At 31.0% G+C, this 243793-nt stretch overlaps 3 protein-coding genes across 4 annotated transcripts; all 3 read right to left on the bottom strand.

Moving 5' to 3' along the window:
- Positions 1-1603: 1603 nt before the first annotated feature.
- Positions 1604-116943, bottom strand: LOC121125449 (calmodulin-alpha). 2 transcript variants are annotated; one of them, XM_040720650.2, is made up of 4 exons: positions 116828-116943; positions 51832-51962; positions 14741-14852; positions 1604-2449 (listed from the first exon to the last, which is right to left on the bottom strand). In XM_040720650.2, the coding sequence occupies exons 3-4, from the start codon at positions 14834-14836 to the stop codon at positions 2084-2086; spliced, it is 462 nt and encodes a 153-aa protein (XP_040576584.1). In that variant the 5' UTR covers positions 14837-14852; positions 51832-51962; positions 116828-116943; the 3' UTR covers positions 1604-2083. The 2 variants fall into 2 exon arrangements, with proteins under 2 accessions (XP_040576584.1, XP_071747488.1); XM_071891387.1 differs by lacking the exon at positions 14741-14852 and having other exon boundaries at positions 116828-116921.
- Positions 116944-138406: 21463 nt separating this feature from the next.
- LOC121125222 (uncharacterized) lies at positions 138407-151847 on the bottom strand. The gene is made up of 5 exons (XM_040720364.2): positions 151301-151847; positions 150058-150429; positions 149613-149729; positions 148971-149544; positions 138407-139088 (listed from the first exon to the last, which is right to left on the bottom strand). Exons 1-5 carry the CDS (start codon positions 151471-151473, stop codon positions 138924-138926), a joined length of 1401 nt encoding a protein of 466 aa, XP_040576298.1. The 5' UTR covers positions 151474-151847; the 3' UTR covers positions 138407-138923.
- Positions 151848-198089: 46242 nt separating this feature from the next.
- LOC121125537 (uncharacterized) lies at positions 198090-205024 on the bottom strand. The gene is made up of 4 exons (XM_040720735.2): positions 204856-205024; positions 203238-203870; positions 202045-202662; positions 198090-199893 (listed from the first exon to the last, which is right to left on the bottom strand). Exons 1-4 carry the CDS (start codon positions 204928-204930, stop codon positions 198727-198729), a joined length of 2493 nt encoding a protein of 830 aa, XP_040576669.2. The 5' UTR covers positions 204931-205024; the 3' UTR covers positions 198090-198726.
- Between the last annotated feature and the right edge of the window lie 38769 nt (positions 205025-243793).

The following is a 243793-nucleotide window of genomic DNA, read 5'->3' as shown; positions in this document are numbered from 1 at the left end:
TTTTGTAAAATTAGCTCTTATTAAGTTATGAACAATTACTTTTTATTAAATGTCGAATATGTATATATGCCATCAGTGGGGGAATAATTGGCTATATATTAGCCAAATTTATACATGTATTTCTCTTTTTTAGAATTAAAGGTTAAGAGAAGCAAAAATATAAAAAAAATATCTTATAAAGCGAATAAAACGAAATTATTTTTCCCCAACCTATTATGAGAAATGCAATCCAATCACATGTCATGAATCTAATATTTACCATCATACGTATTACTTCTTTTTAATTATATGATAATGGCTTAAAGAGAAATGATCTTTTTTTTATTCATATAAATTGATATTTTTTAATTTTAGATGTCGTAGTATTATGAGGATGTCAATTGGTATCGAACTCAAGATAGCCCTAGAAAAAGTAGGATCACGATCTGAGGCAACTAAATCTACCCAATCACAGTTCTTTTTAAGGCGCTCGAGGATTAAAGAAGATCTTTTGTTCACTACAAGGACATTCTGCCCCTTTTTGTAATTTTTTAAAGGTACAGATTTTGTTGGATATTTTACCTTTCTTGCTTAACAAAATCATGATTATATTGAATGTGCCTTAAAAAAAAAGAATGATGTTCCTTTAATTGGTTAATGAAATTTCACTGATTAAGTTAGAGTAAATATTTTAGTGTTTCAATTACTCCATCTAACCAAGGAATTATACATCACGTTTGATGTTCTCTATGAACGACCGGGAATTAAGACTACACAAATTGAGTTCGAGTAAATAATATATCCCGAGTGCGTTGTCCATAGAGCTACATCGCTCCATAATTTGCATTTTTTAAATTTATTGAATACAATTTCTTCTACCTCTATATTTACCCGTACCCTCATAAGAAACAAAATATCCCTATATATATAGCTGTAAGCCTATGCTTTTTAACAGTATATTAAACATATCTCTACTCTTTATATAAGTATCTAGTAGTGTTGAATTTATATCTGGAAATTTTAAACCGGTCGCAAAACCTTAAAATCTTAACCGATTCGTTCTAACTTTGGTCTTCAATTATCTTTTAGTAAAATTCAAACTACCAAAAAAAAGCTTTCTTGATCCGGTCCACGTTATTTTATTGATTTGAATTTCAGTCTGGACATACATTTCGGTATTTCTTGTTAAAAACTTTGGTATTACATCATCGAAAAGACAACTATTTGTGACGTAATGGGAACAACAGACTTCATTATCATTTTAGTATGATTCCACTTTATTCGCATCAGTACAAAGATGCCAATGTTGTATCAATATATCAAACAGCAAAAGTGAAAAGGAAGTACTAATTGATTTGTATCTCCAATAACTTAGATAATCACCTTCTTATATATATTTAGAACGTTTTCATCTGCAACATAAATAGTCTGCCGATTAATCAATATGTGCCCCAATTGTTTTGGCCTTCTATCCATAATATTAACCGGATTTCTATTATTCACTATCATAAATTTCGCCCTAATTTTGCTACCAGACAATCTAAATATGATCAACACTTATTGCAAAAATAAATGAATCTTTGAGTAGGTTTTAATGTCAGTTAATAATAAAAAAACTCCTTGGTTCTCAATGATAGCGTAACAAATACATATATTTAAAAAGTTTCAATTTGTCGTATATATCAATATAATTTTGAAAGCATATTTGTGTCTAAGAACAGCATAAAAACAAATGAATGAATGAATATCTTATGTTGATAATTAAATAATTACAGAAACACTAGTGAACACTAAAGTTGGATACAGTCCTGATGTAACTCCAAGTCGTCTAAATACAATTTACGAATGTTAGGCAATTATAAAAAAATAACAATATTTCACTAACTACATAAGAAAAAACAAACAAATATATAAACACGAAAAATATGTTTTTGGTCTTGACGTAGTGTTAAATGAATACTAATTAATTTTAATTCAATATTATTTGAGCAGTTCAGAATGAATAAGGTCATGTATTTGGATCTGAAAGAACGTTTGCGTTGTCAAAGTACATATTCTTTTTCCCATTGGTTGTCAGCTGGGCTTATATTATGCTAGTAGCTCTTCAAGCACCTCCTTTATGACTCATCATCGTTGCAAACTCTTCATAGCAGACCTTTCCATCCCCATCCAGATCTGCTTCTCGAATCATTTCATCAATTTCCTCACTTGAAAGATTCTCTCCAAGGGTGGACATGACTTGATGCAACTCTTCAGCGGAGATGTAGCCATCACCATCTCTATCAAATACTCTGAAAGCCTCTTTGATATCACTCGAGCTTTCATTATCCTTTACTTTCTTGGCCATCATGGCAAGGAACTCCTCAAACTCAATGGAACCATTTCCATCTGCATCCACTTCATTTATCATTTCTTGAAGCTCAGCTTCTGTGGGGTTTTGGCCCAGAGATCGCATCACTGTGGCAAGCTCCTAAAAAACAATACAAAAAAGAATTATCCTTTACTTATATAATAATGTATTTAAAATATTTATAAACCTCCGTTACTTCGGAGGATTATTAGTCTCTGGGGTCTTTATACACCCCAGAGACTAATAATCCTTCTAATGTTTTGTGTGTATTATATATTTTCCTCTACCATTTTTTGGAGTAATACTTTATCAGTTTCTGAGTTATTTACAGAGTATGAAGTTAATAATTAATGTTTTTAAAGGATATTGTGTTCTTATTATGTATCTACCCACACGTTGACTAAGGAAAAGAGAAATAGAAGAGGAGTGGGATATGTTTTGTATGATAATAATGTTTTAGTTTAGAAATAATATATCCTCTAGCATCTACAAGATATAATTTATAATAGTGTTAGGAAAAACATACATTAAATGTTAAAGAGTATATATGAAAGTAATCAATTTGTTCATTGGTGCTTATAGTACCATATGTAAGGATGGGATTTGTGTTAAGAAAAAAAGCTCTTGGATAAAGCAGGTGCGAGACATATACTATTATTAAACCCTGACCCTTGATAGGGTTCGCTGCCTGTTATATGATTTTGAGTTAAGAAAGTGAGTCACTGCAATAAAATAAATAACCTTTTACACTCAAAATATCATTTGTACAGAGAAAATATTGATATTATATCTTTATGTACGAATTTTTGTTTAATTCTATGTTTGCACAAAATATGTGAAGAAATCATGTGTTATTATTACTTATTCTTGTTATAACAATAATAATAATTATTGTTATAATTCTGCTTCGATCTCAACATGTGCTATGAGTACTACGGTATAAGCACGGTTTCTTTTAGTGCTTATACTCGGAGTCAAAACGGTTGTACAAACGTTTGGGTGTGACTTTCTAAATTACTAAAGGTGCAGTGTTCAGAGTAATTAGGTATTTCTTGGACTTAGAGAATTAAGCCTCAAAGTCGGTGTAATTATTGTATATGCCCTTGTTTATTTCCTTCTCCTCCAGCTCCCTCGTCACATCTACTTGTAGCTGATCTGATAAAACGGCAGGCTACTCTCATCCAAAACATTCTTCAAATTGTTAGTTTTATCATTTTGATTTTTAATGTTTCTTTTTTTTCTATAATATGCCCAGAGTATAACCGAATAGCATCACTAGTAATCCATAATATATGTCCTACCGGTTTAAAAAATAATAGAAACAGAAAATTAAGGTGGTCACCCTAAACATAAGAAGTATATTTGGGGAGAGCAGCCTAGCTGCATTGGCGTTTCATTAGATCCGCTACAAGCAACCTAAAGAGAAAATACATAAACACAAATCCCACTCCTTATATAGTAAGGACATTACTTCCATGGCAATCCTCATTTCTACTCTGATTACAACAAGAACGGCCCTTTTTACCTCCTGAACATAGTTACATTGTTACTCTTCGTTTTCATGAGCACACGCGCTAGTTATTATTTTATGCAGGCATGTTCTGTCTTCAATAATTAAGTGATAATAATAACAGCTTGGGAAAAAAAAGGGAGGTTCACATAACCAACGAGAAAAAGTAATTCCCGGTTTCTGATACATTTTTTATACACTTCTAAGCATCACTGTGTAATTAATATAAGGATAAATAAGATTTATGACTGCTAAAATATCTATTTTAATGTTTGGGTGACCTAACAACCCAGAAAAGTACTCGTATAAAGTGAATGAATGAAGGAATAAAAACATGGAAATACAATTCATTTGTGATATTTTCTTTTATTGGACGTACTTTAATTAATATGATTGCTGAAGAAATATATTTAATCTAATATAATTTGTAATATAGTTGCATGAAAGTTGGTATTATGGAGACAAGAAAATTAATTAAAAAAATATATGGATATTTGCAAAACAAAAAAAAATATATATATGTTATTTTATCCCTCCTCTTCAACTTTTTGCCAACAGGATTAAGCAGATAAAATTACTTGGTTACAAAAGTATGGTTTTTTTTAATTAAGGGACATTCAACATGATTTTCTTTAAATCTTGCTTCTTTTGCAAATAGAATACATAATAGTTTGCAGATTTTAAAGGTCAAAATTTGTTCAATTTGGGAAAACAAGTCCTCGAATAATTCTTTCCAGAATGACTTATTATTAGTTTAACTAGTGGTAGGTCACGACATTGCTCTGAGTTATTAGGAGTCGATAAGCAGACACATTTTGCGTTAGTAATATAGAAAATAGTTCCCCGAAAAATCCTTGGCGTTACTCTGTTTTTCATTAGCACAGTCACACGTACATAGCTCCTCGCTCAATAGTTAGACGTTCTCACCAGACGAATAAAAAGATAGTAATAATAGCTTTAGAAAAAATGTTATTATTCAAAATTCACATACATTTTTTTAAATTTTATATAACATACCCCATTTTATTTCTTTATACTGTATTGGTATATGAGTCAAGGATGACTATATACAGTGCACCAGATGAAAATTCACACAATATATTTTAATCGCTAGATGGCTCTTAAGTAGAATAAATGTTACTTTTTAAAGACTTTTTCAAGAAAATGAGTAAGATTTTTACTAAACTATTATTATTACTATTTTATTAAATTCAGTCAAACTGTATTATGTTATTGAATCTTAAAATGCATTCACATGGTCATACAATGAAATATACCAAGGTTTTTTTAATTGAACATCCTGTTATATTGAAGGAAGCCAAAGTTGATACTCAAAGGATACAACTTTGCCATAGTACTGGTACTGGCTTGGTACTTTTAATTAACATTCCCTGATTACATGAAGTAGCCCAAGGAAGAAATAACAACCTCCAGCAAGACAGTGCACCAACACAAAAGGCCATAAAGTGTAGAAAGTATTTGCCACAAAATGTCCTGAAGCCCAGATTTTTGGCATCCAAACAACCTGCCATTTCAATCTCAAGAGAGGGTTGATCATGAGGCATGTACCATGTTTTCGTGAGGCTGAGGTTATCAAGAGAGGCTGATCTCATTATGAATAATTGAATTTCATTAAAAGTAAGTTTCAAATAATAAAAAAATAAATTCTACCTTATCTAGTTCGTTTGTTATAAACCTTTAAAATTTTTCCCCATTCATCTACACCACCCTGTACAATCTTTGAAATAAGACGTAAGCCATCAGCACCGAAATGGATTTGCAAGTGTATACGCAGGCTATATATATTTTTTTTTTTTTTTGGGGGGGCAAAGGACATTACTTGTTGGGCTTTTTTGACAAAAGGTTTCCGAACTTTTTTAAAAAGAAACAAAAAAGTTATATTTAATTTTTTTGGAATTGTATATATGCATGGTCCGGTCGAGTTCAGCCCTGCATATCAGTCCTCAAAAATTATCAAGTTCGGTAATTGATAACGTCATTCAACTTTATTTCTTCTTTGTTTAATTAGTTCTGGTATTGGCATTCTTAATGACTGGTCTTATGGCTGAACTGAACTGGACCAAATAAAAAAATATCGACTTTACATGTTTTTAGTAATCATTTGTGAAATTTGTTTTTCAATGTTTTGTGCTTCAAAGGAATGCAAATGGGGATGGTGGCAATAACTGAGGTGGATCATTTTTAAACTTTTAAATTTATGATATACATCTACTTCCGAACTTACTCTTACTTTCTGTATTATTTCATTATGTTAAATATGCTTGATCTATTTTTTTTGTGAAGAATAAATAATCCATGAACAATATAAAGATATAAATCTTTTTTTAGAAAAATGATAATTTTAAAAAAAAGTCCTGGAATTATGACATTTAAATTATTTTAGAGTAAACACAATTTATTTTTTTAGATCACTTCCAAATTTAAAAAAAGGTGATGAATTCAATTGCTCTTTGCTCCTTATGGTTCCAGCCCCACTAACGTAATTACAGATATAAGTTTAGGGCCATCATCAGTCAATCTCAATTATCAAAGATTCAATATTTAAAATGATAATAAAGACTTCAATTCGGCCTGAATTAATTATCATGGAAAACTATTCTCTTATATGAAACACCCTTAAAGTTTGACTAGAACATTTTAATAAGGAAAATGAAGACAACGCATTAAAATTTGGTTTTATTTTCTAAGACTGACTGCAGGGAAGGTACGTCAGATGGGGCCAGTTTTAAGTCCCATATAATGAATTGATACAACTCTAAGGATCACTGTTAGATAAACTAATTTTGTGACTTTGAGTATGGTTGAACCTTTAGTAGTTTGGGTATCAAGAGCTTCGCCCCAAAAATATCAAACACGTTATATATGTAGATACTTGCATAAATTGTTTATTTTATAAATATACTTGGAGAGGATGCCCGCATTTCTGGGCTGAATAATGGAGAATATTAACAAAGAATAAGGGTAGAAAAAAAGAAACCGAGGGAGGGATACAGAGGGAAAAGAGAATAGGGGAGAGACAGAGAGAAGGAGAGAGATACAGAAAGACAGAAGGAAAAATGATGTTTTATTTCGGTCAAAAATAGGGTCATAATGACCTCAGAGGAACAAAAAACTTATTTTCTTTTCTTAATGAGCTATACGGTGACATACATGAATCATATTTTTTTAATCTGCCCGATGGCTCTTAAGTTAGAACAATGCTAACAATTCCCAATTTCATGAGAATACGATTGATTACATCATAGCACTGATAAAAACAAATTGCACAATTCAAAAAATCATACCAAACTAATTTCAAAAATTGTTAGGCGGCTTTTCCTCGCACTCTACAAAAATATCTTGTTTGTATCCAATAACAAAGTCATTGATCTTATCTCACAGTTCCACTGTATGCGTTTTACATCTCCAATACCCCTTATATTTCCTGTCAAAAGTTATCATTTGACAATTCCCTCCGTCTCCTCCTCATAAATAATGACGTAACAGCCTCTTGTTTGAGTTTAAAACTATATGTTACATATTATTTTATACATTCAGTGGTCAAACAGAATTATGGTCTCGATTTTGAAAATAAAGGATGGGGAAAAATTCACTACCCATTTTCAAATTTCATCAGACTGCACTTATTTCAACCCTCCTATTCAGGATTGTGGTAAAATGTTTAATTCGACAATTCACGATTTTGCCAGTTGTCCGAATTTCAAAATTAAAGGAGCATTTATCACACTGAATGCCCCAAAGATTACACATACATTTATTAACCCTTTATTGTTATTTGGACTCCCTTCGAAAAACCATAATGGTAAGAATCGAATATTTCACCATGTTATTTCAAGCCACAAAACCTTTATTGCAGAAAAATTAACTATTGTGAAGCCCATCAGAATAGAAAATCTTTTAACAATAATAATTGCGGATGCAGCAAGATATTCATTCTTGTATATCTAGATTTCTAATATTGTTTTAACTTCATGGGACTATGCTGGAGATCTATTAAGATATTATGCCTCTTGTTCAGATAAAAGTTTAAAGTGTCGATTGGTTTGCAATTTTAGAAAGTTTCAAAATGAATCAATTTCACATATTTGTTGATTTTTTTTCTAATAGTTTTTAGTTGCTTAATTAATTTCACAATTTAGTTCCTATTCAATATAAAAGCCGTGCTTTTAAATTTATCTTTTTAAAGGATTTCAAAAATATGTACATACATTTTAATCGAGTAATTTTATTAGTCATTATATGTCTCAAATATCAGAACTGTTTTCATTAGTATAACTTTTTTTCTAGAGACCTAATTATAAACTGAAATGTTTATTTAAATATGAATAAAAAAAAATTGCAATTACTTGGATCTTATTTATTTAGTGATGTGTAATAATGGGTAATGGGTAGTGAAGTGGAACTTTTATCACATTTAGTTTCTTTTTTGCCTTAAACCATTAGTACCGAAGTTGAGATTTTTCTACATGCATTTAAACTGATTATGAACGTTATTTAGATCATTTTTAGAAGTCTTAAGTATTTATTTTTTATAAAGGATTTATGCAAATTAGACATAATCTATTTCTACATTTCGGCGTCATAGTCTATTTTATTCTTATATATTTTATAGCATTATATTCTGAAGTATCACTATGAAGTTTGAATATTGATGAAATCATTGACATATTGGATATATAGCTATATCAAATAATGATATTATCATGGCATTTCTAAATGTCAATAATATATCTAATGGCGACAGTGACAAGTCTGATGAAGAAGCCGTATAATATTTGGATCGTTTGGGTGGACTTCTTTTACAATCCCCAGCTCATATTAAACAAGACAAAGATGAAGACATTGGCTGAAAGATTATATCATATTTCTCAACCAGTTTTTACATCTAATGTACCATTGTCATTCAGTAAATGACATGAATTTTTTGAATTATTTTTTTTTTAGTGAAGAACTCCTTTCACAAATTGTTTTCAAACAATCTTTATGCAATTCAAAATAATAAAATCTCGATACATTTATTAGTCAATTGAAAGTCTTTCTAGGAGGATTAATTCTCTCTGCAACATGCCCTTTAATCAATAAAAGAAAACACAAGTCATCACAAAACTATGTTCCAAAGCTCCTTTCAGATAATATGAGACGACATTGATTTATGGACATCTTATACTAGTTTCACAGTCATGACAACACCCTAGAGACAAAGGACTGAGCAAGTAAATAGAAGACACTTATAATTCACATTAAGAAAAAATTATTGAGCAAATCATGGACATAAGATATTTTTTAACAATTATTTTACGAGCAAAGATCCGAGGGTATCTTGCATCAGTAACTTGTTGAGACAATTGAACGGAAAAGTGAGGCACAAGAAGCCGTGGATCATAGAATGAATATTTTGCTTATAAAATTGAAAGATATAATGAAGTGAGTATTGGTAAACAATTAACTCCACAGAAAATCAACGAGTTTATTCAAAGAATATTATTTCATTATTATATTTCTTTTGGATAATCAAACTTACAGGGGTAAAATACGTTTTCTAAGAGTTCCTGTGTCCAGGCAAAGCTATGTAGGAAATGTAAGGTGCAAAAAATGTGACTTGAATCTCCATACAAAATGCTTTGAATATTACCACACAACTTTATAGACTATATTTTATATAGTTTATTAAAAAAATGTTAACAACAGTTTTCACCATTGTAATTACTAAAAGTATATTGGAAACAATTATAGTAATTTTTGGTTTCTTTTTTCCCTATAAAGTTGAATTGTAGTTTTTTCCCATATGGCAATATTTCAGCAAATTATGATTGCAAATGGTCTGAATTTTTTTGAGTATACATTTAACTAAAAAAAATCTAGTCTAAGTTTCTTAAGCCTTTTTGTTTTAGCAAGTGTTGTGAACTGATCATACAAATACAGGTGTGCGCGTCTAAAACTGAACACTCCTTTAAATTTTACGTCTTGAGGGCTTGACGAGGGGTTCTCTTGTAGACCTTAAGGCCAAGATCTTTCTTAACTAGCCGGTCCATGGTCCTTCTGCTGACGTTGAACTCCCTGGAGAGGCTGCTGACGGTGACCTTGCCTCTCTTGTCCTTGACAGACTTTTTCACGACAGCAACCATTTCGTCCGACCTTCGAGGCTTCGACTTAGATCTTGTGGTCGCCTCAGAAGTCCTTTGGCTACCATGCCGTAAACGGTGGTGCAGTTGCAGTTCATAACCTCAGCAATTTCAGTGGGTGTTTTTCCCCGCGTGGAAAGTTCCAAAATTACGACTCGACGTCTCTCCATATTATCGGCTGTTGTTTCTCTGTTGCTATTTAGATTTAGCTGGAGTGTTGTTTATAACTAGTCAAGACCCTTGCCTCGAAGTATGAACCGGTTTCAACTCAATAAAATCACGAATATGTGCATGGCGTAAAATTTAAAGGAGTGTTCAGTTTTAGACGCGCACACCTGTAGTATTAATATTTTATATATGTAATAATATAAAGATTTATCTATTGTGACATATTGCGTTATATACTAAAAAACGTTGGCAAGGTCGGTTTCAGGATCAAAGATAAAAGTACAAGCTCTTCTTTTTTAATTTATATAATACGTTTAGTAAAAACAACAACAAAGTATTTACTAAATAGATGGCTTTTTAATGTGTATCTCGTGTTGCATAACTGTCATCAGTATACTCTAGATGGTGTTTGAAAGATTAGATTTTCTACGTTAACTTTTTTGACAGTTTTGTGTTGGTTTGACCCTGTATTGCTTGAGCATTCATCAAAGTTGGACACCGGCACAGAAATAATATCCCATATTGTACAGTTTTTCTTCCAACAGGGTGGAAAATGCAAATCAGGAGGCTGAAAAAATGAATAGTGTTTATGCTCTTGATATTCTAATAGCTGATCACGTATAATTTTGGCTTAGTGGATTACGTTCTGCTAATTTTGATGTTAAAAATGCATGACGCTCTGCAAGGCCAATTGTCGAAAATATGGATAAAATGATTGAAATCGTCGAATCCTACCCTCATGTAATAACTTTTTTTGATTGTCAAGGAGATATAGATTAATTTTTAATGGATAATCCTTTGAAAATGAAAAGGTTCTAAGATATTTTTTTACTACACCTTATACATATAAGGAAGGTTCTATTTGTTTTTTAATGATTTCTATAGCCTTTTTAATCCTACATGTCCATATTTGATTTGTGGAGGTTCTTTTAAAAAATACAATTTTCTCTATTTTTCAAATGATCATTGAGAAAAAAAGACAAGTCAATCTTTTTATATTTTCATAAAAAATTATTCTTTATATAGATGTAGTTCATTAATCTATGTTGTTAAGATATTTTCAGATTTTTTTAGGATTTATTGTAGTTTTTGTTCAATTTTATTTTATTCTACTTGTGTTAAAGAAGATTTATTCTTGATCTCCTATAATTAATATCAAAATAAATAAATGTGTCAATAAAATATTTATTAATGACTATTAAAAAAATATACCCGATTCACTACAAAGATTTTACCCAAGAGCCATAAACCACGTGTCTATTAAATTGCGAACTTTTACATCTTTGCGGCCATCATAATATTCCATAACAGCCGAAGCCCAATTAGAATTGGCAAAAATTAAATAAGAAAAAATAAAATTTAGCCATGTTTCAAGTAATATTTCGAATAAATCTTTTCCTAGAAGTGTTCAACAAACAAAATCAGTGAACAAGCTCTATTTTTTCATTAAAAGTTTGGAATCAACTCGTTTTGCCAAGAAATGTTTCAAAATTTTAAATAAAGTTAACAAAATTTTAAAAAAATGTAGCGTCGGATCGTTCCTTCGCAATAGTGTAAAATATATATAAAAAAGGGAATTTCAGAAAATCCAAACCCATATGAAGCTAGTAAATTAACACTTGCACCTGAATCAAACATACATTTTGGAGGCATTATAGTTGAAATACCTAGGGTTGTCCAATTTACATCCAAATCTTTTTTTGGAGTGCGACTTTTTTTTTTGCTGTTGATAGGCTAAGAAATGCTTTTATTTTCTGAAGCTGCTATCAAGAAATATAGTTTATTTATACTGAGGATTGGTTAAGAAGTTATTTGTGGACTTAGAGTAGAATTAAGGATCGACATTTGAATATTTCTAACCTAGGGAGTTGCTAATTAGGAAATTGAATTTATGTTTATTTCTGTACTCGCATTGTTGTTAACAGGTAATCTAATGAAACATCATGACAGCTAAGCTGCTCAACTTCGATCATTTTCAAAATTACCATGTTTCTTTTTTTACACACCCAACATGATTACGATGAAATATATTTATTTAAAAACAATTAAGCGTCGGTGGTAAGTGCTCAGGTTGCATTATCGTGACGAAAAGATAAGAAATAAATCTATTTACTTATCATGATTTTTTTCTATTTAAAAAGTCATTCCATGTAATTTCTTTAATATTTTTTTGCAAAGGAATTTATCTATTTCAATTAATATATTTATAACTGGATATGGATTTTCAGATAATATATTTTCTGTATCGAAGGAAGTTTTTAAAGTTATAAAGACATTGGGTAATTGTTGGTATAGAATGGAAGTTTCTTGGGAAATTTCTGTTGATGGTACTCTCATTGCCTTTGATCCTGATGAACTACTCAACTAAAAGCCCCCCCCCCCCCCCCAGTGCCTTAGAACTGTAAGAGTATTATAAAAAATATGGCATAACATCAAAATGTGAGCTGAAAATATTTACAGGAAATATTGCAGATTGGATTTTTCATACAGGGGTCACTTCCTTGACACGTGCTTCTTATTTCATACAAGGCCCACAAATTCCTTCTTTTATAGGAATTCGTTGAGTGGAAAGAAAAAAGAAACCAAAAAATCGTGACCGAAAAAAAAAAAAAAAAAATCAACACCAAGCGTTGGAAAAACCTTAATATGAAAAAAAAGCAATCAACTAGAAAATAATTCAATAAAATCTCTTAATTATATGTTCATAGAAGTGGTTTCGATACAGGTTGATAGCATTCTTGATACATGCCAGCAAGTCGAATAAAACGGACCGTCAATGTTTTTGATGCAAAGAAAGCTGTGGAATCTTTGTTTCATTTATTTTATTTTGGGAATCGAGTGAGACCTCTAATATCTATGGTGGACAGTATTATAACCCGGTTTCAAACACCGCCAATTTTGCATAATGCAGCATTTGGATTTATTCTGACTCCTTGCATAGGTCTATTCCCCTCATATCCCAGTTTTTTATATTATGATAATAATTTATAAAAAAACTAGGTTAACAACATTCTTTATAGTTGTTGATGTGTTCGTTCAATACTTTGCCTATATATTCATATAATAGAAGTGTATAATTTTGCATTGGGGGAGTATCCTGTAAGTACTTAATTTGATACTTAGAGCTATAGGTTTGGGTCATTACTTATTATAAAAACTTTATTATACAAAATATTGGTTAAGTTCTGATTATTTAACATTATTTAAATGAATGGATTAAAAATCAAGTAAATATAAAGTTAAGATTAAATTTTAGAAGTATCATGCCTTCTATACATTATTTATGATGAATAGCATGTTTTATCATCTTGACCATACAAAAAACAAAGGAAAAATTGTAAAAGGTGGATTTAAAAAAATAATTTCTCCCATTTCACAGGTCTTAGTACTAAAAAAAGTCATCGTACAATCTGGATTTTTCTTGTTCCCAAAAACTGAAATAAGTGGAGACATATATATCAACTTTAAACTTCCAAAATGACATTTCTTCAATTTATGATACAATATGTCATTTCACTGAAAAAACCCTATTATAAACTAACCTTTACTCTCATAGTCAAAATCATGTTTTACCTCAAATATGAAAAAATTAAGATCTATTCAGGATTCTTGAAATTCGTCAATTTGATTAAAGTTTGCAAATCTCTAAAAATGTATGTAGATTCAAGGTACTTAAAAGTAAAATTTCTTATGTGACCCGTAAAGAAAATAACGTGCTAGAAAGGATTTTTCTCAAAATGAAGTGTATTACATTTGTATTCTTTGAAGAGTGATCAGCGTCCCTTCCTATCAGCAAATTATTATATTTAATCCTTTGGAAGCGTTACAAATCGCAATTAAAGAAGCCAAAATAGGTCTTAACAAAAAAAGGATGAGAAATTTATATATTTTATTTGAAACGGACCATATTGAGTTCTATTTATGCCTCTTACAATCAAATAAAATTTTCAAACTATAGTAACATTTTGGGGTATTGAAATTCATCCTACAATTATTTCAATAATAAGCCTATAATTGACTCAAACATGTATATGAAACATGGGGTTGTTTGTAACACTTGTGCTGAAAAACAAAGAAAACTCTTTTTTTTTTCATTCAAAATAGGTTTTTTAAACTATTATTATTTGCTTTAAGGAGCAGAGTCCCCATAATACTCTTGAAGCCATTGCCTAGTTTGTAAAGTATTTTTTGCCATCAAGAAGTAGTGTAAAATAAAAGCACAATTTTTTTATAAAATTCATTGTTTTGGAAATAACAGAATTATCGTCACACATAACACAATTAGACACAAACTAAACGACAAATTGTCACAAAATTTTGACAACAGTCTTTTGAAAGTTGGTACTAACTGAAAATGAGGTGAATTTAAAAAATAATTGCCATTTATGAGTTGATGGTGAGACTTTACCGTCCATGTTTTATACATGAATGAATAAAATAAATTTTCTCTTTCCTTTATTTTTGCCTTTTTACCACATATTCTAATAATTGAGAATTTTCGATTTTTCTCCATTCCTTTATTCAGAAAGGATTATACATAATTGTATTAGAAAATTATATAAAATATCAAATAACATGTCAAAAACTTACTTTGGTCGTAATCGTTCCATCACCATCCTTGTCAAAAAGGAGAAACGCTTCTTTGAACTCAGCAATTTGCTCTTCAGTTAATTCCTCAGTTGCCATTTTTTAAATTTTCTTCCTAAAATATGTAGAAAAGAATCGTATTAAACATGAAATAAGTTTCAAAACTTAAAGCAAATACAAAATTAAGTAATCTGCTCCATTTATATTATAAATGAATGCAAAAAGATTAAAACAGCTTTATAAAAGAGATATCAGAGAGGTATTGGACGGTGGGAGAAATTGGACATGGTTATTACTCGATAATTAAACAATGTGCACTTAAAATTAATGACGCCCAAAGTACACAACTGAATAAAAATACAAGTTTTTGCGTCATATTTGCTAAATTAATACATAAATTTTCCATTTTTATCAAGTCTCCATCTAATTTTCATCCATCTTATTTAGAAATCCACAATTCTTAATAGATCAAATTTATTGATTAGTTTCAATCATTTATGATCTCAAGAGACTGGTATAAAATATTTGACCAACATGTAAGAATGAATATGATGATGCGCTTGCCAAGAATGGTGGAACTATGATTGAAGAATCTGAAGTGAAAACTCCCATAAGTACGTATTATTTGAGATTGATTAGTACATATGGATGACATGAATACAGGAATGGATAGAAGAAACAACGTGTCGACAAGAATTATTTTTTTTTGGAGGGGCCTAGTTCAGGGTCCTAGTTCAGAATAGAATTTTTTTTTTAAAAAGGCGATCATCTATAAGAATTATAATTGGCTTCATTAGAGGCTATATTCCCTTAAGGAAGCATTTAATGATCTTGGGACTGGTAGAAGATGCATCATCCAGACTGTTTGGAGCTATAGATTCATTTATGGGCAGAGTGTGATGGCTTGGAGAGTAAAGGGAGGGGAATATGGAAAATTCTGCTGAATAAATAATAAAAGTTATCTCCATTGAAGCTATAAAGAATAATTTCCTTTTTAATGACATTTTTTTAAATCGGTGCTGTTATTCTTATAGAATGTTTTAGGATCTTGCTTTAGTTTTATAAATTAATGTTGTAAAAAATGTGATTTTGTTAGATCAAAATATATCCAAGTCTTAGGAGTAGACTGGTTTCTGCATTTAATTAGGGATTTCCATGGCTTCAAGGGGAAGTGGCTATCCCATTGATGTACTTGTAAGGAGTGTATTAAGAAAATAACTTTTATTTTCGAATTCGGAAGACTTTTAACAGTGATTGGAGTGCTTGAGTACCCTGCTCCATATTTTTCTCCATATTTACCCTTTTGACTAGTTAACTGTCTCTCAGGGTATTACTGTTAATTCCATTTTCATAGCTAATATTTATTACAGTAGACTAAAGACTAAACACCCTTACTATGCCAAACTCATAATCGAAATTGATTACAAATGTGTCTAATATATTTTTCGATCAAAATACTTTTTTTCAATTTTTTATGCCAAGCATATAAATAAAGTTTGGATTTTTATTTCTAATTCCATCAACTTTCTACTCCTCAGTTTTTTTAAAATCTACCTTCAAATATACGTATACAATTTAACAAAATCAAATACTTAAAAAATTGAAGCTAAAAAACTAAGGGCATCTTTAAAGCCGCAGAACTTGGAGTTAGATTAACTTACAGAGCTAAAACTTCATTTCTATGTTGGTCTACTGTCAATAATGCTACATACCAAACTTAAGTTAAATATGTTGCATCATAAATATTTATCATGGATATTAATATAAAGGCTATATTTTAATAATTAATCACTTTTTTTTTTTTGACAAAAAAAAAAAAGAGCCATTTTTTTAATAAGTAGAATTATTATTAAAAGAAAGAAAGAATGTAATTAAAACAATCTTTATATTAATGGATTAGGAAATGGAAAAAATTATATTTTTACCTCTTCTAACTTATAATAAATAGATCCGCAATATTAATTAATTCCTTAAGAGATTTATTAATAAATTGTTGCAACTCAATCCCTTTTTTTATTTTATAAATATTTAGCTCCTAAGTATAAGAGAGAATCGATTTACAGCAATCCTGTAATTAATATCTTAAAAAATTAAAATATGTTTTTGGGTTATTGAATTGATGTAATCAGAATTATAATTTATAAAACAATATTTTTTTTATAATGCTCCTTTTATTGATAAGATCGAGCTTCACTGATTAAGTATAAATAAAGATTATAGTATTAGCCTTACTCCATCTGACAGGGCCATTGAAGTCCTTACAATTAATGCATATCTTTTGGCCTATGGAGTGCTCGTGAATCGAACATTCATAAATTGAGTTGATGAAAATAATTAAAGTATACGCAAAAACCCTAGCGGACTAAAAAGTCGTTACGTAGCCGACTATATTTTGAGAAATATTGATCATTTTGTCTTTGTTTTGCGTAATAGTTCATAGCTTTGTGTTATCCTAATATGAAACCATTCTAGGTTTATGTCATCCTGATTCCATTGAGACGAGTCGAGTTGTTAAGCATCAAACCGAATCGATTAATTAGAAAATGAAAAAATTGAGAAAAATGAGGTAGCTAATACACATATTATTGCCTACTGCCAATTTGTAAATTCATATTCAATACTTGAGCTTGGATCGGATGGTCCATTAAAATATCAACACATTGAATTTTAAACTTAAAAAAGATATAATTTATTAATTAACAATAGAATTTCAACAAAATTAATACTATAAGTAGATGTTTGTCTAAACTCTCTGAATCATTTATGTAGCTGACCTTAGCTACAATGATGGCTTACAGGAGGCGGTAGAAGACCTGGTACCCGATGCGGATATACTCCTTTGTCATGGTGTTCCAGTGCTGGCAAAAGAGGCTTTGATGGTTTCGGTGTTTGGATGACGGACACTCTGCAGGCCTTCCCCTCGACATGAACTCAAAAGTCGAGGGTGTTGGGATCAGGGCTGTAGGGGTGGGGGGTGACAAAAAAAGAGTCTTGTAACAGAGGAGATGCGTTTATTTTATTTCTGGTGTCAAGGGGCGTATCTCCATCCTTGCAAGGCTCTTTCCCATCATTTTTTTATAGCTCTATGGAGAGTCTAATATAAAATCTTTTGTGATCTCTTGTATAGGCCCTCGTGAACTAAAGGGGATTGGCTTGGGCCGTTTTCTTTACCTCCTCCAGGTCCAGTGTAGCACTTTTGACAGAGCTCTTCTTCGTCTCCAACGTTTCAGACTTGCTGACGGTCTAGACGGTGGTCCTGCAGATGCCCAACTGCATAGAGTGTGGGAATAGAAATTCGTCAATCACGTTCAAGTGTCATTTTCTCAACTTGTGCGTTTATTTTATTTTGTTACTAATTGTTTCTTCTTTAACATATGGGAATGGGGATTTATTTACAACACTCAACCTACATTACTTAATGAATTAGTAAGTGATCTGATTTCAATGGACCATCTGGTAAATCGTAGTCAGTTTTTGTTTGTAAAATAGATAATAACCGAAAGTTAGCATGGACATTCAACAATTTGAAATTTTTTTGGGAGGAAAGCAGCTAAGATGTTATGATTTTAAATTAAATTAGCTGCGAGCAGCTGTGAGATAAAATAAATTAACACAATTCCTAGAGGATATCATTATGCAAAGATATGTATGCGGATTTATTCAACTCTGAGTCCAACAGGGAACTAAACTTTTTAACAAATCGTCAGCATTACTCTTCGTCTTGCAATGACACTCACACTCGTGTCGAACCTTTATTATCAAATATTCTCGCCTCAATAAGGATAATTGCTTTAGTGAATAAATAAAAAAACTTTTCAAGTTGGATTTACAACAAAAAATAACATGCTCAACAGAGCTTCAGATTTACAATCCTAAAGATATCCTTATTTAGACATAAAATGTTAAGCATATGTCAGTCAAACTTGTACGTTGTTAGCTTCTACTCAAAAAATAAAAATATGTACATACATGTCCATTTTAATATCATTTGCTTTAAGGGAAATAGGTAGTTTGGTTTCTAGGCATATATTGAACACACATAGCATAACGATTTTATTGATATAGCAAAAAAAAAAAAAAAAAAAAACAACTTTATAACCGAGACATAAATAGTTTTTCTTAACACATAATATCTCCATGTAAAATATATATTTTTTGAGATAAAAGTTATTTAATTCCTATAGTACATCTTCTACATATTGATGAGATGAGTTATTTAGAACCATAGCCCTAGGTACAAGTCTATACATACATGAACGATTAGATGATTTTGGACAGTTTGATATCTTATCAAAAACTTAATTTATTGCAAGTAGCAATATATATACTTTTTGAAGTGTTGGAGGAGGTGCTTGCAAACATATTTGTTCCCCCATACCAAATAAACAATCCTTATGCAAAGGGTAAAGTGTTTCCATTGAGGAATTAGCTCTCGCAATATTATTGATTGCATTTTCCTCGTGATCGATGTGATGGGACTTTCAAGGTCTCTTTTGGGGAGCGTAACCTATTTCGTCCATACTAGAGGTCAATGGTGGGATTGATGTCATGATCTTCACTTTCTCTTGGAGATGTTTGATTGTACCATATCCTAGGTATCTTTTATGTTCTGGTTGATGAGTTACCCGTACTCTTATGTGAACAAGCTTCAGCATATCTCTCAGTCCTTGAGTCAAAGAGTTTCATTTCAGAAACAAAAGATTAATTTTGATTTGTTGTTATCTTGATTGATATCCTTCGAAGTCTTCTTCACATTCTATGAAACAGATGTTATATTATATATTGTACCAACGTCTTTATGGGTCTCTGTATTTTCTACAGAGGGGATGTTGTCTAGAAGCACTGTCTGTTTGTCTTCTGATAATTTTTCAGAGGTTGGGTATTTGAGGGCAGTTTTCTCATTATAGGAAGCGTTTTTAATAACCTTATACTGATTTTTTTCATTTTGATGGCCTCCAATCCTTAGTTCAGCGGAAATTTATTGAAAATATCGAACATCGTCAGGAGTCCTCTTTATTGGGAGGCAATTTAATTATGCTCGATCACATAGTGGAGATTACCATCAATGAATTTTCTCACATAGTCCGTGTGTAAGACTGTTAAAGGAATAATAAAGAAAATTCAGATTGGTCTGACGGGGAATATTGGAATTAACCTGATCCACATGAACCTCTACCAATATGGCTTCGAAGTAACCATCGAAAAACTTAGTTTGGCATCGATGGTTATGTCTAAGCTCTTAACACTTATCTCTGGGGCGTGCTATAAGAATGTTAACAATTAACAAAGAATAGCAGAAGTAGAGTTTAGATTAGTTCAAATAAAAACAGTCTCTTAATTCTTTTCAATTCTTACATTTTTGGTGGCATTTTTTATTTTTTGATTCTAATTTTTTATACGGATAGTTGGTTATTGTTATCGTATTTCTTCATGATTATTTGGGTAATATGTATTATAATTTCTTAATTAATGGATATATAATATACGTATTCGAATAGGGCAAGGGGTAGAAAAATAATAATATGCAAACTCAACTTCTCATCTGTTTTGTGTATTATATGTTATGTCAGTATTTAGCAAAACACACACACACCTTCAAAACAAAGTTTTCAGTGATTATCATTACTCTCACTGTCCTAAGAAGGAGTGAGTGGGGTGAAATAACCTAGTTTTTTTGGTACTGTATTAGCTACGGTCCTTAAAGGTTGGTGAATATATCAAATCCTGATTTATGGCACACTTTCTTCATTTATACCCCCATAAAAAATTTAATGCTTATTTGTCCGATATATTTTTTCAGTTTAGATTCTTTAACCTAGTGTTGTCTCAGTTCTTATTTTTTTCTCTTGATTCCAGTTTTCGTACCTGTCTTTTTAGTGGTTACGACTAGTCATTTGGACTGCTAGTACTAAAATTGATTTAAAAAAAGATGAAATATAGTTCAGTGACGTCATGAAAGACAACATTTTACTAAGTTTTTGGACTGATATGGATTAATTTAAAAGGCCCTTGTTTATCTGTCCTTAGGATGTCCGAAATATGATAAAAAATATAGACGTTGATTTGTACTGGAGACAGATTTGTTGACATAGACAAGATCTTTAGAGTTTAATTGAACACTGATAACAACATTATACATATATTTGAAGTTACTTGAACTTTAGAAACAGGCAGTGTAAAACTCTGAAAAGTCCTTACCAAACCCAAGATCAAGGAAATAAACTCTATTATTTAATCTAATCCTTCAACAATAATAATGAGGCATGCAAGATACATAACTGAGAAGACTATGAACAACTTGTTCAAGATATATTTGAGCTTAAAAGGCATTTGGAAGTTCGATATCCACATGTTGACTACCTTACAAGAACAGAAAGAAATTGAAATTCGAAAAAAGTTTTGGCCACCATCACCCCAAACTGGAATCCATTTGACTTCAGTATATGACAGCAAGTGGAAGCTAGAGCCTGTTGCATTTATCATAAAAATGCCAATAGTGTACACCCTCCATTGCAAAGGAATGGAACAACATGTCTGAGGAGTACCATATATACTAAAACTATGCAAGTCCTTTAGGCCTTGATTGGAAGGTTGTATTGCTTTGTATTTTGAATAATAATTGTAGATATTAAACAGATAAATAAACAAAACGTTAAAAAGGATTCCCCTGATTCGTCACTTCTTTTTGCTAGACCCATATAGGGGCCGGCAAAAGTATCCAGACTATTTCTAATAGATATTTTTTTAAATGCAGAGCGTTTTTCTTGCTAATCTCTAACTTCAACCGAAAGTACTGTCCATAGACAACAACTTTACAACTTTTGTTTTTATACTTAATCTGTTCAGTTTCACCATAAAGCAGCAAGATGTCATCTGTAAAGTCAGTACTTAATTGTTTGTGGCCAGCAAACAAAGGTTACAAAATTATGCTAGAATTATTTTGTATGACGTCCGAAAGCGACTGGAAGAAGGCAAAGGTATTTTTCTTATGTGGTTCACAGAAAAACAAAACGCGGACAAGTCTCTTTCTGGCTGTGTTCAAGAGGACCATCCATGCAAATTCTTGAATTTCAATTACTGCTTATGCTTGGAGGATATCTATCTAGTAGGATACGGTGGCCAGGGCCATCTAGGACGACCTTGGCTTGAAGTCCTAGTAGATAGGAAGGCGTCACTTTCTTAGAACGAAGATGACATACATCAGGTTGTAAAGAGGCAAATAACTTTGCCAAGTTTGTAAATAAAATCCAGGCATCATAAAGCTATTCAGTAATGAGTCAAACTTCACCTTCGACGCTGCTGACAATCCAAAGAAAGACAGTTGGACGGCCCAAGAGGAAATGTTCCTCTTGTGATGAAGACCAAGTTCCCGTCAGAAATAATCGATCACCATTGACAGTAATGATTGGTGATCAATGTCGAGAGTGATTATATTCTACAGATAATTGTTCAATTTAGATTTCATATTTAATACACTTTTTGCCTTAAAATGCCACACACAAATATTTAAACTTACTTGAAAATGTTATCTAGATACTTATGCCCACCCCTGTACATCTGTAAATGGTTAAAGCTATTCACATTTGATGAAATAAACGTTATTTATGTACATAGTAAAGTATATGGTATGTAAAATATAATATTTCTTACTTTTTTGATGTGAAATATACGTATGTAGTATAAATTAAATATGGCAAAAAATAATTTATTTTCTATAGTATTTAAAATATTTATTTTTAGAATTTGCATTTCTAATATTACACATTATACATATATCTATTCATTTTTTCTTATAAGGAAAAAAATGATCTCATTTTATCAAAATTCCTACGTACAAACTTTGCATATGAATACGGGGTGCGTAGTTGAAATCTGGAAACTTATAAAAGAGAGGAATAAGGTTCCATTGACACCCATCACAAAAAAAATAAAACAATCAATCGATAAATGGGGTCTCAAAGAGACAAAAGAATCCAAATTGTGTCTCAACTTCGCGTTGAATACACACTAACAGTGATCCAAAGCTTGACTAAGGCAAGCAACAGACTCATTGCAACGTAAAGAAGACCATTAATGACAGGATTTGTGTCGAAAGGAGGTCTGGAAGTGGTGCCCAACACAAAATAAATCTGGTTACATCATGGAGACTGCACGAAAAAGTAAAAAAAAAAAAAATACTTGCAAGCTCATACCAAATAATTCATCATTACAAAGGTGAGGGAAGAGTTTGACGATGTTCGAGGGTCCGTTATTGACAAAAAATGTTATATAGAACTTCCTCGTTTGTTGTCAATCGCTTTAATAATCTACAGTACGTACAGCAGGCTAGATGCATCATCAACTTCAGCGATTAAAAGACGTGAGCAAACACAAAGACATCAGTTACCTTATCTATGGTCCAGTAAATGAGGAGGACTGCACCCTGAATAATACAGCAGCATCGGTCATGAGATTGATATTTTTTGCATCCGTGTAACTGGCGATGCCACTCATCTATTTTAAAAAAGGGTACAAGCTTAATACTACTGACTATGGCAGGGAAAGTTTTTCAGGAATGAGGTATATTAACAAGGCTACAACGTGTTTTTAGAAGACCTGCATTCAAATTATGGCTGACAACAATATGGTCACGATACTTGCCATATGCAAAACTAATATAATTTTAATTTTGTCTCCTTGTTGATGAACAAATTGTATTTGTATGCCACTTGTCAAATGTTGCAGCTACCCCCGTAACCAAGAAAGGTTGGATAAGTTAAAAAATATTTAATTTGGAATAATTAGAAAATATCATACTTAAGACTCCTTTAGCGTAGAGTCTTATTAATTTCATTTGTTAACACTACATTAGGATTTTGAATTTTATACAACCCGAGACTTTAAGCAATCCTTCTTATTTCCTTCAATCTACTGTTTAGGGTATGCTCCTGAACATTCCATCAGAATATATTCAATTTTATATTTAACCTCATATTACTTTGTTTCTTATTTGTTCGTAACTAAATTAAGCCATTTTTATCGAGGTTAAGTGAATTTAATCAACCTTTTTGATTAAACGTTGTTCCTGCATTTTTCAATTTGATTTCTTGGATTCTCTTTTCCGTCAATATAAGGAATTGTGGCGTATAACGGCAGCTACAAAATTATAATATTGTGGCTATTATTTTACATCATACATGCAGCCTCATAAAAGTCTGAGTATAAATTTGTTCCTCAAAACTCGCATAAAGTAATAAATATTCCATAAATTTTTTCTATAAAAAATATAGATTTAATATTTTTACCTTAAAGTTACCAAATTATATGTTGTTGAATCTGAAACTCATGCTATTACCAAGATTAATATACATACAAAGTTATACCATTACGCTTTTCCGACTGATGTTTGACTTCCTCCACACTTTTTAATCGTGGCATCATAGAGTATAACTGTTATCAAGAGTACCTATATATCGCCTTCCTTGACTGTCACTATTTGAATACAGTTGTTATAGTCAATGACGTCAAAATCTGTCTGTTTTGCCTAGTAGTCGGGATGGTACATCAAATCAAAAATTCCAGTAAGCCCGATTACATGATGGTCGAACCTTGTATTTCTATTAACCTTGGCTGTTACGATGATTTTAAAATAGATACTTATTTCTCTGAATGTCTTATATACATACAAGAATTCTTAGCAATTTAATTGATATTTACGAGTGAAAAAAGTACTAAAACACTTTGAGTGTTAAAATGGGTAAATGATAATGGTTGGCCCGGTATAATAGTTGTACTATAAATCTAATTAAATACATTTTATTTTTTTTACTTTTTACCAAGTTCACTAATCGCGTAATAAAAAGAAGGCTGATTAACGGGAAGTTAAATAAAAGCTTATACAATGAATATTATTTTAGTCTATCATATTATTTCTTTATTTTAAGTAAGTGTTAGATGTCTTTGCTTTTACCTCCTTCAGCTTGACGTTACCGCTGCAATCAACTTATTATTTGAATAGTGAAAGAAACTATCAAATAATGTTTTGTTATATCAAAGTAATGTGCTCGTAAACTTATATTTTAATGTATAAAATCTGAGGGTTTTTATATAAAGAAAATATGTTACCTTTTACAAAAGAAATTAAAGATTATGAATTAATATATTTTAAAGCTTTTTATACTCTTTTTAGTAGGGGAGACTGAAGACAATTTCAAGACTTTTTGGTTAAATTACTCCGAGTTGTATTGCTGGTTCACTGAAGTGCGAACACAATCATCTAGCACGCATAGTTTATCCCTTTTTTTATTTAATATTATTATCTCGCAGTCCATCTTTACAGGAATAACCCTTTCTATTTTTGAGGAACTTTTGACTAAACCTCTCATTTGCCAATAATTAAAAGTATTTTCTTATTATTTCTTCTCCTTCAAGAAAAAAAATGGAAATTAGAGAAAAGAGAAGGTGCGTATGATATTAAAACGGTTTCAACTGTTTAATGTTCAAATCAGTTTTAGTTACTCAGTTCAAGTTCAAAACATATCAATTTAAGTCAATTAAATAGGAATGACACACTAAGAATGCAAAGAGCTCACAATTGTATTTTATTGCCCTATAATATACGGTTCGAACTTGTGGGTAAATCAAACTGATTCGAACATTTAAACACAATTATTGAAGAGAAAGAAATTATAAGAAAATAGTTGAAATTATTAAAAAAGGAGTGCTTTTGTCAAAGAGTTCTTCAAGAATAAAAGAAGCTATTGCTGTATGAAGGAATTGAAGGTTAATAATACTAAAAAGGGAATATTATGCGGGCTTACTGAGTTTGTAAGCATTTCAATTAACACACTTTTAGACTCATCAAATTTTAACTCGACATATTCATTTAACTGAAATAATAATGAATTATGCGAAGGTAAAGAAAGTTGCATATGAAGTGACATCTTGCATTGGAAAAACATTAATAAGACAATTAATCTACACAAGTTAGCGGGCGAGTCTTTGCCACTCTGTGTTTATTTGTATTTATTTAATAATTAACCCTCCTTAGTGAAAATTCTATTTTTTTCAAACAATGTGCCCTAAAGGTTTCCCTAAAAATTAAGAAATAATTTGTTATTATCATTTTAAAAATATAAATGACATTTAAATGGAATTACAGAAAGTTTTTTTAAAACCTTGAGTATCGAAAATCCTTGTTCACTAACGAAGGGTTAATTATATTTCTGAGCTATACCATAAGATTTTGTGAAAGATTCTTTATATTGCCTCCCTTCAGATATCCACTCTTTCTTCTAATACAATTTCAAAGAAACTCTAAGCTGGGTTGACTTAGACCCACCAAATTTTAACACAACAAACCAATATAAATGTCTGCTCTTACTTTATTTTTTTTCTTCTAATGTTCCTCTAATTGGGTTGATGGAGTTACATTGATTAACTATAAATAAACATTATAGTATTACAATTACTCCATCTGCCCAAGAAACATTTTTTGATGTCCATAAATATAATATATATTTCCTTCTCTAGGAACGTCCGAGGCGCAAACCTACGAACAGGGAATAATTTTGACGAGTGCCTTGTCCATTGAGCTACGTCGTTCCATAACTACTATAGCTAAGCTACTATTTAATCTGTTTCAAGGTTATTTTAGTAAAAAATAATAAAGTTTGCTGCGTATATTGTTGCAACAGTTAAACATTTTTTTTTGGTTCATTTAACGGAAGCTGTTTTGACTCAGACATAGTGAAGTGGGAAAACTTTCACATGCGACACCATGCGTAAATTTTTCTACTTTTATCTTACATATTTATAAAAGTTGTTGCAGCTGCTTATTAATTAAAATCATTTTTTGATGGGTCTTTTGAACTCCTTACTTTTTAAAATATATACTCCATATTAATTAATTATTTGAATGAAACTTACTTCATAAGAATCTTGTACAAACAAAAACTGAAGTTTATATTTTATTTTTAAAAGGGAAATTCATCAGTTTAATAATTAATTCAATAGTTTTTCGAACAATTATTTAAGTAAAAACTTTAATATATATCAACTCATTTTCAGTTTTATTTGCTCATTTAGTCAGTTGATCATTTTTAACAAAATATATTTTTTTTTTTAGAGATTGAAGAGTTGATTAAAATACCTCTCGACATTGATTTAAAACTACAGCTCCGACAAATGTTAAAGCTTTATAACAGTACAACGCACAAATTAGTTTACCAAGAGGAATTCCTTAACAATAATGATCTTTTTCACTACAACAAGTTGTCTGATTGGAGATGTTACAGAAAGTATTAGAACTCATTCTAAAGACATTTGAAGAATATGTGGCAAAACTATGAAATAATAACGTGAGTACGTGGCATTGCTCGGAGTTATTATGTGTCGACAACAAACGGATGCAAACAATTTTTGTTTGACAAATATAGATATGAATGTTTAGAGATGCTGATTGAAGGCATTTTGGGTATGAAAACGAAAATTTTGTATGGTAACCCGGATAATTTGAAAAACACTTTTTGAAAAGAACAACTTCGCTATAATTTTTTTCCATTAGATCAGCTACAAACAGCTTTGACAAGGGAGGAGGCGGATAAGAAAATAAATACTTATATAGGAACAAATTACTCTGATGTGATCCTCGATTTTACTCTGATTCTAGCAAGAATCAGCCAATTATAACTCATCAAAAAACCTCCAATGTATTCGTATTTTGTAAGCACACATAAATGTTTATTCTGGGTTTGTATCAAAATCTATTTAATAGAAAAGGAATTTCACCCCTCAGAAATTAATTAATAATGACAACAATTTAAAAAAATGTAATTTACTCTTCAGTTGGCTGACTGCAAAAAAGCTGCATTCGTTCCTTGCTAAATAGATCATGTAGTACAAAGATTTTAAGAACATATTCAAAAATGAGTCATCGGCAAACAAAAAGATGGACCAACAAATCTCGCTTTATTACAATAGCTTTGATTTTTTTGTTTAAATAAGATGTCCTGAACTTTAGCTATACTCACTTTTCCCAACATTCGTAATTCTTAGATGTTAAGTGCACACTCAGAAATGACTACGTAGAAGCCAAACATTAATATATTCTTAATTATGTTCCAACATTTTACCTTGTCCTCTAAATAAAGGGTGTAAAACATACGACCCAAGGGCTAATCCGGCCCACTTGGAGTTTTTTGTACGGCTCAGGAGATAAATTTGCATAAATCATCGTAATTTTCTGTACAATCTGTGATTCCTATATTATCCACTGGGCACACAGTATTTTAGTACTCGTAGACAAAATGAAAGCAACACTGGGCGGAACTAACAGCAGTAGGTTGTAGCATTTGAGTCTGTTTGGGATCTGTTGACTGCCATTGCATTATTAACTTTTCCTCTAGCCTTGCACCTTATTAGTGAAATGTGTTTGTCAAACAGGAAAAAAAGTGATAAATCGATAGTTCATATATATTCATAGAGGTGAGTGGAAAAATAAAAGGAAAATTCATTTAATAAATATGTTAATAAATAATTTATTATTCTTTGAACTAATTAACTATTAGTATTAGTGACTAATACAAAGAAAATAAAAGTAAAGTTATATTTAGTTTTATGTGGATTTGCAATGTTATTTACTTGCCCGACTGTTTAAGATCAAATTAATCTGTGTTCGGCCATTAACTCAAAATTAACGCTAGGTAATTATGTCTTGAACTATTTTCCCTCAGGACATTTTGACTCAAGGAATTTCTCCTTAATATATAAATAAATTGAGATTAATACGTTGATTCTGTTATTCTTGGTTAAATTTGATGTTCCCTTAGGAAATTTTAATCAAAATATGTAATGTGTATTACTCTAAAACTCATTTGTTTGTAGTTTTCTGAGGGGAAAATGATGGAATGCGCAGACCAACAAATCTCACTTTGTAATGAATCCGGAAGAGAAATAAAGTAAGTAATAAAATTAGTATAATAAGAAAAAGAAATACAAACAGCAACGATTCGAATAGAATAATTACTTATTACTTCTCTATTAGTAATTATTATAAGACATGATGGATGATTCACACTAGAAACGACGGATGGATCATTATTCCAACAGAAAAAAAAACCCACAACATTTAATTCATTTCATAGCAATGAATATTGCAAAAAATATTTAAAAAATTCAAAGGGAATATAAAGTTCAACCAAAAATAAATAATAACAACATATTGATTTCATTTATATATATATATTCAGATGAAATATTAGGCAAAATTACCGGGCATCGAGTCTAACAACCCTGCTCTAAATATTTCATTGTCTTATATCATATGTCTAGAAAAATAAAAAGATGTTTAAAGGGATTCCGAATGAGATCAAGTAGATTCAATTCAAGCATTCAGGATTTAATGTTATTGATAAAGTAATAGCCCAATAAATTAAAGTAGAAGAAAAATCAAATCGATATATTCTTTTTTATTAAATGCTTACCTATCCATTCATCCAGGAGCATTTACTACAGTTCTAAGAAAGTGATTTAAACTCAATGAGGCAGATTTATCTTTATAAATATAACTCTACTCATACGTGCATTGAATTCTCATTTAAAGCTTATAGCATTCATAACGTTTTGTATATAATAGTTTAATGCTTTATTTTCCTTACTTAATCGAGAAACAAACGCAAAATATATCCATTTATTGCAATATTTGATAATAGGGACGGTGCATGTAATTCCTATTTTGATAAGTATATGAAGGGATACATTGTAGCTACGTCATTTAAACTACAAGTTTCTGCCTTATAATGAACAACCCGGAATTGCCCTGAGTAATTAGGGATCGAGAACAGACACACTTTGCTCTAATAATATACAGCTGTTGTTGAACAACGAAATTTGAGCTCATGTACAGGTAAGACGTTGTTTTTTGTTTAGATGACATTTAAAAAAAGGGCATTGATAAATAAAGTATTTAATCTGAATTCGGTGAAAAGGTAGATTGTCCTTGTTGTCATCCAGCCCAGATTAGATAATGTTGAGAGTACAAATTTCTTAATCCAGTCAAGTCCTTAGTCTGGCGAATCAGAAAGGAATTCGACGAGTGGGGAGGTGGTTATGGATCTATAGCAAAGAGTGCTGATCACAAGATGAGGTCAGACTGTCAGAAGGATCTAAATTGCATTGCAAATTTGTTCTATAAGCTCACCGGACCCCATCCCCATGTGAGCTGCAGTTGAGCAATTCACCAACAGATCTTCTTGCATTATAAAATCTGAGCAGATGTCAAGGATCCGGGATGAATTCAATAATCTACTAATGGAGACTGTCATCAAGATCAGCTCCCGTTTTTAAGGTCATGTCGAGGACGTTATTGACACCAAAGATAGTTATATTAAATAATAATAATTTTTTATTATTCCGTTTTCATTTGGGATTAGTTTATATTAAAATCTGATGATTGGTGAAGAAGAAAATCCACTTAAAAAAATTGTGTTAGTTGTTAAATAGAGATTACATCCTGGAAAAGATGACCTGCATCTAATCTTCAATGTTACTCTGCGCTGTTCAAGAGCCAAATCAGACGTAGTTCCTCATTACATAGATGTAATCTTCTCAGGAATGAAAGAATAGTAGTAAAAGCTTGAGAAAATAAAAGACATGGTTCCCGTTGCCACCAAGAACAACACAACTCGAATGGTAAGAAATGCTTAGGATAAATTACCCTCAATATTTATGTAATCCCCTTTTCTTTTCTGTTTTAAGATGACATCCTTAGCTTACACATGCTCGTTATAACCCCGTTTTAAAATCACATCATTTACTTCTTTTTGTATTTGCACTCCCATTTACTTTTTAATATGACACGCTCAGCCTAAATTACATATAAATCTTACCAGACAAACTTTACTCATTAGTATAAATACTGAATTATAATAATTAATTTGAATATGTTTTCTGGACTTAGACGTAGAAGACTTATCATTGTTACATTTGTGAATATTTCCTCAAATGGAAAACCAATATAAACTTCATTTTAGGTACACCATAATTAAAAGTTGAAAATGCTCAATACTTGAAAGTTCTCTCCTCAAGAATTAAATAATAATAATAACAGATTAGGACAAGAAAATCATTCTTGAGGTTGTCAAGAACAGCATCAACAGAAAAACACACATTAATATTGCGGTTTTTTTTTGTTGATGCTGTTGTTGGCTTGAAAATCTTAAGCATTTTTTATAATTTATAAAAAATGTGTAGTATTTACAAACCGAAATATATGTACTCTCCTTTACTTTTCTCTTTTAATCATACGCCTTAGGCTTTAGCTAAGCACGTTTCTTGCTATATATTGTTATTTGTTAAATCAAATAGTCACGTAGTAGATATTCAGCGCACATTCAAATGACTTTACAGCCTATATCTCGACAAGCTTTGCTTATTAATATAGATATTGTGTAGAAGTGACAACTTGTTTTGCAAACTGTCCAAGTTACAACTTGTTTTGCAAAATGTTCAAGTTAAAACTTGTTTTGCAAACTGTCCAAGTTACAATTGTACGTCATATAAAACGGTCATTTTGATTAACATGTATTTATTAATACTTTCATTCTTTTTTAATCTATTAAACTAAATTATACATATGTATAGTGGAATTGTCTACATGTATATAATCTAATTTGTAAATAATAATTAATTATGTGTCATCATTTAGTTATTTTTTATTAAAATCTCAAAAATCATGGCATTATTCTTAAAAAAATTCCCAGCTCTGTTTAATTATATTGAATAAGTTTTCATTGTTTTCACAATAAAAACCTGTTTCTTAATGTGTAGAATAATTCAAGTTTTATAGAGGTCGAGGAAGAAGTTCATGTTTATAAATTCAATATAAATTTATTAATTAATAAATTGTAATTTAATTAATTAATTTTATGTGTTGTTCGAAATAGCCACCCTTTGCCCAGATTATATAAGGAGACAAAGAGGCAGCATGTACAAAAAAATTCACCGTTGAGTCCATCTACAAGGCACAAAATGATGTTTTTTAGGCAAGGCCATTGAAAACATTTCTTAGGAGCGCTGCATCGTTACCAAGTGGCAGAAGCCTCCTAGTGTCATGGTCATGACCAGTCTTATGACGGAAAGAAGATGCCCTTCATTTTCATCGAGGAGGATGTGAAGATCTGCCAACATATCTATAAGGTCATGTTGGTCGTCAAAATCATTCCGTGCTTCTGGACACATATATTGAAGTCCCTTACATCTTCAGCCAAGAAGGGGCACCCTCTTGCACTTCAAAAGGTGGGCAGGACTGGTATAAAACAAATTCCAAGGGCTTTAGAGTAAATAATATGTGAGCTCCTAGTAGCCCTGACCGGAATCCTATGTGATTCATTCTTCCGGCCAGGGCTTGTACTAAGAGCCACCCCCATTAATGACACTCTGAAGCAAGCTCTTATACAGGAATGGACCAATTTCTCTGAAAAAAGTCTTTGTGCTACTCTTCCCAGTGCCTCTTCCGGACAAAGGGTGGCTATTTCAAACAACTGTATTAAAATTAATTAATTAATATTTAAATTGGATTATTTTCACAAAATTTTAAGCAAATATATATTTTTATATTACATTTATAAACTAAAACATATCTCCACAAACTTATGCATGAGCCTGTCAATTTAAATATATTTTGACTTTGTTTTTTTTCAGATATTTACATACAGCAAGGGATACTTTTTTATCCCTACTTTTTTTTGAACAATTAAGGGTTATTTTCTTAGAGTATGTAAATAGCTATAAAACGAAAGAAGGAGTTGAACTAAATTAATTGTCTCTTTCATTTCATAACTCCTCTAGTAGTAGAGAAAGAGAAGAAAAGGAACATTAAGTTGGTACAAAGGTAAGAGAAAAAAATAGTGGGTTTTTATGTATATATATATATTTATTCTTTTGTATAAATAAATAAAATGAAAAAATGAATGAATGGAAAGCTTTGTTGCACTTTTAGTAGTTGATGAAGACTATTTAATCTTTGGGGATAATCTAGCAACTTTCATTTGTTTATATACTTACAAATATTTATATTGTATAATTTTTTTAGACAAAATATATCCTAAATGTTATTGAGTGATGTGGATGGAAAACTTTTCGTGTGCAGAAAATAGAAATAAATAAATAAAAGTAAATGAATATATATCCTAATTGACGTGAAGCTTAAAACATGCATCATATATTTATAGACAGCCTATTTACGTTACATTCGAAGGGTAAATGTATAAAATAGAGACAGTATCATTATTGAAAACATGATTTTAGTTTTTTATAATTGAGAATAATTGAAAAAGACCACATGGCGTTTTAGAACTCTGGTTTTGATCTGGTATATTCGGATCCAGGCCCGCAAATAAGTAAGAACTACACTTAAAAAAATTCGTATTGAGTTTGTATCCAATTTTTAAATTTCCATGGCGAGAGGCAAATTGTAAAACCTTTTGTCAAGTTATAGTCTATTTGAAAAGGGAATATAATGTTTTTTTAAAATAACATTGTCAAAATGTATAGAATTGTACAGCTGTTTAAAATTACAAAAAATAAAGAAACCCTCCGTCTTTACTCCACTGAGAACCAAAACTTGTATTAAACATCAACTCAGATAAGCAAATTTTATTTCTTGATATAGAGTTTACATAGATTAAAATTACACTAATTAATCGTAACAACATTAGATTTTAGCATTAACAAGATATAGGTTTTGATTATTATAGTTGAAAGATTATAATTTTATTTTGTATAAAAACCTCTATGAAATACTAATTACTTTTAAGAAACTTTTGGTAATAAAATCATCGATGATTGGTCAAAAAGAGTTTTTAATCAAACTCGAGTGGGTCGCCTCAAAATTAAGAGTTTCCACCTTACTTTTTGTATAACTATCCGAAAATTGAAACTATTTATATTTAAGAAAAATCCGAATTTAGTCCACTTATTATCGAAAAAATATATGCTTCCTTTTTCTGGTTTTATTATAATCTTAACATATACGTACTGTACACAAAGTGGACCGGATAAATTGGGAATATGTTGAGAGGCTTAAATTTAATGACATTCAAATATTTATAACGAAATCTGCCTCTCACGATAACGTTGGATACATGACCTTAGAAGCTTTGGCAAGCCCGGATGAAGTCGTGCGGATCCAGCTTTGTCATTATAAGGATAGTGGACTTTTTCAGGGCATCCACAGACGAATTATACATAGACAGGCATAATGCTCGATCCTTCCCCAGAGATAGAAAAAGCATAAGTTTATGTCCTGAATGTTTTCAGGCCGAAAATACGGGCTCCAAATGTGATGTCATTTGGTGGCCAAGGCCTTCTTCACTTTTTTGGGCTTGTGGGGAGATCCACTGCTTTGTTGGAAGGTGTAATTGCGCTACTTCATCCATCCAGGTTACGTAAATTAAAAGTGCAAAACCAGAACCGGTACAGTGGCAAAGTTGGATCTGCAAGAGGTTGCTCAGCCCTGCCAAGGCTTCTGGCGCCGTGTAGCTAAGGTTATCGAGAGAGGTTAATCTAATTATAAACAATTGAATGTCATTCATTGTAGCTTTAAAATAGTAAAAAAATGGTTCTACCCCATCTAGTTCATTCGTTATAAAGGATTAATGATTTTCCCAATTTATCAGGAGCACTCTGTACATAGAGAAAATTATAAATAACAAACAGAAACAGTGCAGAATGTTTGATATAACATGCACCCGCTATTATATTAATACGAACACATTATTATTTCTTAGATCAAAAAGATGCATATGATATACATCAGAGGTCACTAGTTACATCCAATGCTCCATGCAGACACCTGCAATATTTCATTATACGACTATATTGCTATTTATTAGATCGACAATATATATATATGAAATACATCAGGGATCACTATATACAGTGCACTCTGTATACACGTTCGATGCTATGTGTAGTCGCCTGTATTAATTTATTAATACGACACAATTGTTATTTCTTAGATCAAAATATATTTATGATATACATATATTTTGGACATAGCGTGAGTGTTATTCTTACAGGCAGACAAACTTTGCTCTATTAATAGAGTAAATTAGAACAAGAATATATGTTAATTTATAAATATGATTAGTCAATCCATATTTATAACTAGTTATTAAGATTAAATAACGCTCACACATGGGGTTGGTTATATTCATGTTATGTAAACTAATACTACAGATTGGAATATTTTATACTTTTGTAAATGCTACTTGATACTTCAAGTTGACATATTGGAATACATAGGTTCTACTAGCAATTGGGAAGTCCATTATTATTATTATGACGAAGGTGGTCTAAAAAGTTTCCGACCTCAACGTGAAGATGGCAGAGCTCCTAAATAAAAGATTTTGTATCTAACTAGCATCTGTTGACAGTTACCAAAGTTTCAGACATTTTGGACTCGCAGTTGCTTTGTAACTGTCGTTTGAGTGGAGGTGATGTGTCTTTTTTTATATAAAAAAAAAATGTGAATTATTTTTTTTTCAACAAAGTCTATATGTAACTCAAATAGACTTTTCCCCGCGATGCTCTCATCTGTGTAACCCATCCCCTTTGTAACTATGTTTGGAAATGGGTGAAGAGTTACAAGGAGACTATGTTGAAATTTAAAATCAAAACTTCGAATTTTTATTTCACAAAAACATTCACATCAACTCATACAAACAACTGTTATATAACAACTACACGTCCAAAAGGGCTGAAGCTTGGTTGAGTAACTTTTAACAGATGCTACATAGATGTGACTTGCTTTTATTCAAATTATAATTGAATCACAAAATAATCCCATGTCAATAAATCCTGTAAGACTTACTCTGTTAAGCTTCACTCATACACTACAGAAGCTTATTAATAATATTGATTTTTACTTTTTAATCTCCCCTCCCTAATATCTTTTATATAACAAAGGTTATGTTATATAAAATGAATCTGTTCCAATAAATGAAAGTTATAAGAAAATAAGTATGTAAGTCCCAAGAGGAGAGGGCGTATTAGGCAATAGGGAAATATGTATATATGAGTGGGTTGAAAAAGCCCAGGATTGCGTGTAGGGGGAAATTTGTAATACCATAAGTGACTATTCCATACCAAATTTAAGGAAAATTGCCTTTATATTGGAGGTTCACCAATTCAGTAAAACTTTATTTATTTTCAATATTGTCAATTATGGCTATCAATTGCAGTATTGACCATAAGCTTAACATTAAAGGTGTAGAAATAGAAATGTTTATCTCCTAGCATTCAAAACAGTGCTCGACGATTATCATTATTTATCCATATTTTTGAAAATTGGCCTTCTAGTGCCTGGTGTATCTTTGACATCAAAATTACTGGAACACAATCCAAGAAAACCAAAATGGCACGCGATTGGCTGTTATAGAATTAGGACCATAAACTCAATGCTCATTTGTAGCCTCCTAGCTTGCATTTTCGTCTTAAGTATAATCTGGCGGATTTTTTTTAATGATGTGCATTTTTGACGCGCACTCAAACAATACTGAGATACAGTCACAAAAATATCAAAAAATAAAAATTAATACAAAATCTTATCTTACTAACGCATCTAATCTAAACCGATCACTTAACACAAGGTACACATTATGAGCAATCTATTGGAAAAATGATGAAATTCTTTTTACTACACCCAATATTTTTTTTGTTTACTCACAATGATGTTCAAATAGTTTTGAAAAAATAAAAACAATTTCCATATATTCTCCTCAATTTTATATTAGTTTCATCTTTATGCTTCAGGAGTGAACATAGTGATGAATTACTAATCATTATCAATACTTAATCAATAGTCCAGTAGAGAGATCTAGTCTTTACGATTGAGTGAATTGAATTAGTCTTCTGCACAAAAGATATCAATTCTATGAAGAAGAAAAAAAACACAACAAATAAACAAAACACTTTTGGAACCCACTCCCTCGTCCTCATATTTTAAACAAATTAAAAAAAAAAAAAAAAAAATGGGTGCAAACTAAATTTACCCATTCTTACAACCTCAACTAAATATTACGAGGAATTTGATTTTTTTTTGAGCTGGAGGGTAATAAAACTATAATTATTTGGTACAAAATCATACACCTAACAATGACGAGAGTGAAAAGAAGAGTATAGTTAGAGTTTTTGTTATAGTTTTTTTGGGCATTGTAAAGTTGCAATTTCTTAATCTTCAAAATGCATATTTTAATTACACCATTACTAAATCGATCGTACCTCAAAGATTTAATTATTGCATTATCTCCAAGTAAAGATAGAACTGGCTTAGGAGTCGGATCCAAAGTACCGGGCTATAGTTAAAAAAATGGTAGTATCTGAAAATATCTACGGGTACTCAAACTTTGACTACATATAAAATAAATCCGAGGGATTTTCCAAATCTCAAAAATCTTATAGTAATGCTTAGTACTTAAATTCTAGTTATGCAATTCTTAATCAAACGTAGCATCTCTATCTACTATCTTAATAAGTGCTCGGAGCCACATATACACAAACCAGGGGCGTCCGCCGAATTATATATACATATATATATATTTATTTGTGGGGTGGGGTATGGGATTTTGTATCCTAACCAAAATAAAAAATCAAGTAAAAAACAAAAATTCCTTAATTTGTGTGTGTAGGGGGGCTACATACAGTTACATCGCGTGGTTACTCCACAGTCCACACGGCGTTACCTCACTAACAACAAAATGTACAATGTATTTAGTTCTTTCTTGCTCTTTTCATCCAATAAGTGTTCCCAACATTGAGTTAGTTTTTATTAAGCTGTGAAAAATTATCAATAATTAATTAATAATAGTTTTATAGTTGATAACACCTGATTTTGGGATTTCCTTATGTTTTTCTATGGGTGAGAGGTTTCAAGATATAATAATGGTATAGAAGTGTCCAATATGATTATAACCCTAATTCTAATAATAACTAATATTTATGCTCTAATATTAATACCATTGGGGTATTCATTGTTTCGGCATCAGTACTCCGTAAAAATGTAACTTTAATCCTATTTTATTTACATCTTACCTTTGGATCAAATGCTCATAAAATTCGAGGCATGGATACGTCTAGTTTTGATTTTGGATCTGGATCCGAAAGTTTGGGTACCCGAAATTTACTCAATTATTTACGTCTAAAGATTTGAATCAAACTATAACCGAGAAAATGTCGATCTGTTCTATCATTAATCCAAAGTACTGTGAGTCATTTAGTTAAAATTATTCATCCTGTTTGTTGGTTGTAGCTTGTAGAATTCGCTTATACAAGTTGAAACTTGTACAGAATCACAACTTGTATACAATTAGTTTATATACAAGCTCATCCATCTAAAATACCGCCTTTCGCCTTAATGACCAGTTCCAGCCTGGCGTAGAACTTTGTAAAAGCTCAAGCTCAAAAGTAGTGATGATGACAATCTAATAATTGGTCCTTCGTTGTGTAGTGGACTTCCTAAAGCTTGGGCCCAAAAATACCAAAGTGCAGGGGGACAAGTCAAGGCTGTAGGGTTGTCAAATGTCCTGCTTTTCTAGCGGATGATTTTGCACCGAGTCATCCAAAGGCTTCAAGCCCTGGCGAGGTTGCAGGCATTGAGGATTAAGCTTCACCAAGCTGTGCATGATAGGGAAAGGCTTCTTTTGCCTTAAACGGTGTCTTTAACTGCCTTAACTTATTGATGTTCCTCTTGCAGTCACCCAGTAGAGTGGTTACAACACAACAATTTACACCTCTCTAATAGTAATTTTCCACACATTTATGTATACCTACATAATTACTTCTCTGCATTTTTCCATGTCATTAGTTATGACACTCTTATTTCTTGTTTGAATTTTTTGTTCACAGTTTCTTTAGACAATTGTTTACAATGAGTTATATGAATTAAACAACACAATATGACAAATGCGCAGAATTTAAAGAGTGTTCCATTATAGACGAAGGGGCTTGTGTGTAATGTTTTTCCATAAAAGCTTACATTTGAATAGTCAGGAGAGTTTTTTTTTTAAATATTACAACACGACCCTTAAATTGATGAAAAAGAGTTACTATCGTTGAGGATATACCTACAACAAATGTAACAAGATATTAATTGTATCTTCGCAAATAAAAAGTGTTGCGGCTCTCTAGAGAGATGTTATTATATTATTTTCCAAATAAGGGGGAAATGTGTGGTAGCTGTGTTAAAACTATATATAAAAAGGATATGAAGTAGAATCCTCCATCAATAGAAAGAAAGTTCTAGATAAACATGAAAAATGCTCCCCTGAGGGACTGTTGTAATGTTCTAGTGTAAAATATAAGATAAAAAAAAAAAAGTTCCACATTAATATGAATGCCACGAGCTCTTATTCATGTACGAGAAACATTTATTTATTAAGACTTATTTTTTATTTATATATTAGATTGGGGGAAAAGTAACTCCGTATTTCCCATCTACTATGAAACACTCGACCGTTTGAAGCGGCGATCGAACTGAAGCAGTCAGCATTAGAGAATAAGAGACAAAAAGACTTCATCACTGTAATACCATACCACACACATCATTGATAATGCACCAGAATTTCCAAGAGCTCCGATGGAAAATTCCGTACGAACCTGTCACCATGTGACTACCGCCTCTTCCTGTCTATGATCAACACACTTCCCCTCAATAGAGGCATTTGAAAATTGGTTGTACGAGTTTTTTGGCAATAGGGAGAAGGGATTTACTAGAAGGACATTATGAAGTTGGATTCTCGTTGACAACAAGTTATGGAAAGGGAACAGAGCCTACTTGACTTATAGAATGATTGTAACACTTCTTCTAAAATATTGAAATACGAAATTATACTTTTCAAACCTATTATATATATGGGTGATCCTTATTTTTTTATTATTGTTTCTTTGTGAGACACGTCATTTTGATCGATATTTGAACAAACATTGTTACAATAATTTTTTTTCCGTCAAGTATTTTTTAGAAACACGATTGAAGGTTGGTACTAACTGAAAATGAGATTAATTTTTAAAAAAAACTCATGTGTTATATATTTTCATCGATAGCATGTGAACTTTTTAAATCTAACGAATCAAATGATGACTTAAAGCTACAAACTACCAGTTATATTAATAAATCCCGTTAATCTTTGAGTAGCATTCGTCTGGATTAAGTATTAAAATATTAAAGTCACGCAACCACTGCTATGAACTAATGTTAACTTGAAATTTCATTATACTCCTTGTTTTAATATTCTTAAACCCAAGCTAAGAGTGAAAAAAATAAATATATAGCATTACTTTAGGACTGAAAGACCGACGTATCGTTCCTCATGATCATTAAATGGCTTGTAATATCACACTGATAAAAAAAAAAAGACAGAAAGGGGAGGGGAGATTAGAAAATCAGTGCTAGGTCCCATCCAACACTAATTGTGTAGTAAAGTCTCGAGTCAAAATTTCGCGCTCTACCCAATGAAATTTTTCATACAAAAATAACAACATTCACATGTCGTCCATTAAATAAATATTAAGATATTTTCAAATCGAAATTACACATACACTGAATCCTTCATTTATAATTTTTTTTGTCATTTTTTGGTTGCAACTTGTGCACGATATATACAAACAAAAGTTAAACTTAAAAACATAACTTTTTCTTTAAAATGCTTGGCAATCAGACTCTAAAAATAGTTGCAGGATGAGCATGGTATTTTTTAATAATTTAAAACTTGTAAAATTCTTTGAACTCAAATAATTCTACGGATAATGATGATAGAGAAATAAATTTAATGTCATTAGATTTGATGTTTTTCAAAATTATAAATTTATACTATTCCTTAAATTAAAACCAGATTGGTAAACCGAAAATACCAACATTTTTATGAAATTTGAAAAAAATCCTTTAATTAATTATTTTATCAACAACTCATCCTCAATTATAAGATAAAATATTTATTTGTGTCAAATTTAGCATATTTTTGTATAAATCTCTTTAAAACCTCTTCATGGAAGTTATTTAAAGATAAACAAAAAATTTAAAAAAATTACTTAGTATTAAAATACCAAAATTTGCGTATGGGAAATGTGGAACGTTAGCTTTGTAATATGATATTTAAAACTGTGTAAGGCAAAACTGTATATTTGTACAAACAATATGAATTCCAAATATAGTTTTTAAATTTATCAAACTTGTTGTATACCCTTTTGGAATTTTTTTTTTGTCTCACCCTGTATATATGAAATACTAATAAAACTTTCTTAGTTTGTCCCTTTAATAAAGGGTTAACAATATAGTCAAATATTTGTCTATTCCAAACTACTACCTTGAATATAAATTATTTTTCTTTATTATTATTATATAAAACCCGTATTTCTAAAACCATCAAAGAAAGTAAATGGGTGAAAGATAGAAGACATCATTTACATATCACATGGAATATATATGATATATATAGGAATTTATTTACTTTAAAAAAGTATATAAGACCTAACTATTAGGAACATAAATATTTCTATATTTAACATAATTTATTAAAATCAAACAATGTTTCAACAATCTTCATTCAAATTAGCCCATATCTTAATTAAATGTTATATATAAAACAATGTTTGTCTTCGGAGTACTCATTTTGGAACTGCGTGACTACTTGAACTAAGAAAATATGAATGTTTAAGAGAACGTGTCTGGCTAAACCTTACGGTGGCATCTTAAAAGTTTATATTTATATTTTGGATGGAAGACACTTTGCTGAAAAAAAAAAATCCAATAATGATTCATGATGCAATATTATTTAAATTTAAATATCATTCATTTGTCTCCAATTTTAAGAGATACATCGACAAACTATTTGTCACGAATTGCAATATTTGAGTGTTATAAATCACGTCGTTACCTCGCTAACACAAAAATACGTATTTTGTCGTCAGCTGTAGATCTTTGGATTTATTGGATGAACATTTTATTATTATTTTTCGCAAGGACTTGTATATCTTGTGTAGTGCAAGTCTTTCGTCTAATGGCAAACACATCTTGATAGTGATGTAAATCGTGTGTATTTATAAGCTAGTCCGTTTTTTTGGAACTGGAAATCTGAAAGTTAATTTTCTTTTTCTGAACTGATGACAATATTATTTTACTCCTCTGTAGTGAACTTCCTTTCCTACTAAATTCAATGATATTCAAAATTTTATTGAACAACCGTGTGTACTCATAAAAGACAGAGGAAATATAATTGTAAATCCTTGTAGGACTCTGTGTAGAACTGAGGATCGACATCGGAGTAATTCTTGCCAATTTCCTTCTGCCCTCCTCCCTTCTTAAAAGTGCTGATTATAGCTGATCTAATGAAATTTCATAATAGCTAAGCTGCTCATCTCCATACCATTATTAAAATTGTCAAGGTTACCATTTCTTTAACATGCCCAAAATACACACAATTTTTATCGCTAGTTATAGAGTCAGGAATATTAATCAATTCATAAACATTCAATAGTTACTATTCATGGCAAAATAATTAAACATTTCATTTTATAAAATTGGAATTATATTTACTTGAATTTAACAAACATGCGAATGAGTAGATATGTGAAAAAAAAGGCCCTTCTTAGGGAGCTAGAATCACTTTAAAATCATATTTAGGTGGGTTAATATTGTGGTCAGGCAATTTATTCTTAGAACTTTACATATTATAATCTTCCTATTTCAACAATTACCCCTTTCAAAATAATGAATTTTATTGATTTGAAATTTGTTTTGTTTGGGGAAAACAAAAAAAAATCGTACTTTTAAAACTGAATTGATCATGACTTTCATACGATCAAAACCCATTTTAAACACCTTATAGAACCTCTGATTTAGAAAGGTGAAATTGTTGAAGATTTGAAGATTATAATATGCATAGTTCTTAAGATTAAATTGTCTATTGGTCCATTCCAAAATTATACTCGTATACACGTGACTCAGATCGTGGAGATGGTAGACTTCAGGTTATCTAAATATTGGTACGATGATGCATTTATGCATATCCTTGGTAAATAATTCAGCTAAGATTTGGACGCAGAACTCTATTTCCAAAAGCTCTGGACGTCCTTTTGCCAATATTATTGGCATGCTGAAACATGCAGTCATATTGAGCCCAACGACGGCTACAATTTTTTTGGGACTATATGTGCGTCAAACCATTTTGACTGCAGTTCACTGATTTGGTGGTCGATTCTAAACAAAACCTACTTCAAACAGACTTTATTTTAGGCTCAATTGAATCAACAAAAAAATCCCACAAAATCTCTCTGAAAAATATGCATTAAAATGCAATTAAATCCATGAAAAAATTTGATTCCGATCACTGAACATCATTGTTTCATTCGTTCATTTAGTCTCAAACATTTGCACGAGCTGGTACGTCATTCATTATAGCTTTTTCAAATTTCGAGACTTTAATATATCTTTGAATTATTTATTGATGGAAGAAGTAACGATTTATTTACTTAGAGGTATAAGAACATTTAATTGGAAATAGGTTACATGTGTTGTACTCAACTAAGTCAGGGTATCCAATGCCTAACTTGACAATAATAATTCATTAATATACTGTATAACATCTATATATAATTTATACATAGATAATATGTTTGTCAAGGAATGTTCATTTCCTATCTACATTGTATATACATATGAATAAATAAAAATTATGTTGACAGACACAAAGAGAAAACAATATAATTCTTAACATTCCACGATTTAAAAATCAATAGTATCTGACAAAAATATATTACCTACCAATAAACCTGGGTATGTACTTGGCTTTTTCTTTTTACTGAGATATTATCGTTGATAATTTAGGATGAAAGAATACAATATAACCCTTAGTTAGGGGACTGGGGTTTTCTGTACATCCATACAAATAAATACACCTTTGCTGTTGTAAATTTTGCAATTTTTAATCAAGGTTTGCTGATATTGATTAATTTGTTCATTGCACGAGCGTGTTAGCTATAGCTCAAGATGGCGTGGTGTTACTTCAATAACATAAAATTTTGCACTCCATGTAATTGTCAGCTATCGATTTTTCTGATTATGTGTTACTTTATTCAAGTTCTATTACGTTGTTAACGTTATTTTATCCAGAAACAGAAAATAAACTATGAAATTATCTTTTAATATTACTAAAAATTTTATAGCTGAAAAGAAGCGGATTTTAATTCAACCAATCCACGTTCAGCCGAACGTGGATTTGAGAAACTGATTAGACGGAAAGATGTAGAACCATCTACAGCTGAGAACAAAATATAAAATTTACTTTTGTGTGGTGCTACATAATAATGTATGAGCAGTAGAAAAACACATAATAATTTTGATGACGTCACTGGGTATGGAGTTGGGAATATATTTTAAATGAAATTGTGCTGAATATCGATAAGGAATATTCTAAATAAAACATTCTTTTGAGGAGATGAATATGTACGTTCTAATCAAATTTTACCTCAATAAACCTATGTATCAAAAACTTGTGACGTCATAACATAGTAATATTATTAGAATCTATAAGAGTTCCATAGTTTCTATATATTTATTTTTGGAGGAAGGGTTGCGAGGTAATAAAAGTAGCAACGTGACAAGAAAAAAAATCACTTTTTTACCTTCAATCCTAAAACTATTTTTAGAAGATGAAAAGGTGTAAAAATAGCTTCTATTATTAGTTCCTTTCTTTAGAATATTTGTAATATATATACAAAGATATAAATAAGCGGAAAAAAATTTAATATATAATAAAAAGATTTTTCTTTCATCTCTACGATTTTTTTTGGCTTGGCTACATGTATATTTATTTTTGGACTGCAGTAGCACATCTTCTGCGGCTGTATATTGGTGAATAAAAGAATTCCCACTATTAATTAGATATATTTTAGAAAAAGTTCTGGAACTTTTCGACAGAGGCAGCCTTAACTACTGAAAGAACGTACGCAAAATGGATTGTGCAAGGCCTCAATCCCAATGTGGATAGAGATAATTAAAAATCTGAGTTGTTTTTTTTCTCTTTTAAATGAGGATCCTCCTTTTTTTTGAAAAACTAATGATATTTTTTAACTGTCTTTTTTAACGTTGTTAGTTAAATGCCTAAAATGCCTCATCCACAAAAAATAATAATATTTTATTGATCAGCAGTTGAACAATTATAATAAAAGGTGAAGTAATAAGTTCTGAACGTTTTCTTATATTTTGACAATAAAATTATCATTTTTAGAATTATCCATTTCAGATGATACTAAACGGTTTTTTAACCTTGATTGTAGTGATACTGGAGAATGCATAAAATTTTCTTTTTTTTTTACTTCCATTTTGGAACTCTGGAACACACAGATGGTTTCATCAAACACAAAACTGTCAATGAACTTTTTTAAAGGGTACGTTTAATTTTTAAGCATACTTTTAGCTTTTTTTATGCAATGTATAAATTGTGAGATATAACTTACTAAATAAATCCAATTCAAAACGCACAAATCTTCATATATTACTTAATAATTACATCATTAAAATTTTATATCAGTTTTATAACTATTTCATCCATTTTGCTTGCGTAAATATCAATTAACATTTTAAGAAGTATTATATAAATAGAAAACAAAGAAATAAATTCTAATTTATAAATAATCATAACAAATTGAGTTTAATATACTTTATTATTCTTATAGACAGTAAAAATATTGAGTTATATGTTTGATAAAAATTTCTTTCAAACATTCATTACCTTATCTAAATTTTGGGAATAAAATTAGTACACAATAGTTTTCATAAGATTGCATGTACTAGGTAAAATATTAGTAACAATACAATAGTTTTTTAAGAACTGTTGTATGCCTTAGTCATCCCATTAAAAAAACAAAAAACAATTAACAATTAATTAAATTCACTAAATATCGTGTAACAAATGCAAAATATATTCAAAATAAATAATAAACAAGGTTGTTGAATGTGCTTTAATAAATCATTACGTCGTTGATATAGTTTTTTTTTGTAAATATATTTTCTACGAAACATTAATTTTTAAACTATATGAATGAAGTTATGATTTTCTAAAATCCGTCTATTACTTCATTACTTTTATTTTCATAGTTTTTCCATTATAAAATTGTTGCTTTTTTTAAATTGTATAAGTTCTATCTATATATGTTGAAAGTCTTACAAAAATGAAAGAACTCAAACTTTGAAAAATTTAAAATTTTTGTTTTATCAAATATTCATCAAAATGCTAATTCATTTATCCTAAAGGCCTCAGAACTCATAGTTGGATTAAGTTACAGATTCAAAATTTATTTTGGCTCACTATCAATAATAACATATATTTAATTTTATTCAAATTCGTTTCCCTCTTATAACCATATTTTATATTATAGAGGAAGTTTTATTTACAAAGAAGAATAAAATAGTTAGATAAACGTCTCTCATGTACTTAATATAACTAGAATTTCCATCTCGCGAGGTATTTTATCAATACTTACAGTATAAATACTGAAAATAGTAGTAATATCATACAAGATATCTTCTTATCTTTGGTATGACGAAGGAATCTAAAAATGTTGTGGCATAAAAATATTTATTTATAATTCAATTAATGTCATGTCTAATTGATTCCAGATGACATTTATTATTATACTTATTATACAAATTTTTAAGAAAGAAAGAAAAGCCACGATATGTTATTTTTTTTTTTGTATTAAAATTTAGACATTGGGCAGATGGGGGCTGATGATTGAAAATCAAAAACCTATATTGTGTCAAATATATCTTGTAAGAATTGAAAAAAATTCTTAAAAAATTCGATATTTAGAAAATAACTTGTGGTTCATTTTTTTTGTAGCCAGGAATGTTTTAGACAAAGAGTACTCAATGTTCATACTTTAATTAAGGAATGATTGCATCTGTTATGACTTATACACTTCTTAAACGCCTCTCTGGGCATAACATTAAGTAATACATTCTAGATATATTATAAAGGAATAGTAAGTTTATCTTCTATTATAATCGCTTATACTCTTAAACGGTTTTCTGGCTTACACTACTAAACAAGATGAATGAGCAACATGTTTTTAAATTAATAGAATCCCAAAATGATCCGTCAGATTTCAGAGCCGAATAAAATCTACTAATGAATATTTAGTATATTGTACCCTTAAGATCAGTTAGCAAACGAAGCAAACCCTTTTTTGACAGAACATTCAGAAAACAGCAGATTGGAAAATGAGTCCATGTCTAATTTATGGGTAATCCATAAATTAGATGTAGTAAAAAGTAATCCTGTATTTTTAATGGATTTTTTTTTATATAAATGTTGCATCTCCTTGCCAATCAAAACAATTCATACATGAAGGTTGGACTCCATGATTACCATTATTTTGTTTGCATTTTAGACGATTGTTATTATATCCTTGCCATCAAAATTAAAGGAACTGAATGGACTCTATTAAAATACAGCATGAATAGCTGTAATCCATAAACACTATTTCTTCGCCATTATTGAAGAATAAAAGTAAAATATGGCATATTTTCTCTTTGCTGGCGTACATCTTTGAAACCCATACTGAGTCAAGCAATCACAAAACTATATAAAAAGTTTTTTTGTTTAATATTATCTTTCTAACGCCATCTAGCATTCACCTATCACACAACTCTATATTCGTTAGTAAGCCATCTATTGGATAAATATTGGAGTTATTTTTATTATAGCTATTACGATGTATAGAGCGGATTTATTCTTTGATATTGGCAAAATCTGAAATGGTATGTGCTGCCAATTGATTATCTAATTTTTCCTCATATGTTTGAAACATAAATCTAAAGAAAACATTTTTTGGTTCCGTTCAAGACTGATTTTTTTAATGAATACCGAATTATCCTAGAAGATTTGTTCAGACCAAACTTTGACCGAGTTAGTTTTATCCTACACAAATTACTACGGTCTGAGACCGATCTAAGAATTTCAAATCGAAATCCAACACTGTAAGCGTCTATATTCATCCATTATCAGGATTTAAAAAAAATTATAAATAACATTTTTTAAAGGCATTCAGATAAAATTTATAAGAAGTTTTTCCTTTGAAAAAATAAACTACATAACTCCTTGAAAAATATTTTTAAATTAGAGCGTTATATAAGTCAAATATTTGCGTGTTATATTTATTTAAAGATGTTGAATGATTATGTTCATGCAAATTTAAAGGAGCCTATTCAGCAAAAATAAATGAAAAAGTAAATAATATATACTTCTGGAATCTTATGTCGGACTCGTGGGAAAGAACCCTACTTCCCCCTGGGTAGGGACGAGCTTCCCAAAACAGTATTCGGGAACAATTTTATTTCCAATGAACAAAAATAGGTTCCCATATGAAATGACTACATCCTCATACTACACTAATAAATCAGCATTGGGGAATAAATACTGCACTTTCTGTGCAGTGGTTATTGAAAATCTACAACACATTTTCGTCATATGTACATCCTAGCAGCCATTTATTAATAGAGTGGAGAAGATAGTACAGAAAAAATGGAACTGCAGAATTACGAAGGGTGATTGGCTATTGTCAAAGGCATCAATCAATCCGGAAAAGTTCAAAATAGCAGCCTTGATATCAAAAATACAGTCAGTAATGTACGCAAACGCACTAATAAAAATGATGGAGAAGATGGTTTTAATATCAATATAAATGATGGACAGTTTTCATGAAAACGGGATACTGGTTAAATATAGTCGTAAGAGTGTCAAAATTTGATATATATATATATTTATTTTTTCCGTATTGATCCTATCAACATTTTTATTTGTTGAAGTATTGTCGGATGATTTAGGAATTGCTTTTATTTATAATGTGTAGTTTGGGTGAATAAATTTAGGTTTAGAAAAAAAAAAAATTATTAATTTTTTTATGACTAACTAATTGAACACTAAAAATAATATAATATTTACTATAAGTACATATGTCTATGTCAAGCACCTGTGTCTATATTTTGTAATACTAATAAGCAAAGTTTAATGAATGTACGTTAACATAACAATGCAGTTAATGTAAATGTGACAGTCTTTTAGCATGTAACATCCAGTGTGTATATATAGGATGTACAGTATATAGGGGTCCCTGATATAAATATGTTTAGTAATGAAAATCTGGTGTATTTTGGGCATGTTAAAAAAACACCAAAAATCAGCATAATAATACTGACAAGGAGGAGAGCAGCTTATACGTCACGACGTTTCATTGGATCAGCTGTGAGAAGGGACGAACAGGAAAATAAATATACATGACCATTGGCAAGAATTACTCCAAGTTCGATCTTCAATTCAACTCTGAGTCCAATAAAGACTAATAACTATAATTCCACAACAAATTCTCAAGGTTACTCTCCCGCCTTTACTTTCACAGACGAATATTCAATCAGGTTTTGAATATAGTTCAATATATTAGAAAATGAAGTTTACTACTCAGAAGTTAAATAATAATGACGACAGTAAAGGCAAAGAAAATTTATTTTTAGATTACCAATTCAAAAAATAAAAAAATACTGATGATTTATGTCACTATATATATATATATATCAATTCAATATAAAGAAGAAAAAGTGAGTTAACATACAGAGAGACTCTAAAAAATATTGCCAATATTTAGTTCAACTCAAATTAAAAAATAAATACAAAATAGGAAGTACTCTTCATAAAATTTAAAAAATGTTTTTTTTGGATTCGCAAAGAATAATCCTCATGAACTATCTGGAAAAGGGTAAAACTATTACAGGGGCATATTATTCATCGTTAATGGACTGCTTGAAAACCGAGCTGCAAGAAAAACGCCCACAATAGGCTTACGAAAAAATAAATTTTCCTTCATGACAATGCACCAATGGAAATAGGGCTTCAAATCGAGATTCCCACGGCACAACCAATCTCACACACCTTCACTCTTCTGCCATCCATCACCATATCATGGATTTTATCGATTATTTCTGTTGTAGTAACCACAAAAGGGTATCCCGAACATCAATTGTGCCCATATGGCTATTCCAAAAATTTTGAAACCACTTATAAACTGTTTTAATCGAAGGTGAAGAGTTCTCATACTGTTGTATATCAGAATTCTTCCAAGATATGCTACTAAATAAACACAGTAAAGTGTGTCTGCTCTTCGACGACTAATACCCCTAATTTATACTAAAGTCGATTACATACATATTTATGTATTAACGGATTCCTTTTGAAAGAACAAATGAATTGCCTTTGTTTTGTGTCCTGTTATTTACTAATAGTTACTTATTGAAGAGGTAACACTCTAAAAAGGGTTTAAGGCTAATTGGCATAAAAGTTTGAAATTGTTAGCCTCTATTCTGTTTAAATATGACTTTAATTAATTTAGGGATTTAAACTTGTGTTTGTAAAATATAATATTATTCTTAGGTAGGGCTACTTGGTGTATCGGTACTGCAATGGAACCAGAGTACTGACACGGTTAAAGCGGTATCATACTATACTAATATTGGATCTAGTATTTACTCATAGACTATGGTTATAAACTTTCACCGACCGAAAGTAAACCCTCCAAATTCGGAAGTTTCCCTCACTCAAAATAAAGTCCTTATAAAAAAGTCCCTCATTCAACTACAACCCAAACAAAAAACCTGTTGACGTCGTTGTCAATGGATGTAGATTACTCTTACCGGAATTTTCGTTTAATATTTTGAACCAAAAAAAATATTTATAACTATTTAGGTCACGGAACCCTTTACTAAAATATTTATACTGTGACAACACTAAAACGAAGAAATAAAAAACCTATATGCCATATAATATCAAGAGGTACAAACAGGGATTTTTTATTTCATTTAGAGATTGCCTATGAGCGGGATCCTGGGAAACCAATTTTTAAATTATGGTATCCCAGGAAATATTGTGAGATTATAGGATTTATTTTTTATATTTTGAGAAGAAATTATCCATTTTAAGGTAGTCTTATTATGTTCTTTTTTTTTTATCATTATCACTGTTAGTGCATGGGTCGTCGTTTTGTATTCTGTAAATTAATTGAAACCTATAAAAAAGTACTTTAGCTAAATTTAAAGGCTAAAAGTCTACTACGCTATCACCATATCTGAATATGTATTTAACGTTTAATTTTATAAATTGTTTACAAAATAAATGAAGTAGATATTATGAAATAAATAAATGCTGGATTTTCCAGGATATTACGAGAAAACGAGATGTCACTTTCTATCATACAACAGACGCCACCCTGTCATTTCCCCCATGACTATTGCAACTTTTTCATACCTATCACAGAATTTCCTTTGTTAATTATGCTAAAGGGTGACTTAATGGATGAACGATCTAATTTTCGTTAGAAGTTGTCGTTGACTGATTTTTAAACACATAGCTCGTGCATAACCAAAATAATTAAATGAAATACTTTTTGTAGTTATAAAATTGCAATACATCCCACAAAAGGGATCTTGAAAGAAATATCCTAATACAAACACCGTCACAAAAACATGACTGGCTAGGGTCAATAAGGGTGTATTCACAAACTACATGGCTATTTATGGAGGAGGACCGTAAGGCATAATAACATTTGGATCTGATTAATATGGCAAGGAGGCATAAATAACGTGATTGTTAATAGGAGACTAAAATTAGAAAAAAAATAGAAAAATAATCGACTTGCTGAAAAAAAGAATGGCCGTTTTTGGGAAATATATATGATGAAATTATCTCAATAAGTCCACCAAAAGGGCTTTCTAGGGGATTGTATTATTTAAAAAAAACCAAATTGATCCATGGGACAAAGTAAAACACATGGTTACGTTGTATGATAAAGAAAATAAATTCTAGCAAAAATTTATATTTTTGTGTTTTTTTTCTAAAGTAAGTTCACATTTGGCAGGGGTGAGGGTACAGATTATATGAAAAAAAACCAAAAAACCATGTAGTCTATGAATGCCCCCTAAGGATAAGTATATCCAACTTAAAAAGTGTGTCCAAATACCCAGTTGGTATTTTGATGGCTTTAGTAATTTGTCTAAAAATTTTAGGTGTACCTACCTTGACGAAATCCTTATTCTTTTTTTTTTTTTTGTAAAATGGTAGTAATAAGTATGATAAGATTCCTTTTACTTTCTTAATCTCTCTCTCTTGCTTCTCTGCTTTCGTTCTCTCTGGCACACAGAAGCGAACTAAAATAGAAAATGTAATATAAAGCAAATGTTTAAAAAAGTAAATTTCTACACCATTCCTTCTCCAACTTTTTTTTACTCCCCCCCAGCTCTTTTTGTGAACGTCCCTCAGAATATATTTTTCTCGTTCAAAATGTTACTCGCTTCATTATACATACATACTTAAAGATAGTTGATATATATATTTGTATTCAGTATGTGAAGAATACTTCTTATTCTTCAATACAATGCCTTTGTTTTATTAGTTAGTAGTTTGCTCGCACTCAATGGTAGTGATGCTAATCGTGTGTATTTTGGGTATGTTACTAAAAAACAAAATGAAAATCAATATTGTCACTCTGACACTTGAAGATGTTTTGGAGGAGATCATCTTAGGATGAGCTGAAATGGCGTTTCCTCATCTTCTTCACAGAGGCGACAGATTGGGCTCAGGTTTTTACCCATTTCAAAAAGATGATTTTAGGTGTATGTGGACACTAACCATAGCCATTAGACTTGACATTTGATGCCTCTAGTATTTGTAAACGTTTGTTCTAATGTACGGCTCGACTATTAACTGCTTAGATTGGGGGGCAACTATCCAACTATTGCATGATAGTTCGCCACTCATTCAAAGACACAGACACTGGTGTACCCCCTTTTGTACCCTCAGGAGCCAAATCATTAGCAAACTCGTTCCCTATGCCATTCTTATGACTCTTAATCCATTCAACTGTGATTTTGCTCTTGGAATTCTTGAGGGCATTTTTACAACAAGAAATTTATTTTCTTAACATATCAGCTAATATTAAAATCCCCTTGTCATTCCTTTTGTCAAATGACAGATTACTTCCTATATTTCTAATAGCTTCAACTTTTGGGTTTGTATCATTAAGTCTTAATGAGCATTCCCCAATGAATGTGTCATGTTGTGCCCATCCAGCACCTGCCTAACCATTTATTCTTGATCCGTCGGTATATCCAACTAGATATATACATTGGCTCGGGGTTGGTTAGAATAACTCTAAGGTCGATCCCCAATTCTACACTGAATCCAACCAGGATTTACAACAATAACTCCGCAATACATCCTCAAGGTTACTCTACCTCTTTTGTGAAGCACAGCTGAATGTTCAACTGGTTTTGAATACAATTGAATGTAGTAGAAAAGGATAAATAATAATGACAGCAGCATGAGTATTCACTCTTCAGACTATCAAATTCAAAAGAACGGGAGAGATCAAAAATAAACTTTAGCGAAAATCTGTTGTAGATGGATCCGTCTTAAACAAAGGGCATAAATATATACTGTAATGCTTATCAGTAGTATTTTGAGCATGTTGAAATAAATGAAACCGAAAATCAACATGGTAACCTTGACAATTTTAAAAATGATTTCGAAAAGAGTACCTTATCTGGAATGGTATTTTATTAGATGAGCTACAAGCAACGGTGACGAGGGAGGAAGGGGAGAAGGAAACAAAACAAAACAATGACAAGAATTACTCCGACATCGATCCTCCATTCTACTCTGTCTACATCCGATATTTAGAATAACAACTCCCCCATGAAGTCCTCAGGATTACTCTCCATCTTTTATGAGCACATACAAAATTTTCAATTAGGTTTTGAATGTAGCAGAAAATCAAGTTCACAACTCTAGGGTTGACTAATAATGACAGGAGCTTAGACGATCAATTTAAAAAAAAAGGTAGAGCTAAAAAATATAACCGATTTTCATCACTAAATATGCTACTGTCTTGGAACAAGTATAACATGTCTTTATTAATTTAGTATGTAGCAAGCAAACTGATGCATTCCATTTTTAATCTGCTTTATATGATGACTTTTATAGGGAAAAAATAGCAAGGGATAAAAAATATTTATCCAGTATAGCAAAAATCTGTTGTAGATGGATACGCCTTACACAAAGACCAGAACTACATAGAGTGATGGTAATTGATAGTATTTTGAGAATGATCAAAAAAAAAAAAAAAAAAAAAAAAATACTCAACTTGACAATTTGAAAAATAATTTGGAGGAGAGAAGTTTGGCTGTCATTAAGTTTAATTAGATTAGCTACAAGCTCCTATGGGAGAAAAGAAATAAACACCTATACTACTCTTTCAATAGCAATGATGAATAGTGTTATATACCTATGTAGGAGTACTCCGATGCTGATCCTCAATTCTAGTCTAAGTTCAAGAAGTTGTCCTGTACAAATCATCAGTGTTACTCAGCGTTTTTATGAGCTCAAACACTAGTTATTACTTTATTCCAGGGTGTCTCAAACTTTTTCCGGCTGTACCGCCCCTTGGCTTTAATATAAACTTCTAGCACCCCCAAAACACATTAGTTTTTCTACCCAAATGAACATATTGGTGTAGGAACAGAAACAATATAATCTTATAAGGTTTAAACTTACAAAAAAGAAGATGTATGTAGATCCTCATCATTCTAAGTTTTTTCATTGAATTGAAAAAAAGGGTTCGAAAGAACTCTCCCCTAAAAAGTGATCACCTTTAAAGAACTAATAACCAAAGTCAATGAAAATTATTATTATTGCAGGTTTTAATTAATTAGGTAAGAATCATTTTTGTTTATTAGACGTGCCACTTGTCCGTTGGTGGGAACGAACATATTATGTACGCATGGGAAGATCTCCTACAAAAATATTTATAAATATACATTCAAAAGAGGGTATGATAATAAATTGGGTGATGACTATTTTTCGTATTATTTTTCTCCAAGTCAACTTTATTAAAATAAATATAATAAAAAAGTATTTTCGGATATGAATTATTTACAAGTGTTGAATATAGTATTTTTCAAAACAATTAGCACACAAACCTACGTCACATTTTTTGCATCTATGTATGCATCTTGACAAACAAGATGCACAAAGATTTCGTTTATTTGTTTTGACAATTAAGATGCCCTACATTGTCGTAAAGTACAACCAAATATTTGTTTTATGCTTTCAGTTTAGCAAAATATTGCCATGGATATTTTCACCACGATTAGTTACCTAGGATTTTGTACATACTCGTGTGAAATCAATTTTAAAATATTGTGTTTCTCCTTTGAATTTAAAATCACACTACTATTTCTAAAAAGAAGCCATGCATGAACCATTTGCACATTTCAAACCAATACTATTTTTTTCTTCGTAAACTTATTGCATAGTTAGAAAACATATAATCTTATATGTATATCCATAGTGCTGTTGTAAATTTTGCAGAAATGAAGTTGATTTACTTCAAGATTTTTTTCTTGGGATCCCTGGACTATTGATTGCACTTTCCAATTGGATCTTTTTGAATAAAATTGTTTGCAATATAAATTGGTCCCCGCATCATTTCAAACAATGATTACTTTATCATTATCGTTAAAAGTGCACTTCATTTCTTCTGTTTTCATTTTCATGGATTCTTTTTTCTCGAAAGTTGTCCATGAGGTCGAAAATAATAAAAAGGTTACAACCTTTGGATATTTGTTCTTTTTCAATAATTCGATAAACAACATTCCTCTTTTGTCCCAATTCATAACCATTTTATTGTGTCTTGGCTCGTTCATAAGGAATGCAATGAAGAAGCTCGCCGGAAGATGAAGTTAAAACCTAAATTTTAGACCCAAATAGTGGTGGCTTTGATTTGGCGTATTTTTTAATACGGTGGAAATGGTATGGAATGGTCAAAATGTACTTGGCCATCGATCATCCACACAAATATATTCACCTTGTTACTAAAAGTTGGATTGTTTGAGCGGCAGGCATATCCTTTCGTCTCCAATTATATTTTTTTCTACACAGCAATAATTTTAAGAAGTCGTAAGTAGTTGTAGTATAATCGGTATCAAATTGAATTTTTATTTTTATTAAATTTTGAATTTTTATATGGTGGAATTTTACTTTGGACGGGGACTGTCTTCACATAACTTTTTTAATTCGTTTTAGCTTTCGACTATCAGTTGAAAGATGGAGTTTTCGTTCTATTTGTCTATTTTTACTAATATGGGTTGAGTTTCATCGAAATTGGATCTCCTTTTTCGTGTAAATCATCTTGATGATGAATACATAGCTCGGTTCCGAAGTTCAACAAACCTTTTTGAAGAAAATTGTTATCTTTTTTACTAGCTTCTTCGTTATTCCTATTTTCATATGTTTGCTCATAAGGATCTTCGAATGGAATTACATTAACACTTGTGGACACATCTAGAGGATCATTCTCCAAAACCAAAATAATCTATTGAAGATTCAAATTTTTAATTTTATAATTATTAAGTATAATTAATTTCAACATCGATGTTAATTAAATTGATGTTTAGGTTGCTTTAGATAAACTTCAAAAGTTAAAACGTTTGAAGAACTATGTAGAGAAAATAAGGTATTTCTGGGGTGCATTTCCAAACGTATTTATATATGTATATATACGTACGAAATTTAGACATGATTAAATAATCATAATTAGAAAATAAAACTGTAACAAAAAAATTAATGTATTAAGTACATATCAATATCTAATTTTTATCATTAAAAAAAAACAATAAGATTATTCCTATTCTTTTTGAAGCTCTATTTCTCTATTTTAAAAATTCAAATAAATTAGCAAACAAGGAGCACAAAGTTTTAGTAATGATTAATTTTAGCAGATATGTCGTCTATCAAAGTTCCCAACATATAATTTTACTATTTAATTTATATTCACAAGGATTTAGACAACTTCCACATCCTTACTCATCAACTCTTAATTCATGTAACGTGTGCACATAAGTAAAAATTGCTTGTGATGATATTTAATGCTTAAAACCAGCGCATTGGAAAAGATGAAAAAGCTCTTGACCTTCCAATGTGCAGTCGAGTTGTAAGTCTTCAAAATATGGACTGATGTCCTAGTTTAGTCGCACAGCTTGGAGTCCAATTCCCCACCTCGTTTTTGTGAGTCAACATCTGTATTGAAGACACAGCAAAAAATATTTATAACAACATCACATTGAGTTATAAACTACTTGTTTACACCTTCTCACTCATCAACAAATCGCCTATACCAATTTTTTAATAGAATATTATCAAAAACTAAGTTTGGTTCTAATAAACTAATTAGAGATTATTGATCTGCGTGTCAAACACTAATAAAAATATATTACTTGATGTATTATTTGTATGCATGCTGTTGACTCGTATATTTAATTCAAAATATGATATGATTTGATATCATGATTAGAAATGTTTAATTATCCAAAAAATTTGAGAGTCGAAAGTTTTCAAGGTTTGGTGAAAGAATAATGTGTATATTGTTTAAATTTGCCTACACATCATACTCTCTCTTTCTATCACTAAATTGGAGACAGTGACAGATGAAAGTCGAACTTCAATTATAGAAACATTTAAATAATAAGGAAATAACTTCGCTTGAAGAATATATTATAGGATTAGGAGGAGAGATATTTTGACTTTATTGAAATATTCGGATAATTAGCACTTTGGAGGTATACTGTGTACCCCGAATAATTGTCAAATAATCTGTCTACGTTAAATAATTTTAGAAAGCAGATAAACTAAAAGTAACTAAGTCTTCTGCCTCTAGTTCAAACTAATAACAAAATGAGATTTTGGTAGAATATATGCATTGAAATTTTGTGGAATAATTCCATCATTTTTCTAGCAGAAAACAACGATTCGATGCTTTTGATAGAAATAATATTTACATATTTTGATTAAAAAATTCAAAGGAAACATCATTTTTAACAAAAAATATACACTAACGACGTATGATCTTTATTTATTTATGTATGTATTTAGGTGACATATACTTAAATCAAAATGGCTTTATAAGGCAAAAAGTCCTAAGGCTAAATAGTTTAAGCAAAAGTACTTAGTGCTAGTGCATTAATGTAGCCGCCCTTCACTATAATTATAGCTTCCAGGTAGCCGCAGAAGGACAGGAACCCACTGCGAATGTAGTCCTCTGTTATGGCACACCAGTGCTGGCTGACAATGGCTTTGATGAGCTCTGTGTTTGGATGACGGACACTGCATGCCTTCCCCTTTCCCCGTACCCAAAAGGTGTAGTCAAAAGTATTGGCATCAGGGCTGAAGGGGGGTGTCAAAAAAGAGTTCAAAGAACTCATTTTAAAGAGTTTTGCAATTATGAAAATGCTGATGTAAAAATTAGCTTCTATTCTCACTTTAGGGTCTTTCCACTCACTTTTTTTATAGCTCTCTGTACAGCTGGATGTGACACTTCAAGATCTCTTGCATTGGCCCTCAATGACTTGAGGGGATTGCCCTGGGCTGTTTTCTTATACTCATCCAGATCGAGCTTGTGCTTTTTTGACAGATTCCTTCTTCCTCTCCAACTTTTCAGACTTGCTTAGGGCTAGACGGTGGTCCTGGATACGTCCAACTGCTTGGAGTGTGCGAATGGAAATTCGTCGATTATATTCAAGTGTTATTTTCTAGACTTGTTTGTTTTATTTCGCAAACAAATTCTGATGTTTTAATTTATCGCAATATGAACTAATTTCAATCCCTCAATCTGCAATAATTATTGAATTAGTAAGTGTTCATATTTCAATGGACCACCCGGTAATGCATATAACAGATTAACTTGCAGAATATTCGATAATTAAAAGTATCGTAATACAAAATTAAAACTTATGATGACGTTATACAACTTTCTGAGGGGTATTGGTACAAGAATCACAATATTACTACTTTTCTTTGATGAAATCTTTTAATGGAAATAATTTGAAATATTGAATACCTTATTGTCAGACCTAATGCAGTTATAGTTTAGATATACTAGTATTCAATTTATTTATTCTTTTAATCTTTTCAAGTGATATTTTGTCTATAAAACTCAACAATAAATATTTATAATTACCTCCCATAAAATTATAAATTGTTTTCCCACGTTTTCCTTCATCATTAGGAGCGCTGGAACCAATGGAAATAAAAAAATATTTGGAAAACCATATTTGATACAGAAAAAAAAAACAAAAAAAAAAAAAAACTAATTAAGAGTCTTTATCAGCGCCTCAAGTAATACTGGAATTAGATAATTGTTGCTTAATCATCTGTAAGTAAACAAACATGTTTTTCATAACACAGTTAGTGAAAAAAGTACTCCAAAAATAAAAACTATTTATTAACATGATAAACAGTTGAACGACTTTAATAATTACATCATTTAAATTTTGTGTAACTATTCAATCCATTTTGCTCTTGTAAATATGAATTAAAATCCTAAAAATACTTGAATTAAATAATACATCCAAAAAAAAAAAAAAATCCTCATTTTAAAATAATTTTAACAACTTTTTTTTATATAAAAAAAAATCAAATGGATTATGAATTAATGAATATTTTATCTTCCATGTAGGAAGGCTTCGCAATAATTTTTTGACCTTCTGGTTCTGCCATCGTTTGTAGTATTACAAATATTTTTACACCATAACTTAGAGAAAAGGCAGCGGATTTCAGATTAGCCAAAGGCTGAAGTTTAAGTGTCAAAGATTATGGACATTGTGAAGTGCTCCAGGAGCCTGGTTTTCATGGTAGATAAGAATACCTCTCCAGGAAAGCAGGAATTAGAGGGCACAATATAATGGGGGATCCAGAGTTATTTTAGGGTTTAGAGAAGAAAATCAAGGAAAGCCACAACAAATCGATGAATCGTCTCGCCAACTACTTCTCCGCGGCTACTAGGACCATCAGGAGGCTCATGAAGCACGACATGGGATTTTACACGTTTTGGTGCCCAATTCTGTATGTTAATCAAATTAGTACTCATTAGTTTCAGAGAGGTTGCGTGTACTACTTATAAAAATAGCTTGTACTACTCTGTTCATACTTGAAAAAAAAAAAAAGAAGATAATTCCAAGAAATTAAAAAAAGGAACGACATTTAATCAAAAAACTTAATTTAATTCACTAAAACTAAATTAAAAATTGCTTAATATACGAATAAATTGTTAGGAAAAAAATTAAACGCGTTTCTAAATTTTTGTCTAAATAAGAATTAAATTGATATCATCTTTATAATCAAATGATTTTTTTTTTTTTTTTAAAATAAAAAAGTTGTTCTCATATTTCTTGACAAATGACACTTCTTATGCAGAATGTAGTCAAATAATATAACAAAGTATTTAATGAGTATATTTAATATTGAAACTGTTTTAAAAATTGGGATATTTAAACAACTTCATCGACTCTCAAGGGCAGAGGTGTAAAAAAAAGTCCTTAAAAGTGTTAGTGACTTCTTTAGTTACCAATCTTAAAGGGCTTTCTTATGTTCTAAAGATGCTATCATTATATTTTTATTCTTGAAGACAGAATATCTCATTATAAGTAATTACTAGCGAGATTGCTCAAGAAAGACGAAGAGTAACCATCAGGTTTAACAGGGAGATAAAAGTTTAAATCCTTGTTGTTGGGTTCAAAGTGTAATTATGGATTGATATTGGTGATATTCCTGTGTATATGTTATTATTGCCTTCCTCTCAAGACTGATTGCAGCTGATCTAAATAGATGCCATGACAGCTTAGCTGCTCTCCTTCCAAACATTTTTGAAATTGTCATGGTAACCACGTTAATTTTTGGTTTATTTTTATTGAACATTGAATCTCGGTCTTTTATGATTATACTAAATAGGCCTCTACCTTTCTCAAATAGGTCCTTAAAAATTATACCGAGAAGACCTATTTTTGCATCATTACTAATGGGCTAATTTATTCAAAATATGACATTATCAAGATTCCCCTTTGTTTTACACAAAATCCCGACTATTCTATCTTTCCTTCACATAAATTTAACAAAAAAAAAAAAAATTCTTCCAAGTCGCAGAAGAAACGATAATTATATAACTTCTTTTTTTTTCTTTCAAATATGACATAATGTAATAATACTATATTTTGTTCAAAGGGAGTTATTATTGAATGATGGATTTTATAAATGAAGGCTTACAGGAATATCCTAATTTAATTTTTAATTATTTTTAGTTGCTAAGAGTTGAGCTCAATTATTGATTATGTTTGTTCCCCCTCAATCCGATACGTTTATTTCTTTGTTTGTTAGTTTGAGGGTCATTTTTCTCTATGGAGTATGTGTATTCATAGATCATTAAAGCTTTCTTGGATCTTGATAATAATAGGAAATGAGTATACTCAGCATGAAGTGGAAAAAAGAAGAAAAAGTGCAAATGGATGTGATTAACTTATGTGGTGCATCAACATAGAAACAGTATCTAACAAAAAACAAGAAATAAAAATAATCCCAATATATTTTTTTATTTTATATTTACGAGGGTGGTTATAAAAGTTTCTGACCTCAACGTGAAGATGGCAGCACTCATAACTAAAAGTTAGCCACACCTATCTAACATCGGTAGACAGTTGCTCCCCAAAGTTTCAGCCATTTTTGACGTGCAGTTGTTAATTAACAATTGTTTGAGTGATTTGATTTGAGTGTGTTTTTGAAAATTGACAACATTGAGTATCGATTTATCAATGAATACTATAGTTTAAAACCTTAATTTGATTTAAGAGATTTATATTATCCGATATGGCTTTTCAAATAATATCAATTAGTTTCTTATTATTTTATTGTGGCAATCCATTTGGCTAAATAAATGCAATTTGCAGCCTTGCTCCATAGATTTAATTAGAAGTATTTGTTGATAGAAATCGAGGATAATTCGTCAAAAAATACAAATGTAAGAAACACTGTAAATGTTGATTTATTTTTATTTTTCGACCTATTTACACTATGGCAGGGTTCGACGGTCGTTAAAATAATCCACTAGCCAACATGGTTAGTCTATTTTTTTTTTTAAGAACCATGTGGAAAATTGACTACCCCATAATACTACAAATATTGGATCGTATTTAGGCTAGTATATTGGTAATTTTGTTTTTAAAATAAGCTAACTTTTGGGAGTACAAAAAAAGGTAATATATTTTCTGTGAAACACAATTTAGACTTAGTTTAAAGTACAAGTAAACATTGAACTTCTAATACAACAGTTATTAATGGACTTGAGGTAGCTCATGGACAACGCTCTTGGGAGAAATTATTATCTTGAACTCAATGTGCGTATGTTTGCGCCTAGGTCAATCCTTGAGAAAGAAATATACTTTATAGGTATCTATGGACTTCACACAAGATTCCTACAAATAAATAAAGTAAATGTAATTCTGTAACATTTACTTATACTTAATCCGTGCAACTCCATTTAACCAATCAAAGGATAAAAAATTTCAATAGAAGGCAAGCTATAAGTTCTTCATTTAGAGGTATGTAAGCTGCATTGTTTGCCTCATATTCATCAAAATAGTAATTTGAATTATCTAAAGGTCTCTTCAGGTCGCACTATTGGTTCTTCAACTGGGTATTGCTGGTCCTTTTCTAACTCAACTTCTTGTGTAACATTATGCTGAATATTAGAAATATACTCTATTTCAATATGAAATAATGGAAAAAATAAAAATATTTTTTACGCATTCAGTTTTTATTTAAATCCCATCTACCAATAATAAAGCTTCAAATGTCGAGCTTGATAGTATTACGATAATATCTAAATTATCATGAGGCGTGTTAGCAAAAAAATATATATTGAAATATTTAATACTTAAACTAGTTTGAATATTGAGGTGTTTAAACAGCTTATCGGCACTAATGGTTTAAGGTGCAGACGAAGGTACTATATACAATCAACCTAGCATTAGCCTGGATGATTTTTACAAGCCACTGGCTAGCGTGGCTTGTCGATACCAACATAAGGGTAATGAATTTTATAAAACATCGTTTTATTTATCTATGGGATTTATGTTGATTTTGATTAACTTTTGACTTTTCACGTAATTAAAGCCAAAAATGTAATACATAAAAGGAATTCAAATTTATGTGATTTGTATATATTTATATTATTTTCGTTATACAAATGAAATTATACTAATTTTAATAAAAAATAGGAATCACACATATAAAAAATAAAATAAAAATCCTTAGATCCTTCAAGTATCCAAATTAATGGTGATATTTGTACTAATCTTTGAAATATTCAGAATAAGTTGGAAGGAAATATAAGATATTATTTTAACATTTTGGATTAATTATCTACGACCAACCTAAAATATTTTTAACCCACCCTATAGAGTAAAATTGATCTAACACATAGAAATAATATTTTATATCCATGAAACCTTTGAATACAGGGTTGTTGATATTTTTTAAAGGTTTCATTTTCGGTGTGAAATTATTTAGCTCTGAATCTGTCGATCTGCCATGTGATTAGTTCAAATTCAAGACTCGATCCTAACAAAATATATAAAATAAAGGTTGAACAATTTTTTTTTACATTCATTCATCATGTATCTATGATGGTTATATGATGGTTTAATGTATATATTAAGTCAGATGGTTGAAGGAAAGATGCCGTCGTAAATTTGTCGAAGCCTAGGTGTCTTGAATATGCGAGTTACGTAATACTATTAAATGTGATGACAATCCAAGAAGTTGCTGTACAAGGTCAGCAAGGACCTGGATGAAAATCGAAAAGGACAGGAACGACGTAGATCAATGGACAACACGCTCGGGAGAAATTATTCTCTTGAACTCAATGTCTGTAAGTTCGCGTACCGCTCGTTCCTAGAGCAGAAAAAATATTTTAGGCATATGGACCTCAAAGAAGATTCCTAGGTCAGATGGAGTAAATGTAATACAATGATGTTTACTTATACTTAATCAGTGCAAAAAAAAAGGTTTAATTAAAAATTCATCGGTACTGTAAAAGATCCTTGTCAAAATGGGCATCATAAATCTGGAATGACTTTAAGACGAAACCTTTTATGCTACTTTATTGTCAGTAACACACAGAGGTTATACAAACCAAAAGAAAGAAAGGTCCAAAAAAATGGTTTATTAAATTTGTAGGCTGAGGTCTGCATTGTTCAAAGTGATGAGAAAAAAATGGTATATGGATCAAAAATTTAACGTCTAGTCCTTTCTTTGTTTAAATAAGATTCCTCAGCACCACGGATACGTGAATGTTAAAAGTGGTTCTGAATCAGACCTCGTAAAAGAAATAGACACTATTGGACCCATCTCTGTTGCTAATGATGTTTCTCATCAAAGTCTACAATTCTATTTAAATGGGATTCATAACGAACTGAATGTAGGTCAACGGAACTCGATCACGGCGTTCTAGCTGTTGCCTACGGAAAAGACGTCAATCGGAAAAAGTATTATATTGTCAAGAACTCTTGGAATTAGAAATGGATAAAAAAGGCTACTTTTTACTTGCTAGAGCCTGATAAAAATAGATGTGGGATTGCTTTTCAAGCATCTTATCAACTAGTGTAATAAGTTAATTGAATAGAATAAGTGAACCGTCGCATATTGTATGACTAATGTATTCCTTATATATATTTATTCTTTATGCGTTAAAAATATAAATTTTAAACTCAGAAATAAAAACTAAGAATACAACACTGAAAAATAATAAATAATGCATTTAAAAAAAAATCCCTCAGCAAGATGGAATTCCCATTCATACAGGTAGACAATCTCAGGAATGACTTAAGAAAGTGTTCTATTTTTGGTTGAAATCGATATGGTCTCCTTCGAGTCAAGATCTCTTATATAGAGTCAAGGAATAAGGGTAGTTCCAATCAAAATTTGTTATATTTCTGCAATGACATCGTAGAAGCTTAGGTGAAAATTCCGAAAAAATACATCACGTTTTCCCTGTCATTTATTGGATGTAATCGGACAGCTAATAACAATATTTATATTGAAAAATAAAGTCAAAAATATATTTTAGAACAGGGATATACAACACGTGGCCCGAGGGCCACATTATGAATCACCTAATTTTTAGATAATATTGTCCATGATCTTCATGTAGTATTCTGTAGTAAAAATTGCACAATGCCATCAAAACGTGTTGAACGTGCATAATACCTACAAACAATGAAAAATATTTGAGTTGATCTCGTATTTTCTTAGACTCTAACAGGGGTACCAGATATTGCTTTTTTCGCAGCAGTTTAGTTTAGAAAAAATTTATTTTGATTTTTTTTATATTTTGCCTAAAGTTTTAATAATTTTGCTTAAAGACGTTTTTTTATGAACTTTTAATTTAAAAGGTTCTCGGCACCCATTAAAATATTTCTATAAGCAACCCTCATAATAACTTTTACTTTTTCTTAAATATCATTTTGTGTTATTAACTATAGTGTAAAAGATTACCTTTAAAGCTTATAAATAACTTTGTTCATGCATTACATATTAATTTTTTAACCCTGTTTTACCATTACATATTTTTACTTAAAAAAGAGTAACTTTTTCTTGATTAAGACAGTCCTCTTCCCCCACCCCGACTGAAGATATTTTAATAATAGTTAATGCATAATCTTTTAACAAAATTCAATCAGATAAACTTAATTTGTATCATTTTATGTAATAACTATCCATCGACTAAAATGGAAATCAATTATGAGTAATAAGCAAAAATAGTAATGATTCTAATGTACACACAATAATTGGTTTTTTGCAAAATATTTATTGATACACAAGTAATAAATAATATATTTTTTAAATCGTATAAATAATATTAATTTTTTTTATTATTAAATTTTTTGAAAAAAAAAAAATGTTTTTTCAATATTTAAATCATTTTGCCAATAGACCAATACAATTATTTTCTCATGGATAAACTCATTTATGAGTAGAATTAGAAGAAGAAAAAAAAATTGTTTATATTAGATGTGGGCTGTACGAGACAAACTTTAATTTAAGGCTGGATTTTTTTGCTTCCAAATACCTTATCTAAACATATTATGACAAAAAAATTGAATTGGTCTCATAACCAAGGTGAGCAAGCATATTTTAAACGACCGTGTCACTTTTTTTACTCGTGATAGTACAATCTACATCTCAGCTTCTATAATGAGTAACTGTGTAATCTAAAAACTTTATCAGGTGGATTTTTAGACGTATAATGTTTTAAGAAACAATTAGGAATGTTTAAATTCGATTTTAGTTAATAAATATGGCAAGAACTATCATTTTATAGCTTCCACATCCTTTTTTTTTTTGCCAAGTTTTAGGAAAATTACCAAAGTATATTCAATATACATAATTGGAAAGCAGTATCATTGTCTGATGACTTTGATCAATTTGAAAGAGCTCTTAGAGAAGACACACACTTAAGCAATCTTCTTCTTAGTGCATGTAGAATATAACAGAGGTGAATCAGAAGGGGTGAGTCAATAATGTAGGGGGGGGGGAGGATACTTGGTAGACGTAGAGGAAAATGAGAGGAAAATGATACGCATAAATTGGCAGTTAAGCAACAGGAACATCTGCTAACTAATAATATGAACTCTGAAACATACGTAGCTCTTTTTTTTTCTTTTTTTTTTTTTTTTTTTGCCAGCACAATCTTCTCAAAAATCGATTAGATTTTTTAAGCAAAGAGGATCAAAGATGACCTCATGCTTACCTCTTATACCTCAAAAGTAATTGAACAGAGTGTCATGACAATAATAAAGGCATTTGATCATAGAAAGACTGAATGGACAAAGGGATATCAAAAAGAAGAAAAGTCCTTACGATTTCGCTGAAATCTTGTTGAATATGTGAAAATGGTGGTCTATTAACTTCAGGACTAGAAGTAAAACCTTTGGAGGTAATTAGTGCTTTTGAGACCATTTTTAAGATCTTGCACCAACGAGTGACCTATTCGAGAGATTTGCTGGCTAGACCCAGACTGTATTAAGTGAACAAAGTGACTGAATACACAGTGATATATAACCTCATCACCATGTTGGATGAAATATGTGAAGCAACAGAACTTTTGACTTAGGATGAGATAATAGATAAGCTGAAAAATTATGGTTCTATAGCTGCAAAAGAATCAAAAGTCAATAAAGAACAGCAAGACTCCAATACCTAATCCTAAAATGACATTATGGCAATAACATGGGACATTTCTGGTCAACTTTGTTGGTATTTAGGACTTTATTTGGATGGAAACATGGATGGGATAAACTGTATAGATTATTTGGTTAAGGTTAAGATGATGCATTATAAGAAGTGGGCTAGGCCTAATATTTATGATGTACACGATGTCCATGATGACCAAATTATGATATTGGGGTTATAAAAGCATAAAGAACCTATATACTTGTCAAATAAAAACGATATTCTTGATATTTTTAACACCGTTTTGTGTTCTTTACATGTCAAAATAAATAATCTGTTTTTTATCATTTTATCTATAAATAAAATTTCAAATAATTTAGTTTGATAGTTTGTCCTTGCAAATCATGAAAGTATTATCCCATGCTCAACTTTGTCATGATTCTCAAAAAGTACAATAAATAAGACAATGAGACTTTATTTTTATATTTTATTTTATTGAAACAATTAAATCTTCATGACGTCTATTTTAGGCCTGATGGCCTTGCAGGACTTATTCAACATATTATTCCGATTTATCAACACACTCTTGGCTGATGAAGAAATTTGGTTCACAAGATTTTTTTTTCAAATATTGCTCTATCAGTTGATATAGCGGGAAAAAATTATTAAGTAAGTCAATTAAAACCATTTTAAAGTTTCATTCACAATTCGCTGGGACTTGCTATATATAGCAAGAGCAGTAAATAAAAACTTTATCCCTCTCCTTGTAAAATGATAATTATATTATCAGTTGGCAGCCTGCTTATTCTAAATGAGTGTAATTATTTTTTTTTCTTATGTTCAAAAACGAAAATATCTCTATAAACAAAACAGGGAAAGGTCCAAAGTAATGCCTGTTAGTATTTAAAAATATACATTGCCGGTATGTATAATTAAAAAAAAAATACAAAATCTATATTTCCGACGTTTTTTCGCTTATTTACTGTTATACCAATTGTCAACGCTATCTAGAGTGATGGAATAATGCAGATTGTTCAATGTTTATTATTATTTTATATTTTTTACACGCACTGGAAGAAAGTCTTTACTAATGTCTTTATATCACATTCTTACCTTTATTGTATTACGCAACATCTCTTCAAAGTTTATATATTTGTCAAATTTGCATATTTGATGTCACTACAGTTTTTGGCTCATATCTGTGTCTTAAATGGTTATTAATTTTCACCTGTTGGAATTGTTCATTAGACATTAGTGAATGATTTGAAAAAATAAATTCGAGCATATTTTTTTCCTTTACTTTTTGATCACTTTTTAGCTGAATGGCATAGGGTTGGGCAATTTGAGACACTTTGTAAGGGGCAAGTTGATACTCTTTGTAAGGGACAAGTTGATACTCTTTGTATTGATACTCTTTGTATTGTACATCAACAATTAATATGCTCCTCTTCTGCATGCACGAACAGTAGGGGAAGGTGAGGTAACATAACATTTGAATATATGCAAGTTGGTCGATCGGAAATTTTTGGAAAAGCATTCCCACATTCAAATACCTATACCAAATGAAGTACTGAGAGTACAACAAAGTTTATTAATTACAATGTCAACAGATAAGTTACTTTCAGAGTCCATATATTTGTGCGTTTGTAGCTAATAGTGGATGCTTTGGAAATAGTAAGTGGTAAAGTAATTCTTGAAACACTTAATAATCTCTAATTTATATAAAGATTTCATCAAGATGGTGAGGAATTACCAAAGAAAAACTAACCATGGAAAAGACGCAAAAGTGTTGAAGCTTGCTGTTACGGCCATCCAGAATGGATCCTCACTTAGAAGCACGGAAAAATCATTTAAAGTTGACAAAATGACATTGAGTAGATATATGGCATCTCAATCCAAGAATTACAAAAGTTATCAAGGTACTAGAATGGCTGAGAATATTCAACAACCAGCAAGAGGATGGATGAACAGTCCAAACATATAAAAGATTTGTATAATAGATTTCATGGACTCTCTTCTTTAAAGGATCGGAAGTTAGCATTTGATTTTACTAAAGCAGACAACATTAAAGATCCTTGGAAAAATAAAGAAATTGCTGGGAAGGAATGGATCAAGAATTTTATGAAGGAAAACCAGAGGATACATCCCATGCTTGCCAAATGGCCTTCAACAAGCCAGTAGTTCAGAGGTATTATGGATTACTCAGTGAAATAATAATTGAAAATAAGTTCAGCCCTGATCGAATGTACAACATTGATGAAACTGCTTTTTTTGTCCAGGTGCCAGATAAGGTGTTGAGTATACTTGGTAAAAAGCAAGTTGGTACAACTAAAAGTGCTGAAAGAGGAGAACTAGTAACAGTTTGTTGTTGAGTCAATGCCCAAGGATAACAAATACCACCATTCTACATATTCCCTCGAGTCCATATGAAAAATGTCTTCATGAGTGGTACCGTACCGTATATTCCCCTTAAACTATGATATTTTCGAAGATTACGTAGCTTCTGAAATCACTGAATGTGAAATGCCAAACAAGAGTAAATCATCTTTGCCGTTCCTCTCTTCAGAAAATTCTTGTAGTTCAATACAAAATGGCAAATTGTCAACAATAAATGAAGTATCTCCTAAAGTATTATGCCAACTACCTATAGCCCAACAAAGACCATCCAAAAATAGAAGTTGCAAAGTATCGTGCTCTATTCTCACAAAAACACAACCAAAATGTGAATAAAAAGGATCCTCTATTATTTAAACTATGATTCTTATCTATGAGCTAAGTGAAATATTTGTGTACTTGGAAAGTAATATTAATAAAATTATTATCGCCTTTATAAAACCATGACAGTTATTTATTGACAAGGGTGTGATGTATACCTAATTATGGAATAAATTTGAATAGACATGATAATTTTCATATCATCAATATGTCGATTTTTCTTAATTGTTTCTTATCTTAATCAGTCATTCAATTACATGTATCAACTTGCACCATGACATGTATCAACTTACCCCTACCCTGAGGTAAGATGATACATTTGCCAACTTTTATATTATTGAAAAAATAAGAAAGAATATTATATATATATACATAATTACATTTTGTTAGGTAACCCTTTTGGCTAACTTGCAAAGTATTAGCCAAAATAGATAGTTGTGAACTTTTTGTGGACGTAAAAGCCAAAACGTGTATCAACTTCCTTCGCCTTTCCCTAAGTATCGAATAACTTAATACTTCGTTATTTATCAAAAAGAATAAGTTATGAATTAGCTGTCACGTATCGGGCGAGACGTGAGAATCGACAGCTGACAACAAAATACATAGGGTATTTTTGTGTTAGCTGTGAGATTTACGTATCAAATGGAAAGGTTATTTCGAATCTTTCCCTTTTTCTACGAGCACTACTTATGTAAAAGAGTGATGAATGAGCAAACGAAGTAATTCGTATTTTTCGTTTTACGTTATCATCCGTCTTGAAAACTACGCCAGAAATTCTTACGATTATATGACATATAATTATAAATTGTTAACTTCCTGTTTTCTCATTCATCACCAAAGTAGTCTTCGTAACCAATTCAAGCAGGGGGAAGGGGGGTTCCGTTTGTTATATGATGTCATAATATTAATAGCAATATAATTTGGCAACTTTTCATTGTGGTTGTCTTTCAAAAGTGAGGGGCTAATGCATACTTTTATTTATTCCATGGTGTGTTTATCCCCCCCTCCCCCCCCGAGACGGAAATATCATTGTAAAAACATTTATGTATCATATTTTAACTCCACCTTCTATATAAATTCTTAATATAACGTGGTAAAAATCGGGTGTTTTTTTTAGATGACACGTTGTTTTGTTGTAGGCAAATTGAAGGGTCAATTTTCTTTTTCTACGCTGTTGTCATTATAATTTAATTAATTTAACTTAAAACTTCATTAAACTTGAGAAGTTTATTATTTTCATTATCCGCAACGAGGGACTATAATTCCTTAGATTACTACGTAAATATTCTTATTTAGTGCATACATATTTAGAAAGTTTGCACTTTGATGGGTATCATTTTAAATCTATCTATTTTCCATATAAAATATTTTTATTATTAATGCAACATTAAACTATGTATGATTACATAATTGAATAAACTATGTAAAATAGTTAAAAATAATAATAATAATAATTCATGGGAAGTAAACTTCCTTGTTTACTACTAAATACAACATATCATTGATACCTACGAAAAGTGATTGAATATTTGTGTGGACTTTTACAAGACGGAGAGTAACTCTGAAGATGTGTGGCAGAGTTGTAGGTGTAAGACCTTTTTGTTGTACTCAGGGTAGAATTGAAGATCGACATTAGAGTCATTCTTGTCTGTGATCTTGTATTAGACATCTCCCCCTCCCTTATCACAGCAGTTAATAGCTGATTTATTGAAACATGATGACAGCTAAGCTGCTCTCCTCCAAAACATTTTTTTTATTTTCCAGGGTTACCTTGTTGATTTTCAGTTTTTTTTATGTTTAACATGCCTAAAATGCTCCCGATTAGTATCACTTTTAATATATTGTTTGTGTAAGCAACCCGTACTGTTTTTAATAGTAAGATTTGAATCAACCATCAAGATTCACTCAAGAAATCTTCAGTGGCAATTTAGTTGTGTCCTCCACTTCTTGTCTTCCTAAAGAGGCTCTCAAAGCTGTTAATGAGCCGTTAGAACTTTATGATTTATTTAATTTTTTTAGTGGGATATTGCCTCTGGCTTATTATCAAATTTTGAAATTCATTATCGTGGTTTCAAAGAATGTGTTTAGCAATCAGTATGAAAAGGGGAGTGGGAGGTAACTTATTCTGTCTAAAAAATGTAATATCTTTTCTCCATCTAGAACTTTAGATTATCAATTCACATGTATAAAATATAATTATAAAAAGGTATTCAATTTTGGTTCGCTCATACTTATCTTATTAATAAATCAAAGTTTATCTGTATATCTGAATGTATGAAAAACTGTCATACAGTGTTCCACCGTTATTTAACAAAGAACTTTGAGCACCTATGACAGCTACATATGCGTAGGTAAGACGTGGTTTGTTATTTTGGCGGTTAGTCATAAATGTTTGTCGAGCAATCATATATGCGACTACTATGAAAAGAAAATAAATTTTTATTTTGAAAACATGCCAATCTATCGAGAGAAGTACTCGTGTTAAACATTGAAACAATGTAACATAGAATTTTAAAATATTAATTCCCAACTTGATTTAATAAAAGTAAGATTTTGAGAGAGGGAAAATTTTAAACACTCATTTATATATTTTGATTAATTACTTTAAAAATCATTAATAACTTCAAAAAAACTATTATAACTTTTAATAGAGAAATAATTCATTTAAATTATTCCAAATTTACATTTAAGAAAATTTATATTTAGAAAATATAATACACTTTATTTTTCGTGAAGAAGTATATATCTTCGGAAAATAGATTAACCATAGGTTCTTTGAATCTCTGCTAATGGAATGGGTGTATTTGGTTTAGGGATATTTTTTCCCCGATTTAAGTTGAAGGTGACTTAAAAGGAGACGTAGATCCCCACGTTAAGTGATTCTAAGTTTGTTCCTTTGCTTGGAAAGAAGCAAAACAACAACACCGAAGACCCTAAATAAGCAATGCCATCCTTGATATTTTTATCTAATCACAGAGCCCAGTATTAGAGTCTTGGACAAAATCAACAACTGTATCTATCAAAGAATTCAATACTCGTCCAACTTTTATGTGCAGCAATAAACGTTTAAACTCTTCATCATTATGTCAAAACAGTCAGGAACTGAATGAATGCTGTGATAACAGTATTTTTTCCAGGAAACAGATGAAGCCAAGATGACGACCTATCATGATATCAAATAGAAAAGCAAATAACTGATCTTGAACCAACTTTTCATCCTCGATAAAATAACCATTAGAACTTCTTTGAACTAAGTAATTAATTAATGGTATAAACTTCATAATTTGGTCCAGTGACTTCGGTACAATTGTGTGCAGAACCTCTCTTACAGCATGCAGCTAAACTACTTCCCACTCGTGTGAGGCTAACTAGATCTAAGAAACAGCAAAGATATGTTGTATGAAGCAGGCAAATTGTCGATGAATTGCTATAAAGTTCTCAAAAATATATTTCCAATTTTCTTGTGTACTTTAATTTTTTTTTGAAGCGACTGAAAGTATAGTATATTTTGGTATGTTTTATCAGAGTTTAAGGTTTTCAAATGACTTCATAGCTTCGTTTGTAAACACTTAAAGAACCCAAAATATGCAAACTATTCACCAAATTAAGATTAAAAAGCAGTTTGCAGTTAAAGATAATTAAAACTTCTCAACGAACGCAAGAAAGTTTGAATCTTAGCAAACGTAGATATTTAAAAAAAAATATATTTTTAATAATATTAATTCATATAGTGTGAGATGTGAAAAATGTCAAAATCTTGGCAAGCCTAAAATTTATCAAGAAAGTATATATTGGTAACCTTCAAAAAATTTGTGTTCTTATAAATTATTCTTCTCTATTTTGAAAATTCAAGCGTATTGATAAAGTTGCTAGGTAATTTGGTGTACAAATATTTTGCCTTAAACTATTTTGCCTTACAGCTATGATTTTCAAGTATATTTTGCTTAACATTTAAATTAATTAGATTTTTATTAAAATTAAAGTTCCCTAGGAATTTTAAATCAAAATATGTAATGTGTACTACAATAAAAGGAATTAAATGGTTGTTTTCTGTTGGACAAATAATGAATCATGCCCAAAATTTCAAAGCGTATACCAACAAAATTTCACTGTGTAATGAATTTCCACTAGAAATAAAGAAGATAATAAAATTACTATAATGTAAAAAGAAAAATAAATAAATATGGCAACTATTCGATAAGAAAATTGCTAATCTATTCTTTCTTATTTATCATCATTTGATATAAATGATTATTCACTATGGAATAGACTCATAGATTAATGAATAAGAATAATATGAGGCAAGAGCATCATTCCATCATTATTCCAATAGAAAACAAACATTTAATGCAATTTATAATCATGAATACTAACTATTTTTTAATTAAAGAATTCAAATGAAATATCAATTTCAACCAACAATAAACAATAGTGACATACAATTCTGATCAGTTTATATGTATATTAATGCAAAATAGTTTAAGGGAAAATTACCACGCACAATTAATCAGCGACGAGCTTTTTATTTACACTTGCAAAAAAAGCATAAAATTCATATTTGTATCAATGACCATAAAGTATACACACAAAGTTGTAGAAAATATGGCGTGCAGGTATGCTAAAAAAAAGAATCGAAATGACAATGTAGTTTTGACCATTTGAATTATGCTTTGAAAAGAAAAGCTTCTAAGCTGCTATTAAATTTCATAAGATGAACTGTGAGCAGCCATGAGATGAAGTAAATGAATACAAATCCCACCCCGTATCTAGTCTATATCTAGCAGGGCTGCTGAGTCGGAGTAAGTACCATTTTTGGTGGACTCTGGCTACAAAAATTATTATAATTTATGTAAACAAAACTCATTTATAATCAATGGCTTATATTTATTTAGTATTCGTAAAGTTATTTTCGTATTGGTTAAAAATTATAGGTATTAAGTACTAAGAATTTTTTGAACTTATTATGTTAACTAATTTATAAGTTTACTTCACAATTTTCAAACGTGCTCTATAGTCCAGACGATCACAATTCCCAAACACTTCTAAAGCCTAAATTATTATTTTGGGTCGAGCATAGCCACTAGCCGTGCTAGTTCATTAACTAGGCATGTAAATAGTCCATTTCATCAGAGAATAGAGTAACATTGCACGGAAATTCTGTGTGTATTGTCGTTCCTCGGTTACGAATACATAAATTATTTTCCAAAACTTACGAATGTATTAGCAATCGATAGATTTCATTTCTTGTTCATTTAATTAAGTATCTTATACTCCAAATATTTTCTTTACACATAGCACAATTATTTTCTACATATAACCAACTACCTATAGCTATAAATTAAATCTATATTTAAGGACTCAAGTGACTTGATAGTAAAATAAATATTGCTATAAAACATATTATTTAAAAATAATTATGTGTGTTGGAGTAGGAGTCGGTGACATCCAAAATACTGACGCCGAAGTTGGGCATTTTATCTGCTGACTCCACAATCCTGATACATAGACCAAGGGAGAAGGAAATAAACAAGGACATTACCAAGATGTCGATCCAGAAGGAGTACTCAGAGTCTATAACTCCTTCACTAATCCTCACCAGTATCATCCGTCTTTCATGACCAAACGCCATATTGATTACTTTATACTTAAATGTCCTCTCTTCAAGAATTAAAGAATAATAATAGTAGGTTCAGAAAACTGTGGTACATAAATTCCCTCTATGTGGAACGTGGAAGCTTGACTAGGAGGAAGGGGAAGAAATAGAGCCCGAATGATATAATGTGTCCAAAAAAAAAAAAAAAAACCTTGATCGTATTGATTCTGAAGAATGTATCGAATTTTTTTTTTTTTTTTTACTTCCATTTTGGAACACTGTAACACACAACGGGCTTCACGAAACATAAAACTGTTGAACTTTTTGTAAGTGTACGTCTAATCTATGGGCATACTATAAGCTTTTTTTGATGCAATGTATTAATCGTGAGATATAGCTCACTACAGACATCTAGTAAAAAACTCTCAGAACTTCTTGCTTAACCTAATATATTTATACGAAAGAGTTTTGGCTATTATATAAGTAAAAAAAATTTGAAGCTGCGCTTTCAATAACATATGACTTAATAATACAGTATCAAATAAAATACTGTGTAGTATTTCAATATTATGAAATATATTTTATGTATTTGCTATTCATTTTTATAAATTCTGGACTAACAATATGAGAATGATAGTCTGGGAATGTGTAAAAGATATATAATATTCGGTATGATTGACTTTTTCTGATTCTTTTTGGATGAAAATTTGTGTGACTTAATAGAGGTAACGACATGAGAGATTTTGACATTTTCAGAGATGAGAACCACTGCTATATAGTGTATATCCTATAAGTGTATTAGATAATATTTCGAAGTATATGGATAGTTAAATTTTTTTTTATAAGTTAGCTTTCTAATCAAAATAAAACTATATATTCTCCTTTCTTGTCCTCCTCCCATCTCCCTTTAGAGAACATTTGTCTAGATTTATGGATTCAATAAAATCAAAACCTTTATTCTTATATCTGTATATATATATAAGAGAGATTGTGTGTGTAGATGTTCCTTATACGTTCCCCCTCCATTTAACCTAGGAGGCTGAAATTTTGCATGGGTCCCTCTTTTGAGCTGGGACAGGCTAAGAAGAAGGTGTCGACTTTTGGGGAGGTCATTTAAGGGGGGGGGGCTTATGCTATACCCAAAAACCGTTTTTTTCCAGCTCAAGGAGACTAGATAAGGGGTTGTGTTATTTATCAATAAATGATTGGCGTTTCAAAAGACAACTCTCGCCGATTTTTACCTAATTGCTTGTACCTTAATATATGGAAATATGAATTCATTTTAATAACTCAATCATAATTAATTATTGAATTAGTAAGTGTTCATATTTCAAAGGACCACCCTATATAAGGAGAGCTGCTTCGATATCCAAAACACAAAAATTGTTGTTTTTTAGCTCAAGGAGACTAAAAGTGACTGGCGCCTCAAAAGACAGCTATAAGAATAAGGTAAGTTTTCAGAAATTTGAATAGAGGTTCGTTTGAAGATAAATTTGACACATGGAAATTAATATTTAAGATATATTTCATTTTCTGAATAATTTTTCATTTTTTCCCTTTTTCTTTTTTTTTTTTAATCAAACGTAAATAATCAAAATGTATGTAAAACTGTCACAAAACGATGCATTTTGACAACAATATTGTAGTTTTTATCAATCCATTATAGTAATTTTCCAGAACATTTTATTATATAATTTTACAATATTGACAAAAATGAATCAGTTATATGTAGAGGGTTATTTTTCCAAATGCAAATAAGAAAAAAATATTGGTGGGTTTGTGTTTCTCTTTAAAATGTTAATAAATGCTATAAACTACTTTTTTACAAAATTACTTCAAAAAATATTTTTTTTGAAGTTTTCTTTACATATTAAGATTTGACAACTTTTCGACAAAAATAAATAAGATCTATCTTCAAGAAAATATGTTGATATGTTATTTGAAGTTTTCATATAATATACAGAACTATATTATAAGTCATTTTAGAATTTTAATTCAACATGAAATTGTCGTTTCTTCTTTGTTTTGTTTTTTAACCAGAACATGACTATTATTCTTTCGTTGTTTTAAATATGTATAATTTAGAATGAATACATATATATATATTGGTATTTTCCTTTTAAATCTATTTTATCTAATAGGTAATGGTAAAAAAGATACTTTGATACCAAAATCATGCATTTAGCTTCAATATTAAAGAAGTTATGACCAATTTATTTTTGAATATCATCGCTTTTTTTCGCCTACTGTTTATGTTATAACCTACACCAAAATCTCTAATCCAATATGATATTTCAATATAATAACATAACTTTCTTAAACATTAAAAGAATTGAATGAAATTTTGACGAATTTCAAAGTACGATATTGAGAAAAAGTTGTTTAAATATCTACAATTAAAAAAATAATAATAATAAGACAAAGTACTTTCGTATTGCGCAGTAATAAAGATTAAGGGAACCAATGTCACGTTAAAATTTATTTAATTAGCATCGACAGATTAATTGTAAACTATACAAGACACTATATAAATAAATTTACTAACGTCCATTATAACTTTTTTTCAATCCATTACACCCCATCCGTAATTTTGAAGGATATTTTGATGTGACACATTTTCCAGTAGATGGTGCGATTTAACAAAGCAAAATAGTAAAAAAAAAAAAAAAGAAATCAAATTGATTTCCCATTAAAATAATGAAACTACAGCATTTCTATGGATATCCTAAAAACACTTGTAGGCTTCTGTACACGCCTTTAGCAAGTTCTTGTCGCACCATAAATAGGCATTTTGTAACATGAAGTGCTTTAAATCTTATTTAAGCTCTTTTTGATTAATTAAAAGTGCAATCAATACTTTCCTGAGGTATAAGTTAATACTGGAAATTGTTTTATTGGTGTTATTTTAAAATATATGCATATGTTTATTTATCTTGAATAGAGTATCCAAGAGATATTCTTTCAGAATAAATTGCTCAAAATATTTGAAAATAATAATATTTACGTATCATTTGCCAAAGGATAAGCATGAGAGAACAAATTGAATACTTTTTTATTATTATATTTTATGCCTGTGAATTCATAATCTAAAATATTAGTTGGGGAAAATAATATTATATTTTGTAGATTGTAGTTGAGGATATGTTATCTTAAAATTATGGATATGGGCGAGATTTTTGTAGAGAAACATTACATTTTAGAGATTATAAAAGGAAAAATACTTGATGCGTGTGCTCTTTTTTATTTTTGAAGTTTGATTTGGAGCTCATCTATCTTTTAATGAATAATTCCAGCCTATCTGTGAAATATTTGAAAAAATAATAATATTTATGCATTTAAATACAAATATAATATTTTACTTGCACTAATGCTATTTTAAATATCGAAGGGTCTTTTCTTTATGGCAGCAGTAGAAAAAAAAACAAAAAAAACATTCATTAAAAACACTATATATTACAGAATTTGTTAAGAACTCAGAAACTATGGATATACCAAAAAAAAAAAATGATTATATGAAGCATGAAGTTGGATTTGTGTTTATTCTCTTCTTCTCATGCATGCCTCCACTTGATCTAATAAAATGGGATCACAGCTAAGCTGCTCTCCTTTCAAACATTCTTCAAATTGTGAGGATTATCACATGCAATTTTTTTGTATTTTTACATATGTTGTGTTGGTCCTTAAGTCCATCCAAGCCCTGCATAACAGTCCTTACACTGATAATGTTCGGTCCTTGACGACGTCAATCCACTTTATTTATTTTTATTTTTGAACAGTTCCAGTAAGGACAGTCCGAAGGAACTATGATCTTAAGCACCACTCCTTAGACTGTACCGAATGAATAAGGACTGGTACATCCCCGGGCTATACTTTTTACAGAACTGAACATACTGTTAAAGGGAATAATATATTTGTCGATAATGACTGCAGAGGTACCGGTTGGTCGATACAAATCTGAACACTTACTAATTTAATAAATAATGAAGGTTGAGTGATTAGAATTAATTCATATTTCGGCATAATAAAGTAAAAACAATTCGTTACAAAACAAAACAAATCTAAGCTTTGAAGCTTACTCACAAGTCGAAAAAAATGACACTTAACGTGATCGACGAATTTCCATTCGTGCACTCGAGGCAATTGAGGGTCTTCAAGAGCATCGTCTACGCCCTTAGCAAGTTCGAAATTTATTCTGAGGTAAACTTTAAATACTTTCTTGAATGAATATAAACAAGATATTAAAGTCTGTAGATAAAAAACTCCATGAAGTAAACTTGTTGAAAAATGATGAAAAAACTAATATTGTTATATGTATATACAATAGATTAGAGTCAGTATTTTTTGCTGATTATAACAACAAAACATCCTTTCTACAAAACACAATTATCAAGTTTTATAAATTGGAAAAGTATTATTTTTGTTTTATAATTTATTTTAATGAAGTCTGTCGGTATACAGAGAATAACTGTATATATGAAAACAAGTCAATGGGTACACTGTGTATAAAGCTCCATGATGTATAAAATAAACATATTTTGATTTAAGAAATAACAATTTAGTCGTATTAATCAAGGTATATATAATCAGGTATGTTCTTCTGAAATGTTTTTGATTTGTTGTTGAAAAGAGGACGTGACACCCTGACGTCATTGGATTTAAAATAATTGATAACAGACGAACAATTACAAAATATAATTAATATTTATATTATCATCATTTCAAAATGAACACTCCGAAGAAAAATCTTTTACCTTGTGCTGTGTCAATCTGCTACTCCCCTCATGTGAATCCGGGAAGGTTATTCTTGGACAATACCCATTCAATCCCTAAACTACCAGAGTTTGTTCTAGACATTTTGAGGAAGACTGCTTACAGATAAATCTAAAGGCCGAACTCATGTCTAACTACGGAAGGACTTCTAGTAGCAAGGTTCGGAAAACTTTGAAATTAATTTTTTTCCTACTTTATATTTGGTTCCTGAAAGCTCTATTCCAGCTGAGGAGACATAAATCAAATATTAAAAGGACAAAAAGGTAATTGATAGAATAAATGACTATATACATAAGAAATTAAGCAGATCTATTTGATACACATTCATGATCATCCTTATATTTATCCTAGGCTCTCCTCCAGGAATACAAAAAAAAATGTCAATGAACTTTTCACTACTCCCGAACAAGGAAGTTTGAAAGTTGATAAGCCACCTGAAGAATGCTCTGATGCTATGGAAGTATCATTTGAATATTTCAAGCCTTGTTTGGATGTCTCCTTGGGGGCTATTGAAGAGCATTTAATACCACAACAAAACATAAATGTGTCAGTAAAGTCAGATATGTGTAATGAACAGCTTCTTCATTGAGGGAAGGAAAAGAAAAAAAAATTATCATGGAATTTTTTTTCCAAAATTCAATACAAACTTTTTGACATTTTAAATAAACAAATGGATGGTAAATATAGGAATTTCTTATTGTTATGGTTAATTATAATTAATAATTTTGGATTGTTTTCCTTTTTAGAGCTCTCTCAAATGGATGTCCATTTAAGCCGTCTTAAGAGTGTTGTCTTTCAATGAAATGGAGTTGAAACAAAGTTATGACTATTCTTTATCTTTTTATTAAGTGTTTGGCTCAAACAAAAAGATTTAGGTGGTAATGATTCGTGGTTTTTGTGATTCTTCGAAGATGCCTGTTTATTTTGATTTTGACAAAGCAATGACTATTGAAAATCTATTCGGTATTATTAAAAAAAAATAGAAGAAAGCGGAATATCTGTAGTGGCCATGGTATCTGATACAGGTCCCTCAAATGTGGGATTGCAAAAGACATTGGGAATATCCAAAGAATCTCCTTACTTTTGGAATCCATTTAACACATCCAAAAAGATTTACGTCTTGTATGATACACCTCACCTCATCAAACTATCTTGCTGGACGGATCTACAATCACAAAAAATGATTTACAAGCATTGATGGCAAAAGATTCAAACGAACTAAAAATGGCTTATAAGATTAAATATATTCATTTAGAATGCCAAAATAGTCAAAGACAACGTGTTTATCTAGCAACACAACTACTGAGCCATACAACTGCCTCTGCGCTGAAATATCTATTTCCTGAAAAGAAGCCTCAAGCGGATTTATCAAAACCGTAGATTCATGGTTCGACGTCTACAATAGTAGGAAGCCTTTTGACTCCAAAATAAACTTGTGTGGATTTGGTAATCATATGAACGAAGAGGCTCTTAAAGATATGAAAGATACAACTAAATGTATCCGGGAAATTTGTAAAGGAATAAAATTATTCCTTTCCAGCGTGAAATTTTGATTTCCATTGTCTCTTTGGAAAACTTATTGAATTACCTGAAGAAAGCTTCTAGAATCAAGTACATACTTACTTCTAGGTTAAATCAAGATTGTCTAGGAAACCTTTTTGCGGTGCTTGAGGACCTTGGGTGTATCCAACTAGTGTTGATTGTATCAATGGACTAAGGCTAGTTGTTCTTGGCCAAGACGACCGACTTCATATTGGGTCAACATCAGTTCGAATAGAAGAGGTAGAAACCTCATCAATGGATAACTTTCTTGGTTGTTAAATTAAGGAAATATAACCGGAAAATAAAGAAACGGAAATAGATTAGGAAAATATGAAGATGCTTCACTTTTAGCTACCGAGTTGGCTATAAATCCGGATCTGGAATTCAAAGCACTGTAAAATTCCTCCATGATCAGCCTATGACTGTAGACTTCAGGGATTAGGTTATATCACTGGATACTTGGCCAATAAATTTTTTCGAAATATCCTGAAATCGGTTTCAAGACTAGAGATTACCCTTTTTGGGATTCAGATATGACACCGTGGAAATCAGCATTATCCAAAGGAGGACTGACAAAACCTACAAATTCCTTCTTCCCTCATATAACAAAAATTTGATGCAATCTTTGAAGCATATCATGGACAGGAAATATCAAGCCAACATAATGTTATTAGACTTTAATATCAATTATTCAAAGTTCAGCTCCAGATGTCCACCAAGATATTATTAGAAAACACGCTCGTCTAAGAACATTTATAAGAATTAAGGGCCTGAATATTAGTATAAATTATCTAAAAAATTATGAAATTTGTAGAAAATTAAAGAAATTATCCCATAATATTTAATTTTTTTTGTTATAATAAAAGCCATTTAACTCGTAAAACTCTATATGACTCTTTTTTTTATTTGTTATTTATAAAACTACTTTAATTTAACTTTTTTTTTTTTTTTTTTCAAAAATTATAATAATTAATATTCACGAACAACTAAGTATAAATTTATTAAGGAGATAAAAACTCATAAATTGGCCAATTACCTCTCCTCTTCAGACGCCAACCCCTTCTACCACTCTATCTAGGAGCAAAAAAGTGGGCCAAACTTGAGTCTGACTACATACTCAAGGTCTGCAAGTGTTTTATGCCTCTAATTAACGTATTTATTAGAGTAGAGATCTAAACTATTGAATAAAAGTTGTTTAAATCACTTTTTTAGATAGTGTTGTAAAATAAAAGTCCTCAGAAAACCTCTCGTTTAAATTTAAATTTTGAAAAATTGCAAATAATAAAATGTGAATCATTACTTAAGATCAACCTTGTCTTAATAAATTAAGTATCATTTTTGGGTCTAATGTCTCAAATGGTCCTATGGGGAAATGAACGTTCGACAAACAGTCCTTCGGTGAAATGTACTTTCGGCAAGTTGTCTTTCGGGAAAATGTCAATCGACAAATTGTATATCGGCTAAAAGTTTGCTCAGTCTTCACATATACTGTGGCACCCACTTTCAATACTGTCATCAATGAGAGAATGGACCGAGATATAATAAAAACAATTTGATTTCTGCATTTTTTTCCTTTCTCATTTATTCGTATCTCTTTTATTGAACATATAATATCGGTGATGATTTATCTTTATTTTATTATGGTAATAAAAATTAATGAAGAGGGGGACGCCCCCCTCTTTGTATATATACATATGTATATCTTTCTCAAATTCTTTTTTCTTTATTAATGTTGACTATCTTCTTATTATTCGTTTACATATTAACAATGAACATTGAATCCCTGTTTACTTAGGCACTACCTACAAAATAAATCAATTCTTTATTGGCCTTAAATCAAAATAATTATTTATACGTCTAGTAGTCTTGAAATTTGGTCCTAACCCAAACTTTTTTACCATTTGGTAGGAACGAGTTTCAAGTATTTTTTTTTTTTTTTAAAATAATAGGGATGTGTAATTGAACTTTAGTCTCGGGTAGAATCGGATATATATCCAGGTATTTTAATACATATAGGGGCGTAGACTGCTAAATAATGTTAATTTTCCCATTAATACTGGAAGATTTGGTCACGGTGACTCATAGATAATGAAATATAGGTTATGGATGTGTAATATGTAGACTTCGGATTTCTGAGTGGTCGCTCAAAAAATTGCTCACTTTTACCTTTTTTTTGAAAACTGGTACGAAATAAATAGAGAAAAATTGGATTCTAGTTATGTTACACAATATTTTTTTATGATTCTTTGATGATTTTTTTCGAGGGAAAATCTATATGCAAAAACCTTACTTCATATGATGCAAACGGGGCTACGATTACATGATTGGATATGTGAGGGAGCCATATTCTGATAACAGCCAATTAGAGGAATGAGAAGTTTGGCATTAAATTTACTTTTTAATTATCCCCCTTGAATCTTCCAACAAATGAGAAATTCTTTTGCCCCAAATTGCAAAATACTCAACTTCCGTGTATGCAAAAGTTTGGACGTAAAACCCATGTTTGTGATACTGGGATACCTTCCAACAATACGACTCCTGAAGATCTTATCAACTTTAAATTTATTCCTATAACAAATGTTGTCGTTTTTACTTATGGTATCCTTAAAACTAGCAAAACTGATAAAAGGCAAAATTTAAAGAAGAAAATCTTTCAAAAATCATGATTTGTCGATATAATGACACAAAATTTATGAATAAATTATGATAAAAATAAAACAGCTCTTATTACTTTAAATCATCACAAACAAGTAAGCAGTTCAAGAATATCTAAGCTATCCTAACAGCAAAATTTCAGGAAGTTGATTGAAGCTCAATCCACCTTTTTAATATACTTTCCCCTAACGTATAATCATATTTTTGGGTAATTCAACTATGACACGCTAGTTGTTATAATGATATTAAATAGTCACGAAGATTTTAATATCTTAAACACACACTCAAAATTGATGTTTTTCCAACATCTAGATAAAGAGACAAACTTTGTTTTATTAATATACTTTAAAAATGTTTGTAGCTATCAGAGCTTTGAGCATTAAAATATTTCAAATTATACCAAGGACGTAAAAAAAAAAGCACAGACCCCAAAATTTTGACTTCGAGTATTTTGCTTGGTTAAAAAGGCTCATGCCTTGTATTTTTAATGAAAATTAATCAAACGAAAGCTTTGAATAAAGAAAATATGAAAAATAATGTGTATTTGTGAGTTTAAATTAATAAGCTCGTAAATAAAGGGTAAAAATTGCTGATGAATAAAAGGAAAAAAAAATTACCTTTTCGAGTTCATCCTTTTATTCGGTTTGATTTTTTTTTTTTTGATATACATCAAAAACTCTGCATTCTCTATAAATATATTCCATAGTTAAGAAATGGATTAAAAGCATCTCTACAATTATGCACTTATCTGAGCTTGTAAGCACCTTAATTAAAACTTAGGATATACCCGTATAACGTAAAGAAGATCAATAGGATCAAGAAAAAATACATAACACCACCCCTCAAGCACCAAACCTATCCAGGTGCTTCACTACGTTACGCTCCACGAAGAGAATCCTGTAGATGAACTCCATCCACACATAGGCACAGACGAACCATTTAAAACTATTAATTAAAGGACACCATGTAGTCTGACTCACAGCGGCAAGACCATTACATCGGAAGACACCTACGAGCGATACTTGCGACTGTTTACCTTATCTCCGCTGACCTGCCGTACTCCCAGCACACACGACAGAGATAAGAGAAATCCACACCTTGCCGAAGTTTTAACCTTCTCTAACAGACTACCATAATCCATTAGCGGACGATTACGACCCATCTGCCCATCCAGACTAGAGAAAATAACTTTTTTCACCTGTACACATTCACCAATCACATGAGTGAAAGGGAGAGTAGAGACACGTGTGAATGAGAAATCTTGTGGATTAAAACCCCACTCATAGATGTGATCTCTCACAGGGATACTCAGCTCGTTTCTTGTTAATGAAAAAAGTCCATTATTATCCTCCACGAGGCATAAACAGTACTGCTCCCCTTTCGGACATTGAGTAAGATTCTCCCTGTCGACAAAAATGGGTTAACCACGTCCACTAAGGCTAGCTTTGCCGACTATCCCACAGCAAGGAGATCACATTGTTTGGATCCCATCCTTGTCCCCAATGTTATATCTGACAAGAGTACTTGATTTAAACTATCCAAAGAAGAACCAGAGTTGCAGAAGAATGAAAGAGAAGCTGTGGAGGAAGAAGATATGGGCATTACGTACATCTTCTATAGACAAGGAATACTACACTACTCTGACGTCTACAATCTTGTACTTTATGACTCATATACATAAAACAAATATTTAACAATCACAATATGGAAAGGAAGAAGATACAAAGAATCAAGAGTAAATACATGTTTTTTAGCTGTCCCATTAATTTGTAATTGGTAATATAGAGAAGGAATTTTATTTTTCTTAGTAGTTGTAATTAATATCTAATTCCTGAGTAGTGAAGATTGTTTCTATCCTCCTTCATCTCTTGTTACAGCTGATTGAATCTGATATAATAAACATTATGAGCATTATTCTTTCTCTACTCCAAAACATTCTTCAAATTGTTAGGGTTACCCTGTTGATTTTCGGTTTCTTTTTTTCTAACATGCCAATTCAACAATGTTTTAAATATTACTTGTCGGTAATTAATTACCCACCGGGTACGGGTTTTACTGGTGCACATCCCTAAGCATAAATGATTTCCTGTTGGCTATTTGACAAGACATGCCCAAAGGAAATTGCACCAAACTTCTGAATCAAAAATTATTTAACAATCTTACGACTGTTCTAGGTTTACTAAACCGAACCCCAACGAAAATATAAAAGTTATTTTTATCTCAAAATAGTTCTATGAATCCCAAAATGTTTTGAAATATTGTTTAAGACAGAGCCAGAAGTTTTTTTATTTTTTTCTACTTATTTTACACCTCTTTGCCTTCATTGTATCTTGCAAACATCTTCCTTAAAATAAATAGAAAAAATGGCCAAAATCAGATAATTAGAACATTCTTCCATTCTAGCTATATAAATATTATTCCATAGATAACACAATTCAACAAATTTTAACTTTTTGAAATTCTTTTGAATTCCTCCATATTTAAATATATTAGCACTTAACATGTTGGCTACGAATCTTTAATTAGTTTTATAGTATCAAATCTAGTTTTAAAGAATTTTCGATTTGAATTTTTGGAATATTTTACCCTCTTTATCGGTTCGAGACGTTTTGTGAGAAAGAAAAAAATCAATACCCAGTAAGCTGGTTAACTCTTTGCAAAATTAGGTATAACGTCTTGGGTTATCAATTGTTTTTACGCCAATAGAATATATTTGAAGCATAAATAATAACGGTTTCATTGAAAAGAAGAGTATTTATTTCTTAGAATTCTAGTTCAGCTCAAATTAAGATTTGAATTCATTATTTTTGAAGCATAAATGTATCGAGGTTAGGAGTGGATATTTTTAAAATCCCGTAATATTGAATAAAAAGTAAATAAAAAATATTTAAATTGGTAGCCCATAGAGGTTTTTTTCATATTATTTTATGAATATCATATTAATTTTTATTCCTTATTTAAGTTGAAAAAAAAAAATCAATGTGGCAGGTGAAATAAATGTTCTATAACTTTTTTTCTTTATCAAAAGTTGTCTCAAACCTATGAAGGGAGTACAAATACTCCAACATCTATACTAAAAAATCTTGAAACCCAGATTTTATTCGGAAAAACTCATTAGAGTTTCGTAATGAAGGAGTCAATAACTATTAGTATTGAATTTTATTTCAGGACTTGTGTAATTATTGAGAAAATTACATCAAAAATATGATCACAGCATAAAATGAGCTAGTTCAATCAATCTACGCTCACAATACTGAGAGAGGGGACCGAAAAGTAGGAAAATTGACAGTTGGCAAGAATTACATAATCATTTTGTTATTTTTGTGAGGTAACGCCGTACTTATATGTTATATAAATGGTAATAAAAATCATCAAAAGTATCATGAATATTATAGTTTTGTGGTACATATATTACATAAAAGTTATATTAACTAATTATCATTTATTTTTAATTTAGTGGAATCTTAAATTGAACTGGTGAAATGTGCATTGCAACCCATTTGTTTGATTGATTGATATTAATTAGTATCAAGTATTTTTTGGTTAAATTTCTTGGTAAATGTTTTTATAAATTAATTCTACTTGGTACAAATGTTTATTTATAAAAACATTTTTTTTCCACAAGATTTTTTTTAGTTGAATTTTATAAAAAAATCCAAATATTAAAATTTTTCGAAAAAAAATTTCCAAACTAAATAAAAACTATTCTCAAAATATCTCAAAAGATAAATTTCAAATATTAATTTTTCGGGAAAAAAACATTTTCAAAAATTTGTAGTTATTAAAAAAGAAGAAAAAATCAAATATTATATTTTTTGGGAAAAAAATCAAAAAACCAATTGCCTTCAGAGAAAATGAAATTTTTTCAAGTTAATTTTAAATATTAAAAAATTCAAATATGAAATGTTTTTGAACAAAATTTCAAAAATCCGCAGCAAAAAAATAAATTTTATGAAAAAAAAAAATCGAATGTTAAATTTGGTGCTTTGCTGCATAATTTGCACGAATGAAGAAAATAATTTATAGCAAAAAGTAAACATTCCTTATACTCATTACCATTATGTTTTTTTCTCAATAAAATAAATAACAAGGAGAAAATATAAGATATTGCAAATTATAGTTAATTATTATCAAAATATCCAGATAATAATCAGTACTGCTGTACATAATGGGAGGTGCCTTTATTATTAATGCGAGGAATAACAACAAGTCTTGTAAGGTCTAATATGGGTGTACCTAGCACCATTTATCTAGCAAAAAAAAATGATTTCAAGTCGTATAGAGATATTTTATATGGCTATTCGCTTAACATCAATCATAAATTTAGATTAAGAGTGAAATATAAACTTAGCTCGCCGAGCTCAATTAATTAACATTATTAGTGTGAGCTTTTGATTGAATATTTAAACTTAGGAGAGTTAACAAATGTGTATGAATTCTGCTCTTAATGGAGAATTAGAAGGTTCAAAATGTGAATTCTCCCTCCGCCTGGTTATATCTTACAGATGGTACTGATAAGTACTGTACATTTTATGCTATATTGCTTCAGCTTTTAAAATAAAACTTTACTGATTTGCTTAAGTCACATTATAATTGAAACATGTATTATCTAGTCAGAACATAAATTTATATGACACTTTCAGAATATTTTGAATAAACGGTTTAATACTTTATAGTAAAATTAATAATTTAATATATTTTGAATTACTTGTAGTGAAGTTATACTATAATCAGAATACTCCATGCTTAAATAAGCATAAACAAAGAGTTTGTGAACTCTTAGATATTTTTTTTAAATTAACATACTTATTGATATAATTATTTTATAAAACAATATGTACTTTAATATGTCATTGAACATGTACAAATATTGTTCTAATATTGGACGACCGCGATTTTTACCTCTTCTTTTCTTTTCTTTTCATTTTTTTTTGTTTCTCCCACGTTGTTACCTTTATAGTATCATGGAACCTTTCACCAAAAATAAACCGAAAAGGGCAAGAAATCACCTGGCAGTTAGCTAATTAAGTCAATCATAGTCACTACTATTTATTTCTTATGTAATCCCAGACTATCATTGTCATATTGTCGACACGAAAATTCTTCTTATTTATATAATTAAACATAACAAAGAAGAGCTGTCTCGAATCTCTCTTGACTATAAGACTCTCCCTGTTCAGCTTGTATGATCTATCCCAACTCAGCGAGAGCCATCGTTTTTAAGAGCGTCGAAAATGAAATTCTTTATGAGTTTATCCAGACCCATGGGTATGTTGAAATTGTAAAGTGTTTTTCATGACTGGGATAGGATATTATCAACGACTTATATATAGAGATTGGAGACCCATATGCTTCTTGTCGCAACTTGGAGGCTAAAGCTACAATCTGGGAGACTCTGGGTCAATCATGAAATAAATGCCTCGAGTTTTCGATTGCTGAGCAAGAATAGAAGCACATCCTTTTCTTTTCATCTTCCACAGATTTATTAGTGAAATGGATGAGGTAGACATGGGGGGTAGTGGAGACATTTTTCTTTAGAAGACTTGAAGATATACGTAACCTAGAGTGCATCAAAACCTCCTTCAAGCGAAGAAAGCGGTTTCGGACAAGACGGAGAGTTGAGTCAGATAAAGTTTAGTAGATATTACGGATTCTTTCCTGATTGCGTGAAGTCTATGTACCTTCTAGGCAAAGTAAAATAGGAGAGGTGTACCAAAATATCTTGAATATCTAAGTAAAAGGAAATTCTGGGGTGAAATCTTAGGAGTGCATTTTTCAACTGATCCATAAATCTGATCTGTTAGTTAGTTCCCAAATTGGAAGGGCATTCTTGATTACAGAGCTTCACGATCTTTCCATCAGCTTCCTGTAACCGGCCTGTCCCATCATTTTTCTATATATAAAAAAACTCTTGTAGGCCCAAGCAAAACTATCTTTTACGTGTCAACTCCAGGAGAAAAAGAATGCATGATTGTTGGGCATCCTTTAAAGAAGACAGAAGTAGTTGTGTAAAAAAGTCTTCTAGACATTAAAACTTTATTGATTATAATAGAATTTTCTAATTACGCCGAAGCTGCCGTTTGGCAAAAACTGCGAATGATTTTCAGCAAGAAATTGGATAGAAACTTCATCAAATGCATCAAAAATAGCTATGTATGCTACGAAAGCCATAACAACTGGGAACAATTAAAGGTTCAAAATTTCTACTAATGAAATTAAGCCAAGAATATAATTTATCTTTGAGATTCAAATCCTTCACTGATCTCAGTTTTTATCGGGGGTCATCCATCAGGTTTCAGAAATATTCGAAACCTGAATTCGACATATTTCCATTTTCAGGCTCAAAAATGATAAAAAGCGACACTCTTCTTTTGACCCTATAACTTATTGTTAATTCATAGAGATAAGGAATATCTAAATTTATATTAAACAAAAAAATCTATGCTTTATTTAAAAAAAGGCCAATTTAAAAAATATGCATATTCATGGATTTTTGTTCAATTTTGTATTTTTTGAGTGATCCTTTTCTTTATGTGAGTGTACTAGCAAATATAAAAGTTAATAATATTATAAAACTTTTTAACTATAAAGTTTACTATTTCAATGTAACGGTAATTACGTCATACCATGTAATAAATATTAATATTTAATATCACAATATAATGCCACGCTTCGTACAAACTCAAAGAAAGTTATTACAAATTATATTTGAAATTCCTGATCCATCTTGAATGGATCTCTTCAATGTTGCAATCCTGGAATCTTTTTCTCAAAAAAGGAGTCGACTCTACTCTCTTACGGAGTTCCGAATAAGAGCAACCCTTGATATTCTAAGCAATATGGTTTTCTTTTCGGTTTTTTGAACTTCTATTTAAAAGTGGTAAAATTTAATGTTACATGAATAGTCGTCTTTTTTTTCTTTTTCTTTTTTTTGTGTGTGTACGGATAATGAGGTCAATTCTTGAGAATGATCATTACAAATATGACAAACATCACTGTGCAGTCCAATACTACCAACAGCCTTCCAATGAATTTCAATCTTCCCTATTTAGGGTACCAAAATGTTCAAACACATTCATTACTCAATGGAGAAATTAAAAAAAAATATAATCCGATAAGAAACACATTCATTATCATACAAACATTAATACAAATCGGTACCAAAAAATATTGGTAGGCTTGTGTTCCTTTTTACAAAACCAATCAATTTTATTTTCTTTTTCTTGCAAAATTAGTGCAAAACAGTTTTTTGCATTTTTCTTTGCAAATCCCGATTTGGCATTTCTTTTCTTTTTTTTGTCAAACAAAGATGACTTTCTCACTTTGACAAAGTTTTTCATAAATGTATGTGGATAGTTTTTGGAAGATTAGAACAACATTTTTTTTTTTTTTTTTTTTTTTTTTTTTTGTAAATTTGTAATATATTATAATGCTCGCCCGCGCCGAAAGGGCCTAAACAAAGAGGTAGGGAATAAGAGATGGACCCAATTATTCTAAAAACTAAATCTTTTGTGTCTCTTTTTAACTTAGAACTTAAAATGGTTTGGAATCTTAAATAACACAAATGGAAATCTAAAAAATATATATATATACCTGGAATGATATGCAGAGGTATTTTTTGATTCAGAAAAATCAAAATTATTTGTTGATAAATATGTATCGGATTTTTTTAATAATTGAATTATTTTTTGATACTTACTCTTAAATCAATATACCAATTGGTTTTACATATTGTGACCGTTGGATCATTTGACCACCATTGCAAACGGTCTGACTGCTAACAGTTCACAACTACATCAATTGATGTGAAAACTATTGACTGGTATAATTTGCTAATAGATTCAACCATTACAAGTAACACTTTTTAATGTTGTGCTCCATTTTAGCGTGTGAGTCATTCCAAGCCACATCAATCACTCAATAACAGCAATATCTTTGAGTTGTTGTTTTTTTCAAATTTAGACATATTTTTAATATTAGTTAATAACACAATAAACCAAAATTTCTGCCATTTTTGTCCGCCAATTCGACGCTGCCCACCTTATTTTTAAATTGATGTATTTTGAATGTTTTTGAAGATATCGATCAACTTTAAGACACATTTTATAGATAATTGTTTTTATCTTTACAGATGAAAATATGTACGTAGTAGAGCAAATTTCTGAATATATATAATAAATATTATATTCAAGTTTTATATACTTGGTTTTTAGCATGTAGTAATTCGGTGTAATCGAATGCATCTTTAAAAACTTATTGTACATGTTTATGATATATTACAAATTAACGTATAAAAAGTTGAGTGAAATTGAAATTCGACATGCTTTATTTTTTTAGATCAAAATATTCTCCTCGTGACCTAATGAGCCAAAACTCACAACAAAAGAAGTAAACAATTAATTATCTATTCAATAGTTTTTAAAGTAGATCAGTACAAATTTAAAACATTCAAAATACATCAATTTAAAGACAGAGTAGGTGGCTTTGAGGCAAAAACTTTAGAAGCCTCTAAATCCTTAGCTGAAAGACAAAAATGGCTGATTTTTTTTTTTTTTGAGCTTTTAGCTATTATTAAAATATGTATCAAATTTGAAAAAAAATCGAAGAATTTTCATGATTTACCAAATGAAAAACGTCATTTTTTTATATATCATTTCAATTGGGATGATCCGTGTTTGACTCATATTAGCTCAGATTAATTCAGCCAAATATGTTACATATGTCCAAGGTCTTCCCTACTAAAAGATTTAATCATTCTTTTATTGTATGTATAGAACATATATATATATATTAAATAAATGTAATGTGTTTGTATATCCGACATTGATAAATCACCGTGTTTTTATTGAAATATTAGAATAGCATCATCTATTGTCTGAATAAACTCTTTCCATTTACCTTTCTTCTTAAGACGTCAAATACATTGAAGAAGTGAATAGAATAAAGTATTTTATAAAATCTTTAAAAAAAAAAGAGAAAAAAAAAGGGTCATTCAAAAGGGTTTAAAACACCTTTCTAAACAGCTAAACACATTCTAAATAGATAATACAGCAACAATACATTTAAAAAATTATATCATAGAAGTACATACCAGGGCTTGCAAAATTACAAATCTGATATCCCGGTACTTTATTACTCGAAGTTTTAATGCCCTAAGCTCGACGGCCTATCCGAAAACATGACCAATATCTTGGCGGACAGAGACAGTAATTCATTTCTGGATGTTAAGCACAAAGGGAACTGTATATAAGATGTAGAAAAAAGACGCATTTTTATCCAATGAAGCCATTCATTGTGTATCTCGCGTTGTATTTGTACAATTGATTTACTTTAATGGTTTTAGGAAGATAAGAGTTCGTATTAAAAATTGTTAGAACAGTTATATGATTTTTTGACTCAGTATTGTTTGAGAGGTCGTCAAAGAGACAATACGCAATATTTTACAGTTTATCCTACAATAAGGGAAAAACGCAAGTCAGGCTATTGAATTTTTTTTTTTATGGTCCTGATATTGTAGCAGCCAATCTCGCGGTATTTTTGTATCGTCGATTCCGTTCTGGTAATTATGATATCAAATTGAAAGACCAATCGTTTAAAATTTGGGTAAAATTATTGAGGCCGACCTTCATATAAGCATTGTTTTGATTACCAAGGAGATTTTTTTTTTTTTATCCATAAAAAATAATTGTTTTTTTAAACACCTATTATATTATGTTGTACAACAAACATAAATAAGAGTGAGCAGAGAAGAGAAGATTGTTATACAAAAAAAAAAAAAAAAAAAAATGTTTGAAAAGGTATGTGACTGTTTTACCAACAAAATTTACCATTTGAACAAGAATGTCCCCGAATAATCCCTTTTTTTATTTATAAATGAGATTATTATTTTATTAGTACAACTGACATATGAAATAAATCAAGGAGAAAGCATCAGGTAAAAAATAAACATGTTATTTTATCATTAGTTATCCTTCTCTTAACCCATTACAGGTGATTTAAGACAGTTGTAGAAAATTCAAGAATAAATTTAATTATCTATGACTCAAATAGGAGAATAATAATTATCAAAATCTCAAAAGATACCTGGGTCACAGTAAAAGCAGGTTAATCAATAAACCTATCGCCAGTATCAGTAGTATCTAGATATAAGAAGAGATTAAGATAAGATTTGAAATTTTAAGCTAACCTACTTTTTTCAACTATATTCTACCCTTTTTCCTTAGAAAATTGAATATCTTTGAAAATGTCCCTAAAATTTTGTAACAGAGAGATATTTCCTAAGAAAACAATATATTCTAATAAATAATTATGCTTAATTAGTACTGACAAGTTGTTAAATTTTTAACTATCTAATTTCAATAAGAAATAAAATAAAGTTATTTGAAAATTGATCCCGAGCAACATTAAAAATCACAATAACATTTATATTTTTAATTTAATATATAAATATGTAGCGCAGTATAGAGAATATGACTCCTATCTGCACATGAATACGTTTATCATCTATTATTGTTCTCTTTTTGTTTATTGTACCTATTCAATATTCATCATAAATGAAAAATATAAACTTATAGAATATAAAAATATCCTTAAATAATAACAAATCAACACTAGAAATTAAGAAATAATAAATGAAAGGTCATATTTTTAAGAGTTTAATTGATGGTTTTCGCAGTCCAAAATTAAAAATTGGTAAAATAGGGTGTCTTATTTAGCATAAATAAACAACGAAAGTATATTTGATAATAATATATCAGACACTTTATATCAAAAAATGAGATTTTAGCAACAAAAATTAAGAGAAATGTCAAAGCAAATTCGCAATATATGCGGTACCAAAAGAGATTTTATATTCATTCCTGGAATTAAAATACTCCTATTCTTGGAATTAAAATAAAAAATAAAGTAGAGCAAAATTTCTTTTTATTTCTTCAAAATTTTACAGATATTCAAGAAAACGCATCGATGAAGGACCTTTTTTTTTTTACGATAGATAGTTATTTTCTTGTTTAGAGGAATAAAATAAAAAATATCAGGCGATACCAAATTCCAAACTTTTGTCATTTCTCGGTACAGTTTAATATATATATATATATATATATGTTACGGGCAATGTGGAAAATCAGGCATTTTGCACATTGCCCGGTCAATTTATTTTCATTTACATTGTCAGGTAAAATAATTTTTGGAATATTAAACAATTCATTGAAAGCAATTTGATCATTAAGGATTTGATAAGGATACAATTTCATTGCAAGCAATTTGATGGTCGTGTGCATTTTCATTGAAACTTATACTGTATTTGGACAATCAAACTCATTTATATCAAAAGGTGGGGTATTACCCACCGCCACTGCTTCCCTGAGCATCAAAGACCCTTTAAAAACCACATTTTCTAAAATGTATATAACAATAAACTAAAAAAAATATATATATGACGCAAAATGATTGAAAACAAAGATATTTAATTCTTTGTTTAATCATACACATATTCCAAAGCGTCCTCACATTTTCTAAAATATTTATAACAATTAACAAAAAAAAAAAAAAAATTGCACCAAAAACTCCACCGCCGTCTCTTCCCAAGTACCCTTGTTATTCTAAATTACTCCATGGCTTAATTATTTTGCTATTATACTTAGAGGGCTTTATTAAAATATGTGAAACTTTTGTTGTGGTTAATGATCCTCTTACAGTTTCCCCACAACCGAAGGGTTCACTTATTTTTAAATAATATAAGATATTCCAAACAGGCATAGAATGAATGATAAAATGTGAGCATATCAGGATTACTACAGCAACTACTATTTTCTTCAAAACTCCAAAAACAAAAAACTTATTTCAAAAAAATCTTAAACATCCAATATAATAATTTCTAAAATCATCTTTCTGAAGATATGTAGATTTTTTTATTTAGATATTTCATTTCAATGGTAAACATTAAACAATAACGGAATAAACTATTCCTTGCAACATGAATTGCTATTATGGCATTTGCTACTACAGAGGCTGCTTTTTTTTCTTTTTTTTTGCAAATACACATATTTGTTTTGCAACGGCTGGAGTTTGTGCAATTGTACTGCTTAAATTCTTGTCCATTTCCATCCTACATCCTTGATGCGGTCTGTCGCCAAGTGACTTTATTCTCTTTCTGAACTTCATTAATACTTAGGAATGACTCCTTACATGGCTCAAATTGGTTTCTTATATAGAGTTGTTTTAAGACGCCATATTTTGTGCCTAATTTATAATATCATGTCTCTGTTACATTCATTACAACTCCCAAGACGATGCAGGATCTGTTTTTCCACTGTCCTTGCTTGAAACTGGGACTTTGACACACTGTCCTACCTCAGCTTCCTTTAACCAACGGGAGGAGAGTTGCATCATTTGGTTTGCTTGCTCTTTATGTTAGTTATTAGCTTCATTTTTTTTTTAGCTCTTCAGCAGATTGGCAATGCGAGCACTTTATATTTGTCAAATCATCGTCATTTCCACCCAGGGCAACGCTGTATGGTACTGAAGAGTGGCATTTATAGTCTCAGATGAAACACTTTTGTTGTCCAGTAACAAGCTGCTGACAGAATACAAATTTATTGTCAATATCTGGTATTCTCTCTATGCCCTCCACTTTGGGCCTTTGCTTGTCTTCATTTCCACATATCTCTAACAGTTGTTCTTCTGTGGTCATATTGTACTCCTTTGATAAATGAAATCCCTCAAGTGCGACTTGTATTGGATGGGCATACATTGGTTTGTATGGAGTTCGCCCAATACCGGATGAAAGTGGCGATTCTTTGCATATTACATAAGCCAGAATCCATCAGGTCATTTATTGGTCATATTGTCACGCTGTCCCATCATAAGAATGTCCTGGATGTCTTGATTGGCTATCTCAACGGATCCCTGAGATGTGAGTGACGGGGCTTTCCATGCACAAGTTTGCAGTCTGGCCACATCGTAACCAGTTCTATAATTATTATATTAGTAAACTCCCTACCATTGTCACTTTGTAATATCTATGGTGCTCCCTTGTCACTAAAGATATGAAGTAAATGGTGAGAAACCTCCTTAGCGGTTTTTGTTTTCAAGGGACGCAGGCAGACAAATTTAGTGAGGTGAATTGTATAAAAATCCAACTTTTTAAAAGTATGTTACCTCACAATGTACATAAAAGTAAATTGACCACTCTATTGGAAATTTTATAGACTGCATTTTGTACATTTCCCGCTCTAATGGGCATTTTGCACATTGCCCGTAACATAATTAATTGCCTGCAATTTGATCATTAAAGATTTGATTAAAATACAATTTGAATACAAGCAATTTGATAATCTAGTGCAGGGATGTCTAACCTATGGATCGGAGTCAACATTGCGGCCCATAGGACTATTTATGTGAGGACCACTACTTATTCTCACTTAAAGTAGTATTTTTAAGCCAAATTGTCCCAATATCATCAAAACGCGTACAACCCTCATAATACGTACATTCATTCAAAAAAAATTGACAGTATATTGTATTTTCTGAGACTCTAACAGGGTTGCCAGATTACTTTTTTAAAGAAATGTTGCCTTGATAAATTAAACTTGGCCTTTATTTATATTTGGTCTAAAATTGAAATAAATTTGGATTGAATAGATTTGTTTTATATAGAAATATATATTTATATAGAAATTTAACTTAATAGATTATCTGGCCCATTAAAATATTTCAAGTGTCAATGTGGTCATTTTATTACTAGGCTAAAAATCCCTGATCTAGTACATCCTACACGTCTGGCTAGTCATACTTATCATATTATAGTTTGAATACAATAAAAAATTTAAATAAAAATGCACTAGATCGATTTTAAACACAACGTCGACCGGAAAAAATTACATTTCAAAATATGAAAAACAGTTTCTATGACATTTCACTCCAGACATTTCCCACCCAAGATATTTACCCCACTACCCCTACATAAACTAACAGTAAGGTACCTCACAAAACCTCGTTTATAAATCGAAATTTGGGGCCATTTCGGGTAACACCGGGCCCAAAAATGAGATGAAACTCACCGCTGTTAATATTAAATTACTTTTAAGCCCCTCTCACTACCCCCAATTAATTCCACAAACATTTGTTGTTATTAGGTTAATAAATATTTAATATTCTTATTTTTTCAATTATTTTCTGATAGATATAAAATAGACATTCCTAACTCACCCCCCCCAACATAACCAAGACTTATAGCCCCTTATGTGCCGCGTATAATCATTATTAATTATTAGTCTTTTATCATATAACTTTCTATAGTTTACCATTTTGTGATGATATGTTTCTTCATCCTTTTTATTATTTATTTACACATGTACTGCTAATAATAAAGGAGATGTGTTTTTATACTGAACGAGTGAAGAGGCAATTATTATTATATATATTTAATTATGTTTAAATGTGAATTATTAGTTGAGCGTCTTGAAAACACCACATTTATACCCCAAAAATTAGATATTTTTTCATGTATTGCTGGGTTCCAAAAAGGGATGAAACCCACCACCATCAGATTCGCCACCTTCATAGGCCACTCCCAACGCCTCAATTTATATCCAGAAAGTTGGGGCTGCTTTCGGGTACCACCGACTCCAGAAACAAGATGAAATCCGAAACAACCTCAAATTTCCGGGGCCTTTTTGTGTAAAATAGGTGGTAAATGTAGGTTGTGGGAGTAGGTTTCATCCCATTTTTGCTCCATCACTTAGGTGGAAACAAGGGGTTGAAATGGGATCTAAGGGGATGACTAAATAGTGGTAGTAGGTTACATCCCATTTTGGGCCAGGTCATACCCGAAAATTTTCTTATGGGGGGATAGCTGAAATCAAATGTTTAAGTCGCAGTATTCCGGGAAATATTGGGATCACGAAGTAAATAAATAATAAATACTGTGAAATTCAACTTTTTCATTTATACCTTAACTAGGGAACAACCTTTTTTACCGTAGTTAGTGTACTAGGTTGAAAAGTTAGTCTAAGTTTTAAAGAATTTTATAGAAAGATAGACAATCGACAACGATTCAAAATTGTGTTATTTTAATTTCTATGATTTTGCACTCGTAATTATCAATTAAAATTTAACTCAAAATACTTACTTGAGTTTAATAGAAAGGCAAAAATTCATTATTAGTTGTTAATTAATCTTAACAATGTTAGTTTGGAGTATGAACAAGATATACAGGGTCGATATTATCTAGTGTTACACATATTATTATTTTCAATCCAGAATGACATTGGTATAAATCAGCGAGGAAGACAACAAGACATACTATCTCTGAACAGAGGAAGCTGAGACGGTTAGAAAGAGGAAAAAAGATTCTAAATATTCAAAAGAACAACAAAAATTCGGACAAAGTTTTGCTCTTTTTTGATGAAAAAATTTCAGACTTGATGCCATTATGAGTAAGCAAAACAACCGCTACATCAGAACTGAATATCCAAACACTGTCTCAGCTTCAGTGAGACATGTCTTCAAAACAAAAAATCTAGTGGCCAGCACAGGAGAAGTCTGCCTTCACATTTTGGGGAGAGGAAAGAACGGCTCAATGCAGATGCTTATATCGAACTTCTGGATAAGAAAGTGCTACCTTATGCCAAAGAAAAGTTCGTGGACAACTTTGTTTTATCTTAAAACAGAGTTTCGTTTCATTACACCGCTAAGGCCCAGGTCTTCTGGAGAGACAACTGTTTTTTTTATTCTTTAAATCTTGAAAAATTGAAAACAATAAAATATATAAAATCAACTATATAATTTTTTTATAAATTATAGATAAAATAATTGTACTCATTAATATTGATAAAGTTGAGTGTGATATATAAAATAACAGCTGATATTACATTAGTAACAATGCAGATACCTTCAATTGAAAAAAAAGGGAAATAATAAAAGCAAAAGAACACGACTTAAAATTGAACAAATTAGGTGAAATAGAATGTTCGTGTTTTCCAAACAAAAATGTTATTTGTTTAAAGTTAGTCTCTTGAAAAAAAACTTTAAGACGAATGATTCTTTAATAAGTAAGTATTTAATATTTAGTTTAATAAAATTACCTACAACGTTTAACAACAAAATCCGGCACTTTTAGAATATTTACTTTAAATTAACAATATTGACAATTAATATTTTTTGGGAATTTTGAAGAGTTTATCAAGAACGAATTTGAATTTAACCAGTCAACCTTAATAGAACTAGCAACATGTGGAAAAGAAGCAGAAAATTTGACAGCTGACAATGTTGTTGTTGATTTTTTTTTTTTAAAGAAATGTGTGAGATATCTCCATGTAAATGCATGAAATAAATTATTGACAAATATAAATTGTCGTCTAAAAAGGAGTGGGGGATGCTATTAATAGAATGTATTTATCCACTGGAAAGAGTACAGGATTGGACATTTCTGCTGATGCTGCATTGCTCCGTCGTCCCTGGGGGAAAAGTGTAAAGCACCCAATTATTTCCTTGAGAATGAGGATTTCAATGGTGGATGACTTTTAGGAATTATTTTTTAATGTCTGCAGAGAAATGGTTCATATATAGAAAACTGTTTGATTTAAATAACGTGTAGAGGGTTAAATTTTTTGCTGGAGAATACCTTTGGGTGTAGACTTAATAGGGATGATTTTCTAACCTTTTTTAATTGCAGAGGTCAATGTCTTTTTAGTAAAAATCAAGTATGTGCTGTATACTATGAGAATGCAAGGGAAAATTTACACTAATGGAGTGGCGTCTATTGCAAAAAATTGTATTTATGTTTTGTATCGTGTTTTCTTTGAAATTATTTTATGGTGTATTTTTGTAATGAATTTTTAATGCCCTAATTTTGGAGTTTATGTTTTGTTTTGTTTTTTGCCTGTCTATCGATGTCATTTTTGAGGTATTGTGTTTTAATGCATTTAATGTTCAGTTTAATGTAATTAAATGAATGGCACAAATAAAAGCCCTGAGAACAAAAATATATAAATTGTAATATAAATGTGAATTTTTATATAATATTTACATCAACTTCGCCAGGTTTTTGTCAGTGATAAGATTGAATTAATAATATGTGTAGCATAAAGATGTCCATTATTTTTCCAATACTTAGCTTTAGTAATGTGCATCTCGCGTTGCATGAATATGATTGGTTTACGCAGGATGGTGTTAGAAAGATAAGATTACGTACTTAAAAAAACTTATTAAACAGTTATGTAATTGTTTTACTCAGTATTGTTTGAGCTGTTGTCATGAGGAACACCAGTAATGAGAAAATACGCCATATTGTACAGTTTTCCTTCGATAAAGGCAAAAAACAAGCCAGACAGCTACAAATCCGAATAGTGTTTATGGTAATGATACTTTAGCAGTAATTCAGGTGCAATTTTGGTTTATATTCTGATAATTTTGATGTCAAAGACGCACCACCATCTGGAAGAGGAATTCTCCAAAATGTAGAAAAATAATAGAAGTAGTTTATTAAAAAAATCCATGATAAGTAAGAAATACTTATTAATAGATATATTATTTTAGTTTAATTAAATAGATCCCCAAAAATCAAATATATATATTTTTTAAATAAAAGCTAAATTACTTATGCTATAAATAAACCTATTTTACTTTTGAAAGAAAGAGAAAAACCAAGGTTATATTTTTACCAAACCAAACGCTTTATAAAAAAAAGGAGTTTTTTGTTATCTGCTTTTTCCCCAGGATTGATTATAATCCTATTTGAAATATAAACCTATATTTGGAGCCAGTATTAAATTTTTCAAGAAAATGATTTATTTTCAGTTAGATTCATAATTTTTTTCTTAATCATATTTAGCTCCAACCTTATAAAAAAATTGCTCCAAGAAAATTAAATTAAAAATACTCATTGACCAAATTGTTAATTTGAAAACTAATTACTGATTTGCAATTAGTGTGCGTCAAATATATAGACTATACGGATTCGTAACTACAGAGGGATGTGGTGGACTTCACTTTTGAATAAAATATTGTTGCCAAATTTTTAATATTTCGTGTAAACGACAGTTGTTGTTGTCAAAAAAAAAAAAAGAAAAAAAAATGATTATATGTATATGGTTGAAATATTTAACAAAAGGTAGTCTTTTTTGTTAAAATTCAAATTACCACTTGATGCTCAATCCATTTTAAAAAGAGAAATTTAAAATGACCATTGTAACCCTGACAATTTGAAAAATGTTTTGACGAAGATCAGCTTAGCTGCCATGATATTCCATTAGAACTACTATAAGCATGTGTGACGAAAGGAGATGAAAATAATTATATATATAGGCAAGAATGACTCTGATATCGATCTTCAATTCCACTCAGAGTAACAAGGACACTATACTATTAAAACAATGAAACAAATCGTAAATCGTAAGGGCTAACATTATAAGCATATATAAACGTATAATCTGGTTTGGTATGTATAAATGATCTGTTGTATGTTATAGAAAAGAAAGTACACTACTCAGGAGTTGAATTATAATGACAACAGCTTAGGAAAAGAAAATTAATTCTTCATTTTACTAACTCCAAAACAACGGGGGCCTAAAAATGCACCCGTTTTCCATTACTATATCTATGCATAACTTATATTTCCTCATTTAGGAGCACCAAAAAAATCCAACTTACTTTAGTAAGTCGTGTATGAAGTATTATGCCCTTTAAACCTTCAATTGCAAATGTATCAAATTTGAAGCATGAGCAGCGGACTAATGGCCAAAAACATTTTCCAATATGAATAATCAATCACGTTTATATATTTCATTAAATAAATTGTGATCTTTAATGTACTGGACGCTTTTAAACAGCAAATATTTTTTACGTTATGTTAATTATAATATTAAACTTGTAAAAATAAGACAAAATATAATATTTATAAGCAAATAATCCAGCAAAAAAAAGTTGGAATTTGTGTTAGATATTCAAAAACTTAGACTCAAGTTTATTTTGATAAGGAACTAGCAATTTTACGAGGCATTGCTTGGAGTTATTTGTAAAAACTAAAATCAATTTTAATTACACTGTCCAACAGCAAAAATGGTACAAAACAGTATATGCTCTATTAAATAGAGTTTGATCCCCTGATTCCAAATATGGGCATAATAAAAGGACATATATGGAATCAAGGGACCAAACTTTACTAAGTTAAGCATACGCTGTTCTTGTGCATAAAAAAGTGTGATTTTGTTGGATATTGTAATTCATTCATTCTTGAGGAAAAAACATCAAATTATGAAGTTTAATCAAGAATGTAATTACTCTTGAATGACACAAATACGCTGATGAGTTACAAGTATTTGATGAAAATAGTGTTCCTTTTGGGTGTGTTAAAAAACCTGAAAATTAATGTGGTAGCCCTAAAGAATATTTTAAAAGAGAACAGTTGAGATGTCATGACGTTTCTTAAGATCAGCTACTATCAGCTGTGACGAGAGATGAGGGAGAAGTCGAAAAACAAGATCATAGGCAAGAATTACTCCGATGTCGATCCTCAATGTTACTCTGAGTCCAAAAAGGACTTACAATTAAAAAATTGCAATAAATCATCAAGGTCTGTCTTTTATGAGCACACACTAATGTTCAAATAAGTTACGAATATAATTGAATGACGTTGAAAAAATTAATTTACTACACAGGAGTTTACCCCATTTATGCCCATTTTCTAAGTAAAAAAAATATTTACAAGTGGTACATACTTTTCAAAAATGGCCGGTAAGATGCCAATGACAAGCATCTTTTTTTTAAGTTTGGATCACTATTTTTTTTCGACTACCAAACGCTTTAAAACAAAGTCCGAAACGAGTTTGTTATCATGGAAATATCTTTTTTTACACTAAATATATGGAAATATCCAATCATCCCATTTTTCAAAAATCTATAAATTACGTATTATTTATATGCATTTTGTTAGATCATTTCTATAACAAAGAAAGTGTTATTTGTTTTGATGCCTTAAAGTACTTCATTTCTAGAGATAATCCGGTTTATTATTCCCTTTGTTCTTGAAAAATGAACTTTTATAGTGAAATTGTGGCTTCTCGAAAAAAAAAAAAATTAAATACATATTGTTAATATTTTCTGTACACACCTACTACAGTACTATTTATTCATTAGTATATTTTTTTTTTTATTCAAAAGAAATAAGAAAATATGAATTTTTGACTTTAAAAGTTTGTACATTTGATATGTAGCGCAACATTGGTCTCACCAATCCACATCCAAAATTGAGTATCTAGTATATTTCAACCTTTATCAATTGCAAGTCAAACAATTCATCCAACTGGGCTCATACAAACTTAAAAATTCCAACTACTAAATTAAACGAAAGTTTTGGCCCTACAAATTGCGATACTCTTCATAAGCCTCACGAAATTTTTGAATTGTTTTTTTGGAAATTTAGAAATTCAATTATTTAAAAAAATATACAGTAATCTATGGAAGTCAAAAGATGAATCATAGATTTGACCTTCCAGATGACGAAATGAGGGTATTCATTGGAATACTACTACTATCAGGCTACTACAATACTGTTTCAAGGAGAAGGATGTATTGGGAAAATGAACCGGACTGCTCTAATTTACTTGTCAAAAATTCAATGAGAAGAAATAAATTCGAAAAAATTAGGAGATATTTGCACGCTTCAGACAATCACAAATTAGATAAAAAAGACAAATTTTCAAAGATCCGTCCTCTGCAAAATTTTATTGAACTCAAATAGGAAGAAATGAATCAACAGGGGACATGGAGGTACCGGCACCAATCTCAAAAATAGAAATGGTAATTGTCCATTCACATCTGTAAAACACTTTTTTAAAGTCTTAAAGTGGGAATATGAAATGCTTCTTTGGTAGTTATAATAATATTTTAGTACTAGATAGAATTACAATAGTCTCGTTCATGTTGGATCTAATCAACATGGAAATAGACCCATCAAAAAGGCTGTAAGATTTTCTGCTAAGGATAAGAAGAGAATTAATATAAGTATACCATCTCTAATTAAAGAATATAATAATCATATGAGTGTATGACAGAATGGATGAAAACATCTCACACTATAGAGTAGCAATACGTGGGAAGAAATGGTACTTTCCTATTATATGTTGTAATTTACAGAATGTAAGTGGTCGATCATTCATGGTTATTTACTCGTCAAGGTGGATATGAAGGAGATTTATCTGAATTCACACGTTGTATTGTAAATCACTATCTATCAACTTATGTCCAACCCCCAAAAAAAATTCAAGGCAAGAATATTTATAGGGCTTTAAATACACCAAAAAATCGATTTGATAAAAAAAAAAATTTCAGTATTGAAGATGAAAATAAAATAAGGCTCAGGTGTAAAGTATGTAATATTCAAACAATAATATACTTATCTTCACAATGTAGTGTACTTTTAAAAGTAAAATGTATGAATTTATATCATCATGGTCTTTTATAGATTTTTTGATTTCATTATATGAGATATGTATGTATAGAATTGACAAAAATTAAACAAATAAAGAAAGTATAAGTAACAGTAATAATTTATGATGCGGTGTTGCCAATATTGCGTACGTGCATCATTAATTTTTTTGCTATAATTGGCAAAAAAAGGAGTTTAATTTTTAAAAAAAGTTCATAAACTTATTTAAGACCTTACACTCTATGTTATATTAAAAAATCAACATAATCATTTACCAAAAAAATTTCTTTCCATAACTGATTTCATAATAATGACAACAGCTGTAAAAAAAATGATTTCTTCAGATTACGAGCTCCAAAAAAGTAGGCGACCAAAATAATACACCAGATATGTATAACTACTTATAAGTGTAAGTCCTTGTTATTCCAAGTAGAATTAAGGATTGAAAACGGAGTCATTCCTGTCCATGTCTTTGTTTGATACAGAGTGGGACTTTTGTTTATTTATTTCTTCTTGCAGCTGCTCGCAGCTAATTTAATGAAACGTCATGACAGCTGAGGAGCTTTTCTTACAAATATTAATCAATTTACTATGTTAATTTTCGTGTTTTGTTTTTTTTACATACCGAAAATACTGACGTATAGCAACCCTAACTATTGTGGTAGTGGGGTAATGACGCATTTAAAACCGTCCGAACCAAAGAAATGTCCTGCAAATACCTCTGTATGTGCATGTGAATTGCCCTAACGATATTTTTGTTATAGATTTTTAGTCAAAAAGTAACGAAAAGTACAAAAGTATTGGTCCGGTGACAAATTTCATGAATATCTACCGAGTGGTCCATTGAAATCTGAACACTTATAACTAATTTAATAACACTATCCAACAAAATCACACTTTTTTTTATGCACAAGAACAGCATATGCTCAACCTAGTACAGTTTGATCCCCTGATTCCAAATATGGCCTTCTTTTTTATCTCATAGCCTCATGGCCTTCAGAAAGAGGCCATGATTTTTTTGCTATTTTTGGCTCTTTTTAAGGTTCAAAGCTATTGTAAGCCCACGGTGTTGAAGATAGGGATAAATTAAAGACAATTAAAAACAATTCCCTTGCAATATTGTCGTGGCCTTATCTCAAATAGACAACGATATAGAGCGTTTTTTGGGAGGCTCTTTTTATTAAGTTTTTAGCTATTGAATGTAATATTTTTAAACTTTTTGAATCTATTCGTCTTGAAGCTATGAGCCTCTGAATAAAAAGTACATATTTACCATTTTAAACAAGGATAACTCGAGTTAAAAGTATTATGCAGACATTTTAAAAATGGTTTTAGAATTTTTTAACATTCGGCTTGAAAATATATTACCATAATGTATCCATATCTTCAACACCGAGGGCGTAAAACAGCTTTGAATCATAAAAATACCAAAAATAACAAAAAAAATTATGGCCTTTTTTTAAGCCTATGAGAGAAAAAGTAAGGCCATATTTGGAATTAGGGATCAAACGGTACTAAGTTGGTCATATACTGTTTTTGTACCATTTTTCCCGTTGGACAGTGTAATTAATAATAGTTGAGAGATTGTAATTTATTCATATTTCGATATATTAAAACATAAAGATTTTATTAAAAAAACAAAAAGACAAGACAAACCAGAGCTCTTTGGCTTACATACAAGTCGAGAAAATGACACATGAATGTGATTGGCGTAAACACACTTCAAGCAGTTGGGTGTCTCCAGGACAACCGTCTACGCCTTCAGCAAGTCTGAAATGTTGGAAAGGAAGAAATGCTCCGTTAAAAAAGGCAAAACTGGACCCAAAGGATTTAAAGAAAATAGCCCAAGCCAATCCTCACAAGTCCATGAGGTCCCAAGCCAGATATCTCGAGGATTCACACCAGACTGTCCAGAAATCTATCAAAAAAGGGGATGGAAAGAGCCTTGTGAGAGTAGGGGTGTCAAAATTGGCATCTCCAATGAAAGAAACCCATCTCCTCCGCTTCAAGACTCTTTTGAGTCATTTTGTTATATTTTTTGATACTTTTGGCCCCCTACAGAGCTGATGCCGTCCCCCTCGACTACAGCTATCATCCAAAAACCAAGGCCATCAAAACACAGCCAGCCAGCAATGGGACGACGTGACAGAGGACTACGGGGTACCAGTCCTTCAGAAGCTGCCTGAAAGCCATCATTGCCGCACATGAAGCTAAATTAATGATTAAGAGAGCTAAGACCCACATCTATTTATAGTATAAATTTGGTGAGATTCTACTGTTAGTTAATAGATTATATCTTGTTGAATGTTAGAATACAAAGTGTTCATATTTTAATGGACTACTTGGTACTTCTTATACAATCCTATATCATTTTATTTAAGGCACAACAAAGTAATAAAAACAAAGTACAGTCAGCATTAATTTATAAATAAAAAAATATTTGCAATGTCCAGGGTTTTTAAATGTACACAATATGGTCTACTTATAAATAAAAAAATATTTCCTTGCTGAAATATATTGATAGATTACTTACATACACCACACATAAATACTGCATTAAACATGATACAAGACAAATATTTGAATAGCTCGTTTGAAAATAATATGCCACCTGAAAATTTTAAAGTAGAACTAAAACATAAAAATAACTTTTAAAAATATGAATAAATCTACTTTGATGAAATAATAACAACGCATTTCTAACCGAAATATTGAAAGTACCGATCCCCAAAATTTCATTTAACAATTGAATTACTCTTTCATAGCTAAAAAAATTCACAACGCTCCAAAATTATAGTTCTGAAGCTTATGCAAAGAAAATCAAAGGTAAATTCGGGTTTTTATGTGTGTAATTTCAAAAAAAATAATCTTATATATATTTTTTTAAACTGTTGTTTTCCATCTGCTACATAAAGACTCCAAAACATCTTATTTGAGATTATTTTTTACATATCAGTCCATGTGGACACTGCATTCAACATTGGTCAATTTTTTCGCCCTCAAACACCATTGAAGCATCATTAATTATTTAGTTTTTCCAACTTTTGTAAAAATTTATTATACAATATAATCTTGTTTATATATACTAAAGGCCCTTGATTGAAATTAGAGTAGCTTAGATAGAAAATGAGATCACTAGGCCTTTACTATTACTTTTGCAGGTTTTAAGGCCAAATATTTAAAGATCGAAGGTTCAATTAGAAAACAAAAATTGTCCGGTTCTAGGTATCAAATATTACTTTTTTTTCGTCTCAAATGCCTACTAACTCATGAAAAATACAAAGGAAATCCTCCTAACTTTAACAATCCTCCTGTGAATAATTAAAACATCTCATTAGTAAAATACGCTCCAAATTATTAGGAATGAACCAATCCCCTAAATAAGGAAAACCTTCATTACTCTTAATTCGGATATTTATTTATTTTTAATCATATGATCACAACAAATATATACACTATACACCGAAAAATAAAAAAATACAACCTATTTCTAGTTAACCCTTAAACCCCTTATTAATATTAATTAACTAATAGTTTTGACCTTTTTTTTATTATCTCTCTGGACTAAAAACGTTTGTAGGGATGATAAGATTCATTCCATCGAATACTATTTTTATCCTCAATATTCTTAGAAATATTCGTGATTGGTGACTCAGTATCAGGTAAAGCTTTAAATTGAAATTGTTTGTTGTGACTATGATTCACAATTACATTGCCTTTTGGAGTATCTTCGTCGTATGCATTCATCACATTCCTATTAAAAGTTGAAATAATCTTCTGCTCCCTTCTAGGTATACGAAACAATTTCATAATATGCCCCTTTTTGTTGTAAAAATTTATGCTTATGTAAGGGCCCCCCCCCCCACACCACCTGATTTCAACCCTCTGGTCTATGCATTCTGGCTGCAAATTGAGAAGAAAGCCTGTTGACCTTGTCACCGAAATATTGATTCCCTAAAAATCACAATCAATAGGCTACAATAACTCTGACCTAAATCAAGGCTGTGTTTAAGGACTTTTTAATTTGATTAGAGCTATTGTTGCTGCCAATGTGGTCTATAATAAGTGCAAATTATTCGTTTCCCCGGTCAATTTTTAAAAAATATATATAAAAAGTATCTACCCTACCTGGCCGACCTCCCGTGAGAAAGATAAAAATGCTTATAAACCTTAAGTAGTTACGATATGTTTTAAAAAACTGAAAATTAACGTGGTACCTTGACAATTTGAAGAAATTTTTGAAGAAAAACAGCTGTTATGACTTCCATTAAATTATATGCAAATAGCTATGGGAGTAAAGAAATCAATACCAGCCTCATTCCGTACCAAGCAATAACATAGGCTGGGACTATCCGTTTTCAATACTTAATTCTAGTCCGAGTACAATAAGTCTTACAGCTCCTCAGCGTTACTTTCCGTCATCCACTCGTTGTTACACTTTATACCTATATGTTCCGTAGTTAATAATGATAACAGCTTAGAAAATAAATAAAACACTCTTCAAATTGGCAAAAACAAAATAACTCGCACCCTAAAAACACCTTAGGATTTTCAACTCTAGCTTTAAGTCTAACAATAGTTTTCTACTTATCATAACAATATAATTCATTTCAAATAAATTACTTTATAGATAATTATTATCTTTTAATTTTAAAAAGTAAATAAAATTGACATTGAATCACAAAGATATATTTTTTTTTCCAAATCTCCGCAAAAATGGTTCTAAAAGATTAGGATGAATTCTAATAGTAAGAATAATTTCGGGTAGGTGATAATCTTAGCTGTGATGACGTTTTATTAGATTCGCTTCAAGTAGCTATGAGATTAATGATAGAAAAAAACTTTGTATCTAACTAGGACGTAGGAAGAAATTACACCGTTTTCGACCATCTGTTTTGTAATGATCCCAACTGGGCTTTTCACTTTTAACTCCCAAAAAGAATCATCACACTTACTTTCCTTCATTCATGAGCACACACACTCTTTATAAAACTTTATTCTCAAGAATAACAAAAAAATAATGATAACAGCTTTGGAAAATAAAATAAAAACTACAAACATTATAAAAACTCGCACGACAAAAAATGCTTAAGATTAACAATCATAAAGATAAATTTAAGTTATCTTTAGCTCAACATATGTTACTAGCACTTTGAATGAGAGGCGAACTATCTGGAAAGTGTTGGATAGCTGTCGCAAATCTTAACAGTTTATCGTCGAGCCGTACATCGGATCGTAAGTTTACAAATACAAGAGATAACAAATCTCAAGTATAGTGGCTATCCTGAGTAGCCACATACAACTTAATAGAATTTTTGTTTTTAAATGAGTAAAACCCTGAACCCAATCTGTCGACTCTGTGAAGAAGATGAGGAAATACCATTTCATCTTATCAATGACTGTGGCCGTACAATGCAGAAAATAACTAAACTTGCTATGGAGTCTATGGAAAAGAAAAGATCAATGGAGGAGCAACTTTTGAGGATTTTTAATATATTGTGTAAATATGACATACAACTTTGTATCTAAGCTATTGATAAAATGACGGATTTATTAGATAAATAGCAATTTTTGTTTGTCAAACTTATATGCAAACGAGTTTTCAGACAAATTTCACACACATTATTTTATCTACTAATCCAATATTCCTGGAAAAAAAAAAAAACCGAAACTACAATTGCCCAGCGGTGTGGGCACCCATAAAAGATACACAAATAAACTATATTTTATAAATAAAGATAATCTTTTTCCTTTTTTTTCCTTCATGAAACCTTATCTTTAGTTATCTTGGAGAAAGTGAGAGTGTAAAAATCTACAAAAATACATGGTTTGATTCTGAATAAAATGCCAAAGTGTCAAAGAAAATAGAAAATTCGTTAAAAAAGGAATGAGAAAAAAATTCTTTTCTATAAAAGTTTAAAAGAAAAATCGTGTTTTTATTAATACATATTACATATAACATATTCATTTGAATTTTGAGACACTGGACTTATGTGTATACATAATAAGATTAAAAATTAGTAAAAAGGGAATTAAAGTTGATAAAGTCTTTCATTTAAAAAAGACCCTAAAATTGATTTTTTTAATGAAAAAATAAGGCTTAAACTTTTGTTACTTTCCTGAGATAATTAGTAATCCCCGTTTTTAAAAAAATAAGAAAATTGAAAATGTTTATTGTTTGGAAGAGAGAAAATGCCATGTTAGTCTTTTTCATACCTTCAAAATGTATTTAGTCATTTCTAAAAATAAAACATTTTAAACCACAGAACTTCGTTATTTTGAAAGGGAGATTTGTTGAGGTTTGAAGACTAATATTTGCAAAGTTCTAGTGTTGATTCCCAGGAATTATAATCGATTCAATTATTCCTAGGAATTTTAAGCAACTCTTTTAATCGATTTCCGATAATTTTTTAGCAATTCTCGGGAAATTTATAGACTCTTGTCTTCATCCCTAGTATTATAACAGGGGCGTCCCCAAGATTAGATTTTTTTTGGGTGGGGGGATGGGGGCGGGCTTAGTTTTAGGATTTAAAAAAAACAAAAAATAACACATAGATACTCACAGAAACTTTAATTTTTTGAAAAGAATATTCAAAAATTAAAGTTTTTACAAAAAAAAAATATTCAAATATAACATTTTTTCATAAAAATTTCAAATATAACATTTTTTCAAAAAAGAATTCAAATATATATATTTTTTTTTAATTTGAAAAATCTACAGCTATTAAGAAAAAATTATTTTCTTCGGAATAAAGTTTCAAATAATAAATTTTTGTTCTGCTGCATAATTTTCCCGGATTACTTATTTTTAAGAAAATAAATCTTTCAAAAAAAAAAATTACTCATTTTTCAGCGAAAATTTTTTCATTCTGTTTTCATCTAGTTAAATAAAAAAATTCCTTCATTTGTAGGAGACGGGACGAAGGTACTTTCTCTACTCAGCTTTGTAATCGAACAGGAGATGATACTGTTCATGTTTTGCTATTATTACGAACAAATGTCAATTTAAAGGATTAAAAATGGAAATATAAAACTTATTTGTTTCTATAATTCCTGATAATTCTTAAAACATTATGGATTTCCAGACATCCCAAAAAGATCGATAATAAGTCATCACTGGTATATACATGTGTACGCATGATAGATGTGGTACCCAACCTTTAGGGTTGCAACTTTTGCTTGAGAAAAGAAAGTAACATAACAGTTGGAATAAATTCCTGCAATGATCATATTCGGAACAATCAGTAACACAACAGTAACAACCATAGATGAAAATAATATTATAATCAGGGGCGTTCACGGGAGGTGGGCTGGAGCAGTTGTAGCTCCGACCCATTTTTTTTTTTTTTTTTTTTTTTCGAAAAAATGTCATATTTTTAATTGAGTTTTTGAATATTTTTTCCCAAATAATGAATTTTATGTGAATAGATGTAGATTTTAGATTTTTTTCTTTGAATTTTTTTTTTTTTGTGAATAACAGTGGCTTTTGATATTTTTCCCAAAAGAATTTCAAATTTTTTTTTTTTTAAATTAAATTTTTGATTTTATTTCAAAAAATATCCATAACAAATCCCCCCGAAAAAAAAATATATATTTAATTTTTCGGACGCCCCTGATAGCAACATGGTCCAGGTTTTGAAGTTGCTACCTGTTTTTTGTTTTTTTTGTTTTGTTTTCTAAAGGTGTTGTCATTATAATTTAAATTCTTTAGGAGAGGACATATTATACGTATAAGCAATAAAATGCAACCACGAATATGTTTGCTCATGAATAATGGCGAGTAATGTTGATGAGTTAGTTATAAGTTTAAGTCATCTTTGGATATTTTCTCTTAAAGGGTTTATCCTCCATAATATCGGGGGCCAGATGGATAAGGTGTTGGAGGATGATTACCTTGACGTTATTCGGGCTTGTAATTCAGTTGGTAAGTTTACTTTGGGAGATATGTTAATCAAAAATATACACAGCCTTTTTCAAGCTGTAAAAACAAAGCGTATATCTGAAGCCTAAAGGGTTTACCTAGAAATAATTGTTATACTAGCAAATTACACAAAGGAAAAATAACATCCTGGAAACCCCTCTTCAATAACAACCAGAAAAGAAGCTGAAATAATGAACAGTGGAATTATGGTCTACAATGAAACCCCTAGGAAAGAATGCAGAAGAACATGCAGACAAAGAGCTTAGATTTACGCGATAAACTGAATAAAAACAGGCAAGTAAGACTAATAGCAGAGAAAAACTGTGATGGGCAAATTAGGAGGTAACAAATCTTACGCAGAAATAGCAAAAAACAAAAGCACATTAAGAGCAACATCATTCAATTCAACAAATCGAAATATGGGGGGACATGAATATTAACCAAAATCATAATAACTACAGAAATTCTATGAAAGGTCGGCACACAGACACGTTTGAACGTTTGAGTAAGAGCAATAAAGTAATTAGTTCGAGGACCCCATATGAAGTAAGATTAGATCATGCAAGTGATGGTGATAAAAGAAATGGGAAACAAGGCATGAATAGTGTGTTAACGAAGTGGGCAAATGAAATGAAAATTAATAATAGGAAGTTAAAATATAAAATGACGCAAGAGGACCTCAAAATGATTTTGCTCGTACAGCTAAAACAATTCTGGGTGGTACGTACTCATCACTTGGTGAGAATAGTAATAACAGAGGTTCTATTCTCAGAGAATGGAAAGATACGTTCGAGACAGGGTCTGTAAGTACAGATGAGTTTGGTTATAAGGATATTGGATATTCGCAATCTGGACCCGAACTGATTAAAAAACATTTAAATTCTGCACTGTTCAATGGACAACTTCGTCCATTGCTGCTTACAGCCCAGACTACTTTGATTCCTAAAGTTGAGAGGCCAGTTTCTTCGTCTGATTATCTCCTTATTTCTGTTTTGTCACATATAACTAGAATCTCCCATCGAATAAAAAATCCGAGAAAAGATCAGATTGAGATCCTTAATTAAAATTATTAACTTGATTTGAGTATATATGAAATCAAATCGACTATGTCTAAAAGTAGATCAATATGATATGCAAACTGAGAACATTATGGGGAAATCTCCCTGCTATATAACTTTCTCAAGAGGATCTTCAACACCAGCAAGGAATATAATTTATATTGTCGAATATATATCACAGTCATTATCCAAAAACTTGCTATGTCTGCATATCACTAAAAATATATAAATTTGATATGACCTTAAATCAGGAAAATAAAAATAGTTAATACTCAGCTACCGTTAGTTATCATAATACCTTCAAATAGAAATGAACTTCTTAGAAACTTATGTAGAAGTGAGATACATTCAAGTCTTTTAGCAATGATCCGAGATTCCTATTATGTCTACAGTTTTGTTAACACTATGTGTAGTCATATTCTAGAATCACTTCACTTTTAGTTGAGGGTATTATTGTAGTTTTTAATAGGTAATAGTAATTGAGTATTTACCCTGTATTTTATACAATATCCTTTGAAAAACCATCAACAAATTGCAAATCTAATCACTGTTTGTCTACCTATATTCCTAAAATATCAATAAACGTTTCAACGTTGTGGGGAAGAATTCTGCGTTACTTAAGGAAGATAAAATATTTGCCATCATCAATACAATAACAAAAAACATTATACTTCTATTATTACATACGAAATTAATACTATTTTTATACTAATGTAAAAGAAAATATGCTAAATGAATGTCGAAAGTAATATAAATTAAGTTTTAATTTGTCTGAGTATAAAATGAAATTATTAAGTTAAAGGATAAATATAATTTAGGATAGGTTAAGAAATTGATTAATTTAAGATTGTGACAAATAGTCGGATAAATTTATCAATGTTTATGTATCATACGAGTCATTTCTCCTTTTTGTATTTACACGAAAAGAGAGCCTTCTCCAGTAGTTCTAGTGTTCCTTGGCTGAAGGTGTCATAACGGATTAATAATAAACAAACAACCTAATGAAGTATATAAATATCTAGGCATCCGACACTCGGCCTTAAGAATCCAAACACCGTCAGTACCAGAAGACGTTTAACTAAAAGTAAAAAGGCTAACCCAAGCATGCCTAACTGATACACAATTTTTTTAAATTCTTAATCAAATATTATTAGCAGGGTACCTGTATGCTCAGACAAAGGGGAATGTAATAAATGCAGACCTAAACAAGTCTCAAGCCATACTAAGACGTTTTGTAAGGAAGATAACTTGAAAGTAGAGTAAAGAGGGGTGGACTAGATCTAATGAATCTATTAAAAATATGTTGCTTTTCGATCAATACAAGAATTGATACGTTAAGCAGTTTGGATAATAAATATATAATGGTACTTAAAAAGTTAAACCCAGGACTATTTAATAAAGTTAGACTCAAATATTTTGATAAAAATGTTCTACATAAAGATGATTATGAGAAGGAGAAACATAAAAATCTTATTGGATCAGTTGACTCCAAATTTCATAAATACTCTCCACAATGGGCCTTAGGAAATGGCTCACGGATAAACCATTCTGTGTCGAATTATGAATTTCGACGCACTTGTAAAGTAATGGCTGTCCAAGTCTAAAGTTAGTAGGTTTAGAGATGACGTGGGAGGTAACAAGTGTAAATCGTACAGTAGTAGGGTTAAAATTTTTGACCATATTCAACAGTCATGTGTCAGGACGCATTGCATTTATCAGATAAATTAGTTTCTTATCTAAAGCATTACCTTACCAAAAATGGGGGCAGGGTAATTTCTGAGCTAATTTTTGAGGTCGATGGAGTACTAATGAAGCCAGACACGATAGTATCTAAAGGAGGGAAGACCTCCTTTGGCCTTGAGCAAACCATAACGGGAGAAAGTACTGAATTGCTAGACGCATATAAAGCAAAAAAATATAAAAATATAGAAATGAAAAGCTCAGTAAACTAACTACGGATGAGTATGAAGCTAACACTGATTCCAAAGTTCTTAAACATAGAATTGTCTATGATTGGGCATGTTCACTATTTGAAAAATCAAAAGGGAGTTGAGCTTAAAGTGCTCAATGATTGATACAAGATATGGTCAGGGGAAAGATCAAGACCAGACAGCTTAGGTAGAGTTTACAAATACACATTATTATCTTATTGTAAACTCACTCTGAAGTATTAACTTCGATGGGAGGGATCCCGCCACATAGAGAGATTATAGAAGTATAAACATTTAGTGGTTTACATCCTTCAAAATAAGTCAACTAAATTAAAATCAAAGCCCTACCTTCCAAATCCATGGACGCTGGTTGTAACAAAGCACCTGAGCACAGAACTATTAAGCACGTTATAAACATTACTACTACTCATGAATCCTCGTCATTTTAGCTAAGAAGCGTCTATGGAGTCTTATTGGTCGTGTGACGTAAGGATATTCAAGAAAAGAAAAGGAGGATATCGCATTGTCACAGTCGTGCGTAAAGTAATAAATATTCTTCTCAGTCAAAATGGCGGCGATAGTGTGGACTTAAGGGGGAAGTGAAAGAAAAATGGAGACTGTTTGTCCCACAACTCGTGTTCAGGCTATTCACCAATTAATATCGTGCAATATTGCTGAACGTTGTTCATTCTTCTTCTCACCCACAATAGCTGGAAGGGGGGGGGGCAGGGAGCAAGAGAAAAGGGTTTGTGATTTATGATAATTGATAAATATGGTGTTGGTCAAATGTATGAATAAAACTGTGTTGGAATTGGCTTAATTAAGTAAATACTATTAAACCATTTATTAAGATTTAATGTTGAAATAATTGGTGCTAATAATTAAGTACTATTAAGTGCCCCTCCCAAAAATTATACATATATTATATTGATTTTATTTTACTAAGCTTGTTCATAATTACCAAATATTAATTTCTATTTATTATTGTATGAGGTTTAGTATTTTATGAATAAATAATTGGGGGTAGGAGTTTTGAGATGAGTATTCTCTGAAGTTTCAGCCCTAAAAGAAGTCGTTTTTCAATGACTTAAGTTTAACCCCTTGGCATAGGATCCAACTTTGTACCAAATGGTGGTACTGAGAATGTTCATCTCGGATCCTGCTCGGATACCCAAACAATATAATTAAAAATCAACATCGGAGTAATTCCTCCCTATATTGTTGTTGCATACACAGTGGCGTTTGTGTTTATTTCCTCCATCTCACGGCTGCTTATAACTGATCTAATAAAACCTCATGATAACTAAACTGCTCTCTTCCAAAACATCAAATTGTCATTTTTTTAACATACGAGGGGATATTATTATTTTCAACAATGGTCGTAACGTTATATTATTTTTTTAAAGGCTTTTTTATTATTTCATTTCTGAGTAGATAACATCTGTGTATTGAGTAACTACGTATGAGTGTGCTCATAAAAAATGGTGAGTAACACTGAGGATTTCCTAAGTAGTTATATCTTATATTTTTTTAGCAAAATTGGTTTGTTCGACAACATCTAATGACTACAAGCAATGCGTGATTCTTCAGCTAGTAAGTTATATAAGAAAAAAAAACAAATTTCAAAAACCCATTAAGAATTTGTTAATTAAAAATCAATAATGAGTTTTCTTCTTTCGCTTTTCACTTCTTCTTTTTTCCCAAAAACCTCAATCAGAAGTACCCAAAATAATGAATAATAATTGAAAATAACTCATAGAATATTCGAGAAGAATATCTGAAAAACTAGATATATAATGGAAAAGATGAAAGCTAAGTATAGAATATGAGCAGACTTTAAAAAAAATATCATTGCCAAATGATGTTTCTGTCTATAGGTTGGGACTGTAACATTTTTTATAGCAGAGTGTATGTGATTTACGTACACTTCTTTATTTTATATTTAATAATAGGAATGATAATTCAGGGAGTTGTATTATTTTTCTACTAGACGGCGCCATTTTCTCCCACTTTGTTTATAAACTAATATAAGTAAACAGCACTTATACCCAATGAAACAATACAAAATTACAATACAGAGTGGGTCAAATTGAGAGTATTACTAGTAATTATTTCGTTACTCAACTCAGAAATATAACAGTATGCAGGCATAGCTTACACTGAGGAACACTCATTTTGTACAAATGAATTCAAGCCAAAGAAGGAATTTATCTTTGAGCGCAGAATTCAAACTTGAGCTCAGATGAAAAGGGTTTTTATTGATTCTGTATCTTGTTTTGAACTCGATATATTTCCATTTTTAGGCGGAAAAATGATGAAAAAATACACTCTTCTTAAGGCCCTTATAACTTATTCATAATACATCGTGATGATGAATGCTATAGCTAAGGTTGATAATTTTGGTAAGTATACTAAATCTGGCAAGGAGAAGGGAAGAAATACTTATGGTATCATTGATTAAAATAATAAACATCTTCCTCTGTCAAGAACGTTATCAATTCGTGCTTTTATTATTCAATATTAGATACTGATAGTCGATAGAAAACTGAATAAAATGCATAAAATAACGTCGCCTTCGGTCTGTATTTCTGGAAATGGAGGTCCAGGAATTTGGAAAATACTTACCGGACGAGAAACAGATGGCTTGATTCTTTTTTAGCTAAAAATATCAATTAATATGATACCTAACTCATTAAATGACAAAAACAACTGCTTAAATGGTCACAACAACGGGGTTAGTAGTTTTGAATGGTTTGCAACTAGTTTTTCTGACACTAGTTTCTTCACTTAAAGACTTGGGTATGATCATTAGGTTTTCCAATATTACATAGTCAATAAATATTACTTTTTTATCACTTAAGGATTAGCTATGGTTCATGAGCTCCAAGAAATGGTGTTCAGAAAACTCATAAAAGGCAAAAACAACTGCTCAAATGGTCACAACAACGGGGGTAGTTGCATTGGGTATAGCATTATAATTAGCAATTGTGTGTATCATTCATGATAATAGTATGTTGTTATAAAAGTATAAAATATTTTTTGATGCTTTTAGTAAGGAGTAATATCGCCGGACATTATTACATAATTATCTTTTGCTATAAATCTTTACGATGTCATATTAGAAAACTACATTAAGTCAAGCATTGTGTAATCAGTTATAAAGTAGTCTTATTTTTATATCTAAGATAAGTAATTAAGGGATAAAATTTGACTGCATGGATTAACTTTTTTTTAGATAAACATGAAATAAATGAAAGTAGGATTCTAAAAACTGTTTGTACTAAGATTGGAAGAAGAGATGGATTTAATTCTAACATTTTTTTATTAGTATATTTATGGTGTAATTTTATGATTTTGACATTTACTTTATTATTAATCATGATTTAGATCTCATTGGTAGAGACATACATATATATCCGGTGCACAATTGTATATAGCAACTTCCACATGAGGAAAAAGGGGTGATGATCTTTTTGATGAAACTCCACTCTAGTTTGTGTTTTGCAGCCTAAAGTGATGCCATATTTAACTGAATTCCGATGTCAGAACAAGAAAATATTATTTGAATCCATCTATTATGAAAAGGTTGACTATTTGTTAGTAAACTTCAATAAACCATGGAATCACTTAAAAAATACAAAAGTGAACAAAAATCCTTAGAGATACAATTTTTTTAAATAGATCCTTTTTTTAAATTATACATTGAATATTTTCTATAATGTCAGCATTGATATTCTTCAGCTCTATGTAATATGAATAAGTAGTATGGGTCTAAAGAAAAGTTCGTTTTTCATCATTTTTTAGCCTAAAAATGGAAATAAATGGAGTTTAGAACAAGATACATAATTAATAAAATACCATATAGGTATTCATAAAAAACACTTTTAAAAAAGTTTTAATAATCCTACAATTAATTTTGCGATTGTTTTATGGATAAAAAATGACTTTTAACAAAAATAGTTCCGAATTACTATTGCCCCAGATATTTCAGAATTCAGATGACTGAGAGAAAAACTGAGTTCAGTTTTGAATTTTGTGCTCATAGATTAATAAAATTATTGTCTTCAATTCCTTTTCCAAATTCCCCAACCCTAATTGTTCCCTTGTGTAATTAAGTTCAATAATGGCGCAATGATAACTCTGAGCCCATTTAGGACACAAGTTCTTGGCCTCCCTTTTCATCTGATCTTAATTACAGCCACTTTACAATTATAGTTTTAGTCGAGAAAGAGGCCAATGTATTTTCCAGGCTCAACAAGGACTCCGTGATGGCAGCTTCTGAAGATGTTGTGCATAATATCTTCAAGTCGTGCAGGAGGTATCCTTACCAATTTGTTCAAAACATGTGTAGGAACATTAATTGATATATTAGTCAAATGTTCCGTAAAACAGTACTGTAGTGTTACCAGAGTACTGGCACATTTAAAATGTATTATACTTAATTGGTATTAGAAACAGTATTTGCAGCGACGTTGTCCTGTAAAACAATTTTACCAGCAAGTCCGTTACCCACGAATATTACCCTTCTCTCCTCTCCAAAAAATATCCTTTCTAAAAAATAAGATAATGATAAAAATAGTTTTAAAAATTCTGGAATAACCCTTCCCACTAACCCAAAAAAACTAATTCAATAAACAACTTTGAGCAGGCTCTTTCTAATTATACATGATTAGTCAAAAATAGCCCTTACAAAAATGTTGGTGCCGTGACACACTAATCAAAATTAAACCTGTAAATAAATATTGATACTTATTCATTCTAATACGAACAATAATCTGTAATAAATAATTTTGATCAGCCTTTAATTCGGACCATTCTATCTATTACAAAACAACGAATGTCATAAGTTCCTTTCTTTCTTGCCTAGCTTTCTAAATCAAAATTCTATACATGTTTAGATGTACATTATACACACAAATGCTTAATCATATATTTGCTTATATATTGAGTGTTCTTAATGATGAAACCCTTTGTATAATCAGTTCACATTGTGTATCGTTGTTCCTCTTAATTATATTTGGTGGGTTTATACATTAGTAAAGCAATCAGGGAGAAGTACTGCAGGCAATCACTAATAGCAAGAACATAGATTAGAGAAGTAATCTATATGTATAATGTGATTTCTGATGTATTGATATCTAAGAATGTGTAATTACTTGAGTACAGATAAGAACTTATATAAATTGACAATTTTGGAATTACTGATATTAAGTTCCTTTATTCTATCCAGATTTTCAAAATTAACCATCATTGGCATCAAAATTACCGGAAGAAAATGTACGAAACTAAAATACTGCGTAATTCTCAATTACAGTATCATGACCATAAACACTATTAACATTTTTAGCTGCCTGGCTTGCGCTTTCGCCTTAATCAAAGACAACCTGTAAAGTATGGGGTATTTTCTCTTTGTTGTTATCCATACTTGACGCACACACAAGCAATAAGGAGACACACTATCACAAAACTATTAAATATCATATCTTTCTAACAGCACGTACAATTAACGAATAACACTTATACAATGCGAGTTCCACATTAATAGGGGCATCTAATGGGGGAAAAGTATACACATATTTTCTGTACCTATTGAAACAGATGGGGACATTACATTTCAATTTCTTCTTTAAAATTTATAAGATAGACATCATCAATTTTGGTAATCTTTGGTAAGGGTGACATAACTTTACAAATGATTGAAAAAAGTTAATTGACACAAATTAGTTGTGACCCAGTAATTTATTATTATTTACTTTTAACCCAATATATTTTCACTCTAAATCCTAACATGAACACCTTTGTGAAGTATTTTGGCATCCCAATCGAAAATCTATTATGGCTATACAGTGTTTTCCACTAGAGAAAATGTCACGTACATTTTCATATGGGAGGAAGGTGAAATCTTATTTCTAAAGTTTTGAGTCTGTCAGAAAATTTATATAAAGAAATTAAGGATGATGAAATGGTCATTTTTTGGTTAAATTTATATGCCTAAATGATTGTATAATCCTACTTTTCTCTAAATATATTCCGTGGCACACTGGGGTGCCCCCTGATCGGGTTTTAACATTAGTGTTGATCTTATCTAGTGGTATACATTTTAATATTTTCATTGCAGAGAGATATTGGTGAAAAATAACGTAGGAGGAAATCAAGACATCTTATCTCTAAACGGGGCAAGCTGAAACCTCTGGAAAGAGCAAAGAAGGTTCTAAACTTTCTCAAGACCAACAAAGTCTCGGACAAAGTTTAGCTCTTTTCCGATGAAAAAGTTTTAATCGTGGATACCACTATCAATAATCAGAACAGCCGCTACATCACAACAGCCGCTATATCACAACTAAACATCCAGATGATGTCTCAGCTTCAGTGAAACATGTCTTTAGAACAAACAATCTAGCCGGGCACATGGTCTTGGGCGTTGTGAAGTATTCCCTCCCATTTTTATGGAGATAAAGGAGCAGCTGAATGCATATTCTTACATTGAACTTCTGGGAAAGAAAGTGCTTCCTTGGGCGAGGGAAGAGTTTGGGGACAACTTTGATTTCACTCTGTATCAACGTGTCGTTAAGATCCAGTGTATCCTGAGAAGGATTGTCCACTCTCTAGAAGCTTCCATCAAAAAGGAGGGGACAAAGCTCGAGTCTGACTACATATACTCTACATAGACATCTGTAAGGTATCTAGGACTCATACTGAAGCAATTTTTTGAGCTCACAGAAGAAGAAAAGTTATGCCAAGTACTATTTTCTGATGATTTTGTTAACTAAATCGACCTACTAAACCTCCTGTTTAATTTTTTATATTAGAAATTAAAAATGATAAAATATATACACTAGATGAGATCAACTCTGTAGTTAAAACACGGTCAGGGGCACCCCAGTGTGCCATTGAATATATTTGAAGAAATGCTGGATTATTCAATCTTTCCAGCCTTTATATTTGAATACATAGATACATTCTTTTTACGTATAAAAGAATTTAATTTTAAATACTTTTTCAATGTATATATAATGAACCCTAAAAATCGCTCCAGTACTCATTGTCAATAACATGTCATATCAAGGGGCCACGGTGGTCAGCGTGACAGAAGGACACAGTATACTGTTAGTCATTTAACCGCAAAATATAATTGATTTCATAATGAACAAGGAACAAGCAATAGCATCATGGATCGTTTTCTTAAGCCTTTGTCAACCACTAAAGATCTCAATGGTAGTTAATAGTAAAGCTAAAAAAAGGAAAAATAGAATTATCTTAAATTTGGCTTTATCACTAATGGGAATGCAGCATACGCATACCTTTGCACCTAATATACGGCATGGAAATTATAAGGATTATTTTGTGTTATGTGCCTACGGTATGGATGAAAACAAGCACTTTGACTCCAACTATTCTCATTCTTATTATATCTATTTAGTTTTAATTTTATTCCTGACATGTTCAGGAACAACCCTTTTATTTTATTTGAACCAGATCCTGCAGTTCATTGAAGTTCTCCAGATCTTGTTCTGGGGCTCTTAAGTTGTTATATTTCTATGGCGGTTAAGCTAGCTAGGGAAAAATGCTGTAAACCGGTATTTTTAAAGGTTAAAATTATTATTAAATTGAATATTTTCAATTAATATGATACTCTATTCATTATTGTATCGTCTAAATAAACAAGACATTTGCATATAGGCATATAGAGTGACGTTTTCATCATATTTTAAACTAGGTTACTTATGGAGTTTATTATATACTTTTGAAAGGTGCCCTCACTGAAAAAAGTTTAAGAAACGCTGGTCAAAATATATAATGAGGTCTATATAATCTCAATCCAGATAATATACCAGGCATTAAGCGACATCAAAGTTAACTGGTAATTTGAAATTTTAAACATACCTCAGACTTTTGTAGTCACTTAATTATTTTTTGGTTCATCCTAAAGTATAGAAAAAGGCATAATGTATTTTTGAATAAAAATATTAAGCAAAAAAAATCTATATATTTTAAACTGTTAAAATGTATCACAGATCCTCTTTAAAGAATATATGTAAAAAATGATGCTAATTTATATTTTCAAATTAGGTGAATAAACGTATTGATTTAAATGTATCACTGGGATAGACAATGGGACAATCTAATTGCATTGGAGGGTCCATGAATGGGAGTCTCGACCAACGTATCACCTTAAAGCAATCAATTAAGAGCGGAAAGAAAAATAATAAGCCTTAACATTTATATTTATAAATAGATTTATGCACAATTACATAGGTAAATGCTCTTTACACAGGATTGATCTGATCTAGTAGTACATATTTAATTATGTTACATTGGTACAATATCACATTAAGACATCTTATTTATATACAGAGCAAGCTAAAAAAGTTGGAAAGACCAAAGAAGATTCGAAATTTTCTCAAAGCCATCAAAAATTCGGGGAAAGTTTTTCTCTTTTTTGTTGATAAAATTTTCGCTGTTGGTGTCATTGCGTAAATGCACAAGAACCGCTACATCACAAACAAACATCCAAGCAATGTCTGAGTTTCAGTGAGACATATCTTTTGAACAAAAAATCCAGTGGCCAGCAAAGGCAAAGTCTGTCCTCCCATTTTTGTGGAGAAGAAGGAGTGGCTCAATGCAGATGCTAACACCGAACTTCTGAATAAGAAAGTGCTACTTTAGGCAAGATAATAGTTTAAGGCAACTTTGATTTTACTCAAGACGGAGCTCCGTGTCATCGCGCTGCTATGAAGGACAACATACCGAACTTTTGGATTCTCAACATGCGGCTGTTTTCTCTCCAGATGCGGACCCTTTGGACTTCTTTATCTATGCACGTCTGGAGGAGAGGATGTGTACAACTCCTCAAAGGAGTGTCCAGTTTCTAGACCCTTCCATCAAGAAGAAGTGGAGCAAGCTCGAGTCTGACTAAATTGATGAGTTCGTCAAGGGATTTAGCCCTCATGATGAGGCAATTATTAGAGCTGAGGGCTCACATATGCAATAAAAGCTGTGCCAAACACTATTTTCAGATGATTTTGTAAAATAAATGTCTTCAAAAAACCTCTTTTTAAATTTTACTCTAGAAAAACTGAAAATAATAAAATGTGTACTTTTAGATAAGATCAACCCTTTATTATTATTACATTATATCATTGTTGAATGAAATTATTGAATGTATGCATTCAACTTTCTCATTTTTGAAATATTTTGTTCCTTGGTTACTTAGTGAAGACGATCCAATCTACTAATGAGCCTTTCATTTGTTAAAGTATCTATTTTTAGAAAATAAAGGATAAACAAAAAATTGTTTTTTTTTAATACAAATATACACGTCATGCCATTATTAGTGTCTATTCTTCAAAAATATGTTTTCCAACAATACATATTATATATATCATATTGGTGAGTTTGAGTGGATTTTAAGTTGTTATGTACATATATAAGGGAGACTTGTAACATTTGAAACGCAGGACGGACACATTTTCTCCAAGAATTTGGATAAAAACTTTTTTTATTGAATAAAATTATTTTTTTGGAGTATCATATTTTGTTTTTCTAAATAATGCAGTCAGTTTTTCATCGTTTTTCCTATGACAGTTATCAATCGATATATTTTTTGTTATTTCCTTCTCTAGAAGCAACGGAGTATCATTTGAAATGATGAATATCTAATGTAGAATGGGTATGTTAAAAAAAGTATCAAAAAATCAACATGGTAACCCTATAAATTCAAAAAATGTTTTAGAGGGCAGAAAAAATAATGCTCATGACGTTCTATTAGATCAGCTACAATCAGCTGTGAAAAGAGAGGAAGGAAAAAAGTATATAAACAAGGACATTTACCGTTGCAAAATTTAACTGTTTTTTTTTTCAAATACATTTAGTGGAAAAACTTTAGACTGGTAACGTATGTAAAACCATAGGTTCGAAACCTGTGGGTCCTAAGCCCCCAACTAAAGTCATATGACAATTTCCTTGGGTTGCCTAAGGCCTTCCAAAAAGTAGTTGTAATATACCGAATATCTCGTATGAATACAATATTATTATTGTATTCTCGTCTTATTGTTAATGTTCTCTATTTTTAAAAGTCAACTATAATTAAAATTTATTTTGTAATGTTTCATTTGGCCATGATATATCACGAGACATATAAAGGGTGATTCAAAACGAGCAGTTTTTGGATTGTAGAAATAAAACACATAAAATATTATATTATGGTCGAAACTTTATTATGACCCGAAAAAACAATCATTTACAATTATTTCTAGAAAATAATCCCCTTCATATATTGGGCGCAACTGCCCTTTAAATGGTACATTCTTTCGTGCCAATTTTCGATGATGCATTCGAGCATTGTGACCGGAATCTCACGAATAACTTGCTCAATATTTGCTTCCAATGCTTCAATCGTCGCTGGTTTATCCGCATAGAATATTGCTTTTACGTAGCCTCAAAGAAAAAAGTCCAAAGGTGTGATATCACACGATCTTGGTGGCCAATTCACCGGGCCAAAACGTGAAATTAATTGCTCACTAAAATGATGTCCCAATAAATCAATTGTTATGCGCGCTATGTGGCAAGTGGCACCGTTGTTGGAACCAAATATCGTGGATACCATGTACCTCAATTTGAGGTACCAAAAATTATGTTACCATGGCGCGATAACGTTCGATCGATTATTCACGATCTTTGGCTACACTCTCGGCTACACCCACAATATTTTCTACGCTGCGAGCTGTACGTGACCTACCTGACGACGGGACATCCCAGAAAGTTGTTTCCCCTTCAAATTTTTCGATTATTTGGCGAATTGAGGATTCTGAAGGTCGATTATGTGGACCATAAGTTGGGCGTAATTTACGAAAAACTTCTTTCACAGAACACTGATTTTCATAGTACAATTGAACAATTTGTACACGTTGTTGTGGCGTATATCTTTCCATGATTAATTGTGATTAATCATAAGCTTATTCAAATGATTGTTCTATTTTGTATACATAAAAAACATAAAAAACACTTTCAGTCCCCGAAACTGATATTAGATGACAAAAAATTTATCAACAAACCTCAAATACTTTTTATAAATCAACATAAATCTTCTTTTAATTAAAAAAAAACTTGCTTATCTTCTGTTACATACAATTAAATCTACTACCTCAGAGTTTTTTCGTAAAAAAATTAATGTCGTTTCAATAAGATAATAGGAAAATGCTGGGAAAAAGTTTTTTATTTCTACTCAAAAATTGCTGAATTTGAATTTAAACCAAAACTCGACTCTGAAAATTACGCCTATAAAAGATAAAAAACCTTCTTCCTAAACCACGTTTTTCTACAGCTGTCATCAAGAAAATTACCAAGGAAAGGCATATTAGTACAGAAACTCTGGAGATTTTAACATTTTTTCAGTTGTACCACCTGTTGGTGATGAAATGCCTAATTTTCATCGACCAAAACTAAATAACCACTCAATTTCCCCTTGTAAAGTTGTAACTTCTTTTATCAAAAGGAACTTGGAAGATGGGAAAGCATTGGGGCCTGATTGCATTCCTGAAATTTTTTTCACTCGGTGCATTGATGGTGTTGTTCCTAACCTGAGTGAGATAGGAAAGTGTATGGAAATCTATAGACATCTTCCAAAGTCATTGACGAAATTTCAATACAGTTTTGTCTACGTATATAAATAACCAGAGACCAATTATTGTCCTTGATGAAAGCTATAAAATCCTTTCTGGTATTTTTGCAGCCAAAAAGGGGCCAATTTTAAATTATTAGCTTGGTCTGGAACGAAAAATTACTACAGGGGAGGATGATTTCCAACATATTAAGAAATATTCAACCTGCAATTGAGAGTGTATAAAGTAAGGGAAGCCTGGGTGCAATTATTGCAATTGACTTTGGCAAAAAATTTCAACCAATTTTGCATGGATATATTTTGAGAGCAATAAATAAACTCCATAGTTTAAGGAATACAGTGGAGATGACGACGAGGGCCATGACGGAAGAGGGAAACTTGTACTACATAACGGGAACATCCTTGCAGATCATGTCACAGAAAAAATGAACCAAACCAAATGAGTTGTGTTTCAAATCCTTCAAGAGTGAGGTGGATTTTGTCTTCCTGACAACCTGGAGTTTTACAGGGGAGTCGGAGTGAAAACATTCATAAAAGTGGAAGTACCATGCTGTCTGTGTTATTTTACTTTTTGCTAATTTTGCACGTTTTTGGTAATATTTTCTACAACTCTACAGATATATTTGTACTTTACCAAGTGTAAGATTTTTCTAGTTGGCATCCTAAGTGTGTTTTTTGTATTCCAAAGCTATAATCCTGAAGAGAGAACATATCAGTATAAAGTAATCATTAGTGTGTATACTCATGGATGACTAAGAGTCAAACAGAGGACTTGTAGGACTCAGATCAGAAATTAAGGATCACCATCACATTGTTACCTCTATTGTATCGCGTAACCTTTCATCCGAAACAAAACATGCCCAAATCATTTGTTAGTTAGCAAATTCTTTCAACGATAGAAAAATTATTTAATCATTGTTGACAATTGTTCACAGCTCATAAAGATCTAATTTTAATTCTATCCCTCATCTTTCAGAGCACTGCTTATGAGAAAAGAATCAGACACATCGATAGCTGACAACGCAACTAACTGTATACTTTTTTCTCGAAGTAGTAAGGCCTAGGTATGTCCCCACTAAATTCGGGGTGGTATTTATATTAATTCCTTCCCCTCATGGGTGCTTACAGCTATTTTAATTAAACGTTATAACTTTAAAAAAAATTTAAATTGTCAGTATTATCATTGGTAACGTAAATCGTTTGTATTTTCGGCATAAAAAAACGAAAATCAATCAAAATAATTTTTTGAAACAGATCAGCTTAACTGCAATGACGTTTCATTAAATCAGCTACAAGCAGCTATGATAAAAGAGAAGAGGGAGAAGGAATAACTCCAATGTGAATACTCAATTCTACTTGGAGTCCAACAAGGAATTACAATTACAACTCTGCAACCAATCCTCAAGGGTACCCTCTGTATTTTATGAGTACACAAGAATGTTCAATCAGGTTTTGATTGTTATTAACTATAGTAGAAAAATAACTTCACCACTCAGGAATTAAATAATGATGACAACAGCTGAGGTGGAAAAATCATTGTTCAGATTACCAATTCCAAAAAAATGGTCAAGATAAAAAGACACCCGATTTTAATTACTATATATCATGTTAATTTTTGGTTCTCTTCTTTTTTAGCATGCCCACAAGTCATGTTTTCTAGAAGACCAGAGTTTACATAGGGTTATAAACTTTGAGCTACCAATTTAATAAATGAAAATATATATATATATATATTTATGTATATGTTCAAAGATAGTAAGAACAAAATCATTATTTTTTATCTGTGCAAAGCAATTAAATTGTATACAATGCATGCTACCTATTCAATATACAAATAGGTTTATGCTTATGTGTATGTTTGTATATAATATTTTAAATCTTATATTATCTAATTATTTTTACTACATGAATGATTAAATTCCTCTATTAACACTCAAAGTATCAAAGTGAATGCCTTTCCTTTTTTTTTCTTTACAGATGTTTTATTCCATTTTTAGAATTATCTTTTTTTTTCTTTAGAAATGGTCTTGCCTTTTTATGGTATTAATGATAGATCTGATGGGAAGCAACGGATGGTGTAGACAATTATTCTCGTTTTTCTCAGCAGTTTTTCCTAATAGTTAGTTTTTCATTTCGTAATTCTCTTTTCCTCCTCATTCAACGGTTCTAAAGAGCGATTAGTCAGTTACTAAGGTCATAGCTTACTAGTATTTCATTCAATATAAAATAAAAAGAAGAAAGACAAAATACAACAATATCATACAGGGTTGGGGAACAAAACGTGGATATCTAATTACTGTTAATTTTCTCATTGATATGGGAAAGCTTAGTGATTTTTTTAATTATTATTTGTTCAGATATCCTTTTTCGATTAACAAACTATCACAAACATTTCGTAAACCTGAATGACCAAGTAGCCAAACGGTGGAACATTTCAAATCTTTTATATGTTGAAATTGAAGTGGCAAGGGTAATAAACATTGTGAAGTGCTCCAGGAGCCGGGGGTTCGAGTTGGCTGATATGATATAAGTATCAACGTGTAAATAGGAAGTATGTGTAAATATGTATTAATACATGAAATAAAGAGTGAGTTTGTTCTAAGTGTTTGATGTGTATTTATTGCTATTAATTAAAACGTAACATGGCGCAGTTGCACGGTAATTAAGTAATTCATAAATTTCGAAAAAACTTACGTGAGAAAATTAAAAATTAAAAAAGATGGCGACGAAGAGCAAATTAGAAATTGAAAATCAATCACTTATGGAGCGGATTGAAAAGCTGGAAAAGAATGTTGAATTAACAAAACAAGAATCTACAGTGATAATAATGAAAACGATGATGGAAGAACAAAAACGAGCTCGAGATGAAAACTGACAATTCTTGGAGAAAATGTTCGAAAATTTCATTGATCATAAGGGAAATAGAGATGATGAGAAAGTCACAGAAGGAAGGTTATCAGCAAGTGTCAGAGAAGTGGAAATTCCCATAAACACACCACCTCAGATCGAAGAAGATCTGGAATTTAAATAATTTATAAATTGGAGAGCACTCTGGAACAATTATGTAATGGCGACGGGAATGAATGACAAAACATAAGTTAAGAAAAAATCAACTTCTAAATCATTCAGTAGTCCGGAGATGTTGAATAAAATCAATCACGCCATGGAAATCAACATTGAAAATGAAAATTCTATAAAAGAAATTGTGGAAATTATACAAAATTACCTAAGAAAACAAACAAATATGGAATTAGAACGAATAAAATTAGTGGAACGAAAACAAAATGAGGATGAAAAATTTGATTCTTTCTACACACCATCATTATGTGTTCAAGCTAAAAACGCTGGGTTAAGTGAGATGACGTATGATGCTTGGATGTCAAATTTAATTATACTGGAGATAAGAAATGAAAATACAAAGAAATTGTTATTATCTAAATCCTCCGAGTTATCCCCTGCAGAAGTAATTTTTATCTGCAGCAGTGAAGAGAAGGGAAAAGTCCAGGAAGAGGCATTGGCTAGAAAATCGTTAGAATTAATATTTAGCATAAAGCAACAAAATGTTAAAGAGATAATAAGTCACAAATATATGAGATGCTCTTATTGTGGAGGTAACAATCATGGAAAGGGAGGAAAATGTTCGGCATATGGAAAGAAGTGTAATAGATGCAGAAGAATAGGATATTATCAAAGAGTTTGCAAGTCCAAAATAGATGATAAACGATTCGCTGCAATAAGAATAAAGATAATAATACTCAAATGGTATTACTGGATGTAATTTGTGAAAGAAAGATTATTGGTAAAATTAAAGCAGTTCCCGATACAGGAGCAGAAGTTACTGTAGCAGGAGTAGAGTTTGTTAAGAAGATGGGATTAAAACAGAAAATGGTGAAAAGTACGAAGAAGAGAAGATTTCAGGTGTTGATGGATCGCAATTATAAATTATTGGAAAGTTAGAATTACTTTTGTGTTAAATTCAGTAAAAAGTGAAGAAATTGTAATTATATGTCGAAATATTCCTGAAATTTTCTTGTTTAGAGGAGTCTGTAGAGAAATGCGAATCATATCAAAGGATTTTCCAAAACAAATAGCTGTAGCTGCAGTGCAATCTGTGAAGAAAGAAGAGATAGTGATTAAAAAAAAAAAAAAAGAATTGATGTAAGAATTTAGAGATGTATTTTGTGATGAGGAAGAATAAGATATAAGAATAAGAAGATTATCAACCATACGCAATTCATACTGCAAGAAACATACCATTTACCTATAGAGAAGAAGTGAAGAAATAAATTAACAAAATGAAAAGAATGAAAATAATAAGTAAAGTCGGTGATAAAGGAGTAGATTGGTGCCATCTATTAGTAGTTGTACCCAAACCTAGTGGAAAAGTGAGAATATGTGTGGATCTTAAGAAATTGAATGATCAAGTTAGAGGCCAATCCATCCTATGAGAACACCTTGGGACATAATATCAAGTATTCCAACAAACATTGAGTTTTTTACAACATTGGAGGCAAAACTGGGATATTGGTAGATGGAACTGGAAGAAAAATCAAGAGAAATGACGTGTTGTATGACTCATTGGAGTAGATATTTTTTAAATAAAGCTCCGATGGGATTTATAGCAACGGCGGACGCATATTGTCTTCGTGGAGATGAGGCATTGGAAGGTTTATCAAACACTTACAAAGTTGTAGATGACATTCTTACTGTATCACACAATTTCGAATACCATATTAAGAATACAAAGTAACATTAACACTTGTTCCTATTCTTAATAATTACAACATAGATAAGCAAGATAATGCTAGACTAGAAAATATTCTTCAAATTGTCACGGTTACCTCGTTGATTTTCAGTTTTTTTTTTAAACATGCCCATTCTATACTGGATTTTCATTTTTGCTTATATCAATTCGTATTACGTTTTTCCTCCTCAAGAATGAAAGAATAATTATAAGACTTTGAGAAAAAAAAAATAATAATATATTGTGAGTACTTTTGTTTAAAGTAGAACTCACTAATAAAAACAAACAAAGTTCATTTTAACACAACAGTATTTATATTTTATTCCAATCTTAACATATACGCACACATGAATTATGAATATATACATAAGAGACCAATAAAAAAAATAATCAGAAGGAATGCTCTTCGTATACATGCACACACGCCTGCAATAGTTCATTAATACGACTACATTATTATTTTTCGATAAAAATATTTATATGAGCTACATCATGGAGCAATATAAACTGTCCACCCTTTATACGTGTTCCATTCTCTATAGACACGCCTGCAATATTGAGTTGTTTTCCTATATTTAGACATACACATTCAGAAAAACACACTTACATAAATTATATTTTACTCGCTAGATGGCTCTTAAGTCGAATCAATGTTACTTTTTGAATACTTTTTCACGACAATTAGCAATATTTTTTGTAAAAGAACAATTTTTAACTAAATTCAGTCAAATTGTATCAATTTGAAATTGGAACAGAGTGAAAGGCTCTAATTTACTTAATGGACATCATTTTAGATTGAAGGAAGCAAGAGTTGATGTTATTATAAAAACCCAGGAATGCAACCTTGGTTTATCCATAAATGTAAAACTGTATGAAAAATATATTAGAAGAAGCATTTTTATTAATGATTTTTTAACTGGTTAGATGGAATTGCACTGATTAAGTATAACTAAACATTATAGTAATTACCACATTTAATCTCTCTAACCTAGAAATCTTTTAGGGAAATCCAAATACACACAGTATATTAATTTCTCTAATAATCACGTGGGCGTGAACGTACACACATTGAATCAAGAGAATAGCTTCTCCCGAGCATCCATGAGCTACGGTGATTCCATGTATTGTGTAATTTTTTCAGACAAAACATTATAGTTGTGTCTAATTACATAACTTGAGGATATTGTCTAATAAAATTTATGTTCAGAACATGTACAGAAAGTTATGTACTTCTAAGATGAAAACATATTAAGTATTTTTTTCTCGAAAATCTCCTATTATTATGCAAAGTCGAAGTATAACAATTTTTTTCTGCACCAATAACATGTTTTATCAAAAAGGGGAACTATCCTTGAATGCTACAGTGTGCAAGAAGGAAAATTGGTAGACTTTACCAAAGAAATTTGGAAAAACACATCATTTCAGAAAAGTAAGTCTGACACCTTTAATATTTTTTTAGTTTATTAACAAAACCATTAACTAAATTTTCTTTCAACTGTTGTTACGTTATATAATGAAGCATATTATTTTAAAAAAGGGGAGTCAAATTGTAATGAAATGCTATTACAAGTTTTGGGCAATATGTAATATACATACAAATGCATTTATTTTATACATATTAAAAAAGTTTGTTCAACTCTAATAAGTTTTATTTTTAATAAAAATTTGATCTTAATATTTGTGTTTCTTCACATTTTTTTTTATGGATATATTTGAGTGCCAAAAAAAATAAGAAATGGTTTTTATTAAATCTATAATATAAGACATTCAAAATTTATTAAGCTGACAACTCAATTCCCTTATTTCATTTTTTTTCCTCAAAGGATCAGCATTCTTTTATATTTTTATTATTAAGAAAACAATCATCATCATTCTAGAAAACATTCAGAAGAAAGACATTCAAATCTCTTTCTACATCTAAGCCATAAATATCATGCAGTAGTACAAACATAAACGAGCATCTTTATCCTAAATGTTTTTTTTTGTTTTTTTTAAAAAGATAATAACTATAGACAAAAATGGAGTCATTTATTTTCGTATATTTCTGAAGAAGAAAAAAGTAAAGTCAAATTAGGGTCATTAACTGGTTAAATATGTACATTATACTGTCTCGGTTTCGAGTTAGTATTTTTTCACCCGGCACAAAGACCGTTTCTGCTGAGGGCAATCAAAAAACGGACTTTGTCAAAGTTTAAAAACTTTCAGGACTTGGAAAAATAATGAATATATAGAATTTTAGAGGTAAATTAAAATCTGAACACTATAAATTTTAAGCCTTAACAAGATAAAATTTATTAATTAACAATATAATTTCAAAAAAAAGTAATACTATAAATAGATGTGCGTCTGAGCTCTCTATATTATTAATGTATCCTGTTCTTAGCGGCAATGATGGCGTCCAGGTTGTGGTGAAAGTCCTGACACCCACTGCAGATGTAGTCCTCTCTCATGGTGTCCCATTTCTGTCTGATTTTCCTTTGAGGGCCTCGTTGTTTGGATGAGGGGCACTGCATGCCATCCTCCCGACATACACCTAGAAAATGTAGTCGAGTAGGTTGATATCAGGGCTGTAAGGGGGCCAAAATATCAAAAAAGAGTTCCGAAGACTCATTTAAAATAGTCTTGCAACGGAGGAGATAAGTTTCTTTCATTGCTGGGGTCAAAAGTGCCCTGACTAGCCTCACAAGGCTTTTCCACCCACTTTAATGATAGATCTATGGACTGTCTGGTGGGAACCTCCGATATCTATTATATGGACTCTCATTGACTCCAGGGTATGGACCTGGGCTGTGTTTTTTTGACTCGTCTGGGTCGCGTATTTCCATTATATTTATAAAAAATACAATATACCCATGGTTGAATTTGTCAAAAAAAAATGGCATGTAAGCAAGTTAAAATTACACTTAAAAAATCATTTTAAAATAGGCCAACCAATTTACGAGATATGGACCCTTTTAAATCTTAACCAGTAGGTGGTGCTCCATATTGAAAATATTTATTTACTAATTGTAGTGGTCACACTTATGCTAAAAGTATGATTTTGGTATCAAATTATTTTTTTTTCGAGGTGAGAAGTTTGAACTTGATGGGTCAATCATTGTAAAACCTAGGGGAATGATATGATGTTTGTATGTTCAATTAACATTAAATTTGCATGGTTTAAGGAAGTAACAAACATAGATACATTATTTTAGTGGAATATGAGATTCTTGAAGAAATCTTAAAAAAAAAAAAAAAAATCCTAAAATTGGGCCCCAAAGATATGCCTCTCAAAACATTAACACATTGTAAATCATTGCTTTCCCTTAGTTTTAAACTGATTATACCATCAAATTCAAACTCATCCCCCCGAAAAACATATAATTTGATACCAAAATCAACCTTCTATCAAAAGTATGACCTCTAAAATCAGTGATTAAAGTTTTTCAATATGTGAGCCACCTAGTGGTTAAGATTTTAAAAGTATGTATAATGGAACTACCCGCTTCAGTATGGCCTTTTGACATAGCTCTTCTTCCTTTCCAATATTTTGTACTTAGTGACGACGTAGACGATGGTCTTGGAGACACCCAACTGATGGGAGTATACAAATTGAAAATTGTCAAGTATCAGTTTTTTTCGACTTGTACGTAAGGTATACAGCTCAGGGTTTTTTTCTTTTTTCAAACTAATTGTTTAATCTTTGATAAATCGAAATATGAATTAATTTCAATGTCTCAACCTTAATTAATTATTGAATTAGTAAGTGCTCCAATTTAAATGGACCACCCGATAGTACTTTATTCAATACTGCATTATAATATTCCTAAGTAATAGGGTGGCTATATATTATTTGTATTTGTATATGATAACCAAAATTTCTGAATAGAAATAATAAAATAGCTAATATACAAATATACAACGAGGGATCAACAAGAAATTGCATTCCTGTCCTTTTGGAAACGGAGCCTATATATATCATACCTAATGTATTACATCGTTTATTTATCAAAAATATAAATTATGAAATGGTCATGACATATTAATTGAGACGAGGAACTCAACAGCTGACAACATAACACATTGCGTATTTTTGTGTAAGCGAGGTAACGCTTTTATCAAACTAATTGGGAAAGTAGATAGCCTTTGGACGTATGGCTATTGATTTTGCTAGCCCGGACTTTGTCTTTTATCATCATAAGTGGCCCAAGATGTACTCAAAGATTTTCAGATTCCCTCTTTTGTCAAGATAATGTTTCTTCTTTTTGTTTGAAGGGTTAAATTTTGCTATTGTACTCCTCTTTATCTTTGATCAAGCGGACAAACTACAAATCATTGAGCACATCCTACTGATCTTAAATAACTAAAAACAATTTGCACAGTATTTTTTTACTGATTAAGCAAATACTAAAAAATTTCAAAAACGCAATTTTTGACACATGGTGGAACGAGAGCCCTTAAATATCCTTTTTTTTTTTAAATTAAATGACATGTACCACGCAAAAAATCTCTTGAAAGGCTTAAAACTTTGCCCAAAGTCTTTTTTATATTGTCTTACGCAAAAAAAAAAAAAAAAAAAAAACAGAACAGTTGAATACTCAGGTACGTAATTACCTATTCATTTAAGAAGCAAAATAAACAACATTATTTATTTATGGTTAATGAAAATGACATAATGATATCGTTTATAAATCACTTTAATTAATTGATATCAAGAGTCTTATTTAAAGCATTTATTTCTATACATCATATAAAACATACAATCAGCATGTACAAATAACTTTAACGTGTGCTGCTCTCCCAATAGATTCCCATTTAGGTCTCCTACTAACGTCCGTCCTGCACGTGTGCTAGGAATGGTCCATTATTCAGCCAGTGCCGACATCAGAATTCATTTAGAAAATGGAGAAGTTGGAGACAGAATGTCTTTGAAAAGGTTGAAAATTGACATTAAGCTGTGCCGCTCAATTATAAATTTAGGATATTTATAAAGCAGATGAAGTAGTTCTTTATCTCTTAAACCACACCCACGATATATAATTTGCTAACTTAATGGTACATCAGGTGATAATGTCAGCGTAGGAGACAATGTCAAGGCGTAAACTGAACTAAGGATTTCAGCTTTCCTTTCGAAAAATCCAAGTTCACCTCTTGGGAGCATCGCACGGCTTTGACAGCAAAAGTCGAGGTTTGACCAAAGTGTCTACAATTTATACACGTAATGGGAAGAGACATTCTCCCTAAGAGATAACTAAGGGATACAAAAAATTCGGGTAAGACGTCGATCCTATCAAGAGTATTTTTAGTACATTCAGATTATCTTTACTCCAGGAGTAATGGCTTGATAGTCCTCAAGCTTAGCGAAAAACAGTTTATTATTGTTCCTAGCAGAAATATACTTTGTTCAGGGAAAACGAATATATTAACTTGAACATTGAACAAGGTATTATGCAAACTTTTTAATACTTTATTTTTTTGAGCATGCATGCAATTTTTGAATAGGTTTATTTTATTAATATATAAAATTTAAAAAAATAAAATATCCCCCTTTTTTTGATGAAAAATAAAGCTGATTTAGTGTGGCTTAATAAAAGTATTTGTATATTTATAATGTTATATATAAATATATAATATAATATAAAGTATATTAAAATTCTGCAAACGAAAGAAATTATATGTCAGTTATAAATACAAAAATGGTAGATATATTGTGTAATATATTATAGTTAGGGATGATATTTTTGTAAAGATAAAACACATAATATAAGTTGATATTTCAGATTTTTTTTTTGTTCATTCACTGATCGTGGGAGTGTTTATATCTCTCTCTCTGAAAGAAGAATTCCCCCTTACATTTGTTGCATTAAAAAAAAAAACATAATAAAGCAATATATTAAATATACTTCAAATATTTTCCCAGCACAATTGCTATTTTAAATGTAGAAAGTTTTACTCATTATAGCAGTAATTCATTTTTATCTCAAAAAACATGTAGCTTATAATAAAAAGTGTCTTAATTGAATAATATGTCTCCTCACTTTACAAAAATATTATCCCTACGTATGATTAAACCATGGAAGGTGAGGGTATATTCCTCCTAATTAACTATTCTCAATCATTTCTCCAACTTCCATAATCCCTTTCTTTGCTTTTCGTATTCTTTCGCGAATTCTTGCTAAATTGCTACGTCCCGCCGTCATTTCTGCATCTAGAGAGGCCATACGACTTGAGAATTCATCCTTCATTTTCTTTGTTCCATGGACATCCTAAGGGAAAGAGAGAGTAATAAAAGTTTTGAACAAATAACTAATTAATTAATTATGACAATCTTTGTTAAATGACTTTTTTACAGGTCAGATAAATGGAGTTGCAAAGTTTCGAAAATCAGAGTTATTTACTTGTAATCGTTCCGCGTTTTCAAAATAATACATTTAAATATCTAAACGTAAGTCAAAACTAATTTGCATTCAAATATTAGGCATGTTGGACGTCAATGCCAAACCTTACGATAAGGTAAGGAATTATATCAATTCCTAGAGATGTAAATCGTCTGAATTTTTAGCTGGCCCATTTATTTTTAATTGGTAATCTGAAGCATTAATTTTCTTTTACTTAGCAATTGTTATTATTATTTAATCTTTAATACTCATTTCCTACTAGATTCAATAATATTCCAAGCCTGATTTAACATTCATGTGTGCTCATTAAGGACCTTAAATATTTGTTCCAGAATCCTTATTGTACTCAGGGTAGAATTGGGAATCGACATTGGAGTAATTCTTGCCAATTTTTATTTCTTTCTCCCCCTCCTTCCTTGTCAAGGCTTATTGTAGCTGATATCTTTCAAAACATTGTTTAAATTGTCAGGGTTAACATGTTTATTTTCTTTGTTTTTTTTTTACATGCCCATTATACAGACAATTTCCATAACTACCAATTCCTCTCAACTGTGCATCGAATGAAACCAGGAAAAAAATACTAAAATATTTCTTAAAATTATTATTGAAATTGTTTTTTTAAGCCGATGCCCTTTTATCCTCCATTCTCGCCTGACTTCAACTCTCTTGCAAGTATGATATGGTTACTTGAATAAACATGTACAAAATATTTTGGTCTGCTCGTTACTTATAGGCCAGTTGAAGAACGTTATTGAGGTCAAAGGGCTTCAAATTGAATAATATATGATTTTTAGGTTTTTTGTCAAAGCATCATCAAGTTTTAACCTGTAAATATTTATGAGACCAGTATAAAAATATTTTATTAATCTAATGTAATGTAGTTCGGTACCCCGATACTACTGTGGTACCGGGGTACTGAGGCATTTAATACAATAATAAATTCAAAAGAGATTAAAAGGAATGTGAACAGCACTTGGACAAAGGGTAATTGGGATTACACAGGTAATGAATACGCTGATGCGCTTGCCAAGAAAGGAGTAACTATGCATGAGGAATCTGAAGTGAAAGTTACCAAAATGCAGTATTATAAGAGACTAGCTGTTATAATGACTATTTTGAAATTAATGCAATAATTTTATAGAGTATTTTAGAATCTTGTTTTGGCTTTATATGTTCTTCTGATAACTTGTAAGAAATTTAAATAGATGAAAATATATATACCAGTCTGAGGAGTATATATTACAAGGTTTCCTACATTTAATTGGGGTTTCTGTCGCTTTAGAGGGAGGTGTCTACCCCGCGACATTCTCGAAAGTGTGTAGAAATATTTTTTTTTATTGAAATCGATGTGAAATGCAGTGTCATTATGTGATTAAAAAAATATTCCAGCCAATGACGTAATCCCTTAAGGTTTTTCTAGCCCTCCAGTACCAAACGAAACCAATTTTTTTTTAGGAAAAAAAAATGGATGAATATTGAAAATTCCAAAGACAGGGCCCCTAAGTTTTGGGGAATCGCACTGTTTTTTGTTTGATAATTTTAGCGGAAGAATGATCAAAATACAGATATCAATTTTGATACTGCAACCGAGAATGGTATCATGACAAAACTTGTTTTATAGTCGTGTTGTCACGATAAATAACATTTAATTCCTCCTTCAATACTTTTAGGACCACCGTTTTTCTTTTTCGAATCTTAAAATGTTCTCCCATATCTTAATAAAATATATATTATATCCCTTAAACAAAAATTTGAAAAAATAGAAAAGGTTGATGAAAATAACTGAGGATTCTAATTTTTTTACATTGTAAAAAACTGTCATTAAGGGAAATTGTTCACAAGAATTTTTGTTTGGAGTGGGGGCTCGCTCAGAAAAGTTGACATACCCTTAAGGCGTGTAGTAAAAAAACAACAACAACATTGAAATTGGAAATTGTATCGTTACGGAACACAAAATTATACCACCGGATGACATATCACCAAACTTTTTTCGATCCGCCAGTCTCATACCAAATCAAAGAAAATTTCTTTAGGAAAAACAAACCAACCAGAAATGAAAATTGTCTTCATAAAATAAACTTCATAAAACTTCTGAACTAGCCGCCCCCCCCTCATCCTAACAAAAACCTCAAGGACAGTTTTTGGGAATGGAACTTTTTATAAAATACAATACGAAAATATTTATATCATGATATAGCTAGAAGGAATATTTTTTTGTATTTCGTAATTTTGATTAATTTTGACCATCTATATAAGAATGAACAAAAAAAATATAATCTAAGCACGAACTTTTTCTTTTTCTAATCTTAAAATTGTAATTTTTCAATAAATTTTACCACTCTTTTTGACATTAAATACATTTTATTCGTTAGTTATTTTCATAAAAATAGTGAAATGTAAAAACCTTTTCAACTTTTTATCCCATGAATTTAAATATTTTATCATAAAAACAAAACTGTCAAAAAAATCTTTTCTTTTTAATCAGAGAGTTTTAGTTATGGTAGTAGAGGATCAGAATATTGAGGCGTTACGTCATTAAGAGAGATCTTTTATATTTCTTTTCAAACAAATTCGTTTTTAAATTTTTTTTCCAAAATATTTAATTTTCTGTGAATAGCTATAAATTTTTGAAATTTATTTCCAAAAAATTTAATATTTGAATTTTCTTCTCCAATAAATTAAACTTTCTATAACATTTAAAGATTTTTGGAATTTCTTGTAAAATAGCTATGAATTTCTGATTTTTTTTTCCAAAAAATTAAATGTTTGAAATATATTTCCAAAAAAATTATTTTTTTGTGAGTAATTTTGGATTCTCGAAATATTTATTTGGAATTATTTTTTTCAAAAAATTTAATCTTTCAGAATTTTTGAGTAGTTGTGGATTTTGGAATTTTTTTTTAAATTTTTTGATTGTTTTTCAAAAATTCGAACACCAAGCCATCCAAAATATAGCCCTGCGGATGCCCCTGAACCCTGTTTCCGTAGAATAAAAATAGAAACTATTGAAGAAAAAGAGAGGTTGTCGGAAGCACAACTCAAAAACATGGCTTTCGTTTTCATTTCCAAGATGTTTGTTTAAGTATAAGTGGTGACAACGAGATATTTGGAGTAGTTTAATAAAAAAAATTGTCTTTAATTTGGCCGGATTTTTCATATTTTTTAACCTTTCCTTCTTTTTGTTTGCAAGCATAAAAAACAAAACATGAGTTTGATATGATCCATAAAACTTATAGCTGATCGTAGTATTCTGCCGGAACGAATGCTGGACAGGATACTGGTTTGAAATTAAAACTAAGTGCTGGAATTTATTGTCAGCAGGACAACTTATGGATGACTTAGGGACACAGCAAGATCTGTCTGTCAATATCAATTGAATATAGCAACTCTAGAAATGTGTCAGTACTCTAGTACCACTGTACCTACCAAACAACACTAGTATAAACTTATATACGCTTTCCATATTGTATATATTTATTTAAAACACACAATCTAGAACTAACACAACATAACATAACCTGTTTGTTTGTTATATATTTTGAGAAAACAGTGAGTGAAATTTATCTAGAAACCAGTGATAAATCTTTTTACAAGGATATTAATCAACCAAGTTCTTTTATAAATACAAATAAAAACTTTCCAAATGGAAACTTTTTGTTATTTGATAAAATAAATTAACATGCATGTAAGAAAGAAAGGGGGAAATAGACCAAGAAAAAACAAATACATACAAAAGAATCTTAATCAAACTCGTGATAAGAATTTCTGATATCAAACAAGGGAGTAAAGAGCTTGAAATTCTCTTCTTTGTTTGAACTTCATATTTATTGGCGATACTTTTATTCTATCTGGCAACCTTTCTTCTACAAAGAAACAGAAAAAAGGCCTCAAAGTAGGTCATTACAGTAAATATTTGTAAAATTCCTCACAGCTTTCCAGTAAGAGCTAATTTGTAATGATTAAAATCGGATACTTTTTATAGCACACGCTTTTTTTGGAGGTGACTAATTGAAAAGTGAATTTGCTTTTCATAAACTGATATCAATATTATTTAATTCCAAATGAGTGGATTTCCTTTTATACTCTGTATTCAAATATATTCAAAACAACCTGATTGACCATTCGTTTGTCCTCATGACAGTGGGAGTGAACTTAAAGATTTATTGTGGAGTGATAATTGTAAGTCCTTGTGTGACTCAGAGTAAATTGAGGATCGACATCGGAATCATTCTAGCCAATGCCCTTGTATATTTTCTTTTCCCCTCCTCTCTCGTCACAAATGACTGCAGTTGATCTAATGAAACGTCATGAAAGCTAAGCTGCTCTTCTCCAAAACCTTTTTCAAATTGACATGGTTAGCATGGTAATTATCGATTTTTTAACATGCCCAAAATACACAAAATTTTCATCACAAACTATGGCTGTTTATAATTCTATCGTTTGATCAAAATTGTATTCAATATCATGCTTTAAAGTAATGTCAGATTGACCTAAAATAATTAAAAAGACTCTGATCCTAATAAAATTTGTCAGCCCTAAAACGGGTTCTTATTAGTCCTTTATAGTAGCAACAACAGCTGAAATGACGTAGTTACTAATTATATCCTCCCATCTCTGCAACATTACTTCTTACAAGAGACAAGTTACCTGAATATAAAGTAGGATTTATGTTAAACCGAACTGGTTTTGCGCTGAACAGTTGGTCGAAGTAATCTTGCTTGTAGTACCAAAGTTCGGGATGAAAATTGGGTGGATTTTTTAGCTCGCTCACTCTATTAGGGTTTGGAAACTAAAGAGTGAACTTTCTTTTCCGAAGCTGTTGTCATTATTATTTAATTCTTAAGGAGTAAATTTCCTTTTCTAAAATATGCAATAAGGCAAATACAAAACCAGACTGAATATTTTCGTATAATGCTCATAATATGTGTAAGCCCTTGTTGGACTAGGAGTAGAATGGAGGATAGACATCGGAATAAACATGACCTATGTCCTTGTTAAATTCCTTTTTCCTCTTCGTTACAGCTGCTTGTAGCTGATCTAAACAACCATCAAGACAGTTTATTTTCTCTTCTATAAAACATTCTCCATTTCTTTTTATTTAACATGCCCAAAATGTTTGCAATTATTTTTGTAAGTACTTATAACTTTTTTTTTATAGCAAGAATTACATAATTTTTGGAGAAAATGACAACGTCATATTGTGTTGTTGAAATATTAATAGGAACATATAATCAACACTCACATTTAGAATAGAAAAAAAATAAAAAAACAATTAATCACAAAGTTTGTTTAGTTTATAAAGGTTAAAGGTGGGTTACCCCCATTTATTTTGCGTGTACACGCAATTTATGTGGGCGTGCAGAAGCGTATTCGGAGGATATCTCAAGGATTTTGTATTTTTTCTATTTTAGTTTTGTGGGTTGAATCTGATGAACACTCTTTCGAAAACCATAGATTTCAGTGTTGTCAAGATATTGATGTCTAAAATTGTTCCGGATTTAAAATCCTCACCCTGTTTAATTACTTTTATCGACCATTTTTTATGGAAGAATATTTCACAAAAAAATCTCTAAAAATGGATGAATATGGCTCAAACATTATTTTATTTTTTATTTTTTACCAAGTGAAACATTTTCGGAAAATCTCTTTCCAACATTTCGAGAAAAAAAATCATTATAAGCCTTATTATTATATTACATTACTGGAATCAATTTAAAATGTCGTTATCTTCTTAAAGATATTTTTTTTTACTTATGAATACGAGAAAAACAATTTATATTATCTTCAACTTTCCAAATTTAATTAAAAACCCTCTTGATATTTTGTTTTTATTGCAATCAAAATATCTTTATTTGTTTCTCCATTTCTTTTGTTCTTTTTTTTACAAATTGATAATTCTATTGACAAGATCCTTACAATCTGCATTCATTCATTCATGTTTGTAAAGCATACTTTACCATTCAAACATTTTGACAGATGTTAACTTTAATATAGTTAAAGTTGTAAAACTTAGGGACTTTCAGAGATGTATAAAATAGAAACCCAAAATCAATGTGGGACCCCGAACAACTAAAAAGTACGTTTATGAGAACAACTGTTATGACATATTGTTGGATTAGCTACATGAAGGCCTCTGACTACAGGGGGATTGATAAGTACTTTAATCTAATAGTCAAATTTGTCAATAAAAAAATCAAAAAAAAAAGTTATTTGTTTAAACTTAGTCTCTTAAAAAAATTTGACCACACTACAGCCCTGATCCCTGCAGTGTCCCTCTCCCAAACAGCGAAGCCTTAAAAGCAAATGTCATCCAGCACTGGGCTAACAGTACAGAGGATTACCATACTGTACAGAGAGATATGACAAAAGTGGGTGGAAAGAGACTTGTGAGGGAGGAGATGCCATTTTTAACACGAGCAAGGAACGAAACCCAACTTATATGTTACAATACTCTATTGAATGACTCTTTTCAGTTCTTTTGAACACTTTTGGCCCACATACGAGGGTAATCTCAATAATGATTAAGAGAGCTCAGATACACATCTAATTATAGTATTAATTTCGTTGAATTTCTATTGTTAATTAATGAATTATATCTTATTGAAGTTTAAAATTCAAAAAAATTAAAAGTGTTTAGATTTTATTGGACCACTTGGTAAATCAACAATTAACTCTCTGTCATGCATGACAACATACACCTAATTTGTAGGTGTTCTGGCTCCAAGAATAGGATAATTGTAAATTATTATTTAGTATTGTAAATTGCCTTGATGAAAATTAAGTTGACCATATTATGGTTTCCAAAAAAATAACACTAGGAATGAAATGAGATGGATATTTTATATGGTAGGAAAAGTCATAAAAGGCACCAAATTAGGGGGAAGGGGTATATATAAAAGCAAAATTCAAATTGGTTTTTGTATTCAAATCTTTTTATTTTTGATTGGTTATAAACAAAACAAAAAATTTAATCAGTAGCCTATGTTAACCAATCAAACGATATCTGAAATTTATTTATTTAAAGAAATAAAAGCTTCGAAATAGTTCTAACAAAGAGTTAAATTTTATGTAAAAAATATACTTTTGTAAATTTGGAGCGAAGGGTACAAAATTAAACATTGCTTCCCCTTTAAAAGTAATCCTACTCCGGTACTTATTCTAACGAAGGGAATGTTAAATTTACTTGCTAAAAGGGAGATTGAGCACAATTTATTATATAATAAGAGAATGCTAGGCTCAAAATGCTATCTTTTTTAAGAAACAATTTTCAACTATTTTTAAGAATCGGACCAAATATTGATTCTTTGTTTGTTTAAAAAAACAAAAAAACATGTGCTATTTATTATTTTTAAAAACCAGACATTTCATGCTACGTTTATAATAAAATATTACCTTGGAATATTTTAATACAGTATCGAATAAATTACGATGAAGGGTTTTAATAAATATACATATATGCAATTCATTTTTGAGAAGATCAAGTTGGACCCCGTCCAATCAATGAATCGCCTCGCCAACAACTTCTCCGTGGCTGCCAGACCATCAGAAGGGCCATTGGGATTCTCCTAATACACAAGGATCTCACACCACCTTCTGACAGAGGTCATGAAGGCCAGGAGGGTTGAGAGTCCACGTTTTTCTGCCCAATCATGTACCAATTTTTAGATCGGTGGAGTTCTACATATATACTAGTGTAGTTTCTCATTCTTAATTTTTTGAGGGAAAAATAATATGAAAATGAAAGGCTGGGAGTGCCAAGGAAATAAAGGAAAGTTGGTATTACTAACTTATTTGGCTAACTACAATGTGATTTCGACTCTTTTTTCTCTTTCTTTTTGGTGGAAAGATTGAATATATAAAAATAACCAAGCGACGGTATGAATTCACAAAATATAGGATTATAGTTCTATAAATTAGAGGAGGGGCTCTCAACCAGAGGGTATGTGTAACCCTTGGGGTACTTAGAGGCAGTTGATATATTTAAAAAATATTTCTCAAGTTGTCAATAATTGAAACTAAAACTCGTTTTCATTGGATAGAGGGTACTTGGGTGGAAAAATATTTTACAAATTTTGCATCATTGAAAAAAGGTTGAGAGTCCCTGCATTAAAGGGAAAAATCTACATATAAAATTTAACCACAAAAAAAGAAATGATTCATTTTCAGCAAATAGTTAATAGCAAGATTATGTTTTATTAATAAAACGACTTTTTTTTCTGCGTGTTTGTGAGAGGTTTGTTATTTAATTAAATTGTCAACCTGCTTTTAAAAAAGTATACATCAGGGGCTGTTGGAGTATGTAGTAAAGCTTTAAATATCATGAAGGTTATTTTACTAAATCTTTCTCCTTAATGAGTATGAAAACAAAATGTGTATAAGGTCAACTATGTAATTAAAAAAAAGAAAAAAGACGGTCAGTGATTTAAATGGCCTTCAAATGCAGTAAGGAGGAGTTAATGACGTGTTTAAACAGTCTTTGAAAAAAACTTTGACAATGCATAAGGAATACTCTAAGCATGCAACATACACTCTTTTTTCTCTTTTCCCTTTTGACCCTTTGTTGGTCAAACATTGAGGAATTCTATAGAGATGAATAGTGGTGAAATATAAGAGGGAATGAATTGAAACAATATTACTATGAATGTGATAAGAAATTTAAAAAAATATATTTTTTTTTATCTATTTAAGATATATCCTACGGAAGTAGTGGTGGTTTCGAGTCAAAATTTTCTATTTGAATTCTGCATTGAGTCAAGTTAGGACAACATACAGGTTGGGCTGCAAAATGCGGACTGTTAATTAGTGTTAATTTTCTTATTTATATAGGAAGATTGAGTGATTATTTTTTGAGAGTCTGGTTCAGCCATTCTTTGACCATAAGCATACTAAAATACACATTTTGTCATAATGAGTTACCAAGAAAAAAAAAAAAAAAAAGCGCATCTCAGATCTCCAAATGCTGAAGTTGAGGTGGTAAGGATTATGGACATTGTGAAAGGCTCCAGGAGCCTGATTATGAAGGTAGCCAAGGGGAAGAATGATGGAGTAAACCTCTACAGGAAAGCAGAAAGTGGAGGACACAATTTAAAAAGGGATCCAGATTTCTTCTCCAGCTTAGAGAAGAAGATCAAGGAGGACCCCGTACAATCAATGAATCGCCTCGCTAACAACTTCTCCGTGGCTGCTAGGACCATCAGAAGGGCCATGAAGGGCGAATTGGGATTCTCCTCATACACAAGGCTCCCACACCACCTTCTGACAGAGGTCATGAAGGCCAGGAGGCTCGAGAGTCCACGTTTTTCTGCCCAACCCTGTACCAATTTTGAGATCGGTAGAGTTCTACGTATATACTGGTGTCGTTTCTCATGTTTAATTTTTCTACTTTTCTTTCAATAAGAAAAAAGAGCTTGAAGTTTTTTAGTGTCCATTGTGTCATACTACAGATTTGAAAAATCATGACTGATTTTTTTTAGTTTTGAACATTCGAGTTCGAGTCAGTCAAATTTCCCAGAAATATTTTGCTGGAGTCGGATAATTTTTTTGAAAATTACGGGCTATAGTAAAGTAAAACTTTTTTCGTGTGCGAGAAATACTCGAATTCAAAATTATTTTCAATAAATACAGTTTTTTAAATTCCTTATGACATTCATTGCAAAATTGTTTCAATTCAATGTTCTCCTTATTTTCAAAACTATTCTACTGATAGAAAAATATTATAATCGCCCGTAATTGGGTACCCTTTAATCTTACCTCTTCTTCTTCGTCCTTTTTTGGAGTTTCATTGGGTGAGGAAGATTCCACATAAGCTTCTTCCTTCTTATCAAGAGATACTTCTTCCAAGACTGGAGCTTCATCTTTGACATTTTCTTCTTCCTTTTGCGACTTTTTCTTTAGGATCTTTGCGCGTTTCTTTACAGGGGACAAAGTTGTTGGTGTATTTTCCATCGGTGCAAGTGGGCTCCCTTCGATGGAGTCCTCCTTTTGTAGGTTTTTCAGAGGAGAAGCAACTGCAGGCTGCTCCTCTATTTTCACCTTGGGCGCTATTACAATGTGATTAATCTTCTCCTTTCGATCATCCTCAGGAGTCGAGATCCGCACAACTTTAGTTTCTGCTGCAATCCGTGATATATTGGAGTGTATCTTTTGAGGAGGTGGATTTGGTTCAGATGGTCGAATTCGACGAGAAAGTGATGCAGGAGCGGATTCATCTCGTTGGGTTCGAATGGGGCGTACCTTGAAGTCTGTTTCATCTTCATGCCGTTTATTTCGGATTTCAATGTTTCGTATTCTTGCATCACGCTCGAGTTGTCCCGTGGATTCATATCTGTTTGTGAAATAGGGAAATTTGTATCAGGGATCTTTATAAACAAGTATTACAAAAAGACATCTTACTTTTCTATTTCTTTTCTCCAATTGTAATTTTTGGTTTTGTTAGCTCCAGATGTATCCAGTGTGCTCAAAGCTGCGACTGTTTTGGTACTGAATTTGCTCATGTCCTTGAATATATCTCTGTAATTCATATTTTAAAAGAAAGGAACTCTAATTAATCATTAATTGCGCTTTTGGCTTGTTTCTATACACATTTTTGTTTGTTTGTTCAATTCTTAGAATACTGTACGATTTCTAAAGAATTAGGAAAAGTATAAATGTTAAGTAACACTACTTTATAAATGCCATCAAAAATGGCCACATGCTTTGAAATTTAAATATTTTTTGACAGTGTTTTTTTTTTTTTTTTTTTGTCAGCGTACTAACAATACATACTCCCAACAACATTTCAAGAATTGAAAAATAATAACCTTCTTCTTTCAAAATAAACAAAAGTTTGAGTTCCTACCCTATTGTTTGCCGAGTAAAATCCCTGTCTTCCAAAGCAGATACTGTCGATCCCATAATCTTATGATAAGACTTGCTCTTTTTTTCCTCATTCCCATTCCCCATACCTTGTTGATCCTTCCAGCTTCGCATAAAATCATTATGAATATCCTTCATCTCCTGTTCTCTCTTGTAGCGTGCTGTTTCCGAATAAGGGTTAAAGTCCTTATTGTATGCTTTCTTGGGGCTTTGTATAGTAGACACGGAGGAAGATGCAGAGGGTGAGAGGTGGGAAGATGTTGTTTGAATAGGGATTTTGATGGAGCGGCGGTGGAAATCATTAGTAGGTAGCTTATCTTTAAATCTGTAGCCGGCATTAGATGGGTCCACATATCTATGTACAAAGAAAAAGATGTTGGATAATTTGTTTGTTTATTATATAATTTTTAAGTTCGTTGACCAGGGATATATCATAAAGTGCTTTTTGTATACTTATCAATTTTTTTATTGTCCACCCCTATTCTATTCAAAATAATGGAATTTGAGTCTTTGATAAGGAAATATTGCCCGTATCTCTCTCTTTTTCTCAAGGAAAAGTTGTCCAAAATAAAGCAAAGGATTAATACATATGTGGAAATTTTAATATGTCCTTGAGCCCATTTGACCCTTTACAGACAAAATATAGAATTATTTATAGGTAGAAAATTAGGGTCAAGTATCTCTCTACATCATTTTGCTTCCTTGAACTCTAAATACGTTCATTTTACGAGTATATATATCCTGAGGTTAATGTTATGAGCAAGTTGCGATTTCTGTAGTAGTTGTTGTAACTTGAATAAGCAAATTGTTCCATTTCTAGATTTTAATTAGTGAATGATGATCCTTTTGATCTATTAAAAATACGTATCTATTTCTATTAACTCTGAATATTTGAACTTGATAGTGTTCCACAAAAGACGTATTATCAAAAATAATTTTCTAATAAAAAACTGAAAAATTACTCAATTTATATATAAACCATTCTTGGAATGTTCAATTATTGGATTATCCACATCAAAGTACTCTAATTTCATCATCTCATTTTTGGGCTGCAACTGGTACTTATACAAGTAACTACTTGCAGACGACATATATACCCAAAATATATTAATGATATCGAAAACAACCGTCAACTCTGCTTTCCCAAGGAGTTATGTTAATTTAATATCTATTCTATCACGATTAACAAAAAACCTAACTTGATCATTACCTAAATATCTACATACCTTGGAGCATCTCTTGTAAGGGAAGATGATCTTCCAGAAGGTCTTGAATAGGCTGACAATGAATTAGCATCACTATCAAAAATATAAGCTGAGGCCCGATTGAGGTCACGATGTATTCGACTCGTTCGATTAAAAGCTTTTTCTCGATTCTGATAATAGGCCGTTGCTGCCATAGTAGCTCTTTTGCTGATGAGTATGACTACTTCCGTATAAGAAGGATCTCAAGGAGTAACTAACAAGTTGTCCGGATTTGGATTGTAAAATAACAAGTCTAAAGTCAATATGTCTATAAAGTTATTCTTGTGTAAGTGTTGATTTACGTATACGCATTAAGGGAGAGCGAGTGGGTTAGGGATTGCTCTCGAAGGTTGCTTACCTCATCATACTGCAATTTTTTCCCCTCCTTTATCCTAATTGTTTTTGCTTTTCCTTTTTCCTTCTGTCATGAGATACGCACGAATAAATGTACCCAAGGGCAGGTTTATTAATTCTATTTATTTTGATTTGACACTTGCAAATATGAAAAATTATCCAATCAATTGAATTCAATAGTTGAGAAAAATTATATTTACAATTCGTAGACATCTTCTTTAATTTGGCTTTCTAAAATTAAAATAATAACGCATATACATAATACATTTGAAGAGTAGAGTGGACTGGGTGTAGTTGGAATATGCTTTTTTCCTCGAACACTAAAAAAAATACAGCCTCTTGGAAAATAATATAATTTATATTAAAAATGTTAAAGGTAACGAGTTTTTCTCCAAAGGGAAGCTATTGTTCCTTTACAAAGGAAAGCAGCAATACTCTATCGGCTAACTCATTTTCGTATGAAAATGGGTTCATCTAAAAAATATCTACTGAAGACATCACTGTCTGTAGTAACAAGTAAAATATTAAAATGTTCTATCACCTCAATTTTGATTAAGAAAAAAACAAAAAAGTTCCAAGTCCAAAAAAAAATGATAAAACTATTTTAAAATTATGTCCAGCTTTAGAAAGAAGTGATATACTTTAATGTACTCATATTTTTTGAAATTTGTCAACTTCTAATCAATATTTTAAATTACTTTTGCTCAATTTTCTTTTTGATGTCTATTTAAGTCATAAAATAAGTTTAAGATATAAAAACGTATGCAAGATTAACCAAATTTCCGGAAAAAAGTAGCCTAACATTGAGATTTTAGACTGAGAGCTATGATTTTGGTACAATGATTCGTATGCTTAATGAGTTTACAATAGATATAATTGAAAATACTATTATACTCAGTCTTTCTACTAAGTTAATGGATTATCAATATAATACTAAATGGAAAAGGATCGTACAATTTCTGACACATTAGCGTTGAATACCCAACAGAAGAGGATGCAATTATTGAGGCAAGCTTCAAAAAAGCTATTAAAATAGCCAATAAGGCATATATATCAATTGTTGACAATAGCACATGTGAGACAACGAGCGACGTAATGATGGAGAAATTTAAGTAATTTACTCGAAAAGATGAAGAATATAAAAAGTAGCTATTACAGAGGACTTTCTCCTAATTATTATATTCCGATCACCTCTTTTTGAGTTTTTCTTCTCGATACTTGATATTGGATACGATGATTTTCTCGAGAGAGCTTCTTCTTGAACTTAGCCTTTCTCTTCACTACGACAAATTGATATCACTTCTGACAAAGACATTATAGGTGATTTTGATACAAATAGTTTTCTACTTTCTTTGCACTTGACTCCAAGTATAATTAATGTAAACATGTCATTTCTCTCAGTCCTGCATATTTGGCTTGACAACAAAGCAACGTATAAAATGAATCAAAATTTTCATTCTCCCCTTGTTTTCTTTCCACTAATTTGACTCGTTCTAAAGCGATATTCGTCTGATTTCATAGGTAAACTCCTATTTATTACATAATATCTTTCACCATTTAATCATTGTCTTCTATTTCAATAGACATTGCATGTTCTATTTTAATCAGTATATCTGGACTGCAAAATGATTTAAACACTCCTTTCTTTTTAATGTAATCTTGGTCACTCACTCCTATTAACATCACATCATTATTACAAAATGTCTTCAAATGAATAAAATCTTGATATTCTATACCATCATCTAATTGAGGCAGTGGAGTTATGTTAATTTTGACTTCCGGATTACTAGTTGAAGATCGTTGCATCTCTTGATTTTTACCATGGGCATTATGATCACTCATCATTTTCCCCATGAATTGACAATGTTCTTCGTCCCTTCTGATGGCCTCGTCCTGAGTTCATTTCTGTTCTTCCATAAGCATTTTAACTAATATCATTTTTGAATCTGCCTGTTGATGTTCCAACATTTTCCTCCATTCTTCTGATTCGATCTTTTAATGCTTCCTTCTCTATTTCCAATTGGTTTTTGTGGCCATCTTGCATTATAACTTTTTAACGCAATTTATGATCGTCACTTTAAATAATTACATAATTTAATTTTCTTCCTTTAGGGTTCTACGTATTCTTAGTTCGCACTCAACTGCTCCATATTATGTTCCGATCACCTAAAAGGAATTGACCCCAAGAGCTCTCATTATACAACTAACTTTATTCTAGAATAATACCTATGTACATCATACAAAATACTTTATATTTACATGAAGATAATACAACTTAGATAAACTAGCTCCATACATATCTAAAATCACACTACTAATATAAAAATCAAACACTTTAAAGAAATTTTTGTTTGAAAATTGGAAGATGTGAGCAATGTGAGAAAAAAATTGCTAAGTCAAGGTCCAGAGTCGATACAAGAAAACGTTGGACGAACAATAATTTTAGAAGTGGTCGCGTGTGTTCGTTTTGAATATACTAAGAAGATAAATATATCATATATAGACAGATGGAAATTATAATGTGGAGATCAGATCCAAGAACATAACAATTTATAAACGCACTCAAGTTTATCTTTTTTAGCACTGGGATTCCCAAAAAGATCGTAAAAGATGGTTGGCTACAATTTAGCTCATGTAAGCTCAAGATATACAAAAATATACCCTGAATTTGGTTTTCAGCTATTGAAGTTTCTTCTTTTCTTCCTTTAATCAGTGTTCTTAAAATTGATTGGTTGGATATCATAGTCCATATTGAATAACGATTCCATTTTAGAAGATTCGGCTAAGTACCAAAATTGACTATGGGAATTTTTCTATATCTTTTCGTATGAAAGGTTGGGAGATACAATAAAGGTAATAACGTGTTAAATGTTGTTATAATAATTAATAATATTATAAAACACGTAGCAAATGTTGACTGTCTTCACTACAAGCAATATAAATTGATATAAAAAACCTGTAAGCTTCAGCAAATTATTGTGCCTTTTTTGTATGTATAATGCTTCGATCTTATTTATATATATATTTTTTTTTTGTTTAGTCATTGTAAAATGCAAAATGTACTAAAATATGTTACCAGAAGAACCAAATTACATATATATTTTGACTTACGGTATACTATTTTTTTTCTTGAAGCAAAAGCATATAAAATAACGTCCTTAATTATAGAAAAATATATCGTTTAAAAAATTGCAAAATACATCCAAGAATATAATGGACACAAAGTCCTCAATTGAAAAAAATAATTTATAATAATTATGATTTATTTTATACGGTAGCTCCACATCAAATCAACCAAAGTTCTGAGATAGGAGTTGTTGAGGTGAAACGTTTCATCAACTCAGAATTTGTTGAAAGTTTGTATACTTGGCGATTTTGACTTGGTAGCACAAAGTCTTTTTTTTTTTTAATCAAAGGATTGGTTCCTTGAATACTCTTTTACACAAACATTGAATTGATAAATATGATGTCTATATTTAACATAAATTTTTTTATGTATTTACGGGTGAGATTTTAAATCTGGAAAAAGTTTAAACATCAATATCTTAGGATCCCTAAGATCTATGTTTATGAAAGCTTGCTCATTAGAAACTGAAAAAACGCTAACAGAAAAAAATAATAATGATGGAGATGTCCTCCGAATACGAATGCCGTGCAGTTATTATTGTGTGCCTCCATGCTGTTAATTACCATTAGTAAGACATTATTATCAGATACTAATAGAATTTGCATGGTAAAAGCTACATTGGCCATTATTTTGCCCTTAATGAATCCTTACTTTTAATGGTTTATTGCTTCCTACAATTTCTTCTTATTTGCTCTTGTTTTGGTTTTTGCTAAAGGCTTGTTAGTCTTCTTAATTCTGTACGTTAACAAAAAAAAATTTCTTTTTTTTTTGCATTGGTAGGTTTTTTGGAAAGGGATAATTATAAACTAAAATGTTTATTTATCTTATTTTTTTAAGTAATTTTTCTTCCTTCATTTATTTCTTATATTATTTGTGTATATAAAATGATAACTCAAATCAAAAAATGTCTATTTAATATTTACAGTGTGCGTAAGGAAAAATGCATCATGCATTAAAACTTATATTACAAATAAATTAACGTAGGCAGTGAAACATGCATTGCTTGATTTTTCAATTTTTGGATTTTGATTTTACCAGTCTTAAGACTTTCGATTTTATGTCATACAATTTCTAAAAAACAAAGGCAGTTTCGTGATATCGTTGAAGAAACATAGAGTGCTACACGCGGGATGTCCTGTTTGTGAGGTGGTCAAGATTGTGGAAGTGAAAAGGGTTCACTGTTTTGAGGACCAAGAAGGGGTTTGAATCTAATGGTAGCTCTCGGGACGTCCCCAATGTCAATGTAATCTAGTATCCTGCCTCTTTCATGATTATTAGCGTCGTTGCCTTAAGATCGGTACGAAGGTATTTAAACCGATTTAGCTGGGCAGTTTTTTTGGAATTGGTAATCTGTAGAAATAATTTTCTTTTCCTTTGCAGTTGTCATTATTATTTAATTCCTCAGTAGCAATATCCTTGCCGAAATAGTTTCAATTATTTTCAAAACCTGATTGAACATTCGTGAGTGCTCATGAAAGACGTAGAGGAACCTGGAGGATTTGTTGCGGAGTTGTAATTACGAGTCCTTGTTGGACTCTGAGTAGAATTAGCGATCAACATCGGAGTAACTCTTGCCAATGTCCATACTTATTTCCTTCTCCCTCGTCACAGCTGATCTCCTACAAAATATTCTTCAAATGGTTAGGGTTACAATGTTGATTTTCGGTTTCTTTTGTTTTAGCATGCCCATAATACACATGCTTTTCATCACTATACATCCCAGTAGGGAGAGAAGGGAATTTTTTTATTATAAAATTGGGCTATGAAAGTAGGAACCCCTACTCGAAAGGATTACAATGTAATATTAATCAGCTACAAGTGACTAAGTATAGGTATGTTACAAAAAAAATCTGAATTCAACATTTTCAATTGAAACCATTTTTATTTGATAGATAATGAGAAAAAAAAGAAGATTTTGACACCAATATCATGTCTAAGGTTTCAATATTAAAGAAGTTATGACCAATTTATTTTTGAATCATCGCTTTTTTCGCCTACTGTTTATGTTATAACCTATACCAAAATCTGTGATCTAATATGCTATTTCAATAACATAGCACAACTTTCTTAAACATCATAACTGAAATTCACTGGAATGGTTGAGTATAGTATTATGCAATATTTTAGTTTTAAATAACTGCAATGGAAAAAAAAAAAAAATTAGACAAATTATTTCCATATTACGCAGTAATAAAGATTGAAGGTGCCAATATTGGGTTAAAATTTATGTACTTCGCATAAACAAATTAATCAGAAACTTAATAAAACACTAGATAAATAAATAAGTTAATGTCCATTATGCTTTTAATTTTATCCATTATTCTCTATCTGTAATTTGAAAGGCTATCTTTAGATAGTTTATTTTTCAGCAAATACTGCGATTAAACAAAGCAACGTATAGATTGTTTTTTAAAACTAGGTGAAGGAATAAGAATTTTTCTACGTCAAATATAATTGATTTTTAATTCATTTCCCCCAATTAACTGATGAAACCATACCCTTTCTTTGGGGATCCCTCAATCACTAATATACTTTTATGCACGCCTGCTGCAAGTTTTTTTCACATTGTAAAGCGGGATTTTGTAACATACCTATTAAGTTCATAAATCATAACTATTGTAAAAATTTTATTATATAAAAAACAAGCTAATGTAAGTTTTAAATTCTACTATTTTCTATAGGTTTTTATTTTATTTTATCGAAAAAGGGATTTTCAATTGTCCCTATTTTGATATAGCAATACTATTCCCGATTGATTTTTGTTTTGTTTTTGGCAATCATTCACTGAATAATAACTGATATTTAATTTTCAAAATTTCCTAGAACATATTGTAAATAAGCACTTAAAAAATGATTTTTGTTACACTGCAAAAGACTATGTTATAGGGAAGCTCATTTAAAATATTTATTTGTATTGATTTATTTGGAAATGATGAACCTAATATTATGATAAGTAGATGCAAATAAAAACAATTTATTTGCATGATATAATTTGAGGACAAATAATGAATGTTAGGGATGTGAAAATGATCAAAATCCTCTTGAGCATACATTATAAAAAAGTATATTTGTAGAAACACCATAAGAATATCCTGGAAACATTCTTTGTCAGAATTTATTCTGTAAAATTAACATTTTCACAAGATACTGTTATTTAAATTATATTATTTATATTTTTCGAATAATTACTTGGGAGCCCCAATATTTAGGATTATATAGAACACCAATAATAAATTATTGAGCTATTTTCCGTGAGCCACTCTTGATTTACTATGGCAGAAGTTGGGGTAGAAAGAGAAAAGAAAAATTTAATCAAGTTCATAGTGAGATTCATGCTGTATTCTCAATGACTTATCTCATAATAAAAGGAGAAACTGCAGATTAAAGTTGTTTAAATTAAGTGACCAAATTCAACTTTTTGTTAAGTATTCAATAAGACGATGAATTAAACATCAAATTGCGCAGCTTAATATAAACAAAATTCATAGAAAAGATACGTTATCAAAACTTTACAATTTTTACAATATCATTAATGTACCGGAATAAAAATATATTTGAGGCTAAAGGGTATTTTTTATCAATAAACATTATCTTAGTAATTCATTATTATGTAAAGATTATGTATTATGTATTAGAAAAGAAAAAAATGAAGTTTTCTCCTTTTTCTCTTTAAAATTCCAGGATCTTTTCATGCCGCCTCTACACATATGTTAGTAAACTGCAATATGTTAGTGTTTTTATTAATTAATAGCAGGAGTACCCAGCATTACTGAGAGTTATTTTGTATTGATGAACTTTAATGATATAGATTTGTACTTCATTTTTTTATTATTTGACACGCTGAGCTTTAGCTACACATCCTCGTTTTTTAAAGCTCATTTAATGTCACATTTATTATTTTTTATGTTCTACCCTTTTATTTTCACTTTTGATATGACACGCTGAGCTATAGTAGTATACCCTGGTTATGTAAAAAGAGTTCTACACAATAGAGACAAACATTACATTATTTATGAAGAGTTATTTGTATTTAAAAAAAAAAAAAAAAACGTATTAGCTAGAAAGGATCTGTATAGTTTTATTTAATCTATAATTATGAAAATCCAGTGTAGAATGGGACTGTTGAAAAAAACTCGAAAATAAAACATGGTAACCCTGACATACTTTGGAAGAGAGAAAATAATAACGCACATGACATTTCATTAGATCAGCTACAATCAGCTGTGACAAGGGAGCAAGAGAAAGGAATAAAAACAAAGACATTTGCTAGAATTACTCCGATGTCGTTCCCCAATTCAACTTTGAGTCCAAAAAGGACTTACAATTATAATTCTGCAAGAAATCCTCAGCGGTACACTCCGTCTCTTATGAGCACATATGTTCTGAATATAATTGAATCTATTTAGGAGAGGATGTTCCCTATTCTAGAATTAAATAATTATGACAACTGATAAGCAAAAGAGAATTCACTCTTTAGAGTACCAATTTAAAAAAACGGGCCAGCTAAAAAATACACCGTATTTTCATCACTGGTTATCCGTGTCAGCATATATGTCATTTATCAAAGTTGTTAACATATAGGTTATTAATTTTTTACACTCACGTGGATTTAGACAATTTTTACGTAAGGAATGAATAATGATTCGATACATTGTTCGTCTTTCGGATTTATTTTGTGGCATTGCTTATGAGAGAGTATTCTTTAAAAGGCGTAGGGAAAGAAAATCTATTATTTTTCCAATAGATGGATGGCTTTAGTAATGCAGATGTTGCATTGAATAAGTGTAATCAGTTTACACTAGATTGCGTTAGGAAGATAAACTTTTTGTCTACACAAAACTTCAACAATAGTTTTGTGATTCTCTGACTCAGTATTGTTTGAGGCGGGAGTCAAAGAGGAATTTCGCGATATTTTACATTTTTTCTTTGATAAAAGTTAAAACTCAATCCAAGCGGCATAAAATGTCAATAGTGTTTAAGTGTATGATACAGTTACAGTCAATCGCGCGGTATTTTGGTTTCGTGCATTCAGTATCATTAATTTCGATGTTAAAGATTGGAAGGCCAATTGTCGAAAATGTGGACAAAATAATGGAAATCTTCGAATTTGGTGCTCATGTACGCACTGTTTTGATTGCCAAGGAGATAAACATTGACAGAGAAAAATCCACTATAAATAATGGATTTCTTTTATCTATACCTATTATTAAGTCATGGAACTATAGATACTTGGAATAATCATGCATAACTATAATTCCTACATGAGGTGATTATAAACGGAGCTATTATTCGGGAAAAAGAGGCAACGTCATTTTTTATTCCATTCCTTCATGTGAAGAAATAAAGAAAAACAAGCTATTCCATGTGTCTAAAATTCTATGATTAAGTATTCTCTAACCTAGTGAATATCTTTTTCAATTCATCACAAAAAATGTGCGAAAAAAAACCAATATAAAGAGCCCCATATTTTGAAATAAATAACTTTAAAACTCTATATTTGAAGTCAAAGTCTTCATTTTATTTGCTAAATTAAGCTTCAAAGTTAACTTCTAATCCTTGAGACTAAATGTATCTGTTCCGGATTAAGTTTTGCCATATATCAAGGGTATTGACATCAATTTTGTGGTTGTTAATACCAAAAAAAAGGAAAGTATATTTTAAAGTCTCGTTTAAGGTGTCTGGTAAAATGATTGCAGTAAAAAGGTTGCAGACAAAATGATTGTTGTAATATAATTGCGTAGTACATTTTGATTGTGAATCATAATCATTGAGTGTAATATGATTGTGAAGGAAAATCATCGTGAGCAAGATAATTGTGTGTAATATTATTTGTAGACAATATTATCGTGTGCAATTTATATTATATTTGGAGAATTTAAAAACTTGAATGATAAATGTGAACGGCTGGGCTTCAAGGGAGCTTAAATTCAACTGCCGATGCTTCCCTGAGCTTGCAAACTCCATCGAATGCACTATAATACGCTCCGGTCCACAGTTTGTGCAGATGAACTTCTGGGCTCCAAGGCAGGTTATTTTCCTTCGTTGCTGCTTCAGAAGCTTACCTGCACAACCCATGGACTGGGGTGTATTAAGGCATATTTGATGGGATTATCGAGCTCAGGAAAACAACGGTTATTGAATTTATCCTCCCTTGTAGCCAAGCAGTTCACCTCCACAACCCAAGGACAGGGGGTGTATTAGACATTCGAGGGCGTTTATCCGCCACTGCTTCCCTGAGCATCAAGGAACCCTTCTAATATCCCCAAATACACCGACCCACAGGTTGTACAGGTGAAGTCTTGGGCCTCAAGGCAGTTTTAACTCATTGGTAGTCCTACAAAAAAACATTTATAAATGATATAAAAAAATAATTTTTAAACACATGAGTGAGCCCAGAGTCTTAAATTGGAATACTTTGGTTTAAAAAAGTTAATGTAAATATTATTACATTATGGGACCGGGTGTATTTTGGAAACTCTGGGCTTAGCGTACCGTCAAAAAATCAATTGAAATTTTTCTCCTTTTCTCGTTTTTTGTGCAAGATTGTTTTAATACTACATTAAGATCAAATTTGTGCTTGCATGTATCGGCGCTTTTTTCATGATGTAGTTGTCTCATAGCGTCTTTTTTTGTTTGTTTTTGACGACAGAAACATTGTTAGATCAACAAACTTTAGTGAGGTTTTGGGTATGCTCTAGATGTAAAGAAGATAGAGTTTACAGTAGTAAAACGGCAAAATACTGTGACAATGATTTTGTTGCACATCAATGCTGGAACTTTTGCTGCCTTAGATGCACCAAATTGCTGGAGAACGGTCTTGATTATTGTAACAAGACTCAGCTCCTCTTCACGTCCGAGACTGGTGTCTGAGTTGGCTGAGTAAGCACTTCTATGAATTCAATAGGAAGGAAATATGTCCCTCACAGGCCAGATCTTAATCTGATGCACTATTTTGCCTGGCTACGTTGAATCTAAAATAGGAAATCGAAGTATCAAGGGCTCTTTGGTTGCTTCCATCAAGGAGACAATGACCAACTTGCTAAGAAATTACTTCTCCAATGCCTGCTTTTCCTTCTGGCCCTGGATGCAAAACTTGAGGATGCTGAAGGTAAATACATCAAATGAGTTCTTTTTCAATATTCTTATGTACATTTCAAGCCTATTTTCAAGTTAACTAGTCCAAAAATATGATATCAGTGACAATTTAAAGAATTTTGAAAAATGCTCCGATTTGGTCTATACATCCTTTTTTAGTCTTAAGTTTGTTTGCACATAAACCAATTTTCTATTTTCCGCTTTTATGAATTGGTTTCTGTATTTTTCTTACAAAATTATGAAATGAAATTAATGAAGCATCATTAGCAATAAAGTAAAGAAAAAGTTTGGAATTTAAGGGGAAAATGATTTTTTTTAAGGACTTAATAGCTGCTAAAAAAATAGAAATTATTCATATTGCTACGAATTTGTTTACCACCACTCTTACCTTGTACATGTCAAAATTATTAATTATTTAATAATTAGCCCATTTCTTAATTTTTATTTTGGTTTTGTCATTTTCCCAAACTTTTGTTCCATTTATTTACAAACTACTTTTACCGATATTTTAATGCCTAAGTAAGAAGGTCGGTTATTTTATTTAACTTTATTTCGGAAGTGAGTTACCACATCTATCATATATGTTCACTAGGATTACGACCATGGATAATAATACTACTATCTACCTGTATGTTAAAAATAAAGCCAAAAATACACGGGGGCACTTTGAAGAATGTTTGGAGTAGAGCAGCTTAGCTGCAATGACGTTTCATCTCATATATGCGCGCAGCTATGAGAAGAAAGAAAGAAACACAAACACCACTCCGTATCTAGTAATGATATAGACAGGAATTACACTGATGTCGATCCTCATTTCTACTCCAACTAGAACTTTCCCTTATAACTCCTCAGCGTTACTCTCCGTCATACATAAGCAAAGATAGTTTACACTTTATAGTTTATACGTATATCATGTCCTCTCCTCAGGAATGAAAGAGTAATGAGAACAAATTTAACAAACCAACAATATATATTCAAGTACCATTGACAAAAAGCAGCTATTATAGTATTATTTTTAGTGACATAAATCTTGTGTCTTTTTTAGCAGACCTGTTTTTTTGGAATTGGTAATCTAAAGAGTGAATTTACTTTTCCTTAGATGTTGTCATTATTACTTAATTCCTACAAATGTCCTTGTTGTTTTTTTTTCTTTCTCCAACTCCTCCTTCATCACGAGTGATTTGATGAAACGTCACAACAGCTAAGTTGTTCTCCTCTACAACATTTTTACAATTGTCAGGGTTGCTATGTTGATTTTTGGTTTTTTTATTTTTTACATGTTGTAAATATACACGATTATTATCACTTATCATTTTTATCTATAGCTATGAATAATAACTTTTTTTCAAAACTATCTTGTTCCAGAAATTGCATTTGATGAACAAAAAATAATCAAAAATAACTTAAATGAAATAAATTTTGTTTTATCGTGAAAAAAAACTCTTAGGCCTAGTACCCTATCTTTTTCTTAAATTATGTTATTTTGATAATATACCAGATTCGTATAATTTATTAGAAGTGAAGAAACGCTTCATGGAATTAATCTGTGAAGATAATTGTTTATGTTAATTTATAATTCAAAATCAAAAAAATTAATGAAGAGATTAAGTTGTTAGTTGTTTTAGAGTGCAAGGTGAAGTTTTCTTATGTGCGCAAGATTTTTAAAAGGTTGGGCAAAACCCATGTTTTTTTTGGTTTGCTTGAGCTAAAAGCTCATAATTCTCGAACCCTGCCTAATAAATCTGATGTTATTTTTTTAATCATAGTGTATACTTATTTATTTTTTTAACTTTGTATATTATAATATTCAAACCTTCTCCTTTCTTAAATAAAAAGGTTCCGAGATATTAAAAGTTTCTTACAAACAATATACATTTTAATTTGCGGAATTTCTTTATTTTGAAAGGGGATTGAAAGATATAATATGCAAAGTTCTTTCAAATAATTATTTATTGGTTTTTGTTCCAAAGACATAAACGTATATAATTAATTGTACACTTATGATAAATGCGATGAGTCACCTTTAGAGTCCCATTAACTTTAAATTCATTAATAGCCAGATTTATACTATTGTTAAAATTTAATTTACAAAGATAAGAAAGTGATTATAATCTTCCAAAAGTAAATAAATATATTAATTAAGGGGTTCCGGACTAGTAGGTCATGTTATTATAACTATATTAGCCTGGCATGTGTTTAGGAGATTCTCAGGGTTATAATGTAATTGTCACTACACATTTCAACATGTATTTATGCAATATGTTCTCTGTGAAAATAAATATAAGCCTCTACACGCTAGGGAACATATTGGTTCTCTTGACTACAAGGGCCACGTCCATGGCCTACCACGCTGTCATTATGGAAGCCCAGACAGAATTCAACTTTGAATGAGAGGTGTAGCCAAAATTATTTTAAAAGACTTTCAAGCAATTCCAACATTATGGACGTTACATTCAAGATAAATATGGAAACTAAGCTTAACAATTAAAATAAATACCCAGCGATAAGGATGATACGGAAATGGACAAGCTTTTCGGACTCACTGAAAAAATGATGAAAACTCTGTGAATTTATCTGTCAAAGACTAACAATATTAGTTATCATTATGTAGGGAAGACTTTGAAGTACCCAAAAATAATAATTAGAAAAACTTTTTTTTCATATGAAAGAAAGAATAACAAAACATTGCCGTTACAGATGTTACATTTTTGCGTTATGGATGTTATTCGTCTGAAATAGACAGAGAAAAAAAAAAATAGGACTTCACCCACATATGTTTAACCTCAATGGCCCATTTAAACCGTCAAACCAGTCTGGAGATCCAATTCTTGTTTAGTTATATTGCTTAGTTTAGGAATATTGCTTGTCAGCCAAACAGGGAGAATGCAGCCTCTGCTGAAAACTGCAAACTGTGGACAGTTCAGTTGGTGAAGAAAGTTATGGAGAGAGCTGCTGCTAAGTGACTGTGTACATATCTAATCATTCTTTCCTCCAGAATCACACAATTCTATCACACACACAACTATTACCCAAATAATATATCTACACACATTATTACACTCTCCCTCAGGGATTTATTAATTGGTGTTATTTGTTAATTTTTATTTCTTTTTTAACAAGCTAAAAAGCTAGGCCTTAAAGCATATTAAAGACTTATTAAAATAGTAAAATCATATTTGTTAAAATCAAAATTAATGGAAGCAACACCCCATTTGTTCGTAGGAATTGAATTTCGGTTCCTGTTTCGTCTTTTTGTGTTTCTGGTGTTTGAAGAAAGAAAAGTAGAAGGAATAATAATTAATAGCTCTTTACTTCATGTATAAGATGAATTCCATAAAGTAATATTATACCTATTAGTATATATTTATAAATACATTAATTTTACCATGCTTGATTTTATATAATTAATACTGTGTCGAACAGTAACGTCCGTGACGCTCGGAAATTATAATAAAAAATAACACCAGAATGACAATTGTTGCTAATGTGTCATCTTTATAAAAGTTAGCTTTACTTGGAAAGTTCGGTTCGTATTGCTTTCATAATGCAAATTTTATGACAACTTTTCATAAAAAACGTTATGAACGTTACATGAGTTGTCCCATAAACGGCATCCTAACAGCGCGCTCCACCAGCCAATGAAAAGATGCAAAGTACATAAATTATTTACATTTTTACACAACAGCCCTTCTTGATGAAAAGTAAGGTTATAATACATCGGCAGGAGATTTTTTTTTTATCATACTGGCCATTAAGAAAGTCATACAATTTTGTTCACTGAAAAATAAATGTTTACAGGCTTGGGTATCATTATTATAGTGAGACAAACATTTGTACTTCAAAATATATATACCTTAATAATAAATTTTAAGTAGGATTTGTTATTAATATGGCAACTTTTTTTTTTCATGGTGAGGTTGACATTTGTATGGAATTGCCCTCCCAAACTACAAAGTTCAAGGCTGGTGGAGAGTCAAATGGAGGTAGTCCAGATGTCAGGCATATTGTTGCTGCAGAAGTTATGATTCTTATTGGCTGTAATTGACTTTTATTAATATTCTAAGCTGTCCAAATAGAGATGGCAACGGTCTCTTCAGCCTTCTAGGCAGTAACAAAGGCGTGGAGGAGATTGCAGACGTGTTGTTCCTCATACATTTTTACACTTAGAGACATGGGATAAATATCAAACTTGTTTATTTTTGTTTCAGCTGTCGTTTGCTTGCCTAATAAAACCTTTTAGCTCAAAATAACGGGAATCAAATTTTAATTAAATGCTCCTGTAATTTTTAATGTATTACCCAGTTGTCATTGATTTGAATGAAATTTGAAAAAAGAGATTGATTCATATTTGTATATGTAATTAGTATACATTTTAATATTAAAAACCACAATAAGAACTATAAAGTTTGAAGATCAAGTTCCTAATTTTTGCTTAACATTTATTTAAGATCTTTATTAAAGGTTAATATTGTAGATATATCTACACATAGTTATAAAACAATTTAAAATGTTAGAAAAATTGTGTTGCACATAACATAAATAAACATTATTGTTTAAAGTTAGACCCTCTAACAAAGGCCTAACAACAGTAAAAGTATCAAATGCAATTAAATAGTTAAAACACTACAAGGATAAAATAATGTAACACTGGTGTAAAGCTCTACAATTCAAGGCCTTAATCTTTCTCTAAGAAGCTCAGAACGATCATCATCAACGTAGAATAATATCGAAGGGAGTCTGATATACGATACCGGAGCACATAGTCCTAGGAGTATCATACCAAGTTTGGGATATTTATCGAAAAAAGAAACCCGGAATATCTTGCAGGGATATATATAATTATTACCTTCATATCTTGTCTGCGAATTGTTTCACTCTTGGCTAGCTTTGAAACGATGAGAGCTTTCACATTTAACACAGTTTAACTTTTATTAATTATCAATATTTGGAATATTTTTCGAAATACTCTAAAAGGATTTCAATTCTGCAAACCAACTGACTTTCTTCGACAAATAATATGACATAATCCGTATAAGTATCATGTAAATATTTAGAGTCATGCAAGGAAATTTCAAAGCCCTATATCTCCTTTGCTGAGATATGCAACATTCTTCAATTGCGCCAATAAATAACAATTTTTTTATAATATGATGAAATATTTTTTTTTCTAATTTAAATAGTAATATCGACAAATAGAAAATCTCAGAAAAACAACTGTAACCAATAACTTTAATTTAAATAAAGTACCTGGTCCCTCTGGATTAATTAATTGATTTTATAAAAAAATATTATTAGCTCAAACTCTACTTTGTTTTTATGAAAAGATTATGACAAATATTTACTTTCCTAGTTTTGAATCTGACAGAAATATTTTCAAACCCCAATCCAATAAAGATTCTAGGTATTTAGTTAACCTGCGTCTTTTAGCAATGCATACTACAAAATCTTTTTATACGTTGCTCCTAAAAGATTTAGTATAGTTTTAAACAAAATAGTACAATCTGCCCAGAATGGTTTCGTTAAAGGGAAAATAATGGACATTATCGCTTTTACGATACAAATCCTATTAGAATCTGATAATAATGTAGACCTAATGGAAATTAATTTTGCTATAGCTTTTGATCCTCTATCTCTCAAATATATAATCCAAGCCCTTCGGAGATGGTATTATTCGAATGGTTGGTGTTATCTTATCTAGAACTCGAACTTGATTCCAAAAAGGAACTCAAAAATCCTTCTTTTTATAACAAAAGAGGGGTGTGCAAAGGAGACCCTTCGTCTGAAAAACTTTATAATGTATACATCATATTAAAACAAGAAAATGACAAAATCATTTTCTTTATATCTTCAACTTCTCTTTTTAATAGCTTATGTTATGCAAATGACTTGACTTATATTTTTAGTTGTACTCCACTTCAAACATTAACATCTATTAAAAATGTGACACAAAAAAATTCCCTTCAAGCACTGAATTGATATTAATGTAGGAAAGACAGAAATTTTTATTTGATACAAAGGACTTTTTCAAAAAGAATTCCCCCCTTTTCAAGAGCAGTGGGGAAATAAAACTTCTTGAATCATGGTTAGGCGACAAAAAAAAATTAAAATTAATTAAATTGACATATTATCTATATTGAGGAAGACTGCCAAGTTTTTGAATTCTTTTACTTTTACGATTGTTTAACATTTTTTAACAGGACTGGCAGTCAAAAAGTTAAAAAGATATATTTAAACAATATACATCTCCTTGAATTTTTGTTCCATTCTCTATTTTTTATGGGGTATTAGTCAATAGTCAATATTATAAATATATTTTTTCCCGATTACAATGCCAATTTTATCATGGCATGCCCTGTAAAAGGAAGATCGAGGCAATCGAAGGAAGATACTGATAACTTGATCATCCATCTCACGAGATGTTCGAATTCGGATTCCTAATTCCAGGAGGGACGACGGGAGGAGAATTCATCCGAGGAAAACAACCAGACCTCATAAGGGATCCATTTACGATGAGTAGAGAATTTTAATATATCAAAATGGGATCACTTAAGAAATATAAATTGGAATAAAAATCCTTGGATTATGCATATCTTTGTAATTAATCTTTATTCAAATTATAAATTGAACATTTTTCTATAACATAAGCTATAATGTTCCTTATCACTATATACTACGAATAAGTTATAAGAGTTAAAAGAAGAGTGGCGTTTTTCATCATTTTTCAGCCTCAAAATGGAAATTTATTGAGTTCAGAACAAGATACAAAATCAAGAGAATCCTTTTTAAATTATAAAAAATACCTACATAATTTTTATTACTCCTACTTTTAATTTGAGGATTGTTTTAAGGGTAAAAACATTTTCAGAATTCAGATGAATGAGACAAAAATTGAGATCAGTTTTGGATTCTGCGTACAAAGATAAATTCATTTTCTTGTTTTGCTTGAAATAATTTGTACAAAATGAGGTTTCCCTTGAGTAATCCATCATGTCTAATGGTAATTAATAACTATTATTTAATTAGCACATCTTCTGTTCTAATCGTTGCCCTGTTTGTTAATCTTCATTTTTCTTATTATATTAATTTTGTTTACCTATTTTTTCTTTGATTCCAACTCATAATATAGTGAGCTCTCGATAGTATATATTGAAATTTTAAGCCATAATTATGTCATTCTACATGAAATATTTTAAGGCACAATAGCCTTGACGTAAAATGGCTTTAAGGCAAAAAGTCCTGGGGCAAAATAATTTAAGGCAAAGTAGATTGCATTGAAATACTTTGCTGAAATTGAACTACAGGTGCAGAAGATATGACTATTTGAAATTTGGTATACTTTACAGTTTTTAATAACATTGCAGAAGTAATGGACACCAATCATCTTATTGCTAAAAAAAGTTTGACCTGTAGCTTACATAGTAAAATCTTAATTGTCTACAAAATTTCATTCAATTATGAGATGTTTGTTTAAAAATGTAATTTAAGCCCGAATTTTAATCTGTATTTGATATTCTTTTAATAATAATTTAATGCCATGGACTTATTCTAGACATGGAAATGAGACCATGGGACTAGTAGACATTTGCTTCTTTGGAATGTTCATTTCTAAACAATTTTTATCATATACATGAAGAATTCGTCTAAAACAAATTGGGTCATTTCATTTCAAATCGCCAAAAAAACAAACAACAACGACAATTGGTCTCTCGACCATCTCAAAATAGGATCACCTTTTGCTATATGTAAATTTTTTACAGGAAAACTACCAGTCCGTCGTCCTCCCTTCAGTCCATCCTCCCTTCAATGCAGTGAAGTTGTGTTTTCTTCCTAGGAGTAAAACACTCCTAAAACATATCTTACCTATATTTCAGTTAATATATATTAATTTTATTATAGATTTTTAAAACAATTTACAATAAAAATAGGAGAGAAAATTAAGTAATTAAAGAGTGAAGAGGAAAAAGCACAGATAACAACCGTTTTTCCTAAATTATAATTTGTAAACTTAGTTTTTTCCTTATAAAAATGACATCCTAATGCAGCTGGTATCAGGGGTGTCTGTAAAGAGGGGCTGTAGCTCTCCCCTACCCAAAAAAAAAAAAATATTACTGCTGCAGCAAGTTACGCAGGACTCTTCATCAGAGTACCGTCTTTGTTGAATAATTTGTGAACTTTTGCTAGGGAAGAAATTAAGTACCTTTCTTCAACTTGAAAACACCATTTAAAGGCTCTGAAATGGATTTTAAGACAATCTATGTATAATATATATTTTAGGGATGTTGTTAGTTTTTTTATCAATTTTTTTAGTTTTTTTATCCATACTGTTTTATCTTTACCGCATATATTGCTGATTTTACCAGTTTAACCATGAATTTCCAATACCTGGATAGTCACCTATCACGCAACCTTTATCTGAGATACTATAAACAAACTTTGTTTACATGCAGTTGTTTAAATAAGCTCGTGCAAAGAATCATACATTTGAATAGACTTCACAACCTTTGCTCCGTGTTCTTTCTTTAATACAACAAGATGATTTAATTCCAGCGATTTATAATGCCATCCGTGACGAAGAATTACTTTTTATTACTTCAAACGTAGATGAAATCAAAAAACACTGTCTTACGAATGGATCTCTCATTTTAAGTTTTCCTTTTGACGAAAAAGATAGATCCAATCAAGATATTATAGCTGGTAATATTTACTATGAAGTTATAAGATCATTTAATACTCATATAATTTCCAATAAGAGTTCAGGAACTGCTCTCATCCGCATCAGTTCCACGGAACTATGAACAAATTATTCTCAACTTGATCATATGAAGAAGAGATAATTTATATATTCCTTTTCAGTATCTATATAGGAAGGCTGCTGCCCCTTATTTGGGCGTCAAAGGCTCTCGGTCTATTACAGAGCTGTAGTACTTGGATCCAGAATTAGACTTGAGTTCTGATTCAAATGGATTCAATTTTAATGGGATTCAGAAGCCTTCGGAAGACTAGCAAAATGGTGTACTTGACTATACTACTTGCCTCTACTCATTATGCAAAAATCCTTTATAATTTTATCAAGCCCTTGAAGATATCTTTATCTAATTGTTACTATACTTTCTTTTACCCCCATTGTTCAACATTTATTTGACTCTATAAGACAGTGAGGGATTCACATTCAACTTGAATAGCGTGACATAAGTGATTCCTATTTTAAAATAACGTAAATAGTTTATAGAAATATGAACTATGGTAAGAGACAACTGTCTCTATGCTAATATAAAGTTGATACTATATATCAAATATAACAAAAAAGATATATTATAATTCATCAAACTTATCTTACTTGAAAAAAATATACTATAAAGTTTTAAGTGGAAATCTTATATAATAAATAAAAATAAGAATGCAAGACTAGAAGCAAGATTTATCGACAAGACAACATAAAATCAATATCCGATCTTATATTAAAAGAGACTTAAATTATATGCTCACAAGTATAAAAGCTTGATGAACATTAAAAGTTTATTTACACTACAAAAAATCCTATACGTGATCATTTTCTTTTGCTCCTATTATTTGTAGGGATGTAAAAATTGTCCAAATCATCGTGTGTGTATAAAAAAAAGATATGTATTTGTTGGCAAGTACGATAGTCGATATACCTGCTGACAAAGAGTACTATAAAAAATATAGTACTGTTTACATCCTAATACATTTGAATTTTATAGATAGGAATAAATAATTAATACAAGCACCAATGTCTTACAGATTACCCAGATATACTCTTTTAAATGTATGTTAACAAGGTCACAGACAATTTTCACATCTCTTTTTATTCGATCAATTTTTATTAACCTATATTTGTTAAGTTTCGGTTTTATGATATATCACAACTTTTTAAATTAGAATATGAAATAAAGAAATGAATTTAGAAAATAAATGTGTTATTATTAATTTAAGGCTGTCCCCTCAAACAGTTTTCAAAATATGCTGAGAGGAAGTTGTAAGGCATTGTAATTTGTCATGTGAAATATTATCCAGTACTTTTTTTTTCTTCATTAATTCCTAATGTTAGAGATAATTTTTTGCTATGTAATGGTTAAAATTTTTGTATCTTTTAAATTGATAAAGTGCGAAATAAAATTGAAAAATGCACCTTAAAGAGTCTGACTAGAAGAAAAGTAACAAAGTTCCAATCGAGTCGGTGATCATTCTTTAAATATTATTTATATCATTATAGTTATTTTTGATTAAATAAATATAATGTTAATTGATTCTAATGAAATTAATTTAATTATACACCAAAAAAATATCTATCATTGATAAAATTTGTAAAAATAAAATTAACTTCATTTTGGTAAGAGAATATGAAATGAAAAATAGGAAATAAAAAAAATTAATTTGCGTCTAAAATGAAGGTTGTGTGATTATTTATTGAGTCTGATTATCCAGCATTTGATCCATGGTTTAACATACGTATTTACCTCTCAATTTTAGTAACTTAGCATTGAATCTTATCCCAAAGTTTTAATTTAAACAATAAGGTTTATTTACGTGCAAATTTTTACGTAACTGTTTCAATATTTAGGTGTAAGATAGATATATAAAATAATACTGAAATTAACTCGAATAATTTCTAAAAAATAACTGGAACTACCCAGATCTTAAAATAGTACTCAAAATCCGTCATTATATGAAAGACAACCTCAAGTAAAGTTCTTGTAAATTGATTGACCTTTAACACGAGTGAATTTCAAAAGGATACTTAAGGAAGGAAACGAAAATAATATTTATAAATGTCATTTGGCTCGGCTCTAGTAGTAAGAACCGAAAAATTATGTAAATTAACCAAAATATTTTTTGTAAAATACCGAAATTACTGAATCTAAAATTAGGGCTCGAAATCCCTCATTAATATATAATTCTCAATAGATTAAGGTTTACTTATTTTAATAAATCTTTTGACAACTTTGTCTCATAAATTTGTAAATGTTCTTGTTAAAAAAATTAGAAATACTACATATATATACTATACAGTCTTTATTTTCTATTTTGTGTTTGCCAAAGAAAAGTGTTGTGACAAATTTAAAGATGTTTTCTATTGTTAACATAACAATATGTAGACATCCTAGAATTATTAACACACAGTACTCGGCATTACTTTTAGTTATTTGTTGAACCATAACACAAACTTTTTAAACGCATTTGTTACCCATATTCAGTGATGTCAATCGTGTTTATTTTTTTGGTGGACCATTTTCCTTAGCAGTTGCCATTATTTTTTAATTTGTGTAGAGTTAACTTCCTTTTCTACTACATTCAATTTTATTCAAAACTGGATTGAACATTCGTGTGTTCTGATAAACTACGGAGACTAACCCTAATGATTTTTTGGAGAGTTATAGGTGTAAGTCGTTTTTGTTGGACTCAGGCTAGAATTGTGGATTGACAACGGAGTAATTTTTGCCAATGTCCTTGTTTATTTCCTTCTCCCACATTGCGTTACCTAACTAACACAAAAATACCCTTGTCTCATTTGATTCGAAATGGGCATTTCATAATTTATTCTTTTTTTATAAATAAGCGAAGTAATAAATTATACCAAAATGTACTCCGTTTCCAAAAGGACAGGAATACAATTTCTTGTTGATCCTTGTGAAATCTATAAATTAAGGCTGGGACGGTACACTGAACTCACAGTTCAGTACGAATCGCTTTATACCCTCTACGGTACGCGGTTCGGTCCGGTATAGACATGCTAGTTATTATTGGATGAACATAATTAAATGATAAGATTATTATATGAAATTATTAAATGTGAGCCATTAAAGGAAGAGAAAAAAATGCCGGAAATTAACTGTAGCTATAAAAAGTCCAAAGATTCTGGATTTTTGGATTTAATCTATCCCCAGAGAGCAACCATAGTTTACAACTTTCGCTTGTCAAATATAATCTTCATCTAAAAAAATAAATTGTATAGTAAGAATCGTGTAGGAATTTTTAATTAAGTGCACAATTTTCATTTTTTTTTTTTTTTTTTTTTTTTTAAATAATAAGAGGCATAAATAAATATTAAAGTATCTTTTGAAAAAGAATAAAATATAAAATAAAATAAATTATAAAATTCACCCTGTACCGATGCATCTGAATCGGCAAAAATCGGCCTTTTTTGAAGTATCAGAATCGGCTCAATACTGATCCATTCCACCGATACCTATACATAATTAATTATAAGAATAATATAACTTATTTGAGACAGCGTCGTTCAAAGAAATTAAAAAATATATATATAAGGGTTGGTAGAAAAGTACATCGACAGATGGATTATACAAATTTGCAGGTTTAACAATTTAGAAATAACAATATTTTTATTGCCCCATATATTTAAATTATATGAGGAGTCGTTATAAAAGTCTCTAACGGTTGGAGTTTGATTAAGCGGTTTACTCTCAAAACATTAAGTAACTTCTTCAATTATTATTTCTTTTTTGTATGTCTGGTGAATAATATTTTTTATAACCGAACTACAGTTGAGTCCATATTTTCTGCGTCAAATTCAAGTCTTTAGTATTCGTCCAGGGTCCATTGAAAAAAATACGAGTCCAGACTTGAGCACTGGTTTATACATAATTCAATTCCTAGGAAAAACATTTAAAACTCAGTTAGGAACTGGATATAGTTTAAGAACATTTGATCTCATGTTAGCCGAACCATTAAATAATAGAAAATAGATTTTTTTTAGTGTAGCAAGTATTTTTATTTTAGCTGTGAGGCAGTTGAAATTAGATCAAAGACGGAGGGAACAAAAGAGCCTTTGCACCAAGGTTTTTCCAATCCCAAAACTGTATTTTATTCTACAAAAATCCCATCCCTAATGCCTATCATGTACAATAAACTTTTAAAACTAACAAAATATATATTCACACCCAAAAGTATAACTTCAGGAATGTCTTAAATAAGACAAGTCAACAAAAAATAATATTTTGAATTCCATATTAAATTCTAAAAGTAATTCACTCGTTGATCATGAATCTGTAATTTGCTTTTGGGTATCAAATCTACTTTTTCAGAAGTTTGAATTTTTTGAGTTTCTTTTTCATAGGTTTTAAAAGTAATTTTTGAGTATGAAATAAATAAACAAATAAATTATTGATTTAAAAACATATATTTAATTCTGAAAATTAGAAAGGGAATATCATTTATTTTAACCCCTCAGTTAAGATCCTACAGCGACCATGTAAGCTCCCTAGCTATTTCACCCCTGCATTAGAAGCTAACTGCTTTTCTCATATTACCGTTAATAGTTTCCAATGGCTAAAATTATTAAAGAAAGCATGAATAAATATAAAACATACGAACTAATATTACAAGATTTGATTGGAGAATATATCAATAATTTTATGAAATCAGGGGCATCCGCAGGGGATGATAATTTTTTCTCAAAAAGGTTTTTTAATATTAAAAATATTTTTTTTCTTTAAAAACTCAAAAATTTCTTATTTTTTTAAATATTTTTTTTTTTTTTTCAAAGAAATTCCAAAAACCAAACCCTCCCACAAATATTATCTTACCAGTGCCCTTAAAAATGTATTTAATTGGGGAATTTTTATTAAATAATTATGACATACATAGAAGAGCAGTCCAGCAGTACTCAGAGTTATTAGGCATCGATAACAGACAGACAGACGAACTTTGCTTTATTAATATAGATATTTACTCCCCTTCCCTCCCTTAAAAAGACGTGCTGAGCTTGACCTACACAAACTTTTTGCTATGATGTTATTTCTAGAAGTGTATAAAATATATCTTACAAGGCAGGAGGAACTTATTTTAGTTGTAACCTGAAGAGGGTTTTTTATTTCTAATGTTTCTTATTCTAATGTTTCAAAAAATATTATATAATTTGTTTTATTGAAAGTTCATTTGTAAAATCTTCTATACAAGGACTAGCTCTGTCGGGTCTGCCCTGTTAATGCAGCCCACCTTTCTTCACTCTTCAAAAAATACCGAACCAAGGATTTTGGAAAGTTAGAATAGAAATACAGATATCCATACCTTCTAGACAGCTCGATCTCTCTGTATTGCCTAGCAAATGTTTGATTGCTATGATTTGATGAATTACATCTATAGTAGTGTTCGACTCATATGTTGGTCCTCCATAATGTAAAATACAATGAGCAGCACCCTATAAAAATAATATTTTCTCTACTGAAGTGTCCTTTAAAATAGTATCCATCATTAGAAGCATTGACATAGTAACTCTTCAACCCAAGGTTTTTGCCACAATTTTTATTCATTAATTGCCTTTTCAGTTAAAAGAGGCAGATATTGTGTCTAGTATAAAACCAGGGAAACTATTTCAGCACCATATAGTTCGACTCTTGTCAGCAGATTGTATTTATTCCATTCTTTTATTTTTTTATAAAGCAAATTTAATTTATGTGGTCTAACTTGCTTAAGGTTCTCGGTGTCTGGGCCATTCAATCCCCCAAAATATCATCTATTTTTGACAATACAATCTAAAAGCTTAGTGGAAGAGTCTGGCTGAGAGAACAACTGTTTGACTTTTATTAATTATCAACCAGACCTGTGATAATACTTTTCAAAGTACTTTAAATCACTTCAATTATTCCAACCAAACAACTGACATATCGTATTGGCTTCGACAAATAATGCGACATCATCAGCATAATTATGAAGTAAAAGTTTAGAATTACGTAAGGAAATTACAAAGCCCTGATCTTTCCTTAGTAGATATATTCAAAATTCTTCAATTGAGGCAATTAATAAGAAAAAATTGTTCCTGCTAGGATTATATATGTTTCGTTCAAAACTATTATTGGCCTCCAATGACCAAATTGAGTGCTGTCTCTTTTCGTAAGGATGAGTACAATTCTACCAGGTATTATACAATAAGGTAATTTTCTATACTTTTACTGTAGCAAACAATTGCACTTTACAACTTTGTCATCATGTACTGGTGAGTGACTTCCTTCTTGATTTTCCCATCCTTTAAGACATCTTTTGTTTCGATTTCCTTTATGTTTTGAAAGTTCACAGTCATAATCTTGATCTATTATTCTATCCTCGATCTTTTCCCTTCTTCAATTGACATATTTTCTTATCGAGATATTTGACGAATTCTGACTATTTCACAAAGCTATTTGACTGGATTTTTGAAAAAGGACCTTTCATAAAACATTTGTCACATATTATAGGATAATCCAGGTAACCGATGCTGATCTTGAAACCCTTTATGGGAAGAAAACTCGGTATCTCACACTTCCAGACTAAACTCAAAAGAAAGTTCCCATTCCTTAGATCCTTTAACCTTCCTTTATAGATGACACTTGGTTCACAATTGTTCCATATTTTTTTTAAATATGATTAATTTCACCTTTATTTACATGTTCATGGCGTGAATAATAGAAACATGTTTCTCATAAGGAACCGGAATTCCAGATATTTTTAGGCTCCTTACAATTCCTTTGATACCACTACAATTTACATCTGATTTTCTCAAAATAAGTTCATCCTGTACGTGAGGAAAAAACAAACAATGCCAATATCTAGCTCCCTATTAAGAACTCTAACGATAATATTTCTTGTCCCTTGACAAACGTGAATAACCTGAAGAACGGAATGGTTCAGTTTCAGTGTTCCAAAGATCTTATCTTCTACTGGCCCGTTTAAGAGAATGATCGCCCTCAATCGGCTTTCGATCTATTATAATCTTACTCTCCAAGGCTCTTGAATCAAGATCTTTTTTAAATACATTAAGATCATTTGACACAGGATAAGACCAATTTAAAGATTCTTTCATAATTTTTTTTTTTATTCCGAATAAATTGAAATTTTAAAAGAACAACAAATGTCCCGTGAGGAACGAACACAATGATAAAATTTAAAAAAAGAAGGAAGAAGAAGACAAGAAGAGATCCTTTCAATGATGCTCTGAAACACATTTTCCAAGATTGATTCCATTATAGACCGTCCACGAACGTTATTGAACCACCCAAATAGTTTCAAAAAAGCATAGAATTTTACTAATGTAAAATCTTTAACAAAATCAACAACACAACTGCCTTAATAGAAATATAATATCAGATCCTAGGAAAGGACGTTACAAAAGCACTGTTTTTGTTCAGACTTTCCAAACGAAAGGGATTCTTAAGGAAGATAAAGGCGTTGGAATAGGTGTAGTTGAATTCCAAAAACTCTTATTGTCAGCAAAATTACGAATTATGAATCCTTAGATGCTGTTATCATCTCAGCTATTGTAAGATTTGTTTTCTTCTTTTTGATGGTTCTGGATACATCTAGATCCAGATGGAAATAGTGTGCTGATGATTTTAGGTATTACCCCTCGATGTCCACAAACTATTTGGACACTTTAAAGTAGATTGTTGTGTCTTACAAATCTTTAAAAAAAAAAAAATCTTACTAGGGAGAATGTCTGTACTTTTAATTGTGAATTGCTTCTTATATTTTATTCTTATTTGCTCCTGTTTCGGTGCTTGCTTTATGTTTGTATGTATCTTCCGAATTCTGAATTCTTGGTAATATGTGTATAATATTATGGTAGGGATAATTATAAACTAAAATATATGTTTATGCTGTTGTTTTGTACGTGATCCTTCTTCTTTTATATATTTCTTATACCATTTGTGCATATCAAAACGTAAACGTTACCTTAATCCAGATTCTATTTTATTTACGTCTAAACATTGGGTCAAATTCTATTAAAATCTGAGAAAAAATTCGTTTATTCTGGCTTAGGATATCGATCCAAAAGTTCAAGTACCCACAATTTACTCCAATATTTACGTCTAAAGATCCGAACCGACCCGGATCCAAAACAAAATTTGATCTGTCATATCTTTATTGAGGATTTTTATTGTAAAAAATATTTTTAGTACTTCCGTCCTGCATTAAGATGTATACACTCTTTAGCATCCAATAAATAACTGACCATGATTTTTTTCAAAGTCTAACAGTAATGAACAGAGAGTAATACAAACTTGAAATAAAAATAGTTTAAGTTTGCTCGGAAAAATCCCTTGGTTTGACGATTGCATGCTATATATTCCTACTAAAAAGGGAGAGGGCAGGATGCATCCCCAATCTGATGAAGACAAGTTTAAAGGAAATTGTCGTTGTATTTCCTATTCTTAGCCTTAGTGGTATCTGCCCCAGATACTTTTGGTACAAATTCAGAGCTGATGAGCGAAGACTAGCATGAAGTATGCTCATGTTCCCTTTCACAGTCATTGATGTCCAGTACTTGTCGAACTTTTCTTTTTATGAAGCGATCCATGATGCTGTTGCTTGTTCCTTGTTTTCTGTGATATCAAATGTATTTTTGGAGTTAAACTATGAAAAAATATGCTGTACACTGAAGTCACCCTGAAATCACTGACCTATTGACCCGACAACGTATTGACCATGGATGCATGTGTAAAATAAATTAATTTATGCATTCAAGTATATTTATGTATAATATGTTATCTATTTTTATTTTTTTTAAATTAGGTGCTGAAATACTTTTTTTGGTGTCAACAGTGTCCCACGACTCCCACTTTTTTTTTTAAATCACGGTAGGATTTTTTCTTTTTAAGCATTTTGTTTGCAGTGAATTTGGCTTTGGTGAGTTTTAACTTTGAGTTGCATATTGTATTATAAGGACAAAGAATATGTAAGTGAATTATTGATTTTATGTTTCTATATTTTGTGAAAAACAATTGAATATTCATGGCTTTCTTTTAAGAAACTTGCCTAGCAAAAACCGTTAAAATTTAATAGTTTTTTATGCATATATCAAAAAATAAATAAAACTTATAACATCAAAGTGAAGGTATTTTCTTTTAGAATTGTTGAATAAAATATAAGCGTTAAATTTTTTTTAAATATATATTTGGAATATTGCAACAGAAAATGTTCTTTGATTCTAACCCAAATAATTATTAAATGAAATGAAATATGACCTAAGGAGTGGAGGAACAAAACTTGTAGTATCATATAATTACGATTTTATCCCCTCTATTTTTAATTATGAGGTATCTTTACGCTACCAAACGACAACCAAAACAAAAATTAACAACTTTTGTTTTAATCATAAGTCTCTAAGTGTAAAAATAGGCAAAGCGTCTGTGATCACTGGTGTCAGTCCTGAGACAGCTGCAGAGAATGTTAGCATCTCCATCCTGACTGCCAATCATCATCAATAAGTCATTAACAGCTCCATAAAGCCAAAAAGAACCCAAAATTTCTGCAGCCACGTTATATCTTACTTCTGTCCTGCCTCAATGTTGCCCTCCTCCGTCTGTGACCTCACCCCCTGCACTTTTCTGTGGCCTAGAAAAGAATATCTTGCACACCTCTCATACAAATTTGGATTCTCTCTGAGCTGCCATATTGACTATGTGCTATGCTATGGACAAGGCATTCATCGCCAAGAGCTGTCAATCTATGTGTAGGGGTATTTTTATTTTTTGTGGAGGAGGACATATTGAACAAAAAATATAGCTAAGTATAGAATCTAAACATAGCAAAAATTGGTTTTGAGTTGATTTTCCTTAATTCCATAAAAATCACGTTTTTTGTAATTTAATTATCCAACTGCAAATTTTGGGTCCTCATTTTGCATGTGTATAATAATTTATTAACTCACCAGTAAACCTTCTCAAACAATTGAGCAACAAATAAGCAGTAAAATTGGTTAAGGTCATTTTCTGATAAAGATATACAGAGTGGAAATTCAAAGCATGCAGTAGCATTTAATTATGATTATATTGCTGTTATTTTTTACTACAAAGTTTTATTACGCAGCCGAACGACATCTTAAACAAAATAAACAAATTATGCCAAGTCTCTAAGTATAAAAATGTTGGAGTAACAACAAAAAAGTCAACAGGGGCGTGATCTCCTCCGTCCCGGATTCACTGCTGAGAAGGCTGCAGATTCCATTGGCATCTACATCCGGACTTCTTACAACATCTGCCTTACTTCCATTTTGACCATCTGACCTTAACCCTTGGACTTTGGGTTAGTCTTTGAGAAGAATGTCTGCCACACCTCTCATTCAAATTTGGATTCTCTCCGGACTGCTATGGGTTCAGTGTGTTACGCCATTTACAAGAGCTGTCAATATATTGACCGGGGTGTCTAGGCTGTTATTGCTTTTGAAGTATAACATATTGAATAAATATATTTTTAAATTTGCTGTCACAATTATATTACAGGCCTCAGAATCTTTTGAATGCATAACACGCTGAGATCCTTATAATGAAATTATTACCCTTATCGCACGACCTAAAAGTCCGGATCAGAATCCCCTTAGGCTTATTCCATGTCAAATCAACGAAAATAAATAAAAAGATGTCACCCGACCCCCTTTAATATAGATGATTCTTGGCTCACAATCTCAAACTCATAAGTAAATTAAGTGTGTCCAATTTCAGAATATAATTCTCAGTCCCTTCTGAGATATATATACTCACTCGTCTAAGACCCAAATTTTCAACGTCGCTTTAATATCTTTTTACCTACACTCCTTTTTCTTGTATATTTTTTTATCCAAAAGAGGTAACTTCTTGAAATTTGACGCTTCACTATTTTGAAGTGTGAGGATTTCAAAAATGAAGTCAAAATTAGAATATTTAAATTTTTTATGACCTTAAATTTGATTTAAAAAATATAAAAAATCAGAAATACACTAGATCAACAATAAAATAAAAATACCCAACTCTAATGAATATGAAACTTTGGTAACATGTTCTACATAAATAAGGATAACACAGTGCCAAAAATCGTGTTGGTTTTTTTATCATAGCTCCCAGGGCGGGATCTTAAAGTTAGATAACTTTTCTCCTGTAATTTGGTCAATTTTACTTACGTTTTTATATCTTAAACTTATTTTATGATGTATATGGGCTGAACAAAGAAACTGAACACCAATAGTTCATATTATTCATTATAAGTTAACAAATTAAAAAAACATATTAGTAGTTTATAGAGCCTTTAAGGCTGTGTCGAAAAATGAAAAGAAGAAAAGATATATTTACTAACTACATTTACCTATATTTTGCAATATAATAGGTCCCCTTCACATACAATAGTAGCCTCGGCAAGTTTTATAACAGATAGGCAGATATTGACAAAGAAGACATATACTGTCAGGATTGCAGCGAGGAGCAAATCCAAATTTGGATAAGAGTTCGTAAGGCAAAGGTCTTACGAACTCTTGGTGGTAAAGGTCACTCTTGGAGGTGAAGGTCAGGGCTGGAGAAGGGCCACATGGACGTAGGCCAGAATTCAACCATAATGTTCCTGTAGAAGTTTTGGTTCTTCTTAGCTGTATGGGCCTTCTAACGCCATTCACATCCTGAATGGACTTCTTCATGTTCTAGGCAGTCCATGTGGACATACTAACGGTCTCTGCAGACTTCTCAGCACTGACACAGGCGCGGAGGAGATTGCTTTGCTTTTTTGTTTGTTGCTGATGCAATATTTTGACACATAGAGATATGGGATAAAAACAAAACTTCTTTATTTTGGCTTCAGCTGTGGTTTTAGGGCGTAGTGAAACCTGTGATTAAAATAATGTTCATAAAATGGTAACTTAATTATATTGCCTGTTTTGGGTCCCGAAATTGTTTTTTTTTGTTTTTTTGTCGACTATGGCATGAAGCTTGTCAAAATTTGACATCTACATTGTTTCCTATTGTACCTTTCTATTGGATTATACTTTCTGATTGATTTCCGTGTAATACTAAGAATACTTAATTACATATATCTAATTAATATTTAAGTACTTAGTTATTTATTGCAATATTTGAAATAAATTAACAAACAATATATTGCTATGACGTCAGTACAACACATTTTCCAAATTGCCTACTCCTCAATTGGGCGCTAAAAAAGGTCAAATCATTGCAGAAATATGGGATATTGTTGCTAATTGAAACAAAGTTTGTTTAAATATGGGAATAATTGAGTATTTATCTATGCCAAGGAATATAAAAAGGATTTATGACTACTAATCATACTAGGAGTACAATATGGCAACCTGCCATACTGGGATTGGTACAAATGAATTATGATAGTTTATGTTTTATTTTTCACCTACATAATAAAAGTTCATAGAAAAATATGTTCTTATTATAACCTGAATATAAGTATAAAAATTGAATAACCTTCATATTGTCATATAAAAAAAGCTATTTAATGTAATTGCGTCTTTACTTTTTTTGCACCCTTAACCTATATTATTTGGCACGATACTCTTATTGTTTTCATGTCATTTCTCTTTTCGTTTTGTATATCGATTTATTTTGCAACTTGTATGATCATTAACATACAAAAAAACCTGTGTGCCTCATCATATGCATATTTCAGACACTGTTCACACGGCAACGTTTTAAAAAAAGATGATATACTTCTTTCATTTAGATTCAAAAAGTATCGCGTCTACACAAGGAAGACATTTGCTAATCCAAGCCGGTTAAGAATGTTGAATTAACTCATCGGAAAATTATAGATCATCATTAAAGATGGAAAATGAGTGCATTTGTCGTATAGCAATTTACTTCTCTTCTTAACCCATTAAGACCGAAAGTTTAACTTTTTTCCCAAATTTGAACCCCTCCTCCTATTGACCTATACACCTATCCTGTTGCACTTACGCAACTGGGTTTTTGTTTCTTTTTGTTTTGTTTGATAGATAGATGTTTAAATCTGCACCAGTTGAAAAAAAATGGAACTAATTGATTAATTTGTTGTCCCAAATATTTAGAAAATGCATGGATCCATCTTGGGTATCTGGGACGAGATTGATAATATAACAGTTACTGGATCTCTGGTACTTAGTGAGACGTTCGTTTGTAAGGGTAGCAGGGAATTTGAGGGCTCAAAAGGGGATTTTGAGACAATGCGGACTTAGGTCAAAAGTTAAAGTGCCTGTCTCCAGGCGCCAAAATTTGTAGCCAAAATCCAGCAAATTGTCAATGCAGGTAAGTCAATCAGGGCAATTTGTCGAGAAGTTGGGCATCCAGTTCTGCATTTACGAGAACCTTCGTTACTAATCATAGAGGATAATGAATTGCCAGATTTTGATTAGAAAAATTGATCTGAACACCCTGTATTTATTCAATTGAAACTTGCGTGGGTTATTTACTGAATACTTACGTATGAAATTACGAAGGACGCCAGAAAGGCATTATTAGCGTATTAAAATGTTTGAATTTAAAAGTAGGTTACGAAAATAGATATATTGTGATGGCTTATCTCTAGTAAATAACTTATCTATTTTCCTCCTCTTTTTTTTTAATATAGGCCTAAAATTCTGTAGTTGCTATAAAAGTGTGATCTCATTTACTTTTGTAGTCCTTGGACTACAAGAGTAAAGACGGGAAGTTTTACTAAATCCAAATTAGTGTAAATCAAAAAGAAAAGTATATGTTGGCAACTTTGAGAGACAAGATATCTACTGATAAAGAGCACTTAATAAAGTATAGTGCTCCTAATTCGCTAGTAAGTTTGAATTTTCCAAAAAGCGAGACATAATTAATAACAAGACTAATATTTTACAGATTATAAACATATAATTTTTTTTTTATAAATATATGCTCACAAGGATTTGGACAATGTTCACATCTCTAACTGCAAGTTAGTTGGAATTTATGTCTTTTTACTGTAGACTCACGAATGAAAAGAATATCAAAAAAATCATTAGGTAAAGAAAACGACCACATATTGGAGTATTTGTGCTACTACAGTAGATTATGATATTCCATTTAAAATGGTTAGGATATCCCTCATCCCCAAAAAAGGTAATGAGAAATCACTTAGTCATTGTAGGCATTTGACAATACTTAATGAGTCACACATAATTTTATCAGGTGTTTTAGAAAAACAAACGGAGCCGATACTTAACAAAAAGTTGGGCTCAGAACAATAAGGTTTTTTTTTAAACGGGATATTGCCGATATTTCACGAAGTTAAATGAAAAAAAAATTAGACCAATCATAGCAATTGACTTCAGCAATGCTTATGACTCTATAAGTCATATTTTTATTCTACGTGCTGTATAGAAATACCTTCCAAAAAGGTTTTTTAATTCAGTCCGTGCTCTCCTAATCATTGGAACTTCAACTAGAGTGATTCATGGATTACAGAGTAACCATATAATCTTTAAAAAACTCTAGATTAGGATGTTCCGTATCTCCGTGTCTGTTTGTGGCTGCAATGGGATAGTTAAGTTGGACACTTATAGAGGTTTTGATGTTTCCATAGGAAGTAAAAAGTATTTCTTGATCTTTATACAGATCCCCTTACACTGATAGTAGAGGAAAATTCGGACAGAGAAGTGACGAAAAGAATCGAGATTTTACTCTCCTATTTTGATAAAATTTATCTATTTTCCGGGATGAAAATAAATGCGGAAAAGACTTCCATTCTTCCTATTGGTAGATGGTTCGCTGGGACTCTCATAATCATTGGAGAATGTGAAGTAGTTGAAAACGTACAGATTTTGGGAATAGAATGGGAGAGAAATGAACCTTCTTTATCTAACTTTGTGAAGATAAACTCTTAAGCCCACAAGTGGTGTCATGCATGGAGAGGATTTAACTTGCAATAGAGAGTAGACTCCTTAATTGATCAAAGGATTCATATGACCACAGCTCCACCATTGGTAGGTTAGAGGCTCGTAAAGGAAGATAAAGGGTGTTTAGATTTATTATTTGATACAAGATACGTACGTGATCTGAAGAGGCCTCGATTTCTAATAAGAGGAGGTCTGGTACTAATCTCAAATATTGTACAAAAATTTATATAAAGATTTTTACAGATATCACGTTCAAATCTCAATTGAAATGGAGGAGATTCATCACAGAGTCATCTGTCTATAAGATGTTGATGTTTGGTACAGAATATTCCATCGATGCAGTAGCATTGCACTCCATAGACTGGGCAGCTCCACAAAAAATTATATGGAGTAAATCATCTTGATTCCAAAAGTACAATTGATGTCATCCGCCAAAACAAAGAAGACGCCATTCTTTAGGAACCTACAAATACAACCGAGAGAGATGAAAACGATTGCCATCAACAAGGACGTTCTTAAATTTCATGATATGGATCACAAATCGATTATGAACACTGGAAGATTATACTATCCACTGTAGATACCACCAAAGTGGCATCTTCCACTTACTCCTTGGCATTTGAAATTTAATTCTGAAGTTTTGAAATCTCTTGTTGCGTGACTTTTAGCTTAGGAATATATAAGGAGCATAGATGTTCCTCAAACATGTGAGAAGAGGATTTATGCGTTCTCCGAAAAGTATCAAGGACGGTCACAAATTCAAGTTGATTAGTTTTTCTCTATATTGTAAAGGCGGGGGAAGAATATATAACTATGTCAAACAAGATTTTGTTTCCCGTTCACTTGTGAAATTTTGAAGGATTGGATATTACTTAACTCGTACTTAAGTCTTTTTGTTTTTTTTGTTAAGTACATTGGGTATTTGATGATGTATATTATATGATTATGTGAAACGTCGTATTTGTCAGTTTGATTATTTGATTGTTTTTGAGTTTTTAGGTCTTTTAGAAGGAAATTGATTTATAACTAAAATGTCAAATGATGTTTTTTTATACAGAGGCTAATTTCCTATAATATGTGTATTTTTTATTTTTGTCCATACAAATATTTCTAAATAAAGATATCGCGGTTGAAAAAAATTATTATTAACAATTATCTTCATTTTTGAACAATTTATAAATTTTAGAACACGTACTCCTTCATTTTCTTCTTGCATTACTTGATATCTTTCAGAAAAGAGTGCAGAACATCTGTTTATAAGATGCCTGCACTCTATGATTCTTCCACACAGACACAAAATGTTGCAATTGATATTTTTCCATTTACTCAGCTAGACCAAAAATGGCCCGTGATTTGTGTAAGCTTGTATTAAAAGTTTAATCTGCTCACGTCCAAGTTTGACACTTGTTGACTGTGGATCCTTAACCATGATATGTGAATATTTCATAATTTGGTCTTCTTTGTATCGCTTGCACTAGACTTTGTAAAAAGAATCCAAGTATCATCCGCTTAATGATACTTTTATGCACACTACACAACTTTTAGTTTTGATTTTTAGTACCTATTTTTAATAGGTAATCTGCGAAACTCATTTCCTGTCATATCATTATGACCTAACTATAAGTAGCGATGTTGTAAACAGTCTGTATTTTTTAGCTAGTACGTTTTTTTTTGAATTGGTAATCGGAAGAAGGAATTTTCTTTTCTTTGACAGTTGTCATTATTATTTAACTCCTGAGTATTGAACTTTCTTTATTACTATTTTAAGTTATTTTCAAGATCTTATTGAACATTTGTTCATAAAAGATAGTCAGCAACGTTAAAGATTTGTAGAGGAGGTATAATTATAAATCCTTGTTGGACTCAGAGTAGAATTGGGGATCGACATTGAAGAAACTCTTGCTTTTGTCCTTATTTATTTCCTTCTCCCCCTCCTACCTTCTCACAAATTATAGTAGCTGATCTCCTACAAAACATTCTTCAATTTGTTCGGGTTACCTTGATGATTTTTGGTTTCTTTTTTTTTAAATGCTCAAAATACACAGTTTCCATCACTAACTATGAGACTTGAAAAGGCTCTTATAATAGTATGCATTATGAAATATCCTTAAGTCCAAAAAAATGAACAGTTATTTTATGTTAACGATTAGAAATAGCACTCTACTTATTTTTGACGTAAATTAAATCAATTTTATGTACAGTCTTTTCAAAAAATAATGCTTTGTACGGATTAAGTAAATATAGATTAAAATTATTGTTAATTAGCATTTTATATGGTTTAACAATTCATTTTGATGCAGCTTAAGCAGTTTGATTAAATTCTAAGAGTTCAATTATATTTTAATAGAAAGGAGTTGTAAAAAATATAACATGTTTTTAACCTTTTGTTAGTAAACTGGAATTTTCTATACCCCATTTTTTTTAAATTGTTTTAAATCTTTTTGAAGTAGATTTTAATGTAGGAATTTTTTTGTTTTCTCTGGAAACATCTTTCAGAATAAATGAAACTTTTATTGTATGTAAAGATGTATTTTTTTGGAATTATTTACAAATTTTACCATTTTTAATCAAGGTTTGGTGAATTTGATTAATTTGGTCTCTTTTTAGTCATTCTTTTGCTTTGTCTATTTCCATTTATTTTTTATTAAAGTTTACACGTAGCTACAAATGTAATATCAGCTGTTATTCTATATATTACACTCAGTCTCATAAAAGTTTCTATCGAAAATAAAATTATATTATATTAACTTTAATGTTCACGAAATATATCTAGTAGATGCCCAAATCAAATTTTGTTAAGATTAATTTCCGTAATTTTGAGTCTATGTCAACTGTGTATCAGGGATATAGGCTATTATATTTGAGTTAACGGTGTTTAACCCAAGTTCAATAACTAAGTCCAACAAAAAGGATGCTCCCATCGGAGGGTTAAGGAAACACAAAATTAGCTTGGTCAATCTGTTAATTTGAATCATTTTTGGGAGAAACTAGACGTTTCATTAGATCAACTGTGAGTATTTGTTTGTTTTCATTTTTATTCGGGAAAATACCAATAAAATTTTGCCATAAGAATACATAAAATTCTAATATTGAATATTTAGATTTGGATTTATTTATGACCTATTTTATACAATTTAAATAATTATCTTGGAATAAATAAAAATTATACACTAACATCGAGTAATTTCTAAATGAAAAATTAGAATTAAATGGATATAACTACTAAACCTTTTAGAACTAAATACTATTTTTGTAAATTAAATTTCAATTATTAATGCTTCAAATGAACTTTTTTGACGTAAAACTATTTGAAAACCGAGTTTTTATTTTCTATTCAAACAAGAATCTTAATACACGGTGATTTTTTGACTATCAAATATATTTTTTTAGTATGGGATTATTGTATAATAGAATATTTGGATTATTGAATGAATAGAAAAAATATTTAAATCCTGCTCCTTAAAAAAAATTAATTCTAAATATGATTAAGAAAACATCCAAAAAGTCATCAAATGGAATATAAAAGCAAATGAATAACAATGCACGATCATTTTTGTCTTTTTAAAAACAGGTAATTTAATAAAATAAACTTTATTAGGAAAGGGGAAAAACCTTTTTTGGTAAAAATGGCCCACATTTAATTTTTTATATAATGGATATAATAAATTATCAAATAGAAAGCTCCATTTTTTAAATTTTTCAACCAAAAAATGTTGAGAATAGCAATAGGTTTTTGAAAATTAAAAAAAACAAACATTTAATTTGTTGTGAACGATTGTGGACTTTTGAAAAAAATTGAAATATCAAATTGTATATTAAAAAAATTTCCAAATTTTTTTTAATTTTTGGATATTAAAATAAAAAAAATCCAGAAACAAAGCCCCACAAAATATAATCCTTTGCACGCTTCTGATAGCAAAACTATTATTTAAATAATTAAAGAATCAGCATTGGGAATTTATACAAGAATAGCATCGGCATCGGGATTTTTTTAAATCGTCCCATCATTTATTATAGTATCTAAAGAATTAATATTTATGTATTGAACTTCAAAAATACTTCTTCAGTATCTTTGATTCATTTTTGGAAACACAGTTAGTTACAAATATGTTATTTTAAATAACCATGTCAAAAGCCTTTCAAATAGAATGAAATATCTATTTTCCAATTAATGTTTAGTTTTATAAAAAGATTTTTTTCAACATAATAAAGACTATTTAAAAAAGTAGCATATATTATATATCCATAAATACATACTTAAAAGTCAAAAACTAAAGTTTAATTCCATAAAAATATTAGTTTTATTAAAGAATAAAAATTATCTTTATTAATGTTTTTTTTCTATCATTTATTTTATCATATAGACTATTATTTCATTGATTAACTGCTTGAAATATTTGTGCATAAATATATTTGTGTTAATGTGTTATTTTAATGATGGGACGATTAATCCGTATCGCAGAATAGAGTGTACTTTTTGCATCGAAATCGCCTTTTGCATCGGGAAAATAATCTTTAATTTCTTGTTATGCCTTCCAACACAGCTACTACGTACGTACGCACGTGCACGCTGAATAGGAGTTTGTAGGTGACCATTTGCAAGGAGAGAAAAAAGAACAAGAGAAATCCCTCCTTACGTAGATAAAAAGTGAGAAAAAAGATTACGTATACTAATAGTACACTTATACATGAATTTCTCAACTACTGGATAATCAGGCTCAATAAAGAATCAGGCTACAAATTTATTTTTCTTATTTCCATTTTTTTCCCCTTTCCATTTCATTTTCTCTTACTCCTTCCTAAAAAGTTGATTTAATTATTACGTGGATGATATATATTTTTTCAGTGTATAATAAAACTAATTGTGTTAGAGTCAATGAATATTTATTTTTTTAATCAAAATAACTTTACCGATATACATATTATTTGAAGGATAATCATTGATTGGAGTTTCGTTATTTTTCTTATAGCTGGAGTATTCGTGCTCCTCTTTTCAACTTTATTTCGAACTTAATCATTTGTAAAAGATACAAAATTCTTCATGACATTAAAAAATTTATTCCCTAGTTTGGGAATAAAGGAAGAAAAACAAAGAACAGATTTATAGTTATTAGAGTTATTAGCATTTAAGAGAACAAGACATTACAATTTCTTCTAAGCATATATTAAAAACTTTTTGAGGGGATGGACTCGATAGGTTGTTGGGCATATCTGATTAGTCTTGTGCACTCAAGTTTGTTAAGTGATTTGATATGGATTAATTGAGCGGATTTTGGCGAGTCATCAAAATTGGGACACACAATGGTTTGTATATCTTTTCGAACAAATGAACTGTGTCAAATAATAATAATAAAAAATAGAAGAAGGCTTGAAATGATTTTCTATATATTCTTTAAATGAACCACCACAGTTCATTAGAAAAAAAAATTGACATTAGCAACGTGACTATCTGAAATTGTTGCCTCCACGTTAAATCATATTCGTTTAGTAGTTCTAAAACTTTGAAATATCTTTCATTTATTATTCTAGATGATATATTGACGATCGGTATCATGGCAACTACATCATAATATTGAACAGCAATCAAATTTACAGTAAAGCAGAGAAGATTTTTTTTACTCCATCTTCGTTGAATCCATTAATTTTTCTATTCATATATTCAACCTTTTGAGCAGAATATACTTCGTCTAAAAGGATCGAGACTACTTTTTCGTTATTGTTCAAATCCTTGAATCTTTAGTTAAGGTAATTTTCTTTTGATAGCAAAATTCCTGTAGTAACTTGCATGGAGGAGTATATTTGCATTAAATAGGATAAACTAGGAAGGAATAATATTTTGCATAATTCTTGATATAGTAGAGAAGGTTGTTTTTACAAGATAAAAGAAATCGCAAGTGCCTTCTATTTTCAGCCACGGATAAAGTGGTTGTCGAGGGACTTTCTATTGGCCTCCTTGGACATGTAGGGATTATATAGTAGTTCTTCTTTTTAATGTGATATTACTCTATCGTGGCTCTGTTTCAAAGTCAGATGATATAAAGTGAATAAAACGGTTTAATAAGTACGGTGATTTTTCTTCTGAAAATATAAAGTTGATATGAGATATAAAAATACAACAGGAAATATATATACTAATATAGTATATTATAAATTAATATATTGATTAATATAATTAATTGATTTTACTTGCAAAAAACTTACACAAATATTTTTCTATGAAAATATAAGTCTTAATGAAATTAAAAAAATATGAAAATATTACCAGATATCCATTCCTTCGGAACAGTAGCCTTCCATAATTCTGGAAGATTCGGATTTTTGGAAACTTATGTAGAGAATAATTAGTTGAAACATTTAATAAACATGAAACCAATTTTCCACAGTTATGAATGAAAAGTTTCTCAAATCACCATCAATCAATATTTCAACTTCCTTCGAGGTTATAAAGTCCTTTTTATCCATATACCTATACCCTTTAAGAAAAAACATTCTTAAGGTGTTGAAAAACTTAATGAATTTTCCATTAAGAGTAGAGACCATCACTCTAGTAAAGGCTATCTTTTCCTAGTCCTCGTGCATTCTATTACAAATGCTCCTGAGTCAGAGACGAATCCATGAAATTGAAAACATTCGAATCAGGACTCGAGTAATATACTATTATTAATTATAGCTATGCTATAGACCAAGAGCCTCAGACAAATAAAAATAGGAAGAGCAGCCTTTCTATTCCCATGTAACCGATGCAGACAAGAGTAATTCCTGAAATTTCTATTTAAAATTATCTGAATATTGAACGATCCCATAGCAGTTAACTTCATTGTAGATATCTCTAGCAATAACATAGAATTTACTGAGTTGATTTATCTCCTTAGTACAAATTTTCTGCAAAAAATAGTGTAATAAAAATTGCTGATGTTAAGTCCAAATGCTTGAGAAACTACCTTTACTTAGGCAGGTCCAATAAAAAACACTGTAAACTTATCTTAAACATAATGGAGCCAGGATCACATCTGTAATTTACAGGCCAATTAACATTATATAAAACCCTTGATAAAACCTAGGAAAATGTATCCCAAGAGAAAAACCAAAACGTTCGGGTTGTCTACTGAGAACAAGATCATAATAGTGGTGTATGTATTTGGAGCGAACTAGAACGGAAACCTTCTTTCCTTTAACTTAAGAGTGAGCTTACCTCCCTTCCAAGAACTTTAGACTGGATGTTTCTAAAACAATGCCGAAAAAGCTTCTTAAATTTTCATTTTAATAATATTCCAAGACTTTTATAACACCCGTTCAACACTGATCCAACTCCAGGAAATAGGCAGGAATTATTCCAATGTCCATCCTCAATATTTCTCCGAATCTGACTTGCATTTACAAATATACCAATCTTTCTTGTTACTCTCCGTATTCCATGAGCACATGCATAATTGATTTCTTTATATTTTAACAAAAGGAAATTGGAGTTGCAAAGTTCCCGAATATTTACTTAGAAACTTTTTTTTGGGAATTTTAAGTAATTTTCAAGTTAGTAGGTTATGTGATTTTAAAAGGCTATATATACTTTCAAAAGACAATATTTTAGAACATTTACTGTTTATTTTCTAATTATTAGATATAGAGCTTCCGAGTAACCTCAACCTTTGACACACTATTCCCTCATTAGAAGTATGTATATTTCAATAGCATCATTCTAGAAAAATATTATTTTTTAATACAGTTAATATTAATTATAACTTCAGCCCAATAATTGGGACAATGGTGATAATATACATGGGATGTGACTTAATGTGGTCTATTTCCATGTGAGATTGAGATTAGCAGTTAGCCAACAATAAAATATAATGAAATACACTCAATCTCAATCGAATAAGCTTAAATTGTATTAACCAGAAAATATTAACACGTATGCAATACTGCACCTTTTTAGTAATATTTTTATATTTTTAGATTATTTGGTTTTTTCTTGTAATAATATTTTAAAACCTATCTAGAGTTGATTTCATCTAGTGACCCCAACAGAGAACAAACTCGAGGGGTCATTCTCCGTTTCATTAACAGCTTGGCATGGTTCTCGGACATCCTACACTTGGTATCTCGAGAAACTGTACTGTAAAGTGTACTGTGGTTATACAGGTGACTTCTGGCTGCGAAAAACAAGTAGTGGCACGGCGTTAGCGTATGGCTTAATTGGCAACTCCCTACTTCCACAAAAACAACTACAACCAAGCGCTTCTCTTATCAACTTATACATTGAACGCTAAAAATAAATTATATAGACAATACAACCGCCGCCACAATGCCTGACAACCAGTTTGATGAAAAGTACTCTGTTACTGCGTTTAAAGGATGCCGTTTTATCCTCAAGACTCCCAAATGAAATTTGTTATCCTAGAGATTTCAAATATCTAATTACCAGCGTCTACAGTTTCCCTCGTTGGTCTGAACCAATTCCACTAAAGGACATCACTAACAAGACAAACGCCCGAGCATTCCTTGATGATAGATTTAACCTATCAGAATCCCACTCACAATAAACAGCGACAGAGTAGGTCAATTACAATCCTCACTACGGTCCACATTATAAAACTCCTTGGATTGTCTCACCGCCACACGGCCAAATGTTACCTTGCAGTGAACAATAATGTCGAATGTTTCCACACATAACTAAAAACTGCCTTGTATGTGCACTCAAGTTCTGACCCATCCTACTTTCCACTCATCATCCTTGGAGTTATATCTTTACTGAAGAAAGACATTGGTCTACCCTCCTTAAAAATGGTTTATGGTTCTCCACTCCGTAGTCCTGTAGAATTCCTTGGCAAACCCTCTGCGTCGGACCCCTACACTCTACAGGATTTCTAGGCTCACTTCAGGGAAATGATTGAAGCCATCAAGCCAGTTCTAGAATCCACTTACGTTCGTCAGCGCAGACGTCTCAGAAAGCACACATATGTTTGTTCAGGTCGACTCAGACAGAAAACCCTTCCAACCAAGGTATGAAGGGTCATACCATTCATCTACCGCACGTGTATCACGATAACAATCGACTGTAAATGAAAAATGAGTCACGTATCCATCGACAGGATCAAGACGTTATGAACCCCAAAGATACGCAACTACTCACCAAAGAGAAAAATTCAACGAGGAGAGTTTCCTTCCTCATCCTACTGTCCCAACCTCCAAATGTAGCTGCCAACCTTTCAGTCATTCCTCGTTCCTCGTCACGGAGGAGGGGGGAAGTGGTGTAGGAGAGAAAGAGAAGAGAGGAAGAGAAACTAATGTTTCCTCCGTTTGATGCCGCTTGGATATTTCTTATTTTATAATATTTATTGATTTCCAATACTGCTGAAATAACCATAGAGTAAATATTTGAATAAATAGGACACTTTAAATAGTTATATTACACTAGGTTTAGTTTGTTTATTAATATTGAACTTTAAACCTACAGGACTACTCTATAAAGGGACGTCCGAAGCAGAAGATTGCCTCTCTCCAGAAGGGTGTCCTGTTTCTAGAGGCTTCCATCAAGAAAGAATGGACTAAGATCGAGCTTGACTACATAATAGGTTCTGCACGGGATTTAAGCCTCGTATTTAGGCAATTATTAGAGCTGAGGGCTCACATATCTGACAGATGGGCTCATCCTCTATTGTTGATGCTGAAGAATCAACTCTAGCAATGCTCATTCAATCCTAAAATGAGCATTGCTAGCAGCATTCTTGGCAAAACACAAAGACAAATTTAAGGAGCTTGCGAGGAAGACAAAAGGAGTATAGGAATTCATCAAGTGTGTTTAGGATCAAGTCTTAACACCTAAGCAGATGCACTTAAAATATCTTATCTCGTTTTCACTGTGGAGCTCTTCAAGGACGTGCGGGTAATCTGAAAAGAATATAATGAAAAAAATACTGGATCGTACAAATTTAAGAAAGGGCAGCTCCCTGAAGTATATACAAAAATTAATTAGCCACGGTGTGGAGTATCAATTGTGAAGGAAGCATCAAACCAGGAGCTTTTTTATGGATTGGGGGAGCTAATGATCTGCAACCAGGGTCGTCAAACGTTATTAGTAAGCTATAATATTTACAACAGGACATAACATGACAATGTTTATTCAAGTTGGTAAAGGAGAGAAAATAAGATAGTGTGAGAGCAAGATAATAAAAGAACCTATCTTTATCGGTATGAACTATGGAGAAAGAAATACAAATAGGTGATAAGGGATTTTTATTGGCAGTTTGACATACCGAGGCAGTAGAAGATTGAAATCTTCAGTATGTGGCAATAAATTGCTCGAGGAATGGGTATGTTATTTTCAACTTCTCCTAAAGGGAAGATGTTGTTGATATTTCAACTTTTTAATACGTGATCAGATTAGAATATACTTACCCAATTGTGATTGCTAATTGTTCATCAATGTAGCTCTCATATTTGTTAATAAATTATAGCTTTAGAATTTTACTAAAATAGTAAAATATTGTATTGCATACATTTGCTCCAATTTGGACAAGGGTTCTTCATCTGGACGTAGTTCCATCAGTTTCTTAGAGATCCTGGTAAAGCCTAGATTGAATCAGAACGCCCAATTCAATTTCAAGTTTCGTTTTCTTCTATAATAATACTCAGCTTAGATTCCAGATAAATGGATCAAAGCTGTCTGTCGAAAGACTTCACGCTGTCCTTTCATTCTGCATTATGGTCTGATCACTCTGTCGTCTGGCCAATTTAAAGGGCAAGAATACTTTGATAATCTTACGTATATAAATTAAAATAAAGACCTTAGTAACATAAATAGTAGGGCATTAACTAAATTGCTCCATTAATGTCATATTTTATTAGAAGTGTATCTATACGTTTATTAATTTAATCTGTCATAAAATTAAGGAATCAAATTGATATTGATCGAAACAAATATTAGATATGACATCACTAAAAAAGAAACGTCAATCCAAAGGTACACCACTCATTGCAGGAAGATGATGATTTCTTCAATTTTTCACATTTAGAAGAAATTGAGGGCACTTTTTTTACTGTTTTGGGAATAATTCTTATTACATTTTGTTTGCAAAACAAAATCATTAACTGCAAAAACATTTTATTGCAAGATAAACTACAATCCACCTGCCAAAAGACAAATAACGAAATTGTCCGAATAAGCTCTTGAATATATAGTTGATGCGGAATATCTAACAAAATGTTTAATTTGTATTATATAACTATGTGATAAACAAATATAGAAACATTTCTTTATAATTGTTTCCTTGATAATTTAAGTTCCTTTTTGTTAATTCATGAAACATATGTCTATTAGTATTATCTTCCATATTCAAACATGTTTTATTCATAAATATAAATAATAAAGCCGCTATTCAAATACAACGACAGTGGAGAAGATTTTCTTCTCTTAGATGAAAAAATCACTTAGAAAACATTGAATGTTCATATCTCTAGTGCTAATCTGTAACAGAAGTTGTAAACAACTGCTTTCAAATTTTCCGATTTTCAGACCTAAGTTAAAAATTAGTCAATTATAAGTTAAGATGTTACTTTTTTTGAAAGCTTTGGACGTTTTTACATGGAATAACCCTTATATCAATTGGATTTAATTCCCAACAAAAAATATCTGAGTTTTAGATAAACAACCTAATCATTCAAGTTAAGTGCGCATTTAACAACCAATGCAGGTTTATAAAAAAAATCGTGAAGATATTTTTATTTTATAGACTCAATATAAATTTATTAATTAGCATAAACTTTAGCAATAATGATCAAATTGAAATATGAGTTATATAAAAAAAATCTAAATAGCCACTCTTTGTCCGTACTACTAGCAGAGACAAAGAGGCACTTGTGACGAGGCAGCAAGAACAGTTACTTGGTAAGGAGATACTTAGGTACTTGGAGATATTGGTGCTTAGCTGAAGTCCTGGTGTAAGGATGGATCACATAGAAATTCCAGCAGTCAGGGCACCTCGGAGACCACATATTATTTTACCAAAAGCCCTTGAAATTTGTTCATGACCAGTTCTGTAGACTTTTTGCAGTGTGAGAGTGGCATCACCATATGTTTCCTTAAGCCAGGGAAGGATCTTGTAGGCCATTGGTTCTCAAATGGGAATATGTATACCCCTTGGGGTACATGGAGGTACTCCAGGGGTTACTTGAGATTTTGTAAGAATATTTACTAGAGGTACATAACTCAGAGGCGTCTGCTGGAGTGCCTGTAGCCCACCAAATTAAGGAATTTTTGTCTTTTACTAGAAAATTTAATATTTCAATTTTATTTTGGAAAAATTTAAGTTAATTTTCTGGGAATAGCTATGAATATTTGAAAGTTTTTTATCAAAAATTTTAATAGTTGCAATTTTTTTCCCCAAAAAATTAACTTTTTGGGAATAGATATGAATGTTTGGTTTTTTCTTGAGAATAGCTATAGATTTTTGAAATGTTTGCTGAAATTTTTTTTCAAAATATTTTTGAAAATATTTAATTTTTGAATGTTTTTACAAAAAAAAATCCAAAAAACCAAGCCCCTCGCCAAACAAAATAACAATAGAATGCTGCGGACGCCCTGTCATTGAAGCTAAAAATGCTTTGTGCTGGTAAGGTGTATTTGAGTTAAATAAATATTTTACAAGTAGTACATCACTAAAAAAGCTTGAGAATCCCTGTTGTAGTCCAACATGGCCATATAGGCGTGTTGTTTGAGCTTCACACTCTCTTCATTGAAAATGCTGGGTATCTCCTCCTGTCTAGCATAATAACATCACATACCATGCCGGGCCGTCTTCTGACACCTGATGATGATACGATGCTCCTAAGGGATACTGTCAATGGGTTTGTCTAAAACACTGTCATTTTGAGCGTTGTGGATGACCTCAATGGTGAACAACTTTGTATAATCTCTATATAGAGTAATAAATTCAAAGATGGATTGATTGATGGACTCGAATCGAATTTTTGAGTACAATATTTGAAGGGTCTGCCATAAATATTTTGTAAATTAGAAATGAAAGGTTAATACCAGTCAGTTAAAGGTAATTAGAGTGTATATAAATTCATTTTGAGGGGAAATTATTTGAATAAACTCATTTCTTCATGGCTTAACTTAGCATTCGTTGAATTTAGATTTATCTACAGTGCATTTATAATTTATTATTGAGAATCATAAACGAAATTAAATTAAATTATAAGGTGAAAAGATTGAGTAAGAGTATGTTCATTAATTAATTAGTTATAGTAAAAATCAAGGTTGTATATCCAGTAGAAGACGTCAAAAACTATTATGGAGATTATGACGATATTTTTACCATAGAAGTTTACAATGTAAATTAGAATATAATTTTTCATTTTTCTTTTAGACATGGAGAAACTTAGCTCAATGATCACTTCAATTATGAAGACGAAAAACGGCATCGTGAGTGAAAAGATAAACCAATAGTCGATCATCTTATTGTATCCTGTTAGTGGTAAATATGAATACAGTGTTTGATAGAGGTTGTTCATGACGATCATGGTTGTAAGAGCAGACATGATGATAAAATCAAACCTATTTGGCGGAAAGTAAAGAGTGAGAATGGTGAGGGCCTGCAAAAAAAGAGTTGGCAGATATGTAATCCAAAATATATTATAAAACAATCTCTTTAGTGTAATGTGAACAACTGCTACACCATTATCTGTAGACTCAAACTTTAATCCAGATAATTCATACTGCACTAAATGAATTGGCTCAATTCGTGTTGACGTATTCACAATCAATTCAACCTTCTTCTTGATGTCAAAGGGGAGTCCGATAAAGATTTTACAGGTCTGTGAGTCAAATGGATAATTAAGATAATTAAAAGTGCAAAAAAAGTTCAAATTATTTTCTGTGCGGTAAATCAATTGTACATCTATGCCATTATAATGTAACTTTTCGGACAAAAAAGAAACAGAGTTTGGAGTACCAATTATATATTTTTCCTTTCGGGCAGAAATGGTGATGCGATGATCCTCTATAAATTTGTATTGACTTTTAGCTGCATTATCAAATAGAAGTGGAGGTATCCAAATGTTATTTTTTTCTTCATTTGTCAAAATACGTTCCGTGTCATTAAACAAGTGATAAAACTTAATTCGAGAATCCTTCCAATTTAGCTGAATAAAATACCGGATTTCAAGCTCTCCAGAGGATTCATCAATTTTATTAATGGAAATGAGATGAAACTGGATGTGAACGGAAATTGGTTCTTTTTTATCTTGAAGCATGGGTGGAGGAAAATCTTTGCGGTAGGCTAGGGTTTCAATTGTGATACATTCTTTTTCATCTTCTGCATCAGCACAATCTTTAAAGTCATTGCAGACACTGCTGAGGGGGATGCATACGGGTTCGTTACAAGAAAATTGATCTTCTTTACACTAAAAAGATAGAGACAAAAATAATAGGATTTTATTGCACATATACCTATAGTTAGTGCCGGTTTTATGGATGGGGCATTAGGCCACGGGTACATTTGGTTATAAGAAGGGATATCATTTTTGTAGTGTGCAAGGAAAAAGCAAGAGCGAGCGTGAATTATGGGTAGAGGGGGATGTGTGTGAGCAAAAAACTAAGTATTTCGATTAGAAAAAAACCAGTTATTCTCTTTCCTCTTTTATTTTTAATTTTTAACTGAGCGTTACCATGCTAACAACTAAAATATCCTCTTTATTTTGTTATCATCTGTCGATTCCCTCGTCTCACTTGATACCTCATCTATGAAATCATTCTGTCTATCATATAGAATTCAAATGTATAGCTAGACTTTAAATAAAATATTAATAAGAAATATTAAAATTCAGTATCCAATAAAATATGCCATAGGATTTTAGTACTATGAAATATAAATATATATAATTCATTTAAAAGTTGTGGAGAAGTAGTATCATAATGATTGTCAGCATAAATTAATAGATAAATAGCAGTTGGTAGGATTGACTTATTTGGCTAACTACTAGATGATTTGGGCCTTTTTCTGTTACATTTTGTATGAAAGGTTGCATGATACAACAAAGGTATCGACATATTAATAATTTATGTGTGTGTTAACATCTGACTCTAAATGAAGAATTCTCGCCTATCTTTGTTGTAAATTGATTTAAAAATCCATAATAAAATCAATGTACATTAATTTAAATATAAATATGTTATTATAATATTTGTCTTGCACTAATGTAACAGTAAAATGTTGAAGGTTCACCTCTCTATAGCAGTAATTCATTTTCTTCCTCCAAAATCATAAAAGAGGGATCTGCTATTAACAAGTGTCTTAATTCAATTGTATCATATCGCTCGCTCCGGCCTTGTCCTCCTGCTCATACACAAACCCCATCTCTACTTATGGGATTACTAAATTGAGACGCAAATTAACATGAGCTACCCCTTATATGATTCAAAGGGGGTGGGGGAGAATGAATTACTGCTATAAAGACATTTAAAAATGCATTAGTGCAGGGAAAATATTATGGTAATTTGTAAATTTACAATCAAACCTGTATTAAGCGGTCAGCCAAGGGAAACTGAAAACTTAAATTAATATTTGATTTTGTAACAGTTTTAAACTTGAAAACTGGATACGATTGCTTAGTGCAGTGATATGCTTATATCAGCTGATTGTCAGACCAGGTTTGACTTTGGATATATTAATATTTTTTTAGAATTTTGTTAAAACATTCCAAATTTCAAACCAAGCCTGCCTATGTACCACACTTTAACTTACAAAAATTGGTTAATTTTTAAAATATTTTGTAAAAGGACCCACTCACGATAAAACTGTCTCTATCTATAGGTCAATAAATACAAAACTGGTTTAAACATTCACAAGGATCTAGGCAAATATATTTGTGGGGGTCCTTTTCTTTTTGAAACATGATTTTTTTTTAAATGAACTTTTACTTTTTAGAAAAAAAAATGAATATTATCGAAGAAGCCTTTTTGAATATAATTTTTTGAAAATATTATTGAAAGCAAATTAATTTCTTTTATTTTCCGAATACCTTTTTTTAGAAGAAACCAAAAAAGGGTATGGCCTTTTTATTCATTTATAGTTTCCTGATTTTTTGATTTTTGAAATATTTTCATTTTTAAAATGACGTTTAAAAAAACGCTAATTCCTTTCTCTATAGGTCTAGGAGGGCGACCATGTTGAGGGCTGAGAGTAGAAAAGAAACAAAGAATGAAGGTAGAAGAAAAGAGAAAGAGGGATGTCGAAAGGGAGAGAGAGAAAATAGAAGAGTGGAGAGACAGAGAGAAGGAGAGAGATATAGAAAGGGAGAAGGGAAAAGAGGTTATATTATTTCGATAAAAAGCAACCCTTTAATGACTTCGGAAGCCCAAAAAAATAGTATAGGAACAAGCCTAGTTATTTTATACGTATACTTGGTAAATTTCAGACTTATCTGTTCGACTATTTTGAATAGTTGCGTCATAACAATAAAAAAATACTTAAAAATATATATAGGGTTCATATACAAATTTATTCTTTGTACTTCCCAAATTCCCCCTCCCTAAAACCGGCACTGAAATAATACCCTGGTTATTTTTAGTGGCATTTGTTCATAAGTACGACCATTTAGAAAGAACCAAGGATTTAACCCCCAAGGATAGGATTTGGTCCCATTATAGAAAGCAATTATTTGATGAGGGTCGTAGGTGTACGTCAAAATCCAGATTGAAGAGCATTCGGAAAGCCTCTTGATTACGTTTTTAGAAACTCCGTGAAGCCTTATTTCTTCATCTATCACTTGGAGATAATATTTATAATCAATGAGATCCAAGCTATGAGGGGGCATGCCTCGTACAGAAAAAGTTGTGAATAGAGGAGTTATACAATTAAATTTATGATTAATTAAGCTATATTCATCCCTGTATGAGTTAGTCATGTTATTACATGTTTTACGTTGCGTCTTGTTTTGATCATTTAATTCTGTAATCTTGACACGTATCATGTGTTCTGCGAATTTATAATGGTGGTCCTTTTGATATTTGTAATTTATATGAGCACAAGGGTGTTGGAATTCATCATTAAAAGCGAGAACCAAAACGCCATTAAGGAACAGACAAGAATTGCAACTTTCCTTGTAGTTTTTCTCTGAGTGTCTAATTATCCGATTGACAATTTCCGTAGAAAAAAAGTCACGATACCGAAGCTATAGAAAATTTTTTATTAGAAAATGTGTTTTACGAGGGTGTTTATTTATATTTCTAGCCTACTAAGTGGAAAAAAATGGTTTTCATCGAAATTGTCTAAACTTATTCGCAAAATATTATCCATCAAGATCAATACACTTTTACATACGTTTGAACCACTTGTCGATTGCAATTTTTTCTACTCGGATTGAATTAACTCCAAAACATACGTTTTGAATGCATCAATGCCAGGAAATGTTGGAAGGGGGGTTAATTGTTATAAGTGTATCAAAGACTGTGTACGCATAATATCTACACAGTTAGATTACGAAACATGGATTTATTCATATGAACCGAAAGAAAAACCTACAATCTACTGAATGGATCTTCCAAGACATTCAAAATCCAACAAAGTTTTTTTCCACAGACGAGTATTTCATGTTAGGTTAGACAGCACAAATTGCGTCCAAATACAGAACGTTCTGATCAAAGTTATGTTTGAAAATATGAAACTTTGTATTGAAACAACAAAGAAAGCCTACGAGGCCGGAAATAGAAATAATAACCCTCGTAGAAATTATGTTTTCCAACATACATATAAAAACTTTTGAAATTTCCCAGTATACATCACTAAATTTTTGGAGTTCCATTGGAAGACGTACATTTTTTTTTTCGGAAAATATCTTTCAATAGGATTTATTGTCAAACAATTAAATTCGGTTATCATTCCGGAAAATGGGTGTAAGATGGATGAGTGTGAAATGTATGGTGCAAGGCCACCCAGTTCTAAGTCTTCTATGAATCCACGTGACAGATAAAACCGATCTGAAGTTCCATTTACATCTAAATAGTTGAAGTAATCAAGACTAACCTGAAGATTACTCATGTTTTGATCGCTCAGTTTGATTTTATTGATACAAAGGTAGTGCCAAGTGTGAGGAAAGAGGAAATCCTTATGTAGGATTAGATATTCATATTTGCTACCAAATCTCACGACTGCCACTTGATTTTCAATTGAATCAATCCAAAAGGAAATGTTTGAACTTGAAAATACTGTTTGTGGAGTTGAAGTATAGAGCTTGAATTTCAAGCTGAGTGAAAATTCGTCAAGAGGCTCAGAAGACTTGTTTTCATTTGTCTGGGGACGTAATTTCACAGTGTAGTCTTCCATATTTGATTCACTATAATCATGTTCAAAATTTATTGCTATGAAGGTATTTCTATCTTTCTGAAACAATAGAATTAATTAGGTATTTATATTTTGGTATTACAACAAATATGTATGTACTTGTGCTGAAAATAGGCATGAAAAAAAAATAAATAGTCGTCTAGTCTGCTATACATATAGTTAAATAAGCGTTGTGACCTATGGATTAAAATATTTTGTAATTTTGGACCACAAAATATTTTATCATTGACGGGCATTTTGTATGGTGCAAGAAGGAGTAGACGGAAGGGAGAAAGCTCATGGAAAATGTCATTACCATTATTGTTCGGGTTGTAGAAAATAAGATCTGTGACGAACGCCAGACTTTTATCTTTTGGTTGACCATCTGGAGAGTGATCTTTGTTTTCCAAGACTTTTATGATTATTACATCATTCTTGAAAAAAAGAGCAACCATGTAATAAGTAATTACAAGTTTGTGAAGGTCGAAGAGTAACACTCAGAGTAAAATTGAGGATTTCATCAGAGTAATTCCTCCCTCCATATGTCCTTGATAAATACGGAGTTGGATTTGTGTTTATATCCTTCCTCTAATAGCTGCGTATAGCTGATCTAATTAAGCGCCATGAGAGCTAAGCTGCTCTCCTTCCATTCAATTGCTAGGATTACCAAGTTGAAATTCATTTTCTTTTTAAGCAACTAGGAGCTCATATTTTATAGAGTTTTATTTATTGTATTTCACAACCTTTTACATATAAAGAAACAAAAACAAAGTGAGTAATTTCCCCATTTTTTCTATGTCTATAGTTATTATTGAATAAATGTTGGTAATGGTTCACAGTTTAACAAAACTAAGTCATTTATAGCTAACACTTACAGCTACGTTACATATAATTGACTACACTGTAGCAATAAACACACCAACGTTTGATAAATGTCACAAACGCTGAGTGGCTAACATTTTTTATAATCCCCTAAGTGATGCCTTTATCTAACGATTGTGAATTAAAGCCTTTCAGCACAAATATGTAAATACATATTTCTTACCTTGTTGGATACCATCCTTGTTCTGGTGGCCCATATAATGGTCGGAAAGTATAACAAATTCCAATGATAACGCATGATATTATTTGAGTTTCCAAAAAATTGTACACACAATACCTATATGAATAATTGAATTTCAGTGTTTGCTTGAGAGGTTATATTTTGTAATTATGAGTTAGAAATAAATGAATAACACTTAAGGACCGTTTATTATAATGAATAAATATTTGGAGTGCCTAAAAAAGCGGGAACGCATAATTTAATTAAGAACAAGGTACATAAACAAAATAACTAATCATCTTGGTACAATAAATTATAATTTCTATGAGGATTTACTTCCGATTTTTACAGCCAAATACAGCAGCACGTTACTAAAAGTGAAGAAACAAAACTAATTAAAACACTTTTAGGAGTGTAGATGTCAAATTATCTATATGGCTTATATTAAATTTCAAAATATAGGGAAAAAACTCCCTAGTGTATTGTATACATTAAAAAAATTAACTCTGGTGCATCCTACTAAGTTATTCTTTAACTACATTTAAAATTTAATGAAAATAACTTTATTATTTTTATTGATTTTTTTTATAAATTTATTTACCATGAATATTTAACTCTTTACCAATCAAAACAGACTATTATTTTATCCACATTTGGGACAATTGGCCTTCCAGAGCATAGTGTACCTATTTTTTTATTTTTTATGTTCCTTTAGTTGCTCAGATGGAGTTGCAACCAAAAATTTGCGTAATTGGCTGTTTCAGTATCAGAGCCATAAGAACTATTCACATTTTGAGCTGCCTGGGTTGCCTTGTCTCCTTGTTTGACGAAAAACTGTAAAAGATGCCGTATTTTCTCTTTACTTGTGCCCATCTTGTGCCGCACTTATACAATCAAAAAACAGGCTAAAAAGTGTCTTTTTTAATATAAATCTTATGTAAGGCCATCTTGTGTAAACTGATAATACTTATACCACGCAAGATAAATATTACTACAGCCATCTATTAGCCAATTAATTTGTTTTTCCTACACTTTCTATACATGATGCAACCTATTTACCAACCGACACGATTTTTTTAAATTGAGTTTTTTCCAAAATAAAAATACAATTTTTATCCTCATTTGTTTTTTGTTACACATATAAAAAAATAAAAAAAATAAAACACACACCTTTTTATACAATATTTAACTAAAACATCTCAAATTGCAACTTTTTTACAAAATTTGAAACAACTTTGTGTGGTAGGAGAATTTATTAATGTGTCACTCAACTGCACCCCAACCAAAGAAGTCCAAAGGGCTGAGGTCGGTTTGGAGGCCAAAGACTAGGTCCAACAATGTCAAAAAAATCATGGCAACCAGATTAACATTTTCTTTGCGGTCTAGTTTGGAACAGAGTCTCGTTGCTAGACGAATATCCTCCTAGTTCCTCTCTATAAAAAGGACTTGTCTAGTTTTATAAAGTTTGCAATCTTAACATAATATTTTCCGTCACGGATAGCTTCAAGGACACTCAGCCTCCTCCACGATTGTTGAATAAATACTTTGTTATTGAAGACTTAGTTTAAAAATTATCATCACATAAGCAAAATGAAATTAGGTTAAATGGGGGGATTTATAAAAGTAATAACTTTATTTGTATAAATAAAAATAAAAGGATTTCAACGAACGTACTTCATATTTATATAAAAATATAATAAATAAATAAAATAAACTGCAGGGTTGATCTTATATAGTGATACTCATTTTATTATTTTCAATCCGGAATGACATTGGTGCAAAATCACGGAGGAGGATAACACGACATATTATCTCTTAGCAGAGCAAGCTTAGACAGTTGGAAAGAACAAAGAAGATTCTAAGTTTTCTTTAAGGATAACAAAAATAATGGCAAAGTTTTGCTCTTTTCAGATGAAAAATATTGATGCGACTGTGAAGAAGTAGAACAGCCGCTACATCACAACCGAACATCCAGACAATGGTTCAGCTTCATTGAAACATGTCTTCAGAACAAAAAATCCAGGGCCTAGCACAGATGATGTCTGACCTCCTCTTTTTGTGGTGAGGAAGGAGCAGCTCAATGTAGATGCTTATATTGAATTTCTGATTAAGAAAGTGCTACCCTGGTTAGAGAAAAGTTCGGTGAGAACTATTTTTCACTCAAAACGAAGCTCCGTGTCATCGCACCACTAAGATCCAGGCCTTAATGGGAGACAACTTTCCGGACTTTGGGATCTCAAATTGTGGCCACCCTCCTCTACAGACTCGAACCCCTAGAACTACTCTATCTAGGCGCGTCTGAATGAGAGAATGTGCGCTAATCATCATGGGAATGTCTTGTCTCTCGATGCTTCCATCAAGAAGGGTTGGATGAAGCTCGTGTCTGACCATATAGTGAAGGGTTGCAATGGATTTAGGCATTGTGTTGAGACAATAATTAGAGCTTGCATATTGATTAAACGTTCTGCCGAGGAATATTTTACATGATTTTGTTCAAATAAATGTTTTCACGAAACCTTTCGTTTAAATTTCACTCTTGAATAATTGAAAATATTAAAATGTATATCACTAGATCAGATCAACCCTGTATATAAATGAAGTTATAACTTTTATAAGTCACACCATTACTGTATGTTCTATCACGTTGAACTTTTTTATACACACTAGGAGAGTCGACTGGCAAAATTTGAAAGATAGCGACATTTGCTATTTAACCTTCTGGACTTTTCTTATTCCCAACTATTAATTATTATGTAAAAGTATTCTGGAAAAGGTCTTGTGTTTTTTCTATATTACAAACATTCATTAGAATCAAATCCCTCAATGATATATTAAGACTTTAAAGAAGACAGACTTGACTCAACCAACACAATATACATAACATAGATGTTTATACGATCAGTAACATTCAATCAATTTAGTCTCCATTGGAGAACTCTCCAGAAATAATAATACAACATTTTTCTCTTAAATTCTCAAGTTTTCATAAAAAAAAAAAAAAAAAAAAACATTGAAGTTAAAACTAAGAATATATAAAATAATATATACAAGTACGTACATTAATTAATAATAAAATATCATATATTATAACATTAATTGGTTAACAGGATCATAACCTTACATAAATTCATAATTATACTTTTAAAAAAAAGGGATTTTTTTAAATGAAACTGTTTTACAATAAATTTAATGAACGTCCAATTCAATGTCTATTCATTCCAGTGCGTGTTTTAGACTGAAATTGATTGATCCACACTTTTTCTCGAACAAAAAGCAGCTGTATCATATCAACATCGGATCTTATAGGCCGGACTTGTTCTCGCGCCTGTACTTTCATATTGGATTTCCTATATTCTCTCCAATTGAAGTGTTCTTCAGTGGCTTCCATACATTTATCGACATATCAATGCTGACTTTGGAAACATTTTTTCAATTCTTGGATCCAGCATTAATGCTCACCAATGATGGTGAAGGGTGGATGAAATTTGCTTGAGCTGCTGATAATAAGTTATAACAAACACTTGGCGATCATTAAGTTTAGATTCGGGTTTCTTGAGTGATTTTGGTCGATAATCACGTGCTATCAGTATTTCTTTAAGTTCTTGAAAACTATTTTCTCGCACATTTTCATTGCTGCAAATTCTCAAGATTCATAAAAAACAGACTGTAGGGAATATTCCGACACACGCGGGATGAATGTGCTGACGAGGAGAAAGATACTGAATTAGATCAGTTTTTGTTTTTTTTCGGTACAAATCCGTATGGATTTTCCTGTCTTTTATGTAAACCTTGGTCTCGAAAAATTGGATAGATTTTGTGGCAAGGTTGTATGATGCCGTAAACTTTATTGTGGGATGAACTGAATTCAGTTGTCACATGAAATTTTTGAGTTATTCTTCTGTTCTAGGCCAAATTGTTAATTCATTATAATTTAAGAGTGCAAGAAGCTAATGCTTGAGCGAAAAGGCCAAAATAAATTCGGGAACATTTAAAGTTTAATTATTATCAATTTAGAAAATATATTATCAAAAATTTTGCGTGTTTTAAATTATATTATAAATTATTAAGCTACATTACTCTAAATAAACCTTGATAGCTATCTGAAATAAGGATATCTTTTATTAATTACAAAGTTCATAAATATAACATATTTATTTCACAAAGATTAAAATGATGCCCTAATATTATACCTTCATCAGTATTTATTTTTTTTCGACAAGTCAAAATATAAGCCTTCCTACTTGAAAGGTCTTTCGTAAATCGGTGTTATAAAACGCACTTTTAATTAAATTTTAGTTACCTAATTAAGTAAAACAAATAAAAAATAAAAAAAATATTATAACATATTATTTATAGACATGTGTAATGTCTATGCTTTAATCATTTAATAAATTTAAAAACTTACCCTTGGCATAAATATTATATCATTAATTTAAGGAATATAAAATTATTGCAATATAATTTAGATAAACATGGCTGCTAATGGAAAGCCTTATATGTGGCAGAATGACTCAATTCCATGCCACACCTAAAAAAAAAAAAAAGTCTCAAATGGCTCCAAGGCAATTATCCCGACTTCAGTTTATCCAAATTTTGGCCTCCAAACTTGCTGGTACTTAATCCGATTGATTTTTTCTGTGTAGGTTGCCATCGAACGACAAACCAAATGAACCCTCTGCAACATCAAAAACGAACTAATCAGTCACATCAAGAAGGAATTTTAGGATTTGACAAGGGACCAAGTGGTGGAGGCCTGCTGTGCTTTAGACCTCGTATCGATACTTTTATTGATACTCGATGTGATTTTATTAAATAATATAAATTAGAATCCATCAAACTTTCAGAAACTGGGTTTATTTTTTTAATCTGATAACTATTTGGAGGGAAAATTGCGTTTGAAAACAAATCACTTTTGTGACACATATAGCATGTACAAACTGTATTTACCATATCTATTACCAGTATTGTATAAAATACTAATAAAGTACTGGAATACTTTTTGAAGTTGGCATCTAAAATTGATTTTTTTATTTTATGCTATTATGATTATTGTTTAATTCTTCAGAAGGGAACATCGAAATAACAAGTGCGTGGGATCATTAAAAACAGAGAGTAACAATGACTGTTTGATCGGGGGTTATAAGTGTAAGTCCTTGTTGGACTTGGAGTAAAATTGAGAATCGCCATCTGAGTAGTTCCAGCCTATTTGTCAATAATGTAACAATTCTTCTAACCTATAAACACTTTGAGTATAGTATTCATATATTTTTTTTTGTACATTTTCAGAAAGAAAAGATCTAAAAATATTATAAGAGTTGTAAAATATATGACCTGACCTAGTGATATGTTAAAATGAAAGAAACTGAAAAGTAATTATTCTCTTCAACTCAATGAGCGTATGTTCAATAATTACTCGCTCATAGAGAAGAGATTTATGTATATGGACTTCAAAGACTATTCCTTGGTGGGAAGGAGTAATTGTGATAATGTAATATTTACTTCCATGTAACACCGTCACTCTCCGTCATTCATGAGCACACCCACTCGTGATAACACTTTAGACCTATTTGTTATCTCTGAAATAATTTAAGCATAATAATAGCAGCTTAAGAAAATTTCAAAAAAAACCTTTTAGCTGTCATGACGTTTTATTAGATCAGCTCCAAGTAGCCTTATGAGTAAGTCTCACTCCGTATGCAGGAAGGACATATGTAAGCAGGAATAGCTCTGATGGAATCCTTAATTCTACTCCGAGTCCAACTATTAACTCCCCATCGAATCTTCATTGTAACTCTTCATCTTTCACGTACTAGTGATAACGAAAATGTTTTCTCTTTATGACAAAATAAATAATGGAAGCAGTTTTAGAAAATAACAAAACATATTCAGGTTACGGATAGAAAAAAGTGTCGAACGTGTTCTGGTTTATATTTTATAAAAATCTAATTTTATACCTATAACAATTTCTATGCTAAACAACAAGATTTGAAAGCTTCAATCAACAACTCCTTATGACGTATGTAGAATATTGACACAACTTTACTAATAATATAATATTACGTATATTTCCCATCCTTTGGGATTTCCCATTTTTCTAATAAAAATTAAATGAGTATATATAGGCATAATGCCTAGGCTATATACATATGTATACTACAATTAATGCCAATTGACGTACACACATATTGTAAGTACCGAGTGGGGTAGGGAATGTTTCCATAAGGCTTTGTTTGTTTCTATCATTACCCCAGAAGTGAAAGGAGTCCACCATGTTTAATGGTGGAGTTGTTGCCCTTCCCATCCTATTTAGGAGTTTTTTTTGGCCTTGGTCAATCTGGTGGCATTTACTGTTGTTGTAATAAGCAGGTGCTTTCGACGGACGTAGCTCTTGAGGACTATGTGTTTCAAGCCATTTCTGATCGTCCCCTACTAACGTTGTACTTTTTTGCCATCTAGCACATCCAGGTTTGTAGGATTAGTCAATACTGTCTCCAATGGCATTCATGAGCTCCTCCGGTCGCTTTATGTTGTGCCCCTGAGGTTCTGTTCATAGCTGCCATCAGCTTTATTCTCAGAATATTGGACCTGTTCACATCCAAAATCTTGATCACCTCACAAACTTTAACTCCCGAGTGGAGTGAATCAAGGAATTATACGTTTCTTTACGACATAACGAAACTAACTTTGTTTACAAAAAAATGTATTACGTAAAAAAAAGGTCTCCTGACTTTTCCTTTAAACAATGTATGTTTCATTTCCCTTCGTTGATTTGCATATAATTATTTAAGTTTAAATGGATGATGCATTTTTGCGTACGCACATTGTTTTTTGGTCATCTCCATGACCGAATGTACAGAATCTTGAACTTTTAAAATACATACCATTTATGTTATTATAAAATGGGTCCATTTAAAGAGCAAATTTTTTCAAATGTGAAAACTAGTGAATGATTTGGATAAAAATATATTTATAAGATATCTTGAAGTTTCAAAAAAATATAAGTTTGATGCTATTGTGATAAGTTAAAATAGTTTATTGAAAATAGGAAAAAAATATGGTATTTTTACCATATCGAATTTATAGTTGAAAAGTAATCTAGTATTGTGGTGCAAGCTAATTTTTGATGCTCGAGAGGTCCGAGTATCTTGGAAAAACAAATGGAGTAATTATGTGTTATATTCGTGTATATAACGTTTTACGTTATTCTCCCTAACAAACTTGTCAGTTAAAAAATCATATTTTCAAGAAAATTGTTAAAAACTTGTCATTTGAAAAATGTTTTCATAATTTATCTTCTGAAAATAAACTATGAGTTTAACTTAGTTGAATCTTGGTTATATATTAGGTCATGTTGTACACGTGATACGCGAATAAATAATGCTCAATCCATTATTGTAATAATGATCTTTTAACTTGACTCTTTAGTCTCTTTTTTGTCAACATTGAATATAAACCCCAATACTAGAGTACCTATTTGACCAATTTTTCCGAAATAATCATTATTGGACATTAGTGTTTACTTATGAGAAAACATGTTGACAATATTAATTTTTAGCCATGTTATTAGTGACTTTACACCACTGTGCGTCGTAGCGTCTGATGACAGAGATATCGACCCATATTTATTCAAGGTTTGGAGGTGAACAGTCTTGCCGAAGTTTGAAGACCATTTCAGGGACGTCTACAGGGGAGGCTGGAGGGCTGTAGAACCCAAAAAAAAAAAAAAAAATCTTTTTTTGTGTATGAATAGCTGTGGACTCTGGAAATTTTTTGTGAGCAGCTACTGACTTTTTAAACTCTTTTCCAAAAAAAATTTTTTTTTGAATAACTATAGATTTATGAACTTTTTTTTTCGAAAAACTTTGATATTGGACTGTTTCTTTCAAAAAATAATATTATAGAATTTTTTTTTTGTCTTTTTAAAAAAAAAACATTTAATGTTAATAATTTAATTAATAAAATTTTTGTGGACAAGTGTGGATCTTTGAAATTTTTAGTAAATCATTATTTTGTCAGATCTTTTCTGCTTGAGATATAACAGAAGTAATATTCTAAAGGTAGCGCAGATCTAAACTTAAATGGGTCAGTATTATATCTTCTTTGAGCTGATTTAAAATCAACGATTAGCTTTTATATTATATTCTAGCAGAGGGTACCTGAGTTACAGGGCTGACTAGAGGGGAACAGAAACGAAGAATTAAGGTAGAAGAACAGTGACAATTAGAGGGATGTACAAAAGAGACAGAGGGAGAACAGAAGAAGGGAGAGACAGAGAAAAGCAGAGAAATAAAGAAAGATAAAATGGAAAGGAGGTTATAATTCGGTCAAACACAGTCTTTTAATGACTTCAGAGGTTGCTTGGTCATTTTATATGTTTACTTTCTAAATTTCGGACTTATCTGTTCGGATTATTTTATATTTCATTTGTGACAACACAAAAAGAGAGTTAAAAATATATATTACTTGCAGTATGTACCTGCGTAGCAGGATTGAATAGAAGGGAATTGAGACTAAGAATGATGTTAGAAGAAAAGAAACAGATAGAGGGTTGTAGAAAGAGACAAAGTGATAAGAGAAGAGAGGCGAGATTAGGAAATATATAGAATGAGAGAAGGGAAAAGAGGTTTTATTATTTCGATCAAAATCAGCCCTTTAATAACCTTGGAAGCCCAAAAAAATAGTATAGGAAACTGCTTGATTATTTTATACGTCTACTTGATAAATTTTATACTGATCTGTTTGACTATTTTGTATTGCATGTGTGATAATGCCAGATCCGGACTTATAAATTTATTTAACCAGTAGATAGTGCCCGTGTGGCAGGACTAAGTAGAGAGGAACAGAAACAAAGAATGAAGGTAGAAGAACTTTTTAATCTTATATATGATAACACCAAAAACCGACTTATAACTATATATAAGATGCTTATACAAATTTCTTTTTGGTACTTCCCAAATCCCCCACCCCCTAAAACCGGTACGGAGTTTTTTTAGTTTCATGAATTAATTAGAATAGTGCAGAATTGAAGCTGCAGGATATTCTTGAGTTGGGATTCAATAAACATGCTTAAGTTTAGGGTATAGTTGTGTTACTTTTTGGTCATAATTTAGACTACTTTACGCATTCAGCTGGCAACTTAAATAGTGTTACAAGTTTTTTAAAGTTTGTTTAAATTAATTGTAGATTAAAAGTGGAATTATTCTAGACTTAACGAGAAGCAGAGGGTTCCTTAGGTCTAGGCTGCGAAGCAGGGAGCAAAGAGGGAAGTAAGCTCTTTATGGCTTAGGCTTCGTGAAAGGGGTTAAAATGTGGTTGCCCTATGCTCCAGAAAGGGTTCCTGTAAAATTACAAGAGCTGGAACTGATATTACTATGTTATAAGATATAGGGTACTGATATTATTTTATGTCAGACCAAGTAAGATTCCTGGTTCTTCCTGTTTAGAAAAAAAAAGAAAAAAAAACCTTATTAACTCCTTGATAGACAATTCATTAATGTGAAGGAGATAAATTAATCATTGAAAATTAAAAATTCATGGAGTAGCAAAAACATTTATAATATTATTATTATTTATGTTTTTTGATAAAAAATTTCTATTAAATATTTATTACTTTATACGAATTCCGATAATCAAATGAGCATACAATAGTTTTAAATGAAATTAAGTGTATTATATAAGAGCTACAGTCCTCATATTGAGAAAAAAACTCCATGAATTTAAAAGAATAAATTAACGAATGACTTTTAAACATTTAATTAAATTAAGTAAACCTCAATTATAAAATGCTAAATAAAGTATTATCCAGAGAACTAAGGAATTGCATATAATCTGATTCAATGTTTCAGAAATGTACTGGAATGTATAATGTATAGGTGATAAAAAGTAGATTCAAACTTTGAATCAAAGAAATAAGAAGGATTTTATAAGCTTGGGGGGGTATAATATCCCAATTCACTAAGGGAGGAGGGTTATTGAAAACTTAGTCATTGCTTAAAAATCAAGCCTGTTCATATTAAATTTTGATATTTCGTTACGTCATGTTTCCACCTTGATTATTTTTAATTTGAAATGACGTCATTCGCTCATTTTTTTAAACGAAGTGCATTATTTTTGTTTATTTAATCTTATGTAGGTGAATCTCAGAAGGCACAAGGTAACGAAAAAATAAATCTACTTATTTTGCAATGAGTAAAATTGAAATCCTGCCAAAAAGTTACTTTATATTTTCTTATCACAAAATAATTACATTATTATACAAATGTAACAGTATGTAAATATTATTGCAATTAATGTTCTAACAAAACTTATACAAGCCCTGGATAATGAGAATTTAAACGTAGAAATATATGAGCGATACATCATATATTTAATAGAGCAGGGGGATGTGAAAAAATATAGTCTTACATTTTAACAGGTTAAAATACAAATGTCCTATATCTGAAGCTTTTTAATTATGTCACACATTGCATCAGAAACACTTAAACTACGGGCCGGGCCATGAGTTGAAAAATGTATTAGATAAATTGTACAAATGTGCAATAAATATAGATTAAATTTCATATATTAGCATTGAAAAATAGGAAAAAAGGCTACACCCCCCGGGAAGTCTTCAGGGTTATATAATTATTTTTATTTTATTTTTAGAGAGAAGGGACGGACGGCTGTTCCCATTTTAACAGTCAATAGCTCACTATTTTCTTGATATTAATGAAAAAAGGATCTTTATTTTGATCAAACTTGGTAGTTTAGACCCTTAAATTGATACGTCACATGAAACGCTCTATATTTATTTAATGAAAATATTGAAGAAAATGACTTCAAAACGGAACAAAGACTTAATGTGACAGAATAATAGTAACATTTGAATTAAATCTATTGAATAGATGGTAAAAATTTGTATGAAATGACGAGATTTGTACAATTAATTTAATTTTTAATCAATTATTAGGAACGACAAAAGCGATTAACTAGATAACAATCATTTATATCCGCAAACGTATAAGTTAATTTATTGTCTACATACTACGAAAATAAGAATGAATCGGTGGGGAAGAATTAGGGGAAGGGGGATTTTCTACTAATGAATGGAAGACAATAATCGAATTTATCAACAAGCGTAAAATTTAAAACTGATATCAGTTTTTCTCTCAGTCATCTGAATTCTGAAATATCTGGGATTATTGTAGCTCAGGACTAGTATCGCTGAGTTATTTCTTACCCTTAAACAATCCTCTAATGAAAAGTAGGATTTATAAAACTTGTTTAAAAGTGTTTTTTATGATTAAAAAATGCTTTAATTGACTCTATATCTTGTTCTAAACTCGATATATTTCCATTTTTAGGATGAAAAGGATAAAAAAAGACCATCTTCTTTACACATAAATGACTTATTCATAATGCATAGTGATTATGAACATCATAGCCTATAATAAAAAAAAATTGTGAAATTTTTCATCCTTTTTGAGAATAAAAATGGAAATATTTCGATTTCAGAATAAGATACAGAATGAATAAAAACGCTTTCATATAAGTTTTATTAATCTTACTTTTACTTTGGTGATTGTTTTATGAGTAAAAATTGACTTTGGCCGATAATTGTCCTGAATTACTATAATCCTAGATTTTTCAGAATTCAGATAACTGAGAGAAAAACTCATATCATTTATTATAAATTACTTTTTTGGGTTGAATTCATTTGTAAAAAATGAGTGTTCCCCTATGTATATAAAGAAATAGATGTTGATGGAAGATAGATGTTTGATAGATTGTAATGATTAAAGTTCTTATATTTTGATAATCTAATACATGATAGAAAGTACTTTACAATTGTCTTTAATCTTAATAGTAAAATAGTTCTTCCTATTATAAACTTTTTTTGATTAGGATCCTAACATGCCATACATCAACCCTTCTAATGTCACATGGAAACCATTAATTGTGTGTAATTAAAGTAAGAAAATTTTTTTACTATAAATTTTGATTTCCTCACATTCTAAGATTTGATAAAACTTAATAATTACACAAGTCAGAAAAATTTACTTTTTTATAAACTTTTAACCCAACTTTTTAGTAAGAAAAGAAACAATAATTATTGTTTCCATGTTAAGTGTACACACCCTTCTGCCATCATCATCACCAATTTTGATAAATTTTGGTCCGGATGTTTATCCCATCAAAGAAATAATATGTCTAAAATTTTAGACTTGTGGAGACGCGAGGGCCCGTTTGGGAGTCCCTCAAAGCTTGGCTCCGTTCGAAAGACCTTCGTACTTGAGTATGACCTAGGATGTAATGTGGCTTTCTATATGCATATTGAGTCAAATTGAAGGTCAGCCGAGTGAACTACACGAGAGAAACCTATCTAAAGCGTAAAAAGACGAAACAGTCGGGTGACAAGCCTATAGTATCAGTATTCTGGGATGTGCATGGTATAATATTCATTGATTATCTCGAAAAGAGCCACACCATCAACAATGATAATTACATAGCATTGTTGGAGGGTTTTGAAGGATAAAATCACGAGAAAACGGCCCTATGTGAAGAAGAAAAAAGTTATATTTGATCAAAACAATGTACGTGTCACGAATCACTGAAAAAAGTAGTAAAATAGCATAGAAATTCATAAGAATTGTTTCTTTAATCCTTAAGAAATTAATGGTTTGTAACCATTAATTTCTTCGACAATTCTTTTTAAACTCCAATATTCTTCCAACTTCCTCATGATAGCTTAAAAAATGTTCATGAATTTGCAAATAAAAAAAAAGTTGCAAAAAGTTTGAATCTTTAACTTTAACAGATTTTAATTCATCTGATGAAGAAGTAAGTTAAATGAACTTTTGTATAAGTTTTCCCCACCGGATTTGTTAAAAGCGTCAATCCTTCTTTCGGCCATGGAATGTTAGTCCTAAAGAAGCACTAAAATAACACTAGGGATAAGTGTATGCTAATTACCGTTGTGTTTTGTATTTTTATTCGAAGGTTTATCAAAAAGTATGGATATGCTGATTCCAAAATCGGAACCAGTAAAATGAGAATCAAACGAATGGTGTAACTTAGTAAACAATGTGCTCTGGAAAATTTATTGTTCCGAAATCAAAAAAAGTAAGTTGAATTCCCGGTTGAACATAATGAAATAATTTTTTGAGTAAAATTTAACAAAGATCTCTTTACATATTGGGTGAGATGAAAAGAGATAAATAATTTATTTTGAATGTATATTATTGTCGTGTGCAAAAAGTAGCAACTAATTTGACATCTTGTCAAAACTTAATTTAATTATATAATGTCCGTATGGAGTACCTATATTTGACATTATAAGTGATTAAAGTTAAGAACTAAGGGAAAAAGTCATAGGATCTCTTAATTAGATTATTAATTGGACTATTAATCCGAATCAGAAAATTGGATGTTTATTCTGGAATCGGAATTGGGTTAGGCATCGGGAAAATAATGTTTAATTTACAATTCCAAACCTTATATATTATTATTTATTACTTTACGAAGTTATCAAAAAAATAAAAAATACTTTAATACCAAAAATATGTAATGCTTTGTAAACAACTGCGAATTTTTAAATTTGTCTCCAAAAATTTTTAATTTTTTTGAATATCTGTAGATTTTTGATTTTTTTTTTTCCAAAGAATTTAATTTTTTGCGAACAACTATGGTAAATTGAAATTATTAAAGAATAGCCGTCAGTTTTTGAGTTTTTCTTCAATAAAAATAATCATTGTTGAGAACAGCTGGAAATTTTTATCCTAGACATTAATTTTTCCCAAATAACACTGGATTTTTGAATTGTTTTAACTTAAAATGTAATTTTTTGTGAATAACTGTTGATTTTTAAAAATTTCAAGCAATAGCCATTAGTTTTGCAATTTTTTTAAATAATTTTTTTTTTTTTTTTCAAACCAACCAGAAATTTATGAAATCTTTTTTCAAAAAATTTAATACTAATAATTTTTATTTTTTGTGAACAACTGTAGATTTTAAATATTTTCTCAGAAAAATTTCATTTTTTATGAATAGCTGCAGATTTTTTAATTTATTTCCCAAAATAATTATTTTTTGGAACGGCTGTGGATTTTTGAATTTTTTTTCCCCAAAAATTTATTTATTTTGAGAAATGGAAATTTTTTAAATTTTTCCAAATATTTAATTGTAAATATTTCTGTAATTTGAACTTAAATTTTTTTTTTTTTTTTTACTTGATTTTTTTTCAATTTCCAACCCCCTCCTCCGAAAAAATGGAGTTCATGTTGAAGTCCCAGATAGCAAAATGTTATTGTTTAATTATTATTTAGAATATTAAAGAATTCGAATGGGTATCGGTAGTTTTACTAGAATCGCATCAGAATAGGCATTGGGATTTTTTCTGTTTGTATTGTCCCCTCACTAATTTAGATTTTACATATTACAGAATCTGACTTCTGCATTGCTTACATTCATATCGTAGCTTATCAAAATCATCACAATGGAGCACTTCCGTTCTGCCTCTGAAAATGTAATAGGGTTGTAATTTCTGTTGTTGACTCTATCGGTGTGTTTTGGCTACTAAGTGAAACATTTAAATGTATATTTTACTACTAAAAAAACATTGTGCTATTTCGTTTTCATATATGGTAAAAAATACTGAAATCTGTAGGCCCGATTTTAATGTCACACCCTGTACATATTTACAGGATGTAACAAAATTAAGGTAAGACACAACTTAAACTTTGAATATTTCTATTTTTGGGAATAAAACACGTCATAGTGCATAGTGGGTAAGGAGAATATATTGAACAAAATTATAGATTTTGCTTAAAATTTATGATCTAGTAGAAAATTGAATTGTACATTCGATGCAAAAAAAATCATTTAAAAATAGGCAGTAGAACTAATTTTATGAAAGATACAGTAGATTTTGCAATAAAAATAAAGGTTACAGAAAAAAATAATTCAATATGTGATATTGTGGGAACCAGGGCATATGTGGGTGTTCGGGTGATAGAACCGAAAGTACTTGTAAGCTACGGATTTCAGACGAAGTCTTGTGAGAGTATCCTGATTGAAGTCTTCTTATTTAATTGTGCAAGAGAGGTTAGTTTGAATGGTTCGTACATATTTTTGGTTCCCAGCTACTGCAGAGACACATCCACATAATTAAAACTTTGTTGATCTACATCGTAGATCGTGTCTTGCTTTTGATTTGCACATGAGCTTGTGGTGCAGTTGGTGAGTCATCGTCTGGTTTCTCATCCGACAGCGTTACGTCCAGCTCAATGAACTGAATTTGGATTTTGACCCGTATTTAGAAGCTAATGACTTTATAGGGACCTTTTCCTTGTCATGTCGATCTCTTAATCTTGCAATAGCTCAAAAAGCTTGTTTGTCCTCCTACTGATCGAACCACAAAACAAATTGCTTCCTCAATAGCTCCCTAAAATCTCCAACAGTAAAGTTAAGACATGAGTCATGTGAATCTTGGCCTATTTCGGGACTTTAGTAGAAATTTCCTATCAAAATATATAAAAAGACACATATACCTCAAATATAGCCTCACTTAATCACTTAATTTCTGGTGTTGTTATTACACCCATGTTTTTTTTGTCGAAATAGTTCTAAAAACTTTTGACGGCTCTTTATAAAGTATATTTCCTTCTCTCCGAATGACTGAGAAGAAAACCTATGGACATTGAGTTCAAGTAAATAACGTCTCCCAAGTCTATTGTCCATTGAGCTACTAAATTGTTCTATAATTTCCATATTTTGATTGCCTAAAAAAAAGTTTGAGTTTTGACCAATAAGTCGACACTAACCAAAAGTTTGCTAAATGTTATTTTAAAAAAATTGTAGTAATTTTATTCAAGTTTTCTTTTTTCAAAAATTGATCCTTCCTATTTAAAAAATTGTAAAGAACTATTTATTTTCTTTGGAGCCAATAAAAAATTTGCAAATGGAATATAGAATACCGATTTCCTTATTTTTATTTTTTCAAGTCTCAAAATCGATCAATATAGACATCAAGGAATTTAAATTATCATTCCAATGTTTTTGGTAACGATTTAGATTTAAAAAAATCATGTTTTAATAATGTAATAAAGTAGAGAAGGTTATGTTTTGATCAATCTTGGACAATTTTGACAAAAGACCTTTTTGTGGAAAAGACAAATTTTAAATATGACCTTTCTTGGGTTGACCATTATTGGAATAAAATATACAGAAAACCTTGTTTGAATGATCACTTGGGATAAGTGTAACGGTTTTCAAATTTGGAATTTTTACAAAAAAGGAAAGCTGGTTTAAAAGGTCACCTTTACTAAGTATTCGGTTTTTTTATAATTTCCCTACCCTGACCTCTTATATAGGTTTGATTGTAATTATCGCGTTTTTTATGAAATATTATATATATTTATATACATAGATGGTGGCTCAAGTACGAGTAGTGTAGTGTACGTCCTTATTTATTCGGTCTAGTCCAATCTTAGAACCGGTCCTTTAAAAGTAATTTCATATTTTTCATTTTATTTCAAAGTGTTCACATAGGTCTGCTGGATAATTTGTCGGCAACGAGAATCCAACTTCATAATTTAAAAAAAAATCAAAAATATAATGGGTATTCATAGAAAATTGAATTTTTGGCGGGGCTACACTCCTTCCATTCCACCACCTTCGGATATTATTGTCTTGCGATCAAAAATGTATATGGATAACTATTTTTTTATTCAAGGTAAGAAGACTTTTTCTTATAATTTTGGAAAAAAGCAAAAAAACATTCTAACTTCATAAAATTAAATTCCTACACATATCTGACTATGATAACAGGAATAACAAGACAAAATTACACTACAAATCACTGCTTGTGTTTTAATTTTCTGTATACAAATATATAAAAGTCCGAATTAACGACCGTTGTGGGAGAAATTTACCAAAACGTCGAGTTTTTTATCGATTACAACTACCAAATTTGATTTTTCTTGATTAACTGTTTTAATTTTCTGAGTGGCAATGGATTTTTGAAATTTTTAACTAAAAAAAATAATTTTTTGTGAATACCCATGGATTTATCAAAAAAGTAATATTTGAAATTATTTTTCCAAAAATTTAGTATTATAAAAGATTTTATAATAAAATTTAATACATAAATTTTTTATCTAGAATTACTCCTTTTTGTAATCTTGAAGAGGCCCGTTTAAATATTTTTTTTTATTATTAAAATAAAAGCTCAATTTCGAATGAGAAAAACATGAATGAAGCTATTATGGTTGATGATATGCATTGTTTACTTGAAATTATATTTTTTTGCTTCGTCATTATTCCTTCATGAATGAATACATATTCATTCATGACTTCATAAAATAGGGTTTTTCTTATTTAAAAAGAAAAATTATTCAATTATTTGATCGAACATTATTGTAACTTTGATTCCAAGTTCTTTGGTGCCTAGAAACGAGGAGGGGGTAGAGTTACAACAGTATTTTAGCCCAGTACTTTACTTGTACAATCTGAGAGTATTTTAGAATATTAGGAGGGTTCCTTGATGCTCAGGGAAAGACTGCTGCGAGTTCGGCGTCTGTATATAATGTATAAATATATGTGAATAGAAGAGAAAAGGAAAGAGTATTCGTGCATTACCTAAACTTCAAGAGTCAAGTTGTAGATGGTTTTTACGCATGTTAATGAGTCTGGTAACGCCTGGTGAAGCTTTACGTCGCAACACCTCATCTTACGTCGTTTTGTAAACCCACCTTTATCTTTCAAAATCTATTCAATAGTTGGCCACTAAGTTCACCCTAACATAAATAAATATGTATTATACATCTTTGAGAGTATACTTGGAAAAACCTTTTTTTCTCTGTATGTATATAAGTAGTTGAGTATATTTACAGAGGCATTTGGTATATACAATATGAATGTGTACAGTGTACATAACGAGAGAGAGAGAGAGTGAGATATGGATATAAATAGTCCCCGTTGTATACGAATAAAGGATTATAATGGCTCAACCAAATACATATTACATACCTATATACCTAAATGAAGACACCATCATCCATCTACAGGCTACGTTCGTACATACAAATGTATTTATCTTAATAAAAAGATAGAAGGCCACGTATATAAGTCCTCTTTCTGCGTAGTTAGGGGTCTGAGACAAAATGTAGGCAGGCCGGTGTTACGATTTGTTTTCGGGAGGGGGAGGGGGTTGAAATATATTTCAATGTGTCTTTTTTAGCTGGCCCGTTTTTTTTAGAATTGGTCATCTAAAGAATGATTTTTCTTTCCCGAAGATGTTATCATTATTACTTAGTTTCTGATTAGTGAACCTCCTTTCCTACTGTCAGTAATAGAACCTATTAAAAAAAATTGAAAAAAATAAAACAGTACCAAAGCTTATAAGTTTTTAGCGTTGATATGCAAAACTGAACTGGATCGAACTGGGAGTGTACTGGACGGGACTGTAGTCTTCAATCCTAAACAAGGATTGAAACAACATAACATTTAATTATATTCGAATTTGTTTGTACGTATAAAAGACAGAAAGTTACAATGCGGAGTTATAAGTGTAAGTCCTTGTTGGACTCAGAGTATAACTGAAGATCTACATAGTAGTCATTCTTGCCAATGCCCTTCTCTTCCTCCTACCTTGTAACAGCTGCTTGTAGCTTATACAATGAAACTTCATGACATTCAAAACATTCTCCAAATTGTCAGAGTTACTCTGTCATGTTTCGTTTCCATTTTTTAACATGCCCAAAATACCCCCAATTTTCATTAATAAATATTTTTGTCAAATTTTCCGACCGACATTTTCTTTTTTACCGACACTAACTTAATGTCATTTTGTAAGCCCTCCGCTAGTGAACTGGGATATTATACACCCAGAGATTTATAAAAATCGTATATATCAAGGACGGTACATTTTCTAAATTTGTTTGCACGTCATACTTTCTCTTTCTATCCAAAAATTGGAGAGCACGACAGCGCATAGTTGAAATTCAATCATCGCAGCCTTTTAATAATAAGTTCGTAACTTTGCAAATGGAGTAGGAGGATATTTTGATAAAGATATTTTTAGCATTTTAATTTTATTCCACGTGTGCAAAATATATGGAATAGATATAAAACTGAAGCAAAATTTGAATGACGTAGTTATTTAATCGTTCTACCGCTTATCATATTATTAAATTCTTTTTATTTTTGGGGCTTATTTTTTACCTAGTTCACTAACTACGTAATAAAAAATGTTCCCCAAAGAAGGAGGGGGGTTACAATTAGATTGGGTCTTCTCAATATGACTCAAAAATATTAAGAGCCTTATAGAATAATAATAATTTCGACTGTGTCGATATTTTTTCTAATTTAGTAAAGTAAAATTTCTATTTATTTCCTAAAAATCCTCTTTTTCAAATGTAATTTTTTTTAAGTCAGTATTTAAGTAACTTAAAATTCTGAGCGACATTCAGTTTTTTCTCACTCTTATACTACAAGAGCTACCCCCACATACCCATCTTACACCGGCCTTGCAACTATAGATGGATCCGGATGATACCCACAATTCCAAGGGTACCATGCACTCGTACCTAGTACATCATTGTAAAAACAAACGGACTCCCTATTCAAAAGACTTCATTAATATTGTAAATGAAATATCTTATGAATGAAAAATGAAAAAGTTATTCAAAATGTTTGCCTTTTGCAGAAATTACGTCCTTGAGTATATTAGGGAAGACATCCCAGTTACTTCGGCTACTTCCTTGGGAATGTGGCCAATTTCTAATTTGGGACGCTTTCAGTACATCCAAATAAGGAATGGGTCTCATCGAAGCCACTGGAGAAATATTGTACATTTAGTAAAATCGAAGTAGGGTCATCTCATCATATATTGTGTAGTTGCCCTAGGGTGGTCCCCTTGCGTAAGGCAGCAAAAGGCACTTTTGGAGGGTTGATCTCGGAGAGCGACTGGCTCATAAGGATAAACCTGGCAGTGAAAGAAAATTTGAAGTTTGAGTGCACTATAACAGACTTCCCACTATTAATTTATTAACATAAACAGAGAAGTAGCTGTCCCACGCTACTGTTAGTAAACACATTAGAAAATTATATTAAGATGATGATCCTTCTTTGATGATTATCGTTTGTTTTATTATCTGATTAATTTGAGGATATTTATTTTAATCACACGGGCTAGCTTTGTCGTGCTTTACCTGTTTTTTTTTTAACATAAACCGATCCTTTGAGTGATTGAATAAAGCTCAATAGAAAAACTTTATGTGGAATCAACGTAGGTCATGTATAACGCGCTTGGGAGAAGCTATAATCTTGAACTCAATGTGCGTAAGTTTTACCCCGGTCATATCTAGAGAATTATATATACTTTATAGTGTATGGACTTCACACAAGATTCTTAGGTCAGATGGAGTGAATGTAATACTGGTCCAGTTAAGTACTGCATATGAGTTCTAAAAACTTATAATGTTTGGTCCTAAACTTTATGTCTTCTTTTTTAAATCAGTTGTAATAGTGGCCGTCGTAAGGAGATACGGTAATAAGGACCGTTTATAAAGATTGGATTGAACTGGACCGAATAAATAAGGACCGACACAACACTAGCTGACAGTATTGAAGAGATATGTGTAACAGATATTATAAGAAATATATAGAACATTCAAGAATAATATATTAACTACATAAAAGATTAGTTTCCACCCGATATATCAATTACATAAATGTTTACCTTTAGGATAGAAAAACAATAACTACTCGATACTAAGCACAAAGAGTATAATGAATAGGTCATAAAAACGTACATACGTGCATTGCTTGCTTTCATGTACAATACCTACACTAGGGCGGTTATTTTTACTCAATTACTTTCGAATTTCAATTACGGCTATTGCAGATAAGCTTTTGGTTGTCATGTGGTATAAAAATAAGGTTGTTCTTAGGTAGCACGCCTATTTCCAAGTTTTAAAGGAGAGAAAAGTTATCAAATTTAGTCAATAATTCATTATGTGAAGCAACGTAGCTTAGTGGATAAAACACTTGAGACAAATCTTTCTGTTGGATTCAATTTGAGTAGGTTCGATTCACGTTCGCTCCTAGAAAAGGAAATATATGGAGATTGAAATAATATGAAACGTCATTATGTTTTAGCAAAGACAGTAAAAATTAACGTGGTCACCATTACTTTTTTTTTTAATGATCCTTTCATTGGTCAGATGTAGTTGCAATGATTAATTTGAAGTGTAAGGACTTACTTCGATATTTACTTTCTGAATAATACTAAAAAAAAAGTCCTAACGTTATTTTCTCTTTTTGCGCCAAAGGATGTCTTTAAAAAGTACTTTGTGAATATTTTTTATAGGTTAAAAGTATGATTAGCCAAACTGTTGGATGCAAAAAGATGAATAATCAATTATGCTAGTACATGTGGGAGTATCTGTCATTGCTCGAGGTTATTATAGTGTTGACAAATACACGGACAAATTGTGCTTTATTTTTTTTAACATGACGCACTGTTTGCTACTTATTTCGCAGAGAAAATGGTCACGTAGGACCATGATATTACACACACAATCCAAAATGATTCATTGACTGACAGACAGACTTTGCCTCATTAATATAGATTAATTGACTGAATAAAGAACTTCAGCCTTTTTTTTAAGCTATGAGTGAGCTGTGTAATAAACTCCTAATTATCCTATACAACAGTGGTTCTCAACATGGGTTCGATGGAACCCTATGGGTTCGGTGAGTCAGTCTCAGGGATTCAGTGAAGGTCAAAACACACATGATTTGTGATGAAACGCTTCACTTGACCATTTAAGAAATGTTCGATATATATTCATATGGAACTGGTGGTGTTCAGTACCTCCAACAAGGTTAAGAAAAAGTATTCTATTGAAATTTTACATTGGTTATTCTCTTGTTCCCACATGATAAGTTTCCTGCCTTATCCACAATTGAAACTCGAATGTAGTTTAATCGCAGACCGCCCTAAAACTACCTACGTCATAATGTGGGGTTTTTTTTAAACACTTTTAAATAAATTGCTTTCAATTTTTGGAAGAAAAATATTATATATTTATGTAATATATTGTCATAGTATAAGTTGTAATGTAATTCATTCCCTCATTCATTATTGGCTTGAGAGCTTATACAGGCACAAGACTACATGTATTAATATTGCTTAAGTTCTATGCTTAATTGCATCCAAATTATAATTAATGTTATTGTTTTGTTGTTTGTTTTTTTCTTTCTTTTTAAGTGCATTAGGGTGATGCAGTGTCCCCAAAATTGTCAGAATCAGTGGATCTACTTTATTTATTAAACTTATTCCTCTCTACAATCAATAAATTGTAGTCACAAAAAAATTATAAACAAGAACGGCTTCTTGTGCTCAAATAAATATTTTATTTTGATAAATGTTTTTAAAATAACGCACCACAAAAAGGGTGTTCTTCATACGTGTTTCGATTGAAATTGTGCAAGAGGTAAAAGTTAACTAAAACTTGCTAAAATTTTGTATTTGTGCTCTACATAGCTAGTTAGAGTACTAAAATTAGGCTGCACTGGTTCTGTAAAGGATTTCAAGTTTCAGGGGTATCTGCATCCCCTTATGTAATTATATTGAACCTTGAGAACAAACATTTTGGCAAATGTTGACACAATAATACATAATTTCCCGCGTGATTGTTGTAATTCCTAATCTTTAAAATAAAGGTCAGTAACATTACGTATAGCATGTGCCCTTTAAATATATAATTTAATGGGTGAAGGTTATGTGTACACTGTACAGGGTTCACCTTGTGTTTGTGGCATCTTTGAACCTATTCATTATGAAAATGACGGAGTTGGAGAAAATCACAGTCATACTGCAAGTCCAAGTAGAGTATCCAGTCTTTGGTCACAAACCCTTGAATACTTTTATTATTTTAAGTTCGAGTCCTTTGTTTTTTCATAAAATACACATTATAAATGAATGAAAAGTAGTACTTATTAAATTAAAATGACATAGATAATGGAACAATAATTAACATTTCAAATTATGAAATAGTTTATTAGCTCACTATGTAAAAAATTATAACGAAATAAAAAAAAGTTTAATAGACAAATCTCATCACTTCAGTATTGTATTTTTTTTTTCTGTTGCTCCTTTCTTTAATTCGGCAGACAGGATGCCCTGCTAGTTCTTCATATAATAGGTTGGGGGAAAAGTAATTTCTTATTTTTCGCTTAATTTAAATGTTTAATAAGAAGTGTTACAAACATCCAATTTCAGCCAAGTAAACCCCGTTCTATTTTAATAACTTGTTACCAACAAGAATCCAACTTCTTAGTCCCCTTCTCGTAGAAGCCCTTGTCCCTATTTGGAAAAAAAATCGAGTACCAGTAATGAGGCCAAATGTGTACAGCCAAGTGGGTTGGCAATATACAGGAACAGATATCAGTCAGATGGTACCAGGTGGTTTGAACAGTAGCGTGGATAGATAGCTCCCGGACCTTCTGGCGAGTCGACTAAGATGTGTGAATCCTGGAGTTGTCGTGATGTCTTGTTATCTCCTATTCACTAATATTGGCTACTTCTGTTCGATCCCCAACTTCAAACGGTCCCTTTGTTCAAGGTTTTTGTTAGAGGAAAACATTGAGCAGGGGGAGAATAAACCTTGGAACGTTGTGGAACACGGACCAAAAGATTATCAGCCCGTATACATTGCAGATTTTCATAGTCACTTTCGTCATGTTTTCCCTTTCAGGTAGTCAAAATGTGAAATATTTTTAGACCTCCACGCACGATAAAGACTAGGGTGCATCAAACCCTCCATGATTTTAAAGATGTTTTTATTTCGTTCTTGCGGCATAGCAAAAGTGTTTTACCTCAAAAAAAAAAAAAAAAAAAAATTTGAAGAAATTTCATAAATTTTGGTTTACATTTACCAGTCCCACATCAATGATAAAAAATGGAAATATTACAAGATTTAGGTCCATAAACTAAGTAAATGAGACAAAAGTAATTTAAGTCATAAGAAATATATTGCCCGTTTATACTCTCTTGCACAATACATAAGACATCAAATAGTATTATTTGATTTCGAGGTTTAATGAAAAAATATTAGAACTTAGTTTTTTTGATGACAAAAGTTAGAAATACACAAACATAAATACATAATCTACAAAGAAATAATATTCACAATTACTCATGTTTACTCACTATTACATTAGCTCTCTTGCGTAATCGTATCCGTTTTAACTGCTTATAAAACATTCAGAAAATGTTCTTCTAATTTAGCAACACCAGTAAAGTCCGAGCTTAGTTTTACACCTCTTTCTGCAGAGTCATTAATGATGTTATTGAATTTGATCTTTGATTTAGAATACAGTTAAGACAACAAATTTGACTTTTCTGGTCAGAAAATTAGTCTCTAATCCCTACAGTGTAAAAATGAGTCAGGAGTAGCAAGAAACTAAATCTGCAGGTCCTGTTTATTGTGTTATGACAATTCGAAAACGTTGTTTCCCAAAAACCTGTACCAAAGCACTATCTATAAATACCCTGTCTGTCACCGAGCTCATATTTTATTACCATGAGCCTCTTAGCCATATCGTGTCTCTCACTTGATGGAGTTGAATCACTGAAGAACGCAACATTGTACGGATTCTGCGATTAAATACCACAGATGACGAGATAGAGAAGATATGTCACTCTTAGACACGGTTGGATTGATTATCTTATACTGTTGGGATTTCTTGTACATACACAAATAATTCCAAGGAGTATCCACGGCTGTGCTACAAGTATTCCATTGTGAACTGTAGATAAAAAATACAAAATTGACAAAGACAAGTTTATTCTCACCCTGATATTTGGTATAAATGGTTCCAGAGGACAAAGAGGAGGTATTGTGTTGTAAAAGAACAAGGTTGATTGAAAACAGCAATTTCAAAGATCCAACGTGCCTTGTGCACTGTAGCAGGACGCTTGAGGCAAAAATTCTTGTTTCTGAGGGGCATCTAAATACGATACGCATAGTTCAGAGAATTCTTTTTAATCATCACACTGATGTTGTGTAGGTACTTTTCTGAGTTATAATTTTCCCTGAGTGTCAAACAGTTCCTGTTTTGTAAGATGGAATCCAAGGGAACTTCGTTCACATCAACGATCGTTACATTCAGCTGTTCTTCGTTAACATTTTTATTTGTCAAAGTACACATAAGTTTTGAATCCCACTGAAATTATATAATCTCTTTCTCTTGGCTCTCTTAAGGTATTAAAGCAATATTTCTAAATAAGTAACTATGTATATCTTACTAACTAAAATTTAAAAAAACATATTTTCGAAGTAGTACAAGTTAACAGTAAAAATATTAAGCACATATATCTTTTTTTAAAGAAAGGAATCATTATCGTTGACTGCTATAGGTGTATAACCATATAATATGATAGTCTCATTCCAAAATGCTTAATATGGGCCTGTAGAATTTATTTGAATTTTAAATTATTTCATACGGTGTTTTATTATTATAGGTAGAACATTTTATCACGCCGTCAAGGCAATATATTTTACTTGGGGATTTCGATGCACCCTAACTCAGACCTTTAAGACGTTTTTTCGTATGCTCCAATGTGATCAATAATGAACAAAATTTACTTAGCTAAAAAAAAAAGATCGCTTATTCCCAATCTAACATATCTAATCAGTATTCCTAGTGTTTTGTCAGTCCTTATTTAGGAATGAAACTGCATTCATGTCCATTTCAGTCGTGCATATCAGTCCTAAAACTTACAAAAATTGGTCCAGCATGACGATCTACTATCTTAATTATTTTGGCTTTTTCTCTAAAAATGGATAATGTCAATGCGTCACACAGTACAATGTAATTAAAAGACGATAAATTTGGAGGTTAAAAACTCTTTTGTTTTTATCTTTCAACATCCTAAAAAATGAGCATATTTGAACGTCTAGCATATATCTACTTTTTGCCAGCTGTCAATATTTGTACTAATTTTGCGATGTTATTACTTACTTTGTGTTTAACAACTTTTTTTTCTAAAACGAGACAGAAAATAAACCTGAAATCATTAGGTAATTAATTGGCTAAATGAGTCAATCATATAAATTGCTATTTATCTTTTAAATATCATACTAATGGATTAACTACTTGAAGTTAGCATTCATTGATGAAAAGATGTTGTCGACAATTTATTATTTCAAGGGCCAAATCCAATGTATATTCGAAGCGCGTTGAATTTAAAATTCGAAGATGATAGCTAAAATAATTTCATGGAAATGATACGATGACAAAAATATGACAAGGGATCAACAAGAAAGTATTCGGACAATATTTTCAAGTTAATTTAAATAATAGTTGTCATCATTGCTCACTCAAGCACTTCAGTGACCTCTCTGAGACTAGACAAAGTGTTGAGTCTTGTTGCCCGACCCAAGAGTTGATCTGGATTGGGACAATAGTGGCATTTGAGAACCTCCCAATTTGATATTTCCATGTTTTTGTAGACAAAATTCATCTTCACCATACACCACCGTTCTTCCTCTGTAAATTCAATCTTCTTTATACTTGGAGCAGCTGTCACCATGATGCCTAAAACTTGACATATGTTTTTTTGCTTTCTTGTCTGAATAAAAATATTATTAATTAATCAAAGTGTTTTACAAATGAGATGAATAGCATACAAGAATATTAATTTGAACTAATTAGCTCTTGATTCCTTCAAATAATGAAAGAAACTAACAAAAACTACACTAGGAATAATAAAATAGTAGTAATAGAATGTGCATTGCACGCCAATTCAGTTAATAGACTCGAGGTTGATTATATTCATAAAAATGTTCCGTTGTATTAATTAATACTAATGGTTCAATTAGTATTTAAAGAAAGAAAGATGTAAACAGTAACATTAGCAAAGTTTGATGATATAACAACGTTTCTCCCAGCTGAAAAGAGACGCTATTAGACAGTTGCATGATAATAAAATCGACGGCACACGAAAGATTCGATCTTAACGCCATGAATATACTATATATATTATACGTAGCGATAACATAATTATAGATTGTTCCAAAAAATTACAAAGCATAAATATTTGTCATAGAAGTACTTTTTTTTGAAATTTTATTTTCAAGTTCCAATAATACAAAAGAAAAAATTCATTGAATGTGTTGTCAATTTTCACCAATCATTATCTAGATAAGAGACCTAAAGGATTTGCAGGACATGACCACGTCCATAGGATTATTTTGCTCCTGTACTTCATGATGGAGGCCTTAACGGAGTCAATACTCCTTTTGTCAATTGGCAGAGAAATTCCCCTCTAACTCCCCCTAAGAGTAAGTAATTCATAGGATTCATATAGGGGAGTTAGATACCCAGGTTTGGGCTTGTAAAAATGACACCTTCACATCTTTATACAAGTTTTGTATCTTGCTGGCTTTTTGAGAGGGGGGCGAGTCTTGTTGAAACTGGAACTCTACAATATTGGCATCAGCTTTTATCCAAAGTATCACTTGGTAAGACAGGAGCTTACAGTACCTGTCTGCAACCGACTTCCCTTTTAGCTTTTAAGACAAGACGATGAGGGACATAACGTTGCCATTGCTCCCAATGACCTCAAGAGTCATGATTCTGGCCAGAAACTTGGTTATAAAGAAGTAGGGGGCATCAAACCTCTCTGTGGCCAAACATATGTCGTTCTGCAAGTGTTGGGATCTCTCGATAGTCCATTGTTTCTAATGCAAATACTTTGGGACTTCAAATTGTTCGCAATTTTCTTATGTGGGCATTCCAGGTAGCCTTCATTTTGTATGTTAGAATATTTCTTTGGTAGAGGTCGTATAACTTCATCCTCAGGTAAGTATTTATGGCCCTGGAGACTTTTGTTCGGCTTACTTGGGGTTTTTTGCAAAGAGCATTAATTGGAGTCAGGGAATACCTCCACGGACCGTTTCAGCCCTACGAAGAATCTGGGAATGCGTTTTTATCAATTGGTACTTATGGTATTTTCTTTTACATCACATATGTGGCTTTTCAACACAAAAACAAGGTAAATTATTTATCTAAAAATTAAGTGTCGATTACATTTGTCTTATTCAACAAACTATCATCGATTTTTTTTGACAAATTATTCTCAAAACATAGTGGGTTTGTCGTAAATTGCTCTTAATTTAAAAAAGTCGATTGTCACAACAAAATAATGAGAAATTAACAGATTTTATTAGAAAGATCATATGTGGACAAGATAAGCCTTTTAGATCAAATAAAGGCTCTAACCTTTATGGTCTTGAATAACTGCTAAAAGTGGCCAAGAGATTGGGATGTTTCTGGAATCATAAATCAGACTCGTGGGAAAAATCCCTATTTCCCTTCTTACACCACATGGGCAGGGATAAGTCTCTGAATTTTAATCCCCACTTCAAATCACAGGAGGAATTCTTTAGTGAAACGGATTCGACAACAAGGTAAATATCATTTGAGATGTGGGAATTTAATTTTCAAGGTGATACTGAACAAATGGAAGGATAGAAAGACATTGGTCAACCCACCGACTCCATTCTTTTTTCTAGTTGAGCGAATGATCTCATAAACAATTAATAGCGCATTGAAAATGGCAAAAGGTTAGATAATTATGCATCAATTGTTAAAATGCGCTGCAATAGACTGGGGCTCTTAGGTTATAACGGAGATCTTAACACAGTATTGGGGAGCCCTTTTAATTCTTATGAACAAAAGAGGATCCAATGGGTACATCCTCGCTCTATAATAACAAATCAACAGTGGGGAATAAATACGTCACTTTCTGTACCTTGCCAATTGTAAATTCAGAGCACCTCTTCTTCCTATGTTAGTTCGTCCAGCAATTAATAGTGATTTATTAATACTAATTAACAGTGTCGATCACGAAGGATGATTGGCTAATTTCAACGGCATCAAGACACCCAGAAAAGTTTAAAAACAAAAATCATGTTAGCGAAAATTTATAAATAGTCACCTATGTTGCAAGGACTAATAAAATTGAAATATTTCAAGTAATGGAGGAGATGGCTAACAGATCAATATCAATTAGGGAGAGTTTTGATGATAATGGAATACTGATCATAGATATATAACGAAGAAAATATAGTGTAGAACGGCCATTTTAAAAAAAATCGAAAATTAACATAGTAACCTTCACAATTTGAAGAATTTTTTGGAGGAGACAAAGAATAATGCTCATGATGTTTCATTAGATCAGCTACCAATAGCTGTGACAAGGGAAGAAGGAGAAAATGATATAAGCAGGTACATTTCCTAGAAATACTCCGATGTCGATCTCCCAATTCTACTCTGAGTCACACAAGTTACTTAAAATTCCGCAACAAATCCTCAGGGTTACGCTCAGTCTTTTATGAGCACACACGAATATTAAATCAGGTTTTGAATATAACTGAATCTATTTAGGATAGGATGGACACTACTTGGAAATGAAATAATAATGGCAACTGCTAAGGGAAAGAATATTCATTCTTCAGACTACGTATTAAAAAAAATGGGCGAGCTAAAATATATACAAAGTATATACATAAATAACTAGAAGGGCATGAATGAAAAGAGGGACCAACATTAAATAATGTATGAGTAAAATGTTGTGTATTAAACTTCTTATTCATTTCCTTATAGTTTTTAAATAGTGATCCTATACATTAGAGTGCCCACTACATATAGTTAAAATTTTTGGGCATTCATCCCACAAATGTTAAAACTTTGCATATCCGACCTCAATAAAATAATAGTGTTTAGTAAAGGAATCTCTCAAACCCTTAGACATATTACGCCCAAATATGTCTATAAAATATTGTACTGTATGAATATATGAAGTACTACATTTTATTGGGATTTTCTCATTTCCTCAGTGTGGTCAATATTGTTTTTATGTTGACACATCACTTATGTATAATATCTTTATTTATTATTAATTACTATAATGCTCTAGTTATATACAATATGTAATATTTGTTTATACGTGAAGGAATCGAATAAAAAAAACGGTACCCGTCTCTTTCTTTTGAACAGATTATGTAATATAAAAACTTATAAATATGTTAGAGAAGGAAAAATACGAATAAAATTCTGAGTTTGAAAAGATTCCCTACATATTCATTTATAATTTGTGTTTTTTATTCCCTCTCTAGATCCTCACTCACTCTTTTCCTTTTCTCCAATATATCATTCAGTATATATATACTACATATTTGACGTAGTATCGATCAACTCTCTGTTGACGCCATGTCATTTATTTAATTCAATAGTAACAAAGAAGAGCCATCTCGAATCTCTCTGGTGTAGAGAATTTCCTGATCCGTCATTAAGCTTTATACCAGCATAGCAATAGCTGTCCTTCCTAAAGGCGCCTAAAAAAAGATTGACTTCCCTATGAGTTTATCCAGCCCCATAGGTATGTTGGAATTGCAAATCCTGGCCTTGTAGAGGATTAGTAAAACTTAATTATAACTGGTTCTTATTTACAGTGGTTTTTATGACTGGAAGAAAACATTAAACACCACTCAAACAATGAGATTGGAGCCCCATCGCTTCTTGTAGCAGCCCGGAAGCCAAAATTACAATATGACATACTCTTGGGCCATAATGAAACAGATGCCTCGAGGTTTTGATTGATGAACTGCAAAAGGAGCACATCTTCTTCTCTTGATTCTCTACGGATTTATTCATGAAAATAGATTAGGTTAACATACGATAGTGGAGTCGTTTTTCTCTACATATAAGACGTGATAAGATTGTTAAAAATTAGCTGGAGTTCATCAGAACCTCCTTCGTTGCTTCAGGACCCAGGCAAAACAAGCAGTTTCTGACTAGACGGACAGGAAAACAGCTTCATACAAATCAGAACCTCATTCCGATCATAATTTAATTATTATGGAACTTCACGAAAAACGGAAAAACAACTATTTTAAACTACCCAATTGGATCATGGAAGAAGATACATTTAGTATGAAATTAAATGGGTGCTTAGCAAGAATTTTCACTGATTCTTTTTCCCCAAATCAAACTAAAAAGATGCTGAGGAGATGTATAAAATTTACTCATATAAATCTACAGCAAGTCCTTTAGTTGGAGTAAAGGTGATTCTGGAGGAAGAGGTTTGACTTGGTAAACTTTTCTTAAGAAACTACATCAAGGTAAAAAAACACCAAAAAGTTGTCTGGGGATAGGCATAGCCCAGTAATCAATTATCCTTCCTCGAATATGCAGCTTGTAGACATGTCGGGGAATCCCTCACTGGAATGGAGGAGGACAATTACTGAGACCAGAATATATAAAAGGCTTATAATGGGAACCAATTTTGTCAACGATGTAACCACGACACTGTCTCTCGTGTGTTGTGTGGTTCAACGAGCTATCTGGACAAATGAACCTGTCGTTAAGGACGACTCAACAGTAGATATTGTTGGGAAAATCTGAGTAAGAAGTTTTTCTTTAGGAAATTGAAGGATCAATTTATTTTGGAAGAACAAGTTATTAGGAACAGCATTTTAGTTTGACACGATATTCAATGCTCAGATCTATTCAATGACAGAAGATTCAAGTTCTATCTTGAGAAGACTTCAGGTTCAGATTGAAATGGCATTGCCTAATTTTGAAAGTTGGACAGATATACTCTGCGATCACCATAGGAGACGAGTGAGTATCCCTGAAAACTAGAAAAACAGAATTAAGTCATCATTAAGAGAAATTATTGACGGAAAAAAATCACAGTTCAATTACAGATTTTTGCTAACAATCCTCTATCCCTAGGTCGTCTCTGACTCTATTAACAATTATCAAGATGAATTTATCATTGAAGAAGTATAGTAATAAATTTGCAGTATATTCATTAACAATATATTTTTTATTTTTTTCGACAAAGTGCCCGTTCGGCAGAGTGTTAATTTGGCAAAATGTCCGTTTGGCAATGTAGTCATTCGGAAATGTGTCTGTTTGGTAATAAGGTTTTCGCCAAAGTTTCCTACAGCCAACACACTACCAAATGATTCATTAAAATCTAAACACTTCGAATTTTAAAATGCAACATTTATTTATTTCGACCAGCGGCAGTAAACAAAGCCTATAAAGGTGGACTTATTTTATAAAATATAAAAATTATCATTTTGAATAAAAGTGATGCATTTAAAATACAAATGTTAAAATTTAAAGAAAAAGAACCAACATAATAAAGTAAGCCACAAGTCTAAATGATATGATATATATGTGTGTCACACAAAAAAAGAACTAACTAAAAATCGCTTGAGATCAGCTTCACTTCCCCGGTGAAGGCAAAAAGGTATTGTATTTCAAATACTAGTAGAATTCTGATAGAAACTATGCTTAAAAATGCCACTCTTTGGTTTTGGTAGGTAGATGGTGTTTTGAGTGGATAGTCTTGTTTTATGGAAAAGAATTAAGTTTATTACTCTCAAGGAGTAATTGTAGCTTCCGATTAACGATCTGCTCCATTATTTTAATGACATGGCTTGTAAGGGTCTGTAATTAAAAGGATCAAGAGGCTCTATTTTCTTAAAGATGGGAACTACTTTGGCTATTTTCGAATCATTTGTCACATATCTATATTGAAAAGAAAGATCATAGAGCATAAACAGAGGGAAGGCAACAAAATTAACAACTCTTTTCAAGAAGAAGGTGTTAATTATGTCTGGTACAGTGGAGAAAGAGGAACAGATATTTACAATTACACTACGAACTTCTTCAACAGAAAAGAAACATTCAGAGAGGTACGGTGCCCAAGGAATCATATCAATAGAACCCTCAAGTACTCGATTCAATTTGGGTTGATAGACTGATGCGAAATACATATTAAAGCAAGAATCTATGCCATCATCATCTAAGATGAGTAGACCTTCATTATTTTGTATCGAACCAATTCCATTGTTACCAAAATCTACTCTCTTCTTTCTGATATATGAGTAAAGGGGTTTCATATTAGAGTGAGAAAGATTTGATAGTAGCTCAATCTCATTTTTAATCCTACTTTGTCGAATAAGTTGGACAACATATTTTCATGTATATTGTAGCAAAGTAGATTATCTCCACATGAAAACAGTCTGTATTGATCCTAAGAACGTCATTTTAAGGCGAAAACTAATTTAATTCCCTTATCATTTTTATCGTGATCAATCGTATGCACCAGCCACGGGATATAGCTACTAACAAGTTCAGTGCATGTATGTCATATTAATGTCCAGGCAGTCTCAACATTGTTTTGGTGGTGAGAAGAGGTAAAATGTCCGACCAAGTCAATTATGCGAAGTATTTTATTCATTAAGATCCTCTATCCTCTATAGCTGGTATTTTTTTTTTTAAAAAGGTAATTTTAGTGGTGGAAATTAAGGTATATTAATATCATTCAGCACTTAAGTGTTAACAGTAGAATTAGAGGAGAGTACCAGATCCAGAATATTGCCTCGAGACTGAGTAGCTCCACTTACTTTTTGTTCCAGGAAAAGATATTGAAAGACTTCTAATAGACAAAGAGGGGATCGAAGATACCCAATCAATATTAGCAAGATTGAAGTCCCCACAGATGATTATGTCAGAACGAGTTGATCTTAGATAAGTAGAAATTAATTGGTCTTCATTATGCTTAGTTCTATTATCTAGGATATATATGTATATATACTATATACAAGGATCCCATGATTATCAAATTGGCCTTAGCATATTTGGAAATTGACTTCAGATATCTCTCTAACAGAAGAACAGCTGAGATCTTCAGAGAAAAATAATTTCACATCATCTCCTCTTTTCTTGGACGGACACCATTAAGCGATCTGCACGGGAAATAAGGTTGTAATTAGTCAAAACAATTTTGCCGTTGCTTTGATCATCAAGCCATGTTTCAGTTATACTTACAATTGCTGGCTTGAAGTCGTCAATAATACATCTTCAAAGGTTTATTTTATAAAAAATACTTCTTATGTTTATATAAAATATGGTTATTTGGGAGGGGGGCAGTGTGCAAAGTAAACCTTCTCTTAAGTTGAAAAAGGCCAAGAGATTCTCCTTTCTTTTTTTTTTTTTTTTGAAGTCTTAAGGAAGTCTTCTTTGAAGGTGTTGTTCAATTCTTTATGAGCTTTTGCAAAAAGACGGAACACGCGTATCTCATCCGACTTATGCATGGACAAAATAATTTTAATACTTTCATTATAGAAACCAGCAATGATTGATGGATTAATAACATTAGACTTATTATTTGTCTGAATTTGAAATTTCACAAACATAAGTTTTTTAATCTTGGAATTTTTAGTTCGTGGTTGAAAGATATCCCTGATAACTAGAGATGTGCTCTCCATGACAGCATCCGATTTTATCTGTTTTATGTGAGACATAAAGGAATCACCAATGAGTTTTTCTAATATCTGGAGTGAACCAAGTGTCCGTCACTTAACCTAATTGACTTTGTACAATGTTACTCCATTTTTATTTTAACAACATTAGAAAATCTATGTGATGTCACGTGCTACAATTAATATATCTTCTACCAAGACAACATTTTTGAACTGAAATAAAAATGATTTTGATGAAAAAAACTTACAAGGAGTAATTGTTTCAATCGGAGAGTGATACAGATATTACTTCTAACATGTTTTTAAAAGTCAATTTAAAAAGAAGAATACCAAAAGTAAAGTTTAGATCGAACATTTAATCTGTTAAAGTTAGGAGTCATTTTTTTGGTAAAAGATTCTGATGCTGTTGAATGGACTCCGATGGACATAAGAGGATTGGCCTGGATTGTTTACTTTAACTCCTCTGGGTTCAGCTTGCCCTTTTTGATAGAGCTCTCCGGTGCCTCCAAAAAAAGTGTTTTTCTTCCTTTGAGATTGAAGGGAGAAGAAGTAGTGATTAAAAATCAAATTAAGTGGTTTAAAGTTAGTGAGGTGGCCCAAGAGGGCAAAAAATGGTATTCTAACGTGACAACATTTTCAGAAGTAACAATGGTGGATTCTATTAATAAGCCTTTGATACTGTAAGACAAAAGATCATTTTAAGACAAGTAGACACATATCACTGTAATGCTATCTACAATATTCTGAGAGGATTTATTTCCATTTCTAAATCTTATTTATATATTGACAGTGTATACTCTAAGGCGATTAGTTGTGGAAGAGGCACACGTCAGGGTGATCCAATATCATCCTATATATTTAAGCTAGCCCTCATCCCTCTAATGGACACAATAAATCGGTTTGATTTTCTTAGAATATACTTGGAGATAAAATACTTCATGTGAATTTTATGCTGACGACAACTACATTTTTATAGAGGCTCCAAATGAGGAAGAACTTAAGAAAAAAGTGAGGTTTTGTATAAGGATATACGATTGCTTCAAAAAGAAGTCTGGTTTGGGAAGTAATAAAGAAAAAACAATTATCTTAATTATGGGACAGAAGGATATAACTTGCAAATCTATAGCCGGATGTAATGATGTTGTTAGCTCAATTAAACAATTGCGAATAATATGGGAAAAGTTGGGGACCGACACAGTGTACATGATGGATAAAATAAAGAAAATTGAAGAAGGTGCAAAATTAGTTTCATAAAAAGAGTATGCTGGTGGAACTTTTATGTAATGTAAATTGAAAAACTTGTATATTACTTGTCTGGAGATTGGAAGGGGATGTCTCATATTGCTAAGAGGTTGCAAACTATAAGAAGAGTACTATTTCCAATATATAAAAACTGGAAGTATCCAAAAGAATGGGAGGATTTAGATTCTATTGAAACAATAACTTCCAAGATCTTTGGGAAAATGCTTTTTAGAATTTTAAATCAAAATACTCCATGGATGATGCACATTAGACAGGGGTGTGATTTTGGTTGTTAACTTTTCAGTTTAAAGAATATTATATATTCCGAAAAAAAGAAAAGATGATGGCATAAGGTATTTTGGAAGAAACTTGTATTTGGGAGGGGATACTGGAGATGACAGTTATCCTTTTTTTATGTCAGAATGGAAGGGCTCTTGAGTCACAGGAGGGGAAGAAAGAAGGTGGGATCTACAGAAAGGGCAGTTATAGAAAAGAAGACAATAATCAGCAACATATTAAGAAATTGGCATGTGTTGAATGAATTAGCTTGAGAAGGAGTAGTAAAATTTACTTGCTACCGAATCACTAATATGTTAATTGCACTTGGACAACCCATTAATAAAAGCGTGGAGCCTTCTTTTAATCTAGAATTACCCCCCGCAATTAAAAGAGCGAGAGATACATTAGGTTTTAAATCGAGATTTTACAGAAATAATATAGAACAATGTCCACCGTTTAAAATCCATTGTGGGAGACGGGAGCAGGATGAAGGATAAAAAAAGTTCAAGTCAATTTTTTCCTCACTAAAGACCATAAAGAATATCACATGTAGAAATTTGAAACGTATATAAATAGCAGAACACTAGCTTGCAACAAGTTCCCCTAGTAGACAAGCTTTGTACCTTTGAATGTGGACTAATTGACACCCAATTGCATATGTTTACTTCATGTCACAAGACAAAAATATTGGCGTTTAAAATTTTATTAAAATTAGTCCTGGAGGAGAAAGTGTGGACTTTTCTGTTTGGATCAATGGAAAAGGTAAGAGATCAGCTTTGGGAGGAACCTTTTGTGTTTGATATAAAAGTTTTTGTTGATTTGCAAGAAGGAAAAATTTATGTGAAGTATGGATAGCTTAAAATATTATTTAACTATACATTTAATGGTAGTAGGGAATCAGGACGTCGGACTGTGGAAAATTTTGAGAAATCAACTTTTAGAGTACACCTATAGACACCATTGTTAACATTGGTGATAGGGAACCAATTGTATTTCTTAGTCATCCTCATCGAGGAAGTGTTTAAACCTCAATTTATGTCAGTGCTACTTGTCTTGTTGTTGTTGTTGTTTTTTTTGTTATGAGAATTGTTTGGTTTTATTTGTTTGTTAAATTTTACATTGTAGCTGGACATTGAAAGAAATATAAAATAAAAAGTATAGTTTAGATCGAACATCCGTTAAAGTTAGGAGTCTTTTTTTTGGCAAAGGATTCTCATGCTGTTGAATGGGCTCTCATAGACTTTAACTCCTCCGGATTCAGTTTGCCCTTCTTGACAGATCCCTTCTTCCTCTCTAACGTTTGGGACTTGCTGACGGCGAAGATGGTAGTACTGGAGACGCCCATCAAGTTCATTTTCTCGACTTGTAGGTAAGCTAGAGAGCTCATGTTTTTTTTTCTGTATTAACTGTTTATGTTTTAATATATCTAATTATAAATTAATTTCAATCACTCAACTTTTATTAATTATTGAATAAGTAATTGTTCAGATTTCAATGTACCACCCAGGTTAATAATCCAACTTTATCTAACCATATTTTTTATAAAAAAATGAGTCCTCCAAGGACCAACACACAAACTTTACTTTAGTTGTATTCTAGCAGTAGTAACCGACATTGCCTGAAGTCATCAGTTGTCAACGAACCAGCAAACTTTGATTAAATACTTTAGAAGATAACTCCTTAAGAAATCTTTAGTTTTATCATCTATTTTATATGAGCACACTCACACAAAGTTACTTAACAATTAGATGTTCTCTCCTCAATAATGGAATAATGATAATAACAGCTTATGAATTTTATTTTTCAATAATGTGAAAAGCTGGATTGTACTGTTAAACCTTGACATAACTGGTGCATCATCCTATGGAGAAGTCATTCTTCAACTCTTGAATATCAATATTAATGGGAATCATAATTTTTATCAAGCAATTCTAGTCTCCAGAAGATGAATCTCTATTTATTCGCTTGAATACTCGTTACTTGGTTGAATACTTATTACTTGCTTGAATACTCGTTATTTGTTTATTATTTGGTCCTTCAAACAAGTTCAGCCTGGACTGGTTTTTAAGAAACTAGGTCTGGGTTGATCACAAAGAGAAAAACAAATAAAATCAGTTGCTTTTAAAATTTGGTATATACCATATTCTTTGGATTAATTGTCCCAAAGAGTGTTTTTGGTTGAAGCTCAGCCAGGTAGCACTCTAGAGACTAAAGTACTCCCCTTCTCATCAAGTCATTAAAAAAATCTCAAACTGTTATTATTAATATTTCATTCATTGTTGAGGAGATAACATCTAAGTACATTTTGTAAATTCGTTGATGCCTAACAAATCTGGGCAATACCAGGTACTACTACCTGTAAATAATATTTCAATAGGCTGAAATAAACGATATATTTCAAAGCACTTCAAATGTAGAAATTTTTTCCCATAAAATTATAGGTTTATATATTTTTTTCAAAACTGAAAGTGCCAGAATTTAAAAAAAAAAAAGGTTCTATTAAATTCAAACCGACTTCGGATATCTTATTCCTTTACCAGTAGAAAATCTGTTGGTGCAGTCAAAAATATATGAGTTCAGCAAAAGTTCAGTCTAATATGTATATATTATTAGAACATTAGTTTTCTAAATCATATGCATTTTCACTAAGTTAAAAAAAAACCAACTTATAACATGATAATCCTTACAATTTGAAGAGTGTTTGGGAGGGGTGCAGCTTAGCGGTAATGACGTTTTATTAGAAAAGTTAAATAAGCAGCAAAGAGAGAAATAAATTAAGCAATAAACCCACTCTGTATCTAGCAAGGACGTAATAAGGAATTACTCTTTGGACGATCTTCAGTTCTCATCTAAAGCAAACAGGACTTTTTTTTATAACCATAGATGAAAATATTATTATCGGACAGTATGTTAAAAAAATAAAAATGAACGTGGTCACCCTGACAATTTAAAGAATATTTATTTATCTGCTATGGCGTTGTATTAAATTAGCTACAATAAGGTATAAGAGGAATTAAATAAACTCAAGTACCACAGAGAACAGCTTTGGAAAATAAATCAAATATATTAGGCCAACGTTTATT

This window comes from Lepeophtheirus salmonis, chromosome 10, assembly GCF_016086655.4.
Source record: "Lepeophtheirus salmonis chromosome 10, UVic_Lsal_1.4, whole genome shotgun sequence".
Lineage (NCBI taxonomy): Eukaryota > Metazoa > Arthropoda > Copepoda > Siphonostomatoida > Caligidae > Lepeophtheirus > Lepeophtheirus salmonis.
This window is presented reverse-complemented; position numbering and strand designations above follow the sequence as displayed.

Excerpts from the sequence above, each read along its gene's own strand:
- LOC121125537 (XM_040720735.2), bottom strand. The coding sequence starts at position 204,930 with ATGCGTTATCATTGGAATTTGTTATACTTTCCGACCATTATATGGGCC. Across the intron at positions 202,663-203,237 it reads AATTTCAAAAGTTTTTATAT|CTTCGGTATCGTGACTTTTT; the intron begins GTATGTTGGAAA and ends AATTTTCTATAG. Across the intron at positions 199,894-202,044 it reads TGCCACTAAAAATAACCAGG|TGTAAAGAAGATCAATTTTC; the intron begins GTATTATTTCAG and ends CTATCTTTTTAG.
- LOC121125222 (XM_040720364.2), bottom strand. The coding sequence starts at position 151,473 with ATGGCAGCAACGGCCTATTATCAGAATCGAGAAAAAGCTTTTAATCGA. Across the intron at positions 150,430-151,300 it reads CTTACAAGAGATGCTCCAAG|ATATGTGGACCCATCTAATG; the intron begins GTATGTAGATAT and ends CTTTGTACATAG. Across the intron at positions 139,089-148,970 it reads AAAAGGACGAAGAAGAAGAG|GATGTCCATGGAACAAAGAA; the intron begins GTAAGATTAAAG and ends TCTTTCCCTTAG.
- LOC121125449 (XM_071891387.1), bottom strand. The coding sequence starts at position 116,897 with ATGTTTATAACGTGCTTAATAGTTCTGTGCTCAGGTGCTTTGTTACAA. Across the intron at positions 51,963-116,827 it reads AGCGTCCATGGATTTGGAAG|TTCGCTTCTGTGTGCCAGAG; the intron begins GTAGGGCTTTGA and ends TTTCTATTTTAG. Across the intron at positions 2,450-51,831 it reads AGAATAAGGATTTCGTCAAG|GAGCTTGCCACAGTGATGCG; the intron begins GTAGGTACACCT and ends ATTGTTTTTTAG.